Source organism: Lissotriton vulgaris, chromosome 1_2, assembly GCF_964263255.1.
Source record: "Lissotriton vulgaris chromosome 1_2, aLisVul1.2, whole genome shotgun sequence".
NCBI lineage: Eukaryota > Metazoa > Chordata > Amphibia > Caudata > Salamandridae > Lissotriton > Lissotriton vulgaris.
The window spans coordinates 127,460,301-127,738,837 of record NC_141686.1 but is presented as its reverse complement, the minus strand read 5'-3'; the positions used below and the strand labels follow the sequence as shown (position 1 = coordinate 127,738,837).

Below are 278,537 nucleotides of genomic sequence, written 5' to 3'. Positions count from 1 at the left end.
AGGCTGTTTTATTTTTACAAACCAGTTTTGCTAAGCAAGTAAATGTGGTCATGCGACATCTCAAGTTTTATATGCAGCCACAATGTGCTGAAGAGTCAACAGATGATTTTGTAGCACAGTTAAGGAAACTATCTGCTAAGTGCCAGTTTGGGTTTATGACGGAGGCGATCAGGGATCAACTCATTGTGCAATGTAATAGTAAGACAATCCAAGAAAGGTATGGGCTGCAAAAAATCCAATTTTCAAGGACGCTGTGGCTATTGCAAAGATGGTGGAGGAGTCTGAAAGGTGTATGCAGGAATTAAAAAACATCATCAATTTAGACACCAAGCCCAGTGACGTTGCCTTATTGACAGAGTATAATGATCAAGTATATGCTATTAAGGGCAAGCCTCAAGGGGCCAGGAGAAGTTACTAAAAATAACACGAGGGGGATGGTGTCTTGGCAAAAGAAGTTTACTACTCACTATTGCCAAAGGTATGGGAGCAACTTTCACATGACTGTTTCAAAGATGTGCTTTGCCATAGGTAAAGTGTGTCTCAAATGTGAAAAAGGTCATTTTGCGCTTATGTGAAAGTACGGGGAAAAGCGGGTGGCTATGGTGGACAATGATAAATCAGAATTCAGGGTGCTCATGGTACATGAAGATAGCACAGAGGAAAATGGGGATAGTGAGAGGAGGAGGGTATGACCAAATGCAATTTTGACATTAATGGTTAAGAGGGGTCCTTGATGGTAGACACTGGGTCCCTGTATAATATCAGTCCTAAGGATTTATTTTTAGCCATATGGCCAGACCATCATGTAATGGTGTTCAATGTCATACTGAAGCAGTATCAAGGAGCCGGTATTGGAGTCATAGGCTTCATGTCTGCATTGATCAAATTTGATGGGAGACAGATCCTGGCAAGGTCTATGTGGCTGCAGAGGGACCTCCCATTTTAGGTTGGTCTCACCAATATGACCTCAACATCATTGTTAATCCAAGGGCTCAAAACCAGGTGATGGTGATTAAAGATGACGTGGTGGAGGTCATTGTGTCGCGCATAAGGAAGTCTTTGCAGACAGGATAGGCGTGGCCAAAGATTATGTACATGAAATTAAAAAAAATTAAAATGCAGCGCCCGGCAAACATGTTGCTAGGAAGGTACCCAAGGCTGCTAAGGGGGGTGGGGGGGGAGTCAAAGAAATCAAACAGATGTTGGATGACAGAGTGATTGAGGTAGTTGAAGCAGCGGAGTGATTATCTCCGGTTGTCATTGCCAAAAAATCTGATGGATCTTTCAGGTTCTATGTCGACTTGAGAAGTCTAATTGGGAGTATCATCATGGACAATTTACCATTACCCAATATCGGAGAGTTGGTGTGGATGGTGTCATAGGGAAGGTATTTTTCAAAACTGTATTTGAGGAGTGCTTTCCATGCAGACTCAAAACATCTTAAGTCTTTTATAACAACTGAGGTGACCTTTCTGTTTTGCAGGCTTCCTTTTTGGGTTGTGTTCAGACCTGAGCATTTGGTTAGTGGGTAATGACAGGAATATTGTCTGGGTTGGATAAAGTTGTGGTATTTCAGGACAACATTTTGATTTTTGGATGATGTTGCTAAACACACAAAATATTGGTTGAGGTTTTGACACGGATTGGAGGTGCGGGTTTGACATTACTCAAAGAAAAGTGTGTTTTTCTTGTTCAGGAAGTGGAGTATTGAGGTTACTTGATTACTAGGAATGGTGTAAAACCTAAAGCCAATTGGCGAGTGCCATTAGGAACTCTAAAATCTTAAATGACAGAGATACCCCCACATCATTCATGGGTCTTGTGGAATACTATTTAAAATTTGTGTAGGATTTTGTGCACAAGACAGAGCTTTTAATAAAATTACTGAGGAAGGACAGGACATTTTTGTGGGAAGATTCACAACAAGCAGCTTTTTCTGTAATTAGGAACGAGATTGCTAAGGCAGATGTGTTGGTACAGTTTCAAGCTGAGTTGAGAACCCTTGTTACGGTGGATGCAACTGCTGTTTGAGCTGGAGCGGGTTTGGCACAGCAGCACGGTAAGGTGGAGAGAACTGTGGCATTTGTTTCACGGTCACTGACAGATGCTGAATGGAATTATTCTGTCATGAGCGTGAAGCATTGGCAGCTGCGTGGGCAACAAACTACTTCTGGGTGTTCTTATGGGGCAAGGCATTTTCATTGAGAACGGATCACAAACCAATGCTAAAGGTTTTGGGTCCTGGAGGCATGAAGAATTGTTCAGGTTGGCAAGGTTGGCAGTGAGGGTAAAAGAGTTTGACAGTAGGTTTGAGTATGTCCCAGGTTTGAAGAATAGAGTGGATGATTGCTTGTCCAGGTTGCTGGACAAAGCTGCAGAGGTTGTGGAATTGGCGACTGATGAAGTAGTTGCTACATTGGAGGATGTTGTGGCGGAGTCAAAGGGTGCCATTTCAGAGCAGGATTAGAAGTGTGCCATAGAACAAGATGCAACCCTTGGTGCGGTGATGGATTTAGTCAGAACGGGGTAAAGAGAGAAAGTGTTTTACCTTTGGGTGTGAGACCTTTCCTCAAGGTTATTGGTGAATTAACAATGCATGACCAAGGTTTGCTTCTCCAGAATGAGAGGTTTATTCCATCTTGTAGTCTCAGGCCTAGGTTGGTTAATTTGGCCCAAGAGGGGCACTTGGGTCAAGCCCTGACCATCAAAAGGTTGTGTGAGAAGTTTTGATGGCCACTCATTGACAACCAGGGAGGAGAATGCGTTGTGAAGCCTGCAGAGACTCAGAAAAGCTTTTGAGGTTTGGTTTAGGATGTTTGCATGGAGAGCAACATGTGGCTGAAGCTGAGGAGAAGGTTTACCTGGACTTTATTGGACCTTATGTAATGCTGCCAGACAGGAAAGGTTTGCAAATGTGTTGGTGGATGCGAAGTCAAAGTGGTTGGAGGTAATTTTCATGTGAAATGTTATCATGTCTTCGACGATTCAGGTATTAGGTGAGACTGCCAGGAGAGAAGGGATACTCTCCGTTGTGCTTACTCACAATGGCACTCAGTTTTACAATAGATGAAGGAATTTTTGGCAAGTTTGGGTGTGAAGCATTCTTGTTCTTTGTATAATCCCCAGGGCAATGGTCTGGTGGAAAGGTTGAACAAAATGGTGAATGGAACCATGCAACTAGCGTCAAAGTGCTGGATTACCTGTTCAGGGTGTGGTGAAGGACATGTTGTGGGCTTACTGCACTACTGTGAGTGCTAGTATGGGGCTGACTCCCTTTAAAAAGATGCAGGGCAGGCTAGCAGGCACCAAACCTGTCCCGTCTTGGATGCGGAGAGGGCTTATTTAACAAAGGCCAAAGTGTGCTTCTGGAGGGAAGGAAAGAAAAAGGTTTATTGGTGTGGGTGATTGGGTCGAGCATGGAGGTCCTGGTAAGGGGGTGAAAATGTTGGGGTCCCTTTAAAGTAAATAATGTAGGTGGAAATTGGGTCAAATTACAGAATGGACAGATGTGGACTCTCAGGTGTGTGGCCTTGTATCAGAGACTAGGTGATTGCAGTAATGGCGCACAGGGGTTGATACTTGAATCTAGTTTACCTTTGTTTAGTACGTTGGATGAGGACGTGGAGCAAGGGACAAGAAGGGCACCTGTTGTGACTGACAGATTGGAATGGGGAGATGGGTCTATAGGGTCTTCACAGTCCACCTTACAGTTGTCTAGGTTGTTTTCACAGTCCACTTCAGATTCTCCAATGCAGAGTAGGAGGGTGGGAAGGATGAGGAGGATTTCTGGTTACTTACAGGAGTATGTGTGTGATTGACTAGTATTTTATTTTTTGCTTGTTTTGTTCACTGTGGGTTCGGGGATCTGGGGGACGGTCATCAGGGTATAGTTAAGGGCACTCATTGGCATATTTTCTCATAAGCTGGGGAGATGTGTTATGGTGTACTTAGGCAGCATTAGCTAGGCTGGGGCTGCAGATTCCATTATGACACTGTGGGGTTCGTTGTGGTTTGAGGGTTCTAGGATCTGACAGTTGGAGGCTAGCTGTGCCTTGCAACACGGTGGCTTGGGTTTTCTCTCTGTACCAATAAATGGTTATTTACAAGGAGTGGTTCAGTTTACTACACTGTTCAACTGTCATATACATTTTACTTTGGCCCACCACAGCACAACATAATGGGTCATACCTCTTCAGCCACTGGCTGTCTTGCATTGTGGGAGACAGCACTTTGCCTAAGTATGTGCACATCTCCCTTAAAAGAAGAGCACTTTAGTACCAGAGGCAATACTTTGTTTGCATTTGCTCTTTTTCTGACTTCCATATGTTTAAGCTAGGTATTAACATTAGTGCACTTCAAAGTCAATGGTGCCTTGCATTAATACTAAACAATTTCTAAACCTGCTTCAAGGACACTTGTGTGTTAGCTAGCACCCGTACTATTCTATTCAAATTATATGGAATGGCAATTTCTATTTAATATTTTTAATTGCAAGCATATGGCTGTGACATTAGGCAGCAAGTATTGCAAAGGCTTAAAATAAGAAAATACAATAATAATCTCGGCATTAGCTTGCCAGTGCTTACTTATTGTGGTTCGATAATTAGCATTTCATAATAACCTGTAAGCCTATGTAAACCAAAATCTTATTCTGCTGCAAATAATTACGTTTTCTAAACATGTTGCCATTTAGTTGGTTTTTGGGGGGGGGGCGAATGATAGAGCGTGGGCTCACCTGCTCGTTTTACCATACTCACCTGGGCCCATAAACAACATACAAACTTTGATCAGGTAAACCTACGCTTAATCACATTTATTTCAATCATTCAGGACCTATACCATTTGACTTACCAATCCTAGTCACCAGTACCTATAGTCCAGAGGGATCAAGGGTGTTAGAAATAATAGGCAATAAATAACATTTGAACTTATTGAATAACCACAAACTCGGAAAAAGTTTTCACTCTTTATCTATGTAAAATTTAAATGTCAATGTTCAAAACTGCATAAAATCGGAAAAACATGATTTAAACAAGAATTATGATCAAGCAGAGTATATAGTACAACTTTTGTTTAAGCATTGAAACATAGGAAGGGTAGAAAAGGAAACAGTACAAGACGTACCCACATGTATTTTATAGTTACTTAAAATGGTGTAGAACAGGTATAAAGGATTGGAACCCAAAGTGCAAGTGCCAGCAAGAAAGAACAGGTGCAGACCAGCAATCAGGACAGAGTACGGACCAAATTGAATCAGGACAGGACCACCACAGGTTAAGACCGGCACCCACAGTTAAATTTCAAATCCAGCATTGTAAACCCTCTCTGCAGCTAACAGTCAGACCCCGATTGGGTTATCGATTTTTCTGACAGAATGCTCCGCCAGCACCTCTGCTCTCGATCACCTATTGAGTGCATTGGGTCAGTGCCAGGTCAGCTATTCGGACAAGCCGGACAAACTAACTACGCTTACCCTAGTTATACCATTTTTCAGGGCAGTGTACCACCCCCTCATTTTGCAAATGTGTAAATCCCACAATTTTATTGGACAAAAACACGAGGAGAGGTCATCACACCATATTAATATGAGGTAACTGTCATTCCATATTTAAATTTACGTTCCCTCCCATAACTTTATTTTCCCATGCACTTTTATTCCACCCGGCAGTGAATGTATCACTATAATACAATAGTTTAACAAATTGATCAACTCAGCTTCCTCTGGCAAGGTTGAGAGGTCAGCTTCCCATAGTTTTCATAGTTCATGTCTGAGGCTGGCACTTGTTCAACTACGAGAACTTCAGGCAGAGGAGAGTAATTTGCACGACATATGACTTCTTGATGGTCGGGCAGAGGAAGCTATCACTACTTTTATTCAGCCAACTCTTTTGGGAATGTCATCTCGGAATTGATGTATGTATGACATTTTGATCCTTTATAAGCAGAGCAAGTCCCCTTATCAACATAAAACATCTCAGTACATTATCTCGAATCAGAAATAAAGTGTGGAATTTACTGGTTGACTAAGAGCTACATTGTCTTATTGAAGACCAGACATGTGCTACCATAAAGAACTGATCTGTCGTTAAGACCCGACCACTTGTTGTCCTAAGAACTGGTATCTCGTACATACTGATTTTCCAAGTCGGTTATCTCAGATGAGAATAGGATCCATGAAATAGGAACAATCTGTTTTTACCCTCCCCTGATATCCTGGATTAGATTGTACGAAAGAGGTCCTGAGGAAGGTGACCTAGAGCCGCCGAAACGCGCGTTGACCTGGTGCAGGGGTCTCAGATTGGATCTTGAGACCCAGGAATTGGTGTTAAGATCTTACCAACTTAGACTCAGTTCTTCCTTTTTCCTGTGATGGTGTGGTTTGAATGAAGTATGGGTGTGAGAGTGGCAGTATTTTGAGTTTGTGTGTATGATATCAGGTGGTATTTTCTTAAGTATTTTGTGTCATTTTTTTGTATATATTTATTACTATTTTGTGATATTCTTTTGTATTTTTTTAATTGTGCGCTGCTTGGGCTCTCCCCCCCCTCTTACTTGCACTTAATTTTGGAATCTCCACCACCGTTTTCGGTGGGTCCGGGTCCTGTGGGTGGGTTGGATCCTGATCGGCGACCAGCGCCATCTTTGTTTGGGACTAGGCTGTTTTTCGGCGGGCGCCATCTTGGAGCGTCCACGCGCTCCTCCCTCCATTTTCGGCGCCTACTTAAGGCATTCTTAGGCATCTGCCGGCCTGACAAGGTGGCACTTCACCGCGCTGCGGTTTGTGAGCGCTTGAAATTTTAACTGCTATTTGCAGACGCATTTAGCGCGTCTTTGCTTCGTTTTTGTTTAATTTGTTTGTGGTGGCATTTTTAATTGTGCGCTGCTTGGGCTCTCCCCCCCCTCTTACTTGCACTTAATTTTGGAATCTCCACCACCGTTTTCGGTGGGTCCGGGTCCTGTGGGTGGGTTGGATCCTGATCGGCGACCAGCGCCATCTTTGTTTGGGACTAGGCTGTTTTTCGGCGGGCGCCATCTTGGAGCGTCCACGCGCTCCTCCCTCCATTTTCGGCGCCTACTTAAGGCATTCTTAGGCATCTGCCGGCCTGACAAGGTGGCACTTCACCGCGCTGCGGTTTGTGAGCGCTTGAAATTTTAACTGCTATTTGCAGACGCATTTAGCGCGTCTTTGCTTCGTTTTTGTTTAATTTGTTTGTGGTGGCATTTTTAATTGTGCGCTGCTTGGGCTCTCCCCCCCCTCTTACTTGCACTTAATTTTGGAATCTCCACCACCGTTTTCGGTGGGTCCGGGTCCTGTGGGTGGGTTGGATCCTGATCGGCGACCAGCGCCATCTTTGTTTGGGACTAGGCTGTTTTTCGGCGGGCGCCATCTTGGAGCGTCCACGCGCTCCTCCCTCCATTTTCGGCGCCTACTTAAAGTCGCTCTCTCCCGCGCAGCGGGAACGCGCAGCTGGGACGCCGTCGCATGCCGGAGTCGTGCCAGAGTCCTGCCCGTCTGCGCCCGTCCGCGACAGGACGCGCTGGACGTGGCTGGACCCTGGCCCCCTTCCTGGTCGGTCTATTCTGCACCATGCGGTGCTACACCAGAGATAGTCTGGTTGCCATTGAGAGGTCGCGACCACCCTGCCTTACACCTAGGGTGGATCCCTTAAGCGGCCCCTTATCGTGTGGCTGCGGATGCTTTGCGCTGTCTGCCCCTGTAAGCAGGAGCTGCAGGGAAACACTTCGAGTGCCTATAAGCCCGGTGCCAGGTATTAGCATCTGGAATCTTAATGCTAGGTCGCTTGTCAAGCACCATCTCGACATCAATGATCTGCTAGGCAGGGAGTTGCCTGACCTATTTTGTGTAACAGAGACCTGGCTGCAAGATGCTGATACGGCCATTGTCAATCTGGCCTTCCCGCCGGAATACTCGGTATTCACCTTGAACAGGACCTCAAGAGGCGGGGGTATTGCTCTTGCTGTCAAGTCCTGTTACCCTACCACATGGCATGGGCAAAAGATCTCGGGGTGCGAAAGCGCTCTGTTTAAGGTTGCCATCTCATCTAACTTCACCCTGTCGGGACTGGTAGTTTATCGGCCCCCAGGGAGTGAAGTAACATTCAGAGCAGCGTTACCCGAGGCTGTTAGCAATCTGGCTACGGGGTGCTCCAATTTCACCATCATTGGAGACCTAAATCTGCACTTTAACAACTCCAGCAGTCCCTCAGTTGCCAGCTTCCTGGCCGACCTTGAAGCGTTACAGCTTACTCAGTTGGTGACGCAGCCCACACATTCAGGGGGTCACACCCTTGACCCGTTTTTTACCAATCTGACGGAAGTATGTGTCACCAGCTACACACCTCTGGCGTGGACTGATCATTATTTGATACAGTTCCACTGCCCTATCGTGGCTAGTCCATCTAAGCCAATGGTGTGTTCTGTTCCAAAAAGACGCTGGAACAAACTTAAGCTAGATGAGTTCTTCCATCTCTTATCAGCTGACCCGCTTGACGTCTCAGGTCCTCCGGATCAGATGTACGACAGGTTCACCGACTGGGTCTCCAGGGCCTTGGACACCCTCATCCCCTTGGTGACCCGCAGAACTGGTTTAGGTAAGGCCAGCCCTTGGTACGATGACTCTCTGCGAGCCCTGAAGGTGTCTTGCAGGCGCGCAGAGCGGGCTTGGCGCAAAGCCTACTCCAGCTCTAAGAAAGTCGTATATCAGGCTACAGTGAAGGTGTACCATCGGGCGGTGTGTAGAACCCGTGCCGCTTTTTATGCGACACAATTCAGGAACAGTTCGAACCCAGCAAAGGCTATCTTTAAGGTAATGAAAGACCTCACTGCCAAAAAGGTTGTAGCATCACATCAGAGCTCTCTGGAGCACTGTGAAAAGTTGGCAGAGTTTTTTCTAGAAAAGGTGAATGCTATTTACCGGGGCTTCCCTGTGGTCGTTCCCTCGGTGATGACATCATCTAAGCCTCCACCATCTGAGGGGCTGTGTTCTTTACCTTTGGTAAATCCTGATAGCCTAGGCACTTTGGCTTGCAAAGTGAAATCTGGGTCCCCTGAGGATCCACTTTGCCCCGAAGTGTTCAAGGACCTGGCGGTACATGACATCTCTCCGCTTTGTTCCTTGGTCAATGCGTCTTTGACTTCTGGCGTCGTTCCACTTAAGTGGAAGCGAGCCATGGTTCGACCGATCCTGAAGAAACCTAGCCTGGATGGAAGCAAGCCGGAGAGCTATCGGCCTATTTCACTCTTGCCGTGGCCGGCCAAGGTGATGGAGGCACACGTAAATGCCGCGCTCTCAGAACATCTCTGTCGAGCTGACATACTCGACGCTACGCAGAATGGGTTTAGGGCAGGTCACAGCACGGAGACGGCTCTGCTGTATATGGTGGAGCACCTCCGCTCCGTGCTTGACGCGGGACAAACGGCAGCGCTGGTGCTATTAGATCTAAGCGCTGCCTTTGACACCGTCTCGCACCCTATCCTTCTGCAGCGTTTAGAGGATGCTGGTGTTTCCGGCATAGCACTCGACTGGTTCCGGTCGTTCTTATCAAACCGGGCCTTTAGCGTGACCGTCCCACCCTTTCAGTCTAAATTCCACCCGTTGAACCTGGGCGTCCCCCAAGGCTCCTCGCTGAGTCCTACGCTGTTCAACCTGTACGTAAGGCCGCTAGCTGAGGTTGTCAAACTATGGGGTATGACCATGGTATCATATGCCGATGACACCCAGCTAGCGGTCACGATCAGCGGGGATGCGGAGGTCGACGCTCCTAGGTTTCAACAAGGACTGAGGGCGGTCGCTAGGTGGATGACGCTTAATTGTCTCCAGCTAAACGCTAGTAAGACCGAGGTGATGGTATTTGGTAGGCGACCGGAACTGTGGGGAGAGAGATGGTGGCCGGAGGAGTTGGGTTCCGCTCCCATCCCAGTCGCCGAGCTTAAAAACCTCGGGGTCTGGTTGGACCCTTCCCTTACGTTTGCATGCCACACTAAACGCACGGCTGCTTGCTGCTTCGGCATCTTGCGTGGGCTCCGTCCGGTGCTAAAGTTCTTTGATGCCCCCACCCGGCAACTCATGATCCAAGCTACCGTCATATCTAGATTGGATTATGCTAGCTCTTTGTTGGCCGGACTGAATGTAGCTGAGATAGGGCGCCTGCAGCGGATCCAGAATGCTGCTGCGAGAGCGGTGGTGGGTCTTCCTAGATTCTGTCCCACCTCCAGCACCATTCGAGCATTGCACTGGCTCCCTGTGGCGCAGCGGATTCAGTTTAAGGTCCTCTGCGTCGCCCATAAGATCTTGAAGGGGTCCCCTGCAATGATCCTCACGACACTCATGGCCAATTACATTCCGGCACGACCCTTAAGATCGTCAGATCTCGATTTGGCTGTGGTCCCGCGCTTTAAGCGAAGCAGGGCCGGTGGTCGCTCATTCCGAGTGCGGGCCGCTGCTCTGTGGAACTCCTTGCCCCCGGCAATTCGCGCCATGAGCGATGTGCTCTCTTTTCGTCGCGCCTTAAAAACATTTTTATTTCCTTAGTTTGTGTGTTCTGTGCTGTTTTATTTAGTTGTGTTGTGTAGCTGCCTTGTCTGGCGCCAAGACGCTCCTTAGCTGGAGCATTTGCGCGCCTAATAAAAACCACATAACATAACATAACATAACATATTTGTTACGAATCATGTATTTTGAAAAAATATTCATAAAAATTGTATTTGTGATGAAATGTTTTTTACAAATTTAATAATAAGGAACTATATAAGATGATGGATGGATTGAAAATAAAATAAGTTACAAAATAAAACATGCCTAGAATATATCTGTCGCCAAGTTTAAATTAATAGGATGCATACCAATATTTGAAGACTATGGCCAGTGTTGGAACAACTCTTTCACAGTGATGGCACTGGTTCAATGCCATGGCTTCAATAGCTTGAGTTTCTTTGCGCAGGCCCTCCAAAGATGGAGTTCATAAGTACAATTCAGGCCCAAATGCGATACATGCGAACATGGAAGAGAAACAGTTTTAGAACACAGAATAAATTAATGCACTGTATACCACTTATCTCTATTCTATTCTCATTACTTTATTTTAACTATTGCATTAAGGATTAGGCAGAATGAATAGATTAGCAAAAGCAGCAACGCAAGCTTCTTGCACGTAAGGACACAGAACAGCCATCTTAATTCTAGTGTGCAGAAGCAAAAGTTTCCCACCAAGCGAAGTAATATGTCATGTCACATGAGTGTGACAGAAGCATGCGCAGTAGAAAATTCCGCGTAGCAGCAGCCATTTTAATGCAAGTGGATTTTAGTTAGTAAAAGCACATTGGAAAGCTTCCCCTAGATACTAGAAATGTCGTTTAATGCAATATTAATATAACAAAACATGTTAGTACAATAATATTATTTCGAGAGGGCTGAATACAAGCAAGTCGCTTTACATGCGAATCCTTGCTCCATCAGAACTATTACGGAATAGTGAAAGTAGATTCAAGTTTCAGTTTCATATAACTTTATTCAGACGAAATTTCTCACATAAAGTGATATAAATACAACAGATAAAACGATTTCCTAGAAACAATTAAAAGTTACACAAATCAAAAAATCTATGGATACAGAAAAGCAACCGAGAACTGGCAGCAACATTTAAAGCACCACAGTCCATCAAGCCCATACGGCATGTCTTGAGAAGGAGCTTACATGTAAGTTTCATCATCAGATAATTGCAGGGCAAATGCAAATGAAACACTAGCCTGCCTGATGTTATAGCATTTCTTTCCAAACAGTGGAATTTAAAACCATTTAGTATACATTTTATAAAATTTACAGAAAAACAAAGTGCATCATCGTTTTGCCTGTTTTACCATCAGATGGACATAGAATAGCAGCAAGGTTTGGCTGGTACCCGAGACGGAAACACAGCAAATATTTAACCAAGTCGGTTCTGAGATGGAATAAGAAAGTACACTCCCAACACGCCCGTGGCTGCCAAAGATAAAAAGGGGGGTAGTTAGGAACTTTCAAAGACAGATATGCCATGATCTCTGTTATCCCTTCCATTCTATTTAGACGATGTTGCTTCTCGAAATCATAGAATGCTAGTGCTACATCTCTTTTTATTAAGATTGGGGCATATTTCTGGCTCAATGAAGCCAGAAACGAATTCCAATTTTACCCAGTTCAGTTTTTCTTAAAAAATTTTTTTTTTATTGTTTTAAAAACAAGGAAAAGGAATAGACATATCTGGTGCCATACATTCAAACATAACAATAGGCGAATCGGTACAAAAACAGGATAAACACGATGCGATAAGGGAGTAGCTGTGACGCCTGTGCTGATAATTACAAAACAGGATTTACGACATTTTAATCTACCACCCAACTCAGGCGCTAATCCACAGAACCTACCCACCCATAGAATCAGGACAGTAAAAGAAGCACGTTCACCAGATACTAGAATATATACAAATACAGGATAATTCCCAATATTATTGAAGAGAAAATGAAAGAGAGTGGGAAAAAAGAAATCATAAGAACTAAAGCTAAAACAAAACGAAACAATAGACCCATCCCCCCACCCTGCATATGGCTATCGCCTAACCACAACTAGCAGTGTGCCTGTCGCCCCAACTAACTAGGTTCTAAACGTAGAAAAGAAAATGGAGGAGGAGAGTTTCAAACAGGCTCCCAGTCTCCCTTCCCCCCCCCCCCCGCCGGCAACGAACAACCCCTGTAAAAACCAAAAAGTAGCCAGAAGTTATAGATAGAGCTAAACAGGGGAGACGTTAAACAACGCCCAACATTCCGCTAAATCATGGTAACAGATCCTGTGTCCTCTAAAGCCCCGAAGTCAGACCCAGGCAGACAATCTCATCCTTGGCCCTTCTGATCCCTCATGTGAACTCTGTCTGACAACACCATCACAATCCCAGGAGAATCAAAGTTTGAAAGGAGTTCAATAAAAATCAGTCCGAGACAGGTCAAAAACGATGAGTCTTTGCAAACCTCAGCCATACTTATGATCTCCCTCACCGACATTAAGTCCAGATGTTGTTTCCTCCGTAGATGTAAGAAAACCGCTTGGGAGGGAAAAGACGTCTTTTCCTTGCGAAAGTCACTAATGAAAGTCCCCAGGAGTGAAAAACCAAATAGATCAGTCTCAGTCGGCAGTGATGGTGATTGCTGCGATACCTTTAGAGAACCAAGTCCGCAAGCACTCTGCGTTCTAGCCAAGGGCATCAACACTTCTTCCAGCACGGGGTCCTCATCCTCCGGCACAATGTACCTCGTGGGAGATCCAGCACGCTGTTGTTCTTGCGATAAATCAGGGTCCGGACTCGGGCACCCAGTGTCGATGATACCAGCGATCATATTATGAACAATGGCTTCCAGATGTGAATGGAGTGCCCCGATGGCGGCCAATATGGTCTTCAGTGATGGTTCACAAATCCGCCGACCCATCTCCGCTCTCTCGATTTCAATCATAGGCGTGTTCCCGTAGAGCCCGGTTTCTCCGGGGTAATAAGCAAGAGCGGAGAGGACGGCATCGGAGGGTGCACCATCGGACAAACAGCCTCGGTGTGTGTCCGGCTACCGCAAGCAAGGGCCCCAACCCAGCAGACCCTGGGGGCAGCAAACCAGGGCGCCGGGACGGGGACTCACCCCCACAGAGCCACAGACAAAAATCAACACCACTCCTTCGGTATCAATCAGGCCAAACGACCGCCATCAGAATCGGGCCAGGATAACCTCCACTGCGAGAGATCGAACCCTGTCTGAGTCCCACGACCGATGTTGTTCAACTGTATCCCGGCTCGGTCAGTACTCGAGGACCCGGCTCACACGCTGGGTTAGGCCAAGATCCAAAACACGACACAACCTCGTCAATCAGGGCGATAAAATTCCCGGGAGTGCTCCATCATACTCCGCAACAGTTCATCTACACGGAGATCGGGCGTAAGATCAGGATATATGACAGGATTATCTGGCTGAAGACGGAGGTCGGCGGAGCCGGGAGCCTAAGCGGCCATCTTGGTTGCTAGCGTAGCTCCTCCTCCTACCCAGTTCAGTTTTAACATATGCCAGCTATGGGATTTAAAGACCATTATCGCGAGAGAGGCAGTCAAGTATGATTTCTATAGTAAGGGCCGCTTTCTCATTCTTCCAAACTGACAGCCAGAATATTAATGGTCTAGATGTAGTATAGAGAGTTATATAATGCAGATTAAGTTCTTCGTGGCAGATAATTTGAGAAGTAGAAATTGGAACTGCAAGGAGCCGTCTACAAAACCGATTTTCTTCATATTGTTGACCTCTCAGTTTACAATCCCCCATAGTACGGCTCTAGATGTTGCATTGGGACACATTGGGATTTATCTATCTATAACAAAGGTGCCAATTGTCCCCTGCCCCGTGGTTGACAAAAGCTAAACAAAGGAACCAATTACCTTAGGTAATTGAATTAAACGGTGTACAATACCAGGGGTCCACCGGTCACGAGTGGCCATGAACTCAATCCTAAGCAAGTACTGACAAGTGCACGTCTTTTGGCGGGCGGGCCATGAGCACAGCGGCATCCTCATATAAAAGTGTTGGTAAAACACCACCCTTGATTTTTGGAACATCACTAGTAATACCTGTTAAAAACAGATGCAAGTCATTAATATAAAAAATGATAAAAGAGGGGCCAGCACACACCCTTGTCTAACACCCTCTAGCCTTGGTCCCTTCTCCATTGTCACCAATTCTAATCCTGGCTCTCAAGTTTAAGTGAAAATATGCAGAAAAGTGCACAAGGGCTGAATCCAGTCCTCGTGGTAATAGCATATGCCATACTTAAGGGCTGCTAACACAATCAAAAGCTGCAGAAAAATCCATGAAAGCCAAGTATAGAGGAGTTCCCTTTGCAACAGTATATTTACCTAGCACCAGATTCAAGTTCACACATTGCTCAATTGTCCAGATCTTATTTTTAAAGCCATATTGTGATGGGTGCAATATAGACTCCGCTCCGACCCACTCCCAAATTTTATTAGAAATAACACGCCCTAAGATTTTAACAGTGGTGTCAACCAACAAGGTAGGCCTATAACAGCTAGGATAATCAGTTGCCCTTCTTAAATATAGGCATGATGATTGAAGTGTGTAAGGAGGTAGGCAGATCAGAATGTGCAAGATTGCTAAACATGTTGATCAGAATGGGGGCACAAAAATCAATGATGTTTTTCAAAAAATCCATTGGGACACCATCTGGCCTAGTGGGCATTTCCCCTACACTCTGAGTGATAGCCTCTTCCATCTCAGCGAGGGTTATCTTAATGACTATCTGCCTCCAACCCTCAATTTCAAAAACATCCTTTGTAGGGGAAGAGTGAAACTTCTCTAAAGTGGGCATCCCATGCCTTGCAAGTAATGTGACAGGAGACTGAGGACAACAACTGGTTTTTGCGTCTCGTGTCTGAAACAGTTGCCCAGAAATGCCTACTATCCTTCAAGAGGGCTGCCTGCGCTAGTGAGTTCCATTGTCTAGATATTATATCCTGCCACCACTTAGAAGTAACAGCCTTATATTGTTTCCTGAGGGTGGCAACTAATGCTCGATCTCTAAGCTTCTTGCCAAGAGCTATTCTCAAGTACCCATCGGCCACAGTACAATCGTGTTAAAACAACGATGTCATTTATTAGGGAGTCCACAGGTTTAAGGAGGGCTCTATTAATGCTAAAACATAGGCCATTAAATGCACCAACAAAGTGATGCTCTGGGTCCTCTTCAACTAGGCAGACCTCCATCATTCTCGTATTTTCCTAAATGACTAATTCTAGTGTACAGGCAGGATCGCGCATTCTCCTTAAGTTGTTCGTGTATGATTGGAGATCACTGACCCAAATCTTACGATTTTTCCAAGGGAATAATCGAAGGACAGCCTTAAATGCAGTATAATCACTAAAAGTAGATGGTATAACAGATCTGTGTAAAAGTACCTGCTCCAAGCTCTTTGTAACATATGTGGGTTATCGTTGAGGATGCACACCTACCTCTGTATGTTGGTGGAGCAGTGTCCCTACCTGCTATCTCTATTATAGCAACTACATCAAAGGATGCTAATAATGACCCCAGCTCCTGGATTCTAGAGTCTGACACAACTGTGGAGCAAGATAGTGTTTGGACATAAAGGGAGACAGGCATTGAAACTGCCGGCTAGACAAATGCTTTACATGCCCTTTGGTGACAAATTTATCAGACAGCTCAGTAAGATGGCTAGGTAACTCTAAGACGTTAGGATTCGATATATTAACAAGATTAATATAAAAAATTAACCAGGTAGAAAAAAATAAAATGGTTCCTCCATCATACCCTTGAAAACTAGAGCTATCCATCTCCAGGGACTCTATATGACACACTGCTGGCCCACCAGATGCTCGATCACAGCGTGACTTAGTAGCTGGGATACTATAGCATTAAAATCAGTAGATTATGGAGGGCATAACAACTCACATCTCCTGTAATACAACAATGTCATAGCTTTTGATAAATGACAACCAGTCAGGCAAGAGTAGCTTGGAGCGCAGCCCAGCCGCATTCCAACTCAATTCTTGGGGTTTCATGATTTGAAGAAGCTGAAACAAACCAGACAATTTTGTAAAGACAGTGGTGTAAATCTTTGTCAAACAGACACTGTAGGAAGCTGGCTCTGCATATACTATACCAAAGTAATGTATAGTATGCACAGAATCAAGGGAGTCCCCAGAGTAATAACAGAGGCTAAATGAGGTAAGTACTAACAGCTCTCTTTGTGGTAGTGTGGGCGAGCAGTTAGGCGTGTGCAGAGGGCGTGTTAAGCATCTATTTTATTCACTCAATCAAGATCGACGGCACACACTTAGACTGAAACTAGACCAATTGGGTAAGTATAAAAAAGGTATACTTATGTTTTATTTTTATAACCAAGCAGGAGTTGGCACATGTAAGCAATATAAACTCTCAAATGCAAGTCTTCACAAGGAAATGCAGTTTTGGTTGAATTTGCAAAGTTTACAGGTTGGTATAGATTCAAAAAGCAGTTTACATTACACAATAAAAAAAAAATTCTCCAGAGTTTTATGTAGCGCAAGCTTGACCCGACGGTATCAGAGCGCTTTACATGAGCACCAGTTGTATTACAGACGGACACATTCATTTTTTTAGGCACGGGGAGATTATGTGATTTGCCCTGAATCACAGGATGTTGAGCATCCCTGCCGAGACTCAAACCCAGTTCCCCAACTTTAAGGTTAACCGCCCTAGCGGTTAGGCCATATCCTCTCCCAGATATTAATTACTTTTCTAATGTTTTTTAATTACTTCTAAATTACTTGGACTACTGGGGGTGGTATGCCTAGATACCACACCTCTGGATCTCACAATACAAGGTAAGTAAGACTTTTCTTGCCTTAAGTTATAGTTGCTGTTTTCCCCATACAAAACAGTCCAACAATTAGAACATTTTAGGCCCAAAATCTTATAACATGGGTTCCTTTGGGAAAAAATGGTTATCGGTTTCACAGGTAAGTAAACCTCTTGCAAGTGAGAGTTTTTGAGTTTAGGACCAAGGATCCCCAAGGTATAGGTAGGCACTCAAGTTGCACCACCAGCAGCACTGGGGAAGCCAGGTGCAATGTACCAATGTTAGCCAATGGGGCTAAGGGGGCCTTCAGTTAGGGACTGCATACATGCAGGCCGCTTGGGTGTGGGAGCAAAGTTACTGTAGTTAAGGTCAGCACTGCAGGGACCAACAATCAGCACAGGAGCTGCACCACCAGCGGCACTGGGACGGCCCGGTGCAGGATGCCAAGTAGACATTGGGGACCCTGTGATTCTCAATAGAGACCTTCGGTCGGCAAAGTAGCTGCAGGCCCGGGCAGGGAGACTTCCTAGAGCTGACAACCGGCTGTTGAGGTAAGTTCTTGGAGGATGCCTGGAAACCATCAGTTGGGCCACCCAAGGCCATGGGACGTTGGGAGCAGGGGTGTCTTTTGGCATCTGGTACCATCTCCAGTCGCGGTCTGGAGGGACCCTTTAGTTTGATGCTACATGCATCATATTGAAGCTTGAGGGAGGTTGGGGATCACAACATCCCAGGTCAGGATCCCCGGGGAGACCTCCTTGTGGTGTTTGGGTCTCTCGAACTTGGGCAGAGTGTGTCGGGTGCACAAAAGCGGGGTTGGCCGAATCCATATTCTGTGGGTGGGTATTGGCTTGAGAAAATCTGGTGCTCAAGGGAGACAGTCTGTTAGTAGAGTGCAGCCAGGTCATCCGGTCACTGGGGTTTTGGCTCCTGGTCTCGCCGGAATTCTTGCTGTAGGCAGATGGTGGACGGTACAGGCAGGTAGGGCTGGGGCTAAAGCAGTTGGTGTCCTCTTCTTCCTGTGTCAGCACGGCCCTTCCGTCCTCCTCCATTCTTCCTCGAATCTGAGGAGGCAAGGTTCAGGGTTGCCCCTAAATACAAAATGTAGGGGCATTTAGAGGGGTGTGCAGGTGGGGACCGTTTAGAGGGGTGTGCAGGTGGGGACCAATGGGACCCTACCTTATGTCACCTCCACTGTGAAGAGCCATGAGCCTCTCCCTAATTAACAGAGTCCCCTTATCTTCAAGATGGAGGGGACGGAGTGGTGTGCTTCACCTCACATTTCTCCACCTGAGGGGTGGGGTTGGCAAAGGTGGACACCTCTCCTCCTAGCTTGGTTTTCCTGCCGATTCTTCTGCCCAAAGTGGGGGGCCTAACCGGATGGAGACAGCTGCTGGGGGCAGGACAGCTTCCAAAGGCAGCTTCCAAAGGCGGCAGGCCTTTGAAGCTTTCCCTCTGTGGACCCAGCCCATCCTAGGGAAGGAGGCATGACACTTCTGCCCAGGATGGGCTTTGTTTCTGGCCCAAGAGAGCAGAGGTTCTCTACCCGAGGGTGGCAAATGGTGGGCAGCCATTCAGGAACCACACCAGGGCTGGTCGTTTTTCAGGGGGCACCTCTAAGATGCCCTGTGTGGGCATTTTACATTAAATCCCACACTGGCATCAGTGTGGGTTTTGTCCTGAGAAATGTCCAACCAAACTTCCCAGTTTTGATTAAAGCCATTATGGAGCTGTGGAGTTTGTAATGACCAACTTCCATATCATATACTCCTTATAGCTTTTAATACACTTACAATGTCTAAGAATGAGCGTAGACACTGTAGATGTACAGGGCTCCTGCTAGTGCAACCTGCAAGAGGGGCGATGTACCTAAACCTCAGGCAGTAGGTTGCAGGCATGGAACACAGGGATGTGTACCATGACGACTTCATTTTTGTCTGCACTAAAACACGCAGCCTGCAATGACAGTGTGTGGGTGTTAAGGTACAGGGCCTCTAAGGGTGGCACAGCCCTTAGAGGCCTTCCATTGTCAGTGGCCTTGGTACCCATGGTACCTTGTACAAGGTGTCTACCTGTGGCCAGAGATTTGCTAATTGTGGGTACAAAGGTACAGTCTGGGGAAAGAACCCAGGCCCTGGGAACCTGATTGGTAGGGATCCAGAGCACATCACGTCAGGTTGCATCAGATATCAGGCAAAACATAGGGGGTAACCATGCAAAAAGGGGCACTTTCCTACAGACACCAATTATGGAAGCCCATCATTTATTAAAAGAAAGCTATTCATACAGCCCAAGTTTCACATCAAAATTTAATTCGTTCTGCTGGGAATTTCTCTCTACAATTACTCAAAATATATTGCAAGATTACTGTGTAAGGCAAGGACTAGTCTTGAACCAGAACTCATTTCTCAGGGTTTTTATGAATCCTTTGGGAATCTATTTTCACATAAAAATTTTGCAAACTTGAATGAATAAAGTAATAATTGATTTCTGTATGATGAATCGGCACGCATGGGTTGAATCAACTGCTGCCAGCACTGAATCTATTTTTTTATTTTTTGGTTTGGTATCCCCCACAGATTATATAGTTCCTAATATACCTACATCCTTCTGGCTACAAGTCATTCCAGGAGATAAGACTTGTATACTAAATGCCTTTTTACAAAGCAGGACTTATTTGGATGGTGAAGCCAGTTAACACGCTCACACTGTAGGAAAAAAAAAGCTGGACCTGATACACAGTTGCTCACACTGCGAATGTCTGCTTTATCTTTCTTTGCTAAAATATCAGAATCAGCAGTCACTGCCTAATTGCAGGTGTACAGAGTCAAATGCTGTTTTATTCTAAGTCAAGATTTGGACTCCTTAGGGGAACAGAGGCTAGAGTCTTGGCTATCCAAGGACAATAACTGGAACTCCAGGATAATGAACATGTAGCTGCTTTAATCCTCTTAGATTTTTCATACGCATTTCACACGGTATTCCAGGATACCTTTCTTGCCCACCTGGAACTAGTGTTAGTGGTGAGATGTAGACCTTTATAGTGGATAGGACCTTTCTAAGCATTAGCAACAGGCACATCTCTGATTCAGAACCTCGTCTCTTGAAATGTGGTGTACATCAACGTGCAGGAATATCTCACCGTATATTTAAAACGCCTCTGCCAGCAGATTGGTGGCCTCCGGTATAGTGTCTTCTGGGACCCAAGCAATGAATCTATAGATGAAAGTGAAGTGAAATCCTTGATGAATCTGTTTAGGAAAAAAACAACTTTTTGCATCAAAGCTGGCAGGTATTAGAATTTAGTCTTACATCCATGATAGAATCGTCATTTGATTGTCCCATTAAATGTCATCCTCCTTTGTTGGTCTTTGCAGTTCAGAACACCCACTCATCCTCACACCAACAACCAACTGGATACAGGCAGTGCAGGTGCTGCTGATTGTTCACACCTCAGAAGCTGCTCTCCATACTGAAGTACTGCTGCCTTCCTCCCTGAGAACGACCTCAACCACCTACCAGGGGGTGGGGAGTAGGAGAGCCGTGTGGTGATCAACTGCAAGAGGTTTTCACTCAAGGCCATCCTCACCGTATGTGAGGGCAACTGTACCAGAGGCTTAAACGGCAGCCATCTTGCTTTGGGCAAACACAGCCTCAAGTGTATGGCTATTGTCCATGTTCCACACCTCACATCTTCGCCAAATCTTACAAAATGCATCCAAAGACCTCGGACTACAATGCACTAGCGCAGTGGTTTCCAAACTTTTTGGAACCTCGATCAACTTTTATATAATAACTAGAAGCCCGTCCCAACCTTGTCCGGGAGCATTCAGGCTTCCCCTACCCCTGCCTCCCCCGACATTGCCCAGCAGCCCGTGCCCCCGCCCGCCCCGTCCCCCGCCTGGCCCAGCACCCGCCTGCCTTGACATTGTCCCCGGAGCCTTACCTCAGCTGCCGCTCCTCAGTTCACCGCTCCTCGCCGCTCTGCTCCTCAACGCCTGTCCGCTGCCGCTCCTCCCCCGCGCCATGTCCGCCTCTCCGCTGCTCGCACCGCCGCTGGCCTGTCCGCTGCTCCGCACGTCACCGCTCCTCCCCGCGCCATGTCCGCCGCTCCTCGGACGCCGCTCCTCCCCGTCCTCCTGATGTGAGCACGCACGTCGCGGCCGGCGCTACTTTGGAGGGACTACTTTTTTTTTAATATAAAGTTTGTAAATAACGTTTATTTTTTATATTTACATAACCTATAACCATCTACACACCCTGACGATTTCAACTGTGTATCGGGTGTGTAGATTGGCGCCGTGGTTCCCGAGTTTATCCGCCTCAAAGTCTGAAAGTTCCTACTTTATTATAGTAGTATAGATAAACCTACCTTTAATGGGCATGAGGGGTGTTTATTTAATGTAACTAAAGTATCGTTTGGTAGTGCACGGTCATTTACAGAAAGCATATTGTCAAAGGAAATGGGAAAGTATGGTCATCTACTTGCCCCTACAAGATGTAACCATACTGTGATCCTTCTTTTGCATGGCCATTTATTGCTCAAGGTACATTTGTGACTTTGCTACAGTGAGTGCCCCTTTGACAAAGCACAATGTCCCATTCCAATGGACTCAAATGTGATCAAAGTTTCCAAAGAATGAAATCCGAATGAAAATGCAACTGAAATGGCCTACTTTGACCCCAAATTACATACTGAGATCACAGTAGATGCAAGCCCAGTGAGGCTGACCGCTATTCTTGCTAAACACAATGGTAATTCAAATGCTCCGAGACACATTGTGGCCTATGGTAGCAGCAGTCTGTCTGAAACTGACTGAATGTGCCTATTCTCAGCCAGAGAATGAGTGTCTGAGTGTAGTGTGGGCCTGCAAACATTTTCATGTGTTTCTGTATGTAAAGCATTTCACCATCACAGGTCAGCCAGCATTGCCCAGTCTTTGGAAAACCAAAGGCAAAGATGCCTCCTCACAGTGAGAGGTTGGGATTGAGACAGCAAGAACAGGATTATGAATTTGTACACAAACCGGGGAAAGATCATAACCCTGCCGATTACTTTTAATGGGTGCCACTACAGCACCAGGAGTTCGACATCCAAAGTGGCTGAGGAGTAAGTTAACTTTATTGGGAGGTATATTACACCAGCAGCTCTATTACTTAAACAGATTGTTATTGCTACCAACACAGACAAGAACATGCTCATACTCAAGACATTTCAACTCACTCATGAAAGAAAAAGTGCTCGACCAGTTGCTGATGTTAAATTTCAGATAATTAAAAATGTACAAGATGCAGTATCCAGCACTTGAGAAGTAATTGTACTGAGAGGCTTGAGAATCATCATACCAGAGAGTCTGAGAAGTTATGGAGCTCGTCCATAAAAGATATTGTGGTATTTTAGCCACCAAGAGCCCCGAGGGATTGAGTGTGGTTCCCTTGCATCAATGAATGAGTTCAGAAAGAACTAATGGCATGTCATCTGTGTAACTACTTATTTCCAAAATGGACTGCATCAATGGACTATGATGGACCTTACTGCACATGCCTGGGAGAGTGCAGTTGATTCCTTTGAACCCCTGCAGAATGGACATCTTATGATGATCGTTGATGAATGCTCATGTTTTCCCTTGGTGGAAGACGTCTCATTGACAACCCATGATGAAGTCATAGCGCCCTGATAACATCTTTGCAGCATGGGGTATACCCACTATTCTCAAAACAGAATGAACTCCTTGCTATTAAAAAGCGGACTAAAGAGTTTGAGTCAACTCCATGTTATACACCAAAGTGTACACCGCTCTGGCCTCAGGCTGACTGTTTAACAATTTATGAGCACCCTCAAAAAAATAAATTCAACTAGCGTTGGAGAAAATGGATTTGAAGCAAGCTATATGTCAATCTCTTCGGGCCCATCTTACAACTGCTCGTTCCACTACTGATAAATCCTGCCACCTTGCCATTTGGGAAAGCCAAAGGAACCAAGCTACCGCAGTGAACATCAGGACCATCATCAAATGCTGATCAGGTCCGTATCACTGACTTCTCGAAAGTGCAAAATAAAAACCTATTTTGATTTACACAGGCGTGACCAGGAAACAGTCTTAAATAGAGGGGGCAGGGTATTTGTCAAACAGAAATGGAAGCAGAGAAAATGTGTAAAGGACACATGGTGCCTGCAAGCCATCCCGAAAAGTCCATCACAAGGGACTAGTCCCTTTAGACATTTGACGGTCTATTCCCGAGAGTGTGAGTGAGGTAAACCCACCTGAACATCCAGATCAAGCATCTAAGCCTAGGTCATTGGCAAGAAGTCCATGCACGACTCAACTACCTAATACTACTCAATCAGGCAGACCGGTCCAAGCACCCAGATGACTGAGGAAACGTTAATTCTCTTGTCCTTATTTAAGAAAGGGGGGGGATAAAGGGTCTTTATTAGGGGTGGGCGGAATTTGCGTAATCGCTTAACGCAAATCTGTGAAACGGTAAAAAATCTCTGCGAACATGCAGAAATTCCACGAACACGCATATTTGCTTGTTTGCGATGCTTTTTTCCTGTTCACAATTTCGGTTTGCTTTCTCGGGGGAAAATATTTTGCCGACACGCATTTTGAGAACGCGAACAAGCAAAAAATTTTGCGAAATCGTGGAAGCAGAATCTTGGGCAATTTTGTGTTCTTGGTGGAACGCGAAATTACCCAAATTCTGCAAATTCCACAGGCGGAACCGAATTTACCACCCAGGCTTAGTCTGGATATGAGCAGTAGGACCCTCGTTTTGCACAGATTCAAAATAAATGTGCAGACTGGCAACTTTAATTTAGCAAACATTGTGTGCACTGTAATAAACAGACTGGTAATCTATGTATACATGTATTGATACTAATTACGAGGTTTCTCTGGGATTTGAGATCAGTAACTGACATAGCATTGATACCTTAATTTGGAAACCGTTGGGAATGACCCTCTTTTGCATGTTATAACCCCAGATTTGTGCCTTGACAGTTTGCTGGCTGTAAAACTGTGCACTTTACCCCTGATAACCAGCAGTAAAGTGCTTGTGCTCCCACTTTCAATTAGGACAATGGCAAACACCGATTTGCATATTTAACTTGCATGTAAATCCTTAGAATATGATAGAAAATGTAACCAGAGCCTGCATATGTAATGCCATGAATGGACTGCAACACCCATTGCACCTCCAACTGCAGAGTGTGAATATGACTGCAGGACTACACTCTGTAGCTTGGCTGCACTCTTATTGCTAAGTCAACCTGTCAAAAAAAACCCTGTGACAGACGTAACCCTTCCTTTTAAATATGAACATGTCACCCCTAAGTAAGCCTTACAGCCCAGAAGGCAGTGTGCATGGTATTGAAAGTAGACAAATGTTTAATGTTAAACGTGTCCTTAAAGTGAAAAGGCCCTTAAAGCTATTTACACTTTAGCAGGGTTGGCTGCTCCATAGGAAAGGATTGGGATACATCGTTTCAGTAATATATCTGGAAAAATGTCACACTGACTTTATGAAATATTTACAAGCCCATTTCACTGGTAAAATTGGACGTATTTGTAATAAATATTGTGGGAAATGCACTTTTAGGAAATTAAGATTTTCCCTACCTAAAGGCTCTGGATACCCATTTGCACAAGCCCAACTGTCAACCGGGCCCAGCATAGCTTAATTGATGTGTGTATTTGCTTCCAGAGCAGAGACAAAGGCCTTCGCTGTGTGGAGGTGTTCTGTTCTGGCTGGCCAACCATCTGAGCGGTGCTCAGGAACTTTAACTTCAAAGAGGCCTACCCAGTCACAGGCAAATGTTAGTGAACACTTGGGCAGTGCCCTCTTTTGTCCACCCTCCTTCCAAGCACACTGCAATCTCAATTGAAGTGCTGCCTAAGAACTAGTTTCAATTGGCCACACAGAAGGAGTTGCTCATTTCTCTAGCCAAAGGTCTGGAGTGGGCACACAGACACTGCACAAGGGGAGGTGGTGTTCGCCCTCTTGCACTTAAACACAGAGGCACTGTGGAGTGTTTTGCAGTACCACACACCGTTTCAAAAATGGATATAGTTGTCCCTGAAAAGTTTCACCTTATTGTTTAGTGGGTGGGCCAGGGTCGTCCCCCCCCACCCATAGACTGGTGCCATGCATAAATGTGGCAATCACAGTACCCTCCTCAGAACACTTTCTGGACCTGTGTAAGGACAGAAGGTGACTGTACCCGTCTGACACAAGAGCCTAGAAGACTTAACCTGCTCTCCCTCCTTTACTCAGGACAAAGAAGTGAAATCCAAGAGTCAAAACGGACGCGAGATTGAGGGGAGATAGCATTTGGTGACACACGGGAGAGAGTGCTTCGTGGTGCGAACTGAATGCGCTTTTCTTTTAAAATCTGTCGCGTGGTTTCTCACGTTTTAATGCTGATTGTGCCTCACTAATAATTCATTGAGACATCTAAACGCCAAGTTGTATTTTTGTACTTGTAACTTTGCCTATCTGTTGCCTATTCTCCCCGTTCCACCGCGACGGAGTTTATTGTTGTGGAGGGAGAATACGCCCACATCCGGGTTACAGGGGTCAGCGTTAGAGCGGCCTGACCCCATAAAAACCGGATGTGTATTCGACCACGCAGCGGACGCACCGGTGGCGCGCCAAAGGCACGCCCGTCTGCGCCCCGGAGGCGGACTGGATAGGAATCTCTACCGTCCCCAGTCCAGACCATGACATTCATATCAGGTATGATAGCGCTACGCTAAAAAAGTCCCACCCCCCACCCAGTCTTAAATGCTATAGCGATGTGGAGTTAGGCTGGGATAACCGTTTCATGCCTTTTAACAGGTGCAATTGGTCTGGCTCTTGCTACCCTGCAAAGACACTTGGGCCCCCATCTAGCGCGTTGGAAGGTGATCAGAGGAGCCAGGAGAAACTTAATATTCACTTGCTCAATGTGAGATCTTTTTTAAACAAAAATGCTCAACATGTCACTCGATCTCTGAGCTACGACCAGACATTCTTAATAACGGAAACCTGGCTTACCGACACCTCCAACCCCACTTTGGCTTTAGCAGTACCCCTGGGCTATTTCATTCTTAGGAAAGACCGCATCACTGGGAAGGGTGGGGGTATTGCCATGATCTTTAAAAACGATATTGTGGCCAAATTTCTCCCCGTGGATGACATTGTGGGCGCAGAGAGCTTTTGTTTTTATTGTACATTATCCGCCCACCAATCCCTGGTGGGTGTTCTTATACAGACCGCCAGGGCACCCAGGTCCTTTCTTAAAAGCAATTGACACCCTAGCACCACTTGCTTTAAAATGCAACCAATTTCTGGTTCTAGGAGGCTTTAACGTCCATATGGACAAATTAGAGAGTGCTGAGAACATCACACTAGGCGAGACCTTCAACTCCCTGAATTTGCTTCCCCTCATTGATAGACCTACTCATGAGAAGGGACATACATTAGACCAAATTTTCTCTAACATCCCGTGTCAAACTGAAGAGCCCACTCCTCTTGTCTGGACCGATTACCTGCTAAGAATTACGATGGCGAAAATCAGGAAACCTGCATATACCATCACTAAACTACCCCTTCTCAAAACTAGAGCTCTCCATAAGCTCACTCCGGAGGCCCTTAGCTCCGCACTGCAGGCGCACCCTTTTGTCTGCAGTAATAAATTAGGGAGGACAGTGCCGATGCCCCGGTCTTGGCAGGAGAAAAAACACCAACTCTTGTTCGCGGACGACACCCTTCTGTTGGCCAAAACCCGGGTGGGCCTGCAAAAACTTTTGGACAAATTTAGTCTATTCTGTGATGAGCGTGGACTTGCCATTAACACGACCAAATCAAAGTTGATGGTATTACCCCCTCCCCCCCCCCAAAAAAAAGGGGAAGGAACCCCCAGATCACCCTTAATGGAACTCCACTTGAGGTGGTGGAGGAATTGGACTATCTGGGAATAAGGATAAATAGTAAAATGAGGTGAGATTCCCATATAGCCAAGATGCAGCTAAACCTCAGGAGAGTTTTGGGTGCTATATTAAGGAGCCAGCGATTATCAGTCAGTAGACCAATTGGCCCTGCTCTTGCTGTATATGAAGGAAGGGCGATGCCCTCAGCAACTTACGGGGCAGAATTATGGGGAGAAGAAAATGTTGAGGTATTGGTTAAGGCAGAGAATATATTTATTAGGGAGTTGGTTGCCTTACCTGTATCTACCCGACTGAAACCATTGTACCTGGATATGGGCAGATGTAGTTCACTTGCGACCATTGTTCTGGGTTCGTTTAAGGAGGACCCCAGAGCTAGCACATTACGCCCTAGTGTTGGATGAACTGATTGCACTGAACACCGGTGGTAAAATACAATGGTTAAATACACTTAAAGAGATGGTTCTGAAGTTGGGTTTGACTGAATCCTGGACCACCCAGGCACCACCTCCAAAGCAAGTAATAAAGAAAATCTACTGGGAGTGGGTGGAGGCTCAAGAACAGAGGAATCCAAGTTGGGGTACCTTAACTATGCAATTTATAGAACATAAACCAATCAGAAAGCTGGAACCCTTTCTTGACCCGATAACACCTAGAGATAGAGTGATTTTTTTAAAGATGAGATATGGAACTTTACCTCTTAATCAATTCACTAAAGGATGGAAAGCCTCAAGGTCACTGAATGGTGCATGTCCTTGCTGTCCGTGCAAAACAGAATCCCTTGCACATTTTCTGTTCGGCTGTAAAACCTATAAGAGTGCAAGACAGATGGCTTAGACCAGTTTGCAGGGAGCTTGGGACTAGAGACTTTCGGGTTGCTCTCAGTATCATTACAACCAATACGTTCCCACTTTTCATTGTTTGCGGTGTGGCAAAGTACTTATCACGTGCCTAGCTCACTCGCACAAGGATATGTAATGTTAACAATACTTAAGCCGTATGGATACGATCGCCAATTAATACCTTACTTTGAAATTTTGTGATACCTAATATTGTCATGTATCTTTGGGCTGTACTATGTTTTAATTGTATATAGAAATTTTTAAACAATTTTAATGAAATGCACTTTTAATGCCAATGTTTTTATGATCAATGTACTTTTATGATATGACAATATCGAATAAAGTATCAATCAATCAGTAATAAATTAGCACTGGATTCCCCCAACCTGGAGAACTGGATAAAACAGGGTGTGGATACCGTAGCACCTGAGACGCTTAGGTCCCAACGGACCATACATCGCTCTGCACCATGGTTTAATGAAACCTTGCGCAAGTGTAAAAAAGTGTCTGTTAGCAGTTAGAAAGGACTTGGAGGAAAAACTTTTGTGAGTCCAGTAAATCTCTTTACAAAAAAGAACCAAAAGTTTACCACCAGAAAATCCTGGAAGAAAAGAAACTGTTCTTTGAAACTAAGATTGAGATATCAGCCATTTAAAGTAAGGAAATGTTTAAAATTGTAAAACACTTTACCGCACCTCCAGCAGTAACCTCCGACTGAAGCTTCGGAAGCCTGGACCCACCAATTAGCAAACTTCTTCCATAGGAAGATCGTCGACATTCAGGCCTCTCTCAACTCTTCATTTTAGTTAAGTTAGCGCTGGGACGCTTTAGGGCAGCCATGCGCTTTATAAATCCAATTTCATTTCATTTCATTTCAGACAATCATTTACATATTACCCCCACACGTTAAATCACCACCTACTGCCACCTTCCTTCAATTCCCTGCTATCACATATGCTCAATCTCTGAAAATCATGAAGAGCTTAAAATCTGGCTCTCCATTGGACCCCTGCTCAGCTAAAACACTGGCATCAGTGGCGGAGGTTATCAATACCAAGGTCAATACTGTACTGAATCTATCCCTGAGCAGTGGCCAGGTCCCAGTCACCTGGAAACATGCCAAAATCCTGCCACTGCTAAAAAAGCATATAGCAGACCCTTTAATAGTGTAACTATAGACCCATCTCACTCCTGCCTTCCATTGCAAAGGTCATCGAAAACTATGTGAACTCTGTTACTACAGAATTTATGGAGACTAACTGTCTCCACGTGAGCCAATCTGGATTCTGTGCCGGTTTCAGCACCGAATCAGATCTCCTTGAAATATCCGAATCTATCAAAATGACTCTTGACACTGGTGGGAGAGCAGCTCTGATACTGCTTGATCTTTCTGCTGCTTTCGACTCCTACAGAGACTCCTACAGAGATTGAGAGACTGTGGGGTCGGGGGCACAGTGTTGAAGTGGTTCTCTTCGTTTTTAGAAGACCGTAGGCAGGAAGTTTGGAATCCACCTTTCTCCTCCCGCATGCCTCCTTTGGAGGTGGGTGTTCCTCAGGGCTCTATCCTGAGCCCATTATTATTTAATCTTTACATGGCCCCTCTCGCCCTAAAAGCTGAAGCCCCTGGAGCCAGGATTATAGCATACGCTGATGACACCCAGCTTCTGTTCACCTGTAAAAAAGGAGAGGCCTGGATGGTGATAAAATAAGGATACACTGTCCAGGACGCATGGGGAAATACCTAGACTCATGAGCGCTGGCCACGAGACACTAATTGCTTAAGGTCCGACAAAGAACAGGAGGTACCTTCCCCTGTGTTGCACTGAATGTTTAGAGGTGCACACGCCGGATATATCAATGTTAATATATCAGACCAGAATACGTAGAGACTATATGGTGGCTGACGCTAACTAGAAATTCTGTTAGAATATTAACTTTTGAGCCCTGAAGAAGTCACGGATGTGACAAACGCGTTGGCAACAAGCAGTTCTGTGAATTTTAACTAAGAACTTGAATAAAGAAAATTGAAAAATCTACAATCAACTTTTTTGAAATTCATGTGTGGGAAGTTTGTCAGAATATTATTACTGTGAAATATAAAAATTGGATAAATCAAATACTTGTGTACGAACCTTGGTGCGGGTGAACGTTCCGTGATATATGTTTGAGTGGCATTAGTCACTTTCAGGGGGTGTATATGGGTCACATCCTCGACCGTGTCGCACAAGGAATCACCTGTTAAATAGGCATTTACTAATAGTGAAAATCTGTGCTGGTCATAGTTCTGACCCTTGAGCGATTTTGTGAGATAAAATAAGGAACTGTTTAAACCAGGTCTTCTCCTGGTTTAGCCAGAATCATCTTCAGTGCAACTCGGCTAAATCAGAAGTAATTCTTTTCGGCGATTTAGGCCAGGATGATTGGAGACAATGGTGGCAGTCTGATATGTCCCCCCCGCAAACCTCCGTGGGAGTAGCCAAAAACTTAGGGGTCAAACTGGACAACTCATTGAATATGAAGACACAAGTTCAATCTGGGGTCGGCACCTGTTACGGAATCCTGAAAATGCTACGGAGATTTCTTCCACTCCTGTCCCTTTCCCATAGAAGGACCGTGGTCCAGGCCCTTATCACCTCTAGGCTGGACTACGCGAATGCCCTTTACCTGGGCCTCCGGGAATGCTTTCTTAGGAAGCTCCAGGTCGTGCAGAATACGGCCGACAGAGCCATACTTACGCTGGGACCGAGAGTCCATATATCACCACACCTTAGGAAGCTGCATTGGCTACCCATTCACCACAGGATCAGGTTTAAGGCCTTGTCCATTGCCTTTAAGGCACTCCATGGCTTTGGCGCCACATATATTGGGAAAAGAGTGAGCTACTACATCCCCGGTAGAGCCCTTGGGTCATCTCACCAACACCGGCTGTGTGTGCCTAAATTCAATTGTGCCCGTTTGGGCGGACGCTCCCACCAAGTTCAGGTTGCACACCTTTGGAATGAACTTCCTTTAACAGACAAGCGCCAAATATTCTGCACTTTAGGAAACTACTGAAGACATGGCTATTTCAGCAGTAACTCGGGCCCTACCCCCTTTGCTCACCCCATCTCTACTATCTTTGCCTCCGCTAGCTCCAGGACACTCATCTGAGTAGCTGCGCGCTCTATAAATATGTTAAATAATAAAAACTAACATGTTAAAGCTACTGAGACAAAAGTTACAAAAAAGGCCTTTCCTGCAGCTGATAAGTTTACCAATTACAACGACCTGCTGTGAACCCTGCTGCTGGCCTCTGCTGGAGTGGATCTTGACACCTCCCCAGCCTTACAACCCCTGCCACTTCCCCAGTTCGGTTCCTAAGGAGCTCAATCATTGGTTTGTGCCAAAGTGTACTCCTGATAATTTTTCCTGAAACATTTTAGATCTAAAAAGCTTCAGAGGACTGGGACCATCCTTTCAAGTCACAAGTCACCCCATCCTGGATTCCCTGGGTGTCTAGTTTTAAAAAATGTATAGGTTTGCTTGGTTTCCCTAGGTACCGGCAGAGCTAGGGTTCAAAATCTACAGCTAGGCACATTGTAAAAAAAAAGGTCAGTTTTCACTTGAAAAAAATGGTATGTCCATGTTGCGTTTGGGCAGTTTCGTTCCGCAAGCGCTAGACCTACCAACACAAGTGTGGTAACATTCTTATCAGGAGACTTGGGGAAACTCAGAATTGTGGAGCAATGACGTTCGATGCATTTCTGCCTTACAAATGAAAGACTGTGTAAAAAAGAAGTCACTTTGAAAAATATCCTATAATTCACATGCTGGTAGGGGTACCCACAATTTCGGAGAGGTGCAAATAGCTACAGCTTCTAAACTATATTTTGTTCCCATTTTAGAAAACCATAGGTGTCTGCCATACCGATTTTTCACTATTTATATTTTTCCAAATGAATTGCTATATACCGGTACACAAAAAAAACATTGCAAGATGCTGCTCAGTTATTGGCTCTGGGTTCCTCGGGTTCTTGGTGAACCTACAAGTCCTATATACATCCCCACAACCAGAAGGATCCAGCGGATGTAACAGTATATTGCTTAAAAAAATCTGTCCTACTTAGAAGTTACAGGTGAAAACGTTGGCACAAATGGCTGTTTTTTTCAACTCCATTTTTTCTATTTTCAAATTATAGTTTCTATACGAAAACCTTGAAGAATCTACACCAATGACCCCTAGCTGAATTCAGAATGTTGTCTTCCAGAAATGTATAGCCTTCCAGGATCCATTATTTCTTTCATACCCATTTTTACCATTAACTGAAAGGAGGTTGAAAGCACAAAAATAGCAAAAATAGGCTATGTCCATGGCAAAACTGTAAAGACTTTTGGTTTTCTGAGACTGTCAGTCCCTGAAAGTTAAGATGGTTATTTCAGAACCACAAACCCTTTGTTAGTGCCATTTGCAGGGGGAAAAAAAAGACACTTTAATCTTCAGCACTTTTCCCCATTTTTCAAAAAATAAAAATCCCTTCGCTGCGTCTGACGGACAACGGCCATTGCGCGCACTACCTCCCTAGTGCTGCGCACGTCAGTTGGCCGCCACGGCCCCGCCCACTACGCTGAACTGCCGCACTGCTGCGGAATTGCCACCGCGGTTAAAATCCCATGAAGTTGAAAAAAAAGGACGCAAATTTGTCAGATTCCTTAGGTGTTCAAAACGTTACAGGGGCCTCAGCACGAACTACCCCAAATAGCCAAGAAAAAAGGCTCAGCACAGGGGAAGAAACGGCTCAGCACAGGGAAAGTAAAGGCCTAGCAGCAAAGGGGTTAACTTATGCCTGGGTACTGATCAAGGGCAAACAGGTGTCCATAATTGGCACTTAGCACATTTTTGGTGCCGTTTTGAACCTTAAACATTTTAAAAGTCATAACTCTGGTTTCTAAGTAGGTTTCTAAGATGGCTTGGGATTCTTCTTGTGTGTGTTTAAGATGAATGACTGAATGATGGGTTCTTCTATAGCGCACAGCTTCTCAGTGTCTCCCAGCACTGTTTAAGCGGCTGAAAGCAGAACAGCGCCAAGGACCACCATCTCATGTCATCACTGGAGTCTAGAGTTTTCAGCTCTTTTTCAAATTTTAATTCATCCGAAATGGACATCACATGTTCAGGCAGCTGATTCCACATACCAGCCGCTTTAACAGTGAAGGAAGAGACTCCCTTCAGTTGCCTTTTAAAACTGGGAACCCCAATGTGTCTGCTTTGTTGGAACGCGTTGGTCTTCCAGGGCTGTCTGATTCTCCCTTTAAGGTACAAAGACCTCTTGTTGTGGAGGGCTTGGTACCTCAGAGTCAGTGCTTTGTACTTTATAGGTTTTCAAACTGGAAGCCAATGAAGTCTCTCCCAAAATAATGATACTGCTGTATATTTCGATATTTTGTACAATAAGCAGAAAGCTATATTCTGAACTTGTAAACCGCTGGATCAGACATTCCGGAAGGCCCAGATAAAACGCATTGGTGTAGTCCCGCCTTGAAAGAATCAGTGACCTGACCGCTGTGACCTACTGCTCTTTGTAATGCATAAATACTTTACACTTTTCCTCCAAGTTAAGCCTGTCTGCTCTATACCATAGCTACCAGGGGGTAAACCTTGAGCTCAGGTTAATTTAATAAATGTTAGGGTTCACCCTGACAAGGATTGCAGTTATTTGAGTAATCAGGATTATGGTTTGAGTTGAGTACTCCGGATTGTGGTTATTTGAGGTAAGCACTCACCCCCCTTAACTAACACCGTTCTCTCATAGAAACCTATACTCCCTGGTTCATGGATTCGGGTGCATAGGTTGTGTCACACCAATGATCATCTCCTTGCCCAGAGCAGAGCATACACTTTGCTTTCCCACGGCATGGCTTTTGATGGTGTGGAATACATTGATGGGCAGGGTTGCTGCATTTCCTCTTCAGAAAAAGCAATGATTCGGATTGGTACAACTTTCTACTGCAAAACTCAACACTACTGGTCAGGTGTGAATGTGTTTGTTCATTTCATGAGTTCTTCAGAATGTTTTCTAGAGGGCAAGCAAATATTTGAAAGAAACCTATTACTGAATCAGTCGAAATTACATAGGAAAGCTTAGCCCATTTCAGGAGACACAACCAGGGTTCAGCAGGACTGCTCCGAATGCTTTGTCTGCCGAATTCTGTGTTTGCATGCAGAGGCTTGAGTAAAACACAAGTCTACTTTGTTCCTAAAACTTAAAGAATCTTTGCCAGCTGATTAAGTTAGGACCCTTCATTCGTAATCCCTTCACCGCTGCACAGTGGAGTACTGGAGGCCCAGCTAGTCACCTTCCTTAAATATTTAACTAAACATACGCTCATAATACCTTTTCCAGGTTGCCTATTGAGCAGGTCAGTGTTACAGGGTTTAGAATTATGTTGCATCATCCTTAAATTAATTTCAGTCTTTCAAAAAGAACGCAATGCTCGCACAACTCATCTATTGTTCAACTTTCTTCAAACTCTTTTCTCTTCAGCAGGCTACAGTGCCATGTCCACATTATTAAATCCACCTATTGCAATGGCTCAAATATTCACCACCTCATACTGAACTGACCTTATATCCATTCCGACATTTGCAATCAATGTTCAGATAAGGGCCATGGTCAAAATCTGTTCTTACATGAACATTTTAGTTTACATCTGCTTTCTGGCTTTCAAGCCTAGTCTATCTAAAAGATTAACCTGAACAAACATTTATAGCTGTTGGCGTTTGTCAAACGTACCTTGATCACATTTCCAGTGCTCCAACAGTAATCGCATTGGGCAGCATTGAGAGCGGTTTCAGGATGGATACAAGACTGAAACCTATTGAAACAGTCTCATGCTTAAATGAGCCGTGGTTATGTCCATTCAGGGACTGGCCATGTCCACGTTCATGTACCACCAGAGTTTCCTTTTGCCTTTAGTACAGTCAAACTCCTACTGCACCAAAGAGTGGAATAGCCAACAAATTAGAGCTGTGAGAAAAGTGCCACAATAAATGTGTCACAATACTATCCGTGTATTCAAATGTACACTAGACTCAATACTGGAACTACTGGGAGAAATTCAAAAGGTGCAATAAAAATTCACAGATTAACAACCTGCTATGTGACCCATAAAATGAAGAACAAAGAGGACCCGTGGAATCATAAGATTTATTTAAAATAGGTTAAAAAAGCATTTATAAATAATTACATCCTTAATTTAAAAAGGTGTTAGTAAGCCAAGAGGTAATGGGTGAGGATTTTGTCTATTTGGGGTGAGAGTCATACATACTAGTATTTCCACTTAGATCAGCATGACCAGATCTCTAGGTTGGAGTCTGCACATTCAAGAATTAGAGGTTTTGGGACTGCGCCTCACACACCCGACAGTTTAACTTACAAAGTTGGTTGTCCCATGTCCAGCTCAACTGTCTCAGCTCAAAGTCTTAGTTTTTGGTAGAATCCTACTTCGGGAACTTAAAATACAATTAAAAATCTTGACGTTTGAAGTTCTCAAATCGTTAAATACTTTGCGTATGTTCCTGGACATAGCTTAAAGTTCAGGGTCCCAGCAGGAACGTTCAGGTGATAAACTGTGGTTCTACAGGAGACCGGATGTTGTTCATCTTCTCAGGACCCTCCACAGGTGAAACTCAGTGAGCGAGAATTCTTACCACCCACCATACGTCTTGCAGTCCTCTGCCTGTATACAACATCGGTCTGAGGAGGATGGAAGTAGTCCATAGTATTCTGCTTTCCAAACTGCTGCGCACGACGCGCAGCTTGTAGCTCCCTATTAAATAAAAAAAAAAAAAAGGAATTAGGAGACCCTGGGAAACTGGCATAAATCTGTGACTGCGTAGAAGAAACATGCATGTTTTTGTAGCACTTAGTATAGTTCAGTCAATGGTGCCTTGAAAGAAGCAACTGTGACAGCCTATCCTCTGCCCTTTTACTTTTTCACCACAACGTAATATTCAATGTAAATGGGATTTCAGCATAAGACTCAAGGCACATTCTCCATCCTCCAACTGGAAACCCCTTATGATCTAGTGTTCTTCAGAGACTGCAGTAAGCGGCCCTTTAAATTAGATGGTCTCATGGGCCTTAATACACCTACATGGGTTGGGTCGGTGATGTCTGGCATCTCATCCTTAAGCCTCACCTTAGTGGCCTCACTGGAAATATTACTCCCACATACTCAAGAGAATTCTAGACCTTGTCCTCTTTCACCCCATACATCTGAACAAGCACTGGTACAACAGGCACTGTATGCAGCCTACTGTATGGTTAATCAGGTTGCGGAGTAATTCACCCATCACATTGTTAATTTAGACTTTACACAACTACGATTGTAAGGAGTCTTTTTTTTTACTGGAAATGTATCTAACTTTTCTAGAATTTTTCCACAATTCATGGAGCTAGATCGTCATGAGTAGTTATATGGTATTTTATTGCAGGACATAGCACAATTTCTGCTCTGCCCATAATCAGGTAAAAATTTATAGATGAAAGGCTGCCTTGTATGGACATTTATTCTGAGATCAATTCATGTAAGGAAAAGTATGTTGTACTAAGTTGTATTAATAGTCATGATTGTATTCCATTAATTTAATGACTTGTATTGACTTTGAACAATTGTTTTAAATGTGCTTTTATGGTCGTTTTATCTGAACCGAAAGCTTATTGAATCTTCGAATTAACAAATGGAAATTTCGTTTTTCAGTCATAAATAGAAACTGACTCAAAAGGAGACAAAGAAAGGAGCAACTCCAATTGGAAGTTGCGTACAACTATTAATCAGAGAAATGCATTCACAGTCTAAATTACAAAGCTAAGAGTTAAGAGACAGATATGTAAAGTCAAAGTTAGTTAGCCAAGATATCAGCCTTCTTGGTTTGTAGGGCAAACACATTTACCCATCGAAAGTAGCTTAAGTAGTGTATTTAGTTTCCTGTAAACTGTTAAGAACAATTGTTACTTACCTGTAAACAGGTGGTTTTCCAGTATTGGTGTCTTTCATAGATTCACATGCTTGAATATTCCCAGTTGTCGAAGTGGGAGTCCCACGGTACATAAAATAGCAATAATGCTAAATATATATATGTAAATATATGTGAAACAACATAATACATAATAAAAGAGGTAAATACAAAAGAAAATACCTCCAGAACAATTCCTACATAGGAATGCATGGTAAAGAGAAAAACCACTTGCAACACAGTGTCATTATGTTAGTCCAAACTACAGCCAATCAGGCGCAAGCACCCTCTAGAACCTTCTCCTCAGATGCCCAAGTCCTCAGATTTTCGTAGCACCAAAGAGACCTAGAGTGCATGAGGAGAAGAGAGCCTCTGAGGGGAGGAAGGGTGGGTCGCATGTGAATCTATGAAAGACACCAATACTGGAGAACCACCTGTTTACAGGTAACAATTGTTCTTCTCCAGTATTAGGGGTGTCTTTCATAGATTCACATACTTGAATAGAATAGAGAGCAGTAACCTCCGTAGAGCTGAGATTGCTAGGCACATATGGAAAAAGCCAAAGACAGTAATAATACAGTCATGTAACAATAGCAATCACAGGAGAACACAAGGATGGAACAGAGGCTCACCTTATTTGAAAAGATGACGAAGCATTGCCTGCCCCACTGCGGTATCCGCTTCATTGATGGCATCCAAGCAGTAATGCTTGGTGAAGGTGTGCCTGCTGGACCAGGTCGCTGCACGGTAAATCTGATGAAGTGGCACACCAGCAAACAAGGCGGTGGAAGACATCGCCCTCGTAGAATGAGCCTTCACTGAAGACTGCAATGGTTTGCCTGCTTGTTGATGACAGAAGGTAATGGCTGAAGAAAGCCAACGGGCAATTGTTGGTTTGGTAACTGGATGCCCCTTACGCAGTCGCCCATGAGCGATGAACAGTTGGTCGGACTTGCGGAAGGAGGCAGTTTTGGCAATGTAAAATTTAAGGCATCGTTTGATGTCCAAAGAGTGCAAGCGCTGCTCCGCCGGAGACTTTGGGTCCAGAAAGAAAGTCTTTAGGAACACAGGCTCATTCAGATGAAAATCCGTAGGCACTTTAGGTAAGAAAGAGGGGTTGGTGCGAAGCACCACGCCGTCAGGTTTGAATTGTAGATAAGATGGCGGGATAGTGAAAGCGGGAAGGTCGCTCACGCGACGAGATGAAGTCATGGCTAACAGCAAAGCAACCTTCCAGGTGAGGAACTTGATATCAGCCCTATGGATAGGTTCAAATTGTGCCTTCATAAGTTGAGATAGTAAAACATTGAGGTGCCATGGTGGAGGAGGGTGCCGAACAGGTGGGAACTTACGGAAGAGTCCTTTGAAGAACTGGCGTATGATTCTGGATGAACAGAGGGAGGAAGAGCCATCGTGTCGGAAGAGATTGCAGCTAGGAAAACTCAAGGTAGCATATGAAAGTCCAGAATGAGCGAGACTTAAGAAGAACGGAAGTTGCTCCGGAGTAGAATGGACTGGATGGACAAAAGGGCATTCCCGCACGAAGCGGGTGGGGATGCCAGCTTGCGTAGGATGGGCATTTTCGATTCTCTGGCGTTGCAAAGAGGTCTAGAGTTGGGCGACCCCATCGGTGGAACACAAGGTCCAGAGTCGGCTGGTGCAGTTACCATAAGTGTGTCGATGTGGACCTGCTTAGAGAGTCCGCTACTAAGTTGGACATGCCCGGCAGATGGACAGCCATCAAGGTGATCTGATGATGGAGAGCCCAATCCCAGATTGACTGGGCCAAGCGAGACAGGTGTTGAGACTTGGTTCCTCCCTGTTTGTTCACGTAGAGCATGCTGGTGGTATTGTCCGTTTGGATAAGCACTGACCTCCGTGAACTACAGGTAGGAATGATTTGAGCGCCAGGAAGATCACCATCAACTCTAGCCTGTTGATATGCCACTTGCGTTTGGACGGAGTCCACTTGCCTTTGATGGATAAGCCTTGGAGATTAGCGCCCCAGCCCTCCAGAGAGGCGTCAGTCGTGAGCGTGAGATCTGGTGAGTGAACGAGGAACGATGTCCCCATCTCCAGGTTGGTTGGCTGCGCCCACCAATGTAAACTCCTTCTCATGCCGGTTGTGACTGCAACTGGGTCGTTGAAGGACCCGGAGACCTGACACCACTGTCAGTCTAGTTCCTCCTGAATGGGACGGGTTCTCAACCTGCAATTTGGGATCAGTGCGATACAAGATGATGCCATCCCCAAAAATGATTTTAACGTCCGAACAGAAACGGACTGTTTTCTTCGTATGAAGGAGACCAGACGAAGGATCTTCTGTTGCCGCTCGTGCGAGACGAACGCTTTTGATAGTCTTATGTCTAGGATAGCTCCCAAGAAATTTCTGGTTTGCAGTGGCGCAAACTGACTGACGTTGATGGCCAACCCCAGGGATTGAAATACCTGCTGACAAAGACGAGAGTCCTGACAGTTGATGGCGGGATTGGGATTTGAGGAGGCAATCGTCCAAGTATGGGAAGATTTGAACACCTTGGAGATGGAGGTGAGCCACCACAGGAGCCAGTACCTTTGTGAACACACGAGGATCTGATCGAGGTCCGAAGGGCAAAACCTTGAACTGATAATGCGTTTGTCCCACCTTGAAACGCACGTACTGGCGATGCTGTTGGAGAATCGGGACATGAAAGTACGCATCTTGAAGGTCTATGGTGATCATGAAATCCCCGCTGGATAGAAGACGCAGGATCTCTAGTAATGTCAGCATGCGGAAAGACTGGCTCTTGAGGAATTGGTTGCGAGCCCTCAAATCCAGAATGGGCCGTCAGTCTCCAGTCTTCTTGAGTATGAGGAAAAATTGAGAGTAAAACCCCTCTCCTCTTTGATGCACAGGGACCACTTCGACTGCACCTTTTTGAACAAGAAGACGGACTTGATGGTAAAGCTCCTTAAGGTGTGGAGGAGGCGGGCCGGATGGTGGAGTACGAGGAGGAATCTTGACGAATTCTAAGGCATGACCCCTTCGTACAAAGTCAAAAACCTAGCAGTCCGAGGTGATGGCGGACCACTGGGAATAAAACAGATTCGACCTCCAACACTTTGGGGATGATAAAAGTCATTGGCGCTTAGGAGTGGATCCGCGATATGAGGATTTACTCCTATAGGGTCTGGAGGACTGCTGACTATTGGACTGCTGCTGATTGGATGCGTAACGCTGGTTGCCCTGATTGTATAAGAGTGGTACTGTTGTCCTCCTCGAAAAGTGGATGAAGTGCCGCGTCCGCGCGCACCTCGAAAGGACTGTTTTCGGAATTGCAACGTGCCCAATAATATGGCTGTATCAGTGTCCTTCTTAATGGACTCCAGAGCGTCATCTATATGAGACCCGAACAGCGACTCATCATATGGCATGTCAAGGATCCTGGATTGGACTTCCTGCCGGGAGGTGGATTTTAATCAACCCTGGTGTCGGAGGGCAGCTGCACTTGCAAGCATTCGGAAACCTGTACCAGCAATATCGACTGCACAGTACATAATTTCTTCCGATGCTCTCTTCCCATCTTGAAGAATCTGCTGAGCGTCCGCCTTGGAGGCCTCCGGTTTTCGATCCACTAACGCAGAGATGTCCGACCACATTTGTCGGTCATAGCGCCCCAAAATGGCTAAGGCATTGGCTGCTTGAACAGAAGTGGAAGCCATGGTAGAAAACTTGCAGCCAATAGCATCTAGGCGCCGACCCTCTATCAGGAGGCGCGCTGATTGGAGACGCTGGATTCCGAGCTCTACGTTGCGCAGCTGGAGTCACTACTGAGTCTGGCTTAGGGTGAGAGATCAAGCATGCTGGAGAACCGGTTGGGGCCTTGTATTTCTTCTCAAGGCGCAGCATCTGAGCAGGTAAAGAGTTTGGAGCCTGCATGAGTTTAAGTCCTTCCTTCCATAAAAAAATGATGATTGGAATCGTGTAGACCTGTTTGTAAGGTATATTTTTAAAATCGTAAAGGAAACAGTCCTCCTCACGAAGTGTTCTAGGTAATTAGAAACGCTGAGCCGCTTTGTCCATTAGAAGATGAAAACTGGCGATATCAACTGGAGGTGAATCATCAGAGTCTCCGGGCTGAGGAGATGGCGTCTGCGTTCGGTAGTCGTCCCACTCCGCCATACCGGGTTCGACTGCATCCTCATCCGTATCCACAGGGACCTCTCCATCCTCTCGCTCTGGAACCGCCTCATCATCCGCATCCTGCAGAGACAGTCGTTTGAATTCTGATGGACGTCTGAACTTGAGACGACGTTGTTGGCGGTAAAATTGGTGGAAGAGACGGTGGAGGTAGTGCAACGGCAGCAGGAGATTGCACAGGAGTACCTTGCGGCGTTGCTGGGAAACGATGGTTGTAATTATCCAGCATATGCTGGAGATTGGAAATCAATGACAATGGAAATGTAGCCATAGGGACTTGGACAAACTGTTCTTCAGGTTGAGACTCCTGGTCTCCGCCATAGTCATCAGCGTCAGACTCCAGACATTTGATGATCAAATCAGAGTGACTATGGGCTGCCCCAAACGTGTCATCTTCATTCTCAGAATTAGTGTCATGCTCAGAGGTAGAGGCAAACATTGGAGAAGGTGGTTGCAGCTCTGGAGCAGATAACTGGTGGCACGGAGCCTTACTGCGACGTTGGGAAAGATCAGCAGCTCCAGAGGATCTTGAAGACTTCAAAGGCACCAAAGGCAACGAGGCAAAGGAAGCCGGTGCCACCGTCGACGCTATCGTCAACGGTGTTGATTTGGCAGTCAATTTTGAAGAATCCATAGTCAACGGTGTAGCTGTCGACGGAGTCGCCGTCTGAGTTACAGTCGACGGGCGAATCGTAGACGTTGTAGTAGACGGTACAGCCGTCGACTGAGTTGTCGACGCAGACAATCTCCATAGACTGAGCCCTCGTCGACTGGGCTTTGGTCGACGGAGTCTTCGTCGACGAAGCCTTGTTAGACGGAATCTTAGTCGACGACGAAGATTTCTGAACAGCTTTTGTCGACGAGGAAGGTTTCTTCGTCGATGAGGTGATGGGGATAGTCGACGATACAGGCTGAGAATTCAAAGAACCTCTCGTCGACATGAAGGCTGATGACAAGACCGTAGTTGACAAAGCAGAAGCTGATGTCAACGTCGTAGTCGACGATGAAGACACTGCGGCTCTAGTCGTCGGGACGCTCGCAGACGGTCCCGTCGACGACAGAACCTTAAGAGGCGTGGAAACACTCCTTTAGGCAGCAGAAGACGCCTGAGAGCCAGGTCTCGTGGGCGCAGTGGTAGTAGAAGTGGTAGGAGACACCACAGAGGCCAGAGGCAAGGCCAGTTTCTTCCTTTTGAGGAAAGGAGAAGGAACATCCTGAACACTACCACGCTTAGAGGCTGCTGAAGAAGGACCAGAGTGAAAACTGACAGAACAGAGTCCTTGTCTTCAAGACGCTGGAGCCAAAGAAGAAGCCGGCCTTCCCTGTCCTTCAGAGTTTTAGTAGAAAAAGTTCTACAGAATTTGCAGCTGCCAACTTCATGGTCAGGGTATAACAATAAATACACTTCTGGTGGGGGTCTTCATCAAAAAGACGCAGCTTCCCACAAGAAGAGCAAGGTCTGAATAAAGACTTCTTACTTGACATGTTGAGAGACTGGAAGTAGAAGATTTGAAGCAAAGAACTGAGCAGAGCTCAGGGAGACTCCCTTCACATGACGTGCAGTAGAAAATCTGAGGACTTGGGCTTCTGAGGAGAAGGTTCTAGAGGGTGCTTGCGCCCGATTGGCTGTAGTTTGGACTAACATAATGACACTAATGTGTTACAAGTGGTTTTTCTCTTTACCATGCATTCCTATGTAGGAATTGTTCTGGAGGTTTTTTCATTTGTATTTTATAATGTGTTATGTTGTTTCACATACATTTACCTATATATATTTAGCATTATTGCTATTTTATGTACCGTGGGACTCCCACGACGACGGGGAATATTCAAGCATGTGAATCTATGAAAGACACCCCTAATACTGGAGAAACAATGCTTGGTGTTTACCACAAAGGCTCAAGTCTTCAGATTAACAGTGACTTTCTTAGGGTCCTTTGTTGATAAACCACCAACATGTTCAAGCCCTATGCTTTCTTAGCAGAGGCGCAGATTTAAAGTACTGGTATTGCATGCTTTTAGAGCAAAAGAGTGACTCAAACTGAAGCTTGCAATATAAGATTTAAAAAGAAGCAACTATGCTAACTTAACATAAGTGTGAAACCATAATTGACCTCATTAGAATCCTAACAGATTATTATCGACGGAAATAGAGCTGAAATTAAAGGCCACTGAAATTCTAAAACAAAAAAGCGTGAAATAAAATATACAATTGTGTAGACATTGAAAGCTTGCCTATATATGGTCATATCGGAGTTTCAATCTGTCAATTTCTAAATTCTTTGAGTTTAAAACCCAATCCCCAATTGTAGGGCTCGAGTGCTATAGTCACTATAAATTAATCTATTTGCAATTAATACCACTCGACAGCTACGTCTTATGTGCGAAGATCAATACCTTTAAGAATTAAAACAATTGTTAATAAGTGAGATCTAGCTACACTCATTTTCAACACCAAATCTAGTTCAAAGATCACTACTCAAAATCTATTCACTACTGCACCTCCTTAACTTGTCCTGCACACTTCCTGCAGTCTGTTGGCATCCTACCTGGGAAGAGTCACATGGCCAAGGGAGTATCCAATAAAGGCTGCTGATTTTTTGCCTGATAAAATGTACACTACAATCAAGCTTCAGTACAACAGTGTTCTTACATATATCATCACGCGATGAATGCTCTATATGGATATTAAGGTTTTGACTCCATTCAGTTCTACACTCTTCTACTTGATCCTGATATTTATCAAGACTATCTGAATATATTTGATACTGGAGTTCTACACTCTTCTACTTGATCCTGATATTTATCAAGACTATCTGAATATATTTGATACTGGTTGCTTTAGATCAATGCAGAGACTAGGAAAGTACTGACATTAATATTTACACAATCATTTAACAGCAGTTTGAGTCTCGCTTGATTCCTAGTAGAGAATGTATACTTAATTTTAAATACTCTGAAGTAACCAAATGCGCTTCACCAAATCTGTTCAAAATTTAAAAGGGATTTTAAATTTTGATTTCCTCAATCAATGGTATTCTAGAATTTAGCAGTTTCGGCACAGTGAAGTGAATTTGTCTCCTTTTGCAATCTCTCCCAGGCCTAAACTGTGCCAGATAGAGTAGCTCCTGTAATTTACTGTAGTCTGTGGACAATAACTTAATGGTATAGGTTAAATGGATTGATTTGCTCTGCACCAGCTAGTGGTTCCCAAACTGGGGTCCATGGACCCCTCGGGATCCGTGACACATTCCCAGGGGGTCCGCAGGCAGCAGTTTTAAAAGCACTGCAACGTACCTTGTATAATCAACAGTTTTCAAATAACAAAAGTATCAAGACAACCCCGGTGATTAATGTTCCTGCTGGAGAGTTTGTCAGGTGGCAGCTCAGTGGGTTCCTGCTTTTGTCAGCTTCTTTTACTGTGCAGTCTAGAAGTTACAATCGTAAAGTAGCACAGTGAGCCATGAACTACCAAAGAGCTGCATTCAAAGTGCATGCATGATACAAGTTAGTAAGTAATGTTCTCTCATTCTTTTGTTATCCTGATGCTGCTAATAAAGGTGTATTTGGGTAGAAATGCATTCTTATTAACATCGATGCTAACCACGGTTACGTTCTGAATCCTGAATTTGTGCTTCTGCAGACCAAGCACTCTTAAAAAATGCCTACTAGTATAGACGACATGTGAATCCTATACTTTGAAGTCCCCTTTGCCTTATGTAACATTTTCTTTACACTGATTTACACATGTAGGATTCATTTTCTCTGCCCTACACTGCTATGAGAGATGCTATAGAACAAATGCAATACACGTGAAAGAGGGGCTATGGGGAGATAAGAGGCACTGTTGAAGGGGGATACGGAGGGAATCATCGAAGAGCCCCAACAAAGATAGTTGTATCCTGGTACACAGCAAGGCCATGATTTACTATGCTTTAAAAGCTAATACAATTCAATATTTAATGACAAATGTATGTGGAATTCACTATTTTTCCCAACTTTTCTTTGGGAGGTGGGGGAGGGTGTGGGGGAGAGCCCCCAAAGCTCCATTTGTAGCAGACAGACTCACTCGCGGGACCTACCCCTTACAGGGACTGGTCTGACATTTGCCAGGGCTGCTTTGGGTTTCCTGTACGGCCCTGGCAGGAGCCTCATACCGCGAAATAAAATTAGATTTTTGCAAATTATTTAAATATTTTTTTTATAAGCGTATTTGTTTGGTGTGCACTTGTTTGTGTATTTTTCATGAATTACTGTTTTAATGTTTGAAATTTAAATAGTACAAATTGCTTAGGGGTCCTCGGCTTCCAGTAGTGACTTACTGGGGGCCCTCAGGAGTAAAAGGTTTGGGAACTACTGAGCTAGGCTATTGGGTCACAGGTGGAAGCTGGCAAAATGCCTACATGGTAAATGTACTAAAATGTTTAAGACTTGGAAACCCACATAACCCAATGTTTTTTCTAAAATGTTAGCCAAGCCGTACTTTAGATCTGCTTCTCCCTACATACATTTATGGAGAATTATCAGTGCCTTTAACATGCCTACTAACTAGATGAAGTAGTAAAACTAAAATGAAAGTAGGCCTAGCAACCATCTTTAAATCATTTACTTTGCCCCACACCGTCAGAATTAATTGTTTGTTGTAATATTACAAGCAATGTTGCATCATGCCTGAAGTGACCTTACAGACCAAGATCCCCACATATTTCGAAATGGATGCATACTTAATATTCCATTTCCTAAAAGAATATTTTCAGAATGAGACAGTTTTTGCCTCACATTTCTCCTCTGTTTCTTATAACCTGAAAAATAACTAAACCTGTTGATTAGCGAAAATAGAGGATCCACAGTTTACAGAGGGACCGAAGTAAACATCAGCACAGAAATGTTTTGATCTTTTATCTGAAGACAATCCGGTAAGTGCTTGAATTCAGTCAGATGGCAAATGCTAGAGCTGGGTCAAAAAGGTACAGCAAAAAGAAACAACTTTACTTTGTTCCAGAACAAAGCCTAAATTCATGTGATTCATTTCCCTATTAACAACCATCATTGTATTTACATAAGCTGATTTTTTATTTTAAACTCAAATTGCTTCTAATTTCATCTGAGCCAAAATCACTTCTGTTGAAGCCTTGGCATTTAGTTGGAGGCTTCGGCCCCAGCTACATGAAAACTTGCTGTGAACTTCAAATCCACGCTAAAGCCATGCACCAGTCTGTAAAATGCACTTTGTATGGCAACACTGTTGAGCTTTGGGAAACCATGCCAAAGCCTTCCAAAGTTTAATATCATTGCAAGTCTACATATTCGTAAACCAGTAAAATCACAATAAAATTCCACTATTAAACCATCTTCCCTTAGACATTTTCATTTTTTTTAAAGGGTCAATTAGGTTTGGCTCTCTGTAATAAAGAAAAAGTGCATCAAATAACAAGCATTGGCATAGCCAATAGGTCTCGTCTTTGGGACCTTATAAGTGTTTAGCCATGCAACAGTTAATGTTGCAGTAAGGATATTGAGCTGCATAACTAAATACTTACAAGGTCCCAAAGGTGAGACTTAAGTGTGGGCGAGAAAATTCAATCATGTTTCTTTAGGCTGCATTAACACAATATTTACAGTGCCCAGACTGTCAAAAGTAAACGTACAAAGCACTATATGAAAAGTTGTTAATATATTTTTCTTATTTAGGTACAAGATGAGCTGGTCAGCAGAGGCTGAAACTGATTAAGTGATACATATCCCCGGAAACCACACTTGAAAGGCGTGCCCACTACGGGACGGAAACAAGGGGTTTGAGAAACCCTCGAACCATGGGAATATTAGGACGCAATTAGGCAGCGTTCGGCATCCTTCTGAATGTTCTCCATCGCTTTCTGGGAGACTTCAAAAGAAAAGCAGTTTCCGCACCATGTTCTCAATTTTACTATGTGCTACAAGCCAAAGTGTAGGATATGCCGACTCACCAATCTCGGAAAAAAATAAAGCTGGAATTGCAAATCGGTAACAACTTCAGAAATCATAACGCGAAATGGACATCTGTTATCTTTTTTTTTATTTTTTTTTAAAGTAAACAGATACAGTTGCAACATTAGCAAGAATGGCCATCTCTGCAAAGACACTTTAATTGACGGATATCAATTATTAGTGTTTGATCACACGCATGTAGCGCACATTTGACTGCTTCTAAGCGCTTATCTAATTGCAAGGGGACAGGAAGCGGGCAGTAGATTTAGCTTACCAAATTTGGCATCGCATTTCACATCAATGAAGGCAACGCATATTTCAGCTCGTATGGCACCCTTAATGACATCACTTGGCAGTGCAGTGTAGCTCACTAACGTTTCCCTAACACCTTACTTGTCAAATGGAACATATGGAGATACGGTTAATTAAGCGTCCTTTTATACTGCCCTGCGCCCGACATCCACCTTGGGGCAAAAAAGTGCACATAACACAAAAGAACCAACATCCATGCAATTCATCTATGAGAAAGGAGGGGTTATTTACATGCCTCTGGCGCCGCCTGTGGAAAAAGTGATGTACCGGCGGTGCAAGGTGCTTGTAAATAAGCACGGAGATGTTTAAATGTCCTAAATAGTGCCATAAAGCAGCAATAATCACCCAAGAAATCACCAGTAAATCAAATGTGTTCCAGGGCAAAAACAGTAATTCAGTCTGATGCAATTCATTTTATTGTCAGAGCAATGGAAATGAAGAGGTGGTGCGGTTTAGTGCATGAACAAACTAATATAAGTTATAAAACTGGTGAGATAGCTCAGCGGGTTGCATGTTTTCTTTGCAGAAAGGTGTATGCAATCTGCAGGTAGAATTCCTGCTTGAACTTAGGCAGCCTTTCATAAATCGGATGAAAGGAGTATCACAGGATTACGTAATAACACGTAACATTAAACTGCTAATCTATTATCAATGGTGTACTGCAAGCAGCTGTTGTGTATTACATACACAGCAAGGCATAGCCTGCCAGCTGATACATCCAGCCCTCTCTGGGCGCCATATGCAAAGAACTAAGCATTTCCTGAGGTGACTGGAGGGCCGCTAGAAATCCTAAAGCGTGCCGCAAGTGGTGCGCATGCCGTGGCAAAAGTGAAAGCAGCTGGTGTCAAAAGTGGCAGTCTGCTGTTTTTGGAAGCACTGCAGTCGTGCTTGTGGCGCGTCCCTGCGCGCTCCCACAAGGTGGATGGCGTCAAGCACGAGTATGTGCTTCGAAAAACAGCAGACGGCTAAAGGTCTCCTATGCAGCGCATGCGCGCTGCGAAGGCGAGACATAAAAAGCAAAAGAGCCGTGAATTAGTAATGCTGATATTTTAAAGCACACACCACATGCATGCTTGTCAGTAAAATAAAAGCTGTGCTCGAGAGAATAACTAATAGTGATATTTTGAAGCATGCACTACACGCGTACTTGTCCCAAAAAAAAAAAACAATTGGGTGCGCAAATAAAGTGAAAGCACAAAACATTTAAGCTAATGTTGACTTGCCCTGTGGGAGAATAACGATTAAAAAAATAGAGTGCGCAAAGCACAGAGTGAATGGGAAATTAAAAAAAGAAAGCAAGAGAGCCATGCAGTAGTGAATAACTACTACTGATATTTTAAAGCACATGCCACACGCGTGCTTGTCACAGTAAAAGGAGAGAGAATCAAGGGGAGAGAGTGAATGAAGGGGACCGAAAGAGAAAGACAGAAATAAGGGCATAGAGAGTGAATGAAGGGGACAGAAATAAAGTGGGAGAGCGAGAATGAAGGGGAGAGAGAAAGGTGCAAGAGTCCAAATGTGCACGATATTTTAAAGCACACGCATGCTTGTTGGGTAGCTTTGTGTGCGTGTTTACAATGTCCAGGAAGCATTCAAAACAAGGAGGCACATCTGGCGAGTGGTGTGCGATGTGTGCGCGCTGTAAGGGTGCCTGCAAGCGTTGCGCTTAATGAGCCATGACGAGAAGGAAAAGCCAGATGAGGCCTGTGAGCGTAACCGCAAGCTTTAGGCCACACAAAAAGCTTGTGGTGAGCTTTTTGAAGTCCCCTTACTAAAAGTCTCGCCAGAGCAGCGCATGCGCTAGCTCCGGAGAGACCTATAAAAGGAGAACTATGTACAGAAAAAACCTAATACAGCGCACATTAAGCTATGCAAACATGCGCACCATTAGTGGCTACTAAAACGTCGGTTATGTTTGGCTTCATAGAGGTACTAATGTTTTTTCTCAAAATTCTTTGAGCAGTTTTTTTTTAAATAAACGAACAGTTTAGTAAATTACATCTTCCCTGTTAGCCATGTTAGAAACATTAAAATGTTTATCTGCTTGATTACTTCCCAGACCAAAATGCAACTGACCTTTTTTTAGTGTTCAAATCTCATGAAAAAGCTGAGAAACCCAACTCGACCCAGAGGTATTAATGTTTTAACCAAGTTTGCAGATAGTGTTCCAGGGTGGTCACCCAGTTTACAAAACAGTTTCCTTCCATAGCAAAGTTCCTTTCTACATCTATATGCAACTGAAGGAGTGTCCCCCCTCATTTTTCCAACGGCAAGTTTGGTTTCTGCTTAAATCTTTGAAATTGCATCTTTCAATTCCTCATCTTGAGGAAGCAGTTTGTACAGCTAAGCGGAATAGCAGTTAATGGTTGAGGAACGGAGGGAAGCGATAACGTTAAGATAGTAGTAACCCTTACAAAGCAAGGCGTTGGCATGAAATGCTCCGAACCAAGGTAAATCTGCCTATGTCCACAGCTTACAGAATGTCACACATGCCAGTCACACACATTACCCAATTCAGCCTGTGTCCATTTTTAGGTCGAGCCTACAGCAGCGCAAGCGCTGTTGATCGACATTTAGTAAGGGCCTTTTGGCAGTGCTACCCTGGCCTAAAGCTTGCGTGCATGTGGCCTAAAGCTTGCGTGCATGTGCGCGTGAACGCGCGCATTCACAGCTGCCATCTGCCTTTTTTATTATCTCTTCCTCAGCATCGCTGGCTCGCTCTGCCTCAGTCTTGGTCGCCCCCCTCCCCCTCCACAGAGCGCCTTGCAACCCTTATTGTCACCTCGGCTTGCACTCACCCCTCCTTTCTCCCCTTTCAGCCGCATTGATGTTCTCAGTGAGCCTCGCGGCCAATGCTCGTTTGTTGCTGCAATATATCTTCGGCCTGGACAGAGGATGGGCGATAGGGGAAATGTATGCTTCTAAATCGATGATTCAGGAAATTGTGGAAATTAGTATTAAAATGTCATGTGATGTGACAGCCGCAGCACAGTCACAAAAGCAATGGTGCTCAGCTGCTGTAAACACAACACCTAAGACATGGTGCATGCTTATATAAATGAAACATCAGCCCTTGGGTACAATAGATATATCAGTGGTAGGAATTGACGGGCGATTGGTGGAAGGCACTCTAACCCATTACGACCGGCGTGCCATTAGTGCATCATTATTTCCGAACGTCTTTTTTTCTTATTGTAATGCCTCTAGTTTTTTTTCCTTATCAAAATTAAGGCCAATACATAAGCAAATTAATCTTCTGGTCCATTAACCTTCATAATATTACCAATTTAAAGGAATGGGCACACTAGGTGCCTGAATACAAAGCAGTTTAATCAGGGAGGAGACTGGGACTGCACTCAGTCTCACCACTCTACACCCACTGTGTGCGCTGCACTCAGTTCCGATTGTGTTTTGCTTGATAGTCAGGAAACCAGTCACTGCAGCTGAGCAAACGATGGGGTGGGTGGTGATTAACAGGTGAACGCTGAAGCAGTGAGGACAATTCAGGAAATTTACTAAGTCACATGATACAACACAAGGTAAACATTTGTGGAAAGTGAATGAGCTCTAGCAGCAAATGGAGACCATTTATTAATGAAGAGGGGGCTTCTATACTTGTTTTTGAGTTCATGCATTATGATGTGCATTAGAAAAAATATAGTCTCCATCTCACGGATGGGCCCTATGATAATATAAAGATAACCAGCATTGGCATAGCCAGTAGGTCTCGCCTTTGGGACCAAATAAGTGTTTAGCCATGCAACAGTTGAAGTTGTTGCAACAAGGATATTGTGCTGCATAACTAAATACTTATAAGATCCGAAAGGTGAGACCTATTGGCTATGCCAATGCTTGTTGGGTCCAGCAGTCAAGACCTCTTCTATATACTTTAGTATATACTTATATGTGTATGTACTTTGTGGGATCTGGAGATCAACCCTAGGACTGGTCTGCTTTCACTTAGGGACTTTTTTTTCAGTTCAACTGCCTCTATTTAACGGTCTTGATAAACTACCATTAGAGGTCAGTAAAATATCGGAATTGCTTCCTGCTCAGGGACTTTTTTTTAATTTATCTGGCAACTGCCTCTAAATTTGATAGAAAACGACCAACAGGAGTCAGTAAAATACCAAAATCACTTTAGCATTTTCTAGATTCCAGTCCATAGAAATTGTCTTCATGAACACCCGTAGACAATGATTTTTTCAGGACCGCTGAAGGCCCTGATTTCATATTAAAAACAGAGTTTTGGACTATACCATTTCCCACTGAGAGGCAATATTTCTCTCCACGTGTTTCCATAGCCGGCGTGTCATGCAGTTTGGTGCTTACTTTTCCTCCATGTTAAAGTACAGTGGATGTTTCAGCACCCAGGCTAACATTCTGCATAGCTAAATACTTGTACGATCCCAAAGCCGAGACCGATTGCATTGCAAATGCTTTTTTACCGCTCTTAGTCTACTTTTTTTTAAAGTCAGTTGCCTTAATAAGTCAGGGTCCAGGAACAACAACCCACACACAATGCTTCCTAAACCACACTACGCCACCATTTGAAACGTCGGCATCCATTAGTGTTTGTGTGGCTAACTGTAGTTCTCCGATTAGAGTCTCGTCTATTCCCCTCATCCAGTCTGTTACCTGACCTGGAAATTAAAAGACTTCTCCAGAATTGTTACTATGATTTACATTTTGCCAAATTTTGTTTCAATCCATTTTAATTTGAATTTCTTTAGTTAGGCTGTTGGAAAATAGGGCCAAAAGAAGGAAAGTACCAAAATAAAAAGTTCCCTTTTTAACCTAGTCAAAACTAGCAGACGCTAAAACACCAACAAGGAAACATTTAGTATGACATCTCACAGTTGAAAGGCTAGCACTCTAACTGCACCGAAAGCTATGTACACAAACAACTCCTGTTAAGCTTCAGAAGTTCAGCCTGCCTCATACCTTTCCAACATGGCAGTCTTAAACTTCTCCACATTGAGCTGCCTCTGGAGCTGGGCTGCCTTCCCCACGGAACGCCGTAGAACGGGATGCTTCACCAAAAGGGCAGCAGAAGGCCTCGCAATAGGATCCGGGTGAATTAAGCTCTACAGGGGAAACAAGGCAATCCGTTGTAATATGCAACTTCCTAAAAACTGACAAAGGGATGATACAAAATGTAATGTGACCAACCCCTCGTTGCCCCTGAAGTTGCCTTACCTGTGCCCACCTCCCACTTTACTACACGAGTCTCTGCTGCCCTTCCCAAGTTTCCCATCCTCTGGAACTTACCTGAAGCAACTGATAGAAGGCCTCTGAAAAGCACTGTGGAACACGTGGAAGGTTGCCCTTTCGGATAAGATGCCAGGTGTCGTTATTGCGGGGCAGTGGTTCTGCTCCTCCTGCCAAGGCAATGGTGAGGCCCAAGGCAAAGATGTCAGCCTTGGGCAAATTGCCAAAATCCTAAAACGATAAAAGATGCTTAGTAGGAGAGTTCCCCATCTCAAGGACCTCAAGACTTTCCCCTCTTTGAGAAGAGCACACTTATTAAAAATATAATTCTGTCAACATATAGGCTGGGAAGACAAAGTGCACACTCAACCCTACCTTAAGCTCCATTAACTAAAGGCAGTGGGACCTCCAGCCTAGCTGGTGGAAAGTACACCGAAGAGTAGTGGTACGATAAATGGTGAGGCAGCAACAAGTACATGTAATCATTGATACCAGTCCCATTGAAAAACCTGGAGGTCCAACTAAAGGTCAGGCTGTTTTGCCACAAGCCTCCTGCTTTGCTGAAGGGACTGCATAGGGCTCTGGGTGAACAGCAGATCGCTCATGCGCAAGACAACAGGATCTCATTTGGAACCCTGAAATCACTCTGGTTGAAAGGCCTACAGTGGTGACTTGCAGGATACAGAACCGGCTCTATCAATCCTCTAGTCCTACATTTGTACCACCTCCACATGAGTAATCCTGAATATTTAAGTGGGGGCAGAAAGATCCCTTGGCCAGTTCTCCCCGGAACTGTACACGATTTGTGGATGCACCCTGGCCCACCCCAAACCCGCTCCCCAATTCTCCCCATCCCAGAAGCCTGGCTAAACTGGACACCAAGGCTTGTAAACTAGGCCAGCTGCATCCCAACCTTGCACATTGGATATCAGGGATGGCCCTGTTCATTATAAGGATATAGTATATTCGGTTACAAGTAGTTCTATTGTGGATCATTGTAGTGCATTGACCGCTCCATTGGCCCCAGTACACCCACTTCAGCTTTGCGTCCAGGGTCAGGCCAACCAGCCAAACCTAAATTAAATTATAGCTTTCTTGGTACATCTTTCTGTCTGGCTCCTCTGCCCCACTGACTGCTGTATTCAAGTGACCTGACTGGAAATGAGGGATAATGTAGTCAAAGGGACGTGAAACCTACCCAAGTTTGTTTTATTAACACCACTTTATTTGTATTGTTGTGTTTTACTAAGGAGGGACTAGATTTGTGTTAAGGATGATATTTCTGCTCCCAAAAGGTGCTATGAACCATAGTTTCTTCTGCACTTCCGTCCTTTATTTGCGAAACATCTCCACGTTTAAATAAGGCACCCAATTCGTAGAAATATAGCTCAGGGTGGACGTAACTAATGTAGGACAAATAAATACACGGAGGATAGGCTTGACTGCTATAGGTGAATTGATGGATAGCAGATACGGATTGATGGATGAATGGCAGAGTGGATGGATAGAGTTATTTATGGCAGGATGGGTGAATGGAAGGCAGACTAGGGATGACAGTGTCAATATGGAAGGATTGAGAAGTGGCAGAGAGAATGTAGGATAGAGTGAATGACAAAGTGGGTGCATGGCAGAGTGGTTGATAGAAGGAATGGGGAAAGACTGAATAATAGATTAAAGAATGAGTGCAGAACAATGTGAATGTGGAATAGTGACACCTGCAGGTGGACAGAAGGGTGGAAGGATGTATGGGTAGATGCATGGATGGAAGAGAGAAGGAAGCTTTTCTAGGAAGGGCTCGGCTCACTTGTTTAGCTTGCTTGGTGGCATCAGCACTATAGTTCAAAGAAGGGGCTATTTTAATTTTCTGGCTACCCCTTTGAACCACAGCACCATCATAGTACACATTCCAACATCTTTTAAATGAAGAGTAATCACCTGCATAACATGGACTCGACTGAGACCGAAACAAACCTTTGCTTTCATAAACACCAAGTCTGGGCAATCACTGAAGATGCGATCTTTATGAGGAGAGTAAGAACACGTAAGGCCTGCTCATATTACTCCTGGGCAACCTCTCAGCGTTGCAAAAAAAGCCATGTACAGAGCATACATCCTCTAAGCTGTGCTCCCAGTCCGTGGGCACAGCCTTTCCTACCCTCTGTGCGGGTCACTAAGTTTCTGTAAGATCTTAATGTGGAGTAAATGGAACGCAATCATTACTTTCCATCTTCTATAAAGCTGACGGCATATCGATATATCCAGTGCTCCTGCCTAGGCCCAAGGTTTTGCTCAGACGCCTGCAGCCAGCACTACTGAAAGTCAGCATGCAGAATTCACCTCATGCCCTTTCCTTCCACCACCAGACACTTCCTGCCACCATCTCTTTCTTGCAGGTTTTTTCTATCACTCCTTTCCCCCTTTGTCGCAGTTTCCCACCTTCAGCGTTCTCCGTTCCCTCTTTTTCGGTTATTCTTTGTTCCGGAATGATTTCTGTTGAGGGTAAGTGGCGGCCCCCAAAACTTGTGACCGCACTAACTCGAATTACTAAAGATTTCAGAATCAGATATTAACTGATGCGGTGTACTTTCAATGTAAAGATTCGAATTCAAATATCCAAAACAATTATTTTTAACCTCAAACTTGGATTTGCAGTTGGTTCCACATGCAAAAATCTAGCTCAGCTTGACTCCTCCCATCTGTAAGGAGTGGGGTAAGCTCCTTACAGCTAAGAGCCAAGACCATTGAGGAAATTTGAAGTAACCGCTTTGGGTAATTCAAATATTGATACCATAAATGTAATTGTAATTTTTGTACTTTTAAAACGCACCAATACCCCAACTGGGGTGCCCTGGTGCTGTAACTTATACCGCTGTGGAACGCTTCCTGGCTTTTTCCCTGTGAAATGTCCACTCCTGGGAACCCCCAAGTGAAGCCAGGCATCCCAGCGGTGCCGGGCCGTTGTGGAGATTAAGCAAGCTATTGCCCAGAGTTGCAGAGTGGGCCACGTGATTTGAATAGACACCGAGGCGAGAATGATCAGGTCTGAGGAAATTGAGCCCAAGACTCGCCGAGGCGGGAATTGAACCCTGGTCCCGGGCCAGACCTCTGCATCTGCGTGCGGAAGGAGGCCTAGTCATTGAGGATGTGTTTTTTGTAGTTGGACCTAGCGAATCGGAAGAGGGCTAGGTGGGAGGGGGGATAGGTATTGCCTCCAGGTCCTTTTGGACTGTCTAAGAGAGCATCTTTCATTATTGGGATTTATAGGTTTCATTTTCGATGCCCCGCCCACTGACATTTACATATGCAAGTTAGCATCATGTGTCTAACTGATGAAGTATACACTTATGCTCTTACGTTATTTTTATTGCTCATGTGATTATTCATTTATACGTGTGGTGATATTTGGTTTCCTTAGCTTAGCTTGTGTGCCTCCATTTTGAGTATTCTTCTGTGTCTGCGAGTCGCACTCGCTCATCCACCCCTCCCGTAGGAATAAGAAAATCACTATTGCAGCAGTTTGTTTCTCAGCTAACTGTGGCCGAAACTAACAAGTTCCTTATCAGTAGTGTTCTCATGCACCAGAGACGCTGAGGCTCTGCTCCGCGGCCTTGGGCAAAGATAGCTAATGTTGCTTTTGCAGGTGCAGATGCCTCTTGTATGATGCCATTGTTCCTCTCTTTGGGGTTCAGTAATTTTCCAGAAGGGGAGTGTCTAACTTTACTGTACCGTGTTATAATGTATTACTGTGATGATATGAGTTAGTCCTCTCGGCGCACTCTTGGGGGTGAGGTCGGACAAGGCCCTCATATGGGATTTTGGGGCCTAATAAAATTATCTTGTTTATTCTGCTCCACTGTCCGGCTGACTTTTTACTGAGTAACTATAGGTGAGTGTGGTAAGTCACTCGGGTGGATTTGAGCCATGCTTGTCAGATGGCGCCCGAACAGGTACCCCGCGATAAGGATCTTTCTCACCCGTAGGTGGGTAGCAGAAGACCGGGGACCCTCTGGTCGGCACGGTGGGTCCGGGTACCCATTTTGATGCCGAGCTTGGTTCTCGCAGCGCTGCCCCACCTTGCTGATCGGGAGATGTCCCGGTTTGGATCTTACACCGGGGTCCGGAAAGCAGAACTTGGAGCTGACCGTGTTGGTCTTGGCAGCCGGAGGTGGAGAACGGTAGAGGTCGGTACCGCATACGGAAGGTGAGTGGTCCGCCTGTTTGAAGGAGCTGGAGTGTTCTGAGAGACTGGGGTGTCTCTAATGGTTTGAGGAGCCAGTGTGCTCCTGGGGCTAGTGTGCTCTGGGGAACTCAGAGTGCGAGTGGTGCTCTGACAGACTTAACAGAGGTTGGGAGGACATTTGTTTGTGGTCATCCGACCGGGTGGTACTGCGGTGGAGCCGTGGCTCATCGCGGGTGGACTCCGGAACTCACCCCGAACCCCTAAGAGTGGCGGTTCAGAGGGAGTGCGTCCTGGGTCCCTCGTGGTAAAGTGCGCAGCAATCTGTACTGCCGCCCGGGTGGCGGATGTGTTCGCCATCCTCAGAACAGTTAGTGTACTGTTCGGTCTGCGGTAGGGTCCAGGTTCCCCAGGACTTGGTCGACGGGCCTTGTCCCATTTTGGTAACACGTGTTTGGCAGGATTTTGATGTATAGGATGTATGTGTGTGTTTTGAATCCAATGTATACCATGTGTGTGTGAATGTGTTAGGAGCTAGTAAATAGAGGTAACGAAATTTGTGATAGGTGTGATTGCATTGTGGTAAAGATGCCGTGCTTCAGTAAGTTGCGGTGCTTCGGATGCTGTTGTTGAGTATCAGATTCTAGATTGGCCGAAAGTCAGCCTGCTCCGGTGGAGGGCTCTCCTAATTTTGACATGTATGTGAAACACTGATTGCCTCCGATTTTGTTTGGTACCCTATGGCACCGCTATACTAAAGACAAGGTGGATTTGCAGTAGCCTCCGACAGGTTGATTTCGATGTGGCTAAATTAGATTATTTGCAAGACAAATTGTTTGCTAGACGTAGTCAGAGCATGTTCGATTCATTAAGGATGTGGCAGAAGGAAGTTAGGGAACGTCAATTGAGAGAAGAGAGGGTGGCTGAGAGAGGGCGGCGCAGACGATGGCACAGAAAGCGAGGGAACATACAAAGAATGAGAATGAGCAACGTATTGAGCGTGCAGATAGGCTTTGTAGGTTGAGAGAAAATAAAAGTTATGTGGTGCGAGAGGATGAACAAGATGAGTTGGAGGATGTTTTGAATACCCGGCCCCCCTCCCCCTCATGCCCCGCAGCCACTGTATCCCGCATTGTCGGTTCTGGTTTCCTCCGGTGGGGTCTCGGACCCACTAGCAAGGGCCCCACACCCGTCTGGCGTGGCGTCTTCTACCACCCCCTCGTTGCTGGCACCCCTCGTTTCTTTGCTTGCGACAAGCTCACCCGCCCCCTCAGTTTCTCTTGCCACTCCCTGCCGCCTCTGCCAGCGCTACCCCCAGTCAGGACTTGTTGACACCGAATAGAGGTTTGGGAAGTGGGTTGCTTTCTCAAGTACGGAAATTGCTTACGCGTTCTACAGTTGGCTTAGATGAAAAAACGGTGGTGGCTAATCAAGCTTGTCAGTGGGCCAGGAATAACTTATTCGTTTGAAGACATTTGGTCCACGATGAAAGATTTTGAACCTCTGATGCAACAGCATGCTTTGTGGCACATGTCGAACATGTTGATGGCACTATGGGAGCAGGGGTATGTAGGAGCAGCTCCCGCGACTTTGCAGGACATAAAAAATGGAGCTTATAGGACTAATACTGGGGTACGGGAGGTGATGCGAAGTTTAAAATCCATATTGCAGTATAGAAATGAATTACCCTCTGCAGGTTCACCACATTTTCCTGGGATACATCCAATGCGTGAGGTGCACCTTATTTTTCACCCTGAGGCCCCCGAAGTGGTAGATCCGGTCACACATGCTGTCACTAGAGCGCGTATAGACGCCCATTTTCAGGAACAGTGGGTATATACACCGTGGAAAAGGAGTGAGGTGTTCGCTTTGAAGGCTCAGCTACCAGATTCTAGAAAAAATCCGACTGCCTATTATAAGGAATTGACAGAAGCTGCATCCTCGACTGTTATGACTTTAGCGGATATTGAATTATTTTTTGGACTACTAGTCCCGGTGGACGTGTGGAGACAGGTGAAGGGTACTGATCATGCAGAGGAGCTAGGTGGTACGTGTACGGAATTGCAGGATTGGGACAAGGAACGTAAGCCAGGGGAAAAGCCGAAAGCGGAGATTTTGGCACTGCCGGGGCGGAATATTAAGTATATGCACTCTCTCATTCCCCGAAGAAAGTGGACTGGGATAAGCTGACAGCCTGTAGACAAAAGAAGGATGAAGCCGTCTGATTTCTTTACCAGGTTTGAGGAGACGTTTATGGACTTCAGTGGACAGGATATGTCACAGGACGGAGGGTTACGACTTTGTTAACAGATTTGTAATGAACTTGTTACCGGAAATATCGGCCAGGTTACAGGCGTCTGAGAGTACGTGGACGACGTCCACTCCCTCTGGCATCCTAAGCATAGCTCCGTATTATGAACACAGAGAAAACGAGAGTAAGGACAAGCAGGAAAAGAAGGCCAAGGATTTGAAGACGAGGGTTTTGTTACAACAGGTATCCAGAGGTCGAGGCAGAGGTGCTTCGCCTGCGACACCGGGACGAGGAGGCAGTGGTTATGGCAGGGGTGACAACAGAGCGATTGGGACCGAATCAATGTGCAAAATGTAAACAGGAGGGGCATTGGTGGAGAGATTGTCCTGAGTTCCAGTCGAATGCTGGCCATGGTAGAGGGCGGGGTCGAGGTGATTCCCAGAGACATGATGGGCAGGCTGATGGTGCGGGGAGACAAGGAGGAAATTGTTTCGATGGCAATAAGGATAGACAACATTTTCAGAGGGGAGGGGGACAGTACTACAATGATGATTATGTCATGGATGATTTGACAGGATTCTCTCATAACTAGGACAGCGTAGGACAGAGCGAGGGACCAGTTTCTGTGGAAATTGATCAACGAGGACCCTATGTGACTGCAGACTTGTCAGGGTCCCAACAGAAATTTTTAGTAGATACGGGTGCTATGAAAAGTTCAGTGGCTCGTTCTCAGGAGCGGCTCTGTCTGGCAAGAATAATATCTCCGTGGGGTTCTCAGGTACTCCGGTGATTAGCCCCATCTTTAAACCACTCACTCTTACGATTGGCCCTTTCACTGTAGATTCCCCTTTTCTGTTGACTTCCAACTGTGGCGAGAATTTGTTGGGTTTAGACTTGCTGAAGAGGTTGCATGCCACCATTTATTGTTCCCCGGACGGTTTGTACCTCACATTGGGTCCTACCGTTGCGCATGCGCAGCAATGTTTTTCCAAAGACGAGCCTTTGCCGCCTGAATTTGAAGGGGTCCCAGAGAGCTTATGGGCCAACAGTGATACAGATGTGGGAAAAATGGATATTGCCCCTGTGACAATTAAGGTTAAGATGGGAGCCCAATTGCCTAGAATACCCCAGTATAGAATATCTAGGGATGGCGAAAGGGCCCTAATACAGATAATCCAGCTCCTGTAACGTGACAGCATCAATAAGTCTGCCCCTTAGTCCTTCTCTAGTCACGCCTCCCAACATTTACTTCGTGTGCGGGGACAATGGGTATTTATGGCTGCCTGAGGGTTGGGGTGGAGTGTGTTATCTAGCTTATATGATCCCACCTGTGTATGTGGCACCTTCTGACTATCATAAGACTCACCGTAGGTTTACCAGCTGGCCAGAGCAGCGTAAAAGGAGGGCACTTCAGGTTGACGACGTAGATCAGACTGACACATCTTTACAACAATGGACAGATTTTTTTAAGGGTCTCTTGCCTTTCTGGGGTCCAATATTTAACAGCAGAGCCATCCGCAGGTTATTGAGGGTGATGGAAAAAGTGGTTATTACTGAAGCAGATATTACTACTAATATGACTGTTGAGATGCAGGCTATAAGATGATTAACGATCCAAAACAGGATGGTGTTAGACGTCATCCTTGCTGATAGGGGCGGAGCATGCTGCGTCATCGGGACGTCCTGCTGTGTTTATATTCCCAACTCGGCCCGACAGTTAACTTAGCAGTACAGAAACTCCACAGACTAGCGACTGAAGTTCATCAAGACAATGGGACGTGGTCATTACAGGGATGGCTCTGGGGTGTCTTCTCCTCGTGGGGCTGGAAAATAATGATGGGAATAGTTGGAATAGTGGCTGTACTCCTGACATGCTGCCTTTGTGTTTACTGTCTTCCCTCATGTTGCTCAATGTGTGCCAGTAATTTGCGGCCCTCAAGAAAAATGACCGGTCAATATCCTGCCTCTACTGCTATTGAACTTCCTGATGTTCGTTGGTTGATGTTAATAGACGAGGATATTTTTGACTGAAATGCATCCAGCCCCTAGCATGGAATGTAAAGGCGCTACCTTTTTAGCTAATGAAGGCTACGCTCCAGTTAGCCAAATGATGCTAAAAGGAGGGTCTGATAGGTTTCATTTGATGCCCCGCCCACTGACATTTACATATGCAAGTTAGCATCATGTGTCTAACTGATTAAGTATACACTTATGCTCTTACGTTATTTTTATTGCTCATGTGATTATTAATTTATACGTGTGGTGATATTTGGTTTCCTTAGCTTAGCTTGTGTGCCTCCATTTTGAGTATTCTTCTGTGTCTGCGAGTCGCACTCGCTCATCCACCCCTCCCGTAGGAATAAGAAAATCACTATTGCAGCAGTTTTTGTTTCTCAGCTAACTGTGGCCGAAACTAACAAGTTCCTTATCAGTAGTGTTCTCATGCACCAGAGACGCTGAGGCTCTGCTCCGCGGCCTTGGGCAAAGATAGCTAATGTTGCTTTTGCAGGTGCAGATGCCTCTTGTATGATGCCATTGTTCCTCTCTCTGGGGTTCAGTAATTTTCCAGAAGGGGAGTGTCTAACTTTACTGTACCGTGTTATAATGTATTACTGTGATGATATGCGTTAGTCCTCTCGGCGCACTCTTGGGGGTGAGGTTGGACAAGGCCCTCTCGTATGGGAGTTTGGGGCCTAATAAAATTATCTTCTTTATTCTGCTCCACTGTCCGGCTGACTTTTTACTGAGTAACTATAGGTGAGTGTGGTAAGTCACTCAGGGTGGATTTGAGCCACGCTTGTCAGATGGCGCCCGAACAGGGACCCCGCGATAAGGATCTTTCTCACCCGTAGGTGGGTAGCAGAAGACCGGGGACCCTCTGGTCGGTGGGTCCGGGTACCCATTTTGATGCAGAGCTTGGTTCTCGCAGCGCTGCCCCACCTTGCTGATCAGGAGTTTCTCAGCTAACTGTGGCCGAAACTAACAAGTTCCTTATCAGTAGTGTTCTCATGCACCAGAGACGCTGAGGCTCGGCTCCGCAGCCTTGGGCAAAGATAGCTAATGTTGCTTTTGCATGATGCCATTGTTCCTCTCTCTGGGGTTCAGTAATTTTCCAGAAGGGGCGTGTCTAACTTCACTGTACCATGTTATAATGTATTACTGTGATATGAGTTAGTCCTCTCGGCGCACTCTTAGGGGTGAGGTCGGACAGGGCCCTCTCATATGGGAGTTTGTGGCCTAATAAAATTATCTTGTTTATTCTTCTCCACTGTCCGGCTGACTTCTTACTGAGTAACTATAGGTGAGTGTGGTAAGTCACTCAGGTGGATTTGAGCCACGCTTGTCAGGATCAGAGTTGAACCAGTATTTGGAAGGAATGTTTCTTTGGGCTTTCATTTTCGGAGGGGCCACTTGGTCTAGAACCTCAATAACAGATTTGTTGTACTGTTCGGTGATGGCGTCTGCATTTTGAGAAGGGGCGAGCAGGAATTGGGCTTTGAGTTTAATTTCCAGTTCGCCGAAGGACGGACAAGATGAAGATTTCTGGACAATTTCTTATGTTTGATGCTTTTGGAGTGGGGGGGCGTGATGATCGAGAAGAGAATGAGGTGATGGTCTGACCAGTCGAGTCGATGTGGACGATGTTGGAGAGGGAGGCTAAATTGTTACTTGGTATGATGGCAGCAAGTGTAGCCCCTTTAGTGTGGGTTGGAAAGTGACATTAAGGTTACTTATCTCCAGAAGATTCATGAGGAGGTTAATAGCAGGGACTTTAAAAATCTCTTTGGAGATTTTAACCTCCACTGGAATGATGTCAGAGTTTGAAAGAGCACTGGGTGAGTAGATCGGAAAGTTCTTCCGCGAAAGGAAGGGATTCACCAGGAGTATGATCAATATTGTGTAGGCGAATGGGTGGCGCACCCTGGATTTTGAGTTCTGCACAGAGGTATTCAAAGGTGGTAGGGTCGGAATTCTGGACGAGCGAGAGTTGAAGTTCACTTTTGTCTATCTTTCCTGAGTATGGAGTAACCAGTGGGATGAGAAGGTCTAGGATAGGTGTAGAGTGGGCCTTGAGCCAAGTTTCCGCCAGGAAGGCAAATGGATTCAGCTATTTCTGTCGCATGCTGGACAGCTGAGCGGAAGTTGACAAGCATGCATGTGAGGGGTTTCGGGTTGTTTATGGGTGGGGGGCACGTATGGATATTGGTGAGTTGGGGGTCTAGGGGAGACAGGGGAAGGCGGGGTCCTGCTTGTCCCCAGCATCACAGGAATGGTAGAGTGGGGGGCGGGAGGGTCAGTTGGATATTTGGGGAGGTAGGAGTTCCAAAGGTGGAAGAGGTCTGAAGGTGAGAGATGGTTAGAGGCACGGGGGTTCGGTGAGAACAGTTGCAACGAGGGAAGGTTCTCCATTGTTGAAGACTGGAGGTGCTTTGTGCATGTACGTTTGGGGAATCCACCCGGTTTAAGAGGATTTCAGAGGAGAGTTAAAATCTTTCCTTAGTTGGAAGAGTTCAGACTATCGGGTCAAAAGATAGCTTTCGATGTTAGATAGGGTCTGTGTGAGATTAGCCTTTGAATTTTCCAGGAAGAGCGGTCTGTGCAGTGTGTGGGTTGGGAGGTCTGGGTGAATGGGAGGCGTTCCCAGGTTGTTGGTCAAGGTGAATCCTTGTCGTTTGTAGGGGAAGTGCATAGAGTTATGACGTGGTGAGATCTTGACGGGAGAGAGAGGAAATACCATCCTGGCTAATACCATGTCTAGGGGGGAAAAGGGGGGGGGGTAGTATGCAGTTTGGCGAAGGTGAAATTTGTACAGGCGGTTTAATAGGAGTCTCGGAAGGAGAGTGCTGGAAGGCAGGAGTGAGAGAGGTGGTGTCTAGTGGTGGGAGGGGATCATTAAATAGAAAGGGTTTGAGAAATTGGGCATGCTGTTGAGGTGTCCGGCTGAGGGAGGGTTGCTGGCGAGTGGGGTGGGGAGTGCGGGGGGATTGGAGGATTGGATTAGAGCAGGGGTCTCCAACAGGTTGATCGCGAGCTACCGGTAGCTCGCCGAGGCCCTGTGAGTAGCTCTCCCCGGCATTTTGATTTTGTAACCCTTTATTTCCTTTTGCCGTTTTTGGACATTTTAATAGCTGTTTCCGCCCTCACCCAAATCAGCTGCTCTGATAGGCTTAACTGAGCTTAGCTGGGGAGTAGGAGGCGGGCTGAATATGACGACGTTGTTAGTCATCTGAGTTATCACTACGCCACCTGCCTTCCGCAGCGTAGCACCGTGTTTTTAATCTGCATGACATGTGTCGGTGCAGAAAGACGCCAGAAATCTTGATAGCATGGGCAGTGGCGTGGCGCAGGCAGTACTGAGCTGCTAACCTACCTAACCTTGCGCCACCTGCCTTTTCCAGCCTGGCACAGAATCTCTGATCTACGTGGGAAGCAGCAGATCAATCAGTAAGCCACGTCGTGAAATAGTTGTGTATGCTTTTTAGTTGTGAACAGTGGCAGCTGGCGGGGCAGCGCGGAGGGAAATAACAAAAGCAGTCTGCTTGACCTCAAAGGGTATTTTCCCCTGCTTGGTGTCCCCTTGCCCTGTGATTCTTACGCTCATCTTATGAACTCTTAAAATTAATTTGCACCAGGTATTGACAGCAATCGAGCAACAGAAATATGTATTTACATATTAGAGAAGAACATTTTTCATGTATTCCCGGCAGCAGGGGACAGAAAATGCGTAATTAGCCCCTTCTACAAATAGTTTGGCAAATAAGCACTTTTACATTCTAGGGACCCCTGTTATAGCATTTTAGACTTCCCTCAAAAAGATGTGCTTTGGTTGTGTATTCTTGGCACGAGGCTTGTTAAGCGCCTGACCTAGTATCAGTGTCTGCTGGTCAATGTGAAAATAAAATGAGTCCGATAATTTTAAACATGTGTAGTGTGTCGTGTGCATGGATGGGTGTGACCTGTTCCATGGCTAGTCAGTTGTCCATTGTGTTTCCTGTACTGGTTGTTTTCGATATCACATTGCTAGTCAGGCAGTTAGTGCTTACGTAATATGTTTCCCCTGCCAGAGTCATATATTTAGGTAACTTTATTTGAAAGGTTCTTAGATGTATGTTGGTGTGAAGAGAGAAAAGTACTTTTCAGCAGGTCAGCTGGCAGTACTGTGATGAGTATGGCTTCAGTGCTTGGTTGCATGGCGAGGGTGTAAAGGGATTTGTTTTTGAAAGGGGAATGAATAAATACACTGCACAGAATGGTGTCATGATACCTTATCAGTCTACCATTAGTCGCCCAGGTAATGGTTTGCTCTCAAAACTAAATTTCAGCGGGGCATATCAACAGTAGAGGGTTCCTGCGCAGTACACACTCTGGATTACTTATTGGTGGGCCGAAGTTGTTGAGGAGGATCACGGCAAAGAAGAACAGTGGGAGGTGCATGACCCAATGTCACCCCAGTGATATGTGATAAAAAAATATATCATCAGGTATCATGCTCCATTAATTGTCCGCAAAGCTTCATCTGGCATGCAAATATGAGGCCCTTGCAATTATTTATCACCCGTGGCATCCAGGTCCAGCACGTGACTGGCAGTGTAGCAGCTCTTCTCCCTGAGGGCACTTGAATCTCACACACACAGCCATATGCTGTGTCGGGTAGGCACTTTCATCTGTGGAGCTAAGAGGCTCTTGGGGCGCCAGCAGCAGGTTTGGGTGACATGGCAAAAGAGACACATATATAACCCCAGCCTCACCAACAGCCCCGGTTGCTGTCAGGCCTCTGAGACCATGCACCGCCAAGTCACCAAGCAGAACCCTCAACTAATTCAGAATCACTATATCACCATCCCCAGGCACCACTAGCAGCAAGTTTCGATCACAAGGAATCTGCTGTGCACCTCACAGTGTGTACAAACTGATTGGTTGAGCACTGCTTTCATGCAGCCATCATAAATTAGCTCCAGAGTCCATATTCTTCCACCCTTTATGTATGTTTTTTAAAAGGTCCAAAATAATATTTTGTGTACCAACACAGAATTTGTCAGATGTAATAGAAAGAAAACAAGTGACAATCAACAATTGCTGAACTGAATTTTTCATTTTGCGGTCCACGGGGAATCAGTTCACTGCAGTGCATGTTCAAATCACAGTGTGGTCTCTAAAGAAATTAGGCTTAAAGTCAATGAAGCTGGGTATGGGGGGTGTCTCGTAAAAATGTGCGAGTTGCTTGGCATTTAGTAGCTCACAATGATTTTTACTGATCAGAAGTAGCTCTCACTACAGAAAAGGTTGGAGACCCCTGGATTAGAGAGTCATCACGCGTAGTATTGATGCCAGTAAGGGGAGGGACTGGGGCAAGGGAGGGTGAGGGTGCATCAGTCATTTGGGAGGCTGCAGTGTTAAGAGGTGGGGTGGATAGAAGGTAAGATAATGTGCTGAAGTGTTGTTCAAAGATGGTGAGGTGATTTTCAGAGGCCTGGATTAGAATGTTATCGGATTAGAAGATGGAGAGGTCTATTTTTCCGGGGATAGTATGGGAGGGGGAGGTGGACAATTTAAAACCATACAGGATTTTACATTATTTAGTGATGGGAAGGTGGTGGAGAAAAATGTTTTTCCATTTGGAGGAGCGTTTGGAGTAAAAAATGTAGTTTGTTTTTATTATGGAGGATAGACTATGGTAGTTATCAACAAATGGGGTTTCATGGTGGCCAATAAGTAGTTTGTGTTTGAAGTTTCTTTTCGCGTTTTTGGAGCGATTGGGTGGGTAGAGGATGGACCAAGAGTTCGGTCCATGTCTAGTAATGGGCGAGTCCTGTGGATTGATTCGGAATTCTGCTGTAGTGAGGGGGTGTGTGAGGGGTGGCATGGTGGTTGCATTAAGGAGGCTAGGGGTGGGGTAAATGATCTCAGTCAGTTGAAGCAATATTGTTCTTTAGAGAAAGTGAGGTCTGGGAGGAGAAGTTTAGTCAAGAATGAGTTGCACAAATTAACTAAGACTCCTTGCTAATCAAGTCATATCAAGAGCAGGGAGACAGCGAAGGTCATCCTGATGTTCAAACCGTAGGATGGGATAATTGAGTGAAGTTGCCAATCATTATCTTTCTTTTGCAGTGAAAGGGGGCTTTGCTAAGTGCTTACACAATTGCATGGAGGGGCTCAAAGACCTGTCGCATATTTCTCTGCCACCCTTGAGCCAGTAGCTGCAGCACTCCGGAATGTCCTTAATCCGTGGCGGCAACAGGCTTCAGCATAGAGATGTAAAAAAATTGTGATGGGTTATCCACGGAGTGTCTTTGTTCCCCACTCTGTTGCATTATTTGTAACCAGAACTCAAACACTTAAACAGCTGCTTCACTAAGTATGAGCAAATTATACTTGTGGCAGAGAATGTCGCACTGAAGTGCTGCGTGGTTTTGTATCCTGCTACTTTATTGCCCGTTCCAGACAATGACAGTGAAGATGGTTAAGTGGAGCATGACTGTTTCGATGTTACTGAACTGTGCACCAAGACCAGATATACAAGATGAGCTATCTGAACTTGATTTTGCAGTTTATGGATGGCTCATATTTAGGACCATTGAGGAAATTTGAGTGCCGCCTACGTACTTTGTACAGTTTAAGGAGTAGTTGACGCTTTCTGGCTTCACGGAGTATTCTCCACACAAGTGACTGAAATAATTGCTCCTACCAGAGCCTGTGTCATACCTGCTGAAGGTGACCCTTTTAACAGATAGCCAGTATGGTGTTGGTCCAGTAGGCCCAGGCAGGAACACCACCTTTTTACATGCTCACGTTTAAAGAGGACATCTTCCTTGAATGTTGGCACTTGAGACATTTTCTTGCATGCTTGTATGTGATAATAGGCCAGATGTATTAAGGCCCCGTTTCGCGATTTCCTAATTGCTAATCTTTGCGATTCGCAATTAGGAAATCGCAAAACAGAATGTATGAACGTGTGTTTAACACGTAGCGAATCCTAGGGGATCTCAAATGACCTACTGCATGAATATTAATGAGGTAGGGCACAAGTTGCGACCCCCTAGGAATCTTAAAAATCACAGGGATAGAGGCCTGCTGGGCTCAGCAGACCACCATATCGGATTGCTTTTAAACAAAGCATTTTTTTCTTCAATGCAGCCTGTTTTCCTTTGAGGAAAACAGGATACTTTAAAAAAAATAATAATAAATGAAGTTTCCTTTTATTTTTTTTAGGAGCATGCAGTGGTTGGTGGGACCACTGCCTGCTCTTAAAAAATTATTTAACATTCCCAAAGGGGAAGGGGACCCCTTCCCACTTGAGACTGGGTTACCACCTTCTTGAAGTAGGTGGTAATATGCGAATGTTGTGACCGCATTCACTGTCACAAAACATTAATGCATAGTTAGGATTCACCATTTGGAATGGACGCCTTAAAACATGACCCTTCCAAATACCAAATCGCAAAATGGCTTTGCGATTTGCTAACAGGTTACCGAATCACAAAATTGGGTTTGCTGCATCAGAAATGCATTTTTTCGCATTCGCAAATAGAGCAATTCTGCGAATCGGCCAGTTTACGAGGAGCAAAATGCATGATGCATCTGGCCCAGTATTCCCTGAAATTACTTTGCTTACTTTTACATTTCTTCATAGGCATATTATCAGAGCCTTCAACATACTGTACAAGAGCCAAGTTCACTGTGCCAAATGATGATGGTTATTGTTCACTTGGCGACAGCTACGTAAAGATAGCCCCCCATCGATTGACTGGTGCTTTGGCATGGCAACATGGGTGAAGTTTATTATACAAGTGACATCACTACCTTGTTTAGGGAGAGGAGCAGTTTGTGGACACTTAAGTTCACTCAATTCTGAAATTCTAGCCCAGTTGAATCGGGCCTCCCTTCTCTCCCTCCCTTGGCTCTACACCAAGACGGGCACCCAGATGAAATATACCCACAGTTAACTGGGAAGTTCGATCATGCTCAGGGATTTTGGCGTATTTATCCTCCCTAGGCAAACAAGGATAGGGTTCATTAAGTAAAAGCATGACTATACTTCGATGCAAGCATATAATCTATTTAACAGCATAATGGTTGAACTGTGCATTTTCTTTATCATTCTTGTGATGTGTATTATTCCAGTTTGTTTCCTTCTCTTGATAATTGCAGTGAAAGCATTTTACACAAGAATATTATTGCTTCAATAACTGCGTGAAATGCCAATGAGAGTTTTTCTTGTGTTTCTATCGGGGCATACAGGAGTTACCAAACAAAAGGGCTTTGGATCGGTTTCTACAATTTCCTTGGGGAGTCAGGGTTGTCATGCTCTGCGGTTGAACACACCACTCGTTACCTTGCTAGGTGAGGGGTACAGATGGTGCACTGTGAGCTAGCCAGGACTAAAGAAAACATATCCTTATGGTGTTTGTGGACTATTGCATGCATTTTTTACATTTGTTCAAAAACGAACAGTTTTATTGAGAAAGCATGGACTGCACAACAATGGCTTTGGTGTTGTGCAGGACTTTGGACAGGTATGGTTCCAGAAGGGATTCAGAACTTCTTCAGGGTACCCAAAAAGAAATGATAAAGTAAGGAAACCTCTTCAAGTGTTACAGATGCCTGCCAAAGTTGTGGTTGTGAAATGCTCTGCAAACAGTGAGCAACAGATGTGCTGACGAGGTCGCAAAGTATTGTGCCCATATTGTTTGTACCTTTAATGGGGAGTATACAAATAAAGGAACAGATGAGCCCAATTACAACCTTTTATAACTGATTATACATGAGGGGAGGTAAAGAGCCTTCAGGAAGAGGCGTCCGAGGCAGAACAGCAAAGTCGGGTCATAGCAGGTTGTGTCAAGAGATGGAAGACATGTGTTGCCGAATAGTATTTTGCCGTCCTGTTCATGTAAGGAGGAAGCCCTTGTTAGACTGTTTAGACAGACTTGGTTTAACCCAGATTCAGATTGATGGCTGAACTACTGCAGTTGACGTGGAATTATATAATGTTTTGTGGGTTTAATTGGTGTTCACAAGGATAGTCTCTAGGGTAGATTTTCTAGGACTTTGAGGGGTACAGACCTCTGCTTTATTCTCTGTGGGGCTTTATGCTATACATGGTCTTGATTTGGAGATCTTTTACTGAAGTCTCCACTATGCGGAGACATTTCTGTTAGCCCCGATTTAACTAGGTTTCCCCAGTTTACCCAACTTTACTTTAAAACTGGTTTAGGCGACTTTCGGTCCTCCTGTCTATGCATGAATAGATCTAAACCTGAACACGGATGATCAAAACCTATTTCTTATCTTCTGTATTGCTGCAATTGAATTTCTTGTATGCTAAATGCTACAAAGACTTTATTTAATTTGATGCTTTGGCATGCCTGTGGCGCTTTTGTGCATTTACAATATGTTTGAGATTTATATACATCAATTTAGACCTTTATTTGTAATAAAGCCTGCTTAATCATACTGGTTCCTGATACTTAATGTGTGGCCAAATGGGCGACACTGTAAATCGAAGTGATTGATATCAACTCTTTCCCTAGCAGGCAACTAAAAAAAAGTTTAAACACAGGTGAAATGGTAAGACCGGCCCAGCACTCTAGCACTATATGCTTAAAGCCATGACTTCGACAGGACCCCAGTATTTAAGGAATTTATTCCACCCTTACTTAATCTATCCTTACTCTAGGGTAAGCGTAACCTAGTGTTGAATCCATGAGTCAATACGGTGAGACAAGGTAGTTATTTTAAATACTGTGGACCTAAACTCAAATTCTGATCTGGCTATTTTAATTATGCCAGCATGCCTTGGTCTCTTATGCTAGTGATGGGAAGCCCTTTCAGGCAGCCATGCACTACAAAAATCACAATAATATAACAAACATTGGCAAATTAGGTTAACCTGGTTTAACATCAGTATGCAGGATTTGGGGAGGCATGTAGAAGTTGGTGAATCCAGGTAGCCAGACAACAGTTTAACACAGATTACTTCCACCAAATGGCGCTAAAGAAAGGGAAACTCCAAATCCTAGCCAGATAGCAACGCCACACATCCCCTTCGTTCCGGCCATGTGGACACCAGCATTTTCACAAATTTCCTTTTTTGTAGACATTTCAAATAAGTGCAAACCTCTTGAAGAATTTCATTTGCCAGGAAGCGGCTATCCCCTTCTTCCACTTCAGGTTTCGTGATTGAAGTCACATGGCCGAGATCACCTATCGGGGAAGGAGGGATGAAAACAAATTAAATAGTTGAGTAATATCCATTCCGTTAATCACAAGTGTGACGAGACTGCAGGTATTTTCTCAGCATATTTTCCTAAATATTTAATATCAGTCCTTTTGGAGACCAAAGCAATGAGTATACAAGGTTGATTGGGCAGTCCAATTAAGCCCTGCAGAGAGTTGCTCATGCATGTGTATTTGAGGTGCACAGAAGAGACTGGAGTAACCACATAATGACTAAATCCCTCAATAGGACATTCATGGAAGGGATCCAACAAGACAGTGTCACAGCTGTGAATGCAGTACTCCATCATTAATTTAAGACTCCTTATCATTAAATAAATGCTACACAGTAATCCCATACATACCGACCATCGCTTTGGACAGTTCAGTGAAGGCCCAAAGGGATAGTACTGCCAATGATTACCTATATTATCAACCTCCTAATCAACAATTTATTCCAACTCTGTCCTTAAATCATTTCAACCACACTTCAGAACACCAGTCACTGACCTATTGCATCCATGTATCTGGATTACACACGCTCTACCTCTACATTCTATGACTGGCTGAATACTTCAGCAACATGTCAATACCATACCCCCTCCCCCTTTACAAAACGTTAAGGCAAAAGCAAACCAATCTAAATACAATTACGATGAGAAAGATCAGCAATGCTTTGCTCTATAGGTACGTCAGTTTGAGTCGCAACGAGTGGACTGTAATTTTTCTTGGTGACTAATGCTAGGTGGGAGGGACAATTTGCATTTTCCATACTCTAGTTCGGCTACTGAACAGATGAGCTTGCAACACTTAGGATCCTTCAGTCCGTAAATAAGGTCAGAGCCTTTTGGAGCAAAGTGTTGGACAGAACTGATGGTTGCTCGCTGCACTATGCTAAGGTCACCTATGGCTCTAGTATTAGAGTCTGTACCATCCTCTTTAAACCTAAGACTAGCATGAACCCTGGTTTTATGGGAGACAAAAACTGAAACTTTGGCAGTCATAATATCCCTTACTTCGAAGAGCAGTCCAGTTTTCCAATTTTGTCTGCTTTACTCTAAACATAATGAAGGAGCTATATAGGATGAAATCTAGAGTGATGTCTGTGAAGGTTACATAATGAGTTATCATCAAAATCCAGAAAGGAGCAAGGAAATATGGGGGTTCACCAAAACATTCTCCCAATCAAATTCACTGCACTTATTGTGAAATAATTACTAAATAGAGGTCAGAAAGCCCCATGGGGCCAGATTGTAGTCCATGCTTTTTGAAGATATCATCTTTCAAAAAGACTAGTTACATTTTATGAAAGGTCTATCAAAATTACTAATCATTACATAGAAACAGGCCATAAAGAAAATATGGAATGAGTCATTTTAGCGAAGATACAACCTACTGACAGCCACAAGTACCTAACCAAGATGCTAACAGAAAGAGCAGAGGTGGGTGTATTGCTTATCACAGGTCTGAACGACTATACCATGGGTATAACTGAATTATTTCCAGTGATTTATGGGGATTACAATCCTGATGGAATTACTTGTACAGACAAGACTTGCATGGGCTTTACATTATGCTTTTAATTTGTAATCCTTCCTTTCATAAGAACTACTGTATCCCGCCAGGAAATCAATCCGGTCCGACAAGCATCAATAGATTTTTATCTCCACTTATGTTGCCCATCGATCTGGACTACCCTCTCCAGTGGACTTCAGATACGGTCTGTTATTTAGGCATACAGGTCCATCCGAAATCAAAGCTGGTTCTTAGTAAAAACTATGGCAAAGCGATTGCTAGGTTGGAGGAGGATGTGGATCGGCAGATCCGCCTTTCCTGGTCCTTATTGGGGAGCATAAAGCTTATGAAGATGGTGGTGCTTGCCAGATTTTTATTCTCATTTTTAAACATTCCGATGGTGCTCGCTGGACATATAAGATAAAACGCTCGGTTAGTGAGATTGGCCTGGGCAGGGAAGTCGCCTTGTGTCAAATGGGATGTACCCACACTGCCCTACTCTATGGGGGGGGGGGGGGGGGGTTCTGGGGGCTCCAGATCTAGAGTTATATAACAGTAGTACAGGGATCCGATGCTTTTCATTGGATTCATGATGAAACTGGCACCCCGCACATGCAGATCGAAAAGGTGGCAGCAGCGCTTGCTCCTCTTCTGCTATTATTGTTCGACTCCCTCCAGGCGGACTAGTATTCCAGACGGTCAACTCTGTAGTGCATGCCTGGTGGAATCTAGTGTAGAGGGAGGGCACAAGTCTATATTGCCCCGACTCTGATAGAGTGGTGTCACTGGCTGCTGGCCTGCGGGAAAAAGGGGATGTGCAGGCCCTTGGGACGCTTGATGTCACCAAGACCTGTTTCCTGAGGGCAAAGCCCTTGAATGGGCTGAGATCGAGATCAAGAGGCACGAATATACACCATTAGCTTGGTTTCACTTTGACAGGGTTAGACATGCACTTTGTGAAATACTGGGTGAGGATATGTCAAAACCGCCTGAGTAAGTCTCACCTTTTGCGCTACGCCTCCCCAGAAGGATTGTCTCTATTGCCTATGATCTAACGCAGGACTATAGAAGAAATCACTTCACTAAAACTTGATTGGAATGGCAGACTGATGTGGGGATGGCTCTTGACACTACTTGGCAGTACTGTTCTGAGGTTACACAGCATGTCTCCCTAAACTGTAGGCATCGCTTTATCCACTTTAAATTTCTCCGAGTTTTATACACCGGAGAGGCTGTTTAAATATGGTCTTCGAGATTCTGCGGACTGAGCATTGGAGTTGGTTTGGCCGGGTTCTTACATATTGCCTTGTCATGCCCAGTGAGTGCGATGTACTGGTAACATTCAGTCAGTCAAACAAGCTTTATTCAACTTAGTCATAAAAGCATTACATATAAAAATTTATATAAAAATGAAATTAAAATTTATACAAAATTTAAAACAGAATTCATTGTGATAAAAATGACCAATTTTAAGATACATCAAGTATTAATTGATAAAGTGCATTTTCAAAAACCTTTAAATGTTTTGCTTCTAATAGTCCAGGCCCATCCTAGCTATTTTGCCACAGCTATATATATTACAGGGCTTGGGTTTGTGCAGATGATTCAAGTTGCCACAATTCCACTCTGAGTGCCTAATAGTTTAGCCATAGGTCGCAGCCAGACTCTGCGCGGGGCAGAGTAGGCCGGACACACAATTAGTAAGTGGCTAACTGTTTCTTTGATATCTGGGCAAAATGGACAGGAGCTACTTCCACCGTTTGACCATCTGGATGTAAAAGATCTGATAGGTATACTACCAATTCTCAATTGAAAATAAAGTCTTCTATCCAATGGCTTTGTTATGTCGTCCCAGAATGTCTCGAAATGAGTCTCATCCTTGAACTCCATAAACACCTCTGTTAATGAAAGTGGGGGGACGGTCCTAAAGTGTTTCGAAGATATCATCTCCCAATACAAGCCCTTGAGGACCTTTTTTGATGGAAATACAGCATTGGTTGGGTCTTCCCATGTTTCCGCCAGTCCCAGCTCTGAGAACCGCTCTAATTCCAGAGAGCCATTTTATCTGGTGAAAGGCATCACATTTAATAATGTCCAGGAGTCCCATGGCAAATATTTTCAGCTCAGGCGTTACCCATATGCGACGCCAGTACAATACAGGACTGAGATTTGCAATGATCTCAATTGGTTTTATGCCTAGGTCCTGTAAAACTGGGTCCATGGGGGTACTGTGGAAGCATAACAAGATTTTGTAGGAACCTGTTTTCGGAGGCCATTAGCTTACTTAGATTTCCCTGTCCCCACATCTCAACCCCATAAAGTGCTGCACTCACGGCCTTTGCGTTATAAACTTTAAGTGCAGGTGCCATCGGTTTTGTCAGGGATTTTGCATGTTCGCGGGTCAACGCCCCTGCGATTTGCCTGTGCTTGAGGGTAGCCAGGTCAATCTGTTCATTCCATCTTAGATCATGTTGGATGGGAACACCTAGATATGAGAACGATTTTACTTGCTCTTGGGGTAGGTTATTCATCAAGACCTTTCCTTTGAATGACTTGTGTTGATTAAAAGACAAATTTGGATTTTGAGACGTTAATTTCCAGGCCATGGTCAGTACAATACGTTTCAAAAATTTTGCAGACCACTTGGGATCTTAGAAATAATAAGACAGTCGTCGGCAAACATTAAGATTGGTATCTTAGCGCCTGCTAAAATTGGTGCGTCAACGTTTGCCTCCAACAGGGTCTTTGCTACATTGTTTATGTAGAGGGAGAAGAGGGTAGGCAGTAGCACGCAGCCTTGGCGCACTCCTCTCTCTCTACCGGGAACTGATTAGTAACATGTCCTGGGGAACCCCATCTTATCTGGGTGTAATTATGCTCATGTAATTTGATAATCATAGAAAGAAGGGTGGGGGGCATGCCCATGTCATTTAAGGCAAACCAAAGGTTGGACCATGGTACAAGGTCAAAAGCTGCCCTCAAGTCTATGGAGGCAGCATACAGACTTCCTCCCCCAATTTGAACGACCTTCCAGTAGAGCATTGCAAAATGTAAGACTTGGTCGAGCGTGCTTATGGAGGTTCTAAATCCTGCTTGGAGGTGGGTCAAGATGTCCATCTCCCGCTCCCATTCTTGGACCTTATTTAATACCAGTCTGCCATAGATCTTCTGGATGGTATCAATTACACTGATCGGGCGATAATTGCCTGGAAGCGATATATCGCCCTTTTTGAACACGGGGATTATTTCCGCCCCGTTCCAGGATTCTGGTATTGGGGATCCACTGGCTACCATGTTAGCCAGTAATAGTATGTACTTCCCCCAGGGTTCTCTATTATTGAGGAAGATGTCAGCTGGGACACCATCTATACCTGGCTCCCTTCCAGGAGTGATAGAATCTAGTGCACATTGGATGTCCATGATAGTAAATGCATCTTCCGTACAGGGGGTATAAACTATCCCTTCTCTCTGTCCTTGTACTGGGATCATATTTTTCAAACACTGAGTGAAATCACAGGTCTTTCTCTGCCATTGGACCAGCTGCTGGCATTACTGGGGTACACTGGGAAATTGCAGAAAGATGAGACAATAGACATGGGATTGTTGCTTGCCAAGCGAAGCAATTTCGATGGGCTAGAGCTCGTGGACTTTCACCATCTGTAACGGACTGGTCCAAAGATCTGGTGTAACCCAAAAAAAAAAAAACAGGTCATGGATTGATTCATGAAAACAAATTTCAAAATAATCCCCGAAAAATCTTTGATGCACCAAAGGGACGGGAGGTGGGCTGATCCATGGTAACAGCAACTACTAGCTAATAACTGCGTTAATCTGCATTTCTGTGGACTGGGTCACTACTTGAGGAAATTGAATTAGCTGAAGAACCTAAAATTGGGGCTATGAGGATCACTGGTAGGTGAATACCACCTTTGGAATTCTGCCCAAAAGGACCCAATCTACCTGCTGGAATGCACTCGATTCAGCTTGAATACTGGCCAACAAACAAGTTATTATATCCACCATTTAGGGGGATCGAAGAAACATTGTTCAATTCATCTACCATATCTTGGATTTTTATTTGGTCTTGAAGAATCCTATGCATGTTATTCAAGGAATGGTGAGATTGTAGGGGGCTTGGCTATAGGTCAAGGCCATCAACCTTTTATATTTTTTGATTAGTTGCAGGAGTATCGTGGATCCCCTCCATTCCCTTGCCAGGTCTAGATGTACCACCAAAATGAACAGAGGAGGAACCAAGAGCCTATCAAAGTAAAGAAGCGGGAAAGCTGATGGGAGTAGTGCTATCTCCACACTTCCAACCTGAAACCTCGGTAGACTGTACAAGTATTTGTACACTTTCCTTAGTCTTCTTGGAATAGCTAAATTGCATATCCTTTGGACAAACAAAAACAAAATCAATCTCAACTAATGTTACACAGTTGTTAGTATTCTTTCTTACTCTAAGCTTTCTCTGTGCATTTAAGTGGGCTCCTCTTTCAGGCTTCTTTCCATGAAAATAAAAGAGTATCTGTTTTAATCGCAATGTGCAGTATTTTTTTCCGAGAGTGTCACTTGACTAGTTCCTTAGATCTTGACTTTTGAGAGGATTAAAAAAGCTAAATCTGTTCTTTCCCATTACACCGGTTTTCATAGCTTTTAATACATTTATGCCAGTCGAACTTTTCCAGAAATTTCTCATTAGACTATGGGTTAATGCACGATCTTCCCAACAATGTGTTCTCTTTTTGTATTCAAACTCCCAGGCTCAAGTTCTCAACATCCTTGAAGGCCGCTTTCCCAACCGGGAGACCAAAAGAGGCCATTCTGGTATTTTCTCATGCAGGTGCCAGTCGCGGCCAGCATGACTAGCAGGCGGGGTGGATTGGTGAGAGGGTGAGGTTTAATGTTTAAATTAAAAAGGCCCAGTGCCACGCAGTCTCTGCTTCTCTGCTGACCAGGAAGCAGGCAGCCTCCCTCCCCTCAGCCAATCACTATGCTGTAATGGCAGCATTCATTGGTCAGGACACCGACCAGCCAGGCATCTATGGGCAGGCCATTTTCTCCATGTAGGCTGCGTGCAGCCTACATGGAGAAAAGGCCGAGTTTGCATGACTGGTTTTGAGGGCTGATCAAACAGCCATCGCCCTCAGCAGTGGGCAAGCCATTCCTCCCCTGCCTTAGAGCAGAGCCAACTTGCCCCCAACCAAACCCTTCAGCTTTCTTGTAGTACGAGAAGCAGAAGCAAAAAGGTATACCATTTTATGTTTCTGCTTCTCGCACTGCGAGAAAGCAGTGGGGAGAAGCTCCTCTGCCCACATGGAGGAGCCGCCCCTGGCAGGTGCATATGCAGACTACCAGACATGCTATCCTGGTAGCAATGATCTTGGCTGGTGCTCTTAAGCAAAGTTATAGAAGAGTGACGCCAAGAGGCATCTCCGCGTGAACACAAAAGGAAAATTGCACAAAAGAAGAAATAGAGAGCTATATTAACAAATGTTTTTAGGATCTTTAAAAATGACAGATCAAGACAGATTTAATCCCAGGCAGAAATTCAATCCAAAGTAGACCAAGTGTAACAGTTGGTTAAGTTAGTGTGGCAGATTGGAATCTGGGTAGCCCAATTTGGAATGAAGAGTGCCTATAATGGTGTGTGAAGTTCTGATGGAAAGGAGAGATTCACTGGAGAGGTCGACAGGCACATTGCTTCAAATAATATTAAGTAGATGTACTGAGATTGCACCCAGGAAGACTGGTTTGACTGCAGAGACCAAGATACTGAACAAATAGAGGGTCTTATTCAGCTATGATGACCAACTAATGTCAAATTCTGCAATCAAACCAGTTATTGACTGTCCATCTAGTGTTGCAGCTTAAAAATATATTACATTTCATAACCAAGTAGTTTTCTTTGCCAATGCTTCTACAACTGCATTAAACCACAGTTTTAACACATTGATTGGTAGTCAACTTAAATGTTTACCATATCCCCATCAAGGTCATAAACCAGCTGAATTGATTTTTAACACTTCAACTGCTATATTGAAAACCCAGCTGGTTTGCAATTAAAGTAGCTGCTGATGTGACTTGTTGGGCCTTCTATAAACATTTAGGGACAAAGACGCTAGGGTCTCCAACACTATTCCAATCATAAAACTTTAAAAGAACTTAGCTGCGTTAGGGAAGGAGACAGACTATATTTCTCGATTTGCAACCATTATGCACAGATTCTACATCTAGATTATTTGTTTGTATCGGGTTGTGTATAACTGGAAATTTTACAAGAGTACCACAAATCAAAAACCTAAACACACAACCTTCTCTGATAATTAAAACTCCGCCATGACACCCAATTGTGTTCTGGACTAATTTATTCTCTCCAGCCCAATTATCCCACCATCTCCTTGTGTGTGTTCTCAAATGTCAGTAACTACTATATGCCGGAAATGTCAGGTTGCTATGTACAAGACACCACTGCCTGGGAGGCAAGTTGCAGTCTCATTCTAAATATGCCTACAGAAAAATACCCTCAAAAGAGCCCCTAACCAGCACAAATAAAAATGTATTTCAAGACATAGTGTGCAGAACACAAGGGGAATGGACTCCAGCAGCATTAGTACACTCCACTACACACTATTGGCCTGCTAAGGGAGAAAGCGTACCTATTTTGTATACCACACGGGCAGATAAGAAGTCATCTTCTTCCCCACTGCTCTCTTCTTGACCGATGTCACCAGATTCCAAATTCCGACAAATGAAGATGTTACCTGCACAAAAAGCAGAATAGTACCTTTAGTTAGGATCACAAATAGGCACACCTAAAGCATGTCAGACAGAACTTTTTTTCATAAAGTTTTTAAAGGCAATCGGAAGTAGGATGGAGAAAGCTTGGATGAGCAAAGCTAGCCTGTAAATGTGCTACGATGAAAACCCCTTCACCCCTCTTCTACGAGAAAATTCTCAAATCCATATTGTGCTGATCGATTCAAGCTGCTCTTCAAGAAACTGAGCATCAGTAACTTCACTAGTTAATAGAGCAACTAGTTATTACACTGCCCTGCTTAAGGCTACTTTAACTGCATCCCTTAAACACCGCGCTGACCAGGCTGCCCCATGTACATGGGAGGTTGGGGTAAAGCTGCCTTCGCTGTAGCCCTGCTTGCTAAGTTTTGGGCTGGTTCTGGAGGTAAAGGTGAAATTGTTTCTCAGGAGCCCAAAGTGGGTTCAGGAAGCAACTGCATAAAGGGGGCCTTGATGAGAAAGTAGTTTGGTTTGTACCAAGGGAGGTAACGGTAATGTACAGGACAAAGTTGAGGGACAAGAGTTGATGTTTCACATGAAAGGATGACAATCGTGCAAAGGAATGTTGATCAAGGGATGGGATACTCACTGGGCTTTATGTCCATGTGCACCAAGCCAGAGCTGTGGATGTACTTCAGCCCCATGGACACCTGTAGCAGGATCTCCTTCAGTTCCAGCTCATTCAGTAGGTGCCCGCTGCGGGTGTGTTCCACCATTACATCCTGCAAGCTTCCACCTTCAAAACAGGAACCCATGTCAGACAGGTAGCATCATTTATGCCTTTGAGCAAAGCAGTGAAGAAATAGTACTACACTACCATGTGAGAATTAACTAATCACTGGGAAGGTGTGATGTCCAGCTCCTCAGAGGAGTGGCAAAGAAGCTACTGCTAAAATTCAAAAAGTGTGTGCAGATCTTGCACCACCCTCAAGGCCTGCCTGCCTTGAATCAAACAAGTGCCAATAGAAAGTATGCTACCAATCCACATGTATAGAGTTCAGAGCCATGTAAAATAAAGCGCAAGCATGAATACAATAAATGTGAACACCAATAAAGGCAGTAGCACAACCTTGCAAGCCATATATCCATAACACTGCGATAGAGAACAAGGCTAACTAATATGGAAGCAAGCATGAAGGAGCATTTCAATAAGCCAGGTTCTTTGGATCCCAACAGATAAGCCAATAACTGGAGTCTCTGCAGTGCAAAAAAAGTCCTTGACAAATCTAAGATGCATGTCGGTGGGACTGCAACCTTTCAAGAAGCCAGATCGCTCTAGATTATTGGTTTGTTTCCAGAGCAGGTTTTCTATCATGAGATTATGTTGTGGAGCAAATACTGTAGATATGTGACCTCTTTCTAATAGGGAGCGAGAAAGCAGTCGGGTAGGGGAGGCTTGACATAGGGGCACAGCAAAGGTCTGAGCAAGATCGTATGCCATGGGTACGTGGGTCCAAGAAAAGGAAGGTCCATGCAAGACAGCAGGGAGTGGCCACTTCCTCCATCAGCCAGTTAGGACCTATTATCGAAGGGTGAACAGAAACACCAATGTGCTTAGCTGGTAGAACAATGCGCAATCTGGTGGAGAAGCCAGTAACTGGGGGCTTAACAGAGGGTCTTTGGTTTATGGCGGCACTAGCAGTGGTGAATGTCAGTTTAGACCACCAATGTATACAAGGCCTGCATCAAATTCAGCATTTTGAGCTATGGAGCAAGGGAGAATTTTCTTTGCTTTTCAAATCTACTAAAACCTGGCCAAACATTTACAAATGTAGGACCTCATTCAGTACAGGTCTAAACCAAATCAATGACACAGCTTGGTTATCAAGTTGAAAGAATGCAGGAATCCATGTCAAATGGTAATCAACCCAACAACAGCCAACCACAGCACTCAGTTAAACAGCGTAGCAGGAAATATCAGTTTTAGAAAACCGGGAAAAATCAACAGTCCAGGAAGGTCCACTGGTCAGTGGGAACACACGGACTTCTCTTGTTTACAAGAAAGGCTTGCCTGTGGAAACTTCCAAACCTTTCCAGGACTCAGTAATGAATACCGACCACATCACCTCAGCACTACTCAGCCACACCCTCCCTTACAGCAAAACCTTCGGAATTACAGAAGGAACCTACAAAGACAGAAGCCCACTTAGCTATCTTGGGACATTTAACTAAAGTAACTTCCGTGAAAGTGGTGGCCACTGCCGTCCCCCTCCAGAGGCTAAGGATATGGTACCAAAATATAAGAATATAATCTGCCATACATAGTGTCCAATGTATATAGATTACGAGCATGTCACTATTGGAGTGATTAGAAAAGCAACCCCTATTTCAGCAAAATTTTCGTAAAAGTTATTTAAATAAAATGTTTATGTTGGTGTACAAAAATATTGACTATCTTCGGACAAACAACCCTACCCAAGTACATTTTAAATTATTGTACAAGTAGCTATACTTGTAAGTGGAGAACTACGATAACAACAGGCAGTACCTAGGGCGCAGTATCCTCTTCAACCTCCACCACATTTCGGGAGTACGAATGCAGCGTGCCTGAATTTTCCTACCGCCATAATGCTTTGCAGACCTCTGGCACAGCACCCGATTTCCAGCACTGCAAACTGATATTTGCAGACCGGTGAAACACCCAATCGAGAATGGAAAGGGAAGACCACTCGGTCCCTCCGAACGTATGGATGGGTGCCCCGATCCCCCGGGAAACCATTGTGGGCGGGGGCGTGTCCCGGCTGGTATGCCCGAAGCGGCGTAGCCGGAGCACGCCCCTCCCGCCCAGAAGAGGTTGGCCCACACACCCGCCTGGAAGTCCGTGCACGGATGGGCGTACCTGAGGCGGGCCCCCACCCTCCCGCAGATGGATAAATAGAGCGGGAATCCAACGAAGCTTCCTCTTGGTCCAGTGCTCTGTAGGCTGCACCACTCGTCGCTCGTGAGCCCTCTAGGGAACAAGCTGCAATTTTTGAGAACTTGTAATCTTTGTTTTTCTCTTTCAGCATCAGGCGTGTGGAAGATCGAGTCACCCTTGCGGGTCAAATCGGACGAAGTGATCAAAGTCATGCCTGGCAAGAAAGCGGGAAAGAGCGCCGAGATGGAGAGGATGCTACGCACCTTGGTGAACCAGGTGGCGGTGATGGACCGAAAGTTGGGTAAAGTGGATCAGCTCGGTCGTGGCTTAGCAGCCGTCAGGAAACAGGTGGCGGCCCAGAATGCCCCCTCGGGGCGGCCTAAAAGAGTCATAGGCCCGGCCTTGCCGAACGTCGCCCCGGGGATAAGGGTAAGAAGAAGGGGAGGGCAGGTTCCAGTGAGGTCCCAGTCCCAGGGGTAACTCCATCGAGTCCAGGCGCAGACATTCCCGTCGCGCCGGTGGACAGCCCGGTACCAGGACCGGATGGGGGTTCGCCAATTCCCATGGTGATCACGCCAATGGGGATGACCAAATGCCCCCTGAACTGGCACTTCAATTAGCGGCAGTATTACCATGGCTAAAGAAGGGAGCAGGGGGATCAGTGGCTGCGGGAGACCCGGCTGAAGAAGCCAGAATAATTGAGCAGTTGCGGCAGTCAAGGGATGCCGGGACGGCGAATGTACCTTCTATTCCCCCGCAGGTGGCGATGGGGGTCACGACTGACGGTCAGGTGAAGACAACGGACGCGGCTGGGAAGACGGCTGAAGCCGGTAAGAAAGCGTAGCCATTGGTGGGGGAGGGTCCAGTACCTTCAAGGCGGGAAAGTTTATCTCAACACATTCCCATGGCTACAAAAGAGATGGTGTGGGGAGATAAGTATATTAACATGTTTTCACTTTTGACTGACCATCGTGAGTTAGAATATGCAAAGACCCAGAAAGATCTATGGCACCCCAGCGTATGGCGGGCTAAGATGGCGAAATTCAGGGTCGATGAGACCATGGTGAACTGGGTCAGGGCCTTTTCTATTTTTACGGCAATTATTGGGGAGCGTAAACCAGAAGTGTTGACTGACTTAGCATGTTCATGTTATCAGAACAGGATCAATAATTTCCATGCAATGTACGGGGGAAATGAATGGAAGGGTTACGATGTTACCTTTAGAAAAGCGAAGGAGTTTAACGAGGCCTTGACTTGGGATTGTTTGGATACAGTGTCATGGCATGCTCAGCTCTTGCCGGGACCGGCGGGTACTTCGGTGCCAAGCACGAGTGGCTCTGGGGCATTCCATCAGAAGCAGTCGCAGCCATTTCGGGCGAGCGCCGGGGGGGGGGATCCCCAGCCCAGGTCTGGCGGGAATGGAGGCAAGCGGGGGGTATGTTGGGGATTCAACAAATGAACCTGTACCAGGCCTCAAGGAACGTGTAGGTTCCGGCATGCTTGTTCGGGCTGTGGGAATTCCTCACACCCGGAAACCAGTTGCCGATCCAAGACCAATCGTGCGGGAGGAAAGGGGGGGGATCTAAGCAGGATTGATGCGGTGCCTCCAAAACAAACCTCTTCGCCCGTTGCTATCTTGGCTTTGACCCCTTAGCTGAACCGATACCCAGATCATGCGTCCGCCGGGACTTTGAGGAATGGCTTTCTATATGGCTTCAAGATCCCGGCGGGCAATTTTCGGGGGAGCCCCTCCTGTAAGAACAGGCTATCTATTCAGCACAACCCGGCGGTGGCCGCCAGAAAGGTTAGCTTGGGGCGAGTAGCAGGACCATTTGTCTGCCCGCCAGTTGCGGAATTTGTGTGTTCTCCTTTAGGAGTGGTCCCGAAGAAAGACCCGGGGGAGTATAGACTCATCCACAATCTATCGGTCCCTATGGTGGCCTCGGTAAATGAGGCTCTCTACCCTGAGGTATGCTCAGTGAGATATGCATCATTCGATGACGCAGTCGTGCTGTTGAATCGCCTGGGCCCCGGTGCATTGTTGGCAAAATCAGACATTGAATCTGCATTCAGGTTACTCCCGGTACACCCTCGGGACCAGCGCCTGCTGGGATTCACGTCTCAAGGGAAATATTACATGGATAAATGTATGCCCATGGGTTGTTCAATTTCATGTGCCTATTTTGAAATGTTTAGCTCCTTTTTGGAATGGGTGTTCACCGAGGCTACAGGGCATAGACAAGTGATGCACTATTTGGATGATTTCCTTTTCCTGGGCCCGGCGGGTATTCGGGACTGTGCACAAGCGCTGCAGGACTTCTGCACACTCATGTGAGATTTTGGGGTCCCATTGGCGCCAGGTAAGACTGTGGGACCATCTACCTCACTGGAGTTTCTGGGGATTGAGCTAGACTTGGTAGAGGGGTGTTTCCGTCTGCCGGTTGAGAAGGTGGCCAAGTTCAAGGCTTCCTTGGTACGATGTCTCCAGAAAGAAAAGGTGACCCTACACCAATTGCAACAGACAGTGGGTCAGCTTAATTTTGCCTTAAGAGTGATGCCGATGGCTCGCCCTTTCTCACGTTCCATAGCACAGGCTATGGTGGGCCTTAAAGAAGGACACCACCGCACTAGACTGTCGGCAGAGGTTCGCCAGGACATGCGCATTTGGTTGGCATTCCTGGCGGATGTCAACGGTCGAGTGGTGTGGAACAAACCCCCAGCCTCGTCGGTCGAACTGGGATTGTGGACCGACTCGGCGGGGAGCGCGGGATTTGGCGCAATCTTTGGAAACCGGTGGTCGGCACAAACATGGCCGGCGTGGTGGCACTCAAGCGGCTTAACGGGTAACATTGGATTCTTGGAGCTATTCCCCATTTGGGTGGCTCTGATGGCATGGCCAGAAGACTTTAGGGACCGCTCAGTGGTGTTTTGGTCACACAACATGACAGTGGTCGAGTGCATTAATCCCCAGGCTGCACGCTGCAAGTGGATCTTAAGACTGTTGAAAGAAATTGTATTGCGATGCATGAGATTGAATGTACAATTCAGGGCAAGGCATGTGCCGGGTGTACTGAATAATGCAGCTGATGCACTCTCTCGTTCACACATGCAGGCTTTCAGGGGTTATCTACCCACAGCGGAACTGGTGGCGGCACCTTTCCCCGAAGCACTATGGCAGATCGGTGCCCCGGACTACAAGACCTTGTGGCAGCCAGTTTAGCGCCCAGGATGAGGAAAGCTTATGAAGGGGCTTTCTGTTCATACTGTGCCTTTTGAGGGCCGGTAGGGGGGCATAGCTGGGGGCGGGAAGAATCCTTGCTCCAGTTTCTGGTGGCACTTCATAAGGAAGGCTGATCGGCGGCAACCGCCAACAGGTATAAGGCTGCCATATCATTCATGGCACAGCTCCACGGGATACGGGACCCGACTGGTTCCTTCTTAGTCAGGAAGGCACTCCACGGCTGGCAGCGCCTGGAGGGTCGCAGACAGGATAAAAGGCACCCGATTGGGTTAGACAGATTGTCCTTGCTACTAGCGACACTGGATGAGACATGCTCCTCGCCCGGTGAGGTAATACTGTTCTGAGCGGCCTTCGCATTGGCATTCCATGGGGCCATGCGGGTAAGTTAACTCGTGGCGAGGAATAAGAAGGATGTGGGAGGAGGTCTATGCAGGGATCACGTCCAAATAAGGGGCAATTCTCTGCTGATCGATAGCCAGGTTAAAGACCGACCAGGAGGCTTTGGGGAGTAGTGTAGTGCTGCAGCGCGCCCGGGGGAACCCCGGTTGTCCGGTAAGGTATTTGGAGGCCTACATGGCACAGAGGTCGACAACATGGGGGGGGCCCTGCTTAGACACAAGGACAGCACCCCGTTGACAAGATTTCAATTTCGGAGGGTGCTGGCAATTATGATTGCAGCGGCGGGCTTGAACCCGTGTGATTTTGGGACCCACTAATTCAGAATAGGGGCCGCTACGGAGGCTACGGCTCGGGGTCTGTGTACAGAGGAGGTGAAACAGTTAGGCCGTTGGTCCTCGAACTGTTTCAAGAGGTATGTGCGACTGCACATGTTGTAAAAGACTGATGAAATGCACTCACGCTTGTTGTCTTGTTTGGATTACAGTTTCGCAAGCCTGTAACGCGGGGCGAAAATTGGGATCGGCCCAACACCAGAGGACCAGCGGGAAAGGATCACCGACTGGAGATAAAGTGGTATGGGTCGTGGGCCACTCATACGTGAGGCGTGCTGGGGACATATTCAAGGCAGGTGACGAGACTCACGCATCTGAGGAATATGGGTTCAGAGTGACCTTCCATGGGAAAGGAGGCCTCTGTTTTGACCAATTTCAGAGCTTTGTGGAGGAACTCTTAGGGCGGCACAGGTCACCGCCATCTGTAATCATAGTGCATCTGGGAGGCAATGACTTGGGAAGACTGGTGTTAGTAGAGCACATATTGTCAGCAGTCAGTTGGTTGGCCAAGAGGCTCCCTGGGTGTACGATTGCCTGGTCCCACATGATTCCCAGAAGAATTTGGCAGGGGGTTTGTATGTGTCGGCGTTGAACCACTCGGTAAAGAGGGTCAACAACAAGATTGAGAAACTGTTTCGCTCCACTCATCTACAAAGCATTCCCCATGGGTGTATTCGGGGTGATCACCATTATTTGAATGATGGGGTGCACCTGTCCAGGGCTGGGAATGACTTACTCATAGGAGACTTCGTAGCATGGCTAGTGGGATTGAGGAGACATGACCTTTAGGAGGTGTGGGGGGCCGGATAGTCGGTCAACTATCCGGCCTGTGGCGGTAAGGTCATGATCGGTGAGCAGTGATTTCAAGGTCCCTAGGGGGGGGGCGCCACCCAGTATGGATGGGAGCGCCCGGGGTGAGGCGGCCATTGGCCCCTCCCACGGGGGGGCGGCACCCACTACGGATGGGTCGCCCCGGGGGAGACGGCCATAGGCCCCCCCCAGGGGGAGACTGCTATATGCCCCTCCTACGAATTTCCCGGGGGCCGGATATCCGCTCCGGCGGAAGAGAGTGTGGGGAAGGGGGGGGAGGGGGGGGGGGGGGTCCACGCTGTCCTTACGGATACCTCGCACGAGAACTCGGACGACCTTAAGATGGCGTCGAGTGAAAGGGGGCCCCCACGACAAGGGAGGTTACAGTTGGCTGCGAGGGTAAAGTCCTCTGCGCATGCGCCACTCACACCGTGAGGGCGGGAATTCAGTAGTAGGGATCTGACACCGGTTAAGACCTTGCCGTTGGCCCTTAATGCTAGGTTGTACAATTTTAGAGTGTTATGCATTTTCAGGATGCTAGACTCGGCTAGGAAACCTTTGTATTAGAGATTTGTTAAGGTTAGCCAAAAACTTGTCTTCATCAAAATGTAATGGAAGTTAAAATTTTACATGATTCCTGAAACGTTTTAATTTAAAGTTTTAAATTTTGTTTCATATTTTAATAAATATGGCTGGGGGTAAGGCCCCCCCCGCCGTCCAAAAGTTCAAACCTGTGTCTGTCTCCTCCCATGGGGAATTGGTGATGGGAGGGGTGGCGGGCATCCCGGCCCATACCACTGTCCAGCAGCAGTTCATAAGAAGTGACTGGAAATCTGATGGTGGAACCAGGCAGTACTCATGTGACCCCAGCTCTCCAGGCCTAGTGATCTCATGCCAGTAAACTCCACAGGAGGAGCTACCCTTTAAATTCATTAGACTTCGGCACTGCCCAAGACAGGGCACTTTAATAAGTCATGTGTAATCAGAACTAATAAAGAAAAAAACATTCCAAGAAGCTAGTGTTCAGCCTAGGTTTAGTCATTCGTTATAAATCAGTCAACACTTTCTAATCAATGTGTTCTTCAGGAGTCTACTGTGAACCAGAGTCCCTGATAACATATCACCTCAATTACCAACTTAGAGATAAGTCTGCATGATGACTCATCCAGTTAAATTGTGGTGGTGACAAGTTTCCAAGGATTTAAGTGGTCAGATACTGAGAAGTTTGAAGGGGACTTGAAGACATTAGACTGCTGTGTCCAATTGAAAAAAAAGACGAAAGCTTGGCTGGCGCGTAGCCACAAACAAAAAGGAGCTACAGGTAGTGTGCAAACAGATACGTGCAGGGCCATACTTTTGTTTCAGGTGCAATCCTCAATTTATGAGTACTTACAGTCTTAGTTACAGCTTAACTTCATTACTCCAACTCCCCCTACCTCATCCAAGTGCTAGTGAGGCTGTCCTCGGATTGTGAGCCCCCACCCCACTTCATGTTTACAAACATTTGTTCCCTTACTAGCACTGTCCACTGCTGGTTACAAAGGTTAATTCGCCCATCAAGACTGCCTGATTATACTAAGCAATAAGATTGCATCGAAAAAATATGGAAATAAATGGAGCAGCCGAAAATGTGTCCAAGAAGTGGATGGCTTAATTGCCAAGGCGGTCCACTGATGCAGTGGAATGCATCTCTGTGCCAGGTTGGCAGGTGAAGTCTACAGAGGCACCTTGGTGTCTCTGGGCAGGGAGCCAATTTCTTCACCTCCTCGAACATACAGATTCCAGTCCTGAAAGATGTTGATTGTGCATTGGGGTTGGAACGTCAGTGTGTTAAACTGGGTTCAGGCCATCACCTTAAAGTTCAGCAGGTTCTACAGGTTCAGGTGAGGGCTAACACTTCCTGTTCAATGGAAGGTGACGTGTCCTTTGTGGCCATGTTGGAAGGTGCCAGGAGCATGCACTTCGATACATGTTCCATTTAGCGTGCATGCTCTGTTCACTTTGTTGCGCAGTGCAGAGCTTGTGCATCCAGTTTCTCAGCCTTCCCTAATTGGCTTAGAGTACATGATTAGATGCGGCACGCATCGGCAGAAATACAGACAGCTAGACAAATAGAGTGAGGCTATGAAGGAAGGTTTTTCTGCTCTGGAAACACCTTCCGTACCTGTTAAGAGCCTTGCCAGTTTCCCTGGCGACATGAAACCACGGTATTTGCTTTGCATTTCTATTTTAGTGCACTTGATGAAGCTCATTTCCGGGTCACAGTAGGGTCGACGAGTTTCAAATGATCAATGTGCATGCTCCTTACCATTGCAGTATTCATTCTGGATGATCATGTGGTCGTCCTCTGCCCAAGCTGAATAGTACCGGACCACATGCGGGTGATGGCCCAGCACCGCATGGGCGTACACTTCCTTCAGGGCCATCTGCCTGCACACAGAAGAAATCAAAAGTTAGGTTTACCATTTTATCCTGCAATTACCAATAGGGTGTCCTGATGCTCATTACTGCTTAAAACAAGATTGTTTAACCCAATATGTTTGATAGTTTCCAAAAGGCCAAATTATTGGTTTCAGGTAACTGCCCTGATAACGCATTTCGCATCTGAGACACTGATAGAGCGCCATGTTATTCTGAAATTTGTAGTGGTGCATCATAGTCACTGATACAGTCCTCTAAGTATGCGGGTGCTGACTAAAGTGTGATTAGAAGTGTAGTGCTAAATCGCATATATGAGGGTGATTAGAAATGGAACCATATAGTTTATGTAAAACAAAGTATAGTTTAATCGAAAATGTGTTTTAGATGCTGTAGAATGTATTAGTTTACTTATAAAATTACGCATTAGGATTAAACGTGCACCATATTAAAGTCTGCACGTGTAGATTGCTTATTCGCATAATGAAATGTAATGCTTTAGATGACAATGAAATGTAATGCTTATAATGTGACTTTACAACTGTATGTTAGTGGTGTAAAGGCCTGATCGCATACACGTTCAAGAAAAGGCCAATTTGTGATTTCTTATGTTAGCTGAATACTGTAGGCCCGAAAATATATTTGTTGGAAAGGCTCTTTTTCTTAGTTGAATGTAGAATGTAGCATTTGTGTGCAAGCAAGGGCGATTTGCTCACAGGCTTTCTGTTGCAGGTGCAAGGACACATGTCTTGTTAGGCAGAATAACCATTTTGTTTTAGGAGTTTGGATGTTAGGGGTAGGCGCCAGGGGAGTATATTAGAATGTGGAGAAGATACTTTAAGCAGAGAAGGTGCCTGGGACCCAAGGTCGTCCTAACGGTTTCTGGATGAAGTCAGAGTTTTGATGGAAAAATACTGGAAGACGACCTGCCTGAAGAGGTGTGCGAAGGGCGTGCCCTACTGTTTTGGGATTTTGTATTGGGGACAGTACTCCGAGGGTGGAGCAGAAGGGAGCTAGGAGGGAAGCGAGAAGAGCATCTTAGAGTGAGCTCTGTAGCTTTGGCTACTTACCTATGCAAAGTGTGTGTACTTCTTTGGAAGTCTTCACTGCGGACACCTTTTTCTCTTGCCTGGGAGTGATGTTAAGTAGGGATGTAACTTTAGTGTAAGTGCAGGGATAGACTTTTCTTTCTTTTGATCCGATGCAGTCAACTCTTCAAGTAGGGACTAATTGTTTGCCTGATGCTTTTAGAAATTACCTTAATCATCATTCTGAGTAGGATGAGACTCCTACGTAGGATTAGGTTTGTATTAGTGCCTGTTTATTTTCTTAACTGGACATACAAGCACCTCAGCAAGAGGTTATTTTTGGCTTTGTAATACATTTTCAAACTTTACTCTAGTGGTCAGTGGTTCTTTAGAAGTAAATAGATTTGGTTATTGATAAAATTGTGACTGGCTAGGTGTTTCTCCTCTTGACACTTCTCAGCCGACAAAAAGACTAAACAGATGAGGGATTCTTAGGGTTGGTAAGAAAGAAAATGTATGAACAAGAATCTGGCGGCAGCAACGCTGCAGATGATAAGTAACTGCCGCCTCGTCTCATATTAATGGAATTTGGATAACCTTGGCTAATCAACTTCCAATAGCTCTGCTCAGTTCTACACATATCAGTATATGCCAAGACCATTCCTCGCCCTTTTCACCCATCGCATGCCTTTCCCAGCACCACAAGTGCCTTAAATGTGCACACACTTACCAGAGGAGCACAGTACTATCAACTGGAGACTACTGGGACTTATCAGTAAGGACCAGACACCATGGGCCAGTATTGAAAACGTTTCCTTGTCACGCCCAGAGCTACAGAATCTGAAGTGATCCCAACACAGCGGTTGTGAACTTACTCATTGGTGGATCCTGCCAGCGGTCTCTTGGAGCGTTTGATAGCGTAGATGCATCCGTCTAGGCGCTTCACACATTTGTAAACTGAGCCAAACTCTCCTGCCCCAATCTTTTCCAACTCCAGGAACTCTGTGGTGTAGCGGGACACAAGGTGACTTCCCCAGAGGGCGAACTTCTAAAAAGGTACAGATTCCAGGGAAAGAAAAAGAAATACCATGAAATATCAAGTTTCACACTGTCCTGTAAATCAGTTCTGCAAGGACCTAGTTACCAAGTATGAAGGAGAAGATTTTGTGACTAGAGAGTACATTTATCAAGTAATCTGCCAATTGGAAGGCTGCACAAACCGCACGTGCTTATCCTTACGCCAACTCCATCAAATAAATTTGAATACATGTATGTAACAATGCGAGAGGGAAGAAAACCCTTATTTCTCCAAATATAAAAGGGAATATTCTTCAAGATTGACATACTATGAATTATACAATGAAGTACCAGCTGCTGTTAGTTTTTTTACTTTTTCTTTCTTCGTTTTTTGGGGGAGCCTTTTTTGCTACTTTTGGCAGATCTTGGAAGACAAGGTTTAAGAACTTCATAGGCAAACCCCGCTAATGTGGAGTTTTCCATATACACCACCAACACAAGAGATCTGATATACAATGGGGTAGTAAGTAGCAACTCAATGCACCTATAATAAGGCAAGCCGCTGAAGAGAAACTACTTCCATTGGACATTTGTATTTTTTTTATTCCAAACAGTTGCAAATTTGATTCAGGTGCCCATTAGTTTAGCAATAGCCCATTATAAACTCAGGGAATTAAGTGGAAAAATGGATCTCCAGTCTAGCCACACCTGGTTTCCAAACGTCATTTCAAGTTTTAAACTTAATGTGGAATACACTTTTCAGTGTTCCTTCTAAGAAAGCAATGCTGAGCTGGAGGTCTTTCATTACAGGTCTAGGGCCCTTACATATAGCCAAATTAGACCCTTATTGTTTTACAATAATACATGAGCAAGAGAGACCCAAGTACACCAATTCATCTTTAAACCTCTGCAAAACAGATTTATACTCGCCCACCAAAATGTGGTTTAGGCACAATCCAGACAAAGCTATATCTGAAACAAACCAAGGCTGGCAACTCACCAACAGATCCAATACATGATCACTTTACCACAAACCGTCTGACTCCTAATCAACAGGGCAGACAAATGTCCTCCACTGAAATGTGGGCTTTTTGGGAACCCACCATACAATGCTGCACTAATCTTCAACCGACAACCACCTGCTACATTGAAGCCGTTTACATAGTTCTACACAACACCAAAAACAAGCTCAGTGGCACAATTCCAGCTTTCAAAAGTCAATATGACGTTTCGTTATTTGCAGAGTTTAAAACTTTAGGGACTACTATAATTTCAGAGGTTGAATGCTACAGTCTCTGAAGACCACATTGCCAAATTCAGCCAGAACTTCTCCTTGACCCTTCTTTTCCATCCTTATTGCACAGATTTTAGTGCAATACTCCTTGAGGATGGAAGCACTCTACAAGTAATTGAGCTTGTAGCCCTGCGATAGATCTGACCCAAGCAGGGTCTGGTCTTCAATAAATGCTCTTCTCCACACAAAAAAGTTCAGAATGCCTAAGAATCCATTCTTTTGAGGTCCAGAGCATGGGGTCGGTCTTCTATTTCTATGCGTTTTAATACCAAATAATGAAAGCGCCAAGATTTTTGCACCATATAGGTCAAGGTAGTTCACGAGAACGATGCAAACTCGTATCTGAAGTTAAAAGTTTTGAACACATCACTCCAGCTCTCAACTGCCTCAATTGGCTTCCCATGGAAGGGAGATGTATCTATAAATTGGCCTGCATCACACATAAAACCCTTCACTCTCCTGACCCCAACTACTTAAATATCAAACTGAGTAGAGCAGGTCAATCCAGAACACTAAGAAGCTCCAACTCACTCCTTATTCCTCCGAAATTGAAAAAGAAAACCACCCAATACCAATCGTTCTCTGGCAACGCTCCCAGGATATAGAACGCTCTCCCTGGTGTCCTCAGATGCAAACCCTCCTCATTTTTTAAAAGGGACCTGAAACTCCATCTCCTAAACAAATACTTTCATGACCAACGTCAACTAACCTAGTCTTCTTTATCCAAGTGGTTTCCTCTCTGAACATTCAAGGATAGTGGTTGACCGGACTATGTCACTCTCGCCTTTTCTTTTATTGCTCTCTCCCCCTCCGCTGCACTGCATATTTATTTATTTTCTGTGGTTTGCTGTCTTACTGCTGGCCTACTATGTAATGTCCTTCTGCTGTTTACTGTGTATATGTAAAGCGCTCAGATACCTACGGGTCAAGCTAGCACTATATGAAATTTTTAAAATAAAAATATTGGTAGCAGGTACTCCAACTGGATGAAGTAACCTGCAGTCTGCTTGCATTAAGGCAAGGTTTGGCCCAGATGATTGATCACTCAGCTGCACTCCAGTTTGGTATTGCTTTATTTCATTTCTAATCTTTAAAGTGAATGCTAACAAATTGTTGTGGTTGCTTAACACCTTAACCAACAATCCTCTTCAGCTTTTACAAATGCAGCTCTATTTCTCGGCTACACTGGATGCAGTTAGGAAACAGAAAATGCGCTAGTTTACTCTACAATGCCTACCAAGTTCTGGAATCACCAGACATGTAATTATGAAATATACTATAGATGGTAAGGTAAGCAAATACGAATCCTAAATTTAGAATTTATATATACTTACAAGTAGCTTAAATTACATTATTAGAACTAATACTAGGCCAACTTGCATCTCGAGTAAAAATAAGCCAAACTAGAAGGAAGAAAAGCCAAGTCCCTTCAAGCAACCATACATAGTATGTTCTATTCATCAAGGGCAATGACTAAACACCACCTCAGACACAAATCTGCAAGACCACCGTGCTTCACGGACCTTTGTAGTTGGAGAATCTTGCCAGAGCCACACAATGTTTCCTTCCAGCATTGCCGGACACTTACATCAAAACCCAGTGTCCAAAAAGGGGCTTCTACGCCTGTGCATGGGATCTAATGTACTAAATATTCACGCATAGTATATTCTTTAAGAAATGGAGAAGGTGGGCAATGCAGCCAAAACCCACCTAAAACAATCCATCCTTTGCATACTTATTTAACCAAACCAATACTATCCTTACCTTGATCTGCGATCCCCCTGGGTTATCCTCCAAGCCTTTTAGGGCGGTGATGGCACTAAGGAAAATAAAATAGACATGGAGCAGGCAGATCGACTGGTTTAAAACATGTATTTCTCAGGTCTAGATGGAAGAGCTTTGGTGCATCTTGCTCTTTTAACCAAGTCTGAGAAAAATGCAAATATCCCAGCTTCATCCTTGGCACTTGCTTGAAATGGGAACTGTGCAGCTTAACCAATGTCTAGAAAATGGCATAACCTTTTCACTCTACTGCCTCGGGTGCAGAATAGATCACAGCCAATCTAGGTCGAATAGCCAACCGCCAGTCTTGTGCACACTACAAGGCCAGAAATACATTTGATAATCATATGCATTGTGTACACTGAAAGCTTTTGGTGATCAGGAATGTGGTACTCTCCCCAATACACTTATGTTTACGGATGGCTTTCCCAAATCGAAAACACTTCATACGGACCTTAAAATTATGTGCTGCGATGTTCCTAACAAATAAATAAAAATAAAGGCTTCCTTCGAATATCTTCGACATCACTGCCATCCTGCTCGCTCTCTGCAGTCCACATCTTATTGAAGCTCTCTTCAAGGTCTCTTCCAACTCTCCTGAGATTCTTTCTAAGTGAATAATGCCTGGTGTCACCTCACTTTAATTTTAAGAGCCCTGAATACCTCAAATTTATTTCATTTTCATGCTTTCTCGCCCCAGTCTTTCCAAAGGCTCTATGAAACAAGGTTCCCCTTTATAATGTCCACTGCCAAGCTGCAGTTTTCTTCTAGAGTGGCCACTTGTTTCAGAGTCTAAAGGTGGAGAAGCTTAGACCTGAAAAGGATTGTGAAAAATGCCATTCTTGAACATGTCAACATTTGTATTTGCTTTACAATCATTAATAGCACCTCTAACTTACACTTGAAGTTATTTACTCATTTGTTACAAGCTGGTATTCCAAAAAGGAAAAATTCCAGCATTTGATAATTTTTTAAGTTTGTGGCCTTGAAATAAAAGTGCTGTTAAACTACTAGCCAGATGGCAAAAGTATCCCCTTCACAAGACTAGGTCTATGCCCTTCCATAGGCTACAGTACCAGGCACTGGTTGAGCCTGTCAGACTACGGTCAGCAAATGCCACTCTACAAAAATGCTAGGTGACCCATAGAGTTTCAACTCCATACTCTTGACCCAAGAAGGCCTTGATCTTCCGCTGCATGAGGTGAATACACTCTACAAACCAAGTAATAAATGTACCTGACTCCATCATCTCCTATGGTCTTCCTCTTGCCGCATGGATTGAAATGTTGCTGTTGGTAGGCCTTGGGGGTGAAAGGGTTAATGTTGACCACGGTGGCAGAAGCAGGATCACTTGGTGTGCTGCCAACAGCTGCAGTGGGGAAGTGCAGAAGCCTTTTGCTGCGAATAGCAATTCTTGAACTTGGAGTTGGGAAAGCAGCTTTGCACAAAAGGCTCTAAAAGCAAAGAGAAAAGGGGAGAGACAGGGCCCATAGGTGAAAGGTATGACTATCACTTCTGCTCATATATGTGGGATGAAGGTGCTGCTTTAGGTTTCTTACCCATTGCACTTGTACTGCTTAATACAGTAACGATTTATTGCTCTTTAGATTTACATTCTTGTTTGCATAACCAATCCCAACATTTAACCAAACATTAGAATTGGCTAGGTCCACAACTGAAAAGAAACTTCCTGCAGATGAAAGGAGTCATCAAGGTGGAGAGGCTTGAATTTAAGTTTGAAATACATTGCATGGGAGTGAACTGAGCATTGATCCCTCAAGTCACCAACATCCATACCAGCAAGACCAACAAATCAGTATGATTTATTGGTAGCCTTAACATTTCAAATGTTTTACATTAGAACAGTACAAAAACTCTTCCCCTTGATGAATGTGTAGTTGATAGTGTTTGGGTGAATGAACTACTGTTGCAAATACATTTTTAGAAACAAATCTAGAGTCAACAGAAGCCAATATTTATATTTACATTATGTTTGATGGATAAAGGGGCCAAATTCCGGTTTTACCTTTACATAGTAATGGTGAATTTTAACAGCAATTTTGAAACCATTAAGTTGCTACCAAACAGCTAGAGGAGCAAATCCCCAATAAAGGGGGCACGTTGGTGGTATGACCCAAATCTCAAAGCACATGTGGGCTAAGGAGGTGCTAGGTTTTTACTGGCAGGCTGCCGACAACAGGGGGGTTGTAATTGCTTCAGTATAGTAAGGATTTACCAGGGACATTTTCAAAGAAGAGCACCTGTAATTTCTGTGGTGGCTTTGCCAAACAGATTAAAGGAGATAGATGAAGTAGGTGTATCCCTGGGAAAATTGCATAATGCTCTTGTAGTTAAGTTGAGGACCTTTCCCAAATGAGTAGAAATGAGGGAGAGCCACTGACAGACTGTTAAAGTAATCTTGTTTAACAAGTATAAAAGAACGAGTGCTCTGGCTGCATGGAAAAAGTTGCAGCGGAATATTGTGTCATTTAGAACGTGATATCAATCGGTTTGTTGCTTGTACATGAATTTATCCTGAAATAATTAAGACAAGATGAATTTGGCAAAACAGGAACGCAGCGACCGGGGGAGCATTGGCAGTCAATGCATAGAAGTTTTGGCTGATCATATATACAGTTTTTGATGGACAATACAATTATTTTGCATTCTTAGAAAGCTTGTAGATCAGGGCCTAGTCATAAAGACAATCATCTGATAAGGGTGACACGGGTGGCTCAACCTCAGGGATAGTTAGTTTGGGCCAGTGTTCATGTGCGAGTTGTCCTGCTTGGTGATCGCATGATCACTACGTAGGGTGTGTGCATGCTGTGTCCTGATTTGCTCAGTGTTCCTAACTGCATGTGGCATCAGACTTAGTTATTTGGGAGCACGATCCTTTGGCCAAACCTGTTGTATTGTGGCTAATCAAGACCAGTTTGTGGGATCAATCAGGGTTTTCCCTGGTTGCGTGTTTGCCTTCTGGGTAAGTGTTACCCCACCTGTAACTGTTCAATCGATAGGCTAGGGTTTGGGTCGCAAGGCCTGTCTGACCACGTATCTGACTTGGGGTTGATGGGGAGGTCATATTGGGTGAATTAAACAGCAAGGATACAAGCTTGTTATTATGTGTTCATATAACATGATGGCCCTTGATCTCACATTTACTGACATTCTCATGAGTACATAGACATTGTTTTTACTAGTATTGGAATTCTTATGTGTTCATACATTATGGCGTACATTGATATTGCGTTTATTGGTACTACTATTATATGTGCATATGTCATAATGCACATTTACATCACATTCACTAACATTACTTCTCCTAGTTGAATGTTCAACTACATCATTTTCCTCGTAGGTAATAACAGGCACATAATTCGAGATTGCATGTGTTGCTGTAGTGTCAGTTATCTCTTCCCTAGCTATCTGCATACTACCTAATTTGAAGACTGATTTTACAACAGGAACCCCTCATTTGTAGGAAATGAATCAACAGTAGTACAAAAATTTAAATTGGAAGTAAGGATGTGAACAGTTTGGACAACCATAGGGGGATCCTGAAAAAAAATACTATGAAAGCAGTCCTGCACAGGGGCACCTCCGTCTTTCACTTTAGCTTGTAGACAATGCAGTGCTTGGATGGCAAGAGCGATAGTTCAATTTGAGATAATTTCCAGGATTAAATGTACAAAGGGAATCACAATCGATAATTTCCAGGATTAAATGTACAAAAGGAATCACAAAATTTCAACACATCCCACGCTCCATCGCGGTCATCAAGTCCAAGATGTGGAGATGTTGCATCACCATGAGGCAGATGGCTTAGTTGCTTTATAGGATGAGGAAGAGCTCTGTGTTGATCATCCGCATTTCCCACCTGGTTATTTGTAAGCAGCGGGGTTCGCCTTAGTTTGCAGGGTGAAGGGTATGGACCCTCCTGCATTAACTTGAGCCTCAGAAAAAAATGTAAATTATTCAAGAATGTTCTTGTACTGAGCCCAGCAAAAATAATCAGCAGGTCTTAGAGCCTGATGCAGATTTTGGGACAACTCCAACAGATCATCATCAGGGATAACCAGTGTTGGGGTGAGTATGGTCACGAGGGTGCAGAGGCCCTACCATCTGGGGACGAGCTGGGTGTAGGCAAGCTCGCCACACTGCCAGTACATATCAATGTGGAGGTGTCCCATTGCAGGTCCGGTATATGCAGTATTACTTCACAGTTCTCATTAGAACCAAGCAGTAGGGTAACCTTTGCCTCTGAACACAAAGAATACATGGTAAGTTTCCGTACAATTTGGGGTTGCCCCTTCTCCAACCATGTGCACCTATTAAACTCTGTATCCCAGATTTCCTAGCACAGAGTGTCTATGCTTACATTTGACCCCCTCCCGTGGGAATCGCTTCCCCTAGTATGGTTGAGTTGAGCTGCCCTGGAATTTCAAATCAGGGGTTCACTTTTCATTTAAAAAAGGCAGCCCCAAATATGTTAAGTGTCACTCTATGACTGCAGAAGGAGGCAGGAGCTGACATTTGTGCACTGGTGCAGTGGTCTTGCTACCTCCAAGAACCTCTTTCCTACAAGGTCCTGGGGCCAAACCGTGTCCTCCCCTATCGTGCCCCTTCTGCGCATCCTGTCTAGCTCGGTTTGAATGTATGTCGCTAGGTTCAGTAAAAAGGTTCAGTGCTGTAGGGTTGGTCTAATTCCAGGTGATGTTTACTACTGCTCTATGGGGTTCCACATTAATGGGTTTAATCTTGGCCCTAATCCTACTTCGGTACAGGTGAGCGAGACATTTTGCTTTCTCAGGGCTATTTTTTGGGATATGTAAAGCCGGTCTGCGCCTATGGCGTGGGTTATTTATGAGCGTGTGTAGCACAATCGGTTTGTGGTTTAAGTGCCCACAGCGGTCATTTCTTAACATGTGTTGTGTAAGAGTGCCCTGTGTAGTGCATGAGGAATGCTAGTGTTTAATTCAGCATAGGTGTAAGTGAGGTGGGAGAAGTCGCTGCACATGCATTGCAAGAATGTCAAAGTAGGTTCCATGAAACTAGGCATGTTTGTGGCTCCCCAGGGGCACAAGAGCACCCTTGTTAAACAGTGTGCAAGAAAACAACTTTGAAAACATTTGTGGTGTTAGGATGGTCTTCAGCAGATGTGTGTCTTCAGGGGAGAGGTCTGTCGTCTGGGTGCCTAGGGTTGGCTTGTCTTGGTGCAGTGCAAAAAAGAGTATACCAAAAAAGTGTCCGTAAAGACAACTTGCGGTCTGTTTCAGTGGTTCGCCTTGTTTAAGTCCCTTTTGAAAGCTTCATTTGAAACGGCAGCAGGCCGCTGTAACAATGGTGCACATCCGGCTCAATTGCAGACCTGTTGAATAAGAGCTGTGGATTGTAGGTTAGTTTGGAAAAAAAGCATTGTTGGACACTTTTTGGAAAATACCTTTTTTTAGGGGTACACTACAGCTTCACTGTGTGCAAAACAGTGGGGTACTGGAAAGATTGTAGCACTTTTAGGGGAAGGGGAGTTTAAATTGCGTTATTTTGAGTACTTTGTTCCCCCTTTGCTTGCTACGACAGGGAGAGTCATTTCCTGTGGGCAGCTTCTGTTAAGTGTGTATTTTTCCGGTGCGAGGGTGTCCTTATGACCTGCATGGTCTGTGTGCAATTTGAGGAAAAATGGATGTTTCATTTTTAGGATTTTTTTCGGAGGTGCACCCTAACCTAATGTTTTAGCCGTATGTTATAGATGGAACCTGGCCTCTGTCCCTTCCACATTGAGGGCAGTAGGTGTTAAAAATATTACTCGGTAGAGCCCTTCAAATCTGGCCTGCTTGCACTTCTGCAAAAAGTTGCAGATGTAGATCTCTTGCCTTGGTTGAAGTGTTTAGTAGGGTAATTTGATTTTTGTTCCATTAGGGCTCCTGTTGAATGGATTGGATAGGAATTTGGCAGTTTGGTAATTCAGAGAGGTACACATGCAACTCACCCCTAATGCCTGAGAACTTTCTTCAGTGTTTAATTTGGTCCGGGTCATTGGAATGGGTCCCCCCCCCCCAAAGCCTAACTGTTGCAATCTAGTGAGGTGATCGCGGCTATGTGTGTTTCACCATGCAAACCGGGATGGGGAGGCAATGGAGCCACTTTGTATAGAGTGGCGCATAATTTGCTAATTTTGTTCTTTAGCAGACGATTGAGACTAAAAAATGCTGTTGCTTTGAGGGTGGTACATGGAGGCTACTTTGTGAGTTTTACCCGAAAGGGTGTCGATGTGTCAAATTGAGTTGACAACGTGTGCAGTTGCCCGATTGGATGACATTTGGCACTCCTCATCTCCATCACTCCCCTGACTAGGAATGTGACTGCTGCCCTGGAGTTAGTGTATGCAATCCACCTGAAATAATGAAATTAAATGTGGCATTTGTAAAGCACAAACGTCACTTCCAGAGGAGCCTCCTGGCGCTATAAGATAACGAACTTTAGCAGTGAAGAGTTAAGATCTAGATGAGGGCAAGGCAAGATGTTCCATAGATCCATGTCGTTAGGGCCTAACTGCTTTTCAGATTCAATTGATCTTAATTTGTTTGGCATGAAATTCCAAGCCTTTGCCCCCAACACAGTAGCCAACTTCTCTCCCTGATTCCAGGCAGGTCGCTCCCCACGCCACGTAGCTCCACCTGACTGCGCCTGTGCTACACCCCTGCTCCTGCCGAGTTAGAGGCCCGCCTGGTAGGCCTTGGTCCCGCCCATTTTTTTTCTCCTCAACTGTGCCTTTTTCCTGCTAGTGTTTCCAGTGATCTGTTTTATTTCCGCCCGTTTTTTTCTCCTTAACTAGGCTTTTTTTCTGCTAGTGTTTCCAGTGCTCTGCCCTGTCATTCTTTATCACTTCATGCTCCTGCTCTGCCTTTTTCCCTCCCCACACCGGTCCTGCTTCCCGCCGTGGCATCCCCTGCGGCCCCGCCCCCCGTCTCATTCGTCCATCGCCCCCCACCCAGCTGTTCCTCCCTCCGACCTCCCCCTCTTATGGCGGCTGCTATGCGGCCGCGCGCCGCTGGCGCGCCGAAGGCATGCCTAAGGCATGCCTAAGGCAAGCCCGTCTATGCCCAGCGCCAGAACACCTGGACCCCGAAGACACCACGACACCCGATTGCACGACGCCAGCACACTCCATGCACTCAACCCCGGACGAGAACACCTGCTACCGGGCCACCCCGCAGCGCACCCAAGGGCCCTTCACCTGCTGGAATTGCAGGTTCTCCAGCATCTGACCCACGAAACCACGAACCCAACCACCTGAGGTGCATCCTCAACACTCGCTCCGCCTGCAAACACGCCGTCGAAATCTGGGACCTCCTCGACTCAACAGCCCCAGACACTGCCTTCGTGACGGAAACCTGGCTGAACCCTGCCTCAGCACCAGACATTGCCATAGCCATCTCGGAAGGCTACAAGATCACCCGCAGAGACGGCACCAACGGAACAGGAGGTGGAATTGCCATCGTCCACAAGAACACCCTCAGTTTCTCAACCAGCACCGATGACACCCTCAGCACCGCCTAACACCTGCACTTCCAGATTCACACCGACCCAAACACCACCCTCAGAGGAACTCTAATCTACAGACCCCCCGGACCCAGACCACAATTCAGCGACTCAGTTACCGACCTCATCAGCATCCATGCCCTCGCCTCCACAGACTACAACCTCCTCGGGGCCCTGAACTTTCACCTCGAAAACAACAACAACGTCAACTCTACCACCCTGATCGACAATGTCAGACTCAGACAGCTTGTGACTACACCCACCCACGTATCCGGTCACACGCTAGACCCCATCTTCTCCGCAAGCCCCCACGTCTTCAACCACACCACTGAACCCCACTGGACCGACCACCACTGCGTCCATTTCACCTTCACGAAGCCCACCACACACCACCGCACCCAACAGATGCCTAGTCGCTGCTGGGGCAAAGTCACCGAAGAACAGCTAGCTGCCACCCTCGCCCAAAGCCCACCAGCTGACCCCACCGAACCAGACACAGCCGCCCTCAACCTCAGACAGTGGATCGATGACTGCGCCAACACTCACCCCGCTCAAGACACCCTCCAACAGCCACACCAGCAAGAAAGCCACCTTGTTCACTGAAGACCTCCAGGTCTCCAAGCATCCATGCCGGAAACTGGAATAGAACTGGCTCCACGACCGATCACCAGACAACTACACAGCCCTTAAGAACGCCACCCGCAGACATCAACTCATCAGAACCGCATTCAAGGACCGCCTGGATAACAACGCACACAACAACAAAGAGCTTCAGCATCGTGAAGGAACTCTCCAACCCCAGCTCCAACACCAACTACGTCCCCCTTGGCAGGACCTATGCGACTCACTGGTCACCTGCTTCCGCCGCAAGATCCACGACAGCTTCAATGCCACGACCGCCCTGCCAACCACTGAGACCTCCACCCCCCACGTCCACCAGCCGCCTGATCGCATGGTCAAACGTCAACGACGATGACACCAGCAAAATCATGAACTCAGTCCACTCTGGATCCCCGTCTAATCCATGCCCACACCACATCTTCAACAAAGCCAGCACAATCAACGCCCCCCCATCTCTGGAAAACTATCAACATCTCCTTCGAGAGGGGGGCAGGCTTGAGAGCCGATGGGAAAGGCTGCGTGAGCACAGCTCTGCGCTCGACCCCCGTATTAATCCTGGTTAGAGCCCTTACTCAACCCTCCTGGCGGCACACAGTGCGCTGGGGGCGACGTGGAGCTGAACAGCAGCAAAAACTGACTTTCGTCGAGTATTGAACGGGAGCTGTGATAGTTCGTCTGAGGGGAGGCTTATCGGCGAAAGACAAGATGGCGCGGAGCCCGACAATCTGAATCCGAACGCTGAGGCCGGTGGAGGTCAGCACTCTGAGCAGGAGCGCTGCTGGAAGTGGGCTCTTGGGATCGGAGCGTCGGCGTACCGAAAGCGTCTAGGATAGGGATGGCATGAGTAAAGACCGAGAGCCGAGCCGCGCTGCGCTGCTAGGAGCGCTCCAGACTGAGGTACGCCGGAAGCGGGAGCAACGTAGAGGCTGGAAGTCCAGGCCCGGAGGACCGGTTTCGCTGGAAGTTGCATAGACGCCCCTGGGCTGTGCGGGACGATCAGCCAACAGAGTGCACGAGCGGTGGCGCCTGCCTGAGCTAGACTGAGGGAAGCAGGCGACGAAGCAGTGACAGAGCTCCCTGGGTGCGTGCAACCTGCTGAAGCAAAATGAAATCGGGAGAGTTGAGCCACCATAAATACGGGCGTGACCGGGCCAGGGGCCTGCAAACCAACTATGCAGCGTAGTACTGTACAATTGGCATGGGAGCATTCCGGTCGACACCTGGTGGAGCAAGATATAAGGAACGAGGGACCAGCTGAGGAAGGAGCAGCTCCGGTGCACAAGGGACCAGTGAGGCTCTGTGGGGCTGATGTGCCCCAGCAGACCGCGGTGATGTAGAAACAAGCCGCAGACCTGACCAATACCCACTGACGAGGTATTGAGTACTTGATACCGGACTGGGCTCAGGGGGAGAAGGGGGCCTCGAAAGGACATGGTGGTAAGGAGAACAAAGGACTGAGGTCCAATCGAAGAATGTGGACCGGAGCTGAGCTGTTCAACGACGGATACGGGGGTGCATAGGAACCTCCGGGACTATCAACGGCTGGGAATAGCAGGGACCTTACTCATTACTGCGAATCAGGACCACTGAAGGTGCACAGCGGCTGGTTAACACAAAATACTTTGAACCGAAATACTGAGCGAGGGGTGCGGCGGGCCTGGTGGAATATTGCTTGGGTCTGCTGGTAATGATAGCGAAGAGGTGAGGACACGGAGCTTACAGGAAGCAGCCTGGAGGTCACCATCATGGTGAAGCCCAAAGGAAAGAAAGATGGAGCCCATCAATTATCGGATACGGAGAACTCCACCCAGACTGAGCAGGGAGCCCAGGAACCACCGCAACACCCTGGGATGCAGCAGTCTGACCGCATTTTAGCGGCCATAGCGGACTCTTGCAGCGCCATACAGCAGGACATCGCGCTGGTGGCGACGGGCCTGGGCCTCCAACGGGCGGATCATTTGAAGCTAGTGAACAGAGTGAAGCAGGTAGAGGGAGTGCTCCAGCAAGTGGCGCCGGCCCAGACCGCATGGTGACTGAGGCGCTGGACCGTATCTAGGCGCTGGAAAAGAGGGCTGAGTATGCTGAAAGCGGAAATCGATGCGTGGTGGGACTGCCGGAAAAAGGAGGGACAGATGTGGTGTGATACCTAGAGAACTGGCTGAAGACTACAGTAGCACCTGAGGGTCTGTCCTCTTACACTTTGGAGTGTGCGCATAGGGTGCCACCAAAGCCACCAATCCCGGGCAGTCTGCCCAGGCCAGTGGTGGCCAGACTGCTCCATTACAACGACAGATCTCTTGCTCCAGAAGGAACGTACGGAGGGCCCGTATCAAATCGGAAACGGCAGGGTAACGCTATTCCCAGATTATACAATGGAAATACACCCCGCCGCGCGTCCTTCCTCTCGGTTAAGAAGGAGCTAAGAATGGAAGGCATCCAATACTCCCTGTTCCCTGCAAAGTGGAGAATAATTTTGGATGGCAAAACACAGTTCTATGATACCCCTGATGAAGCATGGGTGTGGCTGGAAACTTACAGGACTGGGACGGATCGGTTGGCTCTTCGGGTCTCCAAACCGCCAAGGGACATCAGCTCCGCAAATCGCAACGTCTACACCGTAGACGGCGAGGGCTGCAGAAACCATCAACTTCACAGAATGAGGTGGAGCGACGAGGGGTGCTGGAGGCGGTTTCGGCCCTATAGGGAGATCAGTTGAACAATTCGCAAGAGGGCACGCACTCAGAAAAGGACACAGCACAATCCGAAAAAAATTTTTTATTGGTAGTCTAGATGATTTTTATGAATACGCTGGGCTATGTATGTATGGGCATATGTATCCTATGTTATGTCTTACTGTTTATTGCTTATGTTTTCTTTGTATGACTTGTAATAAGTCGAAATAAAGATATCCTGACCTGACCAATCCGAAACAGAGTTATCGGACACAGACAGCTTACAGGGACCTAAGGTGACGCCAGGAACAGCGGATGGGCTTTTAGATGAGTAGTGGCAAGTATACGGAGAGGGGGCTGTTGGAGGGCCGGAGATCTCTGGCGAGTTTGAGGAGACTGTTGTAGCTGAGGGATCTGGGAGGTAGGGCAACCCGAAGGAGGTGGGCTTTTAAAGATAGCACTGTGAGGCAGGGCTGAGCAAGAGGGGAGCCCCATGAGTACCGGAACCGTATGCTGGAGGAAGAGGAGTAAGTGATTTCATGGGGATCTAAGCGGGATGGATCCAGGAGCACGCCCGATTGCCCGGGATTACTCCTTGGCGATGCATGAACTTCACGTTCGGTTAGATGCAGTCTCATGTTCAACAGCCATAGTGCCCAACATCACACGCTCTGAATATTTGGCTAGGACGCTGTCGGACCATAATCCGCTATTACTGTTTTTTAGGGGGAAGTTGGGGAGGGCATAGAACATTACTTTGCTGAAAACAAAGGAACAACCTCTACTAGAGCAGTAGAATGGGTTGCCTTTAAAGTCGTGATAAGGGGACTCTATTAGCAAGCATGTGGGAGTAAGGAAGGTGCTGCTACGCGATGTGGACGAGGCGGAGCGTAGGTTTAGAGCAGCATAACAGGCCAGACCAGAACACCCGGAAGTGCAGGCGGAAGTAGTGGAGGCGAAGGAGGAAGTTGCAAAGGAAATAGAAAGGCTGCGCTGTTTTTATTATAAGACGTAGACCATGAAAGTGCATGCTGAAGATGGGAACATTGCTGGCATGGTTGGCCACCCCCGATTCGAGGCACCCCCATTATGGCATTAGCAGGACAAGATGGTAGAGTCATGTATACCCAGCGTGAGATACTGACTTGAGTCATGGATTATTACGAGACATTATATAAAAGTGCTCTGGTAGCAGGGAAAACAGAACTTGATGCCTACCTGGGGTTGTACCACTTCCGCGGCTGGAAGAACAGGTGGATTCTTTGTGCCAAAACTTTACTCTGGAGGAGATCAGGAGTGCAATTAAACATATGGCTCGGAATAAAACTCCAGGGGTAGACTGACTGCCCATAGAATTCTACTTGCGGAATGTGGACATGCTAGCACCGCGGTTATTAGAGGTTTATAAAGAAGAACGATAACTGGGTCACCTCACCTGCCTATGTCCATGAGAGAGGCGCTTATCATCCCTTTATTGAAGCAAGGGCATGAAGGTACAGATGTCACAGCTTACAGGCCACTATCAATGCGGACCATGGATTATAAAATCCTGAGCCGGATTTTGGCGACTCGTCTCCTACAACACATGACAACCTTGATAAATGGGGACCAGGCTGGGTTTGTCCCAACTAGGAACACCGCTACAAATATACGACGACTGCTGAGGATCATGGGGGACAAACAACTGGACTTGGGTGAGCCCACGATATTGTCAGTGGACATTGAAAAAGCCTTTGATAGTCTGGAATGGCCACACTTATACAAAACCTTGGGACAGTTTGGACTGGGGAATGAGTTTGTAGGATGGACTAGGGTGTTATATACTTCTGCAGTGGCGAGTGTGATTAGGGGCGCCAATTTCACCCCAATACCAAGTAGCATGGGGAACAAGACAAAGGTGCTCGCTATCTCCTCTTATTTGCACTGGCAATAGAACCCTTGGCGGCTAGAGCTAGATCGGAGCAGTGTTTTGAAGGTCTAAGCTTTAGAGGGGAGCCGCAGTATATAACGCTCTATGCGGATGACCTATTGATGTTTTTGGCAGATACTGAGGGAGCGCTGCGGGGAGCTGCGGGTTTACTATCCAGGTTCGGCAACATTTCGGGGTGGAGAGTGAATTGGAACAAGACGTGCTTGTTCCCGGCGAGACCTGGCAGACTACTTCCTGTGCTTTCTTGGGATGTGCGCTGGGAACCAGTATGCCTGACCTATTTAGGGGTTATTTACCATGACGCCGCAGACCTGCTGGAAGTGAATATAGGGAGATGCGTGAGCTTTGAAGGGTAGCATGGCATTTTGGTCCACACGTCCATTGTCATTGATGGGACGGATAGCATTGATAATGGTGGCTCTACCTCGGTTGTTATATTTCTTTAGGACACTGCCCGTATGGGTTCCGGCATCGGTTTTCAAACTACTGAAGTCCATGGTGGTGGGGTTCATCTGGGGTACTGGGAGGAGGGTAGCACAAGTGACATGGAGACCAAAAGCTGAGGGCGGGCTGGTGGTTACAGATTTCGAGTTCTATTATTTAGCGGCACAACTCCAGGTTTTAACGCAAGCGATTGCAATGGAGTTTAGATGCCCGGAACACTTAAGAGGCAGGGGAATCCAGAGACATTGTCATTCATAGTCCTGCAGCAAAAGTTTAACCTTCGGGATCTCTCGTTGGAGGAGGAAACACTGAGACTATGTTGGAACCACAGCCAACGTAAGGCTGAGGTACTGCACCCATATGCCCCCGAAATCCCGTAGGAGATGATCACAGCTCTACCCCATGGCGGAGATTGGATGCAGTTGAGGGAGTGGGAACAGGCAGGGATACAAATGTTGGGTGACTTGTACGAAGAGGGGGAAATTATTGCCTTATCTGATATTGCAGGAGAGTCTGATCTCCCCTGAGGTGGGTTTTTATTACATGCTGCACTAGTGGCAGCGATCAGGAAACACTGGCGCAAGGGATCAGTAGAGCCCAAAACGACGATGGCATGTCTGTATGTGGTATGGCAGCGGGGACTTCAAAGCAGTTACTTGCCTTTACTCCAGAATGTAAATGAGGGACTAAAACCGCTGGACACGTTACCACAAAAATGGGAGACAGGCATTGGGAAGCCCATACCTGAAGCCACGTGGGGACATGTCCTCCGTAGGGCCTGGAAGGGAACTAGGAATGCACGGTTCTAACTAGTGTACTTTTTCATACTACACAGGGCATACTTAATTTCGGGTAAGATCAGAAAATACTTCCAGGTAGAGGATGCAGCTTGTCCCAGGTGTGCAAGAGAAGGGGTGGAGTTTGAATACATGCTATGGGAATGCCCAAAGCTAGGGGGTTATTGGGAAGAAGTGGGAGACCTGTTGAATGCGATCACTGACCGACGGTTGGATTTTGATATAGCCACGTTTGCTGCATTGGTTCCCCAACACGTCCAAAACGAAGGTGACCAGTAAATTTGTAGATATGGGATTGCTACTAGCGAAAAAGGAAATAATGCACTGGAAATCGAGGGAGGGTCCCAATAGTAGGAGATGGAAGGCGGAGTTCATTAAGTGGACCAGCAGTAAGGGTGCTATTAGATTCCAACTGGCACAACGCTTGAACGAGAAAGTTCTAGAAGCGGTGACTGCTTGGGAGATGCTGGTGCAGTCGCTGAAAGAACAACAAACAGTAAGAATAACTGGGGGTCGTGGTTGTGAAGGGAGGCCCTTCACATCGTAATGGTGGAACTGCTTGCAGTGCGGCTGGTCCTAGTGATGTGATTTATTTCTGTAACTTCATGTGACACACCAGTGGCGGGGGAGGAGGGGGTGGGACTTAAAGGTTAGAAGTAGTTGCGGTAGTTGGCTATCTCTACATACAGGGTAGGCGAGGGATCATGGATAGGGTATGCGGCTGATATTGAAGTGTTTCAGCTGATTACATTTGAAGTACCACAGCGTAAAGGTCTAGACATTGACCCGAAGTATTGTACCAATGACTCCTACTGTATCTTATTTTGTTCATATGCAACCAATAAAATAGGTTTACAAAAAACAACATTTCCTTCGAGACAGCAACCTTCCCGGAGAGCTGGAAGCACGCAGAGATCAACGCCTTACTCAAAAAACCGAAGGCGGACCCCAAGGACCTCAAGAACGTTCATCCCATCTCCCTGCTCCCGTTCCCAGCAAAGGTCACAGAGTAAATCGTCAAACAACTGACCCGCTACCTCGAGGACAACAACATCCTGGACCCATCCCAGTCCAGTTTCCGCAGCATCGAAACCACGCTCATCGCCGCCACCGACATCAGGACCCTGCTCGACAACAGAGAAACAGCGGCCCTCATACTCCTGGACCTGTCAGCCGCCTTTGACACGGTCGGTTACCACACACTACGAACACACCTACACAATGCCGGGATCCAAGAGAAGGCCCTGGACTGGACTACATCTTTCCTCTCCGGCAGAAATCAGAGCATCCGCCTCCCACCCTTCTGCTCCACCGCCACAGAGATCTACGGCATACCCCAGGGCTCTTCCCTCAGCCCAACGCTGTTCAACATCAACATGGTACCCCTCGCCAACATTGCCCAACAGCACGACCTCAACATCATCTTCTACGCTGACGACACTCAGCTGATCATCTCCCTCACCAAAGACCCTCACACTGCCAAAACCAACTTCTACGAAGGACTGAATGCAGTCGCCGAATAGATGAGGAACAGCAGACTGAAGCTGAACTCTGACAAGACGGAGGTCCTCATCCTCGGCTCCACCCCTTCAGCCTGGGACGACACCCAGAGGCAGACTTCACTGGGAACAGCCCTGACACTCACTGACCACGCACGCAAAATGGGGGTCATACTCGACTACACCCTCTCCATGACTAAACAGGTCAACGCCGTCTCCTCATCCTGCTTCAACACCCTACGAATGCTCCACAGGATCTTCAAGTGGATCCCCACAGAAACAAGAACAGTAACCCACACCCTAGTCTCCAGCAGGCTGGACTACGGAAAGGCCCTCTACGCAGTAACATCAACCAATCTCCTGAGAAGGCTCCAACGCATCCAGAACACCTCAGCACGAGTGATACTAGACATCCCTGCCGCAGCCACATTACACCCTACGAGAGACCTACACTGGCGCCCTGTTAACAGAGGATAACCTTCAAGCTCCTCATCCATGCACACAAGACACTCCACAACGCCGGCCCAGCGTACCTCAGACGACTGAGCTTCTACGCCCCTACCCGCAAGCTCCGCCGGCCTCGCCCTCGCCACAGTCCCCCGCATCCAAAGAACGACCGCCAGCGGCCGATCCTTCTCCCACCTCGCCACCAAGACCTGGAACACCCTCCCCACCAACCTACTGGCCTTCAGAAGACTCCCCAAGACCTAGCTCTTTGATCTGTAGCAGCAACCCCCCCCCCCCCATCCCCACACTAGCACTTGGAGACCCTCACTGGTATGTAGCGCGCTTAACAAATGTTCTGATTGATTTTAAGTTTGAAGCCGGGCAATTTGAGTAGATTTTCAGAAGTAGATCTGAGTGTACTCATTGTAGTGTATGGTGTAAATCTTGTGGAGAGATATACTGGCCCTAGTCGGCGAGTTGCTCTGAAGGTCGTGAGGAGAAGTTTGAATAAAATTCTCTTGTGTAACGGGAGCCCATGAAGGGTTGTCAGAGCGCCTGAGGCAGACGCCCTACGGGGATGTTTTAAGACCAATCTGGCTGCTGCATGTTGCACCACCTGTAGCCTCCTCAGGGTTGATTTATTGACCCCTGCCAGGAGGCTATTACAGTAGTCTAAACGTGAGTGTATTAGGGCCACTGCCACTGTTTTCTTTGCATCAAGCGGATTCAGATCAAATAATTTTTTCATGGTTTTAATTAGGCCAAGACATGTACCCATCACCTTAAGTGCTTGGGGATTGAAGGAGAGGGAGGAGTCAAACCAAACCCCCGGCCACCAATCCTTGGGTTGAAAGGAGTTATTTTTCCCCTATCAGCAAGATTTCGGTCTTATCCGTGTTACAACGGAGATGATTGTTTTTCATCCATATGATTACCTACGTAAGACTAGCTTTGAATTTTTCCTCCGCTTCTGTGGAGTTTTTCTTAAGGGACAGGATCAGCTGAGTCATCAGCATAGGATGTTTTTTCAATCCCATAAGGCGAAATGAGGGAGATTAGCGGGGCCATGTATATATTAAGAGGAGTAGACTAAGTGAGGCACCCTGTGGGACTCCAGTAGTGATGGTGCGTTCTGAGGAGAGAAAGTTACCCAGGGAGACTGCTTGCCTCCGATTAATAATAATGCTGGTATTTATAAAGCGCGAACAGCTACCTCAACTAGGAGGCGTCCCGGCGCTGTGAGGGCATGGCAAGAGAGCTAGCTGGGAGTCTGCGGCTTAGAGAGGCTACAAGAACAGCCACGACTTCAGCTGTCTCCTAAAGCTTGTTTCTGATTAGGCCTTTCGCAGCTCAGTAGGTAGGGAGTTCCAGAGACGGGCCACGTTGGCTGAAAAGGTCCGGCCGCCCAATCTAGCCCTTTTGACTCGCAGCATACTCAGTAGCACCTGATCATTTGAGCGAAGGGAGCGGGTCTGTGTGTATCTGGGCAGACGGGCTCTCAGATAATTAGGGAGAGTACCGTAGAGGGACCTGTAGGCCAGAGTAAGAGTTTTAAATTTTATTCTACTGGCAATCGGGAGCCAATGCAAGGCCCGAAGATGGGGGGAAATATGCTCTTTGAAAGGAATATGCTTAAGCAGCCTGGCTGCCACATTTTGCACCGTCTGCAGCCTTTGGACCAAGTATTTCGGGAGACCGCTATACAGGCCTTTAGCATAATCCAGTCTCAATGTGATGGTGGCATAGATCACGGTTTTCCGGCATGACTCAGGCAAAAGTTTCAAGACTGGGCGGAGATTCCTCATTTTGCTCAGGCAGCACCCTGTGACCTGATGGATCTGGGGCACAAAAGAGATTTGTCCCACTTGACCCCCAGATTTTTTGCCCACTGTGAGGGGGGAGGTGGGGTACCCATCTCAATCGGCCACCAGAGCTCAGCTGGAGGGTGACTGCCTTTGCCAAAGAAGATCACTTCCGTTTTTCCCGGATTCAGTTTCAGCTTATTAGTATTCATCCAGGATGCCACATCCTGAAGGCACCCCTTAAAGTTTGCAAATGCCGGTTCTGAAACCTCTGGTTAGGGAAAAACCAACTGGGTGTCATCGGCATAAGATATTGCGGTGACTCCCCAGTTGGCAATGAGGGAGAAAAGAGGGGCAAGATAAACATTAAACAAAAGGGGGCTTAGGGCAGATCCTTGCGGGACCCCGCATCTCAGCGGCTTACGCTTTGAGGCACATGTGCCTAGAGTGACCCTCTGCGTTCGGTTTGACAAGTAGGACTGCATTCAACCAAGTGCCTGATCTTGTAGACCAATTTCTGCCAAACGTTGGACCATCCTAGCATGATCCACCGTATCAAACGCGGCCGAGAGATCCAGGAGCATCAGCATAGCCGAGTCTCCTGAATCTAACGGCCACCTCAAAGAATCAGCCACCTCAATCAGCGCTGTCTCCGTGCTGAAGCCGGGTCTGAACCCGGACTGAGTCTCATGAAGGATGTTATTAGATTCGACATGAGCATTCAGCTGGCGCTGAATTAAGTTTTTCCAGCATTTTCCCGGGAGCTGCCAGCAGAGAGATAGGATGGAGGTTAGTTAAATCCTCCGCATCCCCGTTTGGCTTCTTTTTCAGTGGAAGCAGCGTTGCATGCTTCCAACTCTCCGGAAATTCCCCAGTGTCTATGGATGTGTTCCAGATGTGTTGAAGCATAGGTGCAATATCATCCGCTAAAGGTTCCCACAGTTTAGGTGGACATGGGCCTCTGGGGAGCCTGACTTACACCGGGTTATCTCTTGCCTTGCCTCATCTAGCGGGATTGGTTGAAATTTCCTCAAGGAGACTGGGGACCGGCCCCCACTCTCTCTATCCTCCTTGGCCGTAGGTTTATGCGGGCCAAAAGAGTCATAGACCATCTGTATTTTATTGTCAAAATAGATAGAGATCTTGTCACAGAGTGCTACGGATGAAGGAATATCCCTTTCAATACAGTGGGGCTTCAAAAAGGATTGAACCAGTTTAAACACTTCTTTGCTGGGGTTCTCTGCCTGTTGAACAACGGAGGCATAGTAGCTCTTTTTTTCTTTCCTAATCTGCTTATGAAACAGCTTGGTGGCCTCTTTAAATTGTTTTTTGCTAGGGGGCAGTAGTTTAATCTCCATTGTCTTTCGAGTTTCTTACAGGCTCTTTTTTCCAGTCGTAGATCACGGAGAACCATGGGGCAGTGGGAGAGGTTCTCTGCGCTGTCACCCTTTTTTGCTGGCGCTACAGCCTCTACCATGTTGCTAATCCAGTTACTTAGTGCCTGGGCATCCACGCTGGCATTCATAGTACGCTTAGGCAGATCATGGGACAAAAACGGGCTCATAATGGCCAGAGTGAGATTTTTCCATTGCCTCTTCATATAAGAGTGTTTACTTTTTCTAGGCTCTACACCATTTAATGCTAGTGTGAATGGTATATGCCAATGATCTGACCATGCAACTGGAAGTGCATCATCCACTACTATGCTTTCTAATGTGGAGAAAATTAAATCAAGCTTGTGTCCAGATCTGTGTGTGGGACCTTTATTCTGGAGCATCAAGTTTACAGCACTTAGACAGAAAAGACGTGATCCAGGCCAGTGCAATGTAAGAGATGCGGCAAGAGTTTAGACTAGCTAGCAATATGTTATGAGAGATGGTATCAAAAGCGTCCGACAGAGCCAAAAGGATCAGCACTGCCTTCTTGCCATTGTCTAATACATTTTAGGTTGTCCGATATCTCCAGAAGTGCAGATTCGATGGAATGTTTTGGCCAAAAGCCAGATTGACTAGGGTGGGAAATCGGAGCCGATTCAGAAAAAGTGGAAAGTTCCTTATAGACCATTCTCTCTGATCTTACCTGAAATGGGTAAGGATATGGGCCTATATTTGGAAAGGTTAGACCGGTGTACATTGTTTTTTCTTTAGTGGCTTCACAATGTCAAATTTCCACTCAGACACTGTCGGAGGATAGAGAGAAATTCACAATATCATTAATCACTGGATTCACGATGTCAATGATATGATGTAGTATCGTTGGGGGGCATGCATCCAATGGTGAACCTGATTTGCATGCTAAGATGGCTTCGTGAGTCTGGGGAAAAGTAACAGTTTGAAAGGCATGAAGGACGGGCCTATCATGCCTATAATCCAGCTCATGTTTTGACAGATTCTGGCAAGCAGACAATGACTATCTGGTATCGATAATTAAAGCATCAGTCGATCAAATCATTGAAATAGATATTTAAGTATTTGAATGGCCCTGTAGGTCCGGGAAGGGCTGACATGATCTTCAGTGTATGTTTGGGTGAATATAGTTGGCAGACCACACACTATCTTTATTAGCTTTACTATGTGTTATGTTCCATCCGATAGCGCCATGAAGCCCTTGGGCGTACGAGCGCTTAACAAATAAATATTAACATAACATATGGGCCTTTGGGCCCATAGGAATGAATGGGAAGACATATCAATGTGCAAATCGCTATTAGAGATTCACATGTTGAGTTTGCGATTTCAAGGGTGCAGGGGTGTCCAAAGGACACCCTGTTGCACCCCTGAAATGATATTGGATGCTGGTGTTACACACACACGTCCCAAGGACATGTGTGTGTGTGTGTAACATACAACTAAGAAAAATGCACTTAAGTGCATTTTTCTAAGTTTCCGCTATTTACCACGAGGTTTGACATAGCGGCCCAAAAATGCGAATTCGCAATTTTTAAATTTTTTATGGAATCTCAAATAGAGATTCCTTAAATGCAATTACTCGCAAATTTGCGAATTCTATAATTGCGATTTTTGCATTTGGGATGATGAATCCCAAATGCAAAAATTGCGCTCGCAAAGGGCCAGATTCTGAGAATCTGGCCCTTTGCGAGCCGATTTCACTTGATGAATCTAGCTGTTAGAGCTCTAGCTAAGGTGCCCTAAACCAATCACAGCACAGAGGAAGCCTGGATAGAGGGTAAACATTGTTTATAACAAAACCGGAACACCGCAATCCATTACAACTAGGTCGTTTAAACCGCGTTGTTACAACTCATACCAATACTTCGCAAGTCTGAAAAATGACTTACTCTAGGGGGTCAGAAAGTATTGAATTTAAAAGCCAACACGTCCCCTACTTTTGCACAGACTGGAGTTGGAATAGTAAATTATACTATTCCAACATCCAGCGCCCCTCCCCCCCAGAGCAAGTTGTTGTTCCGACTTGGAGTAATGGCATGCATGGTTACATTGCGGTCGCTGTAATGACCGCGTTATGATGGTATGCGTAAAAAAAGCATGCAAGGTAACGTGGCCTATTCCTGGATAAAGCTTGCACACCTCCCACTACCCAAGTTGAAAGGGTCATGCCATATGGTAGCCAGGGCTCGTGTTACATACCTTTGGTGTGTATGGCGTGTCCCCCAGCTGCAGCTTGTTCCAGGTTGCATAATGCAGAGGTGTGCCAGGATAGTCTCTCGGGGTCCCAGACTTCCCAGCAGAGAATGGTGAGGGGCTCTGGTGCAGACTCCTGTCAAGGTCCGACTCCTGGGAAGGTGACCTGTCATTCGCCTTCCTCTGGGACGAAGGTGTAAACAAGCAATTGTTGGCCCTCCATGTCATGGCACCATCACCTTTCTTGGGAGTCCGTGTCGCCACCTCGCATTCCTCTGCACTACTGCTCTCTGGCATCTCCTCTTCGTCATCGCTGGAGAACGCCAGGCGCTGGGCTGGTCCGCTTCTGCAGGCCAAGGTAGACATCATCGCTACAAAGAAAGGAGAGCACAAACTCAACACCAAGGTGTGAACCTCATGCATGCTTCGTCCGCCACTTCCACTGCCCCCATTACCCTGATCTCAAACACAAATGATGGTAACTAAAAGCAATGTTCAGGAGAACAAAGGCTCACTACAAGAAGAGACTTCTGGTTTAAGAAATGCACTTCTTTGGTTACAAACACATGATAGCAAAATCTCGTTCACCCCTGTACCCTCCCCCTTGCAAAATGGTGAGATCCAGCCTGTCAATCTGCTTGTAACACTTATACTATGAGTACAGATAAAACCTCACTTTAATGAGCAGCAGGCACAATATGCCAATATTTTCAATCTTTCACAAAAGTTCGTACCATATTGTACCAGTTTTCTTGCTATAAGCACAGATGTCCGGAGACACCAACAATTCTTAGTATACAAAAAGCACCCGTACAACAGCAAAGAAAATTAAGCCATTTTTAACCATTTGTAGTTACATCAATTGCATTAAAACTGAAAAAAATTGGAGGTTGGAATAGTAGTGTAGGGTGAAAATGCAGTGTGGAGGGGGCCCTGGCCTGATGAGATGGCAACCTGGAGGGATGATGGATTGCCAAACAGGTAGCCATAGGCTGTTGGATGGGACTGACTGATGGACCACTTCAGCATGTGTTGGTTGGGTAATGAAAGGCAGAATTAGCCCCACCCTGAGAAAGAAGAACAAAATCAGATAAGGCTAAAAGTAAGAAAATGGGCCAGCAGTCCGTGGGAGAAGGAGGAATACGCTGAGCCAGTTTGTCTGCATCACGTGTGGGTGAAAAAAGGGTCTCTGGTTCATCTGAAAAACGATTCAGGACAGTGAAGGACCGAATAGGTTAAGTGTGGGAAGCTAGCTGCGCCAAAACGTCCCAGCTGAAGGTGTCAAATTGTCAATCATCCAACAGCAGTCCCAATGAGGTTAGGATGACCCAGGCAGGCAACCCTAGTTTAGCTTGCTGAGCACAAAACGCACATTTCCATGGTACACATCCTGCTTATTTGCGACCTTCCATCCAGATGGTAAAGAGCAGGCAGTAAAAAATACAAAACAAAAGAAAAAAAAGTGGAAGTAGGCTACCTCGACCCCTATCTGAGCTAATTTCAAGACCACCACCATCCTTGGGCTTCACTTTGTAGTTCAGGTTTGTGGGGCTAAGCAGATCTAATACTTGCTGAGGGATTGGATGCATTTTCTTGCCCACTGTTAGAGGACAAAGAGTCCAAGGTCTCATTGCCCTGCCCCCTATGGGGCAGTCTGGGGACTTCACATGAGGAAGACTGAGCTGCACTGACCAAAAGTGATGCTACAGTGGGAGGTCATCTGATCTGATCTTGCCAGACAGGGATCATGGGCCTCCAGACCAGTAGAAGGAGGGTGTCCCCAAGGATCGGCATTGGCCCACAAACAAGCCAATGATTAATGGCACTCTGGGTCACCAGCAAAGTGTGCAGTATTTTTCATCCAGGTCTCGCAATGCCGAGCAATTACATTTTCAGAGTGAGTTTCAGACTAGGACTGCAAAACAAACAGTACAATTAATCATTTTGCTACCTGAAGCCATAATAAAGCAGCATTTGGTAGACATTTTACTGTCTACCAGCTCAGCCAATGAAATGATTGGATTTAAAGTGCATCAACTATACCAAAGATGTACCTACTAAGCATGGGCGGAAAATCCATTTCGCTCGCGGATTTTGCGGATTTTCGGGAAATTCGCAATCCGCGAGATTCGCGAATCTCACGCAAAATCCGCAAATCCGCGAGCAGCGGATTTTGCTCGCACTGCTCGCACTGTTTGCGTGAGTTCGCGGCTTCCCAGTACAACTTCGCGCCCCGCGAATAAGTGCTAAATTGCAGAAATACGATCTTAGCAAAACTGAAACTACTTACCAGGTTCAAAAGTTCAGGCTCATCATTAGTAGCCATTTCCTGTAGTGCTTCCTGAGGGGCCCCTCCAGAGTTCAGTTGCCAGTTGCAACTATTATGTGACCCTGCTCTGAACCTCAGAATAGTTACACATATGCCACAAAGGTCCTGAATTACAGCTAAGAGAGACAAGCAGGAGCCAGGCTGGAAGTTAAAATCCATTAATCAGCCCCTAATTCATTAATGTCAGTTGGGGCAGGGCAGGTGTTGTAACTAATTTTGCAACAATGAAAGCACTTAGCAAGTGCAAAAGATCACTAATCAGGAAGCACTAAGGAAGCAGGTGCCAGCTAAAAAAATATTCTGTGACACATTAATCAGCCCCAAATTAATTCAGGTCACTTGAGGCAGGGAAGGTGTGCTTTGCTTTGCCGAAAATAATGTACACTGGACAACCAGAGGGTGTGGTGATGAAACAGAGGGTGGCATGGGTGGGCCAGAGGGTGGCATGAGTAGTCAGAGAGTGGCAGTGGTGACAGAGAGTGGCAGTGATGAAGAAGAGTGTCCCAAACAGGCTGGACACGTAGAAACAACAAGTTCGCAAAACTTGCGACCCGACAGGTAAGTTCGCAAATTGCGAAATTATAAAAACCCTCGCGAACTGGCAGAAACACGGGCGAACACAAAAAAAAAATCCGCAAATTCGCGGATTTTTGCGGATTGCGAGTTCGCGAATCCACAAAATTCGCGAACGCGAGATTCGCAAAATTGACCCATGCTTAGTACCTACCCTTACATGATCCACCCCCAGGTAAGGCCCATTATACACTAAGGAAAGATGAATAGAGGACATACCCAACACCACTCTCCACCCCCAAAAAACCATGGTGCACAAACCACCTGCACAGGTGGCAACATCCTTCTCCCCTCCCCCACCCCCTTCTGAGGGACAAATCTGCCTTAGGCTGGGTAATAGGAAAGTCCACCAGGATCAATTGCCATAAGATTCCTCCCCATCTTCTATGAATAAGACTCCTAGACCCCCTGCACCCCAATACTCATAAGCCCACATGCATCAATGGACCCTCCAATCAACCGAGGAAAAAAGGCAACTTTAGGGTTGTACTACACAATTTTCCACAACACCAGGACAGTAGAATGGGGTACCATGTCGACCAACACATGTTTCACTCCCCAATCCTCCAGCCAGTCTATACCCTCAACTTGGCAGGGATAAAATTGCATGAAAACTGGGTATACCCTACAACCACCCACCTAACCGTCCTCCTTCGTCCCCCCCTCCCCCCAACCTCCCATCAAACCACTCAGGATTGCGGAAAGAACTAGGCAGAGCTTTTTTTGCTGCATTTCTCTAACAAAGTAGCTGATAATGCAGCACGCAATAACAGACTGAAATGCACAATTGAAAAAGGAAGAGTGGCAATCGGCATGTGAGCGCCGGCTTCAATGATGCTAACATCAGAACTCACACGAGTGAGACAACCGGTACACATTCTAAAATGGGCATACTCTAAATGTGAGCTGAAGTGAGACCATCCGTGGTTCTGGTGGCTTGAAATTGTTTTTGTTTTAATCCTTTTTATTAATGGATATCACAGGCAGAATTAAACAGAACAATCAAAATTTTGTTGTACATAATTTCCAATGTCTTTAAAGATTACTACAAAAGGCAATTTACCATAGTTAGTAAGTAATAGTCAATTCTCCGACAGACAAATGAAAAATAACTGTAAAAAAAAGGGTTTACAAAAATAAATACAATCTTATTTGAATTTGAGTTAAACACGACTTCAAAACAGGTTAGTTAGTGTCGGGTATATAAAACATGCCTCCCCATATTCCCTTTACTTTAATCATTGCTTTCACTCCTCTTTTCCTAGCTAAAGATAGCTCCAAATGATGTATCTCTTTAACCAAGCACCACCATTCATTCACATTAGGTGCTTGATCAGCTATCCAAGCTCTGGCCAAACTAACCTTGCACATGCCAGCACAATAAAAATGAAATCTTGAAAAGGTGTAGGGTTAGTCTGTATACCTAGCAGTATCATTTCGGATGTTAAAGGTACATCAATTAGCAATTTCAATCTCAATATCTTCCCTATACTATTCCAAAATGAAGCTAGCGCAGGGCATAGAGCCAACATGTGTTCTAGATCTGCCGCTTGTAAACGACATTTGGGGCATTTGGTTCGATCGTTAGAACCATTATTCAAGGACCATTTGCTTATTTGCAGAGGAGTGTAGTAAAGTTGGCAAATTGTTTTATATGCTTGCAGTTTTAAGCTTGAAGAGTGAACCAGCGTATCAATTTTCTTTGAGTAAGATATTTCATTCGAAGTGATACCTGTTGGAAAGCAAAGGGCCCATTTCTCTGCTATTTTAGGACACTCGTCTGGTTTATTTTCAGTAAGGCATTTGTATCCCTCACTAATGGTTACTATTTGATTTTCCTCTCCTTTGTACAAACATTGCCAAAAATCCGAATCCAGAATCTTTCATTTTTAATTTTCTTACAAAAAAATCACGAATGTGTATATTTAAAGTAAGTATGCTTTGGTAGTTTGTACAATAACCTTAATGTTTCAAACTCCAAAAAGCCTGAGGAACCGTAAAGATCCCCAAGTTTCGATATTCCTAGACTCCCATATTTTACACCCAGAATCAGAAAAAATACTAGGTAAGCCTGGGTTGTTCCAAAGACTTAAGAGTGGGTGATAAAATGATAGCTTATTCTGATTCATAAGTATCCTCCAGATGTTAATTATGTCCTTTGCAGTCTTAAACCTCACCCTTTTAAAGTAATTTGGAACATTACTTCTAGCCAAAAACAGCAAGCATTCTGGCCCCAGCATAAATTGATGAAAGAAGTATGGATTATTGAAATTAAATAAACTCTGTATCCGCCCCAAAAATGATGCGATATAATACGATCGGAAATCTGGGAAACTAAGCCCTCCTTTTATAAACGGGAGTTTCAGAGAGGAAAGTGCTCTTCGGTTCTTTTTATAGCCCCAAATGAAGCTGCCCAATATACCATCTAGTTTTCTGAAAAAGATTGTGTTTATTTTCAACGGTATACACCTGAATAAGTATAGAAATTTTGGCAAGATATTCATTTTAATAAGGTTGATTCTCCCGATAAGATTTAAAGGTACCTTATGCCATTTTTTAAGGAGGGCCTCAGTTTCTTTTAATAAAGCATCATAGTTCATTATATTAATTTCCCTTATATTGGATGTTAGCTTAATGCCTAAGTAAGTAGCAGAATAACTTACTCCTACCACAGGTATTGTCGGTTTGTAATTCGCTATTATTTGTGTTTTATCTAGGTTTAGCTTATAACCTGAAACTTTTCCAAAGGCTTCTGCCTCTTTAACTATACCTAACATGGATTCAGTCACGTCGCTTGTATAAATTGCCAAATCATCGGCGTATGCTGTTATTTTAAGAGAGTTTGCCCCGAATGTAAATGGTTTTATCATAATTTGAAGCTGTATAGCATTGATAAAGGGTTCCATAGAGAGGGCAAATAAAAGGGGTGATAAAGGGCAACCCTGCCGAGTTCCTCTTCTAATGGGGAATTTAGTAGAAAGTAGGCAGTCGTATCCAATTAATGCATTAGGTAAAAAATAAAGTGCTTTTATCCTGGTAATAAACTTACTTTTAAACCCCATTGCTTTCAAAACTGACCACAGGCAGTCCCACCCCTCTCGGTCAAATGCTTTTTCAGCATCGAGTAGGATAATACCGAGTGGGGTGGAGTTAGTTGCGGCCATGTCAAGCACTGTGATGGCCGTATTTGCATGCTGCGTCGTATCTCTGCCTGATACGAAACCATGCGGATGTTTGCTAACCATTCTCGGCATAATGGGGGGACAGTCTCAAAGCTAATAATTTGGCAAAAAGCTTGGCATCCGCATTGATCAAAGAAATTGGGCAATAAGATCCACATTCCATGGGATTTTTATTCTTTTTTTAAAAAAAATATAATTTTGGCGGTGTTCCAAGATGACGGGGCCCCTTCTTCTGTAGCAATCTGATTAATAACTAAACAAAGTATAGGCATGAGCTCTTCCCAGCATAATTTATAAATTTCAATAGGAAGGGTGTCTTCTCCGGCAGCCTTTCCAGATGGAAGGGAAAAAATAGCTAACTTTAATTCTTCTTCAGTAAAATCTTTTTCTAACTCTTCCATACAATTCGGGTCATTCTCTGATTGCCAGTTAATTCTTATATAGTTCTCCACCAAGTCAGTTGAAGGCACATTCTCGGGGGTATACAGCTTAGTATAGTAATCAGCAAATTGTTGCAGTATCTTATCGGGTTGAGTATAAATAGTACCATCTATTCCTTTTATACTCTTAATTAGAGAAGTGGCACGTTCGTTGGCTATTTTATAAGCAAGTATTTTTCCTATTCTGTCGCCACTTTCATACTGTGTAATTTTATATTTGTGTAGTTTAGCGGTGACTTTATCTCTTAAGAATTTTTTTGTCTCGCAGCGCAGCGTATTTATTTTAAGTTCCAGTCTGTCTTTATTTAAATTGTTAGGAGCTCCTGCGCTTTCCTTTCTAGCAATCTCGGCCAGGTGTTCTTCTAACCCTCTAATTCCTGAGATTAAGCACAGAGTCTCTGCTTTCTGATTAAAATTCTGCTGGTTAATATATTGCTGTGCAAATCCTCGAATACTGGCCTTACAACAATCCCAAACTGTAGTGATCTTAGTTGAATCAATGTTAAACTCTAAAAATTCCTTAATGTGAACTTTAAGTAAAGAAATGAACTTGTTATCAGATAAGAGGTGTCTGGGTAAAGAAAAAAGCCTGGGTACTTTCTTGGGGGAGAGTACCTTAAAAATTACCATTATAGGGTTATGGTCCGACGTTACCTTTGGGCAGATCTCCATTTTACAGCCATTAGTAATTTGACTCGTTGCCCATGCCATATCTATACGGGAATACATTTTATGAGGTATAGAATGGTAAGTGTATCCCGCCAGTGTAGGGTATAGCTGTCTCCAGATATCTTTTAATTTATGTATACGGGCCAGCTCTAAAATGGATGCTCTAGTCTTACACATTCGCTGCGAAGGGGTTCTCTTAGTTGTATCTATTGCATAGTTTATAACACAGTTGAAGTCCCCCATAATTAGTATCTCTCCCTCCCACCCTAGTAGTTCTATATTTAAACGATCAAAGACTGCAGCATCATCATGATTGGACCCATATACTGCACATATGGTGTACTTAACAGCTGATAACGTGATTTGAGCGATGACCCATCTACCCGCTTTATCTGATGCCACCCTATTAACCTCAACCTTGAATGTTTTTTTCTTTAGTATAGCTACCCCACGTATCGAGGTATTTAAAGATGTACTAGCTATCAACTCATACCCCCCTTGCACCAGCATTTTCCTATCTCGGTATCTTATATGTGTTTCGTTTAGCAGTGCCAAGTGAGGGTTATACATCCTTAACTCTTCAAATACAAGCTGTCTTTTACTCCTATTATTTAACCCTGATACGTTCCATGCAAGGCAATTAACTTGGCACATTTCTTAAGTCAAAAATGTTCAGAATAACTGCTTCTAGTAACATATATACCCCCTCTGAAATTATAAATTTGTAGCATGAATCGTTCCTGCCTGTGATATTCGTTTTAATTGACCCCCCTCCCCTCCCACCACCACCCCTAGGTCTAAGCCTGTGTCCCTCCCCCCACCCTGTACCTACCCGGAAGCCTAACCCTATCTTCTGCTGCCGCTGAATGAGCAGCGAGACAGTGTGGACCCTCCAGGATCCTCCCCCTCCGCATTCATTCATACATACTTAAGTATCGTATTATCGGAGTAGAGAGCAAAAAATGAAAACACATTTTTTCATATAGTAGTATCAAATTAACATAGAAAGAGGAGAAAAGGAAGCAAAACAACTAATCAAACCTCCCAAGTAATAAAGTACAATACTTCTGGTATTATTAGCGATCGTTTGTTAATGATGCGATAAATTGTTCGGCCTCTTTGACATCATTAAAAATGCGGGTGTGGCCTGACTTTATGATTTTGAGCCTAGCAGGTTCTTGTAGATAGACCACCACCCCCTTCGATTTCAAAGGATCTATCAATTTTCTCAGTTCCCATCGCTTGTCCATTGTGGCCTTGCTCAGGTCAGACTTCGTGAAGAACGTGGTATTATCTACTGTCACTGGAGTATTCGGTCTAGCCTTGATGGATATTGCTTGTCTCAGTAAAAAATTCCCCAGGTAGATCAAAATGGGCCTTGGATATCTACTATCCTTGTTTTTAGTGAACATGGGCAATCTGTGAGCTCTCTGCACTTGGGAGTCGCAATCCCAATCAGAGATCTGGGAAAGCTTTATGCAGTAGTTTGACAATATACGCCCGGGCGTCGGCCCCTTCAGATCCCTCGGGAATTCCAAAAATGTGCAGATTTTGGCGCCGTTGGCGATTTTCCAAATCTTCAACTTTATTTAAGCATTACAATATCTTTGTCCTGGCGTTCTGAAGAAACAACCGTAGTAGCCAATGTCTCTTCCACCGTAACAATCCTCTGTTGAATTTCGACTATTTCCTCTGTGACATTATGTAGTTTACCGGTAACTTCCTGCAGACAGCTCTGCATTTTACAATTATCTTCCCTTAACTGAGAGAAGTTTTGCAGAACCTCTTGACGGTGCTCCAGAAGAGTCTGCAGAATCAAATCCAATGAAGTACTTGCGGCAGCTGCTGCAGATTCTGGGTGTAATTTTTGGGGGAGAGTGAGTATCGCAGAAGGGCTAGGTGTCATAATAGTAGCTTGGGTTAAATCACAAATTGAGGTTTGAGGAGAAGGTGACTCCGCTGTCTCACTCTGTTATATCTAAGATAGAATACTCATCTTCTATCACTCTTGACACACCTGCTGCTGAAGAGTCAAAGGGGGTCTTAGTATTGCTCATGCCCCCTGTGGGGTTATTACCAGAGAAACGCTTAGCCAAGGTTTTAACACCCCCCTTGGCTTGTATCCACTTGCGTAATGGGCTCTGGTCTTTCAAAAGTTTCTCCCTGGCGCTTGCAGATGCTAGTGTAGATGACATGGAATTAAAGTTCAAGCTTCTGCCCTTTTTGGTCTTAGCTTTTAGTCTTGCCACTCATGACTAACAGAGTCATCCTCGTTTTCATCACCCTCAACCCCTTCCTCAATAACCAGATCCTCATATTCATCCTCATTAGACTCCACACCAAAAGCTCCAGAGACATCAACTTTCGCAGAGTCCTCCCCTTTCTCAGATAAAGATCCAAGCAGGACGTTTCCTGCGTTTACAATAGTCACTTTCATTGTATCTGTGTTTGTGGAGCCTAAGTTTCGGTTGCTTGACTGGTCTTTTAAATTAGAGACTGCGTCTTCAACGTCCTCATCAATCACATTGGCTCTTTTCTTATTAATATCCATGTCCCGAGTTTGTGCTGCCTTAATAGACCCCTCACTAGCTCGATGTATCTACAGGTTTTGGAGTTTGACCCCCATTATCATCTCCTTGCTGGATTGAATTAGCTTCGGCTGTAACAGCTGTAGTAGTCATAACTGTAGGAGCAGTGGGGGGTACTATAATGTCATTATCAGTATGAGAACTGGTTATATTTATATTCTTGTGTCCCCCTGAGCTGGAGAGGGCCAGAGAGTTAATCAACACTTTGTTGTTTACGCTTTCATTTTTCCCTATCACAGTCTTAGCTACATTTACTACTGGTTCATCCACTTTAGAACCCTCAGCTACTGGTAGACAAATGATCACTTGCTTACCGCTTTGCTTGCCTTGTGCGTTGAAGGGTGATCCAGTGATGGGTTTAGCGACTGCTGTTGGGGTTTTCGCGGTTACTACTTGCGTTGCTGTTGCGACTTCTTTTGTAAGTGTAGCCGGCTCTGCAGTCTCTTTTCCTTCAGTGTTCTCCTTGTGTGGCTTATACTGTCGAGGAGGATTCTTGGGTACATTTTTAGGAGCCATTGTAGCAACGCCTTCCAGTTTTTTTTTTACTCCTTGTTCTCGCCACTTTCGTAAATTCTGCTGGCGTATTTCACGTCTACTATTGTCTCTATCTCTATCTCAAATAACTGCTGCTTGGCTGCGTGGCTGCCTGTCCTCAGCCTGTCCAATTTCACCAGTTGGAGCCTTTCCTCTCCACTTTCATAAATCTCTGCTACAGCTAGGCACCTCTCTGCTAGCAGTCAGTATGTTTCTTTTGGTTGTTTTTCACCCTTTTATTCATGTTAATTAGCTTAACTCAGCCTTCACCTCTGTCTTCCTCCCTCCAGCAATATCGCCTCTGCTGCCGTTTAGGGCGGCGCTGGCTCCAACACTTTCACTGGCTTCCGTGGGTTTACTAGTTTTCCGTGATTAGCACCGCTCCGCAAAAATTGCTCTGAAGCGGAAAACTTCGTCCTTTCTCTTCCAGCCCCGCTGAATTCTGTCAAGCGGAGGCACAGTCGCAGTGAAACGCCTTCAACAGCGCCCGCCCGCCTAAGCGAGCAGAATTGCTCTGGCAGCCAGCTGCACCCCCTGCTCGGTCAACCCTGCCGATTAGCTGATTCAGCAGGTTCCGCCGGCTCCGCCGATTCCGCCGTCCCAGCAAAAGCGAGCAAGGCAGGTAAAAAAATCACTGCCTCTTCTCCCGCTATGTTAAACAGCGCTCTGCTCCACACAGTGTACCCCTCCTCCGATCCGATTCTGATTTATTCTCACGGAGGTCCCATGGAAGCGTCCTCACTGCAGCGGCTTCAATCCGCCATCTTGCTTCCGCACAGTGCCCTCCATTCGAACCGTGTATGCCCTGGTGGCTTGAAATTGTTAATAAAACTTTATTTCGGCTATCGTACCATTGTCTAAAGAAGGCACTTAACATTGGCAACGAATACAGTATGTGTTGGACTGTTTGAGCCTTACAATGTCTCAACATCTAAGATGAGCACATCCTTGGACCCCACATGATCTGCTTCATTTAGCAAGTGTTCATTCAAATGCCAGGTAACTACTTGCACCATTCTGATCTAAAAAAAAACAGTCATAACCTGCTCCATTATAACCGCATGAGCTCCAGGATGTGAACCAAAAATTCAGATGTCATTCTGAAATGGCTAAACCCCTGGGATTCCCTTCAACAATACTCTGAAAAATCCTTGCTGCGGATGCAAGCCCGAATGGGATCCATAAATATTTGTACGCAAATTGTGTCACAAATCAGGGTCCATGGTGGGGGGAAATTTGGTGATAAGCCAAATGCAAATCCTGTTTGGAAATATTTACCATTGCCTTAATAGGCTTCCATTCCTTGAATCCCTGGTAAGGGGTAGCAGTCTAACAGGGTATCAATCAGACTGCGTAGATCGACATTAACATATGTCACCAGCTCTCTGGTGCAGGACTGGCACTGGGGAAACTCACTCTGAAGAATCGGAGGATTGAATTATACCTTCAAAATATAGATCATTTTTTTTTTTAACTCCTCACTTAAACTTAAATGAAAGGGTCTGAATTTGTGAGCTACATGTACAGCGTTGGCTCTCAGTTTTACATGAACAAAAGCTTAATGTCAAATTAACAGGCAGCACATTCAACATTATGATAGGTTATATTGATTTGTATGGCACACTAATCACCTAAGATATCCAGGCACTTGGGTAGGTTGTGTAGGTTTTTGGTCCCCAAGGTGCTTATACAACAAGCCAAGTCTTCAGCATCTTGTGGAATTCAAGAATTGAGGAGAAGGCCCAGATATGTTGAGGAAGGTTATTCCAAGTCTTGGGTGCAATGCAGGAGAATGCGCAACCTCCAGTTTTGATTTTGCATATATGTGGAATATGCGCGAGTGAGACTGATGCAAAGTGTAGGTGTCTAGTTTGGTGACCATATATGCTGCTGTTCAGGTATTCATGTCCTGTATTGTGTAGAGCTTTGTATGGGTGTGAAGTTTGAATTGGCTGAGTTTGTGCAAGTTGAGCCAGTTAAGCTTCTTGAGGTGTGCAGTGATGTGGGGTGGTAGGTGTTTAAGCAGTGTTCTTGATGGTCTAGCGTCTGTGTAGGAGTTGTTTGGACTACAGCAACACTATTCTGGAATCTCCAGCCAATGAGTGCTTGTGTGACAGACACCAGGTGGAGGTCTTGTTGCCGAAGGCCAGTACTTCCATCTTGTCATAGCTGAGCTGCTGGCTGTTTGTTCATATCTAGTCTGTTACCATGGTCATGCAGTTGGGGAAGGTTCTGGCGGTGGTTATTTTATCCATCAGAGAAAATTACTCTGGTGTCCTCAGTGCAGGAGATGGTCTTGTGATCGGATGACGCTGTGCAGTGTCGTGTACACATTGATGGGGCTGAGGGATGAACCGTGTATAAAGTTGTAAGGGACTAGTTCACTAATTAGAGTTCATTGTTCCTTTTTCACCCTTGTCAAAATGGAGGCAAAAAAATGATATACAGTACCTCAAGAAAACTAGTATGACTTGTGGTAATGTGTGTCAACAAGGATCAAGAACTGCAAGCCTCCAAATAACACATTTCTACAATGTATAAGTGCACACCTTTAAACAAGAACCACTTCACACAGAACGTCGTAAAATCTAAAATAAAAGTTCACTGTAGCTCCAGCAAACTTAACGTGATGACGACTGCCGCCCGGTAATTTTCCAAATCTGACAAATACAAAATAGCAGCATGCAACGTACCACTTCACTCTTTACAAATAAGTAGACCTCACAACTGAAAATGCAGTCTTTATTTCCTCCAATATGGCGTCGCGTACCTGTGTTCAAATGTCCAGCGTATTGACTAACAGCACATGTTGAATCAAAGGCATAGTCAACTGTCGGTACTCCTCAATATGTGATGAGAGCCGAGGAACCAGCAAGGTAAGCCTCATGCGCAGAAGTTACACGCCACGTGCTTCCGTGCATAAGTTACCCCCCCAAAAAAGGAGTAAGTGAAGCCAAAAGCATAAATAAATTCCTACCAGGTGTGGTGTTGCGCTCTAGTCTACGAGCGTGAACGCGATGACGCGTCACGCTGTAGACGGAGCGAGGCACGCGCGCATGCACAGGGCAGCTTTAGTGGAAGGCGCGAAAGCGGAGAACGGCAGTTAGCGACCGGAGCAGTAGCTGGTTAGACGCTCGGCGCTCTATGCGTACTTCAATGTACTTGCAGTTGAATAAAGAAACCTATACAACATTGGAGTCTCTGAGCACTGTGTGGGGACACTATAACATCATTACAGTGGCGACGAGGACTGGGATCACCCCACTGTCCACACACAGCCTGGCTGGGAGCCGACATTCTGAACTACAGAGGACCATCCCAAGCCAAGAGAACAGAGCACGTGCATCAGGGCCAACAACTAAGCATAGAGCGTGGCAGCAGCGCCCCACCGGCACCAGAACCTGAGGATTGCCCTTTCCCCCACAACTCGGCAGAGACACCAGTCGCAGACCACCAAACAGGTCAGTGCCGTCCGGGAGGCGAGGGGTCCCTTAGCCAGTACACTGGCAACGAAAGGAGAAGCCCAGAATCCAGAGGAGGGCGAGCGGTCCCCCAACCTCCCTCGGGTAACAGTGGATAACACCCCAGGCAGCCCCAGAGGCCAAGGGGACGCCGCAAGTGGAGCAGGAGCCCCCAGTACACCTAACAGCCCCAGGGCCCAAGCGGAAGTGCCCAAGAACGAACCCAAGATGGCCAACCAATCCTCTGCCTTGATGGCTCCCATCCCCTTCCTACCCAGGCCAGGCGAACCACAAATGAAGTGGGAGGACTGGAGGGAGTACTTCAGGAATTACATAGAAGCGCTAGAGAATGAAAATGGAGAACCATACACCCCAGCTCGGAAAAAGAGGTTGTTGCTCCACAACCTGGGCCCGGAAGGGGGGAGAGTGTTTGCCAACATAGTCCCCAAGGAACGCGACGCGACAGAAGACGACGTCTTCAAGAACGCGCTGGAAGACCTAGATAACCACTTCTGACCAGCAGTGTGTGTATCCATAGACCGTTACAATTTCCAGCAAAGAAAGCAGGAAGCGGGGGAGTCAATAGATGACTACGTGGCAGCATTTCGGCGTCTGGCCATCACATGCAAGTATGGAACACTGCAATATGAATACATAAAAGACCAGATAGTCATGCACACTACCAATAAATCAGTCCAGGACAAACTGTGGGCACAAAGCGAGACATCGCTCAAGGACGTCACAGCCATGGTGAAGAAAGCGGAGATGTCAAAGCGCTGCGCAGATGCAGCCAAACGAGAAAGCACACAGAAGCAGATGGTCAATAAGATCGACGAGGCCTCAACCACACACAAGCAAAAAGGGTCGTACGGAGACCAGAAGCAGGAACATAGATGGACAGGGAAGCCAACGGGACGATCTTCTACAGACAGCAAGTTTTCATGCTACAGGTGCGGGAGCACAGCGCACTCAGCACAAGATAAACGTTGCCTGGCGTTTCGCGCCAGATGCGCGTTCTGCGGCCTGGTCGGCCATTTTGAGAAAGTATGCCGCAAGAAGGGAAAGAGGTCCACAGTGAAGTGCGTTGAGTCAGCACCGTCAGAAGTCAGAACAGAGGATGATCTGGAAGACGGCGACATGGTCCTGTGTGTTGACGGTCAAGTGCTAGAAGTAACGGGAAAACGCACGGACAAGCCACGCACGGACATGTTCATTGGTGGAGTGAAGGTGCATGTGGCCGTTGACTCCGGATCTCCCTGGACGATAGTGCAGCGGTCTATATGGGAAGGAGACTTTGTACCCGTTGTAGGACCAAATCTACGTCCACCGGACATCCGTCCCATCTCCTACACCGAAAACACCATTCCTATACTGGGTTTCCGTCCTTTGAAGTTTGAATTTAGAGGCAGATCGGCAACCTGCAAGTTATATGTAGCAGAAAGAGGCCCCTCTGTACTCGACTGGAGAGATGCTGGAGATTTAGGAATCAAACTGGATCCTGGCGGCAAGGAGCAAATCCTTCTAACGGAAGAACTTCAGACAACAAACAGTGAGGACTGGAAACAAACCTACCCCAAGGTCTTTGACGGAACAGTAGGAAAATTGGACAAGTTCGTCCACAAAATATTGCTCAAAGAGGGGGCGAAACCTGTGTCCCACAAGGTCAGGAATATTCCCATATCCACAAGGGAGGCCGTGCAACAAGAACTCCAGAGACTGGAAAGACAGGGCATTATCGAACCCATAGACAGTTCAGAGTGGTTGGCCCCCTTAGTTGTGGCCAAGAAGCCCAATGGCATGGTCCGCTTATGTGTAGACCTCCGCGAACTCAACAAGTGTCTCATTGTGGAAAAGTTCCCCCTGCCTAGGATTGAGGAGATGTTAGCGAGAACCAAAGGAGTCACCTGCTTCTCCACTGTTGATCTCACGTCGGCGTATCACCAAATTGACCTGCATCCCACAAGCAGAAAATACACCTCATTCATCACACCCTTTGGGTGCTATCAGTTCCGCCGCATGCCATTCGGCCTGGCATCAGCAGCCGCGGTCTTCCAAAAGTTGATGCATCGCCTATTCAAGGATATACCAGGAGTCCAGTATTTCCAGGATGACATCCTGATAATGGGATCCAACCAGGAAGACCACGACGGTAAACTGACTAAGGTTCTCACCGTCCTGCAAGACAAGGGCCTCACGGCGGAATGGAGCAAATGCAAAATAGGGATGCCATCGGTCACGTACCTGGGACACGAGATCAGGAGTCACGGCATATCCCCCAAAGGAGAGAACGTGAGAGCCATCAAAGAAGCCAGTGCCCCGAGAACCAAAGAAGAAGTACGGTCGTTCCTCGGAATGGCCGAGTACTATAGTAAATTTGTGAGACACTTCGCGACTAAAACACACAGAATGCGCCTGCTCATCAGAGACAAGTCAAAATTCGAGTGGGATACGGAAGCATAAAGTAAATTTGAAACCGTGAAGAAAGACATCAGCGAGGCAGTACCCTTACAGGGCTATGACCCCTCAGGCAGCACCATTCTAACCACAGATGCCAGTGACAAAGGCCTTGGAGCTGTGCTAGCGCAAGAAAGGGTGGATGGCTCAGTTGAGACTGTCAGTTTTGCTTCACGAGCCTTATCTCCCACAGAACAAAGGTATAGCGTCATTGAGAAAGAAATGCTGGCGGTCACGTGGGCAATGAGCAAATTTAGGCAATTCATCTGGGGCACCAGGTTCAAACTCCAAACCGACCACAAACCATTGGTCAAGGTCCTAACATCATCGGGCCATGAAACCGCTACCCCACGCATTGCAAAAATGACTCTCATTACTGGACTATACTTAGGATGTCGAATACTTGCCAGGAACACAGAACAGGGTGGCAGACTACCTCAGAGCTTCTGCCATCGAAGACGCCCCAGCAACCGCACCGGACATGGACGAGATGGTGGCGGACATGGCCGACAAGGAGACGACGATAAGCAAGCAAGAATGGGCAGCAGCATATGAGCAAGACCTAGAGAAGTCAGAAGTCAAGCGACACCTCACGTCAGGGTGCCCGGACAAACGGAAGCTAAAAGCGGAGATGAGGAAGTTCTTCTAAATTCGTTTAGAACTATCGCTGAGCGACTCTGGAGTCTTCCTGTACAGAGGTGAGAGTCATACCACCGGAAACTCTTATACCGGCATTATTGAAACAACTGCATGAGGGACATCTGGGCATTGTAAAGACCAAAGCCCGGGTGAAACAAATGTACTGGTGGCCAGGCATGGACAACCACATAGAAAGGCAGGTGAGAGAATGTGAGCAGTGCCAAGGAGCAGATAAAATACTACGACCCCTCAGACCGGCGCTAGGGAAATTTGAGAGTCCCCAGAACCCGTGGGAGGACATAGCAGTTGACATCCTGGGACCGGTGCTCGACAACAGAGGAATAAATAAATACTTGTGTGTGGTCATTGACTAGTACTCCAAATGGCCGGAGGTAGACATGCAAGAATCCATGGATACCGAAACTGTATTAAAGTTCTTAACCTCCTTATTCTTGAGAGAAGGAATACCGAAAACTATACTTAGTGACAATGGACCCCAGTTCGTCTCAGACAAGTGGTCTAGATTCATGAAGAGGAACGGAATCAAATCGAAACATACTGCAATCTACCACCCAACGTGTAACGGCCAAGTGGAGCGGTTTAACCACGTACTAATGGGTTCAATACAAGCGGCCATCATGCAAGGGAAGGACTGGGAAGCAGAGGTGCAGAGCATGTTATGGGCGTACCGGATCACCCCAACAGTAGTCGGATATAGCCCATTCCAAATCCTGAGAGGCCGATTCCCGTTCACCCGGGACAACGTGGTGTGGAGAGAAAAGACAGTAACCAGTAAATGGTCCCCAGCAGTAGTGCAGCACAACCTGGAAAAGGCTCAAAAGGTGTATGCAACACATTACGACAGGCGGCACAACACCAAAGGAGTCTCGCTGGAAGAAGGTGAATGGGTCAGAGTCAAACTTCCCACCCTGCAAAAGAAAGGAGAAAGCAAGTATAGCCAACCCTTACAAGTCAAAGAAGTGCGAGGCAGAGCTGCCTTACTCCGCGATGGCAAGGTGTGGTCCCAAGACCGCATGGCGAGAGTCAACAAGATCGTAAGGTGGCCCAAACATGAGGAAGAGGAGATACGTATCGGGGGAGAAGAAGAGACACCCACAAGCGATGAAGTCAAGAGAGTAACGTCAGAGGAGAAAGACGAAGAGGGAGAAGGAGAAGTACAGGCAGCAGAGGTAGCAGGAAGCCACTCCGTCCCAGCTACAGAAGGAGTGAGAGGAGATCAGAGAGACATTGAGAGTGTCCCTTGCGGAAGCGACGGTGAGGAGATTGACCTGGTAAGGCGTACCCGTATGGGCAGAGCTGTCACCCTGCCTTCAAAATACAAAGACTATGACATGAGTGGACATTAGAGAAGGACATTAGTACTGTTTAATTCTGTGAGTCAAAGGGGGGAGATATGTGGTGTTGCGCTCTAGTCTACGAGCGTGAACGCGATGACGCGTCACGCTGTAGACGGAGCGAGGCACGCGCGCATGCGCAGGGCAGCTTTAGTGGAAGGCGCGAAAGCGGAGAACGGCAGTTAGCGACCGGAGCAGTAGCTGGTTAGACGCTCGGCGCTCTATGCGTACTTTAATGTACTTGCAGTTGAATAAAGAAACCTATACAACATTGGAGTCTCTGAGCACTGTGTGGGGACACTATAACATCATTACACCAGGCAGTGTAGAATGTTACACCAAACCGCTAACAGGTGAAAATTCACCAGCCTCTGAACTGGTTACAAAAACATGCTGCTTAGCCAAATCCATGCAGACTTCTGTAAAAAACCCTCGGTAGCATCACGTGAAGGTTCAGTACAGTGGTGCTTTAACTCGTCACCAACCTTCTTAAATTATCACTGGACTCAAAGAGATTACTTGTGAAGTTTATTAATCCAAGAGCACCACCTGAAAGCATGCCCGCTCTCAAAAGTTAATGCCCGCAATTGCCACAGTGATCGATCACACACAATTCCAAACTGGAATTCAGAGTTTGCACTGTGAGCGCAAGGACTGATACAAATGTAAACACTAAATGAACGTTAAGATGTTGAAAATGTCATTATACATTCACTTACTAAAATCTGTTACACTACTCTCGTTCCTGGCCCATGGTGTTACTCAGCATACAAATTTACATGAACTGATTAACACCGACATGGGATGTAATTTTGTAGGATTTTGTAGTGCTGATTTATTTGGATTGTGTAGTCTGTTAGTAACTCTTTCAGACTCCATGTGATGCGAGCCTGTACTGGGTAAATACTCCTACAGACTTTGTGACTCGAGTCCATACTTCACCGTGGTACCCTTCCCTCGCCTTTCTCTCCATCACCCACCAACTGCACTATTTAAAGCATATCCCTTGGAATATGTAAGCAATTATTTGGATTAAATGTGTACCGAGATAGGTACATTCCTTTGTTTAAATACATAGCTTTTCATTAGTTCTGCTTAACAAAAGTACATATTACTTATGGTTATATTTTTCATGTTTAACATGTACATAGGTCATTGCATAAAGAAGTTCATTTTTATAATAAATATCTACAATTGCTTCACGATTGGGGGAGTATATATATATATATATATATATATATATATATATATATATATATATATATATATATATATATATATATATATATATATATATATATATATATATATATACACACACACACAAGCTTAAAGTACTGCAACACTTAAAGTGAGTTTATTTAATACCACTTAATTCTAGATATATTATCTTGTACATATCTTCCATGTAGTAATGCATCTTTCTATTACTTTATTCCTAATTCAGCATTTCCAATGCACTACCCTATATCTTTACCCCATACCGCCCTCAATATATCTTCTACCTCTACTCTGACTCATCCCAAACCTCAATCTACTACTCCAATACACTACCTTATTTTTCACCCTATACCACTCAATTTCCACTCTATTACCCCCCCCCCACCCAAATGACCCATTCTAGTCTCCTCCCTCCTCTTCCCCTCCCTTTCATCTCACACCTTTTCCTATTCAGATCTAAACAATCCTTTCAAACTCCTTCCCTCCGACTATTCCCTCCCCTTCTACTCATCCCAAACCGGATGCTGAGAAATCCAAATAAACTTTGGAGACCCTTTCCTCTTCAATCCCACCACAGGACTTGTCAATCCAACTAACACTCACCTGCCCAAAGCTAAAATTAATTTCATATTTCTCTATACTAATTCGCCACTACTGCTATTTGAGTTCCCGAGTAGTTCTGAGTGTTAGTCTCCCAAAAGTTAATGTTTCTTTGGTTCCAAGGAGCTACTGAGGTACAGACCTCTCAGAGTGACACTCATGGTAGGTCAGTCGAGGAAAAATCATTTTTTGTAGTGCTCAATTAGTAAAATAAGTGCCATGCCCGGATCAGGAGGCCACTACAGCTTACACCACCCATTGCCTCCAGCGCTACCAATGGCGGTACCAAAACTACTGTTAGAAACGGGACCCCTGGCTGGCCAGGGCTCGTGCCAAAGTCAGTCAGAGATCACCATTCCTAAGTCAGGGCAAGGGAGTTACACACCAAGATAACCCCTGCTCAACCTCTAGGTAACGTGACTCGAGAAGCAAGGCTAATCTCGGAGGCGATGTGTAAAGAGTTTGCGCGCGCACCCAGCAACAAGACCCAAGGCCCACCACAAAGGAAACTCCACACAAGGTTAGATAAAACACACACTTTACAATGTGCCAACAGGCACAGGCAGAATTTACAGGGGATTATGTACGGGACAGGGCCACATGGACCACTGTCAGGGGTAGGCACTTTTAGAATTAGCACTTGTTGTAAAAGTAATACTTGTAGGTAACACTTAGCACAGACATATAATAACTGTAGCACCAAAATAGTAAATGTAGCACACAACCATCACTGGTAAAGGGTAAATACCTCCTACACAACCCTAACCACTTTAGGAAAATCACGCAGGGAACTATGACCTTATCAGGACCTATAGGAACATAAAACAATCCTCTAAGCAGGTCACATTTAGCAAAGGTAATGAAACATAAATTGCGCAAGAATCACATTAACCAGTAAATCATAAATTGCGCAAGGTGCACATGGCACAACACTAGAACTGTCCCCCAGGCCAACTGGCCTCGCAAGGGCTGAAATGCCCTTAGTCCAAAATGTCAGGGCAGGCTGCGCAGGCAGAAAAGAACAAACCTACACGTGGCAACTGCCCACAAAGTGCTGGGCAGTTGTAAATAAAGATGAGCAAACGTTGGAGCCTTGTGGGCTCAAGAACAATGGTGGGGCGAAACACGGCATGGGAGCCACGGAGTTCTAACCACCTGACTGTCCCTCAAGAGCCTCGGGGCTCTAACCAAACAATTGCACCTCGAGCATCTCAGGGCTCGCAAAACAAATATGTTCCCTTGAGCCTCTCTGGCTCGTAAATCATGATAGGCCGGTTGGAGCCTCTCGGGGCTCTAATACCAGTGTGGGCCACAAGAGCCTCTCTGGGCTCGCAACAAGAATGCCGCCCGGGTGGGTGGGGGTGGGGGGGGGGGGTGGGGGGGGGGGGGGGGGAGGGAGTCCCCCCTCTGGGGACTCAGGATCGCAAACGGCCCACTGGGGCCTCGGGGCTCAAAACAATGACTGCCCCATGAGCCTCGCAGGCTCTCAACAAAGAAATGCACCGGGGCCACTCTGAATAAAGCGGAAAACTGTCCCGCACTCACCGGGACGGCTGAGACACTCCTCTGGTGCTGCTCCGGGGCAGGCGCTCTGGAGGGGCGGGCACCGACAGTGTGTCCCGACGCCCCCACCACACGGTAAACAGCTGCCCCACTCATCGGCTTGTCTTGGACCTGGAGGCAGTCTCCGGTCTTGGGGCGGCTCTTCACTCTTGGGCGGCAGGGCTCTCCTCCTGACAACAGAGCCCCTTCTTATACTACTAAATCCTTTGTTTGTCACAGGGTGAGAGGAGACACCAGTCGCAGCTGGTTTTGGAGCACCCTTGATGTGCTCAGCCCCTCACTATTCACTAGCAGGGCTAGGGTCATCAGTCGCACCACAGGGGGCAGAGCTAGCATTGTGTGGGGAAAGACGAGCCCCATTCAGGAACCAGGTGCAGCCCTCCCCAGCCATCAATATGCTAATCTCACACTCACCACCGGGCAGACCCATCCAGACTTCCTGGAGCCAGGCTCACCAGCCAGCTCCAGCCAATCACATGCCAGGCATATTTTACACTAATATGCCAGCACCTAGAAGTGGCATTTCTACACAAGACACAATCATGCCACATACATCATTGTGAAGCATTCAATCACACAAGTCCGCACATATTAAACTCGAGCCTGTACTCCCCACGCATCTGGAAATACCAGGGACAGACATTCCGCATGCATTCCTATGGGAGGGCAGCCCAGCCTTACCACACACACTTTACTCTGGGACACAGGGAAAAAGCGCGCAGAGACCCAAAAATCATCAACACAGTTCACATATTAAAAGCAAAAAGATTAGGGGTGAACCTGCCATATGGGCCAAGTCCAACACTAACCATCTCTCACCTGCAATTGTAACCGCTAAGATTATTCCAGGTCTCCAAAGCTAAAGGGATAGATAGAGGATTCATAAACTACCTATTGTAAATGGAAGACACAGGCCGGGGTATAAACAGGATGTCTTTGAGGCTTGGTTCCAGGATAGATGAGTTGTAGAAGATAAGGTAAAGTGTAGCCCAACCAGGAGCAGCCTCCCTGCTGCTCAGCTTTAATTCACCACCTGACGCTCCACACACACAGCCACCCAAGCATTTCATGTAGTCATCACACATTTCAGCTGAGCAGTAGGGAAGAGACTAGAAGTAGTTTATGACACTACCCTTGTATTGCTTCTCTCCAAATTAGATGAGCAGCACCACCATGTGGCAGACTGTCCTAAGAATGGTGTTCACAATTAAGTGCCGTTGCCTAGCACTGGAAACCTCTGGCTCAAATTAAGCCCAGATTCTACGCCATGTATTGGGCATTTCAGAGGAGCATAGTATACCTGTAAGAAAGACAAATGCAAAATCTTCACAGGCAGGGTGGAGTATTTAGGTGATGCTTTGAATTCTGAAGACGACTGGACCAAAGCCATGACTGATATTCCTCACCTAACAAATCTCATTCTTGGGATTTTTCCTCCCGAGTATTACATTCATTTTGTGGAATATACTGTTCAGCCCAAAAGTAAGATTGTCGTGAAACATTCTGTAATTTACTGGGAGTGAATTTGAAAGTAACGCTTTTGAGAAAACCAAAATGTTGGTTGAGGTACCTGCTTTATAATCACATATGGAGTGTTGAAACTGTGCGGTGTCAATTAGCTGACAGTAACATTGCTGCATCAAGAGGTCTAAAAGGATGCGTGTTTACAAGTGGAAAAGTTTGACATCTAGGTTTGGATACACAAGATTTTGTACAGACTACAAATTCTTGGTTTGTTAGTGGAAAAGGGTATGGGCAAAGTTAGTCCTAGTTTAATCAGACCCCAATCCAAGATTTGAGAATTAGAAATTTCCAGCAGTGTTTAACTTCAACATAAACTATCTTTCCCATGGATCCTAGGAAAAGGTGAACAAATCAGCAGTCCTGAACTCCCTGAAAGGCCTGGGGCTTCTGGGATGCATCTTCTTTCTTGACTGTGACATTGTCTGTCACTGAATTAATCTAGTACATCTTAGCTGGTTCCAAGCCTACAAGAAGCCAGAGGAACAGATGAACTTTAACTTGTATACCCTGGAATTTCTTAAAGCTACAACCAAGGCAATCAAAGCACAAAAAATGAAGATATCCTTACACAATGCTGCATTGTGAACGCCAACAGTGGTCAATAGAGTACTGTAAGCAAACGTTTTAAGGTTATACTTTTACCATACGTCGAACTGGAACACCCCCATCCCTTTTCTCTTAGGCAGGGTGGGAAAGGTGACTGCTATCCTCAGGCAACTCCGGGAAGGAATAATCCTCACCTCTGTGTCCTTAATAGAATTGAAACTTTCCTTGTGTACTAGGAAATATTTAATTCTATGGCAGAACCAGAGGAGAGGCTTATGCTCGTTCAAAGCTCGTCAACCCATCAGGGAAACCATGTCCACAACTGGTTTGAAATAGAATCTGAAGACCATTCCGCATCATTAAGTAAGTCTTCGAGGTGGGCCTAACTTTCAAAGTTGGCAACAAGCAGCACTTTGAGGGAATTGACTGCAACATCTAATTAATTAATTCCACTTATTCATTGAAAGTATGAAGCTGAAAGTTAATAAAGGGAAGACGGTTACAATGGTATGTGGTAAGAAATTGAGAAAATGTAAGCCTTTCTTTTTAGAAAGGGAGAGACTAGAATCTGTCAATAGTTTGTTATTTGGGTATTACTTTTGCAGGAGATGGGAGATGGGTTAATGAACAAAAAAGTGTTCATTTTAAAATTGTTAGGAATACAAGTTTTATTTTTAGATTCGCAGCAAAATTAGGGGGTCGTAGAATTTATGAAATGTTATCTATATTTAATGCAAGATGTATATCTTCAGCCATATATGGAGCCGGAGTTTAGGGATAGGATGTCCAGAGTGCCAAACTGACTCAGCGTGAGGAAAATGTGTTTTTAAAAACGACTAATCAGTGCCCCGGCTACGGCTTTAACCGAGATAATACACAGGGAACTTAATATGAATCATGATAATGATTTAATTGTTTTACGTCCTTTGTCCTTTGTCTAAAAGAGGTATAAAAGTTACAGAATAGCATAAAATGACAGACGTTCTGTTTGGATTTACCGTCACAGGGACACAAACAGGTGGCGGGTTTCTTAACCACAGGAAAGGCCACTAGGTGGTGCACAATTCCCAAGCGGAGACGGGTCCATACAAAACGATGGGAATTAATACTAACAACACTAAGATAAGTTTGGAAGCCTTCATTAATATTATATTCCAGGTAGATTGAACGTACTTTGTTTTACATATTTTTCCGTTCTAATCCCAGCTGTATATTTAAGGAGTGAGATTTTAAGCTCCCGCTTCGATGGTGTAAAACCTATTGCAAGATCTTTAAAAATGTTTAGGCCATAGAGTGTCTTATACCAATGTTGTATGTGGCTCAGCCAGGGGATATTTGATCGGTCAAGTTTAATACAGTCAGTAATTACATCCTGGGTAAACTTTGTCTCCTCCTTTGCCCAAATTGAGCGCCGGTTGTTACTTTGCAGTTCTGCTGTTTATTTGTAACTAATTGCTTTCTTATTCTATATGTGACTTGTCTGCTACTTGTACAGCACTGATACCCTGACTGGTCATGCTGGCGCTATATAAAATTCACTCAAATAATTAAAATAAATAAAATAAAGCTGAGGACCTTTTTCCAGATTGGCTCCTGTGTACACACTGGACAGTTCCAGACACCACTGACCGATGTTCAAGCCGTCTGGGACAGAACGCAAATATTGAAGGACAAAAGTGAAATAAGGAGTGCCATGCGAAGGGTTGATTAGAGTTTGTGAAGGTTCACAAACCAGCGCTTTGTTAAAAAGAAAAGTTCTTAAAAATTGTATCCCTTTAGGATTTGTACCAAACGGTTCAAAGATGCTGTGCAAGTGTCATAGCTACTGAAGTAAAATGGAGCGTGGAAAGTTCGGAAGTGGAGCTGTCAGATGACTTCTGGGATGGAGACAGATGAAGTGGAGAAAGGGTGGTGTACAAAGTGATATTGGAAGTGTTGTATAGCGGGCGGTTTCACGGATGGTCTAGGACCAAACAATGTGGAAAATGATGCTTATTTCACCACAGAAAAGATAGGAATCTAGTTGGAGGGGAAGGATCCAGACTAAACATTTTATAGGAAGGAGCCTGCAGTTGGAGAGGTCTTTAAAGGAAACATATTGAGATAGCATGGAAAACTCATTTTTAAAACATCCGAGTATCATTCTCCTAGAGCAGGGGTCTCCAAACCGGTCCTGGAGGGCCGGATCCATGCCAGATTTTTAAAATAACTACATGTATCTCAATGGGGATATCCAAAAAATCTGGCATGGATCCGGCCCTCCAGGACCGGTTTCGAGACCCCTGTCCTAGAGTATCAAAACTTTGCAATATTTGAGGGATTATATTACTAATTCGCTTTTGTTTTTATGTGGGGACACTTTATATCCAATATTTTCATCCAAGTCCTGCACTCACATGTTTCCTTAAGATCGCTGTAGAAGTCGTATTAAGGGTTTATTTATGTTAGAGTTTGGAATATTAAAGCGGATAATTCTCAGCTTGTGCTGTGTATGTAAGTTCGAGATTCAGAGCGCAGTTAGAAAACAGGCAGAAATAGTAGTATGCAGCACTGTGTAGGCTCTTGTTTATCTGTGTAGGAATTCCGTCTTTTCTGTGTAGTTACCCCACGTTTGTATCCTTTTTCTAGAACTTATTTGTGTTGGGCTTATAGCTCTGAGCACTTTACCCCTGCTAAAAAAAAAGTAGAGTAAAGTGCATATGCTCCACCTTTAAGCATAGTTAAACTGACGTATCCCTAATTGACTAATTTAACTTCCTGTAAATCCCTAGTAAAGGGTATAGAAAACGACCCTGGGCCCACACGTTAAATGCTACAGTACCAGTTGTGCCATCTACTACAGTGGCAGTGAAAACATTGCTTAGAGTCAAGGATACCCTTTGTAGCCTGCCAGCAGCAGCTTCAATGCTACTGTACTGACAAAGGAAAAGGGAGTTTAAATATGAATTAAGTCACCCCTAAGCACACCTTCAGAACCACAAAGTAGAGAGCATAATATTTAAGAATGTCACCCGAGACACCATTAACTAGACCCATAACTACATCGCCACTAATCAGGCTGTAACTGGCACACAGGAAAAGTCAAAGCATAGATTATAAACTGTAATCTAGAACTTTAAACCAGTACCAGCTAGAGTCTACCTTCAAAGACAAGTTTATACAAAATCCACTGTAAATGGCGAAATTGGATTTTTATTAAATATATATGAAATCTAACTTTCAGAAAGTTACCTTTGCCCTACCTGAAGCTGCAGAGTGATAATTTAAGTTAGCTGTCAAGCTAATGCTCAGGCGATTCTTGGCCTGAATTAGGTGTGAAAGAGGTATGAAAACTGCTCCCAGAGCAGAAACAAAGGAATGGTTATGGGTGGCTGTTTTTCTCCCCCCTTATGGCAGACTTCGGATCAACAAAATCTAGCTTTCCTTTCATAAGTAAATGTAAGGGGATAACTGAGGAAGCAGCTTTTGTACACCTAGTCGGGTTGGCACCAAACCTGGTGGGAGGGAACGTAACGATAACAGGTTTTAAGTGTCTGCAGAGGGCACTATTCATTACCCTGGTCACACCTGTAAGCAAAGAGTTTATGGAGAAAGGGAAAAGGGTTTTCCCAGTTTGGATTTTGAGGAGCATAGTGGGATTGTTTGCAATACAGCAAACAAACTGCAGACCCTGAAGGGTTGTGCTGGGAGCTTTAACTACATTGATAAGGGAGTATCCACAAGTCCCCTGCACCAATATATAGGTATACATGTGGCAACCTAAGGCACCAGCCTTAAAACACTTACTGAACCTGCAGAAGATCAGAAGTAGACTGGACCTGCTGTCTGACTTGAGCAGCCCTGAAAGAATGGGCCTGCTCCCCCTTTATTCCCAGAACAAAAGTGGAGTCAAGGGGTCAGCCGGCTGAGCTGTGTGGCACAGGGACACAGGCTGCAAGAGGACTTTATACTAAAGTATCAAGCTGACTAGTAGGAAAAGGACCTGGTCTGGACCATGTGGTCATCTGCCTGACACCCTGAGAGTGTCCTAGTACCCACCTTGAGGTTCAGGGCCTTAGAACTGTACTCTTGTGGTTGTGTGGGCACCGGACGAAAGTTTGAACACTTTTTCTCCAGAGTTTCATCAAGAACTGCTGGACAAAGTATCCGACCAGCAGTTCCATAACGACTGATTGAATTTCAGTCTCGTCCTACTTAATAGCTCCCAACACCACAGATAAAACAATTACTTCCGATTCTGTGTTGGGACTTAAAAAAATTGAGAAATACCCATACCTCCATAGCTCCAGTGGAACCAACCTGCTTAAAAATTTTACGTTTGGTTCCACAGTGTCATTCACAGTTTGGCTCACTCAAGGAGGATGTTTATTCTCCGAAAGTGACAAAGTCAGAATAAAATTCAACATTTATATTCAAAAGTGTGACAAGGCCCCATTCTGAAGTGAGACTTAGAAACGTTTTTGAACTTTGACTTCCAGACTCTCACATTACATACTGCGTCTAATCATACCTACTTCTTAGTCTACCACTTCCAAGGACTGTCACGGGGCCTTTTGCTGCTATTTGTATTAACTTAAACAGTTATATCGCCAGTGCCCTTATTGGATTTGTTCTTTTGGTGTCATTTTGTTTCTTAATTTTACAGTAGGATTTTTGTTTGGTCTTTATTCCTGTTTTGATACTACAGATACTTTACACGATGCCCTACGTTTATCATGTCTTCTCTATGCCATAGCTATTAGGGGGGTTGAGCTTAGATTAATTTCGTGAAGACTTAGGTTTCACCCTGACAAGAAGTGTCACTCCTTGAGGTGGACAGTCGCCTGTCCCAAATTATAATAACGTTTTTACAATCTACGATAAACCGGACTTTAAAGTAACACATTTACCAAGTTCCATGTCCATCAATGATTGAACACTGTACAATGAATGTAATTGGTTTAGTTACAAGGGGTGATTCAGTGCACGATTACCTCATATGTTAAAGATAACAGTAATCCACCCCACCAGGTGGTCCTGTTACTGCTAAATTGACCCCCCCCCCAAAAAAAAGTCTCAAACGCCCTTCACAATCCTAGCAGTGTAGTCCACAACATGTAACAGAATAATCTTTAGAACAAGTTGTGGTGTTGGTTTCAAGCACCTCTTGCACGTGGAAAAGAGGCCTAAGTGGGAAACCGTGGCAGACGCACATTTTTACCACTTTAGCAAAATAAATTGGTCAGCAAAAAGGTACTTTTGCAAGTAACTCAGTCGAGATGTGCGGTGTTTACATGCAGCTCTCCCAGTCCGGGTGAGACTCAAACGAAAGATGTGCCAATGGTCCATTAAGTTTGGTATTTGTGTTAGACTGAAATGGAACTGAATCCAAGAGGCTGCTCTCGTGCCCTGCGGCAACCTTATCTAAACTAAAAGCCCACAAAGTGCAGGCACTGCTGAAGGTGTTCTGATGACAGGATATTACGGAGGGAGACAGCCAGCATATTTCACTTGAGCTGGCATTGGACTGACTGCACGGAGTAAGATGCCCTCCAGCGCCCTTATCCCAGCTACAACAGTCCCCTCCCCCTCATTCCCCTCCCCTGCTTGCCCATCAATTGTCCCAGCTCCGTTATCAGAAACAGGAGCCCGCCCTACACCTAGCACATGGAGCCTTCTTGCCTCTGCAATGCACAGTTCCTTCCATTCACAACCTGTATGGCGATCACAGAAGGGTAAGCACTGCAGCCACCCTCTCGCGTTGTGACATCCTCACAAACACCAGCTTTATTTAAGCTAACGGTGGGCGTGCCACTAAAAGGCTCATGTTAGCTGGGCTTGAGTTAAGCCAGATACCTGGTTCGGCTTGAAGTCCTCCATGAACTTCAAGCCAAACAAGCATTGGCATAGTCAATAGGTCTCGCATTTGGGACCTTATAAGTGTTTAGCCATGCAACAGTTGGTGTTGCACCAAGAATTTTCTGCTGCATAACTAAATACTTATAGGGTCCAAAAAGCGAGACCTATTGGCTGACGGCTGGTGGTGTGTGTGCCTGGTGAAAGCGTGCAATGACGGCTGGTGGTGCGTGTGCCTGGAGGAAGCGTGCAATGACGGCTGGTGGTGCGTGTGCCTGGTGAAAGCGTGCAATGACGGCTGGTGGTGTGTGTGCCTGGTGAAAGCGTGCAATGACGGCTGGTGGTGTGTGTGCCTGGTGAAAGCGTGCAACGACGGCTGGTGGTGTGTGTGCCTGGTGAAAGCGTGCAACGACGGCTGGTGGTGCGTGTGCCTGGTGAAAGCGTGCACTGACGGCTGGTGGTGCGTGTGCATGGTGAAAGCGTGCAATGACGGCTGGTGGTGTGTGTGCCTGGTGAAAGCATGCACTGACGGCGGGTGGTGTGTGTGTGCCTGGTGAAAGCGTGCAATGACGGCGGGTGGTGTGTGTGTGCCTGGTGAAAGCGTGCAATGACGGCTGGTGGTGCGTGTGCATGGTGAAAGCGTGCAATGACGGCTGGTGGTGTGTGTGCCTGGTGAAAGCGTGCACTGACGGCGGGTGGTATGTGTGTGCCTGGTGAAAGCGTGCAATGACGGCGGGTGGTGCGTGTGTGCCTGGTGAAAGCGTGCAATGACGGCTGGTGGTGTGTGTGCCTGGTGAAAGCATGCACTGACGGCTGGTGGTGTGTGTGTGCCTGGTGAAAGCGTGCAATGACGGCGGGTGGTGTGTGTGTGCCTGGTGAAAGCGTGCAATGACTGCGTGTGGTGTGTGCGTGCCTGGTGAAAGCGTGCAATGACGGCGGGTGGTGTGTGTGTGTGCCTGGTGAAAGCGTGCAATGACGGCTGGTGGTGTGTGTGTGCCTGGTGAAAGCGTGCAATGACGGCTGGTGGTGTGTGTGCCTGGTGAAAGCGTGCACTGATGACTGATGGATAGAAGAAAGATGAAACTGGGGTAAAGGAGAGAGGAGAGAGGGGGGTAAAGGAGAGAGGGGGGTGAAGGAGAGAGGGGGGTGAAGGAGAGAGGGGGGTGAAGGAGAGAGGGGGGTGAAGGAGAGAGGGGGGTGAAGGAGAGAGGGGGGTGAAGGAGAGAGGGGGGTGAAGGAGAGGGGGGAAGGAGAGAGGGGGGGAAGGGGAGAGGGGGGGAAGGGGAGAGGGGGGGAAGGAGAGAGGGGGGGAAGGAGAGAGGGGGGGAAGGAGAGAGGGGGGGAAGGAGAGAGGGGGGGAAGGAGAGAGGGGGGGAAGGAGAGAGGGGGGGAAGGAGAGAGGGGGGGAAGGAGAGAGGGGGGGAAGGAGAGAGGGGGGAAGGAGAGAGGGGGGAAGGAGAGAGGGGGGAAGGATAGAGGGGGAAGGAGAGAGGGGGGGACAGAGAGAGGGGGGGACAGAGAGAGGGGGAAAAGGAGTGGGTAGTGCAAGCAGAGGAGCCTGATTACAGCAATAAAAACAGATGGCAGTTGTGCACGTGCACAAGCTTGTGAACACAAGCTGTAGGCCAGCAAAAGCCTCTGGTGGCACTTTTAAAAACCACTTACTAAAGGTCTCAAAGAGACCGCGCATGCGCCGTCTCAGACCAGACCTAAATAAAAGCCAAGCATGTTTGTGGCTTCAGCTCCCCTGCCTCCCTCTGACATTTTTCTTATTGGCGACATCTGCATTAGGGTTCTGGGGCTGCCCCCTAAATGAATGTGCTACCTCTTTTCTCTGAAAACATTGAATACATTGATAATCTGAGCTGCCTGACCCTGGCTCAAAGTAAGGACCCTGAAGTCAGGCAGTAAATTAACTTTCTGTGCATAGGAGGGATGGCTTTCCTTTCTACAGCCCTTCAGTGCCATGGGAGTATTTGGTGATATCCAGTGAAGGTCAGAGATGCTGCAGGAGTCACCGCCGTGGGCAGTGCTGTCTGCAGCCCTGCATCAGGCCAGACATACACTGGCAGTCACCACACCCTTCTCCAATTGGGTGGGGTTGGATAAGGAATCCTTCCTGGGCCCCAACTCCACTAAGTGAAAAAAAAGGGAAACTATGGGGATTAAATGCAATGAAACACCAAATAAAAGAAACCTGCACCAATCTGAATAATGGAAAAGATGTGACCATCATGAGTGACCTAATACTGCTGCCAGTGTGATCTGCCATTCCCTACTAGAATGTTTTGTTTTGTGCTCAGGCTGGCAGTACTGCAGCCAGCCTGTGTCACTCCAACATGGAACAATATTGAAAACTGAGGTGAGAAATTTTAGGGGCCCTTCATAACATAAGTAATCACGCAGTATCCCCCGAGCATGAACCTAATAGTTTCGACCTTCTTTATCAACTCTTATCCATCATTGTCCTATTCAGGGCCGGCTTTTGGGCAGTAAGACTGGTGCGGCCGCACTGGGCGCTGAGTTCAGGGGGGCGCTGTGTTTAGCAATAACTTATGATTGGAAAGATGAGGGGCACTTTTGTCCAGTAGTAGTGAGAGAATCCGGCGAGGTGGTCATGAGGTGTGGGTACCAAAAAGTAGTTGCACCAGGTGCCACCAGCGCTAAAGCAGGCACACGGAAAATCCGTGCTTAAGGTACACTTTTCTAGAGCACATTGAGTACTGTTTGCAGGCAGAGGGGCATGGACATTTCTTGTTTTAAAAAAAGTACACATCCTGCATGACCATAAGGATGTTACATTTTGCTGGATCATTTTTTTATTGTTCACAAACCTCCAATGTGCTCTACATGAAACTTGTTGAAATACAGTGATTGGGGGGCGTGGCCAAGATGGCGGCGGAGTAGGACGCCTTTCCGTGCCGCTCCGGCGCTGATCCAGCAAAGCATCTAAAAGCACGAACTTGGGGGAGCTCACACGCCCCAAAAGCGGCGGGGAAGACCGCCTGACGGAGCGGGAGGCTTTGGTGGGGTCGCCGAGGCAGTGTGACCCCGGGAGCGCCTCTGAGATCGAACGCACCCCGCGGCCTTTGAGACCCCAGGCTCTCCGGACATCGAGGCCCGGCGCGGTCGAAGGGCGGGGCCCTAGATCCGCCCTGCAGTCGTTGGGGTAGACGGAAGGCTGGAAGGAGCTGCACTTGGGCGACGGGTGTCCTGACGGCGGGACCCAGATCGTACCCCCCTGCCCCTGGGGGAGGTGAAGCGCCGGCCCCCTGGCACTGCTGTGGCACTCAGACAAGCAGCAACATTCTACAATCTGCACCGCCCGCCATTACCTTCGCGGGGCCAGGCTCGGCTAGCATCTGCCGCCTGATCGGAATCTCGAGGCCCGCCATTACACTTGTCCACGAGGCGCCGGGCCTGGGCGCGGTGTAAGGCCGTGACTACTGCGAGGCAAAGGAGTGGTTCTCCCGCTGGCTGGTGGCGCAACACGTGTTGGGTGGAGGCCCGGAGGGCACAGGCATACAGACACCGGCTCTCGGGCTTTCCCGTCTTGGGCACCGGAGGGTCCCACGGATCGAGTAGCTGTGTGCGGGGGGCTAGACATACTTGGTGACACCCGTGGGCGCCCTACCGAGCACTTGGACCGCCTGAGGGCCCCGCTACTTTCCACAGCCACGTGGCGCCGGCTCAGGGCGCTGTGAGCCGCCATGTCTACTATGCCGCGCAAACGGGGCCAGGGGAAGGACAATGCCCCGAAATCCTCTCAACAACCGGCCTCCCCTGGAGCGAGTGGGTCATCGAAGCACTCGGATGAAGACGCCCCAGCGATGAAGGCTTTCATGTCAGAGTTGTTTGCCTCAATCAAGGAGGACATATCCGAGCTCAGGGCGCAACTCGCCTCCGATTGAGGGAGGTGCGGAGGGACGTGGACGGCATAGGCAAAAGGGTGGCGACCCTGGAAGACAGAGATCTGAGTGTGGCTACCGACGTCCATATGCTTCAACAAGACATCATCCGCCTCACCGAGCAGAATTTGGACCTACAACTACATACGGAAGACCTTGAAAACCGCTCCCGTAGAAACATCCGAATACGGGCGGTGCCATGGGACGGTGAGGCTGGGGACCTGCGGGGGTACGTCCGGGAGCTGTTCCTCCAGGTCCTCGATGAGGCAGACACGAAGGAGATACAGATGGACAGGGTACACCGGGTGGGATTGCCACGGCGCGGGGAGGCCCCCCCCTGACATTCTGGTGTGTGTCCACGATTTCCAGCTTAAGGAAAGGATTCTCCGAAAGGCCCGGTCCATCGAGTTGCTGCAATTCCGGGGTCATCGACCACAGCTGTATCAGGACTTGGCTGCATCTACCTTGTAAAAGCGGAGGGAGTTCCGACCGGTTACATCGTTTCTGAAAGAGAGGGGCATTGCTTACTCCTGGGGACACCCTTTCAGGATCATCTTCAGGTGGAAGAATCGCCTAGCTCAAATCCGCACGCTTCAGGCGGCAAAAGAGCTTTTGGGAATGGAGGATGCGCCATCTTCGCCGACCGCGGCGGCCTCCCCGTCTCGGCGGCGCCGCCGTTCGAACTCATGGCACAGGGTAGGGGGTTCCCCCATCGGTTCCCCCGCCAGACAACGCCCAGACCCTTCTGCCAGCCTGCAACGGGGAGCGGCAGTCGCCTCGGTGGCATCGGCCACGTTGGCAGACTCACAGCATAGCTCTGGGGCGGCGTGATCCCCGGGGAATGGCGGATCGGCGCCGGAGAGGCCCGGGCCTTCTGGTCGAGAGCTCTGAAAGTACTCTTGTAGGAGACGACCTCGATTGTGGCCAAGGGGAATAGTGTCTTCATTCCCCCGGCCTGTCTCTTGAGTGGGGGCCTCCTACGGACTTCGGCCTACTGAACTCGATGAGTATGGTTACTGCACTTTTTTTTCTGATTTTGTACAATGTTGAGTTTACATATCATTTAGGGGGGGGGGGGTTTGGTTGGGGGTTCTTGGGGTTGGGGGGGGGACCCGTGACGGGAGGCCATTGGGGGTGTCTGTGGTGTGTATGTGGATGAGTGCGTACTTTGCTACAGAGGATGCGGTTCAGCGACTATTCTGGAAACGCGTGGGTGTATTCTGCCGGGGGGAGGGGGAGGAATGCGGGATGGGTGCCAATTGTATCACTGAAAGCGGGGTCTGTGGTTTGTGTTTGCCATGCCAATTAGTATAGGGACATGGAATGTCAAGGGCATGAACTCTCCTCAGAAGCGACAGAAGGTCCTGAAATATGTGGTGGACCATCACCTTGATGTGGCAGGGTTGCAAGAAACTCACTTGGCGCGAAAGGATGAGATGCGGCTCCGCCATAGGGCGTACCCCATTGTATACAGGTCCTCAGCTGTCACGAAGCATCGGGGGGTGGCATTACTGTTCAGGGCGGCGTTGCACTTTCAACCGGTGGGGGTCCGCAGCGACAAGGAGGGACGGTGGCTGATGGTCAAGGGGCACATTCAGGGTAGGTTGTGTACGTTTGTTGTGCTCTATCTGCCCAATGCAGGTCAGAACAAGTTCCTGCAGGAGTTACTGGTTAAGGTGGGAGACTTTCCAGAAGGTCTCGTGTTCCTGCTGGGCGATTTTAATTTGGCTTGGGACAGAGATATGGACAGCTCGGGGGGGCGGCGGGCGGACACGGGGGTCTTTTCTGATTCTATGCAGAATGGGGTGGGGGAGTTGGGTCTAATAGCTGGATGGCGGTTTTGTCACCCCGATGTGAAGGACTATACGTTCTTTTCCCATGTGCACCACTCCTACTCCCGTTTGGATCACATCTTCCTTAGTCAGTCTCTTAGAGGGAACATTCTAGATGCCGCCATTCTCCCGATATCTGTATCGGACCACAGCCTCATGGTGCTCACGCTCCGTTGGTCGCCACCCGACACCGCGAACCGGAAGTGGTACTTCCCTGCATCGGTGGTCAGGGACGAGGTATCCAATCAAGCTTTACGTTTGGCCATACGTGAATTTTTCGATTGCAATCCCCCGTCGGACACTTCTCTGATGACCACGTGGGACGCCTTCAAGGCGACGATCAGGGGGACATGCTTGGGCCTCAATTCGCAATTGAACGCTCTACGTAGGAAGGAGAGGGAGGCGCTAGAGGCTGAGGTGCTCACACTTGAGGGCACATAAAGCTAACCCCTCGAGAATAACCCTGCGTCCCCTGACAGCGGTGAGGGGCAAGCTGAAGGCACACTATACAAACAGGGCCGAGGTCACCCTCCTACGGCTGGGACGGCATTCCTACTCCAGTAGTAACAAGATTGGCAGACACTTGGCCCGACAACTGAGGGACAAGAGGGAGCGTGAGTACATAGGTGGGATTAGAGACTCCGCGGGAGCGCTCCACCATTGTGACGGGGCGAAGGCGGACGTCTTTGGCCGCTTCTATGCCGCTTTATACAGGGGAGAGGAGCTGGATGCAGCTAAGCAGCGGGAGTTCCTGCAGCGCTTATCGCTTCCGCAGGTCTCCGGGGCCTGGAATTACTTACTCGACGCTCAGATCACGAGCGAGGAGGTCCTCTCTGCCATCAAGAACTTGAAATTGCACAAAGCCCCCGGGCCCGATGGGTTCACTGCGGTTTTCTATCAGACCTATGCGACTGAGGTGTGTGACTTCCTGGTCGCCCTCTTTAATGACATGGTTGGACCTGGGGTGAATTCCGGGACCCTCGCGGAGGCAGTGATTACAGTCCTGCCGAAGCCGGGGAAAGATCCGGAGCAGTGTGCCTCATACCGCCCCATAGCCTTACTCAATATCGACGCAAAGCTATACTCGGCGATTTTGGCGAGCCGCCTCCAGGATCTGCTACCGACGATTATCCACGCAGATCAGTCCGGCTTCATCAAAGGCCGCCAGACGCACGACAATACTCGGAGGGTGATCCACCTTATTGAGAAAGCGGACAAGTTCCGCATCCCGGCGGTCTTGGTGGGTCTGGACGCGGAGAAGGCTTTCGACCAAGTGGACTGGGGCTTTCTATTCCACACATTACAGGCGTTTGGTTTCTCCGACAGATTCATCACTATGGTGAGAGCCAACTTCTGCAGCCCACGCTCGAGGGTGGCAGTGAACGGCCACCTGTCGGCCTTCTTCCGGCACTCACGGGGCACCAGACAAGGGTGCCCCCTCTCACCCTTGTTGTTTGCGCTCAGCATTGAGCCTCTGGCGTTGGCGGTCCGGGAGCATGAGGGGGTAAAGGGCATCCCATTCACGGGGGAACAGCACAAGATTTCCCTTTTTGCGGATGACGTTTTGCTTTCAGTGGCCGACCCTGCTAACTCTCTTCCGTGTGTTCGAGATATCTTGCTGGAATTTGAAGCAGTGGCCAGCTTCAAAGTTAATTACGGCAAGTCTTCTGTCCTGAACCTGACTATCTCAGGCCGAGGTGGCACAGGTGAGAGCGACGACGCCTCTGGCCTGGGCCTCGGGCTCCATTCTATACTTGAGAGTTCACCTCACCCCTACGGTGGGCGGCTTGTTCGCGGCCAACTTCCCGCCTCTCCTGGCCAAGTCGCGTGCAGAACTGGAAACCAAAATTCCTATCCTGGTTGGGTCGGGTGCACGCTATCAAGATGGTCCTTCTCCCCAAGTATCTGTACCTGTTCCAGGCCCTGCCGATCCCACTGAGCTCCTTTTTTAGCCACCTTAAATCGATGATTTTGAAATTTGTCTGGCAGGGTGGTCGGGCGCGACTTTCGTTTTCACTCCTGCGAAGGCTGCGGACTGACGGGGGGGTCGGCCTTCCGGATTTCCACCTCTATTACAAAGCGGCCCAACTTAGGGTCATGGTGGAATGGTCACAGCAATTCTCCGACAAACACTGGTTACATATGGACCGAAGTGTGGCGGGCCGGTCAATCTGGGATCTGGCTTGGAAGCCGAAGCGGGACCGCCCAGCAAACGCGTATATTGGTACCCCCACGGGGACTACGCTGAAAGTCTGGGATACCCTGGCGGGTGATGAGAGATGGACGACCTTTCCGTCCCCGTTCACTCCATTGCATTTCAATCCGGAGTTTCCGCCGGCACTCACCGAGGGCCCCTTTGACGCCTGGAGGGAGGGGGGGTGCCGTGCGCTCCTCCACCTGTTCCACGGCCCTGACCTCCTGACGTTTGGGAACTGCATGCGGGACTACCAGGTGCAGCCGGTGGAACAATACAGGCATTTACAACTGCTCCACTGGGCCACGTCACCGGGTGTACGGGAGGCTGCGATGAGACCGCCGTCCGACTTTGAGGCCTTCCTCCTGAAGACATCCACCATGAAGGGGGCCATCTCCTTTCTCTACCAACTGCTGCTCCGTTCGGCCCTCTCCCCATTGCTCCATGTAGCGCGGTCTAGGGAAGAGATGGTAGGAAGGGATATCACCGACGGAGAATGGTCAGCGCTTTGGAAGGACATGACGCAATTTAATCACTCCATACTCCTGAGGGAGGCGCATTTAAAAACCCTCACGCAATGGTACATGGTCCCGGCTCGACTTCATCGCATTTACCTGGCTGTCACGGATAGGTGCTGGAGGGGCTGCGGCCTCCTGGGGGACTTCCGCCACATTTGGTGGGACTGCCCGATCATCAAACCCTTCTGGGTCGAGATCTTATCCCATATTAAAGATATTATGAAGTACCCTGTCAACGACTCCCTGGAGTTCGTGCTACTGGGTTTGAGAGACCCTGGCCTTGAGCACCAGACACGAGCTGACAAAAAAATCCTCTGGCTGTGTCTCGGCGCGGCCAAACTCACGTTGGCGTCAGCCTGGAAGCGGAAAGAGGCACCGGCGATCTCCCTTTGGCACGCTAGACTGTGGAGGCTCCTGAGTCTCGAGAGAATGGCGGACATCTTCCTAGGCAATTACAAAAACTTCAAACACGTGTGGGGCCCCTTGGTGTCCTTTCTCTCTACTGGTTTGCCCTCAGCAGTTTGCCCGGCATCATTGAGGAATTTACATTTATTTCAGCTCTAAGTATGCCTGTCGGATGTATGGGGGATGAGTGCGGCACCGTCACGGGAGAGGGGGCGGGGGGGAGTTGTAGGGGGTTATGGTTGGGAGCTACTTTGGAACAGTCATGTCGATAAGACGAGGCTCACTTCGAGGGCAAGGCGATTCTGGACTTCCTGTCGGCTGCACTAACTGAGCAACCCCATGTTGGGGGGTACGAGCAGGACTGCCGACACTTACGGCTGGCGAAGCCTCTTATTTACTGACTTTCTTGTATTGCGACATTGCCTCGTCTTACTTTAACGCTTTCCCACTGTGTGGGATCATCTGTGCGCCCTATGTGGTTCCTTTTGTTTGATGTTTTATTCTTTCTGCCTGCAAAATAAAAAAATTTTACACAAAAAAAAAAAAATACAGTGATTGTCCTCCATTCACAGTAGTTGCTTCAAACAACCATGGGACAATGTAAGGTAATGTCAATTCCACAGCAGCTGCTTAACTCACTGAGCTAGCTTACCCACTTGATAGCACTTCAAATACCACAAAAAATGGGTTCGGACAGATGCAAACTACTAGTTGCAGGGACACCTTCTAGAACGATCTATATCTATTCACTGAGCAAACCAAAGTTTGCAGGGACGTTAAAGTGAGGCTCAGATTGGGCTCTTAAAAAAACCATAGAAGTTCAGAAGTTATAGTTACTGAACTAACTAACTTACACACCTGCAATGCACTGCTTAGGATCTCACATATTACATCAGTTATGACCTGGTCAACAAGATCACTGTTGACAGCATCCAGTGACTAAGTGTTTCAATAACATTTAAACTTACACATAAATACTAAGTACAGCTAAATTTAAATTACTATTCATTTTTATAGTACTAATGAGTGATCGTGTGTTTAATATATGTCATCTGAGTAGCTGTGTATATCAGTGTGGGAGTGTGTGAGTGCCTGTATTGGGATGTGAGTGGCTGTATGTGTTGTGTGTGAATGGAAGTATCTGTGACTAAATGAGTGGTTCTCTGGGTAGGTGAGTGGTTCTATGGGTGTCTTAGTGGCTGGGTGAATGGCTATTTGAGTGGGTGTCTGGGTAAATGAGCAGGCATGAGAGTGTTTGTATGGTTATGTAAATGGGTATGTAAGTGATTTTCAGGATGAGCGAATGGATGTAGGTTTGGCTGAGTGAGTGGCTCAGAGTAGTTGAGGCAGTGGGTGTGTGCGTGATCGGCTGCGTGGACGAGGAAGTGGGTGTGTGCGTGATCGGCTGCGTGGACGAGGAAGTGGGCGTGTGCGTGATCGGCTGCGTGGACGAGGAAGTGGGCGTGTGCGTGATCGGCTGCGTGGACGAGGAAGTGGGCGTGTGCACAATCGGCTGCGTGGACGAGGAAGTGGGCGTGCGCACAATCGGCTGCGTGGACGAGGAAGTGGGCGTGCGCACAATCGGCTGCGTGGACCAGGAAGGGGGCGTGCGCACAATCGGCTGCGTGGACCAGGAAGGGGGCGTGCGCACAATCGGCTGCGTGGACCAGGAAGGGGGCGTGCGCACAATCGGCTGCGTGGACCAGGAAGGGGGCGTGCGCACAATCGGCTGCGTGGACCAGGAAGGGGGCGTGCGCACAATCGGCTGCGTGGACCAGGAAGGGGGCGTGCGCAATCGGCTGCGTGGACCAGGAAGGGGGCGTGCGCACAATCGGCTGCGTGGACCAGGAAGGGGGCGTGCGCACAATCGGCTGCGTGGACCAGGAAGGGGGCGTGCGCACAATCGGCTGCGTGGACCAGGAAGGGGGCGTGCGCACAATCGGCTGCGTGGACCAGGAAGGGGGCGTGCGCACAATCGGCTGCGTGGACCAGGAAGGGGGCGTGCGCAATCGGCTGCGTGAACGGGGGCGTGCGCAATCGGCTGCGTGGACGGGGGCGTGCGCACGCGGCTGCGTGGAAGGGGGCGTGCGCACGCGGCTGCGTGGAAGGGGGCGTGCGCACGCGGCTGCGTGGAAGGGGGCGTGCGCACGCGGCTGCGTGGAAGGGGGCGTGCGCACGCGGCTGCGTGGAAGGGGGCGTGCGCACGCGGCTGCGTGGAAGGGGGCGTGCGCACGCGGCTGCGTGGAAGGGGGCGTGCGCACGCGGCTGCGTGGAAGGGGGCGTGCGCACGCGGCTGCGTGGAAGGGGGCGTGCGCACGCGGCTGCGTGGAAGGGGGCGTGCGCACGCGGCTGCGTGGAAGGGGGCGTGCGCACGCAGCTGCGTGGAAGGGGGCGTGCGCACGCAGCTGCGTGGAAGGGGGCGTGCGCACGCAGCTGCGTGGAAGGGGGCGTGCGCACGGGGGCGTGCGCACGGGGGCGTGCGCACGCGGGCATGCGCACGCGGGCATGCGCACGCGGCTGCGTGGACGGGGGCGTGCGCACGCGGCTGCGTGGACGGGGGCGTGCGCACGCGGCTGCGTGGACGGGGGCGTGCGCACGCGGCTGCGTGGACGGGGGCGTGCGCACGCGGCTGCGTGGACGGGGGCGTGCGCACGCGGCTGCGTGGACGGGGGCGTGCGCACGCGGCTGCGTGGACGGGGGCGTGCGCAATCGGCTGCGTGGACGGGGGCGTGCGCAATCGGCTGCGTGGACGGGGGCGTGCGCACGCGGCTGCGTGAACGGGGGCGTGCGCACGCGGCTGCGTGGACGGGGGCGTGCGCACGCGGCTGCGTGGACGGGGGCGTGCGCACGCGGCTGCGTGGACGGGGGCGTGCGCACGCGGCTGCGTCGATGAGGAAGGGGGCGTGCGCATGCGGCTGCGTCGATGAGGAAGGGGGCGTGCGCACGCGGCTGCGTCGATGAGGAAGGGGGCGTGCGCACGCATAATCGGCTGCATGGGTGAGTGACAGTGGCTGCATGGGTGAGTGACAGTGGCTGCATGGGTGAGTGACAGTGGCTGCATGGGTGAGTGACAGTGGCTGCATGGGTGAGTGACAGTGGCTGCATGGGTGCGTGGACGGGGGCGTGCGCACGCGGCTGCGAGGAAGGGGGCGTCCGCACGCGGCTGCGAGGAAGGGGGCGTCCGCACGCGGCTGCGAGGAAGGGGGCGTCCGCACGCGGCTGCGAGGAAGGGGGCGTCCGCACGCGGCTGCGAGGAAGGGGGCGTCCGCACGCGGCTGCGAGGAAGGGGGCGTCCGCACGCGGCTGCGAGGAAGGGGGCGTCCGCACGCGGCTGCGAGGAAGGGGGCGTCCGCACGCGGCTGCGAGGAAGGGGGCGTCCGCACGCGGCTGCGAGGAAGGGGGCGTCCGCACGCGGCTGCATGGACGAGCGGGTGGGCGCGAGCGGCTGCATGGACGAGCGGGTGGGCGCGAGCGGCTGCATGGACAAGCGGGTGGGCGCGAGCGGCTGCATGGACAAGCGGGTGGGCGCGAGCGGCTGCATGGACAAGCGGGTGGGCGCGAGCGGCTGCATGGACAAGCGGGTGGGCGCGAGCGGCTGCATGGACAAGCGGGTGGGCGCGAGCGGCTGCATGGACAAGCGGGTGGGCGCGAGCGGCTGCATGGACAAGCGGGTGGGCGCGAGCGGCTGCATGGACAAGCGGGTGGGCGCGAGCGGCTGCATGGACAAGCGGGTGGGCGCGAGCGGCTGCATGGACAAGCGGGTGGGCGCGAGCGGCTGCATGGACAAGCGGGTGGGCGCGAGCGGCTGCATGGACAAGCGGGTGGGCGCGAGCGGCTGCATGGACAAGCGGGTGGGCGCGAGCGGCTGCATGGACAAGCGGGTGGGCGCGAGCGGCTGCATGGACAAGCGGGTGGGCGCGAGCGGCTGCATGGACAAGCGGGTGGGCGCGAGCGGCTGCATGGACAAGCGGGTGGGCGCGAGCGGCTGCATGGACAAGCGGGTGGGCGCGAGCGGCTGCATGGACAAGCGGGTGGGCGCGAGCGGCTGCATGGACAAGCGGGTGGGCGCGAGCGGCTGCATGGACAAGCGGGTGGGCGCGAGCGGCTGCATGGACAAGCGGGTGGGCGCGAGCGGCTGCATGGACAAGCGGGTGGGCGCGAGCGGCTGCATGGACAAGCGGGTGGGCGCGAGCGGCTGCACGGACGAGGAAGGGGGTGTGCGCACGCGCGAGCGGCTGCACGGACGAGGAAGGGGGTGTGCGCACGCGCGAGCGGCTGCACGGACGAGGAAGGGGGTGTGCGCACGCGCGAGCGGCTGCACGGACGAGGAAGGGGGTGTGCGCACGCGCGATCGGCTGCACGGACGAGGAAGGGGGTGTGCGCACGCGCGATCGGCTGCACGGACGAGGAAGGGGGTGTGCGCACGCGCGATCGGCTGCACGGACGAGGCGTGGGGATGAGAGGCTGCATGGACGAGCGCGTGGGGATGAGAGGCTGCATGAACGAGCGCGTGGGGATGAGAGGCTGCATGGACGAGCGCGTGGGGATGAGAGGCTGCATGGACGAGCGCGTGGGGATGAGAGGCTGCATGGACGAGCGCGTGGGGATGAGAGGCTGCATGGACGAGCGCGTGGGGATGAGAGGCTGCATGGACGAGCACGTGGGGATGAGTGGCTGCATGGGTGAGTGACAGTGGCTGCATGGGTGAGTGACAGTGGCTGCATGGGTGAGTGACAGTGGCTGCATGGGTGAGTGACAGTGGCTGCATGGGTGAGTGACAGTGGCTGCATGGGTGAGTGACAGTGGCTGCATGGGTGAGTGACAGTGGCTGCATGGGTGAGTGACAGTGGCTGCATGGGTGAGTGACAGTGGCTGCATGGCTGCGAGGAAGGGGGCGTGCGCACGCGGCTGCGAGGAAGGGGGCGTGCGCACGCGGCTGCGAGGAAGGGGGCGTGCGCACGCGGCTGCGAGGAAGGGGGCGTGCGCACGCGGCTGCGAGGAAGGGGGCGTGCGCACGCGGCTGCGAGGAAGGGGGCGTGCGCACGCGGCTGCGAGGAAGGGGGCGTGCGCACGCGGCTGCGAGGAAGGGGGCGTGCGCACGCGGCTGCGAGGAAGGGGGCGTGCGCACGCGGCTGCGAGGAAGGGGGCGTCCGCACGCGGCTGCGAGGAAGGGGGCGTCCGCACGCGGCTGCGAGGAAGGGGGCGTCCGCACGCGGCTGCGAGGAAGGGGGCGTCCGCACGCGGCTGCGAGGAAGGGGGCGTCCGCACGCGGCTGCGAGGAAGGGGGCGTCCGCACGCGGCTGCGAGGAAGGGGGCGTGCGCACGCGGCTGCGAGGAAGGGGGCGTGCGCACGCGGCTGCGAGGAAGGGGGCGTGCGCACGCGGCTGCGAGGAAGGGGGCGGGCGCGAGCGGCTGCATGGACGAGCGGGTGGGCGCGAGCGGCTGCATGGACGAGCAGGTGGGCGCGAGCGGCTGCATGGACAAGCGGGTGGGCGCGAGCGGCTGCATGGACAAGCGGGTGGGCGCGAGCGGCTGCATGGACAAGCGGGTGGGCGTGAGCGGCTGCATGGACAAGCGGGTGGGCGCGAGCGGCTGCATGGACAAGCGGGTGGGCGCGAGCGGCTGCATGGACAAGCGGGTGGGCGCGAGCGGCTGCATGGACAAGCGGGTGGGCGCGAGCGGCTGCATGGACAAGCGGGTGGGCGCGAGCGGCTGCATGGACAAGCGGGTGGGCGCGAGCAGCTGCATGGACAAGCGGGTGGGCGCGAGCGGCTGCATGGACAAGCGGGTGGGCGCGAGCGGCTGCATGGACAAGCGGGTGGGCGCGAGCGGCTGCACGGACGAGGAAGGGGGTGTGCGCACGCGCGATCGGCTGCACGGACGAGGAAGGGGGTGTGCGCACGCGCGATCGGCTGCACGGACGAGGAAGGGGGTGTGCGCACGCGCGATCGGCTGCATGGACGAGGCGTGGGGATGAGAGGCTGCATGGACGAGCGCGTGGGGATGAGAGGCTGCATGGACGAGCGCGTGGGGATGAGAGGCTGCATGGACGAGCGCGTGGGGATGAGAGGCTGCATGGACGAGCGCGTGGGGATGAGAGGCTGCATGGACGAGCGCGTGGGGATGAGAGGCTGCATGGACGAGCGCGTGGGGATGAGAGGCTGCATGGACGAGCACGTGGGGATGAGAGGCTGCATGGGTGAGTGACAGTGGCTGCATGGGTGAGTGACAGTGGCTGCATGGGTGAGTGACAGTGGCTGCATGGGTGAGTGACAGTGGCTGCATGGGTGAGTGACAGTGGCTGCATGGGTGAGTGACAGTGGCTGCATGGGTGAGTGACAGTGGCTGCATGGGTGAGTGACAGTGGCTGCATGGGTGAGTGACAGTGGCTGCATGGGTGAGTGACAGTGGCTGCATGGGTGAGTGACAGTGGCTGCATGGGTGAGTGACAGTGGCTGCATGGGTGAGTGACAGTGGCTGCATGGGTGAGTGACAGTGGCTGCATGGGTGAGTGACAGTGGCTGCATGGGTGAGTGACAGTGGCTGCATGGGTGAGTGACAGTGGCTGCATGGGTGAGTGACAGTGGCTGCATGGGTGAGTGGCTACATGAGTAGGTGTTAAATGGGTATGAGTGGATGTATAGTGCTGTGAATAGGTGTATGAGTGGTTCAGTAGTTGAGTCAATGGCATTTGCGATGTCACTGGCCATGTCATGAGTGATGTAATATGTGAGGTCATAAGCAGTGCATTGCTGGAGCATAAGCTATAGTTAGCACAGGTAACTGCTGAATTTCTATAGGTTTTATTACGAGTGAAATGTGAGCCTAACTAACGTCTCTGTAACCTTTCTTTTTTTGGCAAATTTCTAAGGTTTTTTAAATTGTATTTTCTAACTGTAACCTGTAGCCTTTCACAGTGTGTATAAGTTGAAGGGTGGTTGTATGGTCTGTGAGTGTGTGCATGTCTGAGTGGGTCTGTAAGTGGGTGTTTGAGTCAGAGTGGTATGTGAGGGGCTGCATGAGTGGGTCTTGCGAATGCCTTGGACTAGAAATCCATAAGTTACAGGTGGTGTCCCATGTGATAAGAGGCCTCAAGGGAGCTATGCCAAAGGCTGACTGGCCCACTGGAGAATCAGTAGCTTCCTGTGAAGGCTCATCAGCGGCCTGCCTGGGATACCCTCACTCTCCCTGCTAACCAGTCCGCTACTCTAACTACCAGCCCACACAGCAGTCAGAGACCAATCTAACCCCAACCTTAAATGTCACCACTTCTGCAGAACGTTGCACCTACTTTCGGTCCTCCTTCTCCACGTATCTAGTTCACACACAGGTTCAACCTAGAGCTGATATTTAGTGAGAAAATACTCGCCCTTATCACCTTTGGAACAAACTACCCGCTCTTCTGTTTTCCCTTTGAAATTAATATTAACGAGTGACTAACGCATTCAACAAATATTTCAGAAGTCAAACAGCTCTATTCATTGGAGATTTCACACTTGATAGACCTGTAAGTCAGGTGCCGATGCTTGCCAAGAACTCAGCCGAACAAGAGCGCGGTGAATAGTAAAGGTCGAGCAGGTACTCTGGATTGGACGCAAGTCTTTCTACTGTGAATAGCAGGGCAGCAACAATAGGAAAAGTTTTACATTATGGAGTTAGCTCGTGAGGTACCAGGCACCCCCTTGACAAGTACCGGTGTTCGCACAGCATAAACCCATATCCCCACCCACCCAAGGTGTGATGCAAAATACCAGTGCGCAAAACATTAGGACAGGGAAGGCCGACTGGCATCACTTCAGCCATTGGCAGCCCAGGCTGACAGAGGGGATGCGATTGTGGACGTGACGTCCCTGCCAGAGGACCAGGTGCCCCAACGCCGTACATGAGGGGACTGTAGCATCTCTGTGATGGGTCCGCCCAGCACTGGCCTAACACCTCGGGCCCTCCATTACTTAGAAGACAAGCAGGATGGAGGTATACGGATAGCCTGACTTATGTAGCTCTTCATACTGTTGCAAGGCAATGTGTCCTCAGACCCTGAGGAAGGGTAATGAGGTTGCAAGGGACGGGTGCAACAGTCCACTGCCAAAGTTTGTCTTCCAGTGTATTTTTAAACTGCTTACTGTGGATTTTGTTGTAGCTTGCACATTTGCACAGTTCCACCTACAGGAGCACGGGGTCCGCTATTGAGGGGAGGAAACCCCTCTTCTGGTTAGCGGTCTAGCGGTTCAGACATTGGCCCATATAAATCAAACGCTGAAGCGCCCGCGCACCTAAGGCAAACCCGTCTGCAGGGGCGGCTCTAGGCTCATGGAGGCCCTGGGCAGGGAGCGTAGGTAGGGGGTCCCCGGAATAGGCGTGGAGGCCAGTGAAGAGGGGGGGTCAGGGTGTTTGGAAGTGGAACAGAGTCGGAGGCCGCCAAATCCCTGCCAGGGGCCGCCATTCAAATATGTATCCATCCTCAGATGATTATTATATTAAGGATATATATTGGTGTGGTGGCCCCTGGGGTTTGGTGGCCCTGTGCAGGTGCACAGCTAGCACATGCCTAAGGCCGGCCCTGCCGTCTGCGCTCTGGCCGTGCGCAGTGCCCATCCCCTGGCAGTTTATCTAGCAGCGTGTGCTACTCAAAGGAAGAAATCCTTAAACTAGATCCTGGTAAGAATGAATTATGCTGCCTTCAGCTGTCTCCTGATACTGTGTGTTCTCCAAGAAAGAGCTCTATTTGTGGCAGCTGCCAGACCCGTCTCCCGGCCAATCTGAACCTACCCACGTCAAAACAGGGAGACAGACTTGGAAATAAAAATCCTGCTTGTATGGACATGGGTCCCTTAAAATGTATGCTGTTGAATGCAAGGTCACTTGTTAAGCACAGCACAGAATGTGCTTTTTTACTGGAGGACTCTAAGGCAAAAGTGGCATTTGTCACAGAGACATGGACTGACAATGCTTCTGGTCTGGATTTGGTTAAGGCCACTCCTCCTGGGTTTCAGGGTTTTACGCTCGATCGGCCTCTGAAAAAAGGGGTGGACTTGCTGTCATTTATCACGAGTCGCTCTTACCGAACTTCGTCCCTGTCTCCAACTTGACCTGTGAGGCGTTAGCCTTTAATATTTACTCTGATAATCGCAAACCTTTTAAGGGCCTATTATACCGCCAACCAGGATCCAAAAGTGGGTTTTTAGATTCTGTGGGATTATTAATTGAAGAAGGACTGAGCTTAGAGTCCTACTCAGTGATGGGGGATTTCAACTTTCATCTGGAATATACCAGTAATCCTGATACTAGTCTGTTATAACATATCATGGAGGCCTTAGACAACTGGTGAAGTCCCCCACCCATGAGAAAGGCAATAAGCTGAATGGCATATACTCAAACAGTAGTGACCTAGTGAACATTTCAGTTCTCCCAGTTTTGTGGTCAGACCACCATGTTATCCAGTTTGAATTGAATAATTATTTGGCTCACTCAACTAGCATGAAACCGACTCAAGAGATTGCTCTAGGGCCTGGGGAAAACTAGACCTCACGAAATTTGAAAAATCTCGTAAGCTCACTGACGAATCTCCCTCCCGATGTGGATGAGGCGACGGAGGTGTACAATGAATGGCTAACCAAGGCCAGTGATTTATTAGTTCCTATGAAAAAATGGATCCCTAAACGAGCCTTACCTACTGCCCCTTGGTATTCAGACAAACTCCAAGCCAAATAATTGGATTGTAAGCAATCAGAAAGGACATGGCGCAAATATGATGAAGAAGCTAAGATACAAAATTTGCATCACAGACTATAAGCATTCACTGTTAGAAGTGAAAAAGGAGTATTACTCCAGGCAAATTGATCTGGCTAAATCAGCTGCTAAAGAACTTTTCAAAACCATTATTAAATTATCTAACCCAAACACTAACAAAAATCATGGCCATCCTGAATTCTGCAATAAAATCGCAGATTTCTTTAAACAAAAATAAAAAAATATCAATATTTTCTCATCTTTTACCAATATGACCATAAAAAGTCATATTACCCCTAACTTAAAGGAAGTGGGCGACTCCGGCTCAGGCACGCTCAAAGCATTTAATATGATCAAATCAGGACGCCCAGTGACCCCTGTTCAGTACGGATAATCAAACAAATCCCTGAAACTATAGGCAAAGCATAAACCCCGTTGCGGATTGCCATTTTGACTGCAGGCTTATTTCCCAATGCATGGAAAAAAGCTTCTGTCCTTCTGAATACTTTGGATCCTAAAGACCCTAATAACTACAGACCGATTTCCAGACTCCCTTTTCCGGCCAAGTTATTGGAAAAGGTCATGAACAACCAACTCAATGCGTTTTTCCATCTCAATAACTCTGAACGTATCACAATATGGGTTCAGAGCTTACCATAGCACTAAGTTGGCTCTGTTAAAATGTACAGAGGAAATTAGAGAAGTCGTGGATAAAGGAGGAAATGCTGTACTTGTCCTATTGGACTTATCGGCTTTTGACACGGTCCTTCATGAAATATTGATGGACCGGTTGTAGGAAGTCGGTGTTAAGGGGTCGGCGTGGAAACTGCTACAATTGTTTCTATCCAACAGGTCGCAGAATGTTGACCTGGATGGGAATACCTCAAAACCCTTCCCACTCCCTTGTGGGGTGCCACAGGGCTCTTAGCTTAGCAGCACACTATTTAATACGTATGTGGCACTATTGGCAGGAGTCATTAAGTCCTTTTGCTTCCAGCCCACCTCTTACACAGATGATACTGACTGTATAAGCGCAATCTCTACCAGGATGTCCTCCAACTGCCTAAAATGTATTACCTCTAAGACCGAGGTCCTGAAATTCGGCAACAATCCCCAGGTCTGGACACCAGTTTGGTGGCCAGAGGATCTTGGCATATGCCCTGAACCTGCTAGGAAAGCAAAAAATTTGGGAGTTCTGGTGGATACTAATCTTACTATGGGAGACCAAATAAGTATGGTGATCTCGGCCTGTTTTATGGTTCTCAGAATAATCCGGAAAATTAAGATCTTCCTTACTAGAGTAATCTGAGGACAGTGGTAACAGCTCTTATAATGTCGCGTCTGGACTATTGTAACTGCCTTTACCTCAACGCTCACAACATTTGAACAGGCTTCTACTGGTCCAGAACGCAGCGGCGAGAAAGCGGTCTGAAATTACTAGGTTTGTTTCTGTCAGGAGCGAACTGAAAACTGCATTTGCTTCCAGTAAGGCTAAGAACACGTTTCAAGGCTCTGTGCATTGTTTTTATGGCAGTCAACTGAATAGGCACGGAGTTTCTTAGACGCAAATTTCAATGGTATGTTCCAGGCAGGAACCCAAGATCAACTGGAGCTAAGCAAGTGCAAGTGACCTCCTTTAAAAAATCTAATTGGGGAGGCAGAGGTTTTATTCTCTGTGCTTCTAGAGCTTGGAACGAGCTGCCTTCCTTGCTCAGAAATGCCCTGGATTTTTTGTCTTTTTGTAAGGGTTTGAAAACACTACTCTTTTCCTAGTAACACGAAACCAGCTTCCCAGGTAACCAGCACCTAGAGCCAGGACACCCTAGGGTAACCGTGTGCTCTACAATAATAAATAACATAACATATGTCCCACTGCCCAAACCACAGAGACATCCTCTGCAGACCCTCTGTGCTTGGATGAGGTGCATCTGGAACGCCCCCCACCCAGGGGTGACCCGGGCATGCCAGCCTCCATCTTCTTGACTGAGGCTGGTAGAGGGGGAGAGGGAGCGCCTCCTCGATGGGCAAATCAGGAGTGTCCGGGTCTAAGATGAGCAGGGGACATGCGCCTCAGTACATCAAAGGGAAGCCGAGCACAAGCATCAACCAGAGGTGGGCAGCCCGACATCAGGCTTAGGAGGGGTACTCCAGTATCACCTGCAGAGAGTCCAGGGTTACCCATAAAGGAATTACAAGCATCACTGAGCAAACAGAGGAAGGGCGAGCCCTGGCATCACTCACCACAGGTGAGCTGGGGGCGAAGTGGCACTCAGGAACTACGAGGTTGAGGATTAGCACTGACTGAGGGAAGCCTGTGCATCTCCAGGAGAGGGAAGGAAGCACAGATATCACCCAGAAAAAGAGCACCAAAGAGGGGATCCTCGGCTCCCACCCATTTTTTAGATTGGCCGGGCGCAGGGGGATGTGGTACCCAGGGATCTTAAGAGCCACAGGAAGGGGTTCATTTCCCCCCCCCTCCAATTTTAAATTAGGCCCAGGAGAGGTGGTGGACCCCGGGCGCCTGTAAAAAGCCTGGGGAGATAGTGATCGCCAGGGCTGTAATAACCCTGAGTGGGGTCCGTGTGGCACCCCTTCATTATTTGCATTAAGGCCCAGTGTTATGATGGTTCCGGGGGTTCAAAAGAGCCTGAGGAAGGGGGAGGTCTTCATCCCCTCCAAATTTTATTACATAAGCACCACCCCTGACACCAGGTCCACATAGGGCCTAATCTGAAACCAAGTGCAGGAGGTCGCTTTTTTTATTTTTGCTGCAGATTTACAGCTGCCACAATTTTGCGTCAAAATATTTTGATTTTTTTAAAGTGCCTGTATCCCCTGACCGGGACACTCTTGGACACCAGGACCAAAACCATGGGGTCAGGTATTTCTACTCTGCCCCCCACCCCTTTTTGCCATTAGCATTTTTTCTGGGACTCTACTGAAGCAGAGTTCCAAGAGGGCTGTCAACACTTCCGGGTTGAAGTGTTGCCAGTCAATCTGACTCCAGCATGGGGGCAATTGGATCTGAGGATCCGCGTACCTAGATATACAAATTTAGATTTTCTTTACCATCTCCAAAACTACTGAACAGGTTTACACCAATTAACAAAAAGTCACTTTCTGGACCAACAGCTTTTCTACCAAGTTTGGTGTAATTCTGTTTAGCGGTTCGGATTGTAGTCATTTCTAAAATTCCCATGAGAATTAACATGGGAAACGCACATTTTTGCCCCCCCTTTAACTCAGCCCCCACTATGCAAATCGCCCCAAAACTTTACATGCACAAGTATCACCAGTACACATTTTGTGGAAAGTTTCGTGGAGATTCGTCAAACGGCGGAAAAGATACAGGCAAGTAACAAAACGCTTTTCCTATGGAAACTAGGTCCCAACTAAAACTACCACCTGGTGACCACCAGTAGGTGATTATATACATACACACACAATCCATATTGATATAGAGCGAACATATCACCCCTTAACAGCATCGCTGCGGCGATTATTTTTCCGCTACGCGGCTTTTTGGTAAAAGCCGCGTTAGATGACGAGCTCAGCTCATCATCCGCACACGCCCCCTGTGGCTGATGACAAGCTGAGCTCATCAGCATCGAAGGGTTAAAGTTTTGAGGCGCTGGGGGCCTTCGGGAAGATTAAGCTATTGCCCAGACTCATATGATGCTGAGCTGACTGTGATGGAACCGTGACCCCCACACTCCGGAGTCAGCACATACATACATACACCCTTTCAAGGCACTCTAAGCGACGAATATTACTGTTTTTACTCAAATCATGGTACTCCATTTATCTTCCACTGATGAAAGGTTGAATCTTCCTTATAATTAACACTCTTAATCTCCAGGACACCTCATTTGTAAGCCCTGGGTGTTTAGCTCACTGAGCCATTCTCCTGAAATATTTATTAAACTCATTGTAATATATTTTATTTGACTTTTGTCTAGAGCCAAAGGTACCAACCCAAAAAAGAAAAAAAAAAATCAAGCACCAGATTCACCAATACTGTGCTAAGACATTTTGCCTCAGTATACAATTAAATCTGATATAACAACAGTGTACAATAAAGGTCACTGTATGACACGGTCTACTGCAGCCATTATGGTCTGATACTGCAATTGTTTAACATTAAGTATTCATCTTAAGGTTCAACTATACCTAAACATATAGGTATGATATGCCGTTGTGATTGTTGTGTCTGTTCATTTATCACACCGTTTCAGCACTATTTGTTTGAACATAGAGGTTATGTAATGATATGTTGTATGTGTTTTTATGAATTGTGTAGTAAAATGTGTACATTGTTTTTATTTTACAGATATAAAATGTTAAAGTGGGAATGAATATAGTTTTTCCTGAAGAATGTGTTGGCTATTTATCAAATTGCCCACCGAAACACGTGGATGCCCAAGTGAGCGATAATTACTCCAAGTCTGTGGAGACAAAAACTCTAACAGGAAATTGGAATATTGATCAGAGTTGATCCCTGGTTGACTATTTTATTTCCCTCTGTGCAATAGGAACTATTTTTCCTTAGTGTGATTCATATTTTTTGTCGTAATATTGCTTTTGTTGAAATCTATTTGTATTGTGTAATTGACTAGTATTGTACTCATGATAGGGTTGGATCAAGTTTTAAAATAGGGGCCGATATGTTTTTAATCATTGTTTGAATAAATTGTATACATTTTTAATATTTTTTTACATTTCCTCTTTGTTCATCACAATGGTGTGAATTAAGTCTCTTTGACTAGAGTGAATGTTTGTTGTGGATTGAGCGTTTGGGACTGAAACTGCCCAAAGGGGATCTCTCTTGACATTTGTTCTGGTAAGTCACCAACATAGAATATATGGCCCACTATGGTATTTTGTGAAATTCCATGTAACAAAACACCTGCCTGCAGATTTTAGCACAGTATAATAATCCACCCATTCAAGTCTATTGCCTTTAACATATGATTTTAACAATAAGACATGCTTACTTTGAAGCAATTTTATTATATAAATATCACACCTACGGATCTGACATAACTTCTCAGTGAACAGATGAGGCCTCTATCCTTTACTAATAGCGCAACACTACACAATAGACAGGGCCGATCTGGGAACACAAACCAGCCCGGGGAATGTGCTAGCAAGAAGCTGTGCTGCCACTTTAGTACTGCTTCCTCTTTTGGAATGGGGGCAGATATTGCAGCACTGCTGCAAAACCGGCCCCCATCACTCGAAAACCAGACCCCATCCTTCTGGCCCACCAGGAAAATGCCAGTGCCCTCTACAGCCTGTCCAGCCGTGACAATAGAGGCCTACTAAAGTGGGCCTAAACTGGCAAACATCAGTCTTACATTTATAAATTGTGAACTTACAGTTGGCAAAACAAAATACAACCCCTCTCAATAGGGCCTAACCGCAATCAGCAGAGTGAAATTTTGCTTGCAGGGTATGTCAGAGTGGGTAACCAATCAAAAGCCTTCTCTGCTATAGTAATCTGTTGGCTACGTGTAACTAAATACCTTCCTACAGACTAACAATATGACAGCTAGTGTTATCACATGCTTTTCACAATAAATAAGCCCGGTGCCTTTGTAATAACCTTTCATAATAAACAGGCCAGACTTTTGGCATTTGGCAAAAATATTCCATACACACCAATCAATACCATATTGGTCGTCTTCCGCAGCAACCACAGCACCGAGACCGCCCTCATCGCCGCAACACAGACTACATCAGGACCCTACTAGACAATGGGTAGACCACAGCACTCATCCTCCTAGACCTCTCCGCCTCCTTTAACAGTCTTCCACCGCACACTACGCGCACGCCTCCACGCCGCAGGGATTCGAGACAAGGCTCTCGAATGAACCACGGCCTTCCTCTCTGGCAGAACGCAGAACATCCGCCTCCCCCCGTTCTGAAGCCTCCGTGATCATGTGCGGCGTACCACAGGGATCCTCCCTCAGCCCGACACTGTTCATCATTTAGCTAGCTGAACAGTTGTACCTCGGGACTCAAATATTTATTATACATAGAAGCCAGTGCTCCTAAGGGAGAAACTTCCCTGTCCTGGCCTTATTAAGGAATCGCGACTTTCAGTGATCAAAGTACACAATCCAATTTTTAGCTGTATGTGGAGAACATCGAAGACATCAAATATCTTTGCTGATTTAATATCGTTTTATGCACAATTGTATATATCTTATCATATTAATGATACATGTTACAAAACTTGTTCACAGGGGTTCTTCTGTACATATATCCCAGAGAAAAAACAGGCAGCCGACACGTGTTTCGTTACTGAAAAGTAACTTCCTCAAGGCTTTTGATTACCAAAGTCGAATGCGTCCTGAACAGCTTTCGCAAAGGTGAGGTATGGATGAGCCTTGGTTTAAAAGGTTAAGTAGCCTCACAATCCTATTAGTCAACTGGCTATTCCTCCAAACTAATAGAGGTGTAGTCCTGTTAAGCATGAGCTTGTCCAGCGATTTGCGCTTAATAGTATGTAAAGTGTTCGGTCCCAACAAGTTGGTGGAAAATCCACAACGAAATTGGATGGGCCTATATTTAAAATTCTGGAAATGCGGCGTCGTATATAGTATAGTTCCCCAGTATCTAGTTTCTATCTATTCCATGTGCCAGTCCAAAATATGCAAGTAAATGGTAATATCAATAGGTGTATACTCCAAAGCTAAATGCTAAGAACTCTGATATGTTCCCGAGCTAGACCGTTATAAAGCCTGAGACGTAAACAAGAGCTTTGATATGCTCTCATCTTGGAAAACCGCCGCATGTCTCGGACAAACCAAGGCGTCTAAAGTAGGAATAATCTGTTTAACATTTACATGGCCCTGCTCGCACACATCGCCCAACCGCCGACGACACTCAACTGATCCTCTCCCTTACCAAGGACCCCATCACCGCCAAAGCCAACCTCCACGAAGGAATGAAGGCCGTCGCTCTCAATGGCCAAGCAAGTCATCGCAGTCTCCTCCTCCTGCTTCAACACCCTCTCCATGCTCTGCAAGATCTACAGATGGATCCCGACAGATACAAGAAAGACAGTCACCCAGGCCCTCGTCAGCAGCAGACTACTACAGAAACGCCATCTACGCGGGAGCCCCGACCAAGCTCAATCGACTAAAACGCATCCAAAACACCTCGGCACGACTGATACTCGATGTACCTCGACACGGCCACATCCCCCACCCCCCACCCCCCACCTGAGAAACCTGCACTGGCTCTCCGTCAACAAGAGGATATCCTTCAAGCTCCTCATCCACGCACACAAGGCAATCCACAGGACCGGCCCAGCCTACCTCAGACCGCTCTCCTTCTACACCCCCAACCGCCAGCTAAGTCTCCGCCGACCTCTCACTGGCCATCGTCCCGCGCATCCGAAGAACAATCAGCGGCGGGAGATGCTTCTCCCACCTCGCCGCCAAGACATGGCATACCCTCCCACTGAGCCTACAATAGACCCAAGACCTGCTGACCTTCAGGAGGATACTGAAGACCTGGCTGTTCGATCAGTAGCGGCCCCTCCTTCGCCCACCCACCTCCCCCCAGCGCCTTGAGACCTTCACAGGTATGTAGTGCGCTTAACAAATGACTGATTTGATTGATTGTCACTGGCTTGTCACCATAAGGAGATCAGACCTACTGTACTGAGCATAAGTTCTCACAAGGAAACCATCAGATTTACAATCCTAAAATTGCAAATGTATACAAAATTACAGTGGGCAAAAATAAAACACTATCTCTCCTAACAGAATTTAACAGGGATTCTGGGTGTAAATGTTCCCGTGCCTACGAAGGTAATCCGTAAGATTCAATGTAATAAAACATATGCTGGCTTTAAATCAGAATACTAACAATCCACTCAAACGACTAGCAACATGCTATAGTGTAACTTTTCATAATAAACAAAGCCTACCGCCTTTATCATCGACTTGTAGCAATATTGAATGTGTTGCATTTTTGTAGCACCTTACATGAGCACAAGTTACATTACGCAAAATAAATCAGACCCGGTCCACCAAAGCCCTGGCTAAACACAATTCTAGTAGTGTAAAATTTCGGGGGGGGGGGGCCGCGGGGGGGGATTGGGGGGGCTGAACTTTAATCAGTAGGCAGAGTGGAGCGCAGAGTCGAGCTGCAGGGGCTCTTACAAGGGCTGAAACAATAACAAGGCCTAATTAACATTCAAATGGTCTTTAAACGACCTGTGAAACGTTCGGGTGCGGCTCTGTGTGTGCCCGGGATCTGTCTCCTCCCGGGCTGCCACACACGAGGGGGGGGGGGGGGGGGGGGGGGGAATCAAGTCTTTCCAACGAAGGGGCAGATTTACAAGAACCTTGCGCCACTTTTGCGTCATTTTTCCCATGCTGAAAATGACGCAAAGTGGCGCAAGGGGCTTGTAAATCTGCCCCTTAGGATTTACTTTCCGAGCCCAAATCATTGTGGAGAAAAGCTAACCGCGTTACCCGCACGTATAAACACAGTTTAGAACAAATTCAATTCCGTGCGTGGAACGCTTCGTTTCGTTTCTTAAGTGGGGGGAAGGGGGGGGCAGGGGGTGGAGGCAAAGAGTCTACGATGACCTCGGGGGCGCCGGTCAAACAGACCTTAAATTCAGTGCGACGACGGACACTCCCTTCTCACGCTGAAACGTGTCATTCAAGAAAGAAGGCCACAGTTCTTATGCTGAATTATCCCCAAACCAGACATTTGTAAATGAACGAACCTGCTCTTCAGACAGCCCCTGCTGGGTTACACATCCCATGCCGAACAGGTAAAGGGGGGGAGACGTCTTCCTAGCCCCTTCATATAACGAGCAGCAGGACGTCCACAGGTGAAACTCATCAACGCTTAAAAAAAATCGTCAGCCCCTGCCTCCTTGCAGCAGGTGGGAAATGAGACCAAGGAGCGTTTACGTGCAGGGAGCGCCAGGGGGCGGTAGACGACATTCGCACATGTGGAATCCAAAATTGACTCGGGTATGCGTGTCAACCAAAAAGCAGTTAGTCTCGGCCTGGTTCATTTTATTGCATCCTGGTACTTGTGGTGTGTAACATAACCCTTACAAAAAGCCCGACTACAATTTACAAATATCGCTTAACAAGTGGCCCCAATACCTTGCATATTAAATAGTCCTGGCTTTTTAGCAAACAGCAGTACCAGCCTGCTTGTAGTTTTAAGTGCACATGTTTAATGGTAACAGAGACAAGACACAGAGTCACTTCATGGGTACTCACACTGGATTTGGGAATCCTATGATCTCTAGATTACAACTTTAATGATGATGTTCAATTGTAGCTTTTCATTTCAGGAAGATGTTTGCAAAATTGGTAAATACCACATTTGGAGAGCAAGACACGAACAATAATTGGGAATTTACATATTTGCATTTCCCAAAATTTAAATTGCATTGTATTTGATACACATTTACTGATTTTTTTCAACTCCAGAAACGTTGTTTTTCTTATTTTATTGGATTTTCTTAATGTTTCCCAATCTCCCAGTTGACTCTCAGTCGCCATAGACAAGTTTCAGAACAAGACTTTCCTTCTACTGACCATTTTAATCTGGTAATTTGGTTAAATATATTTAATTTAGGATGATGAAAAACACAATTACCAGAATGCAGCCTTGCCACGTTTCCCAAGTCCATGTGATGTGCTGCTCCTGCCCAGGTTTCTTTCTTTGAATTCTGGGACTTGTAGGCTATTTTATTCATCATATAACAGGACTTCAAGTGCAGAACTAAAAAAAAACATTGCCTGGAGCAGGACATCACGCATGGGCCCAGGAAACAACAGCTATGAGAATGTGTTAAATCGTTGTTAGACCCCTGCCACTGAAGCCTTGGGGCCCAGTCCTATGCAGAGCCACTGGAATTATGGGGCAGGGGAGCTCCAAATTATGCATCAGCATTGACTAAATTATGCAGCAATAAAAGGCAAATTATGCAGCATAATGCTGCACATTTTTTGATAGTATTACATCATTATTTTGCCATTTTTACACATGCTAATACTGTCTGAACAAATAATTCACCTCATTAGTACCAGTTTAACAACCAGTACCAAAATAAGCAATTGAGAGGTGAGCAGTAAACCTCGGCAAGTGGACAGTTGCAACAGTTTTAGTAACTTTTGACCCCTTTGAGCTAGAAACAACATTTTTGTGTTATAATCTGCAGATTATGCAGTAGGACGATGGATTATGTGGCAAATGCGTCAAATGTATAACTATGCAAAAGAAGCCATGGCCGCTGCATCGCATAATTCCAGTGATCCTGATCATATCGCATTGTCTAGTAGCCACGGATTATGAAATAGTCTAGGAACCTCCTTTTACACTAATTAAGCCTTAACCGTGGAAATTGTAGCTGACTAGGTGGAAATGATTTCTGTTGAGTCCACTACACACCATATGGGATTTTGGCTATACCATGAACAGAGATGCCAATTGGTCATTCATCATGGGGCTACCATTCACCCAGTCTTTGACTCTCAAGCCGCCAGCACTATGCAGGCTGGTACTTGTGGTTTGGGTGTTTTCATTACAAGTCTTGGCTGACAAACCCCAACATGCTTTGAGCTGTCCAGGAGGAAAACTGGTGCCAGCTGAATGTTTCTCTTAAGACATGGGGCCAGTTAATGTGCTATTGACAACAATTCCAATTAATCCTGCGTGCATTTAAACAAATGATTCATGATGTCTAATGCTGTTCAGTCTACACTTCTTAACCAGTAGAGCTTCCTCTTTTTTTCCAGCTGGGGAGAGATAGATTAAAGTCCAAGATTCCATATGTTCCAATTGCACTCAGAAGAAAACATTAGGAAGTGGTCAAGAGGAATCTCTCTCGCATGGTTTTTAGCAAAGAGCTCTGAGGTAAAGCTGCTTTACTAGACATGCTTTCCCTGCACAACGAGTGCATTAGCTCAGGTGCTCCAGGATCCTGCAAGCAGACGCCCTTGACGTGAGACAGTGACGTAGCAGGAACAAGCTGCGCGGAAGCCCGAGGTCACGTGCGCTGAGCATTGTGCCAGCCACCGCCTTAGGCCACCAGCTGTGCCTGGGTTCTATTGAAGCAATGTTTTCCTAGGCACTGTCTGAAGGCATGCATTATTCACCAGGCAGATGCCGGGCCAGCCACTGCTCGATGACGCCGGCTGCTGTATTATAAGTGCAAACATTTCTGAACTTGTAATATTTGCTTTTTGGTGTGTTTGTTTTTCTTCAGCTTGCAGTTGAAACAGCGCAGGACCTTACATCGTAATCTCTTCGTCAAGACGTTAAAGATTTCTCCCCATTGGTCGTATGGACCTTTGTTATCTGACGCGAAAAATTGAAAGGGAGAAAACATTAACAATACAATTCGAACATGTGAAGCCCATGTGACACCACAATAAGGACCAGGAATCGCTGAATATGGGTAAAGGGCCTTTCCGACGAACCCCTGCGCCGTAGGGAGAAGGAGTCCGGCGTCTTCTGTCATCAATTATTATTATTATTATTATCGATTTATTAAGCGCGGTTGCTGCCCAGGGGCATCCAAGCGCTGAGTTTAGACAGAGACGAGACGGAACACAGGAGGAACTAAAAGGGCTTCCTAAATAGTATGGTTTTCAGTTTCCTGCGAAAAGGGAGTAGGTCGGGTGTGGATCGAAGATCAAAAGGGAGTGCATTCCACAGCTTGGCGGCGTTCAGTGAGAACATCCTGCCCCCCGACCTAGCTCTCCTTACTCTGGGTACCACTGCCAGAAAAGCACCGGAAGATCGGAGGCTCCTGTTAGGGTGGTAAGGGGTAACAAGGCTGGTGTTGATTGCTGATCCAGTCTTCCAAAAAGCTCGATGTGTGATACACAGAGCCTTAAAAGCCACTCTCTGTCTCACCGGTAACCAATGTAGGCTTTTCAGTCCCTGTCTGACGGACTGTGACCGTGGGATTTGGAGTATGGTACGTGCTGCACAATTTTGTACCACCTGTAGCTTTCGCAGAGTCATCTCAGGCGCCCCCAGATATAGGGCGTTATTTGAGTCTAAGCGGGACTGAATAAGGCCTTGCACTGCCACCTTCTTGGCATCTAGAGGTAAAAGTGAAAGGACCTTCCTCAGTGTTCTTAAAAGGCCAAAACAGGTGGCAGACAACTTAGTGGCCTGAGTGGAAAAGGAGAGTTTATGGTCCAACCAGACTCCCAAACTCTTGACACTGTCCTTAGGGGTAGGAGGTGCCCCTAGACCAGCAGGCCATAAGGAAGAGAAAGATAGTGGTGAGGCTGGGCCTAAGAGCATGAGTTCAGTTTTCCCACCATTCAGTTTGAGGGAGGAGTTGGTCATCCACTCCCTCACGCTCTCCAGGCATTTCATCAGGCCGGCCGAGGCTTGCCCACCATTCTCCTGGGCCAGTGAAACCACCAGCTGGGTATCGTCAGCGTACGACACGATTTTAATGCCGTACGGTTCTACTACCCCAGCTAGCGGTTTCATATAGGCGTTAAACAATACAGGGCTCAGCGATGAGCCCTGCGGAACTCCACAGCTAAGAGGCTTGATGGTAGATGTTGTGTTACCATCAAAGATCTGGAAGGATCTATCAGCCAGAAAGGACCTAAACCACCTTAGTGCGTTTCCCGAAACTCCGATGTTCTGGAGACGGTTCAGCAGAGTGATATGGCTGACCGTATCGAAGGCAGCACTCAGATCAAGGAGGATCACTGCCACTGATCCCCCCTGATCTAGTATCCTTCGAGACTCTTCGGTCACTGCTAGCAAGGCGGTTTCAGTCCCGTGGCCAGGTCTGAAGCCTGTCTGGGAGGTGTGCAGTAGGGAGTGACTCTCCAAAAACTGAACCAGGAAGGCATTTATGTGTTTTTCCAGCACCTTACCAGTCCATGGAAGCAGTGAGATGGGGCGATAGTTGGAGTGGTCGTCAGGGTCCAAATTGAGTTTTTTTAAAAGCGCCCGCACCGAGGCTTGCTTCCAGGCAGTGGGCACTGTGCAAGTGGACAGAGATGAATTTAGCAGTTCCATGACTACAGGGAGGATGGCATCACCTGCCTGCATCAGGATTTCTGGGGGGGCTGGGTCTCGAGGGGATCCCGACTTGACCTGGCGAGCCACATTCTCTAAGGTGACAAGATCCAGGAGAGGGAAGTGATCCAGAGTCGGCTCAATAGTAGGTAGGTCTAAACAGGGAGGATTTTCTGAGTTGGATAGGTCGGATGCCTCATGATTCAGAGCCATGGCTGGAAAGGTGGAATATATGTTCAGCACTTTGTCATGAAAAAAATCCGCCAGTTCATTGCATTGCTCCTTAGTCTTGGGTAAAGGGGGAGCAGTGGGGGCACTCGTGCATTGCTTTACTATGTTAAAAATTTCTTTAGGCTTTGATCTGGTTTCCAAGATTTTGCCGGAATAATAAGTTGCCTGGGCTGCCTTAATCCCTTCTTTATAGCTTTTGATCGTCTCTCTATAAGCTGCCTTCTTTTCTGGAAGAAAGTCTACGCGCCAGGCTCTCTCATGTTGCCTACATCGACGTTTTAGCTCTCTCAGCGAGTCAGAAAACCAAGGAGCTGATGTCTGCACTCGCTTAGAGGACGATTTGCAAAGAGGCAAGAGAGAGTCTAAAGAATTAGTAATCCAGCTAACATAGTTTCCATATGCCAGATTGGGGTCTGAGCAGGATGGCGGACGGGTAGCGTCTAGCTCACGCCTCCAAAGGTCGCCGGGGAGTTTTTTCCAGTTTCTTCTCAGCGAGATTTGGGGGGATAATTGGGGGGCTTTATGGGTGGACCAGGTAAACGGCACCAGGTAGTGGTCAGACCATAAGAGGGGGATAGGTTGGGCAGTTATTAAATCCATACTATTGCTGAAAATAGGATCGAGAAGGTTCCCTTTTTCGTGGGTTGGGGATGTAACCAGCTGGGTCAGTTGAAGGGTTTCGAGGTCATCAACTAACTCTTTCGCAGAACAGTCGGACGGCGAGTTAAAGTGCAGATTGAGATCTCCCAATACTGTGTAGCTATCCGCCGATAGGGATCTTTTTGCTACGATCTCTGGTAGTGCTCGAAGGAATAGTTTAGCAGACTCAGGGGGGCGATAGATCAGTGTACCAGAGAAGGAGTGGTTGGCGTTAAACTCTATACAGAATTCCAGACTCTCACAGCCAGGGATGGTAGATGTTGTAGTGCGGCAGTGGTACTGGTCCTTTATGATAATGGCCAACCCACCCCCTCTCCCTTCTGATCTGTCGAGCCTACAAATGTGATAACTAGCCGGTAAGGCTGTAACAATATCGGGCTCCGATTGGGCCGTAAGCCATGTCTCTGTTAAAAAGAGCACGTCTGGCTTGTGCTCCTCAAGCAGCATGGCGATTTGTGTACAGTGCTTGGGCAGTGATCGGCAATTCAAGGACACCATTTAAACTCAGACCTTCGGGTCGCTTCAGGCCCCCCATCCCCCGGGTCTGAAGTGTTTCTTTATTTCGATGTCCTCCGTCTCCATTTCACCACATAGAAAGTGCTTCTCATTACCTTTGAATTGAGGTCGTTTTTAACTTCACTCCTGGCTCCTGCGCTACTACATGTATTTTATCAGCTTTTGTTATTCTTTTCGAGACACCTGGATGGGTTCCGCTGATCTGCTTCAGCATCTTTGCTCCCTTTGAACGCCTGGATCTCCTGCGGGCTTATCTAAAATTGCGAGATCTTGACCTGTGGTACCCTGAGAGTACTTTCCGCATTTTCATGATCCTTGACAACCTGCTGACCTTTTGACATTTTTAAAGGGGCTCCGTTTTTGTAGGGGGTTTAGAATACCCACCCCCAGCCCTGCTGTTACTAGGACCGCTTCTCAGGACCGTGTCTCAGACATTATTCACTTTTGTCTGCCTGTGCTATATCCCAAATGCGCCCTGATGAAGGAAGCCTCTATCTGGCACTTGTTCCGAAACGCGCGTCGGCGCTTTTCTTTACCTTGTGTGTAGTTATATGGATGTGAATGCGTGTGTATGAATTTGACTGTATAAAAGGGATGTTTGGATGTATGAGTGGATGTATTTGGTGCCTTTTTTGAATTGTCATTGCGTGTCCTAGGCTTTAGACTGTTTTTGTATATGATTATGTAAATTCTTTCTAATTGTTTTTTACTGTCCAAATGGAATTATTTATCTAAGAAAATCATGTTGATAACCATATATATAAAAAATGAAAATTAAAAAATATTTTTGAATAAATTTATTCTCATTGTGGTGTGTGGGTTAGCTGCTGATGTGAGTTTAACTTTGATCTCTGTAATTTAAGGGAACACCCCCTTTTCATGTTTTTCCCTCTTGTTCTCGCCCTGGCGGGTTGTTCCCCTGTTGTAGTAATTTCTTAGATTCAGGGTCCCTCTTCTGTTTTTCAATCAACTGCGTAGTACCCCAAGGATCATCGCTCAGCCCGACGCTCTTCAACATCTACATGGCCTACCTCGCCGCCATCGCCAGACAGCATGGGCTCAGCATCGTTTCCTACGCTGACGACACCCAGCTCATCCTCTCACTCACGAAGAATCCCAAAGACACCAGGCTATGCTTCCAGGAAGGAATGCAGAACGTAGCAGCCTGTATGAAAGACAGCTGCTTGAAGCTCAACTCAGAGAAGACCAAGGTCCTCATCCTCTGACCCTGCACCTCTGCCCGGGACAACACCTGGTGTCCCGCCGCCCTCGGGAACCCACCAACCCGACAGACCATGCTCGGAACCTCGGAATCATCCATGACTCCTCCCTCTCCATGAACCGCCAGATACCGCCGTCGCGTCCTCCAGTTTCAACTGCCTTTGCATCCTCCGTAAGACCTTCAAATGGATCCCCCCGAATGCAGAAAGTCTGTCACCCACGCACTCATAACCAGCAGATTGTACTACGGCAATGTCCTCTACGTCGGAATCAACAGAACTCTTCTATACAAACTCCAAACCATCCAGAACACCGCGGCCAGACTCGTCCTTGGGACACCACGTCATGAGCCAACACCTATGAGGCCTCCACTAGCTCCCGTCGCGAAGAGGATCACCTTCAAACTCCTCACCTATGCCTACAAATCCCTCAACAACATCGGACCCAAATACCCCAACAACAGAGTATCCATCCATGTACCCAAGAGGAACCTCCGCTCCTCCGACCTTGCCCTGGCAGAGGTCCCCCGCATCTGCAGAAACAGAACCGGCGGGAGAGCCTTCTCCTACATTGCAGCCAAGACCTGGAACGTGCTCCCTGTGAACATCAGACGCTCCCAGACCCTACACACGTTCAGGAAGGACCTCAAGACCTGGCTCTTTTCTACTGATCCGGAGCCGCTCCCCCTACCAAACCAAAGCGCCTTGAGACTTTCACGGGTGAGTAGCGCACTCTACAAACCCCTGATTGATTGATTGATTGATTGATTGATTGATTTAGATCACTAGCCCACGACCTCCTCAGCATCCCATTGACTACTGTCGCCACCACAAGGGAATAGCTCAGTACACTGAACACAAATACTCTAATGAACTCAATCCACTCTGAAGCTCCCACCGACCCTTGCTCTCACTGATATTTAAACCTCGAAAGAGACAAGATCAGAACCTAGTTCACCACCATCCTCAATACCTCAATCATCACAGTCACCTTTCCAGATGACTGGAAACACGCAGAGGTCAGACCCCTTCTCAAGAAATCCTCTGAAGACCCCAGCAAGCTCCAGACTACTGTCCCATCTCCGTCTCCTGTTTCCATCGAAGTCCTGGAGAAAGCCATCAACCTCCAAGTCACTAAAAATCTGGAGAAAAACAACCTGTTGGACTGTCCAAATCAGGATTCAGAGCCAATAACATCACAGAAACAGCACTGATCTCTGCTACAGACGGCATCCCCACCCTACTCGACAGAGGAGAGTCAACCACCCTGCTCCTGCTAGACGTCTCCGCAGCCTTCAACACCATCTCCAACTACACACTTATCGACCGACTACACCAGATCGTGATCAGAGACATTGCTCTCAAATGGATGGCATCCTTTCACACAGGTTGCACACAGAAAATCTGTCTCCCTCCCTTCACCTCTCAACCCAAGTGCGACATTTGCGGTGTCCCTCAAGGCTCATCCCTCAATCCACCTACATGACACCACTTGCGGATACCTTTCGAACCCACGACCCCAAAATCATCTCCTATGCCGACGACACCCACCTAGTCCTCCCGCTCTTTGCGGACCCCCACCATGGTGAAGACTAACACCCACAACTGGATAAAAAATGTCTCAGCCTGGATAAAGAACAAATGCCTGAAGTTCATCACAGACAAAACAGATGTACTGATCTTCAGCAGACACACCTCCCTTTAGAATGACTCCTGGTGGCCATCGGAACTCAGACCTGAAAGACTACACTAGCAACCTCGGCATCATCCTGGACAGCGAACTCTCCACAGAATGTCAGGTCAACTCAGTCTCCTCAGACTGCTGCCACACTCTCTGCATGCTCCACAAAGTCTTCAAGTAGCTCCTCATTAGCACCAGGAAAATTATGATGCAGCCTCATCATCAGCCGCTGGACTACGGCAATGAACTCTATGCATGCACCACCACCGAACTCATGAGAAGACTCCAGACCTTCTAGAACATAGCAGCCAGACTGATCCTTAACCTGCCTAAGAGAACCCACATCACCCAGCACCTGAAAGACCTCCACTGGCTCACCATCCAGAAAAGGTGCAAATTCAAGCTCCTGACCCATGCCTCCAAAGCCCTCCATGACAAGGACCTGCCCACATGAACCACCGCCTGAATTTCCACCTACCTCACAGGCACCTCTGCTCTGCTCACCACGCCCATATACAGACACCACGCATCTGCTGCTGCACCGGAGGACGCACCTTCTCCTTTCTCACCGCCAAGTCCTGGACCACCCTTCCCTTCCAACTCTGTACTTCACCCCGCTGACCCAGTTTCGGAAGAACTCAAGACCTGGCTCTTCGACTGACACCATAGCACAGCACCTGGATACTCTCTCGGTTGATAAGCAGTGCTATACAAGTTCGACCTAATTTATTAAGGTACTTATTGCTCTTTTTGCCTGCAAGCTGTCTCCAACACACGTCTGGGTGACAACTAGACTTTGTGCATTTCCTCTAGACAGCCACAAACACAGGAAGGGCTGGGTGGACCGAAGACTCATCTGCATCATCTGATTCTGATAGCCTTCCTGGGTAGGAAAGGGGAGAGGTGGATCACACTTACATCTGAATATGGTTATGTCCTGTCCTCACACAAATGGCTGATTACCCCCAAAAGATAGCCTGGCAGACAGGACTGGGTTAAAAGGGATTCTTGTTCACTTCAGAGAGTTCCTTTGAAGTCACCCACCTACATCAAAGGCACTTTTGGGTATATGTGCTAGGGCTCTGACTCTACCAAATCAGTACACTATTGGACCTGGGAAAACTCTGCTGGACTAAAGACTGCTGTGCTGAAAGGATTATCACTTTGCTGTAACTGACTATTTTAAGTGCTAAAGGTGGATTTTTAGTAGGGTTAAGTCTGCACCTACCTCTAGCAATAAGGCCACAAACGCAATATAAGGTCCAGACAAAGTCTCAATAAATTATTCCTGTGATAAAGAGGCCACAAGACTCACCGCTGGTTCACCCTGGAGTGGACATTCCGGTATCCTGAGTCAGTATAATGCACCCTGGGACTGGGAGGCAAAAGCGTGTTTGCGCCAATTACCTTCCCGTCTGCTGTTTCCCCACAACAAGATCCTAGGATAGTTCCGGAAGTGGGAGGAGTTGAACCAGGAAGCGGTTGTCACCCTATGAAAGTCGGAGGAGACAGGAAGTTGTGGTCTTGGACCCATAGCGAAGACGGAGGCGTGAAGACGGAGAACAGAGGAGAACAGAACAACCCTGACGAAGATGACGCAAAAAAGCTAGAAGAACGTGGAGGCTGCAAAAGTCCGGGAAGAAGAGGAAGACCTTCACGAGCGGTGGTCCGAGGAGTGGTGCAACCCACCGGAGGAAGCTGGAGAGTGGCCGGAGCCGGTGAGTCCTACCGTCACCGGGGACACGGGAGGGGAGATAGGGCGGCAGGAGGAAGGTTTGGGTTAAGGGATGGGTTTAAAGTATTTTTGTTTGTGTTTTGCTAAAGAGCTTTTGGCAGGACTATAGGAGTACATATTGGGCACTTCTTTGCTGTCTTTGCTAAAACAAGCCCTTTTATTTAATCCTTTTGCAACCCCCCCCCCTCCGGGTCTTAATCACGGTCAGTATATACTTACCGCCTACAAACGTTTTGGTCCGTGCACTAGTTCTCCTTTACCCATAAAGTCCTTTTGACACTTAGAAATCCTATCCTGTGTGCCCAAGCCCACAAACTACATTACCCTCACTCCCTCACTCCCGGGTGCGGTGACTGGTGGTGTGACAAACCCTTTCATATAAAACAAATATCTGACGGCTCCTACGGAAAACCCAACTAACTCCCCACCAAGTGCATCTGGAGGAACCCAACAGGAGACTCATTCAGCATCCAGTGATAATTCACTTGTTAGCAATAAATAACACTCTTTTGGAAAATATATTCAGCCTCCTCGCCTGTTTATCAAACCTGCGCTCCCAAAATGTCCTTGCTCAACCCTTGGTAGCTGCGAACAGGCAGGCTTAACTTAGGAGACAGGTATGTAAAGCATTTAACAACACCAATGCATTAAATACATAAGACACAACACACAATAAAAATACCACACCAATTTGTTGAAATGTTTGTCCTTTTGGTGTCATTTTAGAGGTACCACACCAATTTGCACAAATTGGTGTGGTATCTTTACAATGAAACCAAAAGGAAAAACATTGTAGATATGAATTTTTAAAGATTAACCACTTTCTAGTGCTTAGAAATATTTTGTGCCAACTTGGGAGGTCTAGTAGTGCTTGACCGGGACAAAGTCAAAGTTTGAGGCTGACCGCAATGGAGCCCTGGGCAGATATATTAGCAAAGTTTGACATTCACACTTAGAAACTTTTCTAGAGGATTTTCTCTCGATGGCGAGCAAGGCAGTTCATCAGGTTGGGTTTGAAGCGGGTACACCGGAGGGATTTAGCGGGAGCTTCCAGTCAACACTTGGAAATCTTGAGCACTGGAGCTTTCAGCTAGATGAACCGAAATCCAGGCCGGGTCGCAGTTGAAGATAGTCGGCTTGACTCTCGATGTCGGGTCGGTCACTTATGGAGATTTTTCCAAAAGCTGTTTCAATATTCTCCAAAATTCTGGAATTTCTTCCTGAAGTTCCTCTTGAGGGTGTAAAGTCTCCAAACCATATATCCAAGGGTCTAGAATCTCTGAGATAGTCAGTGGAAGTTTGGAACTATAATTACCACAATGCACCTGGCCAAAGCCTTAAAAGTCCACTGAATGTACTTGAGGCTGGGTACTTATTGAGGGAGTTGGTGTAAGTAAGTGCCGTTGTGTGGGGAGACCAGGGTTCCAGCAGGGCAGTCCTTCTCCTTGTAGCTTCAGGCAGTAAATCCGAGTGGCTATGCAGCGCTCACATATTTATTCAATGATCTGGGGCGACAAGCAGGGGCCACCTCTGTCCAATGAGGTGCAGGGTGCCACCCAAAGAATGACAGCTTCCTCCAAAGTGTGGCATATTTGTGTCCCACAATGCACTGCACTTTAGAATTCAAGATGGAGATTTTCTCTCCTTTGGAGTAAGAGCTGGCTAAACCAACCCACTGGTGTGGCTCCTTTCCCTTAACACTCCCCCTCCACCTTGTACACATTCCATTCCTGGCCCTGCCGTCTGGCCGGGGTACAGGAAGAGGGAGTAGCTCTTACTGTCATGCTGCCTTTAAAGCCTAATTTGATTTGCCCAGCTCCTGACATAGCCTGTTCTCTGCAGCTCCAGATCAAACCCCATTAAATAACCTCTGCTCTGTGCAGGCCACTTATCACCTCATCAAATCAGCTTGGCTAAGCCTGTTAAGGCTGACCTATCAGGAGATGTTGCTAGAAGGCTGGATTTTGGCTCCCAGAAAAAAAAGTCCTATAACTTCTTGACTATACAAGTCATGATAAATTCAACAGTGGTAAGTTGGTGGATTTATCATTGCCAATCTTTTAAGTCCTTGAATGACATTTAGCTCCTTCCTAGCAATATTTATACTTAAATAACACATTGCAATGTTATCCTATAGAGCTAATGATTTACAATCAGGGAAAACAAAATTGGCAGTGTTTCCCTCACCAGAGCATTTTAAACATATTTTATAAAGTCCCTGCTTATAGTAACATATTCCTACGGTTTTGCTTCTAGTTTTCTTGTATGTTTGTTACCTGCTTTCTGCCAAGTGTGCCCTTTCTTTTCCCTTCTTTCCTGTACCATGATTTCTGAGCTGGTGCTAAATCCATGTTCCTTGAACTAGTACTGCCTTCAGTGCTACCTTGTTTCCTTAACCAGTATTAATTAGTGCACCATTCAAGTATCTTTGCATTTGTGTTAACCTGTTTCCAGCCCGGCCTTTTCTCCATTTTCCTTTGTTCCAGTTTCTACCTTGCTGTTTTCCTGTTCCTGCAATTTTGGCTTCCAGTATCCTTGCGAGTTTTGTTTCTTACCTTCTGCCAAGTGTGTCCTTTGTTTTTCCTTCTTTCCTGAAAAGCTCTCCTCCTTGCTAGCTCCTTGTCTATTGTGGCTGTGTATTTAGTTCTACACCAATGCTGTTAATGCCTTGCATGTTCCTGTTTGACCGCCAAGATCCGTGAGCATAGCTGACAACATAAGGTGCGGTTTATTGTTCATTATGAGTATTGTCTTTGAGAGTCTGACCTTTCTGAGTCTTAACCCTCTTGTTTCCTTGATCAGGCTTCTCCATTTAGATCACTTTTCTCCTCTGACTTCCTTTGTGATCATGGGCAGCGCTGTTCTCCTCTTTCTTCTCATATTTCTACTCAGCCATCAGTCCTTGCCGAAGTCCCTGACACATGCCAGTGTCCCGGACAGTCCTGACATGTGCATTCTTTACTGCCTTGTGTTATGTGTAAAGTCTTTTTTCCTTTCCAGTGCGTGGACTGGTGCACGGCTGGTGGTGTTCGTGGATGGGCACTTTGCTCGTGGTGTACGATTGCTGGTACTTGGCTGATGGTGTGTGTGGCTGGCAGTGTATGTGAACTAGTGCTTGGGTGGTGATGTTTGAAGACTAGTGCTGTCTGGCAGTGTGTGGTCTGAAAGTGTGTTGGTGGCTGGAAGCCAGTATGTGTATTGATTTGTGTGAGGTGTGTTTGTCAGTTGTCTGATGCTTGGGTGCTTGGTGGTGTAATCAGTGTGTTAGTCCTATTGGCATAGGAGAGTGATGGGCCCTTGAATGCTGCTGTTTCTAAATGGAAATGTATTGTGTTGGGCCTGCAGCTGGCAGTGTGAATGGTTTCCTGTGTGTAACATAGAAAAGGAATGTGAATGGACTGCAAAGTGGTTGGTGCCTTGCCGTGGCTTTACATTTCACAGGCTGTAAGTCAGTGGTTCTTTGATTTAATGTTGAAACTATTAACAATGACTTTTGCAGATTTTATTTTTTAAAGTAATTTGTGGATAACGTTTTTGAACCATTTACTTACCCACGTGCCAAATCCAACTACTTTGCCTGTGATTGAATAGTGGATGAGTGTGTATAATGTTTTGGTAGTTTTTTTGCTGTTTACCGTCAGAGCCTACTCTGTCTGCAGCAAACACATTCTGCCCTCACATCATTTTGGGCACAAGTCACTAAGGAAATATTAAGTGGTAAGTTTTGTGTGGATCCCACAACGTTTACCTACCCAGAAGCCCTTGTAAATTTGATTCATTGACAAAAACACATTGTTTCCTCACATTTCTGTGAGGGAAAATAGTGGAATCACCGGGTTGACACAAATTTCCTACCACCTAACGTTCTGCTAGGTCTCCTTCAGGGGTGTGGAATAAAAAATAAAAAAAACTTGTCCAAAAGACAAAGTTCCACAGTAATGTTCTAGCCCTGTAAAGAAATCCACTCGTTCCACTTGCCATACAAATCCAATAGATGGGCTTGCATATGTGCATTACTACAGCCCCCAAAGTAAACTTCCCCTACTCAGCCTCTTGGCTCCCTGCCCTCCATTAGTAAGCAGCCTTTCAAATCAAATTATCTCAGAGCAGCATTTTATTTATCAAGCTGTTTTCTTGCCATAGGCACAAACCACTCACCTTTCACTCCCTGAATTCTGAGTCCATATCTCTTCCACTGACTTGGAGGATCCGTCATACTTTCTTGCTTACTCACAACATAGGCTTAATTAATTTATTGTTAATATACGGCACTTTCTTTACAAATAGGTCCACCCCATGTAAAGAGTAGGAAATACAGACATATATATACAAACTTCCCCTCCACTCCCACTGCAGGTTTCATACCCTCTTGCCACTCTCCCACCAATGGCTCCATGCCCAGAGTCTAATCTTACCACAGGTTCCGTTATTATCCTTTTCTACACCCCTCTCACATTAGGTTTTATTACCCCCTCCTCCACTCCCACCACAGGCTGTATGTATCTTTCTTTCACCTCGACTCCAAAATCCCCTTCTCTCTTCTTGTAAACAGCTGCAACTCCCCTGCCATCCACTCTTTTACCACTGACTGTCTACTTTTCTTAACCCAGTGGTATTTGTGCTTATTTAATAGAAGGGCTGTCGGCAGCCCCTTTACACTAACCAGTCCACTTTGCTTCATGTCCTCCACCTGTCCTTGAGGTGTTGTAAAGATCTATGCAGATCCTAGCAGGGAAACGTAGAAGGTCATTAATGTGTCTTGTGTAGTGATAACACAATCATCAAATTAAATTCTCAGTGAAGAACACACACTTACGAATAAGATTGTAAAGAAGCAACAATGTTAAATGGGTGTAAACTGAGTGCAAGTGGGAAATAAACAGGGCAACAGGATCAGACAAGCTGAGTTTTAACAGGGGGCGATGTGGCCTAACGGCTGCAGATGCTGACCACAAAAAATGTGTAACCACGTTAAAATTCAGCATCAGCACCCTGTGAAGCGCAGCAAAGTTCTATGTGATAAAATATGGTGTAAAGTAGTGTGTGTCTGTTATATTATGGGGCTAGGTTTGCACTGTGTAAAACAGGTCAAAATAAAACATGGATTGTTCCCGTCACAGACGGTCTAATCTCATGCTCAAATAATTAAGGACATAGCATTAACCATTGATGTGAGAAAGAAATAGCAAGTTAGTGGGTGAAGTGTACAGTGTGCAACTGGGAACCTGGCTCAATCCTGACTTCCTGCTTTACTAAATTGTGTGATCCTAGGGAAATACTTTATTTCACTAAGCCCCCTTTTCTTTACAAAAAAACTCTTGCGTTTGATTCAATAGCTTATAATGATGCTCTAAGTATAATAACAATCAAGGCCACATGTAGGGTCCACACGATTCCTGATTCTCATTGAATTAACGATTAGCATTGTTATCAGGGTGAAGGCAGGAATTTTTCACAGTACATGTTTGAAAACTTGCTCGTTTAATAAATGCCTTTCAATTAAGTGGTATAATTTGATGTACTAAGCTGAAAAGCTTCCTTCTGTTAAGGAGATACACCTTTTGAGTTGTGAGGCTACATTAGCATATTCTGACATGTTTGTTGCATGGTTGATATGCCAAATATTTTCAAGGCCTGGCTCATGCACAAGCTCTTAGAGCCATAGGAGTCGACTCTGGGCTCTTCTGGTAATTTTTTGGCTCACACACCTCTAGGAACCAGAGTACAATCCGTGTTACCCCCGGTTCTGCAACACTGCAGCTTGGTACAAAGTAGTAAAGTACTCTTAATCATTTTAAGGCAACCCCATAACCCTCGCATGTGCCTACCCAGTGGGTCCCCGTATATACTTACTTGCCGGTCGGCATCTGCATTCCTCCCCCATCTCCACGACAATCCTGGCAAAATAATGTCAGCCAACAATCTCAGTTCTTGTTGATGGTCATTGTTGGCCGCAGATTTATTAATAACAATATTGCTTATTAATAACAATATTAATAACATACTGGTTGTACAATCTTCATTTGCGAACTTTAACCATAAATCATGCACATCACATTACAGTTTACGACACCTTCCCGTGGTACAGGTGTCTGTCTCTCGTGCACCCATCAGTTCGTAAATGGCACTTTTGTACAACCAGTTCTTAATCAGTTTCTTGGTGTTCCGGTAGTTGGTTGGCCACACCCCTTTTTGGGTGTCATGGAGGGGAGCTTCTTTGCCTGGAGTTAGGTCCCCAGCTCGCTACCATTTGAGCCCTGCCGTCCGGCCGGGTCTGGGCCGCGAGTGCCGTCTCCGTTTTTTCCTCCCCTCCTTTGTGCGGCCACGTCACCCTGCCGTACGGCATTGAAAAGTGAGTGGCCCTCCTCCTACACACCGCCCACCGGTGTGTTTGGTTAGCCAACGATTGTAGGATTTCCGCCAACGCTTTCCCCACTGTCCAGCACTGCGACTCTGCTGTTCCTTAGGTGTGGGTGGGTGGGCTTCAAACGATGTCGTTGTCGCGCCGCTCTCCCAGCTCCTTCGAAGACGTTGTGATTCTTGCTGGGGAGCGGCGGTGCTTAAATCCCCTTGAGCCCCCTATGGGCTCCAGGTGAGACCCCCATTGATTGGGGGGTTCAAAGGTAGCAAGGTTAGCCATTGGTCGCCCCCCATGGGCGCCGAGGTCACAAGGTCACTTCCTGTCGGGGTGGCTGGTGCGCACCCCGTTTCCGCCCCCCTGAGCCCCCTCTGGGCTTCAGGTGAAACCCCTTTGATTGGGGGGTTCAAAGGTAGCAAGGTTGGCCATTGGTCGCCCCCCATGGGCGCCAAAGTCACAAGGTCACTTCCTGTCGGGGTGGCTGGTGCGCACCCCGCTTCCGCTGGTCCAGGCCGCTTCGGGGCGCCCAGGACCAGTTCCATCCCCCTGTTGGCACAGCGTGGGTTATGGCGCCGGCCTTTGAGCCTCCCCCACCCTGCGGGTGGGTGCGGCGGCCTCTGCAATAACCCTCGCATGTGCCTACCCAGTGGGTCCCCGTATATACTTACTTGCCGGTCGGCATCTGCATTCCTCCCCCATCTCCACGACAATCCTGGCAAAATAATGTCAGCCAACAATCTCAGTTCTTGTTGATGGTCATTGTTGGCCGCAGATTTATTAATAACAATATTGCTTATTAATAACAATATTAATAACATACTGGTTGTACAATCTTCATTTGCGAACTTTAACCATAAATCATGCACATCACATTACAGTTTACGACACCTTCCCGTGGTACAGGTGTCTGTCTCTCGTGCACCCATCAGTTCGTAAATGGCACTTTTGTACAACCAGTTCTTAATCAGTTTCTTGGTGTTCCGGTAGTTGGTTGGCCACACCCCTTTTTGGGTGTCATGGAGGGGAGCTTCTTTGCCTGGAGTTAGGTCCCCAGCTCGCTACCATTTGAGCCCTGCCGTCCGGCCGGGTCTGGGCCGCGAGTGCCGTCTCCGTTTTTTCCTCCCCTCCTTTGTGCGGCCACGTCACCCTGCCGTACGGCATTGAAAAGTGAGTGGCCCTCCTCCTACACACCGCCCACCGGTGTGTTTGGTTAGCCAACGATTGTAGGATTTCCGCCACGCCGCAGGGAGGCGCACGTCTTTCTGCGGCTCCCCCCTTTGCCCCTTGGTTCGTGGCTACCTACCCCTTTTTCTTGCTCCTTTTCAACGACAACCCGCGAGCGTCATTGCGCCCCACAGGTTGCCCCAGAACACCTCCATTCCTTTATCGGACAGATGCACCCCATCTTGTCCATATAGCTCTGGGCGGCCTGGGTGGATGAGGCCGTGCCTGATTGATTCCAGGCCGTTGGTTGCGCAAAACTTGTGCATGGCGGTATTTAGCTTGCGCCTTGCGTTGTCCACCGCTTTATTTGAGTCGGCACCCCTCCAGTGCCTCCTGCTGATCATCTCCGACCACACCACCGTCGTGGTCCCCAGCCACGCCGCCGCTTTGGCGATATCCCTCTGGATGGCTTGGCCCACCGCTTTGCGGCCCAACTGCGTTAGGTCGTTCCCTCCTAGATGTATGATCAGCACATCTGGCAGCCAGGCTGAGTCTGCCATGAGGCCGTCCAGGGTCGGTAGTAACTGCTCCCACTTCATGCCGGGCCGTCCGATCCAGCGGATGTACGTCGCCTTGGGTCTGCTTTGGTTGTGCCCCACTCGCCTCCACCAGGACTCCATTCTGGACACGAATGAGTGTCCCACGACCCATACCAGTTGTGGGCGTCCTCCTGTCGAGAGAAAATGCTCCATTAAGGTGGCTTTCTGCGCACCGGGCGAGGACGAGGAAAGGGGGGGCAATAAAACCCTGCCGTGCGGCATCCCAAGGCGGCTGCTCCCCCTCCCCCCTACTACCCCCTTTTTTTTTTTTTTTTTTTTTTTTTCTTTTTTTTTTTTTTTTTTTTTTTTTGTTTTTATATGAGATGCGGCCGTATGTAAGACTTGTACGCCCTGGACCGCCATCTGCCCACGGCCTGGATCCTGTCCTCTGGCATGCCATACTGCGATGCCGAGGTGGCCGCCCCGATCCTGAATGAGTGCGGGGCAAATGATGTTGCCTGGAGCCCCACCTTGCTGAGGCCTTGGCGCATTATGGCCGTGAACTGGAACCTGCTCAAGTTCCTTCCATCTCGGTGCACAAAGAGGGGGCCATCCCCCGCCGGCCGAACCGCCATGTATTGCAGCAGCCAGCACACTGCGCAGCGCCCCGCCTCCGGGATACAATGTAGGCGAATCGTCGCCCCTTTTCGAGCCCTATCCGTTTTGGATTGTCTAAGCGTGAGCTCCACCGTTTTACCCATCGGCTTGACGTCCCTTGCCTGCAAGCAGCGCTGCGCCGGGCCTGACCTGTTGGGGGCTACTATTTCGCTTACCCGAAAAGCCCCAAAGAAGGCCGTGGTGAACGCGGCCCCGAAGAGTAGCTGTTCATACCTGTCTGCAATGATGCTGGTTAGGGCGCTAAGTAACTGACCCAGCTTGTCGTAATCAATGGGGCGTCTGGTGTCCTTTTTGGTCCCCTCAAGCTTTCGCCAGCCTTTCAGGGCTGCCTTCAGGTAAACCGTTGCCGTGGGGTCCTCGCCTGTGTGGAGCCTGGCAAAGTATGCAATGGCGGCCAGGTGCGCCTGCGCCCAAGACCTTGTTTTCTTGGCGTCGAATGCCCATTGCACGAATTTCTCCGCCGCTGTGCGGACCGTTGATTTGTCTACCAGCGACCCTATGCCCCCGATTCTCATTACTGTGGCCGCGTATTTCTTGTATCTCTTGTGCGCCTCAGGGGTGAGCGAGTGCCCTATTAGTCTGGACAAGTCAACCCCCCCAGGTCCCACAGGTATGTTGGAAAGGGGGTCATCACCTCGTCCGCACCGGGTAGAAGTTGTTTGAATCGTGTCATCTGGGACCGGGATAGCGCATCGGCGACCGTGTTCTCCGTCCCCGGCACGTGCCGAGCCTTCAGCTCCAGGTTCCCTTCGAGCTGCAATTTAACCAACTCTCGCATTAGCCTCAACATGCCCGGGCATTTTGCTGCGCCTCTGTTAATGGCCTGCACTACCCCCAAATTGTCCGACCACAAAGTGAGCTTTAGATTCCTTATCTCTTTTTTCCATACCGTCAGAGCCACTACTATCGGGAATAGTTCGAGGAACGTGATGTTTTTGGTGAGCCCCTGCGCATGCCACCTGTCTGGCCACTGGCTGGCACACCATTTGTTCCCCAGGACCGCCCCAAATCCCAGGCTCCCGGCTGAGTCTGTGTATAGTGCTAGCTGATCGGCTGATACCCAACCCTTTTTCCAAATCAGCACACCATTGAAATCCTGCAGGAATTCGTCCCATACTTGTAGGTCCTGCCTTACACCCGTGCTCAGTCGGATGTGGTGGTGCTTGTGGGTAACACCAGCCGTAAGCGCGGTGAGGCGCCTGGAAAAGACCCTGGCGGGCGGGATGACCCTCGCCGCAAAGTTCAGCCTGCCTATCACCCCTTGTATGTCCCTGAGGGTGGCTTTGTGCCGGCCTCTTAGTTTGGCTATTTCTTCCCTGAACTCTTGTACCTTCTCCGGGGGGAGCCTGGCGGTCCCCGTCGTGGAGTCAAGCTCAATGCCCAAGAACGTCAGTCTAGTCGTTGGGCCTGTCGTCTTCTCTTTTGCTAAGGGGACTCCGAGTGTTTCGGTCAGGTCCTCGAACGCCGCCAATGTACTGGCGCACGTCGGCGATCCCGCCGGCCCTGTGAACAGGAAGTCGTCCAGGTAGTGCAGCTTCCCGCCCCCTTGATGTCTGTCGTGGAGGGCCCATTCCAGGAAAGTGGCGAATTGTTCAAAATAGGCACAAGATATGGCACACCCCATTGGCATGGCTTTGTCGACGTACGTGTCCCCTTCCCATTGGAAGCCCAGCAGGTGAAAGCTGGTCGGATGTACCGGTAATAAACGAAAGGCAGATTCGATGTCCGCCTTGGCCATGAGAGCCCCTTTCCCTGACGCTTTGACTAGCGCGATAGCGTCATCCACTGACGCGTAACCCACCGAGCATGCTTCCTGGTCGATGCCATCGTTTACGGACCCCCCCTCGGGGTATGACAGGTGGTGTATCAGCCTGAATTGGCCCTTTTCTTTCTTCGGAACCACCCCTAGTGGGGAGATGACTATTCCTTCGCACACTTCTTGGGGGAGGGGGCCCTCGATTCTGCCCAAGTTCCTCTCTTTTTCTAACTTCGCGCCCACCACCCGGGGATGCAGCCTGGCTGACTGTAAGTTCTTCGCTCCTGTTAATGGCAGTGAGCCTTGAAACGGGATAATGAAGCCTTCTTCAAAACCTTCAACCAGCGTTTTTGCGTCTGTTTTGTTTGGATACCTGTTTGCTAAACTGCGCAGCTGTTGTGTATTAATGGGGGACCTAGCCAGCTGGCACTGCTTAATGTCTACTAGTGTCATGCACCCACTGGCCTTCGGGCTAGTGCTTCTTGTGTTTCTCCTTCTTTTCGCTCTTTGCTTCCCGCTTGGAGCCTTTGCATGTAGCTGCCGCGTGCTTCCCTCCGCAGCTTGAGCACGCATGTTGGAATTTGCACGAGGAGCCCCATGAACAGTCCCCCGCATCATACCGCCAGCATATGGCCTTGGTCGCGGGGGGGGAGTTGGACCGCCTAGGGAAATGTTTCTGGTGACTTTTGTTCTTCCCCTTGTGGGACGAGCTCCGAAAGGACTGGTCGTATTTCCCCGTCCAGGCTCTAACTTCTTTGGCCGCGAGCATCTTATGAATAAAACCTGAAACGTCCTCCTCGTTCCACTCCATCTCTGGGTGCCTCTGCATTTTTAACCTAAAACCCTTATCGTATTCCAACCATGCATCCCCGGGGAATTGCCTCTGCGCAGAATGTATGTTAGCCTCATACAGCCATAGGTCAGCCGCGCAATGCGGGAACCTCTCTACTATGATACACGCCATGATCCTAAAAGCGTCTAGCCAATTCTCAAAGTTCCGCTCCTTTCTAGCCCCTCGCCTCTCCCTTTTCTCGTCCTCTCTCCTGTCACATGTGGTCAGGTCGAGGCCCTCTAGCTGTATTTCTAGGAGCGAGAATATATCGATGAACTCCTTGCGCCATATCCTCTCTTTCACTGCGAGCGGAATAAGGCACGCGAGTCCCGTGGCTTTCGTCGTCAAGGAGGCAGGACCGGGGGATGGTCTGGCGTACAGGTCACTGCCTAGCCCCCCCGACCCCGGGCTCCCGGACCCAGTATTATACCCCCAACCGGGTAATGGGGAAACCTGATCCCCCTGTGGGGACAGGCCCACCTGATCATGCACCCTTGACTGTCGGGCCCACCCCGGCTCCATCATATGCCAAGTTAAGCCCCCTGACTCGTCGGTGCGTTGTTCCCTGGGCCCCGCCGCCCCCTGCCCTGAGCTGTTCAGTAGCGACGGAGCGAGCGATTTCAAGCATTCTTTCACAATGGTACTAATATGCTCACCATTAACCGTTCTGTCGTTCGTATCCTTTTGCTTGCTGTCGACTGACTTCAGCGGCGGGAGCTTCTGGCGCACTTTCTTTGGGGGATTCCTCTTGGCCGTCCTCTTCCTCGGCGAGGTCTTAGGCTTCTTGGGTGCTGACGGGCCCGCTTCCTCCTCCGCCTGGCCGTCTGGCCTATTCTCCTTCCCTCTGGCCAAATGGGGCTGGAGCCATTCGTCGCCGTGTACCGCCGATATCTCGCGGATCTTCTTCAACACTTCCGCCATGTCTCCTGGCTGATCTTCCGCCATGTTGTCCCCCAAGGCCTAGGTCTGGTTTCAGCGGGCTAGCCTGCGCCGCTGGGTCGGAAGGAATTCCGGACCCGCCTTTGAACTTCTTTGCACGTGCGTGCTGTGTGTCCGAAGAAGCGGCTCGATGCGCGCTTCAAGCTAGACAATGCTTACCGCGCTGGAGCTTGGAAAAGGTCGCCGAGCTCGTCTTCTCTCTCCGACGCTTCGGATCCCGGGGAGCTGGGTGGAGAACTTGACCGGCGCGCTGCTCCGTGCTGTCGTCCTTCTGCTTCGTCCGTCCTTCGCCGCCTCCTGTCGCAGTCGGTCTTCTTCAAACGATGTCGTTGTCGCGCCGCTCTCCCAGCTCCTTCGAAGACGTTGTGATTCTTGCTGGGGAGCGGCGGTGCTTAAATCCCCTTGAGCCCCCTATGGGCTCCAGGTGAGACCCCCATTGATTGGGGGGTTCAAAGGTAGCAAGGTTAGCCATTGGTCGCCCCCCATGGGCGCCGAGGTCACAAGGTCACTTCCTGTCGGGGTGGCTGGTGCGCACCCCGTTTCCGCCCCCCTGAGCCCCCTCTGGGCTTCAGGTGAAACCCCTTTGATTGGGGGGTTCAAAGGTAGCAAGGTTGGCCATTGGTCGCCCCCCATGGGCGCCAAAGTCACAAGGTCACTTCCTGTCGGGGTGGCTGGTGCGCACCCCGCTTCCGCTGGTCCAGGCCGCTTCGGGGCGCCCAGGACCAGTTCCATCCCCCTGTTGGCACAGCGTGGGTTATGGCGCCGGCCTTTGAGCCTCCCCCACCCTGCGGGTGGGTGCGGCGGCCTCTGCAACTAAGGGCGACTTCCCCTCATTTGCCTGGATGATGAATGTGGTCTTTTTGACTCCATGATGGTCTTTACAGCATATCGGAACGCACTGTATGAATCAGCACTTAATATCCAATTGTTACATCTTGTTTGGGTTTTCCACTCGTGGAAAGTGACACCTTTCGAGAGCTCCTGCTGAGCAGCAGGCATACCACACTCTGAACTTATGCTTTCTTGTGCTTCCGTTCGCAGACAGGGAGAGCCAGACTACCACCGTAAACTACCTCAGAAGCCCTTCCTCGCCATTAAGCCTGGGTGATGTTCCACGTACTGACAAAAAAAACTCTGCTGCACTACCTGGAGTTCCGCGAGCGGCGGAGTGCGTTAGGGTCATGCCATTCGTGGTTTTTGAGTGCCGGGTGTTTGTCTCGCGCTGTAAAATCATTGTGAATTTAACCATGCGCAATGCAAGAGGGCGCAACTTCCTTTCTGATGCTCGGGTAGATTTTCCACTCGAGCTGCAGCTTTCTCAACATGAACTGAAGGTTTCTCAACTCAAGTGGTCGCGGCCTGCCGTGACCGAACGCATTGAGAAATCCGACCGCCTGTGTTAAGAAATCTCGGCAGGATGTCAATTTTCCTGCTCGCTCGCCAAATAGACCTTGGCAAGTGCGTGCAAAGAAAAAACAGAGCAGAGCGGAGTTTTTGGGAACTTCGCCTGCTGTGCGTAGTGCGGGAAATTCTGCAAACTCCGTGAACGGAACCAAGTTCACCGCCCAGGGTTACTCACAATGCCACTTATCAACAAATCAAGCCACTCCAGAAAATGATCCCAACATATACTGCCTGCTAAAATTAACCACTTTGCTAGTGACCTGAACGGTGCTTCAGTTATCTTTGAAGACTGAAGACCTATCTTTGGTCAACAATGGGGCAAGAATGACTCACTGGACTTACAATGATGAACATTTCACAAGCACATTTGCCTCCTACTATAAAAGCAATTGTTAATGAACTGCCGAAAAAGGGTCAGCGCCTTGAAATGGCATTGTGAAAATAGGTTCTATTGTGTTCCAAAAGTGATTCATAGAAAAATATATAGAAGTTTTAATTCACTTTTAAGTGCACTTCGTCCCTTTCTCATAGAACAATAGCATATAAAATGCATCAAGTTAACAAAAATGTGTGCTCCAATTGTTGTCCAGTTTCAAATGAAGAATTTGTCACTTCTTTTTCTCAGCTTGGCCTGAGCATTACCTGATCTCCATTATCTGCCATGTTAGCCCCACCCCATTGATTACCAGGTTAGCCATGCCCCTTTGTTTGCTAAGTTAGACCCCTCCCTGAATTTACGGCCTAGTTGCGCCCTTGATATATATATATATATATATATATATATATATATATATATATATATATTTTTTTTATATAAATATAAATATATATATATATATATATTGCACTTTCGCTTTTTTACATTTTTGTATTGTCACATTACATTTGTGTTGCCAATGCCCCGCTCTTGGACTATGTTTTAACATTGTAAATATGTTTACTATTTTCATTGCTAGTCACATGACAGCTCATCACATGATTCTCTGGGAGGGTTTAAATACTTTTTAAATCACCTGATTGGCGTTACTGTGATCAAGGCGACTGGGATCGCCGAAAGGCATCATGACCACTTTGCACCGATTTATTTAACATAATAAAAGGAAGTTACCAGCAACTTACAGCGCATCGAAGTGTCCGTTTTCTCTAAATGGTGCCTGCAATGCATTTTGGAGTGTAACATCACTCATGACATGATCATGGTCTCATGACATGGTCTGTGACATCACTGATGACATGTCAAATGACATCACTAATGACATAACTGAGGACATCATTAAGGGAGCTTAAGTGTTTTTAAGTGTTTAACATATATACTAACTTACTACGAAAGTTAAATTAGTATAAAAGGTACACTACTACTGACTGATTCTACTTCTAAAATATATTATGTGAGTGGCTGTGTGACTATGTATCCATGTGTGTATGGGTGTGTGAGTGGCTGTATGGGTGTATAAGTGGGTGTGTGTGTAGCTGTGTGGTTGAGTGAGATACTGTGTGAGTGGCTCTATTGGTGAGTGAGAGGGTGTTTCAGTTGCTGTATGGGTGAGTGAGTGGTGGTGTGAGAGGCTCTATGGGTGGTTAAATGGGTGTGTAGTGACTGTTGGGTGAGTGAATAGGTATCTGAATGGCTGTATGCGTGAGTGGGTGTGTAATTACCTGTCTGGGTGAGTGAGTGGCTGTTTGGTTAAGTGACTTGGCATGTGAGAGGCTGTATTGGAGAGTGAGAGTTTGTGTGAATAGCTGTATGAGTGGGCAAGTGGATGTGTGAGGGCTTGTATGGATGTGTGAATGGGTATGTAAGTGATTGTGTGGGTGAGTAACTGGGTGTGTGAATGCTTGTATGGGTGAATGAGTGGTTGTGTTGAGAGGCTGTATGGGTGAGGGACTGAGTGGGTTTGTGAGTGACTGTCGGTAAATAAGTGGGTGTGTGAGTAGTTGTATGGCTGAGTGTGTGGCTGTGTGAGTAGCTGTATGGGTAAGTGACTGGTTGTATGAATAGCTGTATGGGTGAGTGAATGGTTGTGTGAGTGGCTGTATGAGTGAGTGTGTGTGAGGCTCTACGGAGGAGTGGGTACCAATGTCAGGGGGAGATTTATTACAGGGCAGGAGGGGTCAGCCTGCTCTGGGGTGACCGTGAGAGAGAACTAGGGACAAAGGGACACCTTAATTTGTACCCGGTTGTGCAGGAACCCTTGCTCTAAAAATAGAGAAAAACAGATATATGAGCAGTGGAAACCGAGGCTGAAAGTTTAACAGGTTTATTATGAAGGTGCAACTTCTAAAAAATGCATTTACAGCATGAGAAATCACATAAAGATTTAGTCCAGCGCTCAGCATTCACTGTAAGTCGCATAGACCAGTTTGATTATACTAAATACAGTTTCCTGATTGAGAGTGAGTATATACTTATAAGCAAATGTAGGTTTTGAGGTAGATTACTTACAAAAGGTGAAGTACATTTCATTGAGATAACTCATGGAATACAAAGTACATATTATTGGAACACTCACAGTACCTTATAAGTGAGATGTCCTGCAATTACAATAGAAAAGCATGAAATGCTATTAAAGTTGACACAAGTTTAGAGAACATTTGCAGATATAGATTTCCTTATTAAAAAGCAGCTAAAATACAATACAGGTAAAATATATATACATGAAGTACAAAACACTTAAACAAGACAAGGGCCCTTGGAGACAACTGGCAGCCTGAATACCTACAAACAGACGAGGAGTTGTCCGAAGATATTCCTGCGGACCTCCTTTTTATTTGTTTCAGGGCGTGAGAAGCCTATGTCACGTCATCTCACGCCATCTCGTACCATATGTCCTTCCTTCGTCACCTACAGCCTGGCCTGTACCTTTCCCATCCATACGCTCAAATGTAGCCCCATTCCTGTAAATGCGACACGTACACTTGTCTAGACTTAAGGTCGTGCCTTGTTGACTGGAAGATTGTCATAAATTCTGCTTGGGCGGCAGAATAGGCAGAAAAGTGTTATTATTGCGCAAAAGAATTCTATTTATGCATGTATGTACCAGTCTGTAATGCTTGTCGCCACATTTATCACTCAAGCTTGGCGTAGCTGCGGCGGGAACTTCCCTTTTTCTCATGCACAGCCTTAGGTGGCGGTCCGGGGTGTGTTTAAAGAATAGATGGGAAGTTGAACTTTAACGTTAGTGAACTTAGCACACAGTAGGGTGGGGGCTGAAACAGGAGTGCGGAACCTTGCAGACAAGTGAGCCTGAGTGAAGCTTGGGTCAGACCTGCTTTCTGATTAAACTAAGAGAAAATGGCAGCACTCTGGTCAACGTAACTGAGGCCGATAACTTTCAAGCAGCAGGGCCTACACAGGGGTTAATGCTGGCTAAGCGATAAGAATATCCCAGGATATTCATATAGTAAAATCTTCCCCTCTATCATTCCCCCGTCTTGTTCATATTATGGAATATCATTGAACATCATTCGAACTGCATATTTAGCTGGCGCTGGGGGGAGGGGCCATTGTGGGTCATGAAGAGGTGGCTCTTCAGTGTTCGGGGCAGTTGCTAAGGCCTCATGTGGCCCCCCTAGTTTGTCACGCATTGCCTCATAGGGATGTACCAAGTCTCTTCCTGAGGGAAGCGATGGGGTTCTATGCACCTGGGCCTGGTACTGACTATCTATAGGAACTTTTAATGTGCGAGAGTCATCATTGCCACCTCTCCCTCATCTCTTTGTCCCCTGCGTATCCCTGTGTATGCATCTGAGTCTGCATAGTTCATCCCTATTACCTTAGAACTGAATCTCTTAACACAGTGTATGGGTATCTGTGTCCCAAAACAAAACAACAGCAGCACACAAAAAATAGGCATTAAAAATGTAAGTACGGAGGCGTGGCCAAGATGGCGGGCTGAGAGGACGCACTTGCCGAGAGCTCCCGGACCCCTGAAACCCTGCACCGCTCGCAGCCGCCGATTCCCCCCCGGATCGAGCGGTGACTGTGCCTGGTGACCCCGGCGGTGGTGTGGTGCGGTCGGCGAGCCTTGGGTGTCCCGCCAAGGGTGCGATTCCGCTTGAGATAGCCTGGGGCGGAACCCGCTGGTCGGCTTGTGTGCAGCCCGAAGGCCGCGAGACCTTCAGGCTTGGGGTCTCGACGGTGTGATCTGCCGACTGTGAGTGGCCTGCCGGAGTGCCTGCGCTGCGGTGTCCGAGTGGGTGCCGCGGAGGACTTCGCCGGCGGAGCGGAGCCGAACGGCGGAAGACGACGGAGGCGTAGCCGGCCTCCGATTACTACGCAAGTCCGGGGCTCGAAAACGCTTGCTTCGAGCAGCCGCTCCGACCCAACCTTGGTCGTGGTGGAGTGGTGCCGCGCCTCCGGAGCATTTATTCATCCAGACGAGCCGGCCCCGGCTGCCCGAGCCTGCCCTCCGGCTGTGTGTATCACCATAGGACTCGTGACGGAGGTAGGCCTCGTTCCTTGGGCGTTGGCCCATTGACTGTAACGGGCGGCCATTTTGGGAACCACGGACAGACCGCCTAGTCCTGAACGGGGCCTCTGCGTAGCGGTCCTTCCTGGCTGACGAATAGCTGCCCTGGCCCTAGTAGCCCCTTCGCTAAACAGCGGCCATCGGTGACTCCAGCACCGCTAGGATGTCGAACGCCAGGGGCCAAAGGAGAGGCGACCGAACTTTGCCGGACATGTTGGGACGCGGTGCCCTACGCAGCGGAGGGAGTCAGGCCGCCCCGAACTCCCCGGCCTCTTCCAGAGGCGCTAAAGGCGGGGAGCCCCCAGTGACACGATCGTTCCTGGAGTCGTTGTTTAGCTCCTTAAGGGAGGATTTTCAGACTTTGAAGCAGGAGGTGGCCGGGGAGGTCCGTGAGGTACGGAGAGAGGTGGACTCCCTGGGGGAGCGAGTCAACACTGTGGAGGAGGCCGGTCATTCCAGGGATGAGGAGATCACCCACATGCAGCAGGAGGTCCTGCGGCTGCGGGAGCAACAGATTGAGCTGCAGGCCCACGCCGAAGACCTCGAAAATCGGTCCAGGCGGAACAACATCAGGGTCCGGGGCGTCCCGTCCGGCGAAGAGGGTGAAGACGTGACCGCCTACCTGGAGGCCCTCTTCCGTGCAATTTTGGGGGAGTCAGAGGACTTTCAAGTCCGCATCGACAGGGCACACCGGGTGGGCCGCCCTCGCAGAGCCACGGCGCCCCCCCGGACATTCTGGCTTTTCTACCGGACTTCCCCCTGAAGGAGCGGATCCTCCGCGAGGCGCGGCGGCAGCAGCCTTTCCGCTTCAGAGACCACCCGGTGGCCCTCTATCAGGACTTATCTACGGTCACGCTGCAGAAGAGAAAATCCTTTAAAATCGCCACGGACTTCCTTCGGGAGCATGAAACGCAGTACTCTTGGGGGCACCCCTTCCGCTTGATTTTCCGGTGGAACGGGACATTGCACCAGCTCCGGTCCCTCCAGGATGTCTGCGCAGTATTGGGTATCACTGCATCGGATACAGACACCCCGACGCCGCGCCGCAGACGAAGCACTCGGGACGGATGGCAGCAGGCCGGGGAGAGGCGCTCCCCGCCACCGGAGCGGCCTGACTCGCCCACGATTCGGGCGGACATGTCGAGCGCCATCCAGGAGGCCTCCAGAGCAACGGCGAACAGTGAAGTGGCCTTGACGGCCTGAACTTACTCCGGGGGGAGTCTACATTAGCCTTTCATTATTGCAGGTGCGGGGGTTCTGGGGGTAGGGAGGGACGGGAAGGCGGGTGCAGGTGGTGGTGGCTGGACATCCACTAGATCGACTTTCCACGGCCTTGTCCGATAAGGACCGGACTGGGACAATGACTTCTTTGAATGGCTTGAGAAGCGGGGAGTGGGAATGGGAATTGCAGGGGGGTGTTTCGAGTTTGGGGGGTTGTTGGGGGGCTGGGAGTTGGGGGCGGTTTGGAGCTGGGTGTGTGCAGTTCCGGGGGAAGGGGGGGTCCACTTAGTTGGGGGGTTTTGGGGTTTGGGGACTGTACTGTGCCGTAGGGAAGTTTGCTTTCGCTGTGTGCTGAGGTTTCTTGAAGTGGCCTCTGTGCTTCGCCTGCTGGGCTTTGCCCACCTTCATGTGCGTTTCAGGGGTTCCCCTCCTTGATGGCTCTTAAAGTTGTTACTCTGAATGTGAAAGGGCTGAATAACCCGGTTAAAAGGAGGGCAGTACTGTCTCTGTTGGAGAACTCTCAGGCTGACATCTGCCTACTGCAGGAAACCCATCTGCTGGCCAAGGATTGTCCCAGAATGCGTACCCCCAAGTTCCCCACGCAGCTTTTTTCCTCCAGCGCTTCTAAAACGGCAGGGGTGGCACTTCTGTTTTCTAGGGGGTTCAGGGGGGAGATCTTGCAAAAGGTAGCGGAACAGAAAGGGAGACTTCTGGCATATAGGATCAAGGTGGGGGGCTTGGTGATGACTGTAGGCTCTATATACGGCCCCAATGACTATCAGGATCAATTTTTGCACAGGGCGTTGGAAGACGTGGCGTCCACCTCTGATAGGCACATAGTGTTAGGGGAGGATTTGAATCTGGTCTTTGACGCAACTCTGGACAGGTCTGTGCAACGGCGCCACCAGTTGGGAGAGCTTTCGGGCTCGGTTCGTACCCGACTTGAGGAGCTGGACTTGCATGACATGTGGCGCCGCCTCCACCCTGCGACCCGCGCGTACTCCTATTTCTCTCACGCACACAAGTCCTACGCGCGACTGGATCATCTACTTGTGACTGGCCCGATGCTCGCACTGGCCTCGAATGCCGACATAGGGGTCCTCTCTCTTTCCGACCATGCGCCGGTGGAGGGTACTTTCAATGTACCCCCAGTGGCTCGCCCGAGAGGGGTTTGGCGTCTTCGGGACACGCTATTGCACAGGCATTCGACGGTGCAACAGATTCGCGCGGCCATTGCGGACTTCCAGCACGTAAACGATAACGACGACACCTCCCGTGCGACGCAGTGGGCTGCCCTGAAGGCCGTGCTCCAGGGCGAATTTATCGCTATCTCCTCGGCGGAGAACAAGGATCGCCAGCTCAAACGGGACGAGCTTACCCGGCAGGTGCGGGAGCTGGAGCAGGTCCATCATAGAACGGGAGCCCCTAGAGTCTGGAGGCAACTGAAAGCCGCCAGGAAACTCTTGTCTGCTCTTGACATGGACCGGGCTGAGTACGCGATGCTTCGTCTGAAGCACAAGTATTACACCGGTGGCGACAGGTGTGGCCGGCTCTTGGCCAACAAGCTTAGAGTGCAACATCAACAGCACTGAGTGAAGGAGCTGGTTACCCCTACCGGAGGTTCAGTCACGGAGGATGAGCAGATTGCGGACGTTTTCCGTAGTTTTTACGCTGACCTCTACACTGGCGAGGCCCCCTCCGCCCGCGCGGAGGCGGACTATCTGGAATCGGTGCCGCTCCCGTCGTTGACGCCGGATCAGGCCCAGTATCTGGAGCGGGAGATCCGTATCGAGGAGGTGGTCACGGCGATTTCCCGGCTTAAACCGGGTAAGGCCCCGGGACCGGATGGCTTCATCCCTCTTTTTTACAAGACCTTCTGTCAGGAGCTGGCGCCTCTGTTGACCCGCCTCTTCAATACATTCTCGGAGCCGGGTGCCATTCCCCCCGAATTTCTCCAGGCCACGGTCTCCGTGATTCGGAAACCGGGCAAGGACCGGACTGCCTGTGGATACTACCGCCCTATCTCGCTGCTGAACGTGGACCTGAAAGTTTTCACTAGCATACTGGCGGCACGTCTGGCACTTCATCTCCCGGGCATGGTCGACTCGGATCAAGCCGGCTTCGTGCCAGGCAGGCAGACGGTGGACAACACGAAGAGGGTGACTCATATTCTTGAGAAGGCCTCCAGGATCCCCGGGGAAAGATTGCTCCTCTCCATAGACGCGGAGAAGGCTTTTGACAGAGTGCTCTGGCCCTACCTAGAGAAGGTCCTGAGCAAGTTCGGGGATGGCGAGAAGTTCCGGCACCTGATTTTCAACTGCTACCGGTTTCCGTCCGCGGTGGTCCGAGTGAACGGGGGCAGCTCCCGACCCTTTCCTATAGAACGGGGTCCACGACAGGGATGTCCACTGTCCCCTTTGCTCTTTGCTCTTTATATGGAGCTGTTTGCCCAAAGGGTTCGACAGAACCCCGATATCATCGGGGTCAGGATGGGAGAGTTTCACCACGCGATTAGCCTCTATGCGGATGACGTCATTTTGACGCTCGATGACCCACGGAGGTCACTACGGCTTGTATCGCGGAATTGGACCTCTTTGCCGCGGTGGCGGGCTTCAAGGTGAATCTCGGGAAATCTGCTGCCCTCGATATTTCGCTTACCGGCGCCACCAGGGCTGAGTTGCAGAGGCTTTTTCCTTTGAGCTGGTCCGGGGACCGGATTCCGTACCTGGGGATCCTTTTGGCGCCCTCCCTCCCCGCGATGGTCACGGCCAATTACGCGGCTTTGAGTACGAAAATCAGAGAGGAATTGGCTCGGTGGTATAAGGGCACATTATCACTGCTGGGTAGGGTGGCCGCAGTGAAGATGACCCTACTACCTCAGGTACTATACCTGTTTCGGGCGCTCCCGCTACAGCCCCCCACAGGGTGGCTCGCGGAGACTCAATCGGCTATTGCACGTTTTGTGTGGCAGGGCCGTAGACCACGGATCAAAAGGAACATAGCTACGTTGGCGCCTGAATCTGGAGGGCTAGGGATACCTGACTTACGGAAATATTTCCAGGCCGCCCAATTGCGCTATCTGGTGGAGTGGAGCCGGTGGGAATCCGATAAACACTGGCTGTTTCAGGACCAGGCGGTAGCAGGCAGAACGCTACAGGAGGTGCCTTTCTTGAGACGGGCTCATCGGCCCCCTAACCTTTACGCCTCTTTTGTGACGCGTGTCCCACTTCGGGTGTGGGACTCAGTGGCCACTAGGCACAAACTCACTACCTTTCCCTCTCCCTTCACGCCGCTGATTGGCAATCCGGACTTTGGCCCGGGAACGGAGCCTGGCGCATACGACTGCTGGCGGGCGGCCCGCTGTTGCACTTTGTATCACTTGTATGGCCCAGAGGGTGTCATCCCCTTCCAGGACTTACGGCGAGATTATGGCCTCCCCGAGACGGAGCGCATGCGGTATATGCAGGAGCGCCACTGGGCGCTACAGTCTCAAGTGCGCGAAAAGGCGGACCGGGAGATCACGGTGTACGAGCGTTGGCTAGTCACTCGCACGTTGGACGCTAAGCTTATCTCCGACTTGTACAAGATGCTGCAGCCCCCCCCCTTTCACTTTCACAACCCGGGTCGGGAGCGCTGGGAACGGGAGCTCGGACGAGTGTTGAGTCATACTGAATGGGATCACATCTCCTACCGCTCACGCCACTCTGCCTATCACACGGGGCTCACGGAGACCTTCACCAAAATTTCGACCTATTGGTATCGCACTCCTGAGAAATTACATGAGATAGATAGGTCAATACCAGGGACGTGCTGGCGTAACTGTGGCCAAAACGGCACGCTTACTCATATTTTGTGGGACTGTCCCCTTTTGGCATCTTATTGGGAGGAGGTCCTCAGCGAGGTTGACAAATGTTTCGAGATAGAGCTGCCCCGGTTCCCTGCCTCCGTCCTATTGGGATTGCCGAATGGGTTGATGTACCCTCTCAGGTCTAAAAGGGGTAGACAGATTGCGATAGCTTTGGGGTCGGTGGTGCAAAACATACTCATACACTGGCGCTCCACCACGCTCCCCACCGTTGTCGGCTGGCTGCACAGATTATGGCATGTCCTTGGCATGGAAAAAATGTCCTTAGTGGCGGCGGGGGATGTAGATGCTTTTGAGGAGCTGTGGGCGCCTTTTCATAGTCTGTTGTGTTCTGAATTCAGGGAGATCACCTGCCCCAGGTATCTCAGGCTGTTACGGCTGACACCGCCGCCGGACCCGCCTGTTTGATTGGCCAGGGCTGGCATCTGGTAGCGGAGCCAACTGGAGGGTTGATACGAGGGGAGAGCAGATGGTCACTGGCACAGTACAGGGGGTGGGTCGGGGTGTGGGAGTTGGGGGGTTTGTTGGTTGGGTAGGATATGGAGCAGGAATGTTTCCCTGCCCTTTTTCCCCTTTTCCTTTCTCCCTTCCTCCCCCTTCCCCTCCCCCCCCCTCCTTTTTCCCCCTTTTTCTTTTTTGTCTTTAGCCACAGGCACGCAAGCTGTGTTTCCACGCTGGATGGTGCCCACTGAGGCAACAGAATTGCTTTGATGTATCTCATGTAACGTACGCATTGATTGTGGGGCACCTGTGGTTTTCTTTTTCATGTCCTTGTTGTTTCCTTCTTTACCCTGCTTCAATAAAATACTTTAAACCTAAAAATGTAAGTACTGCAGACAGCCATGAAGGCATCCAGTTCAAATGGAACCAGTCACTTAAGACATCTGCTTGAGCACCTCCCTCATCATGCATCTCTTTCCCCAGATTGTCCAAATCCTCGATGGCCTTCATAAGTGTTCCATTTTCTGCATCATTGGCCAGGATGAAAGTACAGCAGGACCTCTTTTCCATCTTGGCGCACACACCACCATTCATTGCTGTTAGCTGGTCTAGAACGTATCTATGCTCTAGAACCATGAGTCGTAGGGGTCGTAGTTCTTCTTTCACGGCGTTGAACCCATCACGGGTGTTGTTAACAAGCTGCATCAGTTCATATCTGGTCACCTGCAGCCAGCATGCATTGGCTTTGGTCTGGAACAGGGGGATAATGCCCCCGAAGAAAGTTTCGGCATCGTTGAAAAGGCGGAATTCCTGTGGAATTTGGTGAAACGGACCATCTGAGAAATATTTCATTACTTCTCTTTTCCGGTGGTGGAGCAGGGTGACATCACCTGCCATTGGGTGTGCATAGATGTGGGAAATGTTTGCTGCTGGAACGACCAGATGCAGTTCATGCATCGTCACGATGGAACAGAGTGCTTGCCAGTGGGGGGGTAACTGCAGGTAGATGTGCTCCCTGCAGGCCCAATAGATGTCCATGAGACTGGAGGAGCCGTACTGAAGGTCCAAATTGTATAGTGTGCTGCTGCAATTTGTATTTCGACCCACAGGAACTGTTCCGTTACCTAGGAAGCAAAGGAGAGGAGACTTTAGCTTGTATGCTCTTTTTGGTTTGTATGTTGTTCCCTCATTGAAAGTGTATCTTCTAGTATCTTGTGCCCATATCTCAGCACACTCCCTCCCACATCCTCATTGGTGTCATGTGTGTGTTCTTGACCTACAATTGGGCTACCTAAGGAGGCTGCCTTACATACTAAGTCATGTGGGCCATTCCTCTTGCTATTAAAATAAATATTAGCCTTTACGTGCAAAATTGGTCTCCACTGACAAGGGCATGTGTAATGTGTATGGTTAGCTTGTTGATATTCGGGTGAGTGGCATTTTGATGGGGGCATAGGGAAGGTGAAGTACCCTTGCTTCTTAAAGTGATACTCAAAAACCTGCATTGTGTCGGCAGACACTTTTATATCACGGTAAACCTCCATTCTCCTTTCAAATTCCACTGGATCAGAAACAAACGTAAATGTGACATACTTGTCATCCCACTCAGTCACGTTTACAAATGCCTCATTAATCACGGCTGACTGGAGCTGTATCTGACCATGTATGCGGCAAAGAAACAGGTGTAAGAGGCATTTGGCAGTGGGCGGTGGTATCTCTTTTGGAAAGAGCAATTTATCTGCTCCTACAGCATGTAGAATGTGTGAACACACAAAGCAGGACTCATTTGTGACTTTTCTTCCAACCTCCCTCATGTCTCTGTACCACATGTTATCTAATAGTGCGTTGTGAATCCCATTATCCTCTGCTGACGTACTAGGGCGCTGGGAGTGAAAATCAGGCATAGAGTGCTGTTCAAAGGTGTACACAACTGTGTCTTGGAGATTACTAACCCAGTCTGAGATTTGCACAATTTGCTTCTCCTTATGTTGGGTACGTGGGGTATATCTCCTTGGCACTTTATTGCGACCCATTTTATACCTGAAGCTTCGTTTATTCTGGCGGGAACGTCTAGGGACACCTTGCCCAGGGGCACTCAAGGTGGGGTCTGTAGGGGGGGTGGAAGGTATCAAGGTGGGCACAGGGGTGGCGTAGCTATTGCTTGTGCATATCTCATCTAGTATGTTACCAGGAAGCGTTTTGGGCACGTGGTGTCCTGTCGAGGTGGTAGGCCCAACATTGCTAAAGCTAGCTTTCTCTCTCTCTGATTGTACTGTAAACCAGTGGAATACAGCCATTGAAACAACAAACATAACAAACAATATAATAGTAACTGTACACATCTTTTTAACTAAAATCTTGGTAGGAGGCGTTGGTCTGTTGCTGTCTCTTAGTCCATTAGCCCTCATGCGATCTCCATATTCCCGGTCCTGGATGGTCATCGGAAATAGGATGCCCTCCTTTCGGTTAAAGTTCAGATCTTTGATGGTGCCGGGTGGATCCTCACGTGGCTCCGATGAACCCATGCCTTGCGTTCAGCTATTCGGACAGCAGTAGGTGAAGAGTCAATGACTTGGAATGGTCCCTCGTACTTGGGGTCTCTCCACTTCCGTACTTGCTTCTTTATGAATACTTGTGTACCAGGGTGGATAGGTGAAAGTTCATCAGAAATGGCGCTGGTTTTGTTCTTTGTCTTTGATATCTGAATAGAAAGAAACCTAGCAGCACGAGTTAGGGCACACAAATAATCAAATAATTCAGCTTTCACAATTTCTGAAGATGCTTCATTGTCAACTTTAGGTCTGGTGGAAGGAACAACCATATTCATTGTGGAGAAGTGTGGCTCAATGGTTAGAGCAGGCAGACCCTGAAGCAGAGGTCAGACCCGGGACCAGGGTTCAATTCCCGACGCGGCAGGGTCTTGAGCTCAAATGTCCACGGACTCGATAATTCTCGCTTCGGTGCCTGACCTAATCATGGGTTCACACTCTGCAACTCTGGGCATTAAGCTTGCTTAATCTCCACAACGGCCCCCCGCAGCGGGATGCCTGGCTTTCACCTTGGGGATGCCCTGTAGCGGCTATCTCACAGGGAAAAGCCAGGACGGGTTCCCAAGGCAAGCGCTTAGAGACCCCTGGGTGATAAGCGCTATATAATTCCAACATACAATACAATACAATACAATCTGCCAGTGACAAGCTGGTGAGGTGAGAGGTGGTGATCAGAAATGGGACTGTTCGTGAGTGAAAACAGAGCGATGGGAACGCAATTAAGCCACTTTTTTCCAATTGTGGCACTTATTTTGCTGATCTTGACTTTGAGCAGGCCGTTGAGGCGCTCACAAATGCCATTGCTTTGGGGGTGATAGGCTAAAGTCAACTTATGCTTTAATCCTAGCATTGTTGCAATTGTGTCAAAAATGGCGTTTGATAAATGGCTGCCATTGTCACTGCGAATGGAATCTGGTATTCCCCACCGACATATGACCTCACGAAGCAGGAAGGTAGCTGCGGTCTTTGCGTCACAATGGACACATGGTCCAGCCTCAATCCATCGTGAAAAAGGACACACTACCACAATGAGGTATCGGTAATTCTGGCATCTGTCAATCATGTTTACATAGTCAATGTGGAGCTCTCTAAAAGGACCCTTGGGCCTTGGTGTTGTTGATGCAACTGTTTTCAGAGCTGGATTAGGGGAATACTGTTGACAAATGAGGCACTGATGAACAAAGAGTTGTATATGCTCATATGCATTTGGGATGAACCACTCTGACTGTAAAGTTGTGGACATGATATCACGAGGGACATGTGTAGGAAAGTGTAACTGAGTGAGTGCTATTTGCAAAAGGGCTTGTGGCATGACAGGCTTTCCTGTCATTGTCTGTCTGTAAATAAAATCTGAAGCATCCTGTTGTATTCCCCTCTTCTTCCATAACTCTTTTTCTTCAAGTGAGGTACTTTCCTGTAACTCTCTGAGGTGCAGTTGTGCAATGATGTCATATTGCTGTGTATCATCAATGGTGTATGGAAGTGTTGGATCAGGTGTATATGAGAGTGGCGACTCACTTGGGTCCTTAACTGTATTCTGTGTGCCTTCCTGCACTGCTGAGGGTGCATCTTCGGCAAGCAGAAAGGGGGCAAAGTCATTTTGTTCTGGGGGTTGTACAGTTCTGGGCCCTCGTGCTGCTTCTTTTGCAGCCCAATCTACCATGGCATTTCCTCTGGACACGAAATCTTGGCCATTTGTATGTGCAGCACATTTCACTACAGCTACCTCTGTTGGCAGTAACAAAGAATCTATTAGTTCCTCAAGTAACTGTTTGTGCATCACAGGCGTGCCATCTGTTTTACGAAATCCACGCCTTTTCCATCTCAAGATGCTGGAATGTGCTGTTGTGGTGACATAAGCAGAATCAGAATATACAGTAATTCTTTCATCAGCTCCATGTTTGAGGGCTGCAATCAGTGCCACTAATTCTGCTGCTTGCGCTGAGTAATGCGGTAGTAATGCTATCTGCTGTACAATGCCTAGAGAGTCTGAGGAGTTATTCTGTTGTGCTCTGACTACTGCAGCTCCTGTGTATCTTATCCCTGTCTCTTGATCAATGGTGGAAGAACCATCGACAAAGTAAATTGTACTGTCTGGTAATGGGTCCTCTTTTGCTGTTCCTGACTCATCTGGGCAGTATGTGTCATCATCATCGGTGGTAATAGGATGGGCAAAGAATGTGGCAGGATTCACAGTGTGACATTTAACAACCTTCAGGGATGGTAATGACAGTATGACTTCGTATCCTGACACTCTTTGTGTGGTACGGGGGTTTTTTGCTTTTTGTATTATTGCAAAGACAGTATGCTCAGTGTAAAGTGTCAGAGGGGAGCCCATAACTATGGGGGTCCTTTTCTCAACAGCGAATGCAGCTGTTGATAAAGCCGGCTCACAAGGATAATGGCCTTTCATTACTGAGTCTAACATGCCGCTGAAGTATGCAATTGGTTTGTGGCCCATGGGGTATTTTTGGGTAAGTACTGCTGTCCTGACCTGTCCATTGCAGTGAGTGAACAGATAGAATTCCTTTGCATAGTCGGGAGAGCCTAACACTGGTGCATTTGTAATTTCATCTTTCAATTTTGTGAAGGCAGATGTCATTTCAGGTGTCCACTCAATCTTGTTATGCCTGTCTTTAGCCGTTTTGACAGCTTTCAGGAGTGGTGAAGTTACTGTAGAATAATCAAAGACCCACTGTCTGATGTAGTTCACTAGTCCTAGGAACTTTTGCATGTCTTTGACTGTCTGTGGTTCTGGAGTCTTTCTTATTACTTCTACTCTTCCTGGGGTAACTCTCCTTCCTGATGCTGAAATCATTTGACCTAGGTACTGCACTTCCTCCTGACAGTATTGCAGTTTTTGTTTGTCCACTTTGTATCCTCTCTGTGCTAATGTTGTAAGCAGAGAAATTGTGTCTTTTCTGCACTCTTGCTCTGTTGCGCTGCAGAGGAGTATGTCATCGACATATTGCAGTAGAGTGCTGTCACATTGGAAATTTGATAAATCATCTTTGACAACTCTGTTGAACACACTGGGGGACTCACAGTAGCCTTGAGGCAGTCTTTTATATGAAAATTGCCTATTTTTTAATGTAAATGCGAATAAAAACTGTCTGTCAGCATGCAGTGGCACACTGAAAAAGGCATTTTTCAGGTCAATGACCGAAAAGTACATTGTATTGGGTGGGATGTTAGTAAAGATCAGTGAAGGGTCAGGGACAATGGGAAACTCTGGTACCACTATGCTGTTAATCGAGCGAAGATCATGAACTAGCCTCCATTGATTTGTTTGTTGTTTGCGTACAGGAAAAAGACACGTGTTACAAGGTGAGATACAAGGATATATCACACCTTGATCTAGCAATGCTTGTATGGTAGGGGCAATTCCTTCTTCTGCTTCTTTGGACAAGGGGTACTGGCACACTCTGGGGAGAATGGCGCCTTCTTTCAGTGTTTCTCTGAATGGTGGAGCTGATCGAATTAGCCCCACATCATTGGGACCTGTGGTCCAAAGGATGTTGGGTACCTGTGCTAAGTCTGAGTCACGTGCAGCATCAATTACTGTGGGTGAAGCTGGTGTTCGTATTTCAACTATCACTGATAGAGGGATTGGATTCTGATATATAGTTTCTAATTTCAAATGTTCCTCAGGATCACTGAATAGTTCTTGATTTGAAATGTTTCTCACCAGATGTCCAGGCTCAATGAAAATGACGCAGGCCCATGTGTGGGCGAAGACATCTAGGGCTAGAAAAGCTCCATAAGTGGGTGTTATTTCAAGACTGTGTATTCCTAGCATAATTTTTTTGTCTGGTACTGGCATAATCTGTGATTGAGGGCGGAAAAGAAATTCCTTGGGAAGCTGGACAGTGCGCCCATTCATCTCTGGTTCGTTGGCAATGACAATGCGTACTGCTGTTAGGAATGCTTGCTCATCCATTGGGCGTGCTCTTATCTGATCCCTCAGGGAGGAATCCACAGTGACAGACATCATTCTGGTCAATGGTGTACCAGGAATGGAGCAAGTCATTGTGCCATCTTCACTGAAGTGTATTGTCATATTTAACTTGGCAATGAGGTCACGCCCCAAGAGATTGACTGGGGACTGTGTTGAGTAAAGCAGACGCTGCTGAACACATTTACCTCCTATTTCCAAAGGTACTGGTTTTGTGAAAGGGACCCTTGTTATTGCCCCAGAGAAACCCTGTGTGTCTGCACTTTGATTGGAGTGGGCAGTGCTCCTTCCCTTATACAGGAGAATGTGGCAACTGTGTCAATCAGAAAACTATACGTTTTGTTGTTAATCGTGACATACACAACTGGATCCTCTCTAATATTTGTGAGACACGACAACAAGGGACACACTAGGTTTGTCTGTGGGCTGTCCTTACTTGAATACCCTCAAGTCCAGTACTGCTGGATGGTGCCCGGCAAAACTGAATTGGCAGGGGGCAGTACTGTGGCTCCCTGAGGTACAAGAACTTGTGTCTGTGGCACCATTTGGTACACAGGCATTTGTTGCTGTGGCATTTGTGGCTGTGCTTGCTGAACTGGGGGCTGTACTTGACCCATCATTGGTGTTTGTAATTGCACCTGCTGCAGCATTGGCTGTTGCTGTGCTGGGGAAGCGTAGGTGTACACTACCTGGGGTTGCAGTGGCTGTGGCTGCTGCTGGACATATTGTATTGGTGCCTGAACTTGCTGTGGTTGCCCTCTGCCCACTGACCTATTCTCATCATCTTTCATTTTAGTACGGTAATCCCTTAGAAAGTGACTAGGCCGCTGACAGTAGTAACACAGTCGAGCCTCTTGCTGGGGTGCAGATCTATGGAAACCTGATCCTCTACCCCTCCCTCGCATCCCAGTGTTTGCAGGCCTAGTTCGTCTGTTATCATAATACTGCTGTTGTTGTTCATTGTCATAAATGTGTTGTGTCTGTATTTGTTGTGCTGCTGCCTGTATGTTTCCTCCTAGTGTATTCTGGGTATTTTGTGGAAAATGAGTGACAGTAGTCCTTTGATTTACTGGTGTAGCTACCATAACTGCATCCAGAGCCTCCCTTATCTTTAATTTTTGCTGCACCAATTTAGCAGCAGCGTTTTCAATTGCTAATTGCCTCTTTTTCTCCTGTTCCTGTTCCTTCTTACAATAGTGAATGATGTGATGTTGTATTTCTGGCCATGGTTTGCATTCCATTGCTACTATTCCATCTAACTTGTCCTGTACCGCAGTGGGTAATCCCTTCTTAACTGTATGGTAGAAGAACCTACAGTTACCTCCAGTCACGTCCCATTTCTCTCCTAACTCCTGATGCAATTTTTCCTTCATTCTTGAAATGTACTGTGCGGGGTCTTCATTGCTTTGCATTGTCTGTGACAGAGACCCGATGTCTGGGATAGCGGGGAACTTTCGACGTAGTTCACTCCATAGGGCAGTCCTTATTTTATTGAAAGGATTACCATCTAATCTTGTTTTAGTGGTGGAAATTCTGTGGTCAGTGCGTGTGAACATATCATCTGTATCTTCTCCAATTAGGGAAGTGAGCAGACTTTTTACATCCCCAACAGCCAATAGCACACCTGCAGTGTGTTTTTCAAAGACTTGTATCCACTTTCCAGCACCCTTTGTGAGGGCTGGGAGTTCCTTTTCTAAGTTTTCTTTGTCCATAAGGGACCAAGGGACATAGACTGGGCGGTCCTTGGTATTTTTATACAGCAGGGGCAGTTGGCGTATTACCCCTGTGGGCCTTGTGTGGTCATACCAGCGTGCGTATTTCTGCCAGACCCTTAGGCCTTGGAGCATGTAGTCATAGTCCCAATCGTCATCTCCTGCCCCCTGCAGGATACATTCTTCAGCAGTGGCCATTTCCTCTGGTTCAAAAGAACCATCTCGGGGCCAAACATTCATTTGTTGTGCATTAGCCTCTGTCCAGCCTGCCAAGTCATCTGAGAAAGGATTGACATAGAAGTCAGACTCTTCCACTTGTGTTACTATCTCATTTGGTGTCAGATCGTTGATCAATGACTGTTCTGGCCTACTAAGGGCCATGCAATGTTGTGCTCTGGATCTGGTGGTGCGCAGGCACGCTGTGCCTGATACATCATATTCCTGCGGGATATCATCAGGTCTCCCATGGTTACCTAATACTTCCAGATTCTCTACTTCTGTTCTTCTCTGCCCTCTCCTGCTTCTTTCTGCTCTTTTAAGCACATTTTGCAGTTCCAAAATGTCTATCTCTTGTGCTACTATTCTGCGTGGTGCGGCTACTGGTGGTGATGCCTGGCGTACAGGCGTCTGTGGCAGTGACCTCTGGGGGTCGTAGTTAACATCTGTTGGCAGATCTGGGGGTACACTGAAGTGGGCTGAACGGGAAGGTGCTGTGTTGTTCAGTGGTGCGGCTGCACCTTGGGCTTCCTCATGTAAGCATATCCATGGCTCTTGCTGTTGCATGACAGTTGGGACCCTACCACTGTGTGACTCTGCTCTGTTTGCAGCACTCGCTAATTCATTAAGTGTTGGTGGTTGCTGTCTTCTACTAAATTGGCCCAAGTCACCCATCAGTTCAGACATTCTGTCATCTACTTTGGCCACCTTAAATAACAGTCGCTTGAGTGTTGTTGTAGTACCAGTGGGGTTTCTTCCATACTGCTCATGTAACATGCTCTCTGTTTCTCTTCCGTACTGCTCATGTAACATGCTCCCTGCTTCTCCACTTGTTCCTTGGTATAAATTCTGCTCTGTCCTCCACCTGTTGATATCCCTCTCTGTGTCTACCTCAGAGGGATATTGTTTGCAGTCCCTGTTTTCTTCACTAAATAGTAGCTGTTGTTCCTCCTCTCTGTTAGGACCAGTGTTGAGGGGCTGCCACTCTTCATAATGTGTTTGGTAATGTTGCTGGCTAGGGGACAGGAATGGGCCATAGTGTCTAGTTCTTGTGTCAGAGGGATTGTGATCCCTAGTGAATGGTATGGGGGCTGGGCGGTTCGGTGTGGTAAGTGGCATGTGGGAGCTTTGCTGTGAACCGCTCGAGGCCCCATCGCTCTCTTGGTCCTCTTTCAGCTGGGGGGCTGCAGGGTTTGGATGCAGGAGTCATCTTTATTGTAAATAGTGTGTCAATTTGACCTGGCATTCCTGAATGCCACCCTGCATCACCGGGCCTTGGGAGCTTAGGGAAAGATGGCTCTGTCTATTCTCTGGGTTACTGTTTTGTAAGTCATCTGAGATGCCTGGGGTAGGGATATCCTCATGGCCTATGGCTGCCCGGTCATTTGATGAGGGTTCTAGGTCAGTTCTGATAACCCGTTCTGGATACATGCCATGTTCGAAGTAGGCTGGTGGGGGTGCTGTGGGTGTTGGGACAGATGTGTCATTCTCCTTAAAGACGCTCCACATGGCCAGGGTGTCTTTACGCTTTTTAAGTTTGCTACCAGAGTATTTACCTTCCAGGAATGTTCTAGCATGGTCTAGTATCGTTCTATCGAATGTACCTTCTCTGGGCCATGAGTGCAGCGTATTTTGTGTGAGCTCGCTACAATGTTTCATGATACGTTTTTCCTGCGCTGTAAAGTTCTTTATCACGTGCTGCAGGGGCGTTGTCATCATTCCTCAGCGTTGTGTGGAAAGGAATAAGGGTGTAACTTCACTGGGTGCTAAGGTCAGTGTCACCTGCTGCAAGTATGTTATGTCTATTCCTGGAACTGATATTAGTGCCAAGATAACTGTACCCGTCAGCGGTGAGATCTGAACAGAGGATGCTGTTAGGTCCTCAGAAAAGGCTAGTAACACGACCGTTCTCTATGTATAGGCTGCTTGCTCATACCCTAGAGTTGTGTTAAGGGATTGGCAATTTGTGGCAGTGAATCTTGACAATCTTGTTTACTTCTTACCAGGCGGTTTTGTAAATATGCCCACAATAATGGGCAATGCGATGCGAAGGGGTGTCTCTGTATGTGTTCTGAGATACTAGGTGTGGGCTGTTGTCCCAGCTGTTCATGCAGTTCTTGGGTGTGATGTTCACAACTTAGGGGCAAGTTGGGGTTGAATAGTGCTTGTAGAAGTAATGTGTGCTGTTCGCAGCCTTGTGGGCTGTGAGTATCTTGTGAACCTCCCTGCCTCTCCTGGCAGTTGGTACTTGGGGGAGATGAGGTCACTGAGTGCTGATGGGTGGGATTGGTGTTCTCGCAGCTTACTAGACTTCCTATCTGTTGAATTAATTCTATGGAGGACTTTTCAGTAATATGTCACGTTGATGGCGTCACCAGTGGTAGTTGCAAAGGTATGTCTTGAGTGTCTCCCAAGGAAGGGAGTGGGTCCCGTGGTCCCTCAAGTGTGAGTTGTGTGTAATCAGTAGGGGGTCTATACGTTTGCACTGGGAGGCACAGACGCATCAGATGCAGTGTAGATGCTCTTACCTCAGTACCTTGTGTAAGTGTAAGTCCCAACAGGGTCCAAGCTTTAGATATCGAAACCGCTTTGCGTCTGTTGAATTTAGTTAAAGTTTGTGTGATAGTGTTCTGTACCGCAATTATTCTATTATCTAGTATGTGCAGAACCACCTCAACTGGCTGCTGCCCACTATAGCTCATATGTATCTTCTTTGTGTAATATATATATATGTATATTTATCTGGCTGTCCTCCTATGTCAGTTGTTCAGGAGGTAGGGTAGTCTATTACAAGCTCATCACTTAATGCCTCTTTAATAACTAGATAAAATGCCTCTCTAATCTCTTCCTTATCTGGGCCGTTGTAAATACCTCCTGGAGAGAGATCGGGAATTGTATGGCACTAGGGCGGTCACCTAAACAAGCCACAAGGACCTTGCTTCGCAAGCGATTGCGGGGCCACGAAGTTGTTATTACAGTGGGTATTTCTAATCCTGGTGTTATCATAGAAACCTGCACGTGTATGGTGTGTGCCGTTTTATATGTTCTGTAACCATGTATTCTATTCATTTGTGTGAAAATGCATTTAATTAAGGAACATTTTCTGCTAACCTGAGTGACACTCAGTCCTCTAAAATGGCACTGTGTGAATCCCTACCTTCCACTCAGCGAAGTCTGCAGTGCTCATGAGGGGGGGGCAATCCTGGATGACAAATAGGCACACAGGAAAGCAGCAGCATTAAAACCTGATAAAACCTGATATATCTGTAACAATTGTGGCGCTCAATATGCTGTAGCTTACAGAAACCCTTCAGCTAATCAGTGGCAGATCAATACACATGGGGATACATAAAATGCATTTACAATCTCCCTAGTTATTGAATCTCACTAACAAACCAGTCTTCTGCATTTGGCAGTGGCTTTCAATAATATCCGCAAAATATTTTGCAGCAGCAGCACCCTACCTAGTTGGCCCTTACCCTAAAATAATAGGATTTGTATGGGGCCAGTCAACATAAGATTAACAAAAAAACATTTTTTATAATCAATATGCATGGGGTTATAGTCAAACAAAGAATTAACAAAAAAGAAAGGGACAATGTGTACCTAGATATTATGGTCTCACTAAAGTCAACCTCTGTGTCAGCCAGTGACTTCCAATACAATGGCCATGAAAAAACAATAATCAAAAAATTACGCTTTTGAACTTGATAAAAACCTCTATACTAGACACTAGACACTAAGGGCCAGATGTAGGTGAAATAGATTTACCGATTTTTAATTACTGAATTTTACCGATTCGGTAATTAAAAATCGGTAAATCTATGGGGTGGACATGTAGGTATTCCAGATGTGCTGGAATACCGAATCGGATGATTTCGGTATTTACCGATTCGGTAAATGCCGAATCGGTAATGCCCATTCATTCCTATGGGCTTTGAAGCCCATAGGAATGAATGGGCATTACCGATTCGGTATTTACCGAATCGGTAAATACCGATTTTCACAAGGGTGCAGGGGGTGTCATTTTGACACCCTCTGGCACCCCCAAAACAGGCTCGGGTGCCATGTGGCAGGCATACATGCCCTAAGGGCAGGTCTGCCTGTCACATGGCATAGGTGTGCATGCACACATGTGCATGCACACCGGAATCGGTATTTTACCATCAAATTGGATTTGATGGTAAAATACCGATTTGGTAAGGCCTCTGGGACTCTGAAGAGTCCCACCTACATCTGTGTGGCTCACAATCGGTAAATTTACCGATTTTTTATTTTACCGAATCGGTAAAATTACCGAATCGGTAATTTTACCGATTCGGTAAAATAATGCCCCCTACATACCTATCACCTATTTACCGATCGGTAACGGCCGAAAATACTGATTTTCAGCCGTTACCGACCGACCTACATCTGGCCCTAAGTAATAACATTCAGTCCTTAAAAAAGTACCTAATAATTAGCAAGCATTAGTACCTGTGTTTCAAAAAAGGAGAGCAATGTAAACAGCGCACAGAAGAAAAAAGGAGAAAAACGCAGAGGGTACTTTTAACTGGCGAAAATACATGATTCACTGTTATATATATAAACACTTAATCCTCCCGGGGTTCCACTTAAATTAACAACACAGGCACCATCCGAAATACCGTCAGCTACTCGGATCTCAGATTTTGCCTCTTCTCTATTGACTATTGAAATAGAGGGTTCCCTTCCCTGTCACCATATACCAGACAGGGGCTTCCTCACTTGATAAATATTGAAAAGACGACGGCTCCAATCTTTTCCTTCCCCGTCTCTCTCTACATTTGTTACGGGGGATCCCTTTAGAAAGCCAAATAAGTGCTAAAAAAATACCAGCCACAATCCTTCCTTGTAACTACACGAGGCACAGCAATAACATGTGTCTATTTCGAGAAAGAAAAACATGTAAATCACAGTCATGTCCTAATTCTCAGGCTCAGATTCCACTTCGCATACAATCCTTCCCCTCCGTTTGGGACAAAAAATGTATAGCGAGGCTAACAGACAGAAAGACAGACAGAACAGATAACCCGGCAGGGGTACAACTGCATTACAAAAATACACACCCCTCCACTGCACCCAAGAGAGAAGACAACCGCAGCAGGCAGTCCAATGATATTCTTACCCGTGCGTTGTGTTCCTCTTATGGCTCAGTCAGAAAGGCGTGCACGATCGCCTAGCAGCTTGCACTTCTTCCAAATCCAGTCCAGATGTGTCCTGTCTGTTAGTATCTGCTATCCGAGTCATGGCACCAAAATGTCAGGGGGAGATTTATTACAGGGCAGGAGGGGTCAGGGGGCTTGGTGCAGCGGCTTAGAAGCCTGCGCTGGGGAGACCGTGAGAGAGAACTAGGGACAAAGGGACACCTTAATTTGTACCCGGTTGTGCAGGAACCCTTGCTCTAAAAATAGAGAAAAACAGATATGTGAGCAGTGGAAACCGAGGCTGAAAGTTTAACAGGTTTATTATGAAGGTGCAACTTCTAAAAAATACATTCACATCATGAGAAATCACAAAAAGTCTTAGTCCAGCGCTCCGCATTCACTGTAAGTCGCATAGACCAGTTTGATTATACTAAATACAGTTTCCTGATTGAGAGTGAGTATATACTTATAAGCAAATGTAGGTTTTGAGGTAGATTACTTACAAAAGGTGAAGTACATTTCATTGAGATTACTCATGGAATACAAAGTACATATTATTGGAACACTTACAGTACCTTATAAGTGAGATGTCCTGCAATTACAATAGAAAAGCATGAAATGCTATTAAAGTTGACACATGTTTAGAGAACATTTGCAGATATAGATTTCCGTATTAAAAAGCAGCTAAAATACAATACAGGTAAAATATATATACATGAAGTACAAAACACTTAAACAAGACAAGGGCCCTTGGAGACAACTTGCTGCCTGAATACCTACAAATAGACGAGGAGTTGTCCGAAGATATTCCTGCAGACCTCCTTTTTATATGTTTTAGGGCGTGAGAAGCCTATGTCACGTCATCTCACGCCATCTCGTACCATATGTCCTTCCTTCGTCACCTACAGCCTGGCGTGTACCTTTCCCATCCATACGCTGAAATGTAGCCCCATTTCTGTAAATGCGACACGTACACTTGTCTAGACTTAAGGTCGTGCCTTGTTGACTGGAAGATTGTCATAAATTCTGCTTGGGCGGCAGAATAGGCAGAAAAGTGTTATTATTGCGCAAAAGAATTCTATTTATGCGTGTATGTACCAGTCTGTAATGCTTGTCGCCACATTTATCACTCAAGCTTGGCGTAGCTGCAGCGGGAACTTCCCTTTTTCTCATGCACAGCCTTAGGTGGCGGTCCGGGGTGTGTTGAAAGAATAGATGGGAAGTTGAACTTTAACGTTAGTGAACTTAGCACACAGTAGGGTGGGGGCTGAAACAGGAGTGCGGAGCCTCGCAGACAAGTGTGCCTGGTTGAAGCTTGGGTCAGACCTGCTTTCTGATTAAACTAAGAGAAAATGGCAGCACTCTGGTCAACGTAACTGAGGCCGATAACTTTCAAGCAGCAGGGCCTACACAGGGGTTAATGCTGGCTAAGCGATAAGAATATCCCAGGATATTCATATAGTAAAATCTTCCCCTCTATCATTCCCCCGTCTTCTTCATATTATGGAATATCATTGAACATCATTCGAACTGCATATTTAGCTGGTGCTGGGGGGAGGGGCCATTGTGGGTCATGAAGAGGTGGCTCTTCAGTGTTCTGGGAAGTTGCTAAGGCCTCATGTGGCCCCCCTAGTTTGTCACACATTGTCTCATAGGGTTGTACCAAGTCTCTTCCTGAGGGAAGCGATGGGGTTCTATGCACCTGGGCCTGGTACTGAATATCCATAGAAACTTGTAATGTGCGAGAGTCAGGAATCGTCAACTCTACTACATTCATCATTGCCACCTCTCCCTCATCTCTTTGTCCCCTGCGTATCCCTGTTTATGCTAAGTGATAAGAATATCCCAGGATATTCCTATAGTAAAATCTTCCCCTCTATCACCAATATGGGTCTGTGAATGGGTATGTGAATGGTTGCGTGGGTGGGTATACAAGAGGTTGTATGTGGGTCTGTGAGTGGTTCTGTGGATGATGGCATCATTGATATCATTTGAGATGTCATCAGCGATGTTATCATTAAATTTCTATCGTTTTTTAAATTCTATTTCTTAGCTATAACGTCCCATTAACCTCTGTGTGTGTGTTTCTATATGTATGTATATATATATGTGTGTATATATATATATATATATATATATATATTCCATACGATTTTGCCCCGCAAATGAAGACACCCACACAGCAATAGTTTTCACCTTTATTGCAGGGCAGCAGTGACGGACCGGAATCCCCCTTCAGGCAATGCACACCAAGCGCCTACGTGCTTCAGAAAAAGTCTTCCTCATGATGGTTCTCAGAGGAACTTAAAGAAAGAAACTTAAACTTAGACAGGCTGAGCGCTGTTGGCGACAAGACTACGCCCCTGACAAGAAGTTGGTATTCTCGACCCTGCTCAAAGACTATAAGCTAGCTATCCTGCAAGCTAAAACTTCTTTTTTCTCCAAGAAAATTGTAGACTCAGCCTCAAAGGCAAAAGACATTTTCTCCATTGTGGAAGAACTTTCGCACCCAGATAGGATTACCATTAAACCTCCCCCCTCCCAGGCACTTTGTGACTCCCTTAATTTGTTTTTCATTGAAAAAATCGTTAAAATTAAAAACAGTATTTCTTGTCTTGTCCCCCCTGACTCATCCACTCCAGTCACCACTCCTGCTGCTCATAATCCTCAGCAAATTACACAGATACCCCCTATTTCGGAGGACGAGTTTTTAGCCCTGCTAAATAAGGTGACCTCTGGCTCCCCCACTGACTGCTGCCCCCCCCATGTCCTGCGTGAGGCCTTTACTGCCTGCCCCACCCCCCCTCTGACTCTTCTCAACAACTCACTCAAAGTGGGCTTGGTCCCTAGCTCTTTTAAAACCGCTGCAGTGGTGCCCATTCTCAAGAAGCCCAATGCTGACTCGTCCCTTATGAACAACTTTCGCCCCATTTCCCTACTCCCTTACCTTAATAAAGTACTTGAGGCCCATGTCACCCACTTCTTGAGCTCATTTATTGAGCACACGCAGTTCCTCGACCCTCAACAGGCCGGTTTTCGACCTGCCCATTCAACTGAGTTGGTCATTCTCTTAGTGATGTAGGAGCTGCGGAGGGTTGCGGACCTTAACATCAGTCAGGCTTTGGTGCTTCTGGATTTGTCGGCTGCCTTCGACACGGTCGACCATGATATCCTGGTCGGCCGTGTCGAGGAGGCCGGCATCCGGGGATTAGCCCTTGACTGGGTTCGCTCGTTCGTGAGTAACCGTCACCAGGCTGCCCGTCTCTCCCAGTTCTCTGCTGACAAGGTTGGGTTGACATGCGGTGTCCCGCAGGGTTCCTCTCTTTCCCCCCTCCTTTTCAACTTGTATCTTACCCCCCTTATCCGGTCTTTACGAGGCAGCAATGTCACTGCATTTAATTATGCAGATGACATTCAATTGATCCTCGATATCGACCCCTCGGACCAATCCATCCACAACTTCCAGTCCACTCTGTGCCACATCAGCGATTGGATGGGGGTAAATCATCTGAAACTCAAACCCGATAAGACCGAATTGGTTCTTATCGGGGGCGCCTCCAACCTGTGGAGCTCTAACTTTTGGTCTACTCGCTTGGGTCTCCCCCCCCCCCGCCCTGCTGACTCCGCTAAAAGCCTTGGGGTGGTCATCTGTAAAGATCTTTCGATGAAACCCCAGATTAATACGGTGGTCTCCTCTAGTTTTTTTCACTTACGTAAAATCCGCAAGATATCCCGCTTCCTCACTACAGAGGCTCTCACCCTGGCTTTATTGGCCCTGGTAATTTCCAGGTTAGATTATGCCAACTCCCTCTATGTTGGCATTCCTGCCTACCAGTTGAATCGATTGCAGCTGGTTAGGAACCAGGCTGCACGATTGATTTTCAATCAACCCAGGCACCAGCACGTTCGTCCCCAGTAAAAAACCCTTCACTGGCTCCCGGTAGCCGAACGTTGTAACTTGAAACTAGGCTGCACCATCTTTAAAGCGCTGGCCGGCCTCGGCCCAGCCTTAATCTCCTCTCTCCTCTACCACTATGCCCCTTCCCGTAACCTCCGATCCTCCCATCTTGCCTTACTCAAGATATCCACCTTCAAACGCAAGAAACATGGAGGGCTCAGATTCTCATTTATTGCCCCTTCTTTTTGGAACGCACTCCCTTTAGAGTTTAGGCTCACCACCTCTTACACCCACTTCAGGTCTCTCTTGAAAACCCACTTGTTCTGCAAAGCACATAACTAGGTTTTCCTCCCGTCCCCCGTTCCTTTTTCTCCTCCTCGTTCTCACCTCTCCTCATCTGTCTCCCTCTTGCCCATAGCGCCAAGAAACCGTTTGGTGTAAGTGCGCTCTATAAGAACTTTCACATAACATAACATAACATATTCATGGCATGGTGTAGTGAAATGAGGGAAGCCAGCAGCCATTGTTTTTCAGGTGTTTCAGGTTGGTATGGTCCTGCCCCACTGGGCGTTGCCTCACCGGGCATTCTGGTTAATGGAGTCTTTATTTATTCAATCCGTAGTGGATGCTGCAATAATGTCCCTTCTTACAGTATTCTCCATCAGGGCACTGTCGAGGTTGATCATGGCACGTTACTTTGTTAAAAGGGGTTCAAAGACAACCAGTAACCAAAGACCCCTTTATGTTGCCCGGCGGTGTCGCCTCTATGACCCACCAATATTAATCAATGAAGAAGCAGGCGCTGGAGACTGGAAGGCAGGAAACGAGGATTTTATTTTCTCCGGAGGAGAACACATCAATTCAGACAGCAAGTATCGTCACGAGGTGCTCTAACCACATCTCTGAGGCCTGGCCTCTTATACTAGGGTTTATGACCTTTATTGCACGTAACACATTCTCGCAACACTTTGATATTTGAAAGGACATCCTCGGAATCTCCCCTTCAGACCCGTTCCCACATACATTTACAGTTGAATTCCCCACCCCGGTCACAACAGGTGATGATTGTCGCGCAGCAGGGCATTCCGCCGATTCACGGAATGCGTGGAGTTGATCGGATCTCATAGGGTGGGGGCTTTGATCGGCTCGAGGGTCTTTTGATGGGGAGGGGAAGCTTCCTACTGTACGGGGTAATAAACAGTATCCGCAGGGCCAGGTGGCGGCCTGGGAACAAGGAAGACAAACGGGGACACAGGGAAAGGGGGTTTGCATCAAAAGGATCTGAGACCATGAAAGGAATGAGGGGAGGTGTCGCGCTGGGAACAGGATGGGATTCTGTGGTGAAGCTGCGCTGAAGAGGGGTTTATGACCCAAGGCATGAGAGAGCGGGGGTTGTCAGCGTGCGGGGGATGCTTGCGAGGTTAGGAGAGAGAGAGAGAGACGCGCTGGCTATCAGCGAGGGGCAGGGAGGCCATGGTGTTCAAAATGGCTGCTGCTTATGCGCAAGGCATGTGAGAGTGGGAATGACCGGTGCGTGGGGGTCTTTCGTGAGGGTGATTCTGATCGTAACGGCTAAAATATGGCGGATGTGCATGACGAAAAGTGTGGCATCGGAAAAAGGCAAGATGGAGTAGATAATGTTCACCAAACTGTATTAATTTTCCACAGTCCTCCCTTTAACATTTCCAAGACATCTTGCTGGCCTATTTCCTATCTATACCGATTGCAGCGGTCATAAGTAAGGGAGAGGGGACTTAGGCAAAAGAACTGTACATAAACATCACATTATAAACATCACATTGAAAAATCTCATCATCTAGTAGGCGGGTTCATCGTTAAGTTGGTTGCAGAAAAAGTCATAGTACTGCAATATCAGACTAGAATTATGTAGCGAGGGCGTTGGGTACAGATCATAGATACTTATAGTCATTTGGAATAGGAACTGGTAAGTTATCATATAAGTAAGTCCTTTTTGTACTCGGCGGGAGCATAGTCAGTCCAATGGTGGTTGGGAGAGAAATGAGATATAATAAAAATAAAAATCAGAGTTCTCAGTGTCTTTGTCGTCTTCTGTTGGCACTGTTAAGCACCTGGATTACAATTCGTTCTGTCAACAGGAATGTTCATGTGGATTGAGTCGTTGGAGGTCTGCGGGCAGGGGTACATTTTGTTTTGTTTCGCCAGACCTCATAGGAGAAATGCGTTACGGTTTTGGAGCAGGTGCATTTTCTTCCGTAACCCAGAGCATAGTTATTAGGAGGCAGAAAAAGGATTGTGATGAAAAGTGCAATTGTCTTTGAGTTGTGGGGTCTGTTTGTTTCTTGAGTCTCTGTGGTGGGTATTTCCTGTTGCTTCCATCATCATCGAGGCGTTCAGCAGCGGGTAGAACCACATACTTCGTTCATCTTCTCTTTAGGGGCGACCCTTGGTGGAGTTCTAGGTCACCGTTCTGAGATTAACATAGTTCGTGGTCTACTTAGTCGGAGCTCCCTCCCTTTTGACGCAGGGAATACCCTTCTCTGGATAGCTCAGTAGGATTTGGAGGAACTTGGAAGTTCAGGTGGAAAGGTGTGTGTGTGAACAGTCCTTATGGTAGGTCGGAGGAGGAGGGGATGGAGCAGGGCCAAGTCGGGAACAGATCAGGGGGACGGAGAATTTGAGACAGGCGGGTCCATAACCAGGTTCAGAGAGCGGGGACTTTTTGGCACACGTCGATCATAGAGCAGGGGCTTCAGGTCAGCCCTTTCCTTAGCTTTGTCTGAAACAGTGCCTCATCCTGCGACTCCTTACTGCTGTGGTCTCGCCTTGGCCTCCGTCGCTGAGGTTCCACGATCCGCAGTCAGGCCGCGTGCTCCCACATCCGGTCTCTTTCTCCTCCGACAGTGGTACCCTTAAATGAGTTCGAAAAGACAGTCTTTAGAGATTTTACAGAAGAAGGTAATTACATAAACCTATTTCTCTCCCAACACCAAGCAACTGGGGTAAACATCCGCTACATTGAGATTTGCAGCCAACGTATAAACAATTGATGATGGGTTTGCTGGATTTCCTACAACTTCCCTTTGTGGCTAATTCTTTGGCGTTTTGTTGGTTATTACATTCATTTGTCGTGGTACGAGGTCTGGTACCCATTCATTGCATTCGTCTATTACAGTAGATGTCAGTTCTTCTGGTAGAGACCCATTTCCCTAGTACGAGTCTTGCAAGGCTAGGCCGGTCTTCAGGGCTTTGTATCTTACGGAAAAATGCAACGTGCTATTCACCATAGTCTGATAGGCATCCTTCTGAGGGATGAACATAGGCTAAACGACTCTCCATTACATCAATGCGTCCTATCTTTTAGCTAAACATCCTATTTTCAACAGGGTTTACTGCAACAAGTTCTTTCAGTTTTCGATCTAATGTTAACTTTGCACACATCTTTCTAACCTTCTATATAGTTTCTCGCAACCTGGCTACTACAAAAACTCGGGGGGGCTTGCGATAATTATTAAACTTATCCTTGGGGTGGGTGGGATCTTATGGAAAACAACTAGGAACACAGCGAATTGGAGCAAGGGGCGTTTTTCAGATTCTCGTTCAGGGCAGCTGATACCAAACTGGGGGCATTTTGGGAAGACGGGGGTGTCTCGATCATTTCTTACTGCTTGGGGTATGGAGACAATTTGGAATGGGGAAGGTCGCATTACCACAGACATTTTTTTTTTATCATAGAAGCCACTGACAAATAGCTCCCTGACTGTGGGTCAAATTTAGGGAACCTTAGTCGTCTTACCTGTCCCTTTCCTTTTGGCCAATTTTAATTTTCATCCATATTTAGCAGAAAAGGAGAGGTAGTAACGTGGTATCGATACAATTTTATTTAGGACGAATTTGTGCAAATACTTGTGGTATTTTGGGGCCAATCAGGAGGTGCACCAGGTTCGCCAATTAGGTGCCAGTCGCTAGGAAGAGGGAAAGTGTGGAGGGGTGAAAGAGAGAGAGAGAGAGAGAGAGAGAGAGAGAGAGAGAGAGAGAGAGAGAGAGAGAGAGAGTAACAATAGGCCAAATAGTACACGTGTGACATGGAGAATGACCGTGTATTGTTTGGACTATTCAGTGCATTACCCAACGTTAGACGTTTCGGGTCTGTGTTAGGATGTAGAAAGCATGCAGTTTTGGGACGGAAGAGCATTAGGTCAGGTACAAAAAGGTCGTGCATTGAGTAGGGCGTCTTTTTGTGTCGTCTTGCAGCGTTAGTCCGTTTTTCATGCATCGGGCGTGACGTGGCTCCAGATCCTTTACGATACCCTAATCGGGACTCCAATGTAACCTGCAGAGGGAAAAAGGAGGAAAAGGGAGGGGGAACAACATTCGAGCACATCAAATGTACGGGCACGAAAGTCCTTTACTTACCACATACTCGTACTTATCTCCTCGGGATATAATCCCTAGGGTCTTGGTTTCTGAAGTCAAGGGGGCGGGCAGTGTGATAGGCGGTTCATGGGGGGGTTCGAGGGTGGCATTATGGATCGTGTGTAGGGAAACGCTAAAAAGAGGAATCAGAGGTGCCTAGCGCGAGGTACCTGGTTTTGTAGATGTATCTGGCCATCGGGATCCTTAAATCATTCCCAAAGCTGTGATGTTCTAAGGCATATCAGTTCTTCAGTCAGCCCTGTCCCTTAGTACCTTCGACCACCATACCTTTATAACATTCTATCAATCACACCGCTTTACTTTACCCATTCTCAGAAGTCGAGGTCCTTCTTCATACGTTAGTTCCTGAGCTTAGTCGCATATTTTGGAGGCAGCGTATCATACCTTTGATTCGATCATCAATATAGGGCCGAACAACCATTTTTCAGATAACCTTAAAAAAAGAGCAGAACGGTTGCGCACAGAAAAAGCCCTCCCACCAATTCCCACATTTACAAAAGTATGTGATGCCTATTCATAGTTTGGAAAACCTTTATTTGCATAATCGTTCAGTACGTAAAATGTGAGAGTGCAATCATATTTTGGCCGGACATGTCGACGATGGAAGCACATACAGTAGGGGGGTTATTTTGCAGCACAAGAACATGTTAAAAAGGCCTAATTAATTATTTGCAAGTCACTAAAAACGTTTCATTGCGTGATGAGGGATCAGGGGCATTTCAGTTCATAAATGGAAACACAGTCAAGCTCATTGTAATCACATTTCCTAGATGTATACCGTGGGTGTGCATCATAAGCGACGTTATGTACCAGTTACAATAAATATCAAAATAAATCGTTCATTGAAATCAACATTTTTACGGGACCCCTTTCAAATGTTCGTCAAGCGAACCCTCCTCCCTTTTTCATCAAGTGCGCAAAGGTTCGTATATAAATCTTAGTACATCTAGTTTCATTAGCTAAGGAACACCACGAGGCATCCGTTAGTTCCTATTGATACCGGCGCCATTTTGGGCGAGGCCGGTTTAGTCCGGAAGTAGCATCAGGGGCAAAAAATGTCTCCGACGATTGGCGGTTGGACCAGGGTCCCTTTCGGCAGTTCAAAAAACCTGTGCTAACAGAGGGGCTGGTGGTGTGGACCGTCAATCAAGAGAGGGAGGGAGGTAGAGTCTTTCTTACCGGGTCATGTTGATGTTCAGCCGGAACTTACTCGAGTTCGTTAGCCCATAATGTTCCTGGGTGGTTCAGATGGAAGCTGATGCAGACACGAGAGCACCGCCATCTTGTTGCTGTGCCGTGGTTATTTCATTAGTGATCAATGCAGCTGTTCCCCACCGGAAGCCTGAAGGGGTTGAGGGCTCTTGGGACTTTGGTAGAATCTTCAAAGTCGAGGGGATGTTTGTCGATGGTGGGGGCTTGCGCCCAGGTGGGCAAGTGCCCGAGTTGCAATTTCGGACAAAGTTACTCCAGCGGCCTAGACCCGCCTTCCGAGGGCCCAGACGCCATTTTGAGACCCTGCGGCAGCCGCCCTCCGTCGTATCTTTCAGGAGTGGAAGAAACTTCTTGTGGCGACAAAGACAGAACATCATGCTGTTGGAGCAGGACATTTTGGTTCGGGGCGCCAGGGTGCAGCAGTGGAGCCTTCATCTGGGGAGGTGAGGGAGGCTCGTCCGTGCCGCCTCCCTCTCCCGGCGCATCCCACGCCGTCCCTTTGAATCAGGGGTGCACATGATGACCACCCTACACCCCTGATTCCGACTCTTGGGGGACCATTGTACGTCCGGTGCTGCGCAAGTATGCCCGTCGGACATTGTATGTCCTGTGCTGCGGAAATATATGTGCGTCGGACATTGTAAGTTCTGTGCTGCGCAGGTATATGGCCGTCGCCCGGCTGGAGGACATCGGCGCCGGGCCAGGGCTGGGAAACCTCCTACCTGCGGAGGCGGGAGAGGCTCGTCCGGGTCGCCTCTCCCTCCCTGCCCACCCTGTATCAGTTCGATGGAGGAATTCGTGATGGCCGGACCAGGAGATACGAGGGAGGGGGTCATTTGCATCCGCCCCCTCCCTACTCGTGGCCCGGGGGACGCCATCCCTGGAAGGGTAGTATGGGAAGACCATTTCATTGCCTGCTTTGAGGAGCCTCCTGTACCTTCTCGCCGGCGATCTCTTTTGGTCTATGGCTGTTGGCAGGCCCCGCCCCACACGTGCTATGTGTTTCGGGTGGGCGGGACCATCGAACTGTTACATTTCGAGGACTTCCGGAGTGAGCGTAATATGTTTTGTATTTCTCCTATTAGTACAGTTTGCTTTAGAGAGTGTTCTACTAGTTATTCTATTTACCGTTGGTTGTGTGTTATCTTTACCGTAATTAAATCCTAAGTTATATAACAGATGCTTGGCTTCCTTGAGTCCTTTCTCTAACGGGGTTGTTTACACTGGCCTGTAATTGTGTTTGTTTTTCAGAGTGGGGGAGCAACAGAGAGCAGTCAGTCCCAGAACTCTAACATGTCGTTAAAATTGGTCTGACGAAATCTGTGCCATCGAGCATAATCAAACGGGGTGGTTCTATCTGTTCTGTCTGCACTAGTCTGATTGGTTTTTATCTCGCGCCTTTTCCCTTTCTGTCGGCCTGTTCTTTCTGTCGACCCTCCGTTCTTACCTATGCTCTGTAGAGTCGGGCATTGGGCTTTCCAGTGCCCGAGACATCTACAGAAAGCACATTGGTTTTGTTTTAAATCTGTTCGTCCCGTGCATAGTGTCGGGGGATTACTTTCGGGTCGTTGTGTCCCGGGGTTGTCCTGTCGGCACATCCCTTTACACCGTTCCCTTTTCATGTCTACTCCTCGGAACTGTGCCATCGCTGGCCCTTCCCTTTGCCTACTAGACGTTTGGAGGGTTGTCCGTCGTGTCTCTTCACCCTTTCTGACTTCATCGCTTTCCTTTCGTCGTGTGGCTTCTTTGCGCCACATACCGAGACTATCGAGCATAATAGGTGTTGTTTCATTCCTACGAAGGGTTATTTCTACCGTTTCTATTTTGTCAAGATCGAAGGATCCTATCAGTGGCCACTGACTTTCTCGATCCCTTTTCGTATATTTATGCCACAGCTCGCTATAGGCTATAGCGATCAATCCATGCTTTATGAACATGTCCTTATTAGGGGTGCCTTCCAGCGGAGCCGGATGGTTCATCTCTAATAAGCGGTCCGGGCTAAACAGGCTACTAACCAGTGGGGAGAAGACAGGCATGACGGATCACAATGGGGATAATAGTCAGCACTACCTATCTTATCACTGCGTGCAAAGACTAGACAGAATATTTCTATTCTACGTTGTTTGCAGGCAGTGAATACCTCATGAACCAATCTTGAGCAATCAATGTTAGGTCAAAAATAAAAAATCAATATGGTCAATGGGGAGAATAAGTAGGCTCGCAAAGGTCCGCGTCACCTACCCTTTCACTATCTGCAAAGAGGGGACCTATTCTTCCCTGTTTGCAGACAGAGAATCTCCAGAAAACAATCTATAACAGTTAATCAATGGGGGAGGGGCAATTGTTCAGTGGGGGAGAAAGATAGGTCCGACGGATGCGTACCTATCCTTCACTGTTTATAAAGGGAGAGCCTGTTGTTTCTCCGTTTGCAGACAGTGAATCTCCAAATAAATTAACAAAAAGTAATACTAGTATTTTCTCATCAATTATCAATCACTTTCGCAATTCGTCGTGTTTACACGACCTTACCCGGACCGCATGGACAGTTTCTTGTCTTCCGAATCCAGCGCCCGATCGTCCTCTTCTCTTCGTACTCCTTGTGGCACTCCTGATGGTTCCCAGTCAGGACCGCAGATCACTCGAGAGAGGTCTGTTCGGAACCAGTGAAGTTCGGATGATCGGCTGTCAGACGAGGGTCTATCGGACAGGGTACCTTCCGATCGTTGCAGTCGTTCACTCTGTCGTCAGGACCTCTCCCACTGGATCCACGAGTCGCTGATGGGCCCCACGCTTGGGACGCCAATTGTTAAAAGGGGTTCAAAGACAACCAGTAACCAAAGACCCCTTTATGTTGCCCGGCGGTGTCGCCTCTATGACCCACCAATATTAATCAATGAAGAAGCAGGCGCTGGAGACTGGAAGGCAGGAAACGAGGATTTTATTTTCTCCGGAGGAGAACACATCAATTCAGACAGCAAGTATCGTCACGAGGTGCTCTAACCACATCTCTGAGGCCTGGCCTCTTATACTAGGGTTTATGACCTTTATTGCACGTAACACATTCTCGCAACACTTTGATATTTGAAAGGACATCCTCGGAATCTCCCCTTCAGACCCGTTTCCATATACATTTACAGTTGAATTCCCCACCCCGGTCACAACAGGTGATGATTGTCGCGCAGCAGGGCATTCCGCCGATTCACGGAATGCGTGGAGTTGATCGGATCTCATAGGGTGGGGGCTTTGATCGGCTCGAGGGTCTTTTGATGGGGAGGGGAAGCTTCCTACTGTACGGGGTAATAAACAGTATCCGCAGGGCCAGGTGGCGGCCTGGGAACAAGGAAGACAAATGGGGACACAGGGAAAGGGGGTTTGCATCAAAAGGATCTGAGACCATGAAAGGAATGAGGGGAGGTGTCGCGCTGGGAACAGGATGGGATTCTGTGGTGAAGCTGCGCTGAAGAGGGGTTTATGACCCAAGGCATGAGAGAGCGGGGGTTGTCAGCGTGCGGGGGATGCTTGCGAGGTTAGGAGAGAGAGAGAGAGACGCGCTGGCTATCAGCGAGGGGCAGGGAGGCCATGGTGTTCAAAATGGCTGCTGCTTATGCGCAAGGCATGTGAGAGTGGGAATGACCGGTGCGTGGGGGTCTTTCGTGAGGGTGATTCTGATCGTAACGGCTAAAATATGGCGGATGTGCATGACGAAAAGTGTGGCATCGGAAAAAGGCAAGATGGCGTAGATAATGTTCACCAAACTGTATTAATTTTCCACAACTTCCTTTGCGCTGTTCCTGCAAGGTATGCTGCTCCGCTACACGTGTCTCTCGTGGAAAGACACGGACCCGCCTCACAGCGGTGGGGTCATCTCTTCGACCCTGCCTGGGCACAATATATTCCATATGATTTTGCCCCGCAAATGAAGACACCCACGCAGCAATAGTTTTAACCTCTTATTGCAGGGCAGCAGTGACGGACCGGAATCCTCCTTCAGGCAATGCACACCAAGCGCCTACGCGTTTCAGAAAAAGTCTTCCCTATTCGTGGCATGGTGTAGTGAAATGAGGGAAGCCAGCAGCCATTGTTTTTCAGGTGTTTCAGGTTGGTATGGTCCCGCCCCCCTGGTTGTTGCCTCACTGGGCATTCTGGTTAATGGAGTCTTTATTTATTCAATCCGTAGTGGATGCTGCCATAATGTCCCTTCTTACAGTATTCTCCATCCGGGCACTGTCGAGGTGGATCATGGCACATTACTTCCTTTGCGCTGTTCCTGCTAGGTATGCTGCTCCACTACACGTGTCTCTCGTAGAAACACACAGACCCGCCTCACACCGGTGGGGTCGTCTCGTTGACCCTGGCTGGACACAATATATTCCATATGATTTTGCCACGCAAATGAAGACACCCACGCGGCAATAGTTTTCACCTTTTATTGCAGGGCAGCAGTGACGGACCGGAATCCTCCTTCAGGCAATGCACACCAAGCGCCTACGCATTTCAGAAAAAGTCTTCCCTATTCATGGCATGGTGTAGTGAAATGAGGGACGCCAGCAGCCATTGTTTTTCAGGTGTTTCAGGTTGGTATGGTCCCGCCCCACTGGGCGTTGCCTCACTGGGCTTTCTGGTTAATGGAGTCTTTATTTATTCAATCCGTAGTGGATGCTGCCATAATGTCCCTTCTTACAGTATTCTCCATCAGGGCACTGTCGAGGTGGATCACTTCACGTTACTTCCTTTGCGCTGTTCCTGCTGGGTATGCTGCTCCGCTACACGTGTCTCTCGTAGAAACACATGGACCTGCCTCACAGCGGTGGGGTCGTCTCCGTGGCCCTGGCTGGCCACAATATATTCCATATTCCATATATAAGACTGCCCAGCTCGACGAGACCCGGCTTCCCTGGCACCTCTGATCTCTACCTACATCATCAGCCCAGCTGAGATTCGTGGGTGTGACGAGACCTCGAGGGACCGGCCATCTTCAAGACTGTCCGACGCTTATCCAGCACGACCGCCGAGGGATCCTCGAGTGAGTGCTTTGGGGTTTGAGAAGCCCTGACCCTGAGCAGCTCCAGCACCGAAGTCCAGCCCCCCAGCATCCACGAGATCTGCGTGGGGCCCTTCTGCTCTTTGCTGCTCACCGCGTTGTCCGGCTACTTGCTTGCTGGCTTGTGGACCTCCTGACGACGAACCACGACACTTCCATTGCTGGTCTGGTTGCTCCAGACTGGCCCTTGCTCCCCTCCAACAGAGGAGCACCCTGGACCCTCCTGGTCCACTCCAGACGCCATTTTGAGTCCACCGTGTGGGCTTGCATTTGCCAAGAGTTGTTGCCCCAATCCTGGGTCCAGCATCGCCGACAGCAGATACCTTCGTGGGACAGCTCGCACCTCCATCCTGGTCACCGACAACGCCTCCTGGTCCGAGAGACTGCAGAGCCCAGCGTCGCCCACTCACCTGGTCGAGGTGACTTCATCCGGTGCCATCCTGGTGCCCATCTGATCACTGGCTAGTGATTAAGAACTGAGTCCCCTCTGCTTTCAGGTCGTCTCCATCTTCGATCCAGGCTTGGATCACATCGAACTTCATCACTGGTCGCCTGCCAGCAACTTCTTCTTTCAGGCTCCATAGACTGTAACGAGGATTCCCGACGTCTTTTGAACCCTATGCAGCCGCAGCCCCTGGGCTAGGTAACTTGAGCATTTTGGTGCTCCAACATAGGTTCACTATCTAAGTGTCCAGATCCTTTTTCGTTTTCAGCCTAACTAGTCGGATTCGTCCGATAACACTAACTTTATGAAATCTAGCATCCATAGACTTTGTCCCGCATCCCGCGTGAGAGTGCACACTCTGCACCCGATCGCCCTAGGCCTCCTGCTCCTAACCTAAAGGTTCAGTAGTGTAGTCCTAGCGATACTAAAGCCTCTGTATCCAGTTACTTACCTGCTAGTATTTCGCATTCCACTTTTGTAGTATATGGTTTTTCGTGCCCCTCGGGCATTTGTGTAAATTGTGCAACTTAAAGTATTTTCTTAAGAGTTTGTTGTGTGCTTAGCTCCCTGACTCATAAAGAGATCAGGGTAGACTTGTTATAAATAAATATCCCTTTATTTTCATAACAACTTGTGTGGTGTCCTTTCACTTGGTGTTCAAGGGATATATGTGATGGTATAACAGCTGGCTTAACACGCCCTCTAGAGTTTAGCCTAAAGACTGCTCTTGTCCATGCTACTAGGATAGCTGGTCTATAAGGTTGACTTACAACCAATCATCAATAAGGGTCGTTTGGAATGATACATAGTGATCACTAGAATAGTGAGCACTGCATATCAGGCCAACTTCTCACAGTAATGTACCGATAGTCTGACATATTTCATTATTACTATCACAAGACTTTCTCATGACTGTTAGCCCCAGCGATATGAGCATGTACATATATACTAGTAACACAAGATACCATTAGGTCAAACTAAAGAAAACCTGTCACAAAAAGCGTTGGTTAGGGAACAGTCACCAAGTCTATATTTCAATAGTACGTGGTGAACATCGAAATGATTCCCATCAGATACCCGTCCTGTGCCGCCCTACATCATTTGGGATCCTTTACCCGAAGGAATTGATGAAAACCACTTGTAATTAGGTGAACTGTAACCTAATCAAGTGTAAAAAACTCAAATGTGATGGGTTGGTATGTGTGGCATAAGGAGGGTAAAAATAGATAGCAGTGCACCAAAAAGTGATTAAAGTAACTGTGTAAGAAAAGTTCGTGAATATTAAGATTGGGTTGTAGAAGCGGAAAATTGTATTTTAATGGTATCCTATCTACACCCAACATTAAAAACAGTGCATAAGTATATTAAACTTATATATACTCTGGTGTTATAAAGGTCAACATGTTTCTGCGGTATTTGGAGTCATACGATCTCCTCAAGCTTCATCAGGACCCTATGTCAAATGCTACTGCGTATATGTGAAAAATGTCTCAAACAAAAAAGTGATAAAGATGTCACCTGAAATTCCCCTGCTCGGTCAGTCACGAGGGATGAATCATCAATGGAAGGAAGGAAAAAAACAAAAACAACACATATTTATGACAGTTTACTCAGGCACATAATGAATATGTGATTTTCATTGGAGCCAATTATTTATTGGTCTGGCGGTCTCAATGAGTAGATAATACAATGTGGTCATTCTTCATATTATAGGACCTTATTCTTAAGACAATAGTGTATCTTTTACTCACCTAAGTTATGGGGAATAAACGCTCCACTCCACCTGGCTACAGCTCAGGTAAAACGGAGCACCGCTCTGTGAAGAAGAAGGAGGGAGGGAAGTAGAGGAGGAAAGATGCATAACCATCAAACCTTGTATCTATGTGTTTAGCACGGCAGACAAAGACCAAACAGCCATTATTTTAATGAGAAAATCGCTCAATCAGAAGTTAGCCTAATCAGTAGTACCCATGAGTACAGCGATTAGTGTTTATTCACTCAATACACTCATCAATGAGAACACACCTTTACCCTGCCCAGTTGTTACACACAGATTAGAATTATGTTTTTCAGATTTATACAAGTTGTGCAGAGGATTATACCCAAGTTTGTTACAATGGCGAATCTATCAGAGGAAAAGAAGCGCATCAAGCATTCCTCCGTTCCTCACGAAGATAGGCGAATCCTAACCCCATTATTGAAGCAAACTATAGCGTTCTGTGTTATGGAGAGCTAAGTAACACACCCCTGCCCTGCCCTGCTTACCTGTCCGTCGGTACTCCGGACATCCGTCTTGGCTGTCATGGAGGGAGGTACCGAACGGACAGGAAGCGGGTCTTTATGCTTCCTTGTTGTTGATCGTCTGCATCGCTATTGGATTAACATATCACGTGACGACGTATGCGTCACCGCGCTCCGCTGTCACGTGATATACGTATAACCTGATGTCGCGTCAGGCGTGACGTAGCGTTGATTGAAAGAGACGCTCTTTTACTCGCGTCGAAGGAAGCTTATCGCTACGTGTTTGTTAGCAGTCTCAGTTGCCTGGCAATGGACACGCTAGCTTTGTTGATAGTCCCAGTTGCCTAGCAACAGACACGCGTGGTACTAATATAATTTACATATGTAATGAAATACCCCACAAAAGATCGTATCTTGGTCAATTTAATATATTTTGAGGGGGAATATAATTTCTAACGAGTAACCTTATGCTCAATGAAGGAAACACCCTTCTGTATATAGAAGCAAGCGTATCGCTAGGCAAGCTTCGACAGTCCTAGTTGCCTGGCATTTTGTACATCTACTATTATATAGTGACTACGTTAATCAGCAAGAGGGCGGGGTTTGAGTATCTTGATGACAGTCCTATGCTGGAACGTGCTTCTGGTGCACAATCGAATCTTATAAGGTGGAAGTGTGTCATTCCAACTTATAGGTCTTTTTTACAGAAAAAGCGATTGTTCTGATCTACACCCAAGCTGATGGAACAATCATAAAGACATCCAAGGGATGTCTTCATTCAGGCCTGCTTTGTGAGTTTGTAACCTATAAACCCATCTCTGTTCGCGTTTGAACAAAAATTTGCTGATGTCTGCAATATGTGGTGGTATTATTGGTTGTTCCAAAACTGTCCATCTCATATCTGTAGGTAGATGTTTTGCGAGTAGAAAGTGATAGGTAAGCCTAGTAGCCTGTCTACTGCACCGTATTGAGCTCTTATGTTCAGATATTCTCCGTTTGATCTTCCGAGTAGTCATGCCTACATACATCTTGTTACAAGGACATTTGATTAAGTAGATCAAATTTGTGCTGTTGCAGTTTGTGAATCTGCGTTGTTCCCACAATTTCTCAGTCCCGATGTCAATGGTTATGGTTTTTTCTGTTTGGGGACATGCGGCACATTGTCCGCAGGGATGGTGTCCTGTAACTGCTGGCATGTTCCATAAGGTGCCAACTACTCTAGGTCCTTCAGTTTTCGGCCTTGTATGGACAAGTTTGTCTTTTAGATTCTGGCCTCTCTTGTAAGCAAAAAGAGGGAGGTGAAGAGTATCTTGGCCGGTGTTTAATATCCCCCAGTGTCTTTTCACAATTTTGGTTATCTGATTAGAGAAGGTTCCAAATGTACTCACTTTTTTTTTTAATCATGTACATATATATACATATATATATATATATCCATCGCAGTTTTTAGCCTGAAATGAGGAAGCCCACTCAGAGGGTATTCAAATAGCCAACCAATTTAATGAAGCAACGGCACAACGTGACAGCAGGAGAGCCTCGCTGAAATTGTTCCAAGCTTGTGCCCAACGCGTTTCATGCTGAAAAGCACTTCGTCAGGGGCAGCCGGGTTTCCAAGTGAAGATAATCACAGCAGTCCTTAAACACCTTTATAGTAATCAAGCCCCGCCCGAAGGGGCGTGGCCACACTGTGGCCTTCTGGATCTTGATAGGCTCTTCTATGAGCAGGCGACTGCAATTTTTGGATTTGAAATGGCTGGCCTGAGCCGTAGAAGTACGCCCTGGTGTCAGCAAGACACTCCTGTGATTCCGTCTTCCAGTGGGATTGTGAAGGGACAGGAGCCGCATTTGAAGAGACACCACATGCCCCTGTGGTACTCCAGTCCAGTGCCTCACACCACTTGGTTGAAACATTCAGCTTTATTTTAGTTCAAGTCAAGGCAGCTCATTGCAGCGACATGGCAAAACTACGGATCCCATAATACCTGGATGGTCACGCCCTTGGGGGCGGGGAATTCTAATAAAGCCGCCTAACATTGCCAGAACTTGAACCACCTACCCAGAGCCCCTGATGAAATGGTTGACATGAAACGCGTCGGGCTGGGCGCACGATTTTAGAGAACTTTGCTGGCGTTTCCACGAGCGCTCTGTTCAAATAAAGACCCTGGCTTACACCTTCCTGTGATGGGCTCTTCTGTTAGCAGGCGACTGCAATTTTTGGATTTGAAACGGCTGGCCTGAGCCGTAGAAGTACGCCCTGGTGTCAGCAAGACACTCCTGTGATTCCGTCTTACAGTGGGATTGTGAAGGGACAGGAGCCGCATTTGAAGAGAGACACCACATGCCCCTGTGGTACTCCAGTCCAGTGCCTCACGCCACTTGGTTGAAACATTCAGCTTTATTTTAGTTCAAGTCAAGGCAGCTCATTGCAGCGACATGGCGAAACTACGGATCCCATAATACCTGGATGGTCACGCCCATGGGGGAGGGGAATTCTAATAAAGCCGCCTAACATTGCCAGAACTTGAACCACCTACCCAGAGCCCCTGATGAAATGGTTGACATGAAACGCGTCGGGCTGGGCGCACGATTTTAGAGGACTTTTCTGGCGTTTCCACGAGCGCTCTGTTCAAATAAAGATCCTGGCTTACACCTTCCTGTGATGGGCTCTTCTGTTAGCAGGCGACTGCAATTTTTGGATATATATATATATATATATATATATATATATATATATATATATATATATATATATATATATATATATATATATATATATATATATATATATATATATATATATATATATATATATGCGAAACGAGAAACGCGTCGCGGAGAGCACTTGCTCAGCACTTACTAATATAAATCACCACTGCTGACACATTTGATGGTGTGATGGCGCTTTATTACAAAGTTTGATCTGTGAGAGGAGAAGAGGTCTGCGCCTGTTTTGTTACCGCGTTGACAGCGGCCAGGATTGCTACGATGCATATATATATATATATAGAGAGAGAGAGATTTGGTTCAGATATATCTATACAGGTGGGTTACCTAAAAACAATGATACCAAAACATGTTTTAAACAATTGAAAAACTGCTACTCAGCGAGCTCACCAAATGGTGGGAACGGAAATCGCTGGAAAAAGACGTGGAGGCAGGCAGAGTGCCCCGAGGATTAAGAGTGCTCATAGCACCGTCATTTGAAAATCCTACCCCAGCGAAGCTGAAGGAATGAGCCTCCAATAATCTCGAGGCCTCCATGAATATGGTCAAAATCCTAGTAAAGTATGCTGCCATTGACCGTGTGGAAATATTAAAGCAGATAGAGGCATTAAATGAAAAACTTGAGGCAAGTCATGACAAGGAAACAAACAAAAAAGGCAGAGAAAAAATAAATGTCAGGCTCAGCAAACATGAGGAAACCATCAAGACAAGGAAAATATACAAGTTTGCAAGAGACAAACAGGACTATGAATGTGGTTGTGTTTTTACTTTCGCTCGCAAATTTGATACGGTGAAAAGGAAGGCCATGACAGTGCAAACAGATAAACCAATGTTTGGTAGTACCACCAATCAGGGTGGCTCCAATACAGATTTAAGCTCAGTACCCAGTAGCTCAGATTCTGATGACAGCATCCAGGCAAGACAACATTCTCTTGTACCTACCAATTACACACGCTCAGAAGAGTTGGGTTTTTAAATCGAGGATTGCCGCCAGACATTGCGGCCAAGACCAGTCCAAAAGAAACCCGGAGAAGGCGAAACCAGCGTCGAAAACAAAGGCGCCAACTCAGGCGCAAACAAGAAAAACAGGAGAGGCAAAGCCTACCAAAAGAACTAATCTACAACAATCCAGGCAACTGCACCAGTACTGATAATACTGTAAATGTAAATGTAAATGTACATGTATTTATATAGCGCAAATCGCCCACATCGCAGGCATCTATGCGCTTGCTTAGGGAACCCGTCCTGGTATTCTTCTGTGAGATACCCCGGCAGGGTATCCACAAGGTGAAAGCCAGGCATCCCGCCGCGAGGGGCCGTTGTGGAGATTAAGCAAGCTATTGCCCAGAGTCGCAGATCAGCTTGACAAAGCAGAACTTCAACTTCTTTCCTTAGGTTTGTCTTATTGCCCCCAAAATGATTTCAAATATGCACAAATGCGCATTGATATCTATAAATTCATCCACAAACTTAAATTAAGGAAATTTTTCAAACTTAATAGTGCTGCAGATTCTGCCTCTACCTTGGCCACTATCAATCAGCCCAGTACTAGATTGCAGGTGTCTGACATCCCTACTCTTAAAACTATTCACTCGCTCAATTCCAATGTGGATAATTCCATTCTCGATACCCAAACAGAGCTCCAACAGATGGGTATCTCCTGCAACAGCGCTATTGGCAGTCCCTTCCGTCCACCCTCCACCTTTGTCCCCATGATGCCCAGAGACTGTATTGATATATTCCACGACGTGGTAACTACAGAGCTAAAAGCTTAAAACAAAAAAGTCTTAGGCAGTACAAGGCGACAGAGATACAGTGACATTCAGTATTCCAAACTCATGAGCAAATTGATGAGAGCTAAAAATGTAGTAATTAATAAAGAGGACAAAGGTGGTAACATAGTCTTATGGCCAAGACTGATGTATATGACAGAAGCTGAACGCCACCTATCAGACAGAGCGTGCTACGTCAAAGTCACCAACAAAGTCATCACAGACACCAAGGAACTAGTACATGGGACATTGTCGCAGTGGAAAAGGGAAGGACTACTAAGTAACAAGCATTTACAATGCAATGGTCTCGGCATCATTAAAGGAAGAGCTATTGGCATTGCTCATGACATTTCTTTTTTTTTCTTTAAATCATAAAGAGATGACATTGTCATTTACATTGCCAATACACAGCGCTCTGCACTCAACAGCACACAGCGCTCTGCACTCAACAGCACACACCGCTCTGCACCTGCACTTACTGCTCTGCACACTCACTCTGCATTCTGCGCTCACTCCTCTGCGCTCGCAACTCTGCATTCTGCGCTCACTCCTCTGCGCTCGCAACTCTGCATTCTGCGCTCACAACTCTGCGCTCGCAACTCTGCATTCTGCGCTCACAACTCTGCGCTCGCAACTCTGCATTCTGCGCTCACAACTCTGCGCTCACAACTCTGCGCTCACAACTCTGCGCTCACAACTCTGCGCTCACAACTCTGCGCTCACAACTCTGCATTCTGCGCTCACTCCTCTGCGCTCACAACTCTGCATTCTGCGCTCACAACTCTGCGCTCGCAACTCTGCATTCTGCGCTCACAACTCTGCGCTCGCAACTCTGCATTCTGCGCTCACAACTCTGCGCTCGCAACTCTGCATTCTGCGCTCGCAACTCTGCATTCTGAGCTCACAACTCTGCGCTCGCAACTCTGCATTCTGAGCTCACAACTCTGCGCTCGCAACTGCATTCTGCGCTCACAACTCTGCGCTCACAACTCTGCGCTCACAACTCTGCGCTCACAACTCTGCGCTCACAATTCTGCGCTCACAACTCTGCATTCTGCACTCACTACTCTGCATTCTGCACTCACTACTCTGCACTCTGCACTCACTACTCTGCACTCTGCACTCACTACTTTGCACTCACTACTCTGCACTCACTACTTTGCACTCACTACTCTTCACTCACTACTCACTACTCTTCACTTTGCACTCACTACTTTGCACTCACTACTCTGCACTCACTACTCACTACTCTTCACTTTGCACTCACTACTTTGCACTCACTACTCTGCACTCACTACTCACTACTCTTCACTTTGCACTCACTACTTTGCACTCACTACTCTGCACTCACTACTCACTACTCTTCACTTTGCACTCACTACTTTGCACTCACTACTCTGCACTCACTACTCTTCACTTTGCACTCACTACTTTGCACTCACTACTTTGCACTCACTACTTTGCACTCACTACTCTGCACTCACTACTCTGCACTCTGCACTCACTACTCTGCACTCTGCACTCACTACTCTGCACTCTGCACTCTGCACTCACTACTCTGCACTCTGCACTCTGCACTCACTACTCTGCACTCTGCACTCACTACTCTGCACTCACTACTCTGCACTCACTACTCTGCACTCTGCACTCACTACTCTGCACTCACTACTCTGCACTCACTACTCTGCACTCACTACTCTGCACTCACTACTCTGCACTCACTACTCTGCACTCTGCACTCACTACTCTGCACTCACTCACTACTCTGCACTCTGCACTCACTACTCTGCACTCACTACTCTGCACTCTGCACGCACTACTCTGCACTCTGCACTCACTACTCTGCACTCTGCACTCACTACTCTGCACTCTGCACTCACTACTCTGCACTCTGCACTCACTACTCTGCACTCACTACTCTGCACTCACTACTCTGCACTCACTACTCTGCACTCACTACTCTGCACTCACTATTCTGCACTCTGCACTCACTATTCTGCACTCTGCACTCACTACTCTGCACTCTGCACTCACTACTCTGCACTCTCTACTCTGCACTCTGCACTCACTACTCTGCACTCTCTACTCTGCACTCTCTACTCTGCACTCTCTACTCTGCACTCTCTACTCTGCACTCTCTACTCTGCACTCTCTACTCTGCCCTCACTACTCTGCACTCACTACTCTGCACTCACTACTCTGCACTCACTACTCTGCACTCACTACTCTGCACTCTGCACTCACTACTCTGCACTCTGCACTCACTACTCTGCACTCTGCACTCACTACTCTGCACTCACTACTCTGCACTCACTACTCTGCACTCACTACTCTGCACTCACTACTCTGCACTCACTACTCTGCACTCTGCACTCACTACTCTGCACTCTCTACTCTGCACTCTGCACTCTCTACTCTGCACTCTGCACTCTCTACTCTGCACTCTGCACTCACTACTCTGCACTCTCTACTCTGCACTCTGCACTCTCTACTCTGCACTCTGCACTCTCTACTCTGCACTCTGCACTCACTACTCTGCACTCACTACTCTGCACTCACTACTCTGCACTCACTACTCTGCACTCACTACTCTGCACTCACTACTCTGCACTCACTACTCTGCACTCACTACTCTACACACTCACTACTCTACACACTCACTACTCTACACACTCACTACTCTGCACACTCATTACTCTAAACACTCACTACTCTGCACTCACTACTCTGCACTCACTACTCTGCACTCACTACTCTGCACTCTGCACTCACTACTCTGCACTCACTACTCTGCACTCACTACTCTGCACTCACTACTCTGCACTCACTACTCTGCACTCACTACTCTGCACTCACTCACTACTCTGCACTCTGCACTCACTACTCTGCACTCTGCACTCACTACTCTGCACTCTGCACTCACTACTCTGCACTCTGCACTCACTACTCTGCACCCTGCACTCACTACTCTGCACCCTGCACTCACTACTCTGCACCCTGCACTCACTACTCTGCACTCTGCACTCACTACTCTGCACTCTGCACTCACTACTCTGCACTCACTACTCTGCACTCACTACCTACTCTGCACTCACTACTCTGCACTCACTACTCTGCACTCTGCACTCACTACTCTGCACTCTGTACTCACTACTCTGCACCCTGCACTCACTACTCTGCACCCTGCACTCACGACTCTGCACTCACTACTCTGCACTCACTACTCTGCACTCACTACTCTGCACTCACTACTAGGCACTCACTACTAGGCACTCACTACTAGGCACTCACTACTAGGCACTCACTACTAGGCACTCACTACTAGGCACTTACTATTCTGCACTCACTATTCTGCACTCACTATTCTGGACTCTGCACTCACTACTCTGCACTCTGCACTCACTACTCTGCACTCTGCACTCACTACTCTGCACTCACTACTCTGCACTCTGCACTCACTACTCTGCACTCACTACTCTGCACTCTGCACTCACTACTCTGCACTCACTACTCTGCACTCACTACCTACTCTGCACTCACTACTCTGCACTCACTACCTACTCTGCACTCACTACCTACTCTGCACTCACTACTCTGCACTCACTACCTACTCTGCACTCACTACTCTGCACTCACTACCTACTCTGCACTCACTACCTACTCTGCACTCACTACCTACTCTGCACTCACTACCTACTCTGCACTCACTACCTACTCTGCACTCACTACTCTGCACTCACTACTCTGCACTCACTACTCTGCACTCACTACTCTGCACTCTGCACTCACTACTCTGCACTCACTACTCTGCACTCACTACTCTGCACTCACTACTCTGCACTCACTACTCTGCACTCACTACTCACTACTCTTCACTTTGCACTCACTACTTTGCACTCACTACTCTGCACTCACTACTCACTACTCTTCACTTTGCACTCACTACTTTGCACTCACTACTCTGCACTCACTACTCTTCACTTTGCACTCACTACTTTGCACTCACTACTTTGCACTCACTACTTTGCACTCACTACTCTGCACTCACTACTCTGCACTCTGCACTCACTACTCTGCACTCTGCACTCTGCACTCACTACTCTGCACTCTGCACTCTGCACTCACTACTCTGCACTCTGCACTCACTACTCTGCACTCACTACTCTGCACTCACTACTCTGCACTCTGCACTCACTACTCTGCACTCACTACTCTGCACTCACTACTCTGCACTCACTACTCTGCACTCACTACTCTGCACTCACTACTCTGCACTCTGCACTCACTACTCTGCACTCACTACTCTGCACTCTGCACTCACTACTCTGCACTCACTCACTACTCTGCACTCTGCACTCACTACTCTGCACTCACTACTCTGCACTCTGCACGCACTACTCTGCACTCTGCACTCACTACTCTGCACTCTGCACTCACTACTCTGCACTCTGCACTCACTACTCTGCACTCTGCACTCACTACTCTGCACTCACTACTCTGCACTCACTACTCTGCACTCACTACTCTGCACTCACTACTCTGCACTCACTATTCTGCACTCTGCACTCACTATTCTGCACTCTGCACTCACTACTCTGCACTCTGCACTCACTACTCTGCACTCTCTACTCTGCACTCTGCACTCACTACTCTGCACTCTCTACTCTGCACTCTCTACTCTGCCCTCACTACTCTGCACTCACTACTCTGCACTCACTACTCTGCACTCACTACTCTGCACTCACTACTCTGCACTCACTACTCTGCACTCACTACTCTGCACTCTGCACTCACTACTCTGCACTCTGCACTCACTACTCTGCACTCTGCACTCACTACTCTGCACTCACTACTCTGCACTCACTACTCTGCACTCACTACTCTGCACTCACTACTCTGCACTCTGCACTCACTACTCTGCACTCTGCACTCTCTACTCTGCACTCTGCACTCTCTACTCTGCACTCTCTACTCTGCACTCTGCACTCACTACTTTGCACTCTCTACTCTGCACTCTGCACTCTCTACTCTGCACTCTGCACTCTCTACTCTGCACTCTGCACTCTCTACTCTGCACTCTGCACTCACTACTCTGCACTCACTACTCTGCACTCACTACTCTGCACTCACTACTCTGCACTCACTACTCTGCACTCACTACTCTGCACTCACTACTCTACACACTCACTACTCTACACACTCACTACTCTACACACTCACTACTCTGCACACTCATTACTCTGCACACTCACTACTCTGCACTCACTACTCTGCACTCACTACTCTGCACTCACTACTCTGCACTCTGCACTCACTACTCTGCACTCACTACTCTGCACTCACTACTCTGCACTCACTACTCTGCACTCACTACTCTGCACTCACTACTCTGCACTCACTCACTACTCTGCACTCTGCACTCACTACTCTGCACTCTGCACTCACTACTCTGCACTCTGCACTCACTACTCTGCACCCTGCACTCACTACTCTGCACCCTGCACTCACTACTCTGCACTCTGCACTCACTACTCTGCACTCTGCACTCACTACTCTGCACTCACTACTCTGCACTCACTACCTACTCTGCACTCACTACTCTGCACTCACTACTCTGCACTCACTACTAGGCACTCACTACTAGGCACTCACTACTAGGCACTCACTACTAGGCACTCACTACTAGGCACTCACTACTAGGCACTTACTATTCTGCACTCACTATTCTGCACTCACTATTCTGGACTCTGCACTCACTACTCTGCACTCTGCACTCACTACTCTGCACTCTGCACTCACTACTCTGCACTCACTACTCTGCACTCTGCACTCACTACTCTGCACTCACTACTCTGCACTCTGCACTCACTACTCTGCACTCACTACTCTGCACTCACTACCTACTCTGCACTCACTACTCTGCACTCACTACCTACTCTGCACTCACTACCTACTCTGCACTCACTACTCTGCACTCACTACCTACTCTGCACTCACTACTCTGCACTCACTACCTACTCTGCACTCACTACCTACTCTGCACTCACTACCTACTCTGCACTCACTACCTACTCTGCACTCACTACCTACTCTGCACTCACTACTCTGCACTCACTACTCTGCACTCACTACTCTGCACTCACTACTCTGCACTCTGCACTCACTACTCTGCACTCACTACTCTGCACTCACTACTCTGCACTCACTACTCTGCACTCACTACTCTGCACTCACTACTCTGCACTCACTACTCTGCACTCTGCACTCACTACTCTGCACTCTGCACTCTGCACTCACTACTCTGCACTCTGCACTCACTACTCTGCACTCACTACTCTGCACTCACTACTCTGCACTCACTACTCTGCACTCACTACTCTGCACTCACTACTCTGCACTCACTCACTACTCTGCACTCTGCACTCACTACTCTGCACTCTCTACTCTGCACTCTGCACTCTGTACTCTGCACTCTGCACTCACTACTCTGCACTCTCTACTCTGCACTCTCTACTCTGCACTCTGCACTCTCTACTCTGCACTCTGCACTCTCTACTCTGCACTCTCTACTCTGCACTCTGCACTCACTACTCTGCACTCACTACTCTGCACTCACTACTCTGCACTCACTACTCTGCACTCACTACTCTGCACTCACTACTAGGCACTCACTACTAGGCACTCACTACTGGGCACTCACTACTAGGCACTCACTACTAGGCACTCACTACTAGGCACTTACTATTCTGCACTCACTATTCTGCACTCACTATTCTGGACTCTGCACTCACTACTCTGCACTCTGCACTCACTACTCTGCACTCACTACTCTGCACTCTGCACTCACTACTCTGCACTCACTACTCTGCACTCTGCACTCACTACTCTGCACTCACTACTCTGCACTCACTACTCTGCACTCACTACCTACTATGCACTCACTACTCTGCACTCACTACCTACTCTGCACTCACTACTCTGCACTCACTACCTACTCTGCACTCACTACCTACTCTGCACTCACTACCTACTCTGCACTCACTACCTACTCTGCACTCACTACCTACTCTGCACTCACTACTCTGCACTCACTACTCTGCACTCTGCACTCACTACTCTGCACTCACTACTCTGCACTCTGCACTCACTACTTTGCACTCACTACTCTGCACTCACTACTCTGCACTCACTACTCTGCACTCACTACTCTGCACTCACTACTCTGCACTCACTACTCTGCACTCACTACTCTGCACTCTGCACTCACTACTCTGCACTCTGCACTCACTACTCTGCACTCTGCACTCACTACTCTGCACTCACTACTCTGCACTCACTACTCTGCACTCACTACTCTGCACTCACTACTCTGCACTCACTCACTACTCTGCACTCTGCACTCACTACTCTGCACTCTCTACTCTGCACTCTGCACTCTGTACTCTGCACTCTGCACTCTGTACTCTGCACTCTGCACTCACTACTCTGCACTCTCTACTCTGCACTCTGCACTCTCTACTCTGCACTCTGCACTCTCTACTCTGCACTCTGCACTCTCTACTCTGCACTCACTACTCTGCACTCACTACTCTGCACTCACTACTCTGCACTCACTACTCTGCACTCACTACTCTGCACTCACTACTCTGCACTCACTACTCTGCACTCTGCACTCACTACTCTGCACTCTGCACTCACTACTCTGCACTCACTACTCTGCACTCACTACTCTGCACTCACTACTCTGCACTCACTACTCTGCACTCTGCACTCACTACTCTGCACTCTCTACTCTGCACTCTGCACTCTCTACTCTGCACTCTGCACTCTCTACTCTGCACTCTGCACTCACTACTCTGCACTCTCTACTCTGCACTCTGCACTCTCTACTCTGCACTCTGCACTCTCTACTCTGCACTCTGCACTCTCTACTCTGCACTCTGCACTCACTACTCTGCACTCACTACTCTGCACTCACTACTCTGCACTCACTACTCTGCACTCACTACTCTGCACTCACTACTCTGCACTCACTACTCTGCACTCACTACTCTACACACTCACTACTCTACACACTCACTACTCTACACACTCACTACTCTGCACACTCATTACTCTGCACACTCACTACTCTGCACTCACTACTCTGCACTCACTACTCTGCACTCACTACTCTGCACTCTGCACTCACTACTCTGCACTCACTACTCTGCACTCACTACTCTGCACTCACTACTCTGCACTCACTACTCTGCACTCACTACTCTGCACTCACTCACTACTCTGCACTCTGCACTCACTACTCTGCACTCTGCACTCACTACTCTGCACTCTGCACTCACTACTCTGCACTCTGCACTCACTACTCTGCACCCTGCACTCACTACTCTGCACCCTGCACTCACTACTCTGCACCCTGCACTCACTACTCTGCACCCTGCACTCACTACTCTGCACTCTGCACTCACTACTCTGCACTCTGCACTCACTACTCTGCACTCTGCACTCACTACTCTGCACTCACTACTCTGCACTCACTACCTACTCTGCACTCACTACTCTGCACTCACTACTCTGCACTCTGCACTCACTACTCTGCACTCTGTACTCACTACTCTGCACCCTGCACTCACTACTCTGCACCCTGCACTCACGACTCTGCACTCACTACTCTGCACTCACTACTCTGCACTCACTACTCTGCACTCACTACTAGGCACTCACTACTAGGCACTCACTACTAGGCACTCACTACTAGGCACTCACTACTAGGCATTCACTACTAGGCACTTACTATTCTGCACTCACTATTCTGCACTCACTATTCTGGACTCTGCACTCACTACTCTGCACTCTGCACTCACTACTCTGCACTCTGCACTCACTACTCTGCACTCACTACTCTGCACTCTGCACTCACTACTCTGCACTCACTACTCTGCACTCTGCACTCACTACTCTGCACTCACTACTCTGCACTCACTACTCTGCACTCACTACTCACTACTCTTCACTTTGCACTCACTACTTTGCACTCACTACTCTGCACTCACTACTCACTACTCTTCACTTTGCACTCACTACTTTGCACTCACTACTCTGCACTCACTACTCTTCACTTTGCACTCACTACTTTGCACTCACTACTTTGCACTCACTACTTTGCACTCACTACTCTGCACTCACTACTCTGCACTCTGCACTCACTACTCTGCACTCTGCACTCACTACTCTGCACTCTGCACTCTGCACTCACTACTCTGCACTCTGCACTCTGCACTCACTACTCTGCACTCTGCACTCACTACTCTGCACTCACTACTCTGCACTCTGCACTCACTACTCTGCACTCACTACTCTGCACTCACTACTCTGCACTCACTACTCTGCACTCACTACTCTGCACTCACTACTCTGCACTCTGCACTCACTACTCTGCACTCACTACTCTGCACTCTGCACTCACTACTCTGCACTCACTCACTACTCTGCACTCTGCACTCACTACTCTGCACTCACTACTCTGCACTCTGCACGCACTACTCTGCACTCTGCACTCACTACTCTGCACTCTGCACTCACTACTCTGCACTCTGCACTCACTACTCTGCACTCTGCACTCACTACTCTGCACTCACTACTCTGCACTCACTACTCTGCACTCACTACTCTGCACTCACTACTCTGCACTCACTATTCTGCACTCTGCACTCACTATTCTGCACTCTGCACTCACTACTCTGCACTCTGCACTCACTACTCTGCACTCTCTACTCTGCACTCTGCACTCACTACTCTGCACTCTCTACTCTGCACTCTCTACTCTGCCCTCACTACTCTGCACTCACTACTCTGCACTCACTACTCTGCACTCACTACTCTGCACTCACTACTTTGCACTCACTACTCTGCACTCACTACTCTGCACTCACTACTCTGCACTCTGCACTCACTACTCTGCACTCTGCACTCACTACTCTGCACTCTGCACTCACTACTCTGCACTCACTACTCTGCACTCACTACTCTGCACTCACTACTCTGCACTCACTACTCTGCACTCTGCACTCACTACTCTGCACTCTGCACTCTCTACTCTGCACTCTGCACTCTCTACTCTGCACTCTCTACTCTGCACTCTGCACTCACTACTTTGCACTCTCTACTCTGCACTCTGCACTCTCTACTCTGCACTCTGCACTCTCTACTCTGCACTCTGCACTCTCTACTCTGCACTCTGCACTCACTACTCTGCACTCACTACTCTGCACTCACTACTCTGCACTCACTACTCTGCACTCACTACTCTGCACTCACTACTCTACACACTCACTACTCTACACACTCACTACTCTACACACTCACTACTCTGCACACTCATTACTCTGCACACTCACTACTCTGCACTCACTACTCTGCACTCACTACTCTGCACTCACTACTCTGCACTCTGCACTCACTACTCTGCACTCACTACTCTGCACTCACTACTCTGCACTCACTACTCTGCACTCACTACTCTGCACTCACTACTCTGCACTCACTCACTACTCTGCACTCTGCACTCACTACTCTGCACTCTGCACTCACTACTCTGCACTCTGCACTCACTACTCTGCACTCTGCACTCACTACTCTGCACCCTGCACTCACTACTCTGCACCCTGCACTCACTACTCTGCACTCTGCACTCACTACTCTGCACTCTGCACTCACTACTCTGCACTCACTACTCTGCACTCACTACCTACTCTGCACTCACTTCTCTGCACTCACTACTCTGCACTCACTACTCTGCACTCACTACTAGGCACTCACTACTAGGCACTCACTACTAGGCACTCACTACTAGGCACTCACTACTAGGCACTTACTATTCTGCACTCACTATTCTGCACTCACTATTCTGGACTCTGCACTCACTACTCTGCACTCTGCACTCACTACTCTGCACTCTGCACTCACTACTCTGCACTCACTACTCTGCACTCTGCACTCACTACTCTGCACTCACTACTCTGCACTCTGCACTCACTACTCTGCACTCACTACTCTGCACTCACTACCTACTCTGCACTCACTACTCTGCACTCACTACCTACTCTGCACTCATTACCTACTCTGCACTCACTACTCTGCACTCACTACCTACTCTGCACTCACTACTCTGCACTCACTACCTACTCTGCACTCACTACCTACTCTGCACTCACTACCTACTCTGCACTCACTACCTACTCTGCACTCACTACCTACTCTGCACTCACTACTCTGCACTCACTACTCTGCACTCACTACTCTGCACTCACTACTCTGCACTCTGCACTCACTACTCTGCACTCACTACTCTGCACTCACTACTCTGCACTCACTACTCTGCACTCACTACTCTGCACTCACTACTCTGCACTCACTACTCTGCACTCTGCACTCACTACTCTGCACTCTGCACTCTGCACTCACTACTCTGCACTCTGCACTCACTACTCTGCACTCACTACTCTGCACTCACTACTCTGCACTCACTACTCTGCACTCACTACTCTGCACTCACTACTCTGCACTCACTCACTACTCTGCACTCTGCACTCACTACTCTGCACTCTCTACTCTGCACTCTGCACTCTGTACTCTGCACTCTGCACTCACTACTCTGCACTCTCTACTCTGCACTCTCTACTCTGCACTCTGCACTCTCTACTCTGCACTCTGCACTCTCTACTCTGCACTCTCTACTCTGCACTCTGCACTCACTACTCTGCACTCACTACTCTGCACTCACTACTCTGCACTCACTACTCTGCACTCACTACTCTGCACTCACTACTAGGCACTCACTACTAGGCACTCACTACTGGGCACTCACTACTAGGCACTCACTACTAGGCACTTACTATTCTGCACTCACTATTCTGCACTCACTATTCTGGACTCTGCACTCACTACTCTGCACTCTGCACTCACTACTCTGCACTCACTACTCTGCACTCTGCACTCACTACTCTGCACTCACTACTCTGCACTCTGCACTCACTACTCTGCACTCACTACTCTGCACTCACTACTCTGCACTCACTACCTACTATGCACTCACTACTCTGCACTCACTACCTACTCTGCACTCACTACTCTGCACTCACTACCTACTCTGCACTCACTACCTACTCTGCACTCACTACCTACTCTGCACTCACTACCTACTCTGCACTCACTACCTACTCTGCACTCACTACTCTGCACTCACTACTCTGCACTCTGCACTCACTACTCTGCACTCACTACTCTGCACTCTGCACTCACTACTTTGCACTCACTACTCTGCACTCACTACTCTGCACTCACTACTCTGCACTCACTACTCTGCACTCACTACTCTGCACTCACTACTCTGCACTCTGCACTCACTACTCTGCACTCTGCACTCACTACTCTGCACTCTGCACTCACTACTCTGCACTCACTACTCTGCACTCACTACTCTGCACTCACTACTCTGCACTCACTACTCTGCACTCACTCACTACTCTGCACTCTGCACTCACTACTCTGCACTCTCTACTCTGCACTCTGCACTCTGTACTCTGCACTCTGCACTCTGTACTCTGCACTCTGCACTCACTACTCTGCACTCTCTACTCTGCACTCTGCACTCTCTACTCTGCACTCTGCACTCTCTACTCTGCACTCACTACTCTGCACTCACTACTCTGCACTCACTACTCTGCACTCACTACTCTGCACTCACTACTCTGCACTCACTCACTACTCTGCACTCTACACTCACTACTCTGCACTCTCTACTCTGCACTCTGCACTCTGTACTCTGCACTCTGCACTCACTACTCTGCACTCTCTACTCTGCACTCTGCACTCTCTACTCTGCACTCTTCACTCTCTACTCTGCACTCTGCACTCACTACTCTGCACTCACTACTCTGCACTCACTACTCTGCACTCACTACTCTGCACTCTGCACTCACTACTCTGCACTCACTACTCTGCACTCACTACTCTGCACTCACTACTCTGCACTCACTACTAGGCCCTCACTACTCTGCACTCACTACTCTGCGCTCACTACTAGGCACTCACTACTAGGCACTCTGTTAGACGGACCGGGAGGGTCGGCCGAGGTTACGGGGAGAGGTCTCCAGGGAGAGCCGTCTCCAACGACTGTACAGATAAGTAACTTCCCCCCCACAGACGGACACCACACAAGGTTGAAGGTTAACGAGACTTTATATGCAATTCTTAGGTTACGATGATGGATACAAGGAGGTCTGGACTCAGGGGTCCCCTCGGTTCTAGTCTCTGGTTTAGGAAAGGGGTAGCGGGACAGTCTTTGTTACCAATGAGTGAAAAATAGCTCTCAATCCTCGAGCTCGGCGTTCTAGATGATCGGGCCGCGGCGGAGCCAGGCAGGTCCCGAGATGGACGAAGGAAAACGACGGTCCGCGGCGGAGCCTGCAGGTCCCGGTGAAGATGGCGGTTACAACGGTCCGCGGCCACGCCAGCAGGTCCCGACGACGATGAAGGTGATGAAGGTTACGACGGCTGTGGCAGCGCCAACAGGCAGGACGATGGTGCACAAGACAGAGCTACGGCAGCGCCAGTAGTCCGTCCCGGATGAGTTCCTCTTTACGTCTCTCGACTCCAAGATACAACTGCCTTCCTGCTCTGGAGCTGCCCCAGTTATAGGGCTGGCGTGCTTTGATGTCCGGACCCTCGCACTTGGAGGTCGGGAGGTCCGGGATGAGGGAGTCCAGACGCCCAGCAGGGGGGTGGAGCCAGCGCCCGGGGAGGCGATGGGCGAGCGGCACTTGGTGGGGGAGAGCCATCGGCACCTCTTTCTCCCATTGACTTGCCAAGTAGCCCGCTCACCTCCTGGGTGGAGGGTGGTGCCGGAATGTCTGAGGCCGGGCCAGGCCCAGGGTTGAGGTCGATCGGGGGCCAGGCGGCCTCGTGGTGGAGTGTCCAAGATGGCGCCCCAGGCTGGGCGCGTGGGCCGGCAGTGGATCGGACCCACGAGGTTGACATGCTCGAGGGCAGGGGTCCCTGAGGGGACGGAGGACGTGCAATGGTGGTGTGTGGTACTTGCGGGACTGGACTCAGGCCTGGTTGGGCCGGGGGAGAGCGGCCCTTCATGTGGCCTGTCCAACATGCGTCCCCCCCAGCTGAAGGCGGGGAGAGTTACCCATCCTCTTGGGGACTCTCCTCGTCGAGGCGGAAAAACCGGGACAGGCCATCCGCGTTGGCGTGATCTGGCCCAGGCCGGTGTTCGACTGTGAAGTCCATACCTTGCAAGGAGATGGACCAGCGTAGCAACTTAGGGTTCTCCCCCCGCATATGCATCAGCCACTGCAGGGGTCGGTGGTCGGTCTGCACCCGAAAGTGGGTGCCAAAAAGGTAGGGCCGGAGCTTCTTGAGGGCCCACACCACAGCGAAGGCTTCCCTCTCTATGGTGCTCCAGCGTTGCTCCCGTGGTAGGAGTCTCCGGCTGATGAAGGCCACCGGTTGATCAAGGCCTTCGGTGTTCACTTGAGACAGGACTGCCCCAATGCCCTGGTCGGAGGCGTCCGTCTGGACGACGAACTCCCGGCTGTAGTCTGGGGCCTGGAGCACAGGGGCAGAACACATGGCGGCCTTCAATTGTTCAAATGCAGTTTGACACTCTGGGGTCCAGGTGACTTTCTTGGGCTGGTTCTTTGACGTGAGTTCTGTGAGGGGCCCCACTATGGTACCATAGTCTTTCACGAACCTTCGGTAATAGCCCGTGAGGCCCAGGAAGGCTCGTACCTCGGTTTGGGTGATGGGGGACTGCCAGGCCTGGATGGCGGCAATTTTCAGCTGTAGAGGGGCCACTAGGCCGCTTCCCACCTGGTGTCCGAGGTAGGTTACAGACCCTTGCCCAATTTGACACTTGCTGGCCTTGATCGTGAGGCCAGCTCGCTGAAGGGCTTGCAGCACTGCTCGGAGGTGGTGGAGGTGCTCGGTCCAATGGTGGCTGTATACAGCGATGTCGTCGAGGTAGGCGGCGCTGAATCCTTCGAGCCCCGCCAGGACCTGATTGACGAGTCGTTGAAATGTTGCTGGGGCATTCTTCATGCCGAAGGGCATGACCGTGAAATGGTAATGGCCATCGGGGGTGGAGAAGGCAGAACGTTCTTGCGCCCGGGGTGTGAGGCCGATCTGCCAATAGCCTGCTGTCAGGTCGAAGATGCTGAGGTAGCGGGCAGCTCCCATTCGGTCGACTAGTTCATCTGCCCGGGGGATGGGATGCGCGTCTGTTCTGGTGACCGCATTCAAGCCCCGGTAGTCGACGCAGAACCGGAGTTCTGGTGTGGTGCCGGGGGCAGCTGCTTTGGGGACCAGTACGACAGGGCTGGCCCAGGGGCTGTCTGAGGGCTCGATGACCCCGAGCGTGAGCATCTTGGCTATTTCTTCCTGGATGCAGGCCCGTACCCGGTCTGGCACGCGGTAGGCCCGGTGGCGGATGGGGGGGCTGTCCCCGGTGTCCACATCGTGCACACACCAGGAAGTGACACCTGGGGTGAGGGAGAACAGGCTGGCGAACTGTGATAGGAGGGCTTGACACTCTTGGCGTTGTTCTCTGGTGAGGGCCTCTGAGAGCCGGACCCCATCCACGGAGCCGTCTTGCTCCTGAGTCCGTAGGAGGTCAGGGAGAGGCTCGGAGTCTTCTTCAACCCCAGTGTCTGTGGCCATCAGGAGGCTGAGCTCTGTTCGCACAAAGTGGGGTTTTAGTCTGTTAGCGTGGAGGACCCGGAGAGGGTTCCGGGAGGATTCCATGTCGATGAGATAGGTGGCAGGACCCTTGCGCTCTATTACTTTGAAGGGCCCTGTCCATTTGTCTTGTAGGGCGCATGGCTCAGTGGGGGACATCACCCATACCTGTTGGCCAGGTTCGAATTCAATGGATGAGGCATTCTGGTCATACCATTTTTTCATGTCCTCTTGACTGGCCTCTAGGTTGGCCTTTGCTAGTTCTCTGAACCGCCGGGTCTGGTTGCGGAGGGTGAGGAGGTACCGGAAGACATCTGGAGGGTTCTTTAACGGAGGCATCTCCCAGCCTTCTTTGACGAGACTGAGTGGCCCTCGCACTGGGTGCCCATATAGCAGTTCAAATGGGCTGAAGCCCAGGGATTTCTGGGGGACCTCTCGATACGCGAAGAGGAGGCACGGCAGCAGCACATCCCACTGGCGACGGAGGGGCTCTTCCAACCCCCCGATCATTCCCTTTAGCGTGCGGTTGAACCGCTCAACGAGTCCGTTCCCTTGAGGGTGGTAGGGGGTTGTGAATCGGTAGGTGACCCCGCACTGTTGCCAGAGGGACTTCATGTATTTGGAAATAAAGTTCGTGCCTCTGTCGCTGACGACTTCTCGGGGGAAGCCTACACGGGAGAAGATCCCCATCAGGGCCCGGCCGACGACCGGGGCTGTCACAGTTCGCAGAGGAACAGCCTCCGGGTAGCGGGTGGCGTGGTCTACTAGCACCAAGATGAATCGATGGCCTTGTTTTGTGCGTGGGTCCAAGGGCCCCACAATGTCTATTCCGACTCTCTCAAACGGGGTAGTGACCACGGGAAAAGGTTGCAGGGGGGCCTTTAGTTTGCGGCCGCTCTTTCCACTGGCTTGGCACGTGGGGCAAGATCGGCAATGCTGGTGCACATCGTTCCTCATTTTGGGCCAGAAGAAGTGGGTCACTAGGCGACTGTAGGTTTTATCTTGTCCCAGATGTCCTGCCAGGGGGACATCGTGGGCCAGGTTTAACAGGAAGTCTCTGAAACGGAGGGGTACCACTAGTACTCGGTTGCTCCCCAGCTCGGCGATTCTTTGCTCGCTGTACAGCAGATCATTGTCCCAGTAGACCCAATGAGTTCCGGAGGTATCCCCTGCGCTTTGGGCGAGCGCTTGCTGGCGGAGTCCCTCGAGGGAGGGACAGGTCTTTTGTTCTTGGCGAAATTGTTCTTGCGTGGGCCCCCCTTCTTGAGGCCACTGGTCGAGGTTAGCGAGGTCGGTAGGTTGAGCTGGTTCGGAGGGAATGTTACAGTCGGTGTTTTCGGCTGGGGCGACCGGAGGCGGTGGCGCCGGCCATTCGGGTTCTTCTGGCTGGTGGTTGGCACGGGCGGCCATGGAACGGGTGGTGACGCACGCCCAGTCTGGGACGCCCAACATCCCCAGGTGTTCCTTTCGCTCCACGGCGGCCCAGGGAGAGCTTTCCAGGTCATTGCCCAGGAGGCAGTCTACGGGGGCATCGTCTCGGACCGTTACTTTCAACATGCCGGAGACCCCCCCCCATTCGAAGGGGACGCAGGCCATCCGACACAGGCTTTCCGAGTTATCGGCTGATCGTACAGGGCAGAGAATGTTCGGTAGATACTGTTCTGGGGCCACCAGGTGACAGCGGACGGCTGTTACACTGGCCCCGGTGTCACGAAGGGCTTCGGCCTGGCGTCCATTGATGCTCACCCATTGGCTGTACTTCTGGGTGTTAGCGGGTAGGGGGACCCGCGGGACCATGTCTTTCCCCCCTAAGCAGGCTAGAGCCATGGCGGCTGGCTCCCACTCTTGATGCTCTTGTTCGTATTCTTCCTGCTCCTCGGAGATCTGTTCTTCCCCTAGGGCTGCAGCGGCCACTTGGCGGGGTCTTGGGCTCTGGTACTGCGGGCAGTTTGGGTCGTTCGCATAGTGGCCGACTCGTTGACATCGGTGACACGTGACATTGGCTCTGTACCCCGGTCGCGCTGGGGTGCTGCCCCGGTTGGCCGGGGGGGTGGTGTTGGTAGCGGGGGCGACCGGGGCGTTGTCTCTTCCTCGCCCTTGGCCCCCTCCTCCTCCTCTGGGTCGGTGCTGACCATTGTTGTTCCGGTTCTGTTCGTAGGACCCATTCCGGCCCACTCTGGTGATCTCCCACCGGTCAGCTTCGGCTGCGAGCTGCCGGGGATCCGTTAACTTGCTGTCGAGGAGGTGCTGGCGGAGTTCAATGAAGCAATTGTTCGACAGATGCTCCCATACCATCAGATTAAATAGTTGCTCGTAGGTCGTGACGTTGCTTCCTCGGATCCAGCCCTCGAAGGCTCGGCTAAAGTATGTTACATAGTCCACCCAAGTTGTACCCGGGATGCGGGTGCAGTCTCGGAACCTCTGCCGGTACATCTCGGGTGTGAGACCATAGCGGGTGAGGAGTGCCGCTTTCATATGGTCGTAGGAGGTCATCTGGTGGTCCGGGAGCTGTAGCAGGGTGTCGCGGCCCTCATTGAGGAATCTTCCCCAGAGACCGGCTCCCCAGTCGCTCCTATCGATCCGGTGTGCAGTCATAGCGATTTCATAGGCTTTAAACCATTGCTGGATGTCGTCTTCTCTGAAATATTCTCGGACAACATCCTTGGGGATGTGTACCTTTTTGTCTGTGGCCCCTGAGGTGGGGGGTCGCTCGGGCACCCCGGCTTCTTTATTCTGCTTGCGTAGGTTGATCTCGGCTAGGTTCCGTTCGTGTTCGTACGCTAGTTTTTTTTCCTCGAGCTCCCTTTGTCTCTGTTTCTCCTCTCTTTCTTCTCGGAGACGCAGGTGCTCTAAGTTGATTTTTTGTTCGGCCAACTTAAGTTCAATGTCCATTTTAAGTCGGGCCATTTCTAGTTCGTGTAGTCGGGTCCTTTCTCTTTCCTGGATCTCGTCTTGCGAGAGACCCGTTCTTTGCCCTTCAGGGGCCGTGGTCGTTTTTTCTACGGTGCTTTGATCAGGGGTTCCGGCAGCCCCGGTCTCTGCCCAAGATTCTAGGGCATGCTTAAAATCGTCCTTGGTACTCAGTCCGGTGGTAGCGATACCCAGTTCGATGCAGAATTGTTTTAGTTCACGATGGTTGTACTCCTCTAATTTCTCCATTTGGAATTTCTCGGTTGATCCGCTCTCTTTCGTGGTCATTGTGACTTCGTCGTGGGGTGAGCTACTCTCTGTACGTTTATGCGGTGATTCGGATCGCGCCGCTGGCCACCAATGTTAGACGGACCGGGAGGGTCGGCCGAGGTTACGGGGAGAGGTCTCCAGGGAGAGCCGTCTCCAACGACTGTACAGATAAGTAACTTCCCCCCCACAGACGGACACCACACAAGGTTGAAGGTTAACGAGACTTTATATGCAATTCTTAGGTTACGATGATGGATACAAGGAGGTCTGGACTCAGGGGTCCCCTCGGTTCTAGTCTCTGGTTTAGGAAAGGGGTAGCGGGACAGTCTTTGTTACCAATGAGTGAAAAATAGCTCTCAATCCTCGAGCTCGGCGTTCTAGATGATCGGGCCGCGGCGGAGCCAGGCAGGTCCCGAGATGGACGAAGGAAAACGACGGTCCGCGGCGGAGCCTGCAGGTCCCGGTGAAGATGGCGGTTACAACGGTCCGCGGCCACGCCAGCAGGTCCCGACGACGATGAAGGTGATGAAGGTTACGACGGCTGTGGCAGCGCCAACAGGCAGGACGATGGTGCACAAGACAGAGCTACGGCAGCGCCAGTAGTCCGTCCCGGATGAGTTCCTCTTTACGTCTCTCGACTCCAAGATACAACTGCCTTCCTGCTCTGGAGCTGCCCCAGTTATAGGGCTGGCGTGCTTTGATGTCCGGACCCTCGCACTTGGAGGTCGGGAGGTCCGGGATGAGGGAGTCCAGACGCCCAGCAGGGGGGTGGAGCCAGCGCCCGGTGAGGCGATGGGCGAGCGGCACTTGGTGGGGGAGAGCCATCGGCACCTCTTTCTCCCATTGACTTGCCAAGTAGCCCGCTCACCTCCTGGGTGGAGGGTGGTGCCGGAATGTCTGAGGCCGGGCCAGGCCCAGGGTTGAGGTCGATCGGGGGCCAGGCGGCCTCGTGGTGGAGTGTCCAAGATGGCGCCCCAGGCTGGGCGCGTGGGCCGGCAGTGGATCGGACCCACGAGGTTGACATGCTCGAGGGCAGGGGTCCCTGAGGGGACGGAGGACGTGCAATGGTGGTGTGTGGTACTTGCGGGACTGGACTCAGGCCTGGTTGGGCCGGGGAGAGCGGCCCTTCATGTGGCCTGTCCAACACACTCACTACTAGGCACTCACTACTAGGCACTCACTACTAGGCACTCACTACTAGGCACTTACTATTCTGCACTCACTATTCTGCACTCACTATTCTGGACTCTGCACTCACTACTCTGCACTCTGCACTCACTACTCTGCACTCACTACTCTGCACTCTGCACTCACTACTCTGCACTCACTACTCTGCACTCTGCACTCACTACTCTGCACTCACTACTCTGCACTCACTACTCTGCACTCACTACTCTGCACTCACTACTCTGCACTCACTCACTACTCTGCACTCTGCACTCACTACTCTGCACTCTCTACTCTGCACTCTGCACTCTGTACTCTGAACTCTGCACTCACTACTCTGCACTCTGCACTCACTACTCTGCACTCTCTACTCTGCACTCTGCACTCACTACTCTGCACTCTGCACTCACTACTCTGCACTCACTACTCTGCACTCACTACTCTGCACTCACTACTCTGCACTCACTACTCTGCACTCACTACTAGGCACTCACTACTAGGCACTCACTACTAGGCACTCACTATTCTGCACTCTGCACTCACTACTCTGCACTCACTACTCTGCACTCACTACTCTGCACTCACTACTCTGCACTCACTACTCTGCACTCACTACTAGGCACTCACTACTAGGCACTCACTATTCTGCACTCACTATTCTGCACTCTGCACTCACTACTCTGCACTCTGCACTCACTACTCTGCACTCTGCACTCACTACTCTGCACTCACTACTCTGCACTCACTACTCTGCACTCGCTACTCTGCACTCGCTACTCTGCACTCACTACTCTGCACTCACTACTCTGCACTCACTACTCTGCACTCACTACTCTGCACTCTGCACTCACTACTCTGCACTCTGCACTCACTACTCTGCACTCTGCACTCACTACTCTCCACTCTGCACTCACTACTCTGCACTCTGCACTCACTACTCTGCACTCACTACTCTGCACTCACTACTCTGCACTCACTACTCTGCACTCACTACTCTGCACTCTGCACTCACTACTCTGCACTCACTACTCTGCACTCTGCACTGACTACTCTGCACTCACTACTCTGCACTCACTACTCTGCACTCACTACTCTGCACTCACTACCCTGCACTCACTACTCTACACACTCACTACTCTACACACTCACTACTCTGCACACTCACTACTCTGCACTCACTACTCTGCACTCTGCACACTCACTCTGCACACTCACTCTGCACTCACTACTTCGCACTCTGCGCACTCTGCACTCACACTCACCTTCTGCCTCACAGAGGGATGAAGTGAGCGCCGTTCTACTGGGCAGACCTGGGGTCGGGCGGGAGGGTCACCAGGGGCGCGCACGGCTTATAGAGCTATACCGATCAACACAATATTCTCCGGAGTGCCATCCATCTACCGCAGTAGCAGAAATTAGTTTGAAAGCATTGTCGAAGAATGTCAAAAAGCGCCTTATTTAGAAGCGATGAACAGAATTCAATTTTTAGAGCTCCCATGATGTGAAAACAATTTACAATGTACTGTGAACAAACTATTTACGAAGATAAAATATTAGTGAGATAGGTAGTAATCCTTATGCATATTGCCAGATAAGCAGGTGCACCAATGGTCCTCTACACTGGAAAGTCATTTTGAGGATGTAAACACTTCTCAGAAGACAATCTCCTTGACTACAGCGGACCTGCAACAGTGTGCAAAATGTCATGACATTTTGTGTTTACGTACTCTGCTGTATAGATATTTATTGCCCTAATTTTTTTTCAGTATTAGAGGATATCTTTGAAAATACAAGCCTATTATGAAAGTGGATAGAAATGATTATGATCATCGTGGCTAACACAAAGGTGCAGTGAGGAAAGTGAGTGGCAGATATCGCCACCTCATGGTAACTGAGTATAGTGGGTCCAGTGGTAGCTTGCACAGCCACGTTCTTTCACTCCGTGTCCAGACTTTGACACTGTGGAATGGGGTTCAAGTCCCAGCGTCGGCTCTCCCAGAGATTACAAAAAAACATGCTGATCGAAAGAAATAAAATTAAACAATACCGATTGGCGTGACGAGGATAAATCCATGTGCAGTGCACTGCCCCCTTGCCTTGTAGAGACCGCAGCCCAAGAAAACATGATTGACGGAGCAAAACGGTGGTCTAATTGTCCATAGCCAAAGTATATAACAAGCTGAGGATCAACGGGCGTGAAAACAGCGTGGTGGGCGCGCACGTGACGCAGCGTGGGCGTGCACATCAGCTGAAGGATCGCCGGAGAAGACACGAGTCTGCCTGCTGCCATGACTGACCAACTGCAGAGGGAAAGAGCCCGGTGAGTGTGGGTAGAGGGGGGGGGCGGCAGAGAGGGAGTGGGCAGAGAGGGATGGGGTGTGTGTGTGCGTGCGTGCGTGTGTGCGTGTGTGCGTGTGTCTGTTTCTGTGTGTGTCTGTGTGTGCACGGCCATGCCTGCCTGTGTGTGTGCGCGTTCACGGACCCTGGTCGGCGTGTTCACAGCTCTAGGTCCCTTCAGATCGAACTCCATAACAATAGGTCTCGATGCCGAGACCTAAAAATGAACACAGATTCTTGGAGAACGATCATCCAATTACCCCAGTGTTTTATCTGATCCCATAAATTCACAAGAATGAAACTCCGGGACCAGGGCGTACCATTATTTCTGCTCAAAAAAGCCTTTTAGAAGCAACAAGTTAATATGTGGATTTCTTTTTCCAAGAATTTGTGGTACTACTTCCCTCTTATATCAAGGACACTGGACACTTTCTATCCAAGTTAAAAACCGTCAGAAGGCAAAAGGATTATCTACTAATAGTGATGGTTATTAGTTCATTGTACAGTAGCATCCAACATAGTGATGGGCTCAGAGCTGTTAAATATTACCTTGATTCAAAGGGTGTCCACTGTTCATTTCATTTCATAAGGCTTTATTCGGAACAAAAGACATGTCCATAAAAGCACACATATAGTAAATGCAAAACATACAACATTTACAATACAATTACTTTTTCAGTTCAACGCTCGAGATTTAAAAAAAAAACATATTATACAGGCAGGGACTAAATAAATAGTTAAAAACTCATGCTTTTCCTAACACTAATTGCTTTAAGGAGGAAGGTAGCAGTATAAAAACATACATCGGGATGATGCAAATTAAAAAGCAATTTCATAGAATCATGAACTGTTCTAACACCAAACTTGATAAAAATAGGTTTTAAAAACGTTTTACGAAAATTCCCATACAATTGACACAGCAGGAGAAAGTGCGTGGTGCTTTGTGCAGAAGTATTGTCACATGGACAAGGGCCAACAGTATGCATGTTCAGCGAAGGGAAGGCAACTAGATTATGCACAGTCCCCATCCTCAACCTTGTTAAGACAAACTGGTGGGAAACTCTTGTCACTAGGATTCAGAAAAGAGGGTGGTGATGAATCGTTTTTGGCCACTATAGGTGTGGCAGGGTATACTCAGACATGAGTCCCTTGCTCACTGCACCATCAGGATTCAAGCAATCCGGGCCGACGACGGCTGAAATACCAGAAACCGGTCCCCGGAAGCTTGTCTCCTTTCCAGTGAAGAATTGGCTTGGTAGTCTGGTCTGCCCTGTTCCCATGATGCACTGGGCCAGGGACAGACTAATTTGCATGTAGCCAGGTTCTGAGCTGGGATGGTGCAGTGAGCTAAAAACGGTGATGGATCAAGCCCTGATCTTTGGACTGGGTAAGAGTGGTCTGCTTAATTCAGACACTCTGTTCATCACCACCCCCTTTTCTGAATCGGATTCATAACAGGATTATTTTGATTATAGGACTTATATATGTTCCTAAATGTACCTTTTGTAGTACCCATATGAGTTTATACTGTATCACTGTGAATTTTAGTGACATCCCCATGAATAGATGTATCTATCTTATTTACTTATGTGTGTTGGCACTATTTCATCAGTTGCCGCCTATGCTGCACTTCCCAAAATAATTACAACATATAGTTTGTGTAATTTCTTTGCACTATATTAGCACTTGCACTTTTTTAGCCATTTTTCCTACGTTGTTGGCTAATTCTTTAAATTAAACTTGCTTCCTTATGTAATACAAGCGATTAGTGATACATTTTTTTTCCACCCCGCGAGAGTCATTTGAAGCCACTTGGCCTTATTTTTTGCATTTCAATGTATTTGCAGTAAGTAGTGACTCTAAAGGGGAGAGTCACGACTGTTATGTATACAACAATATGTATTTTGTTTAAAAGCTTTAATTGTATTGTTTATGAAAGCAAGTTGTTTTCTATGTCTATTGCATCTGTAGGAGTGGCTACCTATGTATGTGCACTATTTAAGACATGCCTCTATGTTGGCACATCATGTGAACAAGACCGGGGTGACCTGGTTGAAACGCGTCATGCTGAGGAGGTCGTGGTGAAAATAAACAGCACTTGATTTTTCACGAGCCAGTTGTGCCAAATTAACAAATACTGTCCTGACCCCTCTCTGAAATCTTCCCCTTCTTTTCATGCTTGCTTACAGCCCGCTCTAGTCATTTCCAGTGGGCTTTAGCGCTATCTCTTGTTTCAATGTGATAACACATGCAAGTAGCAGTACTGCATCACCCTCTTACAATGAACTAGCACATGAAATCCAGATCTATTAGCTTTTCCAATGCTTGTTTTTATTTTTTTATTTACTGCTCCGATATTGGCATGGTACATAAAAAGAAAATACAAAATGTCAACTGCATCATGCTGCATGCGTACACATTCTTGTTAAACACATGCACACGCATTTGTTATCCTAGGCCACTATATTGTCATGACCTGTACGTACACATGCGCAACTACGTCATTACATTATTTCCTATTGATTTTTAGGTCGAGGGACCGTCGCACTGCGAAGCAGGGGGCGGAGTCCCAAGATTTAATGCTTTTGAGTTAGGTGGTTTCAAACCCGCCCCTCTTCTCCATTGGCTGGCTTCCTAAACGGAGGCCAGCCATTGGAGGAGAGGGGCATCACTCCCCTTAAGCCCGGTCATTTTTGGATTCGGGGGCGTGTTTTTTGGTGTTCTTTCTACCTGTGACGTTGTCTGTCACTCAAACATAAAAACACGCCCCCGATTCCGAAAATTTCGGAGCTTCACGGCAGCCATTTTTTTGGGGGGTTGTTGTGGTGAGGATCAGCACCGCTGCCACTCCAGGTAAGTTTTCATTTGTTTCTTGCTCACTTTGTGTCATAGTGTTTTCAATGTTACTTCCGAGTACGGCATTTTGCGTGTGTGCGTCTTAGATACCTACATCACGTGGACGCAGTATCTGTGGCGAACATGGCGGCTCTCGCAGCTGGCGGCTCTTCTGGCGCCTCGGAAGATGCGTTCCTAACTTATTATAATGAGGTTAGCTGGCTTGTTTGTGTCGGTGTGGGGAAGGAACTTGCAAAAGCGTAACTGTGAGCACCCGTCGGGATCAGCGTTGTGCGGGGAAGTGGGAGTGACGGGGATGATATGACCAATACTCACCCATCACCGTGGGGTCTGAGTCTGAGGACAGCTCTAGCTCAAACTCCAAATAGCAGACGTACAACGGAGGCCGCCCTTTAGCACACTCTAACGCGAGGATGGGTTCGGGGGGAGAGGGTGTGTACAGATGGCCCCTTAAACAAAATAGTTTTATTTACAGTAACAAAAACGCCTTCGTACTTTTATTGTATTAAAGTGTGTGCATTTCATAGTTCACCGCCGCGGGCCCGGGAATTGTGTCCTTGCACTGCTGACGTCACCCCCCTGGGCCGCGCTAGGATTGGCCCTGCGTTTTAAGGATTCCCTGCTCGTCACGAATGGGTGAGTCCGAGCTCCTGGTGGTTTGTCTAATTGTTCAATCGTATGCGGCAAAGTATTGCATGCTGTTGGTCCGAGGAGTGGACATTGAGTCTTCCTGGGGGCATGGACGAGGGGGGGGGGGACACATTAATGCTGCTCACCAAGGGTGTTCAGCTCTGAGCCGTCATGCGGCTATGGTGTGATTGGTAGTCGTGTATCTTACAACGGAGGCCGCCCTTTAGCACACTCTAACGGAGGATGGGTTCGGGGGGAGGGGGTGTGTACAGATGGCCCCTTAAACAAAATAGTTTTATTTACAGTAACAAAAACGCCTTTGTACTTTTTTTGTATAAAGTGTGTGCATTTCACAGTTCAAGTATGAAATGTGGGAGGATGTGGTATTATGACCAGCTGTCGGCTTTGGAATTGGGTTTGCGTCGGTGCAAGACCCTCTGATTCTGGCCACATAATTTAATCTCCCTGTGCCTAAAAAAAATGAATGTGTCCTTGTGTAATGTAACTATTGCTCATGTAAAGCGCCCCAATGCGTTGGTGTCGAGTTTGCGCTATAAAAAAACTACAAAAGTGTGTCATAGCTATTCAGTCCTTAGTGCAGATTTCTTTATAGGACGACGGACTTATTTTGTTGTTCTTAAATCTCATCTATGTATATTTTTTTATCGATGCGCGGCAGTACGTAAATGTTCTCATTTAATGTACCATTGTTCAAGTGTTAAAATCTTAAAGGTTCGCATCCTGCTGTACGAGACAGCCATCTGCTTAGTTGGAAGCACAGAGAAAAGAACCACACTGAAGAGTAAAACACTTCGGATGAAAGGTGCACAGAGGTCCTTGGTGACACTGCACACAGTGCATCATTCCTAACTCTCGTCCCTGGACGAGAAACTAAATATCACTTTTATAATGTTAATTACAGGTTAATTATTTTAACCCTTTGATTATCATAACCCTCTCCACGTGAGCATCTTTGAAAAGCATACCCCTTACTACAGTTACACTTGAGGTTTATAGGAATGCCATGTTCTTTAAGGATTGTCTACTTGAGCACTTAACCATTTGTTAGCATGTTAACTGTTGCACAAATAAATATTCCATATAGTGACCGCAGATACTAGCAGCAAGTGGTTAACATTAAAACAAATGTCGGTCTTTACATTCCGCGTTTTCTAAAAGATTAATTGCAGACATATGTCTCGTGCGAAACCCAGCTTCTGTATTTAACCCCATAGATTTACCTTGATTACACGATAAGTAGTGCCCATTGCAAAATGCAACATGTTGTTTTCTTTTGCTTGATGCCATTTATTTAACGATTAAGCTATTGGCATTGTAAATGACAATACCATTTATTTATGATTTAAAAAAAATGTCATGAGCAATGCCAATAGCTCTACCTTTAATAATGCCGAGACCGTTGCATTGTAAATGCTAGTTTCCTGATGCTGCACAGCAGCGGGGAGAAAAAGCATTTCTGTTTGCCCACACTGCACAGCATCGGCAAAAATCATTGGCAAAGCCAGTAGCTCATAAAGGAAGACACCTATTAGCTTTGCCAATGCTGGTTTTTCGTTGCATTCAGGGACTTGTAGTTCTGACTGTTTGTTGGACAGGCCACATGAAGGGCCGCTCCCCCCTCGGCCCGACCAGGCCCGAGCCCGGTCACACAAGTGCCACACACCACCACTGCCCGTCTTCCGTCCCCTCCGGGACCCCTGCACCTGAACATATCGACCTCGTGGGCCCGACCCACTACTGGCCCGCGCGCCCAGCCTGGGCGCCATCTTGGACACTCCACCACGAGGCCGCCTGGCCCCCGATCGACCTCAACCCTGGGCCTAGCCAGGCCTCAGACATCCCGGCACCACCATCCACCCAGGAGGTGAGCGGGCTACTTGGCAAGTCAATGGGAGAAAGAGGCGTCGATGGCTCTCCCCCGCCAAGTGCCGCTCGCCCATCGCCTCCCCGGGCGCTGGCTCCACCCCCCTGCTGGGTGTCTGGACTCCCTCATCCCGGACCTCCCGACCTCCAAGTGCGAGGGTCCGGACATCAAAGGGCACCAGCCCTATAACTGGGGCAGCTCCAGAGCAGGAAGGCAGTTGTATCCTGGAGTCGAGAGACGCAGAGAAGAACTCATCCTTGACGGACTACTGGCGCTGCCGTAGCTCTGCCTTGCGCTTCATCGTCCTGCCTGCTGGCGCTGCCGCAACCTTCGTAACCTTCGTAATCCTTCATCGTCGTCGGGACCTGCTGGCGTGGCCGCGGACCGTTTGTAACTACCATCTTCATCGGGACCTGCTGGCTCCGCCGCGGACCGTCGCTTCCTTCGTCCATCTCGGGACCTGCTGGCTCCGCCGCGGCCCGATCATCTAGAACGCCGAGCTCGAGGATTGAGAGCTATTTCCATCTTTTGGTAACAAGACTGTCCCGCTACCCTTCTCCCTAACCAGAGACCAGAATCGAGGGGACCCCTGAGTCCAGACCTCCTTGTACCATTCTATCGTACTTAAAGAATTGCCTATAAAGTATCGTTGAACTTTGCCCTTGTGTGGTGTCCGTCTGTGGGGGGGAAGTTACTTGTCTGTACGATCGTCGGAGACGGCTCTCCCCGGAGACCTCTCCCCTTATCCTCGGCCGACCCTCCCGGTCCGTCTAACATTGGTGGCCAGCGGCGCGATCCGAATCACCGCATAATCGTACAGAAGGTAGCTCACCCCACGACGAAATCACGATGTCAAACAAAGAAAGCGGATCCACCGAGAAATTTCAGATGGAGAAATTGGACGAGTACAGCCATCGTGAATTAAAACAATTCTGCATCGAACTAGGTATCGCTACCACCGGTCTAAGTACCAAAGACGATTTCAAGCATGCCCTAGAGTCTTGGGCAGAAACCGGGGCTGCCGGAACCCCCGACCAAAACATCGCAGCAATAGAGAAAAACACCACGGCCCCTGAGGAGCGAAGAACGGGTCTCTCGCAAGACGAGATCCAGGAACGAGAAAAAACCCGACTACACGAGCTAGAAATGGCCCGGCTCAAAATGGATGTTGAACTTAAGTTGGCCGAACAAAAAATAAACTTAGAGCACCTGCGTCTCCGAGAAGAAAGAGAGGAAAAACAGAGACAAAGGGAGCTCGAGGAAAAGAAACTGGCATATGAACACGAGCGAAAATTAGCTGAGATCGACTTACGCAAGCAGAATAAAGAAGTAGGGGTTCCCGAGCAACCCCACACCCCAGGGGCAACAGAGAAAAAGGTACACATCCCCAAGGATGTCGTTCGAGAATACTTCCGAGAGGACGACATCCAGCAATGGTTTAAGGCCTACGAAATCGCTATGACCGCCCACCGGATCGATAGAAGCGACTGGGGAGCCGGTCTATGGGGGAGATTCCTCAATGAGGGCCGCGACGCCCTGCTACAGCTCCCGGACCACCAGATGACCTCCTATGACCATATGAAAGCTGCACTCCTCACCCGCTATGGCCTCACAGCCGAGATGTACCGTCAGAGGTTCCGAGACTGCACCCGCATCCCGGGTACAACTTGGGTGGACTATGTAAACTATTTTAGCCGAGCCTTCGAGGGCTGGATCAAAGGAAGCAAGGTCACAACTTACGAACAACTCTTCAATCTCATGGTATGGGAGCATCTATCGAACAATTGCTTCATTGAGCTCCGCCAGCACCTCCTCGACAGCAAATTGACCGATCCCCGGCAGCTCGCAGCCGAGGCTGACCGGTGGGAAATCACCAGAGTGGGCCGAAATGGGTCCTATGAACAGAGTCGGAACAACAACGGTCAGCACCGTCCCCGAGGAGGAGGAGGAGGCCAAGGACGCGGAAGAGACAACGCTCCGGTCGCCCCCGCTACCAGCACCACCCCCCCGGCCAACCGGGGCAGCACCCCGGCGCGACCGGGATATCGAGCCAATGTTACGTGCCATCGATGCCAACGAGTAGGCCACTATGCAAACGACCCAAACTGCCCCCAGTATCAGAGCCCAAGACCCCGCCAAGTAGCCGCTGCTGCTCTGGGGGAGGAACAGATCTCAGAGGAACAAGAAGAATATGAGCAAGAGCATCAAGAATGGGAGCCAGCCGCCATGGCTCTAGCCTGCTTAGGGGGGAAAGACATGGTCCCGCGGGTCCCCCTACCCGCTAACACCCAGAAGTACAGCCAATGGGTGAGCATCAATGGACGCCGGGCCGAAGCCCTCCGTGACACCGGGGCCAGTGTGACAGCCGTCCGCTGTCACCTGGTGGCCCCAGAACAGTTCCTACCAAACATTCTCTGCCCTGTCCGTTCAGCCGATAACTCGGAAAGTCTGTGTCGGATGGCCTGCGTCCCTTTCGAATGGGGAGGGGTCTCCGGCATGTTGAAAGTAACGGTCCGAGACGATGCCCCCGTAGACTGCCTCCTGGGGAATGACCTTGAAAGCTCTCCGTGGGCAGCCGTAGAACGAAGAGAACACCTGGGGATGTTAGGCATCCCGGACTGGGCGTGCGTCACCACCCGGTCCATGGCCGCCCGTGCCAAACCCCGACCCGAGGAACCCGAATGGCCGGCGCCTCCGCCTCCGGTCGCCCCAGTCGAAACCACCGACCGTGACGTCCCCCCAGAACCAGCTCAACCTCCAGACCTCGCTAACCTCGACCAGTGGCCTCAAGAGGGGGGGCCCACGCAAGAACAGTTTCGCCAAGAACAGAAGACCTGTCCCTCCCTCGAGGGACTCCGCCAACAAGCCCTCGCCCAAAGCGCAGGGGATACCTCCGGAACACATTGGATCTACTGGGACAATGATCTGCTGTACAGTGAACAAAGAATCGCGGAGTTGGGGGCCAGTCGAGTGCTAGTGGTGCCCCTCCGTTTTAGAGACTTTCTGCTAAACCTGGCCCACGATGTCCCCCTGGCTGGACACCTGGGTCAAGATAAAACCTACAGCCGCCTGGTGACCCACTTCTTCTGGCCCAAAATGAGGAACGATGTACACCAGCATTGCCGATCTTGCCCCACGTGCCAAGCCAGTGGAAAGAGCGGCCGCAAACTAAAAACCCCCCTGCAACCTTTTCCCGTGGTCACCACCCCGTTCGAGAGGGTCGGGATAGACATTGTGGGGCCCCTGGACCCGCGTACAAAACAAGGCCATCGGTTCATCCTGGTGCTCGTGGACCACGCCACCCGCTACCCCGAGGCTGTTCCCCTGCGAACTGTGACAGCCCCGGTAGTCGGCCGGGCTCTGATGGGAATCTTCTCCCGTGTGGGCTTCCCCCGAGAAGTCGTCAGCGACAGAGGCACGAACTTTATTTCCAAGTATATGAAGTCCCTCTGGCAACAGTGTGGGGTTACCTACCGATTCACGACCCCCTATCACCCTCAAGGAAACGGACTCGTTGAGCGGTTCAACCGCACGCTCAAAGGGATGATTGGGGGGTTGGAAGAGCCCCTCCGTCGCCAGTGGGATGTGCTGCTGCCGTGCCTCCTCTTCGCATATCGAGAGGTCCCCCAGAAGTCCCTCGGCTTCAGCCCGTTTGAACTGCTGTATGGACATCCAGTACGGGGGCCGCTCAGCCTAGTCAAGGAAGGCTGGGAGATGCCCCCTCTAAAGAACCCCCCAGATGTCTTCAGGTACCTCCTAACCCTCCGCAACCAGACCCGGCGGTTCAGAGAGCTGGCAAAAGCCAACCTAGAGGCCAGTCAAGAGGACATGAAAAAGTGGTATGACCGGAATGCCTCCTCCATCGAATTTGAACCTGGGCAACAGGTATGGGTGATGTCCCCCACCGAACCCTGCGCCCTGCAAGACAAGTGGACGGGGCCCTTCAAAGTAGTCGAGCGCAAGGGTCCTGCCACCTATCTCATCGACATGGAATCTTCCCGGAACCCCCTCCGGGTCCTCCACGCTAATAGACTGAAACCCCACTTTGTGCGTTCAGAACTCAGCCTCCTGATGGCCACAGACAATGGGGCCGAAGAAGACTCCGAGCCCCTCCCTGACCTCCTACGGACTCGGGAGAAAGACGGCTCCGTGGATGGGGTCCGACTCTCGGAGGCCCTCACCCGGGAACAACGCCAGGAGTGTCGAGACCTTCTGTTGCAGTTCGCCAGCCTGTTTTCCCTCACCCCAGGTGTCACTTCCTGGTGTGTGCACGACGTGGACACGGGGGACAGCCCCCCTATCCGCCACCGGGCCTACCGCGTGCCAGATCGGGTACGGGCCTGCATCCAGGAAGAAGTAACCAAAATGCTCACGCTCGGGGTCATCGAGCCCTCAGACAGCCCCTGGGCCAGCCCTGTAGTGCTGGTCCCCAAAGCAGCCGCTCCCGGCGCCACACCAGAACTCCGGTTCTGCGTCGACTACCGGGGCTTGAATGCGGTCACCAGAACAGACGCACATCCCATCCCCCGGGCAGACGAACTAATCGACCGCATGGGAGCTGCCCGCTACCTCAGTATTTTCGACCTGACGGCGGGCTACTGGCAGATCGGCCTCACACCCCGGGCCCAAGAACGTTCTGCCTTTTCCACCCCTGATGGCCATTACCATTTCAAGGTCATGCCCTTCGGCATGAAGAATGCTCCAGCAACATTTCAGCGGCTCGTCAATCAGGTCCTGGCAGGGCTCGAAGGATTCAGCGCCGCCTACCTAGACGACATCGCTGTATACAGCCACCATTGGCCCGAGCACCTCCACCACCTCCGAGCGGTGCTACAGGCCCTCCAGCGGGCTGGCCTCACGATCAAGGCCAGCAAATGCCAAATTGGTCAGGGGTCCGTAACCTACCTCGGACACCAGGTGGGAAGCGGCCTGTTGGCCCCTCTGCAGCTCAAGATTGCCGCCATCCAGTCCTGGCAGCCCCCCATCACCCAGACCGAGGTACGCGCCTTCCTGGGCCTCACGGGCTATTACCGAAGGTTCGTGAAAGACTATGGTACCATAGTGGGGCCCCTCACAGAACTCACGTCCAAAAATCAACCCAAGAAAGTCAACTGGACCCCAGATTGTCAAACAGCCTTCGAACAATTGAAGGCCGCCATGTGCTCCGCCCCTGTGCTCCAGGCCCCCGACTACAGCCGGGAGTTCGTCGTCCAGACGGATGCCTCCGACCATGGCATTGGGGCAGTCCTGTCTCAAGTGAACACCGAAGGCCTTGATCAGCCAGTGGCCTTCATCAGCAGGCGACTCCTACCCCGAGAACAACGCTGGAGCACCATAGAGAGGGAGGCCTTCGCTGTGGTATGGGCCCTCAAAAAGCTCCGGCCCTACCTCTTTGGCACACACTTTCGGGTGCAGACCGACCATCGACCCCTGCAGTGGCTGATGCAGATGCGGGGGGAAAACCCGAAACTACTACGTTGGTCCATCTCCCTACAAGGGATGGACTTCACTGTTGAGCACCGGCCTGGGCCAGATCACGCCAACGCGGATGGCCTGTCCCGGTTTTTCCGCCTCGACGAAGAGAGTCCCCAAGAGGATGGGTGACTCTCCCCGCCTTCAGCTGGGGGGGACGCATGTTGGACAGGCCACATGAAGGGCCGCTCCCCCCTCGGCCCGACCAGGCCCGAGCCCGGTCACACAAGTGCCACACACCACCACTGCCCGTCTTCCGTCCCCTCCGGGACCCCTGCACCTGAACATATCGACCTCGTGGGCCCGACCCACTACTGGCCCGCGCGCCCAGCCTGGGCGCCATCTTGGACACTCCACCACGAGGCCGCCTGGCCCCCGATCGACCTCAACCCTGGGCCTAGCCAGGCCTCAGACATCCCGGCACCACCATCCACCCAGGAGGTGAGCGGGCTACTTGGCAAGTCAATGGGAGAAAGAGGCGTCGATGGCTCTCCCCCGCCAAGTGCCGCTCGCCCATCGCCTCCCCGGGCGCTGGCTCCACCCCCCTGCTGGGTGTCTGGACTCCCTCATCCCGGACCTCCCGACCTCCAAGTGCGAGGGTCCGGACATCAAAGGGCACCAGCCCTATAACTGGGGCAGCTCCAGAGCAGGAAGGCAGTTGTATCCTGGAGTCGAGAGACGCAGAGAAGAACTCATCCTTGACGGACTACTGGCGCTGCCGTAGCTCTGCCTTGCGCTTCATCGTCCTGCCTGCTGGCGCTGCCGCAACCTTCGTAACCTTCGTAATCCTTCATCGTCGTCGGGACCTGCTGGCGTGGCCGCGGACCGTTTGTAACTACCATCTTCATCGGGACCTGCTGGCTCCGCCGCGGACCGTCGCTTCCTTCGTCCATCTCGGGACCTGCTGGCTCCGCCGCGGCCCGATCATCTAGAACGCCGAGCTCGAGGATTGAGAGCTATTTCCATCTTTTGGTAACAAGACTGTCCCGCTACCCTTCTCCCTAACCAGAGACCAGAATCGAGGGGACCCCTGAGTCCAGACCTCCTTGTACCATTCTATCGTACTTAAAGAATTGCCTATAAAGTATCGTTGAACTTTGCCCTTGTGTGGTGTCCGTCTGTGGGGGGGAAGTTACTTGTCTGTACGATCGTCGGAGACGGCTCTCCCCGGAGACCTCTCCCCTTATCCTCGGCCGACCCTCCCGGTCCGTCTAACACTGTTCAATTGTTTTAATAGAATTATGGAATGGAAAGCTGAACACGCCTGGAGCAGGGAAACATAACAGTCGTGCCTTGGCCCTCTCTATTATCTGAAGGAAGTCCCTCCTTTAGAGGAAATTCTGTTCTACATGATTATAGAAGTGCCTTCCCAATGTGTTCTTGTGGTTTGAGAGACTGCCATTTATTGCAGTATTATACTTCTACGTGTATTGTGTACTCCTTTGTAGCATGCACACGCCACTTTCCCTCTTGAAATGTATCGTTTGCTAACTCTTGGATTTTGTTTGCTCTTAATACATGCACAATTGTCACTATTGCTTTATGTAACGTAACGTTTGCTCTTGTAACATGCTGACTTGTAATTTTTTCTCATGTTTCACTACTGTTCCTATTGTAAAGCGCTCTGACACCTTCGGGTAAAGTCCGCGCTATATAAAAACGCATTAAATAAACAAACAAAAAAATATCACTTAAATTCAATCAGCTCTGACTCAAAGTGTGATGCTCCTCATTCTAGCACATCATTCTAGGGCCTCCATCCCAGAGGTTCTCAGGGACAGAGAAGCGGCTGAGCTGAGGAACATGCCTCGAGGGATGGCCTGTTTACTGGATTTTACACAACTTCAAAGTGAATGAGCTCCTAGCCCCCTTCTGTTCTTCCAAAGCCTGCTCTTGTTGCTATGGTTCCGCGTACAAGGTCGCCTCCACGAGGCGGCAGGGGGCGTGGCCTGCATCGGCAGTGACGTGTCCCTGAGAGTGGTCCATGCTCGCCTCGGTGCCGTATTGTTTGGGGGCGGGTCCAACTCTCTCCGCTCCCGCCCCCCGCTTCCGGTCCGGTACTGGTAGAACACCTCCACAGCAGCGATGGCGGATGAGGCTCCGCTGCTGGAGTGGGCCGAGCCGCCGGCCGTAAGCGCCCCTGTCCCGGTGCCTCGCCGGCCTGGGGACGCAGGAGCCGTCCCTGCCGCGCTCTCCGCCGAGCACGACCAGATCGTGGCCGTCTTCGTTGTGACGTTCGACCCCCGGACAGGTAAGAGCAGAGGGAATAAATACACCAAGAGGGATCATGGGTCCCCCACGAGAATGGAGATGGTGGAAGGAGCTGGGAGATGGGTGCACTTGGTACCCCTGGAGAAGGTGGAGCAGTGGGGAGAGCAGAAAAATGCAATGGGAACTGCGAGGCCATGGGATAGCACAGGTGGAGAGCCCTCCCCCGCCCCCCCCTCCTTCGCCACGAAAGGGCAGAGCAACGGGGGAGGGGATTGGAATAGGTGAGGTGAGATGAGGGTTTCCTGGACTCCTGAAAAAGATCGTGAAACCCTTGCTGATCACTTCTGGACAGCAAAATGGGGGGTGGGGGTTGCAGAGGGTGGTGAGATGAAGAGGGGGGTCCCTACCCTGTGTGCAGCTGAGAAGTAGACCATGTGTAGTAGGTTGACCAGACGTTCCTGATTTGCCCGGACAGTCCCGGGTTTTCACCAGCTGTCTCGGCAGATTTTGGCTCATGTCCCGGTTTTGAAAGGG

The 278,537-nt window shown here is 48.0% G+C and overlaps 2 protein-coding genes and 1 pseudogene across 2 annotated transcripts in view; 1 reads left to right on the top strand and 2 right to left on the bottom strand.

Moving 5' to 3' along the window:
- Positions 1-35,334: 35,334 nt before the first annotated feature.
- WEE2 (WEE2 oocyte meiosis inhibiting kinase) lies at positions 35,335-173,318 on the bottom strand. Its single transcript, XM_086953609.1, has 12 exons — positions 173,175-173,318; positions 116,330-116,694; positions 96,204-96,421; positions 94,950-95,004; positions 91,750-91,922; positions 89,737-89,858; positions 80,379-80,525; positions 79,651-79,755; positions 71,379-71,464; positions 52,896-53,066; positions 52,569-52,711; positions 35,335-35,976 (listed from the first exon to the last, which is right to left on the bottom strand). The coding sequence occupies exons 2-12, from the start codon at positions 116,690-116,692 to the stop codon at positions 35,814-35,816; spliced, it is 1,746 nt and encodes a 581-aa protein (XP_086809735.1). The 5' UTR covers positions 116,693-116,694; positions 173,175-173,318; the 3' UTR covers positions 35,335-35,813.
- Positions 173,319-199,326: 26,008 nt separating this feature from the next.
- On the bottom strand, positions 199,327-209,007 carry LOC147734679 (uncharacterized; annotated as a pseudogene).
- Positions 209,008-277,840: 68,833 nt separating this feature from the next.
- DENND11 (DENN domain containing 11) overlaps positions 277,841-278,537 on the top strand; it is a 245,055-nt gene continuing 244,358 nt past the window's right edge. The window contains exon 1 of the mRNA XM_086952971.1: positions 277,841-278,043. Coding sequence (XP_086809097.1) covers positions 277,878-278,043 — 166 coding nt within the window. The 5' untranslated portion in view covers positions 277,841-277,877. The remainder of the gene's footprint in view (positions 278,044-278,537) is intronic.

Coding starts and splice junctions, on each gene's coding strand:
- WEE2 (XM_086953609.1), bottom strand. CDS start 116,692: ATGATGTCTACCTTGGCCTGCAGAAGCGGACCAGCCCAGCGCCTGGCG. Junction 89,859..91,749: donor CTGGCAGGATCCACCAATGA/GTAAGTTCACAA, acceptor TTCTGTGTGCAG/GCAGATGGCCCTGAAGGAAG. Junction 79,756..80,378: donor GCACATGGACATAAAGCCCA/GTGAGTATCCCA, acceptor CTTTTTGTGCAG/GTAACATCTTCATTTGTCGG.